We start from the raw sequence: 288,358 nt of genomic DNA, 5'->3' as shown, positions 1-288,358 counted from the left end.
ACCATTGCCAGCCCAAGGCCCTGCCATTAGGGGTCACTTGACCATTGACTCACATTAGACGTGAAGAAAGTAGAGGGGAGGCATTTGCATCTACACCACACAAACAGATAACATAAAACTTAATTTGACCAAAACCCAACTGGATGAACCTTCATTTGCCAATTTTGTTCTACTTCTTGATCCAAAATTTCACCCTGGCAATAATTTTAAGCACAAAATTAGTAAGCGCTCTCAGAGCAGAAATTTAGTTTTTTAAACCAACCCATCAGGGAGTACATTTTAGGACCATGCACCCTCAGCCCAATCTCCACAATCTCTATTTTTTCAATGTCCATTCATGTTCAGATTAATGATTCCCAAAGTGTTACAATATCTGCAGCCTTCCAAGAAAGTTTCAATATTGGTTATGAAATTTTACTGACTAAATCAAAAAGCAATTTTAATACTTGCAAAGTAAAAACAGCTGGCTTTTAAATGTATCATTAAGCAAAATTTTAATTAAGAATTCCCTCCTTACACATTTTTATTGATCATTGTATTACTATATAAGTGATTTGAGAACTACTCATTTGGGGATATAATCCATGTGTCTTTTCCCCTTCATTTGAGAAATCAAAATTTTTGCTTCTGAAAATGAGTTTATATATTTTTAAATAAACAATTAACACATGAATAGGTTCTACTTTCTGGAGTTTTATGCTCAAGTCATAGAGAGAAAAGACTCAAAAAGTGTTTCCTAATAATGAATTCTAGTCCTGATATAATTTCCTTTCTGAGTTTATTTTGTAAAATTATAATGGTTCTACTCATTCCATCTGTGAAGAATCCTCATAGACCCTTAAGTAATGTTGCTCAGCCCAATTATATCAGCATACTAAATGCCAGCCTTGAATGCAAGGCAATGTAAGCATTGATTGAGGTTTTAAATGACAAAATAATATGAAATGATAAGCTGTGGTTATCAAAATAGCTACTAGAACTCAGTAACACTGTTATATATTTAACATGTGTCACTGCTGTTCTTTATAACATGTATTATCAACCAATGAGACTCATTTCATAAACCACATGCAATCACCAGACACGTCAATTCCTAAGCCCAGCTTGGGTTTACCATTAGGGAAAAGCAGAATATATAGAAACCCTCAATTAATTAAACTTTTCCTGCATTCTGCTTTTATGAGAAGCCAATCACAAGAAAACTCAAGGAGCAAACCTTTTAAAATCCATTAAATCCTAGGGTTTGTTGCACATGAAGGCCAAATTCCTACATGGGTGGTTTTTAATCTTTTTTAAGTGATGGAAAAAAATTTTTTCAAGTAAAACAGAGAAAAAAAGAACTATTCTAGTTATGGGGAGATGGGGGAGAGGGGGAAGTCTTAATTTTAGATTTCTGTCACTGCTACCTAATGAATCAGCAAGGTAAGGTTAGAATGTTACCGTATTTAAGAACACCCACGTCTCAGTGATTTAAAATAGCAAAAGTTTGTCTTACCCAGCCAGGGTGCAAAGGCTTCATCTTGAGTTATGCCTCTTCTATGACCATGAAAAAAGCATGAAGTAGATACACAGACTGGCAATTAAAGGTTTCCACCCAGAGCGACATATGTCGCTTTCTGTTTCCTTGACCAGAGAAAGTACACAACCATGCCTAATCTGAAGGTGACAGAAAGTACAGTCTTTCCCTGTGCCCCAAAGGGAGAATCGAATAAGACAGCTGTAGACAGGAATAGTCTGACATTGCCAAGTAGGACTGTCAAAACTACAGCAGGTTCAAAACCATTGCCTTTCAGCACTTCACTCAGTGTCATTCAGGAGAGGGCCCTGAAAGATGCAAATCAATCAGCAAAATTATTTTCTGCTATATGTTGGAGTTATTAAGAAAGCTAAATAGAATATAGTACTTACATACTATGAAAGAGCTTAACAATAAGAAAGATATTAAGAACATCCCTTTGGAAAGCTGTAAAATTCAATTAGCCAGAACCACAATTTCCCAATAATAACTTCTAACTCAGTTTTAACTGTTTCACTATTTAAACAAGGGTTAGTAATACTTAACCAAAGAAAGCTCTCAAAAATTACAAGAGGGAACTGCATTTGGTGTAGCAGTTAAGGCAGCACTTGGGGCACCCTCATCCCAAAGGAGTTCCTGGTTCACGTCCTGGCTCTGCTTCCAAGCTAGTTCCCTGCTATGCACAACCTAGAAGGCACCAAGTGATGGCTCAAGTGCTTGGATGCCTTCCATCCATGTGGCAAGCCTAGATTAAGTTCTGGGCTCCTTGCTTTGACCCAGCCCAGTTCCAGACGTTGCAGGCATTGGGGGAATGAACCAACAGATGGAAGATCTCTTTCTGTGTGTGTGTGTGTGTGGGTCCTCTCTCTGTGTTTCTTTGCCTTTCCAACTCTCTTTGTCCTAAATTCCACAGTGCCTACCTAGAGATGCTCCCACCTGGTGGCAACACCACTGCCAGAAAATCCCAAGTATTTTCCATATCCAGTAGTAAATAAAGGATTTTTCTAGCTCAAGCTTTGGAACAAGTCAAAGATTCACTGTAATTTGTCCATGCTGGATCACTCAAAGAAAATTTTAAAAAATGAGAATTACCTTTTCCTCCCTATTTTTTCTTTTTCTTTTCTTTCAGTACCTTCTCTTTTATTGAAACAACTGCATACACCTCTACGGCCAGAAGCAAGTGAAAAAGACTGAAGAACATCAGTGAAAACAACTTCAGAGGAATCTTTGTTATCGTGGTTATTAAGTCACCCTTAGGTGACTATGAGATTCAGTATTGTGTATGAAGTTGAGGTTATCAGCTTAGAAAGCGTGATTAGTCTTACTGACTCTCATTCCTTTCCTATCACGCAGTGGACACAAGATTAGAGGCAACAAGAATGATCAAAGAACATCCAAAAGCAGCAGCAAAAAAGTGACATAGAATGGAATAAGACAGATGGAAATCTATCAGGGAAAACGCTTCCATTATTAAAGAGAAAAGTAGTCTGCACCTAGAAATCTACCTTCTATATATCACAGGACAACCTATCAATTAAGGTTGATAATGATGACCTTAAGTCTTGAATACATGACTAAAACTATGTGTGAACTTGGGTGCATAGTTTAGATTCATTAGCATTTAGTTTTATTAGCTAAAAATTGGGGAATTGGAGTAGGTTAAGGGATTGGAATAATCAATCTCTACAGCCATTTTGTGGTCTTATGAGGATACAAACAATTGCTCATCATTAGTAAATATAAACTAGAAACTTGAAAAAAATTGAAACTGGAACAGGGGCAGGAATTAGACAAGCAGAAAAATCAAGGACACAGGCTGCCAAAATGTTTCTGTGATCAAATAGCCTGAAAATACAGTGTATCAATCATGCAAATTTTTGTTGCAAGTAAGAGAATTCCAACTAAAACAATAAAGAAATGGATTGATTCCATTCCCTGGAAAGTACAAGATAATATTGGTTTGAAGTTTGATCTGAGCCAACATCACAAAAAGTGCCCACAGGGAAATCCAACTCTGTCTCGTTGTCGTGAATTCCACAGTGCCTACCTAGAGATGCTCCCACCTGGTGGCAACACCACTGCCAACAAATCCCAAGTATTTTCCATATCCAGTAGTAAATAAAGGATTTTTCTAGCTCAAGCTTTGAAACAAGTGAAAGAGTCGCTGTAATTTGTCCAGGCTGGGTCACTCATTCATTTCTTGAAGAAACCCTATCACCAGCTGGATGGTGTTTAGATCAATGAGAGCCTGCTCCAGAAGCTGAAGATGGAATTGCCTTCTGCAAATGCATGCAGGCAACAAGAGGAAGAGTGGACATTCCCATAAAAATAGGGGGACTGGCAAGAAGACAAGGAAGGTTGACATGCTATAGGCAAATGCCTGCCCTTCAGAGAAGACAGTAAGATAGGAAAAGAATTAACGAATTATTTTAACTTAGTAGGCAAATATTTAAATTGTTAAATTTTCAAAGTACTATACTGGCTAGACACTAGTGGGGTAGTACAGAAGCCATAAGCAGTCCATGCCCTCCAGGGAGCTTACAATCGAATAGAAGATGGCAGACAAGTAAATAGCTGATAAGTACAGGACAGAATAAATTAATTATGAGACTGCAGATATACTAAGAGTGAGGGAACACCTTTAAAAGCTCAAAATTTTCCAAAGTGCAAAGCCTGATAAAGCACATTCCAGGTACTTAGAATACCCATCCAACAACTACGCTTCCTAGAACCTAAATTTCAAAAAAAAAAAAAAAAATTAAGACACATAAATAATGTCTGTCTATTAAAATTAGGACTGTCGCAAGAATAAAAATGTGTCTGCTTCTTTTGATTCCCACAGAAACACTAAAACAAATCTAATTCAAATTCAAAATCCTAATCAAAGAGCGTAAGCCAAAAAACCACAGGAGGGGAAGGAGATATGATGTGATAGATTAAGCCACCACTGTGATGCTGGCATCCCATAACAGGAGTGACAGGAGTCCCAGCTATACTTCAAATCCAGCTTCTGCTAACGTGCCTGGGAAGGCAGCAGATGATGTCTCAGTACATTGGTCCCTGCCACCCACATACCCAGATGGAGTTCTGGGATCCTAGCATTGGCCTGCCCCAACCCCGTCTGTTGTGGGCATTTGGGGAGTGGACCAGTAGATGAAAGATCTCTTTCTGTAGTCCCTCTCTCTGTCTCTTCCTTTCTCTATCTCAGTCTCTCCACCTCCCCCAAATAAATCTTTAAAAAAAAAAAGGAAGAAAATTGGAGCTGGTGCATTTACACACAGAAATAATGGAGAGCTTACCATTAATTATTCCTTCCAGTCTTTCCCACTCCAATTGATTTCTAACTCCTCCCTTTGAAAATACTGGGGGGAAAACATTTGTTAGAAAAGACCGTTTGATAATCCTTCTGGCAGTCTAGTTATCCTCTGCCCTCCTTGAGTTCTGCTCGTCCTTTTCTATACTTCCCACACTCTTCTGTTCAGAGATCTTTTCTGCTTAGTAGTTCAGAGCCTGTGTTAGCATTATTGGAAAAATATATCAGTTTCTCCTTAGATGCATGCTCAGTGTGCACCACCAATGCAGTCTCTGTCAATGGCACTTGTGAATAGGGACTCTTTTATTAAATAATTTCTGAAATTCCAACTCCGTGTTCTCTCTATGTCCCTAGGATGCCTTTTTCCTCCATTTGCTTGTTGCCCTAGTATTGTTCTCACTCTTTTCTCTCTTCTGACTGTGTTCTCTTGGAATAGCAGAAGAATGTGGTTCTATACTCAGATGTTTTTGACAGCAAAACAATTTTCTGAGCAGAAAAAGATATTCCCTTTTTGATGGAAATAGAGCCACCATATCACTTCTGCAGTCCCATAAAATGATCCTTCTCTCTGACTCAACCACCCAGGAGTTTGTATAACCATTTCAGTGTTGATATTTGAGTGTTTTACTGTACCATTCAATCTTTTGGTAAAAAAGTTCAGCTGTAATATATTGTGCAGTTCTTGCACACTATTAAATTAACTTAGAATATTCTTCTATCTTAGGAGTTCCTGAAAGCAGGAACTCCTACGGTACTGTAGTATCACGCGTTTATTTAATTTATATGTATTTGTATTTACATATTTATATATATGTATAATTAGATTGAAATCACTTGGGGCTTTTTTTTTTTTTAATATGGGAAATAAGTGCCGGCACTGTGGTGTAGTAGGCTAAGCCTCTGCCTGCTGTGCCGGCAGCCTGTATGGGTGCCGGTTCATGTCCCATTTGTTCCTCTTCCAATCTAGCTCTCTGCTTGTCGCCTGGGAAAGCAGTGAAAGATGGCCCAAGTGCTTGAGGCTCTGTGCCTTTGTGGGAGACCCAGAAGAAGCTTCTGGCTCCTGGCTTCTGATCATCCCAGCTCCAGCCATAACAGCCATTTGGGGAGTGAATTGGCGGATGGAAGTCCTTTCTGCCTCTTCCTGTCTTTGTAACTCTACCTCTCAAATAAATAAATAAATAATCTTTACAAACATAAATAAATAAAACATGGGAAATAGTAAAGTATGTAAAAAATTTATCAAAATATTCAAGATAGTCCAGTAAGAAAACACTTAACATATGAAAAGCAAAAATATTAATAAAGCCAGTGAAAATGCAATTTAACTTATTGCATGAATTTGGAGACATGCTACGTGTTTGATCACATTTCTTGAAATACAACATCTTAGAATAAAATCCTAATGTAATCCAGTTATCCTGTGGATTTTGTTCTGCCACCTCAGCTCTATGATGGGATCTGATCTCATAGTCAGATTTGGCCTGCCTAGCCAAGGAAAAAAATGCGATAGAACTGACGCAGAGAAATATCTTGACAATGAGGTCTCCTGGGTTAGAAAAATTTCTCTGAAATGGAATTGTGACAAGTATCAGCTCCTGGGGACATAGAAAATTAGTTTGCTGAAAATTCCAAAAAGCGTGCTCGGGTAAGGCAGTTTCAATCAATGCAAAGGAAGGGAGACGGACTCAATAACCTGCTAGGTCTATTCCCTTCCTTCTGTCTCCAAACGTGTCTGAAACACATTAAGAAAACATTTATGTGCTGCTCACCTTGAATGCAAAGGCACACACTGCATCTCCCACACAGCCCACGCAAGCCCTTTCATTTTCAAGTTTACAAAGAATAAAATAAAATTAGAGCTTGTCACCTTTAGGGGGAAGAAAACAGAGTCAAATCATGCAGCAACCTGAATTGCTCCATCTTCGATGGAGAATAAGCAGAGTCAGGAGCCCTTGGCTGCCTATTCTTAGGCACACACACTGATGAGGTTTTTCATGCTCCACGAGAGCGACTTATAATTGCTCTGAGTACCTGCAACTTGCTGTCTCCTGACTTTGGAGAGTCACGAGGCCCACGGGATTTGTTCACAATGTGGCAGCCAGCTGCATTCCCAGCCCTCTCTTCCCCTTCATGCTGTGCAACCTCATCTACTCAGATTCCATAAACCAAGAATTTCAGAAAGTCGTTCGGTCTGAACACAATCTTACCTATTGGAAAAGATGTATAAGAGACTAGCCCTGTAAGCAAAATTGCAGCAAAAATTCACAAATTCTGTAGCAGAGACAAGACCACACTTGATGTTCTCCTGAGGTTGACCAAACTTTAGTCAAATGTCTTCCGGACTGCAGGACCCTGATCTCCCAGCTCTTCAAGGATTTACTTTAGAAAACTTGCACTTATAAATTCCTCCCTTACTCTTTTGAAATTTAAATCTTCTGGCCAGCGCCGCGGCTCACTAGGCTAATCCTCCGCCTAGCGGCGCCGGCACACCGAGTTCTAGTCCCGGTCGGGGCGCCGGATTCTGTCCCGGTTGCCCCGCTTCCAGGCCAGCTCTCTGCTGTGGCCAGGGAGTGCAGTGGAGGATGGCCCAGGTGCTTGGGCCCTGCACCCCACGGGAGACCAGGAAAAGCACCTGGCTCCTGGCTCCTGCCATCGGATCAGCGCGGTGCGCCGGCCGCAGCGCGCCGGCCGCGGCGGCCATTGGAGGGTGAACCAACGGCAAAAGGAAGACCTTTCTCTCTGTCTCTCTCTCTCACTGTCCACTCTGCCTGTCAAAAAATAAAAAATAAAATAAAATAAAAAATAAAAAAAATAAAAAGAAAGAAATTTAAATCTTCTATAGCCCGGAAATGTCTTTCTCAAGGGCCGGGGGCGACACCCTTTTGAAATATAGTCATCAAGAAAGATAGAATCTCTATATTCCCCGCCACGTTCGCCAATCAGTCTCCCCCTAACATCTTTCAGTATTTTTTACCAGATCATCTGTGTTTCATAATCTTCCTTCCTTTCATTGATGCAGAGCTGAGCGAAACCCCTTTCCTCTACTGCAATGTCTTAAGCAAAGCCTTTTCTGGTCTGCTTAACTGGTCTGGTGCAGTTTTCTTTTATGGACAATAGTTATCCATCTCATAATCCATGATCTCCTGCCTCCTTACTCTCAGAACCTAGTTTCATTGAAGGCAGCATTGTCCCCAGCTAGATTATGTGTTCCAACCTTCCCGCAACTGGGGGTGGGCACCCCTGCTCCAGAGCCATCTTGATGGGAGGGGTTGTAAGCTCTGAGTAGCTAAGGAGGGGGAATGACTGAGCCAGGGACCCTAGTAACCTTGTGGAATGGCCATGAACTGCTTATCTTTCCACTCCCTTGGCATAAGAGAAAATACACTTCTCTTTTGGCCCAAGACGCTGTGCTTTGCAGTAATTTACTAAACAAAAGGAAAGTTCAACATGGTAGGATAAAGCTTTCCAGTATTCTCTTCAACTTCAAAAGCATTTATTTCATGTTTATCTTAGGACTTAAAGGAACGTTATGCTCTAGCCTTTATTTTACAGATGAAAAAAAAAACAGGATACACAAAGCTGTCAATCAGCTTGACCAACATCCTTCATATGGGCCAATAGAAAAGATGCCAATTTTTTTTTAAAGATTTATCTATTTATTTGAAAGTCAGAGTTACACAGAGAGAGGAGAGGCAGAGGGGGGGGGGTCCTCAATCCGCCAGTCCACTCCCCAATTGGCCGCAACAGCCGGAGCTGTGCCGATCTGAAGCCAGGAGCCAGGAGCTTCTTCCAAGGTCTCCCACTTAGGTGCAGACCACCCTCCACTGCTTTCTCAGGCCACAGCAGAGAGCCAGACCAGAAGAGGAGCAGCAGCCCGGACTAGAACCAACGCTCACACGGGATGCCGGCGCCTCAGTCCAGAGCGTTAACCTGCTGCGCCACAGCGCTGGCCCCAAGGTGCCACTTATTAATGAATTCCAATGTCCAACATGGTACCTGACATCTGGCAGACCCTCAATGTGTGTTTAGTAAGCAAAAGGCCATGTGGACATATAATTGCAATTCATTGTGATAACTACTAAGGTAGACAAATAAGTAAACTGATTCAGGAATAAAGAAGAGTAATCACCAACCATTTTTCTTGCTAGACACTGTACACATTATCTTTAAACTTGAAATATTCATGTTTAGAGATATATTTATTGCTAATTCTATACATCATACTTTTTACTAACAAGAACTAGCCTGAGAATGAGTGGTTTTTATATTTATCCAATAGTTCCCTTGCTCAACATAGAGTATGGCCAGAATTCTGTGAGCTCAATTCTCTTCATATCTGAATAGTGCTACGTGTGTCACAGATACCGCCCTTCTGAGGGCTGGTTACTCAAGATCTGTATAAATTTATGGCAGTGAAACAAAAATATTAAATCTCTCAGTTGGATTACTTCTGCTATTGCTTGTAAATCCACCCCAAACATGCCAAACCAATGTGTAAATTCTTTCACATGCAGGATTTGCCACCTTAGTATTAATTGCATTCAAATACCTGCAGAATTTTTAATTCATTAACATGCAGAGAAACTTTTCTTGGGCACAAGCTGTATCAGACAGGTGATGTATCAGCCTGTTATTTCTGTTTATTTTCAGAGGAATTGATGTACAGTGGAACTCCATCTGGTCTCTGTCTTTTTTGTAGTTGTTGTTGTTTTGGGGTTTTTTTTTTAAGATTTATTTATTTATTTGAAAGACAGAGTTACACAGAGGAAGGAGAGGCAGAGAGAGAGAGAGAGGTCTTCCATCCGATGGTTCACTTCCCAATTGGCCACAACAGCCAGAGCTGAGCCGATCGCAAGCCAGAAGCCAGGAGCTTCTTCCGGGTCTCCCACGGGGTGCAGGGGCCCAAGGACTTGGGCTATCTTCTACTGCCTTCCCAGGCCATAGCAGAGAGCTGGATCGGAAGTGGAGCAGTCAGGTCTGGAATCGGCGCACATATGCTACGCCGGCACATCAGGCCACGGCGTTAACCCGCTGTGCCACAGCACCGGCCCTCTGGTCTCTGTGATTTAACTTTTGTTGTGATGCTTCCCGATAGGATAGTGTTTGGACAGTCAGCTCTGATCATGGATAGGTTGAGGATTTCACTTCATTATGTGTAATATGGGGATTGCCAATTTTCTCTCCCTCACATTCCATGGAGAGAAGAGACTTCTCTACTGACAATGGAGGAGTGTACAGGAACAAACATACGGATCCCTTCACCACCACCCCCAGGGGAAGGAGGAGTAATTTATCTGATGATTGAGGCAAGGAGCCCCTGAAATCTACAGGATTTTTACCAAGAGTAGGCTGGCTGCATGGAAGTTTACATAAACCAAGGCTCTTGCTCCCTGGATCGTAGGGCTCATTCCCCCTCAGGCTGCTGCTCGCTCTGCCTCTCCCTCCTGTCCCAGTCCCAGTCATTTTCTTCCACCAGGAGATCCAGTGATTCTCTAGCTTCTCTGCTTCCGCTGAGCAGGAAAGTGTCCACTGGGGTGTGAGAGAGCAGGCCAGGTCTCTGCTGGCTAAGTCAGCTTGCCTGTACAAAGTTGATACGATACTTTAATCATACTGGACAGCGAGCACTCATTAGCAGTTATTGAGAATATCGCAGGCTGTGATTGCTCCAGATCAAGGCCCTATGGTGGCTATCATTCCCACATTCCAGCAGGTCAGGACAGGACCTGCTCTTGAGCAGAGGATATAGGTAAACCCTAGAGAGCTATGGCCACTGTTGGGCCTCAAAATCATTCCTCTCCAGAAAGTGTACACCTTATATAAGTCAGGAGAGAAAAACGAGGAACCAATGTGAGCTAAGTACTCCACTGTGCTTATATTTGTATTATTTTCCAACCTTGCCCCAAGGGAGCTGACACCAAATATTTATCAACCTAATAAACTTAGAGTAAAGCTAATGAGCAACTTCCTATCATCAATCCATAAGAAATAGAATCAAACTATTTGATGCCTCAAAAATAAATGAAGACATTTGCAAACATCATAAAGAGGCTCTCCTACCCCACTCAGCAGTGATGAGAGTGTGCAGTAGCAGCAGGCAGCCGTGTCTTGAACCAATGACGAGAACAGCCGCTATAGCCAAGAGAAGCAGATCAAATATGAGGCAAAGGAGGCAGGAGAGTGGCTACTGTCAGTAATAAAGGCTCTGAGGAGACGTCAGGGTAGAGTCCCTGAACATGAGGACTGCTGACTAGGTTTCACATTATGTTAAACAGCTCACCATGGAACACCATGATGTATGTACTTACACCAGCCCTGTGCAGTAGAAATACAGTTTTCTAGCAGTAACATCAAAAAAGTAAAAATAAACAGGTAAAACTAATTTACCTAATATGTCCAAAATATTGCTATTTCAATATGTAAATCAATATTAGAATTAATAAGGTATCTCAATTTTTAAATATTATCTTTGAAACTCAGTGTATATTTTTCATTTACAGCACATCTCAGTTAAGCCTAGACATACTTCAAGAGCTCAACAGCCACATGTGTCTAGTGGTCATTGCATTAAACAAGATAGTCTTAAACAATGCCCAGTAGGACTGGCACAGTGGAAAACATAGATGTCACATATATGTGTATGTCAAAAACATTTCCCAATGGCAGCAGGAAATACAAACATTGAGCTCTACGATATTACTGTCAAGCCCAGGTGTAGATGATGTTATTGTATAAGGGAAATAATATTCTTCATCTGAATCCAATGTTTACCTCCATATCATAGGTTTCATCTTAGAATCAAAAAATAATTTTAAAAATACATAAAGTCTTTGCTTCAGAATGTCAAAACCTGGCCACACAAAGCTACATTTTAAAATCCATGACTCTCACACTCTCAAGAGTGGCATTTCTTGAGCAGATATCCCCCTTTCTCTACAGCAGATCTGGGCTCATGTGAGTCATGTGACAAGTTACTGTGGTTCCCAAGAGCAAATCATTGCAACTAAACTGTCATCCCTTGTCTCAGTGGGCACCCAACAAAGGCTAGCCCTGTAAACTTCCAAGAAAACGTCATCTTTCTACCCAGGAAATCACTTTCCGGATTTGGCTAGTTGAAGATTGGCCCAAAAAAAATTGAAAATGTTTTGTCATTAACATTTGCATTGATAAATCAGCTTCCTATCTTTTATATACTTCCCTAGCATTTGTGAAATCAGAGACACAGTTCATGATTTTTAAGAAAAATATATCCTATTCATTTGAAAATACGCTCTGGAGAGAAGAAGATGGGTTGCCTAATATCAAAGACGGTAATCTTATTTGAAAAATAGTCCTCCCGTCTTGCACAGAGACAGCCAATAAATTAAAACAAAACAGAGGAATTAAATAAAAGAGGATACATAAGTTAATGCAGCTTGAAGGCAACCTCAGCTTTAATGCCAACAAATCACAACATTTTTACAAGTTTTTTCCTGCAGATTTTACATTAAAAATGAATAGCTAATAAAACAAAGGCAAGCATCTTCTCACAAAGCCATATAGAGCAAGGATAGAACAAATAGCCTTTTCCTGTTCATACTGACTCGAATTTGAAGCTACAGCAATTAGCAGTTGCTGAATGACCAATACTCAAAATCGATTTTCTTGGGCACTTGTGAAACTAGATTTTGACAGCAAGAGATTAGTGGCCAGCAATGAACTGGTGAGAAATCACTAGTAAAGAGAACTGTGGGTAAAGAGCAAATCAATGATTTCCCCAAGTGTGAACTCTACTCCCTTTGAAACTTAGTCCTGGGAGCTCAAGATGACTGAGCAGGACTCAATGGAAGGGACCGGACTTTCAGAACCCCTGAACTCACAAAATCTTAATCATGTCTTCAGGTTCCCACAACTGCAGTCATGCAGACATATCCAATGTCAAGATATTCTGTGTTTCTCTGTGTGCTTCTTCATCATTTACACACTTGAACTTCGATCCCTGAAACTAATTTCTCCAATGGCAGGATTCAGTAAACAGTGGTTAAACTCTCTTGCTTCAGTATTGGCATCCTCTTAAAATGGACCTCACCAAGTAATTTTTAGGCCTTGTGGTGCCAAATGTACAGAATCTCTCATAACAGTGCCTCCCAAGCAGCAACCTGAAACTTCTTTTGAGAAATTGACTTATGAAGGATTAAACTCTGTTATTTATTTGCCAATTGGAAAATGAAGAGAACATATTTGAGGAACAAGTTTCATCAAATAAACATAAAGGAGTGTAATGCTCCTTGCAAGAAATGCAGTGTACTTTAAATATAAGTGTACTTCAAAAAGTTAGAGAAACTTTAAAATAATGTTTTAATTTAAACATTATATGTATTTTCCATGAACTTTTTGTAGTCTCACATGGCAACATATATTGAAGGTTAAATTTTCTATTGGCACACTTTAGAAAGAATACCCTATGTGGTTAAGTATCTGATTCCCCTTGGCAGAATACTTCTTAGAATACTTCTCTTATTTCAGTCACTGAAAAGATATGGATAAAATTTGCTTACCCATTTATCTTTGCAGGCACTCTCTCCTGGCTCGTTGCTCCATTGCTGTTGTTCCTTCTGGCCCCAATGCTACCTATCCCATTACATACTGAAGAGAAAGGCTGGAACCAAAATCATGTCTAAATGATCACAGTCCATGAGCTTCCCAGGCCCAAGCACACATCTTCCATGCACCTGGCATTTCTGTGCAGGCAGCAGCATTTGGATGTGCTAGGTAGTATCCTGCAACTTGAAGATAGATTTTGCTAGAGACAGTCACTTGTCAGTCCAGATCATCTGACCTTTAATTGTTACTGAAATCCCAAGATATTACTCCAAAGAGAGTCTATGAAACCCAGCCAGCCCACAACTTCTGTGTCTCAGGTATACATCAGGAAGTCCTCCACTCTCTCCCATCTAGAGACATGGCCCCTCACTTTCAAATACACTTATGTATCATTTAACAATGTAGACAGAGGCAGGTCTTCAGTGCAGTGGTGAAGATGCCTCTAGGGATGCCTGTGTCTCATATTGAAGTGCCTCGTTCAAGTCCTGGCTCCACTTCCAACACAGCTTCCTGTTAATGTGCACCCAGGGAGGCAACAGATGATGACCCAGGTACTTGCTTCCCTGCCACCCACTCAATCCACTGGGACTGAGTTCCAAGCTCCTGACTTCCTCTTGGCCCAGCCCAGGCTGTTTTGGGGCATTCGAGAAGTAGGCCGACCAATGGAAGGTCTCTCTCAGTCTTTCTCTTTGCCTTTTGAATAAAATTGAAGGTAAGCAAAAAAAAAAAAAAAAATTGTTTTAAAAACCAGTGATGATACATCCTGGGAAACGCATCATTAAGCGATTTCATCAGTGTGCAAACATCACAGAGGATATCTACCACATGCCTAGGCTGTATGGTGTAGGCTAAGCTTGCAGGGCCTAAAACATCACAGATAAGAAGCTGGGGATGCCTGTTATGCCATGTACAGAAGGATGGAAGGAGAATAATTGAATATCTTAGAAAAGGAGACTCGGAGATACCCTGCATAAACTGAATGGCACCGAGTTCCGCTCTCATGGGGGTGAAACTCCCACATAGGGGTTTGTCCTGAGAGAAGCAACAGCCATGGATATTCATGGTCTCAGTCTGGGTCTAGGGGCCATGACTGTTCACACCAAAGCTGGGGTTCCACACACTATTCCTCTCCCTTCAGACCCTACTGGGTAGGTGATGTGATTTTTTTATTTCTTAGGGGAAACTGAGCTTTCTTTGTGCTCAGAATCTGCACTCCAGCTGGGTGATTTTAGTGGCTTAGGAATCATTTTTAATTTTTTAAGGAAATAAAAGAAAACCTATATCATTTTTACCAGAGTCATATTAAAAGTGAAACATTTTAAACTGCAAAAAATATGGTTTTGGTTTAGAAACACATTGTATATTTTCACCCCATACACAGTGCTGTATATGGTAGAGCCCACTGCTCCCAGGCTACAAGACTGTACAGCACATTTACCATACCAAATATTATAGACAGCTGTAGCACAATAGGAATTATTTGTGTATCTTAAGTGTATATAAATTCAGAAAAGGTACAATAAAAGAGGTATAAAAGATTTTTTTAAAAGTCCCACTTGTGTAGGGCACTTACTGTGAGTGCAGCTGTCAGGACTGGAAATTGTATTTGATTCACTGGGTGAGTGGTGGTTGAAAGTGAAGGCCTAGGACATTACTGTCCACACTGTGGACTTAATAACACAGCACACTGAGGCTACCCTAAATTTATTTTTAAAATGTCCTTCTTCAATAGTACATTAACCTTCTGGTACTGTTAGCTGTTTACTTTATAAACTTCTTACTGTTCTTAACTTTTTGATTCCTCATACTCTTAAAACACAAACATATCATACAGCTGTACAAAAATATTCTTTCTATATATCTTTATTCTATAAGCTTTCTCTATGTTTAAACATTTCATTTTTTATACTTTTTAGATTTTTCTGTTAAAAACAAAACATAAACACACACATTAGCCTAGGCCTGCATAGGGTCAAGGGCATGGCTCTCACTGCCCTGCACCACATCTTGTCCTACCGGAAAGTCTTTGGGGCATGGATTGTTCATCTGCTATGACAGCAACACCCTATTCCAGATACTTGCTGAAGGAGCTGCCTGAAGCTGTTTTCCAGCTAACTTTCTTCGTGAGTAGAAGGAAGACACTCAAATAGAAAGTACAGCATAGTAAAGATATAAACCAGTACCAGTCATTTGGTATCATTGTCAAGTATTATATACTGTACATTATTTCATGTTCTGTACTTTCCTAGAACCAGCAGCCTAGTAGGTTTGTTAATACCAGCATCTCACAGGCACATTTGTAATGCATCATGCTAGGACATTACAACAGCTAAGACAGCACTAGGCAATAGGAACTGTTTAACTCCACTATAATCTTACAAGACCACCATTGGGTATGTGGTCTACTGTTGACTGAAATGGCATTTGCGGTGTGTGTCCCTCTTTGAATCTGATTCCTTTGGCTACCAGCATTGCCACTTCTACTTGTGTATCTGATTCAGCATCCTCCTAACCTAATGTTCTGCTATACCCTCCTCACTCTTAGCCCTGGACATACACGTCAGTCCCCTGTCTACACTGTCCATACAGAAGACAATGATTGGACATTGCCTGTTGGAACACCCAAATATCACACCTGTTTGGATTCTCCATCCCTGGGTTCTACCTGTCTCCCTGTAGGATACTAATCAATTACTGGAGTTTGAGATAGACTTTCTGCCTGGGCTCTACATTTTGGATCTTGTTTTTAGATGGCTAAAGCTAAAAGACAGTCAGTGCTAGCAGCTAAGTATATACACACCCCCAGCAAAGCATTCACGTGTTTTACTGGAAGCCACATCCTACCCCACCCTAAGCCATTGCTCTCCCATAGTCTGCCACATTTTTGGCATAATCATCAAGCCATTCCTAGGTCCTTCTGTGAAGACAGAAGCTCTTACAGTGATAAGAATTTCTGGGAACTGAATAGAGTCAGGGATTTGGATACCTTCTCATTCTAGATTTATTCATCAATGATTCTTCACTCTTTCAAATGGTTTTCTAAAACATCACACACATGCATACTCATCATCTGCTATCTATATTGGATTATCCACGCTTCTGGCCTCCTTCTATTAGTGCAGTGATCAGGTGCACTAAAAATAGAACTATCCTATGAAGTCTAAATTTTATAGCAAAGTACGTGTGTGCAGAGCTAGCAGATTCTCTTGCTGTGTTTGTTGACCTCTACCTGAAGGTGCAAATAACACTAAAAGGCTTCAAATATTGCAAAGGATTTGAAATGATCTGGGAGGAATTGTACTTGCTCAGATGTCTTCTCTAAGGGAAATGGATTGCATTTTGAACTGTTTTTATCACATATACATTTTTATTGTCATTTCTATTCACTCAGTCATCCAAATACCAAACCAGAGCATTGGGCCATTGGACACAAGGATGAATTCTAAAGAAATTAGGGAACCAGGAAAGTGCAGAATGTGCTTAATGACTCGTGGGTGAAACATTAGTCATTGGTCATAAACCAATATGGAACCAGAGACACTGGGAACAAATTCAACCTATAGAGCCACAGGCTCTGCGGGTTCCACTGAACACTTCAGGCAACTGACTCAGCACTTCCACAGAGCTCTCAAAGCAACAAGCCTTGCTCCTTTGCTCCACTTCATCTTCAATTTAACCTTTTACAACCAAGGTCCTTTTTTAGAATACTAGAACAGCATGAAAAGGCAATTTATGGAAAAATATGATCCTCAAGAGAGAGCAATGACTTAAAATATTCAAATACAGGCATAAGTAAAAGGCTGCAATGGGCAAGCCAAGAATATATGTTTAAAATAAATGCTTTGAAATATATCTTCCAACATTAGGGAGAATCTGGTGGTTGCATGGCTGACAGGGAATTAGAAATTCTGACCCTGCTTAATCCTGCCCAACATTCAAGCTAGCACTTAGTCTTTGTGGATCCCCACTTTGGACACCAGGGTAAGAGTATGTTGTTTTCCAGCTTTTCCACCTCTCTAAAGAGTTCTCTTTTTCACTTTTCATAAAGAAAATTATGCTCACCCAAGCGCCACCTCTCCATCCAACACTAAGTACTTCCTCTTTTTTTAAAGATTTATTTATTTATTTGAAAGTCAGAATAATACAGAGAGAGGAGAGGCAGAGAGAGAGAGAGAGAGAGAGAGAGAGAGAGTCTTCCATCCGATGATTCACTCCCCAGTTGGCCTCAACAGCTGGAGCTGTGCCAATCAGAAGCCAGGAGCCAAGTGCTTCTTCCAGGTTTCCTACATGGGTGCAGGGGCCCAAGGACTTGGGCCATCTTCTACTGCTTTCCCAGGCCATAGCAGAGAGCTGGATTGGAAGCGGAGCAGCCAGGTCTCGAACTGGCGCCCGTATGGGATGCCGGCACTTCAGGCCAGGGTGTTAACCCATTGCACCACAGCACCAGCCCCCAGTACTTCCTCTTTTGCATATAACCATTTGTATTACTGTCTTATCAGATGGTGCTATCCCCCTGCCTGCTCCACAACTCCTCATATGTTATAAAAACAGGGTTACCATTGTTAAGAGCTGACAAATATTTTTAGGGACCTAACTGAGAAAGACATCTCAAGATTAGAAAAATCATAATATCTTTATATTAATTGCCCAGAAATATGATTCTCAGTGTCTTTGAACTTCTGACCTTGTCATCTATATTTAATTCAACAAGGATATGTCATGCGAATACCATGGGTTTTGAAATCAGAGAGATGTGAATTCAAACTCAAACTCTGCCTCAGTTCCACTTTAATTCCTTCATCCAACAAGTATGTCCTCAGTGCTGGAGGTATAGCAGTAAAAAAAAAGTGTATTAAGGAATTATAAACCTGGAAAAAATGTTAAGGCTCCATTAAGAAGCAATTCTACCTTCTTCTTTTACAGTTAAATTAAAAAAAATCAATGGAAGTAAACTATTTTTTCAAAAGTTCATCCAACCATTTGGTAATCAAACCAGAATTAGGATTCCAGTCTTTCAATTTCAGTTGAGTACTCTGTGTCAGATCAAGACATAGTCTGGACGGCGCCGCGGCTCACTAGGCTAATCCTCCGCCTAGCGGCGCCGGCACACCGGGTTCTAGTCCCAGTCGGGGCGCCAGATTCTGTCCCGGTTGCCCCTCTTCCAGGCCAGCCCTCTGCTGTGGCCAGGGAGTGCAGTGGAGGATGGCCCAGGTGCTTGGGCCCTGCACCCCATGGGAGACCAGGAAAAGCACCTGGCTCCTGGCTCCTGCCATCGGATCAGCGTGGTGCACCGGCCGCAGCGCGCCAGCCGCAGCGGCCATTGGGGGGTGAACCAACGGCAAAGGAAGACCTTTCTCTCTGTCTCTCTCTCTCACTATCCACTCTGCCTGACAAAAAAAAAAAAAACATAGTCAACTCATGATCTTAAACAAAAAATTAATCTTAAAGTACTTAGGATGCTATTTTTAGCTGAAAGTCAAATGTCTGACTATAAAATAGGTTTTTTAGAAATATTACATTGTAGTACATATGTAAACCACTGAAGACACTCTGCTCATGAATTGTGAGGCTAGCAAAAGACTGAGTTTGTGTGTTAGCTTAGTGGTTAAGATGCCAGGTAAGGGGCTGGCGCCATGGCTCACTTGGTTAATCCTCCGCCTGCAGTGCCGGCATCCCATATGGGTGCCGTTTCTAGTCCTGGTTGCTCCTCTTCCAGTCCAGCTCTCTGTGGTGGCCCAGGAGTGCAGTGGAGGATGGCCCAAGTGCTTGGGCTCCTGCACCTACATGGGAGATCAGGAGGAAGTACCTGGCTCCTGACTTCGGATCAGCACAGCGCCAGACGTGGCAGCCATTTGGGGGGTGAACCAACAGAAGGAAGATCTTTCTCTCTGTCTCTCTCTCACTATCTAACTCTATCTGTCAAATAAATAATAATAATAATAATAATAAGATGCCAGGTAAGACACCAACATGCCATATCTGGCTACCTTGGTTCAATACCCAGCTCTGGTTGCTAGCTCCAACTTCCTGTTAATATAAATCCTGGGATGTAGCAGTAATGGTTCAAGTAACTGGGTTCCTACCACCCATATGGGTGACCTCAATTGAATTCCCAGCTCCAGGCTTCAATGTCAATCCAACCCCAGCTATTGTAGGCATTTGGGCAGATGGGAGTACTCTCTGTCAGTTTTTAAAAAGAAGTTTCAGCAATGCTATAAAATTACACTTGACCATACTCCGCATAAATATATCAATTTCTATAAAAGGTATGAGAGGGCATCAATCAGGGAGTCTCAGGGATCAGTTTCTCACATCCCTTGTAGTTTCCCACCCCATGCCTGCAGTTCTGCCTGAACCTTCTCATTTGCTCTCAAAAATCTATCTCGGTGAGCCACATCTTTCCAACACAAGCATGGGATCCAGGCAACATTTCTTGCTATAACAAACAACACCACAAGAAGGGACTTCAAAAATTCATGGAAAAAAAATTGAATTTAAAAGATGTTTATTTTGGTGCAAAAAAAAAAAAAAAAGCCACTGTTTTCCATGAACTTTCTGAAGCTCTGGTGTTACTGCACTCGCCCTAATTTATAAAACAGCAACCAGGCATCACAGCTGCTGAGTTACACTGTAAGCAGGTTAGGATAACTGCTCTGTGGGTTTGTGTCTACCACAAGGCCATTTATCTACCTGGCCCTGGCCCAGTACAAGCAATGTAAAAAGAACATGAGCTTTAGAAGAAGCCAGGCCTGGATTTAAGTTATTGCTACATCACCCACCAGCTGTTTGTAGATAATCTGTTTGAATTATCTGAGTTTAAAATTATTGATTTTCTCCTAGGGACAATGACACCTACACAGACATGCACCTCAAATATCAAATTCTGATGCTTACCACATTGATCCTTGTAGCTGTCAGAATAGCCAAGTTCACTGCAAATTGTAGGGTGTGTTCCTTTATAGTCTAGTAAACTTTTCTGATTTTCTGTAGAGTAAACCAGCAGATGGGAGTTTTCTTTGTCTCTCCCTCTCTCTATCCTCTCCTCCCCACCTCTCTCTCACACACACACACATACACACTCATTCAATCACCCTTTTTCTCTCATAAACAGATAAATAGTTACATAAATTTTAAATGGCTTTCAAGAAGTATTTTCTTTAATCCCATCCTAGGGGCTGGCACTGTGGTGCAGCAGGTAAAGCCGCTGCCTGCAGTGCCAGCAGCCCACATGGGCACTGGTTAGAGTCCTGGCTGCTCCACTTCTGATTCAACTCTCTGCTATGGCCTGGGAAAGCAGTAGAAGATGGCCCAAGTCCTTGAGCCCCTGCACTCAAATGAGAGACCTGGAAGAAGCTCCTGGCTCCTGGCTTTGGATGGGCACCGCTCTGGCCATTGTGGCCAATTGGAGAGTGAACCAGTGGACGGAAGACCTCTCTCTCTCATTGCCTCTCCCTCTCTCTCTATGTAACTCTTTCAAATAAAATAAATAAATAAATAAATCTTTTTGAAAAAAATCCCAACCTATCCAGTGGAGTGAAAACTCATTTATTTCTTCCTCCCATGCCAATTTTTTTTCAGTGAGAAAAAAAATTCATTGATACTTAAAATATATATATGTATATATATATATATATTTGGTGGATCATGTACACATATGCTTTAGCAATAGGTTGTTGATAATTCATTTTTGAACCTTAAAATAAATGACTGCATTCCAATTAGCAAGAATTCTAGGCCAAACATAATTTTATACCAACCAATGAGAATCGGTACTATAGATGACATCCACTGATACCTAGTTGTGAAAATGGTGCAGTGGGGAAGAGAACTGAGCCTCTTAGCTTCCTCTCCTCCTTCCCCACTCCTTCCCCACAAAGTGGAAAAGAGGGTCTGCTGTGGTTTGACTGTGCCCAAAGCTCATGTGTTGGAAGCTTAAACCTCAATGTGATGGTGTTGAGAGGTGGGGCATTGAAGAGATGTTTTCATGATGAGGGTTCTGCCCTCATGAACAGGATTCAGGTCATGATCTGTGGAATGACTTCATTATTGCTAGAGTGGGTTTGTTATAAAAAGCCCTCTCTCATTCTCTCATTCTTTCTTCCCCTTCCACCTTCCAATATGGGATGCTACAACAAAAAGCCCTTGCTAAATGGAGATCCCTTGACCTTGGAGACTTTTCAGCCTCCAAAATTTGGGAGAATTAATTTCTTTCTTTATTCATTATTTCACTCATGGCATTCTGTTGCAGCAACACAAACAGACTAAGATAAGATCTAACATTAGCATCTTCAGTTTGATGTCCCCTTATTCTCTGAAACAAACAATATGGGGAGCTAAGTTATAAGCAAAATATTTCATGAAAAGTATAGAATCCATGCATAGTAAACTAACCATATGGCTTGAGTATGAAATGACACTGGGCTAAGACCACCTAAGAGAGCTCTCACAGTGGTAGATGACCTCATCAATGGGTGAGGAATGTTCCAAGTCTTCTTCAGGCTCCTTCCCCCTGGATAATCCTAGGAAGACACTTGCCAACATTTGCCTTTGTCTGTCTATTTTCTGCTTTCCACTGCTGCCCAACAGCAGTTCTGAATGACAAGTTCTTCTTTTAGATATGTTAATAGAGTTAATCAGGTTACAGTCCAGGCTTGCTGACTCCATTTAAAATCATTCTCAAAAGTGGCTTTCATGTATTTGTCCTAAGCTGCTAGGTACAGAGGACACTTTATTCTCCTGGTTTCCAGATTCTCGGGCACATCACCCTTTCACCCCGTGGTGGAGATACAGTCTCTGATGTCTAAACGCTTGTCCTTGCCACAAGCTACGGCTTATTCCTCACAGATCTGAAGGCTGGCAGTAGGACTAAAGAGGGACCTCGTGTATTATGTACTTTCCTTGTTTTTTACTAAAGTGAACTTTTATGAATTTGAAACCTGGTTTGCACAAGATATCATTAAAGATCATTGGGAAGTAAGAGATAAAACGAACACTGCAACTAGTGTGGTGCTTGCTATTTAAAGGCAATGGACCCATTGCATCCACATTATTTCTCGGTACAATGAAAGTACCATTACTCTCCATACACATATGGAGAAATTCAAGCTCATACACATGACTTACCCAAGGTCACTAAATGGTACAGCTGGGATTCAAATCTTGGCCCACCGTGTGGCAAAGCATGTAAATCAACCTGGGCATTCTCAGATAGAAGACATATATTTCCACATTCAATGTGCCTCTGAAGTCACCCAGAAACTCAAAGATTATAGATAATGTGATTTTTTAAAGCTCTCTTTTTTACAATTTTTTTTTTTGAGGAACAGAGTGGGTAGGGGGAGAGACAGAGAGAGAGAGAGAGAATTTCATCTGCTGGTGCACTCCCCCTGACACCTGCAAAGGCTGGGGCTGGGCTAAGCTGAGCCTGGGAGCTGGGAACTCAGTCCAGGTCTCCCTCTTTGGTGGCAGGAATGCAATTACCTGCAACTTCTCATGATCTCTATTAACAGGAAGCTAGAGTCAGGAATCAAACTGAGGCACCACAATGCAGAGCTCAGGCATTGTGAGCACCAGGCTAAACACTCGCCCCGTCAGGTTTGTATTTCCATGGCGGTCTTTCTGTCCCTCCAATTTCAGTGTGGATCCATTCGCTGGTGGAAGAGCATCATGTTTTCCTAGCCTGTGGCTCCACACTGCTGACAGTGGAAGCCTCCCGATGTGTCCCAGCACTTTCGTAGGTATATCCTTGCCTAGGAGAAGTTGAGAAACATTATGCTGTTATGATGTAGCTCCCCCTCATCATATGCCTCCAGATGATAGTAATCAAACTGAGTCAGCTAAGACCAAATTGCTGCAGGCCACATGGTCGGGTAGACACTAATGCCTCCCAGGTGTGGCTCTGCTGGCTTTTGGAATATCCACTTGCCCATATCCCCAGGGTGAAGAAGAATGTGTACTGATTGCCATGAAGGAGACATCTCATTTCACTTAATACAGTGGGTCCCAAGCCAGGTTGCTCATCAGATATTTTTGTAATCATATGGATTCTAGAACCCACTCCAAGAATCAGCAAATTTAATAAGTTCCAGGGCTAAGGTGGAAGCTCATCCAGGCTTAGGGGTCCCAGAGCATGGCTACACCAATGACTGCTGGGAGCAAATGCCCAGGTTGAAGCTCTTGCCTGCCACCGTGTGACCTTGGGCAGTAAGCCTCTTTGCGCACCCATTTTCCATTAAGAGGTAGGTTATAAAACATTTACTTCTTGGCATGAAGGGGGAGAACTAAATAGGACAGCTTAAGGGACACATTCTCACAGGTAAGTGTTTTCATTGAATATTAACATCCCATCAAAAGAAAGACTTGAAAGTAAAATGAGCCACATGGTCCCATTTTAAATTTATATCTTGACACTTAGCTAATGTATCTTACCACGTTCACCCTGGAATTCAATAATTCTGAATGTATGACAAATATAACCATGGCTACTCCTTATAAAAACAAACATACACATGACAGTTATGTCTAAGAAGAAGCCAAGAATCTGAGGAAGTCTTTTTTGTCCTCAAGCCATTAATTTGTCTTTCTTTGGGGAAAGGGTGTTTTGGAATTCTTGCTATCAATCCTTCATTTAATATGGTGCTTCATGAATTCCAGCTGTGAGCCACATAATTTCATCTCAGCATTTGATTTCTGGGCTTTTCCCTTGTCTCTAAATCCTTCCCATATGTTAGGTGGGAGGCCCAGGCCTGGGGGGCAGAGGACACAGAGGCTCAGAGCTGCCCCTTCTCCAAGGGCTAAAATGGCATGTGAGAACACGTGCAGGCCCCGAGCTCCCTGATCAGGGGCACTCTCTGTCTTTGCACCGTGCCCCTGCCCTGCAGGCTGCGACAACCACCTGCTCCTTATTTTCCTGAACTGTTCTTCAATTCACCATGTTTAAAAAAAAAAAAAAAAGAGTACATTTTTCAGCTGAAACTACTCCCAGACTGTCTGCATTCAGACTTTTGTTTACAAAAGCTCTGTGGTGTTCTTGCCACGGGAAGAAGAAGGAAAAAAAAAATACCCTACTTCATCTTCAATTTCACCTTTCACAATCAAGGTCTCTTTTAGTATGAGAGAAAAATATGAAACAGGAACTCATATGGGAAAGGCAGGATTCCTAAGAGATAAGAACAGTGGCTTAAAATCTCCAATACCTTCAAAACTAAAAGGCTGCAATTTTGAAGCTAGGAATACTTGCTTAAAATGAAATGCGTTGAAGGCAGCTTCTAACGTAAAGAGTGTCTAGTGGTTTCACAGTCGGCTTGAAGTCGGGAATCCCAGGACACTTAGATTCTTCGAGCACTTCAGGTGGTGCTTCCCTCTGGGTCCAGTGACACCCTCGTGCACTCTGCCTGTGCGTGGAGGTCCACATGACAAGGAGCCAGGCCAACTCGAAAGCCTCTGTGGGCCCCACATCCTCTGAAGGTTAATTATTCCTCCTTCCCAAGTATTGCTACCATAGCCCATAACACTTTGTTATGATTTATCCTTCAGCCTCCACATCTGGGCTTGACCTTCCTTAGGGCCAAGGTGATGCCTCATTCGTGAGGATGATCCCAGCCTCCAGCCCTGGCTTGGTGACTGCAAACATCAGGTGCTTGTGGCTGGGCTTCATTAGTAGCAACGACATTCAGAAACAGCAGGAGGAGAGTGTGTGTATCAGCACTTGTGACAAGTTCATCTCAACTCAGTCTATTCCAGCCCTCACTCTTCCCTTCTAGTCTGCCCTAAAATATTCCTCAGACAGGAAAGGGAGGCTTTTTAAATTCTGAGCACCAGCTTTTGAAAGGAGTGTAGAGAGAACGGAGCACATCCAAAGCCCAGCAGAGAGCCTCATACATGTATCAGATACCTCTTGTGCCCATTTCTGACTCTCTTGGACCTGACTCTCTTATCCCAACCTCTACCACAGGACCAAATCAACTTCCACAGGTGCACCTTTCAGCATCGCCTTAGCTCCCATTCATCCACCTTTCACTTCTTCCCCAGGATCTCTCTGCTGAGCAGGTTTTGTGGGACTCCCCTGCTCATGCATATGCAACCTGGCTTTGGCGTAGTCCAGTGCTGGCCGTTGCAACCATCTAGGGAGTGAACCAGTGGATGAAAAAGTCTCTCTCTCTCTCTCTCTCTCTCTGCCTCTCTCTCTCTGCCTCTCTCTGTAACTCTGATTTTCAAATAAATAAATCTTTTAAAAAAACACACACATCCTCTGGACAAACAGTCCTTAGATACACTTCACACAGCACCTTTGGCCCTGCCACAGCGTGGACAGACCCTGTTCCCCCAAGCGGTGGTCAGCCAGAAAGTGAATAATGTTGTGGCTCTCTCTTCTTCCCTGTTTGGCTCTACTACTGACAATTTTGCTTCCTAGATCATACCCTCTAACTGAACAAATTTTATTGATTCTGGATCTTCTTTCTGGAGAACCAGGCATTCAAAACATAAAACCTGAATGAATGGACCAGATGATGAAAGTCTACAAGTGGCGTCACATAGTACTAAAGATTCAGGGCAAGATTCACCTTTAAAGGAAAGATACAGGGGCAGGCAGGTGGCATGGGTGTTAAGACGCTGCTTGGGATGCCCACAGCCCATATCAGAGTGCCGGGGTTCAAGTTCCAGTTCCACTCCCAGTTCTACCTTCCTGCTAATGACAGCTTAGGAGGAAGCAGGTGGTGGCTCAAGTAGTTGGGTTCCTGCCACCCATGTGGGAAACCTGGATTGAATGCCCCTGGTTCCAACCTGTCCCAGCCCCAGATGTTACAGACATGTAGGAAATGATTCAACAGGTGAGAAACCTCTCTCTCTCTCTCTCTCTCTCTCTCTCTCTCTGTGTGTGTGTGTGTGTGCATGTGTGTGTGTGTGTTTCAAATAAATAAATACAAAGACTAAATAAAATTTTAAATAAAAATTTCAAAAAGGAAAAAGTTGGAAAGGTTATGGAACATCGTATGGAAGAGAGAGCAGATTGATTCTGTAGTTCTCCCACTGGATTTAACCAGATGCATAAATGAAACTAATGATGAAGAAGGCTTTGAGTCAGTGAGGAGTCGGGAAAATGTTTATAAATACAAGCATCGACTTTCCTGCCCGTGACCCAGCTCTGGCTCTCCTTCTCTCAGATCCATTCTGGGCAAGATTCACAGAATCTCCCTTTAATCACATTATCTCTTGTTTGAACTCCTCCTCCAATAGTTTGCAGCTAAGTTAAAGACTAAGTCCTAACCACATTGGAAGTCTAAAAGCAACAACAAGGGCTGCATTGTGAGGTGACGAGAGCTCTGGCATGAGGAGTGTTGGAGGTACAACCTCTGGCTGATTTCTGTAAGCAAGATTCCCCCCAGGAGAAGGTTGGACTGGAGGACCTCCAGGGTTCCTCCCAACCCAAGCCCCCATGATTCAGTCGTCTCCTTCAAAAGTCTCCTCCCCTCTCACAAGCTCACGAATTCCCACAGAGCCAAGGACTCAGGTCTGGCACTTCAGTGCTGACTCTTCTCTAAAATCCCACTTCCAGCTGCCTTCCAGAATTCTAGGATCACTTTGTGCTCAGCCCAACTACAACAGAATTCCTGCCCTCCCCAGTGTCACCAGCTTACTTCCTTGACTTCTTTATTTCCAGGGTGGTACTGACTGGCCTGCTATTGAATTCCTAACCATAGGCACGACCTCCTCCATCAAGCCTTTCTGATTCACTTTCATCCACTCATTTTATGCCTGCGTTATGACACACAACCTACACAATTATAGGTGCAGCGAACCCTGACAAACCTGTGAACTCTTTGAGGAAGGAGAGTCTCTCTCTCTCTGTTTCTCTCTCTCTCTCTCTGTTTCTCTCTCTCTCTCTCTCTCTCTCTCTCTCTCTCTCTGTTTCTCTCTCTTGTTTAATAATTCTAGTTCCAGTACATAAGCCATGCACTGAACATAGCAGGCACTCAGAAAGCACTTGGTAAAGGAACCACGGAAAGAGTGAAGCCATGTTTAGGGACATGACTGTTCAAATTACTACAGTGAAAGCCTTAGAGTCACTGTTGCTCCTCCTTTCAAATCCCATGTTCATCCATTAATCCTTCTTCTGTCATAGCCCATCCCATCTCTCCTTCTTTGTATCTTCATCTCACCAGTCCAGCATGGGCTTTGAGTCTCATTCAATAACCTCCCATCTAGGGTTCCTATCTCCAGGTGCATTCAACACCTTTGAATATATGTTCACTATGGATACAAATGCAGATTTTTCTTAAAATACCCACTATTGGTTTGTCTCTGCCAATGAGATAAAACCCGCATGCCCTGTCCTGGAATTCAATAGTCTTCTGCTCCTGTCTTTCCAGCTTTATTTTCCATACCTTTTAAGTCCAACTGGGGCAGTCTACACCCTACATCCCCAACCCTGGCCTCTGCCCAGCCAAATCCTACACGATTTTAAGCCCTGTTTCAAGTTCCCTTGCCTCCATGAAGATTGTCAGTAAACCATTGTGAAATGCTCACTCCATCTTCTGAATTTCTAATGTGCATCTTACCTAATGCCACACACTTTTTCCCCAAAGTGTTCTGAGGAACAGTAGTCCTCAAAGACAGTCCCCTCACAAGAAGGGGGAGGGGGGGAGAAGAGAGAGAAAGAGAGAGAGAGAGGAGAAAAAGCCTTCCTAAATCAACTAAGTCTGAAAGATGTAAATCTACATTAACAGCCCATAGATAATTCATATTAAGAGTCTATGACAGGCCAGCGCCACGGCTCAATAGGCTAATCCTCCGCCTGCGGCGCCTGCACACCAGGTTCTAGTCCTGGTCGGGGCGCCGGATTCAGTCCCGGTTGCCCCTCTTCCAGGCCAGCTCTCTGCTGTGGCCCGGGAGTGCAGTGGAGGACGGCCCAAGTGCTTGGGCCCTGAACTCCATGGGAGATCAGGAGAAGCACCTGGTTCCTGCCTTCAGATCAGCGCAGCGCGCCGGCCGCAGCACACCAGCCGCAGCGGCCACTGGGGGGTGAACCAACGGAAAAAGGAAGACCTTTCTTTCTGTCTCTCTCTCTCACTGTCCACTCTGCCTGTCAAAAAAAAAAAGAGTCTATGCCAGCAATTAGCTTTATGAGAGTTGTTCTAATTAATCTGCACCTCCACACAATTATCCTCTGAGGGGCTGTTCAGATTTCAGTCAATAGAAAAGAAAACCCCAGGTCTCATTTTTCTCATCTGTAGACCACAACTCCAAACCAGACCATCAAACTCCAAAGCTTGTGAGATGCTCCTTTTGAATACATATTACTGGTCAAATTTTCAGCTACATAAAATGTGTTCACCTCTCTCAAAATTATCTTTGTTCTCTAAGCAGCCTTTGAGCTCTCTGGGGCAAACATCAGCACTATTTCCCTTTGTATTTCCCATAACCCAGCGCACATGGCCACAGGAAGTGCCCATCCTCCCAATGAAGATATTTTTTCTTGAATTTTCTTATTAATGGACTATTGTGAATGCCTAAAGGCAGTGTATTACAACTTTTCAAAGCCTTGTCTCATCTCTTTATTCATGTTATTGTCACAGCAATGCTGAATACATTAATATGTTTGCTACTTTTTTTTAATGTACTCGAGAAAATGGAGAAACAGAAAAGTTAAATCACTTGCCCAAGACGGGGCAACTAGGCTTTGGCAAGCAACAGGTTTCCTACCTCTCTTCTCAGTGCGTGTCTGATCCAAGGCACCCCTTGTAGGCATCTCTGGGAGGCGCCTTTTGGCCACATTGCGTCGGGCCTCTCAATTCTCCTAAGTAGCCACTGGACTGCTACCATCAGAGACACTTACAAATATAATCATTCTTTGAAAAAAAAAAAAAATAAAATAAAACCTTTTTGAAGCATTCTCTCCTGAACGCATTCAGGCCACTGCTTTGTGGAAATCAAATCAACTGTCTGAAGTGAATTACTGGAGCAGTACACGAAATTACACCAAAGCAAACTCCTGTTTCTTCTGTTATGGCTTCACTGGTCTTCCCCATTCGGTGTACCCAGTCATGCTGCCTGTTTCTATTCAGCATCTGAGCACTATAATTAGAATCCAAAAATATAATAAGTCTCATACGTCTCTTTGAGGCTGTGTGTGGGGATATGGTTCCAACCCAGGCACAGGTGTAGTCTCCACTGGAGGAAACTGAGTCCTCTTGCTTTTGCAAGGCTGCCTTTTCTGTCCTCAAAGCCTTTGGCAACAAGCTTTGCTATTTCTCTTAACAGCAATCTACATTCTCTCCAAACTCCCTCTGATCTACTAGAGAAGCTGTTCCCAATTAATTTTTTTGTTCTTTCCTGTCTCGTCATCCTTTTCCTGGTCAATGTTTTAGTCTAACTGCTTGATTTTTTAAATTACTTTGTAATTACAAAATGTTTAGCTAATTTTAGCTTAATTCCAAAAAGTGATTTCCATTGGTGCCATCTCTGTCTTTGTTCCTTTCCTCGGCAATATCGTAGCTCAATGGGAAATTAATTGCGTCCTGATTTTAACAATGCTACCTGCACTAGCTGTTCTCCTTTGAAGAATCATCAATTTAAAAAGAAAGGCATTCAAGCTGATGGATAAAAGAATTTGGATCTCCTAGCCTGGAAAAGTGTGGAGGGGTGACTGTAATGGCTTTTAAGTACATAGGAGATAATGGCCGGTTGTCAGCAACTGCAGGGAGAAGGGAACAAAACGGGATGGGTTTGAAGAAGGAACATGCAGATTCAGAATAGAGACAAGCATGAATTAGTCTCTACAGGCAGAGCTTGTGGAGGTGCAAATCGAACAAGTCCATGGTGCACGTGATGTTGTGAAGGTTCCCAGGAATGTGTCTGCTCCCCACCCCTTAGATTCTCTCTCTCATTGGCCTTAGAGGTCCCTCAATCCCTACCACCATTCATCACTTCCATACTCTCTAAGATTCTGTCTTAAAAATCAAGATATTCTTGTGATTCCTTAAGTCACAAGCACAGCAATATGGCCAGTATGGCTTATAGGGTCAGTAGTTTAGGGGCCCAGTATGAAATGAAAATGTGGAGCCCCTTGTTCAAAACATGAGGACATTAATATGGTAGCAGAAGAGCGTTAGCACCAGATGTGGAGCCCTTCTGAGAGTGGGAACCTGTGTGCATGGCTTGCACCCATGAAATTGTCCCTAATGGTCCAGGTTGATTACACACAGGAAATAAGAAAGCTGAACCAGGGCGCCTCTAAGATCCCATAAAACTCTGTCCAACCTGGGACCTGGATCCAGTAGCCAATAATGGAGCAGCCAGCCTCCTGAGAGTGTGTTGGTAGGAAAGGGGATCATGAATGGAGGAGAAAAGAAGAGAGGAGATAAACATGAGCCCTACTCCCTCTGCAGCCTTCCAAGGGTGAAGAATAATGTAGTGAGGACGCAGCCAAGCTGCAGAGTAAGTCTTGAGTCCTAGACACAGCCAAGCTGCAGAGTAGGTTTTGAGTTCTAGACATTCCCTTGTTGATACCGGATACTCCCATGTGGTTCTTAGACTCCAGCAGCTGGGAGTCCCACAGAGGTGCCCTCTCTTCTCAGCATTGACCAGCCCCCATTCCTGCCCTCCAAGCCCTTCAGTTCCGTATCTCTCCATTCCTGCTACCTACAAGCTACAGAGTTCATGGTTAATAATATTTTAACATCAAAGTCTGTTATTTCTAAAAGAGTTCACTTAAGAGGAATGAAAAGATCAAACACAACCCTTTAGTGCCTATGAAAATGGAATGAGGTAAATCTAAACTATAATTTAAGATTTGTTTTGGTTTTATTTAACTTTAAACATGTAAAAGGATACTTCAAAAAATACATGAGAATGGAATTAAAGATAAGTTTATTTGGTGCAAAAAAGTTTTAAAAGCCATACATCTGAGGGATCTTCAAGGGGCCCATGTTGTGGTGCAATGGGTGGTATCCCATATGAGTGCTAGTTTGAATACCCACTGCTCCACTTCAATCCAGCTCCCTGCTAATGCACCTGGAATAACTGCAGAAGATGGCCCATGTGTTTGGTCCCCTGAAATCAAGGTTCCATGCTCCTTACTTTAGCCTGGCCCAGCCCCAGATGTTGCAGGCATTGGGGGAGTGAACTAGCACATGGAAGATCGATCTCTCTTGGCTGGCGTCATGGCTCACTAGGCTAATCCTCTGCCTGCGGCGCCGGCACCTCAGGTTCTAGTCCCGGCCGGGGCGCCAGATTCTGTCCCGGTTGGGTTGCTCCTCTTCTAGTCCAGCTCTCTGTTATGGCCTGGGAGTGCAGTGGAGGATGGCCCAAGTACTTGGGCCCTGCACCCCATGGGAGACCAGGAGAAGCACCTGGCTCCTGGCTTCGAATCAGCGCAGTGTGCCAGCCGCAGCGGCCACTGTGGGGTGAACCAACGGCAAAGGAAGACCTTTCTCTCTGTCTCTCTCTTTCACTGTCCACTCTGCCTGTCAAAAAAAAAAAAAAAAAAGATCTCTCTCTCTCTCTCTCTCTCTCTCTCTCCCTCACATCTCTGTCTTTCAAACAAACAAATATTTTTTTAAAAAGGAAAATCTATACATGAAAAAATGTATATGGATTTCAAAAAATGTTTGTCAACAAAATAAACTTATCTTTAATTCTGTTTTTCCACATTTTTAAATACCCTAGTACATGAATTCTTCTTCCTTGTCCATAACATTGTCATATCTACTTTCACATTTTTAAGAAATTTTAATAATCAAGTTACTTATATATAAAATAAAATTAGTTACCTACATTTTCATTTCTTTCCAGGCATAAACAAAATATTTGATCCAGTGCAATTATTACAAGAAGCCACACAAACAGGTGGCAACCAGTAAGTTTTTAGTTCATTTTTTCTTATTTTGAATAATTAGAGGTTTAAAAACACCTGTTCAAAGTTGACAAAGCTCATTATTTCCAAGACTGGCTGTGGAGTTGGCCAAGGCTAACATAGAGCTCGGCTCTAGAAGGTTCGAAGTAGCCCTTAGGGTCAATAAAATAGGAATATGTTCTCCCAAAATAGAATGCCCACTTCATTTTGATGTGACCAGTTCCAGAGTAGCCAAAATTCTTTCGATAATACAAAAGTAATAAATGCCAACTTTCTAAATCACACACTCTCCATGAATTGTCAAGAAAAGATGAGATTGTCCAATGCAGAATAGGTGGATTTAGTGAATTTTCTTTGGCATTCTGTAACCAAGATTTTAACAAGAACAAAAATTCAAACATAACCCCTGCCCCCTGTTTCCTACACACACATGCATAAGTTGATACTTCACATTTCTTCTGTAGTTTAACAGAGAAAAATACACTGGTCAATCTCCTTGAAACAGCATTTGCTTGTTAATTACTCATTGACTTATAATAAATAACAGGAAATGATTGTGATCACTTGTCAGTCACTTCTCACAGGAAAGACACGATACCAGATGCCATGCATGTGCTGTCTCATGTCTCATGTCACCCTGCTGAAATAAAGGGTGATCCTCTCATTGAATCAGTATGAGGATTAGATAAGCTAATCATAACCTTTAATCAAAGTTAGCTAATATTGAATAATTTACACATGCTATTTGCTGTAATCCCCTTAATAATCTATTGATTAATAAGCTAATAAGATCAAAGCACCAAATAACAGAGCTGGAATTTGATTCCAATTCAAAAAAATAAAATAAAGACTCACTGCTGATTTTCTTGCCCTGCATTCTAAGTAGGCCCAGGTTGGCCAACGCAGCTCTGTTCGAGGAATCACCTGTGCTTCATCCAAGCCATGAAACCACCTCCACTGAGCACTGTGATGAGAAGTGCCCACTTCCTGACTGGTGCCAACTTCCTGGCATCTTCATGGTCTACCACGTCAGTCACACCAACACATACTCCTATTACCACTAGTAATGATGATAACTCCCATCACATGATGAGTGCTTGTCATAAGTGTATGTCATACATACAATACCATGTATATTCCCACTGGTGATATGCATCCAATATCCATGTTCTACTTCATGGGTGGAAGTAGTTTGTGTTGATTTATTTTTTTAAAAAGTATGCACTAGGTAGCAGCTGGACCCTTGAAGAAAACCAGCTTGATGAACCCTAGCTCCAGATCTGAGGAGTTTGCCACATTGGTTCCAGGTGCGAAGGCAGGGCCATTGATGTGTGCACAAGTAACTTTACCAGACCAGCAGGGGGAAAGATGCCACAGGCACAGCACACGCCCAGTGCCTCCAGAGCCCTGAGGCAGGCTCTCCCCACAGGTGCTGGCACCAGGGAGGCCTTCATGAGGTTGATGTATCAGGTAGATCGTGGACAGCAGGTAGGTTTGAAGGGGAGGACTTTGCATCAGAAGGAACCATGTGAGTAAGATTTGGGGGGGCAGATAAAGCCCACCACATCATTAAAGAATTAGGAATGGTTCATCAAGCAGAAGGAATAAGAGTGTGCAGCGTGGGAGTGACTGCTGCAAAAGCCAGATGAGGTACAGAGAAAGCCAGAACGAAGGTTTCCAAATGTATTCACCTGACAGGAGGAAGACACGAGGAGGAGTTGAGACAGAAAGGTGGCTTGTTCAGACGGGGGGTTTGGAGCAGATTTTGCTCCTCATGCATAGTAGTGTGGATCAGAGGAACACGAGAGATGGAAGCCAGGTGGCAGGCAGGCAGGCAGCTGCTGTCCGGGCTGAGGGGAGGAAAACCGACCGAAGGTGGCAGAGAAGGGCAGGAAAGGAGACTGAGGGCACTGTTGACATTCCATGGCAAGAACTGGGAGAGTGGCTGGCGGAGGGGAGGAAAGGAAAAGCAGAGCCCAGGTGAGCAGTCAGACAAATGTGGGTCCAGAGGACAGCAACACTAAGGGAGAGGCAGCATCCAGCTCCGCCTGGAGCACAGCGGTCCCGGGCAGAACCCGAACGCTCCCTTCCTCCTCTCTGCTCACTCCTTAGTGGTCTATTCCCACTGCCACTCGCCGTGGCATACAAGGCCTGGCTCAGCTCAAGCATGCCCCTCTCAAGGCCTTGCATTTTGCTCCCTTTGTCTGTAAGGTTCTCCCCACTCCCAGTCTTTACCTGACCAACTTCCTTCCTTCATCAGAAAGATCTCACTCTCCATGCCACTGCCTCAAGGAGGCCTTCTGTGATTACTCTATCTAGAGCAGCCTCCAGCACCCTGTGCCCAGACGCTCAATCCTGCTGTCCTGTGGTGTTCCCCGCAGGACACCTCCTGCTACTCTCCTCTCTTGTCTATCACATGTCTCCCCTCCCTGGACTGTCCGTTCTAAGAGAACAGAGACTCATCTTGCTAAGCAAACCCAAGACCTCGAATTGTGCCTGGTTCACATAAGTGTGCAAATACTCATCAGATGGATCACCTTGCTGAACCACTTAACCATCCTATGAGTTGGTTTCTTCACAGTACGCAGCTTTAACCACAGCTCACTTTCCCAATCAAAATGCATCTTCATGGTGCTACCAACACATACTCCCATTACTAATGATGATAACTCCTATCACATGATGAGTGCTTGTCATGTGCCAGACACAACACCATTTACATTCTAGGCAGTATCCCACTGGCCATTGTCAGTATCCTCACTTTAAAGAAGAGAATCCCAAGACGAACTTAATGAGCTTATGAAGCTTGAAGTGCACATGAGTGGTTGGACGTAGAAATAGGATTTGACTCCTGGTACCTCTGACTCCAAAACCACCACCGTCTACTTCCTCCCCTGCCAAGGTAAGCATCTCTGACTATATTCTCTAAAAGCCTGAGAAACGCTGGAGCAAATGATAAAAACCACAACGAGGGAGAACCCCAAGGAAATGCCATTAAATAGATTTGCAGGATTCTGAACTGCAGACAGGAAGGGGAATGCATCTTTTGAAGGAAAGAAAGAAAGCAGTTTGAAAAAAAAAAATCTGAACCAGTCAGTTATCCTTTGTTAATTGTGTCATGACAATCATTAATCATCCCACTTCGGAGAGACCTGGTTATGAATGTGGCCTCTCAAAGCAAGAATGGGGTTTGCGGAAAATGTGATTGCAGGAGAGAGAAAGCCTTCCACACACAGCAGGATCCCCCGCTCCCACCAGACAGCTTTGCCTGCGGCTTACAGCCGGGCCTCAGAGCTCCAGGCAAAGTTAGGGAGACGGAGCTGCACATCTTAGTCAGGAGGTGGGAGCAAAAATCAGCACACAGCCGATGGTGGTGGGATTCCAGAATGCAACCCCTACCCTCAGCTCTCGAATCCTGCTCCATTTTGGGGCCCTTGATCAATAACAGATAGCCAACTTTGAAATTCACTGAGAGACAGTTTGAGCTGTCTGTGAATTTAGCGATAATGCTATAGGAATAAGAATACGCCAGGAACCAAATCACCCAGGCTGTGAAAAATAAATGTGAACTTGGGAGGTGACTGGGACACCATTTTTCAAGGCTGCAAATAGTAAAAGAGGATGAGAGAAAAAGATGAGGTTTTCAAAGCAATATAAAATTTAGAGCTTCTTGGTTTATAGTGAAATGAATTTAAGACTCCAGGGGGAAAAATAAGGACCTTGCTTACCACGTCGCTTAGGCATTTGGTGTGATGTTATACTCAGAGTGCATCTTATTAATATGGGGAGGGACTATATTTCCTTTTTAAATTCTTAATATTTGATCATTTTTCAAACAGAAGAACATAGCCTGTGTCCCTGCTGAATTTACAAGGAAGAAATTCTTTTAAAGACACAGCACTGTCATAATTTGTTGGATCTCTTGCATTCAACTTAAAAACGGTCTCTCTATGTGCACATCTTGTGTGTCATTAATTAACTCTAATTCATCACTATTCTAGGTTCTTCTAGAAGCAGTATTTCTGCACTGCTGAGAAGCAATTTTTTAAAAACTTTTAAAAACTGAAGTAGAAACAGAAAGGTGTAGTTCTCTGTTATTCTCACACCATAGAAAACAAGGATGCAATTCAGCCACAATAGCAGAATAAATGGTATCATGATAATATTTCACACTAATAAATTAAATGTGGGTGGCCCATGTAAAATAGAAATGTTTCTGATAAGTGATGGAAAAATATGAAAGGAACTACAATTGTTCTGGAAAATGTTTCTTTGTATTTAAAAAAGGGGGCTATCATTTTAACATTTCTCTTAACTTTGCTAAAAATAATAACCATGACAGAAAGCTTTTCCTCCTACTAACAAGGATGCCAAATGGAAAAAATAATAAAGAACCACAGTGACCCCTAGTGGAAGAAATCAGAATCCGTCTTCATTCACAGCAAGTCTACACAGAGCACTTGGGGGCAAAAATACATACAGATAAAAACTCAGAAGAACCTGATAGTATCATTAGTCCCAAAAAAGAAAATCATTTGTATACCTGGGCATGGTTTCCTTAGTTATTAACAGTTTCATGGTGTTTTTTTAAAAACTAGACCTTAGATACTTGTAGTCATGCCATACAAGTAATTTTGCTTTGCTCTATGGATAAGTTTGCATGCTCTGATTTACTTTTCTTATGACAACAAAAGGATTTCCTTCTGGTATTACAAAGCATTCATAAATATCCTTTCTGATACACCCAATTTATTTAGTTTCTTCATTTTCTAGGAAACTCGAAAAGAATCAAAACCATGTCAAAGAAATGAAAAGTTTGCAGACATCCAAGTAGAATTAGCAAAGCATTGCAAGGTAAGAAAGGCCCTTGGAGATGATATAGGATATAAAAACACCAATTCTCAAATGAACATCTACTGTGTTCAAACTGGTGCTGTGAAGGAACCAACAGAAGAAGTGACACTGGAGGGATGTGCCCAAGGTGATTAAAAGGCACGAGCAGAAGGGCAGTGTGTGCAGTGGGTACTACAAACGGTGATGGACTGGAGATATCAGAGGGGAACCACCCTAGTTCTCTAGAAAAGCATGGGGGCTCTTCCAAAAGAATGGAGAGCAGAGGCTTAGAAGACAGCACGGCTTGTAACGCAAAGGGAAGAGTGGGGAAAGTCCATGCTGACACACCCATGGCCTGGCCCATCACCATGCCAAGAGATGAACACACCTTGTCTCACCTACTCATCACAACCATCCAATCACGGTAGCAAGAAGCTGAGAGGCTCAAAGCAGGTGACTGGGAAGGGGAAAAGACAAGATGTAAACCCAACCAGTTGTCCTAGATGGGCGGTATTTGCCAAAGGGAGAAAGTCTTAGCCCCTGGAAACCATGTTTAATCTAATCACCTTCTTAGAGATGAGGACACACCGTCACCCAGCACTTCCCTCAGGTTTCTGTTGCTGGGGCTACAAACCTCAAATTGTACAGCCTCTGCATTTATGACGGCTGCTGTGATTGAGTCTAAACTCTTCCAGACTCCCCAAGTCACAGTTTCTTTTTATGTGTGGAACTTATGTGTGAAGCTGGGAAATCATGATACCAAGAGTAAAGCTGCTAAATTAGCATTTGTAAAATTGCAGTGAGAGTCGCACCCTGCTTCTCTCACCAAGTAGAGGGCTGGCGAGGTATGGGAGAGCCAGAGCAACAGCAAGGCCTCCGGGGGCCACATTTGGCTTTTTCAGGCTTGCTCTCAGCAGTCACGTGTGCCCACGATGCTTCCACACAGAACAACCAGCACCAACATCACCCTCCTGATTGCCGTATGCCCATCACAGGTATTACCTGTATAGTACTCACATCCAGCCACTCCAGATGCTGAAAAGCTGTGACTGCCCAGTTCAGTTAGGCAGGGTTCTCATACTCAAGAAGCACAGCCCCAGGGGCCAGCACTGTGGCATAGCGGGTAAATCCACTGCCTGCACTGCCAGCATCCCATATGGGCACCGGTTCGAGTCCCAGCTGCTCCTTTTCCAATCCAGCTCTCTGCTATGGCCTGGGAAAGCAGTGGAAGATGGCCCAAGTCCTTGGGCCCCTGCACCCATGTGAGATCACCCGGAGGAAGCTCCTGGCTCCAGCTGTTGCGGCCAACTGAGGAGTGAACCAATGGATGGAAGACTTCTCTCTCTCTCTCTCTCTCTCTCTCTCTCTCTCTCCCCTCCTTCTCTCTGTGTGTAACTGATTTTCAAATAAATAAAATAAATCTTAAAAAAAAAAGACAGTCCACGCACCACACACTTGGTTCAACCTGACTCGACTTCTTTACTTGCTTTTCTCAAATGCTCAAATGTTCTGCCAGAAGTATGTGGGTTACAACAGTACTCTTAAAATTCCTTTTCCTAATTCCTCTGCTTCCTTCCCCAACCACAACTACTCCGGCTCCTTTCCCATTTCAAAACTCTTCACAACAAAAAAAAAATGATTGTTTCCAAATTAAAAACTTAAAAATATACTATTCAGAGAAGGAAAAAAAGACAGGACACAGACTGGGAAAGATGTACCTACTGGAAAAGCATACAGCAAAATACATAGCTGGTAAAAGACTTGTACCCAAAATATGCAAAAAACTCTTAAAAGTCAACAATAGGAGTTGACAACTTAAGAAGTAAATAAAATGGATAGCATTTTGGATAGCAGTTAGGTCACCTGCATCCCGCATCAGAATTCCTGGATTCGAGTCCTGCTCCACTTCTAATTCCAGCTTCCTACGACTGCAGACTGTGGGAGGCAGCAGGTGGTAGCTCATGTGCTTGGACCCCTAATATCCACATGGGAGACCTGAACTGAGTTTCCCACTTCTGCTTTCAGCCTGGCCCTGTCCCAGCCGTTGTGGCCATTTGGGGAGGAAAGCAGCAGATGGGACTCCTCTTTCTGTCTTTCTCTCTGTGGCTCTCTATCTCTCAAAAAATATAAAAATAAAATGAAAAATTTTATATAAAAAATTAAAAGATCTGCACAGATATATCAACAAAGACACAAAGATGGTAAATATGCTCAATGTTTCAGGTAATTAAGATATTGGAAATTTAGAAAAAATAATGAGACCCCACCATCACACATCTATTAGAATGCCCCAAATCCAAAACCCTGAAAATGCTGAATGCCGGCAAAGATGTGGAATGCAGAATGGCACAACTTATTTAGAAGGTAGGTACTTTCTTACAAAATTGAATGTTCACTTAAACAAATGATCCAGTCAATGCACACCATGGTATTTACCCAAATAAGTTGAAATTTACAGTGAGGGCAGTGCTGTGGTATACCGGGTAAAGCCACCACTTGCATCACCAGCATCCCATGAGGGCTCCACTATGTGTCCCGGCTGCTCCACTTTTGATCCATCTCCCTGCTATTCCACCTGAGAATTCAGCAGAAGATGGCCCAAGTCCTTGGGCCCCTGCACATATGTGGGAGACCTGGAAGAAGCTCCTGGCTCCTGGCTTCAGATGGGCCCAGCTCTGGCCATTGTGGCCACTTGGGGAGTGAACCAGTGGATGGAAGATATCTCTCTCTCTGCTCTCCTTCTCTCTCCTTCTTTCTCTTTCTCTCTCCTCTCTCTCTCTCTCTCTCTCTATCTCTCTCTCCCTTTCAAATTAATAAATAAATTTTTAAAAATTACAGGGGCCAGCAGGTATGTGGTTTAGCAGGTGACGCCACAAACTGCTGGGCACTGGTTCCTGTCCAGGATGCTCCACTTCCAGTCCAACTCCCTCCTAGTGTCCTGAAAAGGGCCATGGAAGATGGGCCAGGTGTTTGGGCCCCTGCCACCCATGTGGGAAACCTGGTGGAGGCTCCTGGCTCTTAACTTCCTATAAGGAGTGAACCAGCAGATGGATGATCCCTCTGTGTGTCTCCCTCTCTCTCTGTAACTCTGATTTTCAAAATAAATAAAATAAAAGAAAATAATAAGAAAATTACATTCACAGAAAACTCACACAACTATTTACAGCAGCTTTATTCATAAGTGTCAAAAATTGCAAGCAAACAATTTGGTCTTCAATGGATAGACAAACTGTGGTCCATCCATTCGGTTGACTATTATTCAGGTTTAGAAAACAATGAGCTAGCAAGTTACAAAAAAGACATATTGCCCTGTGAAAGGAGCCAGTCTGAAAAGGCTACCTACTATATAATTCCAACCTCATGGCATTCTGAAACAGGCAACATTACAGAGAGTAAAAACATCAGGTGCCAGGGACTGGTAGGCAGAGGGGGTGGCAGGATGAACAGGCAAAGCGCAGTAGATTCTTAAAGCAGTGAAACTATCCAATTGGACACATGTCATTAGGCTTTTGGCAAAATCCATAGAACATCACAACACAAAGAGTAGTCACTCATGTAATCTATAAATTGTATAAAGTTAGCTATAATAATCTACAATTATAAAGTTAATAATAAAATGGAGCACATATACCACACCAATGCAGCACATTAACTAATGATAGGGGGAAATTTGGAGAGAGGCAGAGTACTTGGGAAGTCTCTACACTTTCTTAATTTTTTTGTAAGCCTACAACTGCTCTATAAAGTTTACAGATGGTTTTAGGAATTATTTCCTTCCCACTTTGAAGTAGCCACTGGGACCTCTACCTGCACCATGGGTGCCAGAGGGCTGGTAGAGGAGTGCCATGGTGCTCACCGCAGTTCTAGGGGGTGTCTGCCCATGTGGGTGCCAAGCCACTCCTTTTCTCCTGACCATCCTGTTGTTCACTTGGATTACTTTTCATCCTGACCCATTGGCTGTTCTTAAGTCCATGTCACAGAAACACTGTGCCCTGTGGGATGCCAGCCGAGAACCCAAATGGGTTTGTCATAGGGACTCAGATCTCACATTAGTGCACAGGAAGGTTGTGATGACTGGGAGGTGAGCTGTGTTCAGCACCTTCCCAAAGGGCTGCTTTGCAAAGGAACTCAGAACTGACTGATGAGGTCATCAGAGACCCAGAGCTGGAGAGAAGCAGGTGCCAGGGCAGTCTCCAGGGAGAGGACCCCCACCCCCAACCCTGCCAGGTTGTTCAGAGAAACTGTTCTCTCTTCTGAACGGTTGTCCCTTCCTCTGTGTCTTTGTGAAGCTTTTGCTGGAAAAATGAAGTGTGTTGCCCAGTCATGTCTCCAGAACTTCTTGAGTCTACTTCAGAACAGTCTTTTGGAAAAAGCTTGCTTTCAGAATCCCCACAGCAGCCCAGGAACTCAGGATTTCCTGAGACAGGACAGAACTGGAATAAGTCACTTAACAAGCTTCTAAGAATCTGTGTAGGAGACTCAAGTGATTGCAACCAGTGGAAGATCCTGAATCCAAACCTGATACAAACTACCGGTCTCCTTCAGTTGAGTCCGACCATAACATCTCTTAGTTGGAAGAATTCACTTAAAGATTTTGAGAATTAAATATGCAAATAATCTCCTGTGTGGTCCTTTATTTTCAAAAGAGTTAAATTTTTCCCAAGTCCCTAAACACCCTCCTTTTTCTTAGGATCATTGTCAGTCCCTCAGGAGGAAATGCTAACAACTCAGCACGTAAGCTGTTGGTTTACCATCTTGCCATCTGCTCGGGCAGAAGTATCAACACCAGTACATGATGTTCACTGCCCTCTAATCTCCCACTGCCCAAGCAGGAAACACCAGCAGAAGTCTGCCAGAGACCTACCAGCAGTACATGACCTTCCCCTGACTCACGCCAAGTACCTAGACACAGAACAAACACACCAGAGTGAGGTGATGCCACCCAGGGACCTAGCTGTCTGTCTCATACCACCTCCGTGTAACAATGTAGCATCTCACACAACCTCCGTGCAATAATGTAGCACTGAAATGCTAAAGTGTAAAAAAAAAATAAATAAATAAAGATATCTCCATTGTAGGAAATACAGCAACCACGGGTACCATTTTAGACTAATTTTTGTTGATTTACAATGTTTAGTGTGGATATATCCCCTTCATACTTTTCAAATTGTTATGTTGAAGCTTTTCTTTATTTTACTAGTAAAGAGCAGTATTAAATTTAGTTCATGTTTCCTGAGCGCCTGTTTTGAGATTCTCACTCATTATATCCGTTGTAAACAAACAGAGGATTTTTATAATCCGCTTAAAAATCTGGTAACTATATCAGAGAAAGAGCATTCTGTGATAACCCCAATTTAAATATAAATTTTCCTGGGTTTTGATCTTTCGTATTATTAAAAATTCATCTATTTCATTACAGGTTTGATTTAAATTTCAGCTGAACTTTTCTGAATTCAAAGTAGGGATTGATCTAAACAGGACTGAACAGCACAAAAGAAATTAACACATCGAGAAGAGCAGGTTAGTTCTAGGTTTATTGAATCCTGACTAAATTTAACCACGTTAAATTACTTCTCTTACAAAATTCTCAACCAAAAAAGTGGGAATACATTAGGAATTGCTCATTCCCCGGGCTCATTCAGCCTGCTAATGACTGAGTCCTGATGAGACCTGAAGTCTGGATTTGGACCTAGGATGGACCAGCTCGCCTTGTACCAAGAAAATCCCTTGATTGCCCCCATTAAGCCTCTCAAAGAGGTATCGGTTTTTTTGTTGTTGTTGCCATGGATACCAGAAAAGAAATATGGACAAATCTGTACAAATCTGTACAAATCCGTAATCGCTAATCACTTCTGGGAAAATCAACCAGAACTTCAGGCCCCACTGAAAATGATCCATTGCTTCAGCTGGAATAGAAGCGAATGTGCCTTTCCCCAACACTGGAACAAAACTTCCGAAAGCTGAAGCTCACCTTCACACTACAGGCTCTGCCTCACTCAGGGCTAACGCATATTCATGCAGAATGTAACATCAATCAATACATCACTCCCTCCACCTCCACGTGCAGTCTGGATTCCAACCAAAAGAAAATTAGTGCAAAATATACTTTATTTTCTTACAAATTAGGAGCCTAGCCTGATTTTCATCAGAGACATGAAAATTAAAACTAAAGCATTAGGAAATCTGCTTTATAATCAAGGAGGGGAATATTGCCCCCAAAAGCATAGCAGAATTAAAACAAAAACAGATGGTTACTGGGGCCAGTGTAGGGACACAGGAGGTTAAGCTGCCGTATGCAAAACTGGCATCCAATTTCAGAACCCTCAGGTCCCAGTTGCTCCCCTTCCATTTCAGCTCCTTGTTAATGTTGCTGGGAAAGAAGTGGGAGATGGTCAACGTGGCCCATGGACTGGAGCCCCTGCCACCCACAAGGGAGACCCAGATGGAGTTCCTGGCTCCTGGCTTCAGCTGGCGGGGACTGATTATTAAGTCAACTCTTTTCTACCCTTTATTTTAATCACAATAGAAAGTCACTGAATTGTTTCTGGTTTGAACAAGAGTTCCAGTAAGCAAGTGAAAATTTATATGCAACTTAATGTAAATGAAGATGCAATTTATATTTTGAAAAGATCTCTGTGGTGGTGATGAGAAGAATGGATTGTGGAAGAAGGGACAAAAATGGAAGCACAGAGACCAGTTGCGAGAGACTTGCTGCAGAGATGCGGGTACAGAGCAGGGAGGTGGCAGCATGGAGTGGGGGGGGGGGACCAGTGAACCTGCAGGACTTGGTGGCAACTGTGTGTGAAGCCAAGTGGGGAGAGAGGAGGCAAGGATTACATGTACGCTTTTGGTTTGAGCATTTGGAGGCTATGATAAGAAGAATTTAATCAGGGAAAAGGGAAAGTCAGGAGTGCCTTACTAAACATGATGTTTTTTTTGTTTTATTTTGTTTTGTTTTGTTTTGTTTTGTTTTGTTTTTTAATGCCTGTTCTCTGTGCATGTCTCTTGTGGATCAGGGACCTAATCAATGGGCTTTTATGTTTCTCTTATGACAAGTATCCCTCGAAGGGGTCAGCAGTTTGGGGACGATAGAGCTGTTCAAGTTCCTTTTCTCTTCTTGCTCAAGCACAAAAAAAAAAAAAAAAAAAAAAAAAAAAAGACTTTCATTATTACAATGATTACAATTTGTATTCCATGGCCAACTTCTGGCTCACCTTTCAGGCAGGAATAAGAAGCAAAACGAGGAGAGCTCTGTGTCTATTTCAAGGCTGCACATCTAACAGAAGTTCCCAGAAGATTTTACTGGACATTGCCCATGGCCACTCAAACTTGCAAGGAAGCCTGAAAATTATTGCTCATTACTGTGCACAGTGCTCCCCTCAAAAATTTCAGTGTTCTGGTGAAGGAATGGATATTGTGAAGGTAGCCACTATGCAGGTAGATATTGAAAAGAAAAAATTTGCAATAAGAGTCTGGACTCCACAGTAGTATTCAGACACAAGAAAATTAGTCATGAGCTTGTAAAGGATATTTAAAGCCATGGGACTTAAAATTAGGTTAAAGGTAAAAAACAGCTAGATGAAAGGATTTTGAATGCTTGCATCACAAAAAGTGAAATGCTTGAGATGTCCTCAATGTCCTGAGTTCATCATTACACAAACTGTGCCAAAATTTCACAGTGCATCCCGTATCTGTCCATCTAAAGATAAAACAACTAAAAACTGAAGAGTAAAGAGAAGAGAACACCGGACAGAGCGTGGAGACCCTCCTATGTTCCGAGGCCCAGGTGAGGGCGGAGCAAAGGGGGCCGAAAGGAGCAAAGAGGTAGAAGGGAACTCAGAAGGATGTGCAGAACCCTGGTGAGCGGCCCAGTGAGGGGGTGCAGACAAGTGACAGCTGGACTGGGCAATAGGGAGACTGCTAGTAACGCTGCAGACAAGGATCCGACCGGAGTGGGCTGAGGGTGCAGAAGGTAAGAGGACAGGGACTGAGTATAGATAAGTTCTCTAAGAAGCCTCTGCAGGAGACAAAGCAGTGACGGGGGCCTGTGCCTTTAAGAGAAGCCTTTGGTAGCCGGCTTCCTGGCTTTCAAGTGGAAGATACTAGAATATGCTTTTCCACTGATGGAAGACCTTGAGCTCCAAGCAGAGAGGTGAAGATTTAATTTTAGAAACCCTGCGAGTTTTTAAGCAAGAAAATGGCATGATGAAGTCAGTGTTTTAAGAAGATTCGTCTGAAAAGAGCTGCCCATAAATTGTATAAAATTGGAAAAAGTATACATAGCAGTGGAAAGTGCTGGATGTCACCCAAAATGAGCCGACTAATGCAACAGAAAATGGCCTGAATGAGGCCCCTGAGGTAAGTCAGCCAGGAGTCTTTCCATGGCTAACGAATGGGCCCCAAAAGGAGCATTCGGAATTGATGTGTCTCCAAAAGGTAAAATTTAAACTTAAAGGTTGTCTCTGGGAGACCATCATAAAAATTCCAAACATTGTAAAATATCTGAGGGTAAAATATTGAAGGCATCAGTAAAATCTGCTAAATATTAAATGGATGAATGTGTTGGATCAGCACTTATTTTTACCGTAATTTATAGAGCTGTGTAAATGTATATGGCACTTCACAGAACATAAAGCACAAAAGACAGAATTCCTGTTCTGTGAAGTTTACAGTCTTTTTCAGACATAAACTTAAACATCGGATGATGACCTCTCAAAATTTTTTGTGCCAAAATGGTTGCAGAAGGCGTGAGTGCTGCCCACACAAGGGATTCATGTTCCACACTCCTGCCTAGTCTTCAACCTTAATAGAAAACCCTGTTAGACACGCTGGCTACTCACCAACTGTTTTTATCTGTGTTGCATGTACATTCTGAAATATTTGGGAATACTTACTTTGTAAGGTTTTTCTTAAAAAATGTATTCAAAAGGTGGAATGAGAGGGAGAGAGAGAAAAATATTTCCCATCTACCAGTTCACTTCTCCCAATACCCATAACAGCCAGGGCTGGGCCAGGCCAAAGGCAGGAGTCTGGAACTTAATCCGGATCTCCCATGTGGGTAGCATAGACCCACACCCTTGAGTCATCTTCTGCTGCTTCCCAGAGTGAACATGACTAAGAAGCTGGATGGTAAGTGGAGCACCTGGGACTCGAACCAGGCATTCCAAAAAAGGATGCAGGTCTCCCAGGTAACAGCTTAACCACTGGGTTACAACACCTACCTCCAGATGTGTCTATTTTCATGGCTCCCTCTATGATATTTCTTGGGTAGCAATTAGAATTTGTTAAAAGACTCAAATCAAATGCATGACAAGGAAGGAGGGCATATCAATCAAGCAGCCCACTGGTCTTGAGAGGAAGCCAGCAGCCGGCAAGGTGAAATGGTTCACCCAAGATCTCATTACCAGTTAGCAGAGCTGGGACTGGAGCATGAGGACCCTTACAGCCTTGCTCTCATGCCCTCATGTCTCTTTCAGAAGCCGCTCACCTCATAGAAGCTCCATGGGTTTGTTTTCCTACAGATTTTTGTGAAAATCCTGTGGCTTCTTTTGCCGTTTTTGCTGAAATGCACCAGCATTTGCTCCACTTCAACAAGAAGCACCAGTGAAGGAGAGCAGATTCCACATTCCGACAGCCCAGACTCCATGATTAACCAGAGTTACCAACGACACGGGCTCTTCTGCTTCGGGATTCCGTTTTTAAAGTCTTTTTTTTCCTTACAAATCAGGTGTCCACTCTCAAAGTCGTATCTAAATTACTCCAAAGGTAGCAAACACTTGCAGCTTGTGAGATTTGGGTGCCTGGAACAGCAGTCTACAGAAAACAGCATACAATATGTGGTAGATTAATTGACTGTGAAATTACAGTTTAAGCAACAAAGCGTTTTTAAAGTGTTAGGAATGTAAAGAAGCATGTAAACAAACTGATTTTCATTATTTGTTGAAGTAAAACAGTTTGCCTTTTCCCCTTGCTTTCTTCCTTCCTTTCTCTTTATCAATGTCGTACAAGCACTTGCTCTGGGATCATCTCATCTGTAAAGCGTTCCTAAAACACCACTCCCTGGAAAGGGAGATTTATTTGCAGAGATGCTGATTCTCAGCTAAAGTATCTGCAGCGGTTTCTGTGGATGTTCACCATGAATCAAGCATTATTCAAATCAAAGGCGCTGATGGTATTAAGGTGATTAGGAAAGGTGAATAGTCATTACCACCGGGTGGTAATAGCCTGGCATTTTGTAACTGCAAAGGACAATAGGGAAAATCAATCCAGCCCACTCTTTTTTAAAATGAGCCAAATGAGGACTAATAAGGGAGACTGGGGAATGAGAAGTGTTTTGTCCAGCACCCTGCAAACAGTTAGAGGCTAAGCTAAGGACAGAACATTTAAAAGTGTAAGAAGTTATAAAACTACACCCCTAAGCAAGTTCTCTTGTGTGACGTTCTCAAGTCATTGGATTCCACCATCTGGCAAACCACACCTCTCAGGTGCCTTAGTCTTACCCAAGAGCAACCAAGGACTCAATCCAACTACCAAGAAAAGTCATGATTAGACCCAGTCCCCCCCAGACCCAATGCCAGAGGAGAGGAGGCAGTTATTCAGAAAGGATGCCATTAGAATTGTTATTCACAGCATTTAGCCTACGATCACAACAGTATAGATAGCATCAATGCACTCAGTCAGATGCAAAGGAAAAAAACTAAACTCTCCAAATATGTTCATTTTTCCATTTTATTGGAATTCTATGCCATGCTCAATTTAGCTTTAGTGTTTCCAGACACCATATTAGTTTCCTCAATGGTAATCATTTGATGGGTACCAGTATAATGAGTGTCCATGGTGCATTTGATGAACAGTCTAGTTATTGATTTTATTTGACCTCTTGCCTCTTTTGTTTGATCCAGTAAAACATAGAGTATGTCAAAGTTTTCAGCAAGATGTGTGAAATCGTTTGCATTCCAAATAAGAGAATCTGTTCTGAGTTTAAGGCCAAACAGCAAAATATTTCCAAATAAAAACTTGGGGCCGGTGTCACAGCTCAATAGGTAATCCTCCGCCTGCAGCATGGGAACCCCGGGTTCTAGTCCCAGTTGGGGTGCCGGATTCTGTCCCAGTTGCTCCTCTTCCAGTCCAGCTCTCTGCTGTGGCCCAGGAGTGCAGTGGAGGATGGCCCAAGTCCTTGGGCCCTGCACCTGCATGGAGACCAGGAGAAGCACGTGGCTCCTGGCTTCAGATTAGCACGGTGCACTGGCCATTGGGGGGTGAACCAACAGAAAAAGGAAGACCTTTCTCTCTGTCTCTCTCTCTCACTGTCCACTCTGCCTGTCAAAAAAAATTAAAAAAAAAAAAACTTGGGGCTTTTAACTATTTCCAACTCCTTGGAGACTAAATACAGAGGATGGAGTCAGACTCCAATGGATCATGGAGTTATCAATCTGTGATTCCCAGCACTGATAGATGGATGCTAATTGAAAGAGATAGAAGCTCATGAAGCTTGGGGGAAAATATTGTGAGTAATCAGGAAGAGAAGAGAAGGGAGGAGAGTGTCTTTCCCACCCGCCTGCCTTTTTCATGCCATGGACGATGTGAATGGCTGACCCCACCCATCCATTCTCTATAAACAATCCCTAATTTCTGGGTATGACATCTTCATTCCAAAGGCACTCTGTCTCCCTCCCAGCTACTAACAAGTTTCCTGTGACTGTCATCATCCCAAGGACACCCTCAGCGAGGGAGGTCTACTCACACCAGGGGAAGTTCCAGCATGAAGAAGAGGCAGAAAGAAAAAAACATCTCCCTGTGGGGTATTTTCCTCCGTTGGGCACTCAGTTAACAAATTTCAAAGATTTGCTTTCTTCAGAGCAAGTGCTCCTCCTAAAGAGTCTAAATAAATGAGGACAGGACCCCTGCCTCGGCAGAAATGGAGTTTCAGGTCTCAAAATGAACTCTCCAAATCTGGAGGGTAAGAACAATTACAAAGTCCAAGCTCAGAACTTCCAAACCAAATCAAATAATGGTAGCGGCGGTTTATTCATTTACTCAGCAAATGTTTGTTGAATGTCTACTCTGAGTCAGACACTGTTCTGGGCGCTGGAGATACAGCAGTGAACAAAAAGTCTAGGAAAATGAGTAAATATGTAATATTTTAGAGGGGTGATAAATACTGTGGAAAAAAATAAAGTAAGACAGGAAAGAGGGAATTGGGAAATTGGAGCAGGTTACAATTTTAAGTAAGGTGTCCAAGGAAAGTTTTCCCACAATGTGACATTTGAATAAAGCCTGCAGCTGACGGAAGAGTAAATCAGGCAACTCTGTGTGACAGCAGGAAGGACAGAGCAAGTTCAAAAGCTGTAAGACAGGAGCGTGTCCATCACACTGGAGGAATCGCAGGGAGACCAGTGTGGCTGGAACAACAGATGACAAGGGGTGAATAATAGGTGGTAAGGATGAAGAGAGAATATGTAGAACTCAGTAGCTCCCAGAAAAGACTTCCACTGAGTGAACTGGAGTAGCTATTGGAGAGTCTTCAGCAGAGGAATGACATGCTCTGACCGACACTGTGTAAAATTATTCTGCAGGTTGTGTAGAAAATAGATTGAATGGAGAGCCAAGGTAAGGTGAGTGGAGTTACAAGCAGGGGGACCAGTTACAGACCTATAGGTGATGGCAGCTCAGACCAGGGCAGTAGCAGTGGTGATGGTGAAAATGAAAGGTCGTGGATATATTTACAAATAGAACCAATAACACTGGCAGGTAAACTGTCTGTAGGGTATGAGAGAAAGGAGTTGAGGTCTTCAAGCTATTCAAGCTGAACGGCTGTAAAGATGATCTGAAATGCATAGACTAAAAGAAAAGCAAGTTTGGAATAGAGGATCAGTTTGCAGGGCCAGTGCTATGGTGCAACCATCTGTGACACCTGAATCCCATATGAGCACCAGTTCCAGTCCTGGCTGCCCAGCTCCTGATACAGCTTCCTGCTAATGTACATGAGAGAGCAGTACAAGATGACCCAAGTGCTTGAGACCTTGCCACCTGCATGGGAGACCCAAATGGAGTTCCAGGCTCCTGGCTTCAGCTTGACACCCATCCCTAACAATTGCAGCCATTTGAGGAGTGAACCAGCAGATGGTTCACTTTGTATAACCCTGACTTTCAAATAAGTAAATAAATCTTTTAAAAAGAAGAAGTTCACTTTAGAACATGTTAAATTTGTGTTGCTTTGCACACATCCCAATGAAGGGACTGGGTGGAAGGATCTGAATCTGCCATGCTGGGACTGGGGAAGAGATCCGGGCTAGAGCTATGTCAGTCATTTACCAGAAATTTCTCTGGTTGATCTAATTTCCATGGCATCCCTTCAGGTTCAGAACTTGACTACTCCTTCCTGACCTCTGACTTAATGGGGCTCTGTTCCTGTGGAATCATCATTCAATGGTTGTCCTTCTGCAAGAATGTCTTGATTTCGGGAGTCAAGTGGATAACTTGAAGGACATTCTCATTACTCTTCTGAATTTTCTACAATGGAAGCTTTTAAATATTTTGCACATTCATCACTGAAAAACCTTAAAGGAGAGGTCTTCAAGCTATTGAATGTTATTATTTATTTATTATTTATAGTAAATTTTAAAACACAATAAAGTAAGGAATCCTCTGGTAGATTTCAATTTGTGACTCTATGGTAATTCGGTGAGATATTCATACGGTGTTAAAAGTTCTCAGAGGCCAGCGCCGCAGCTCACTATGCTAATCCTCCGCCTGCTGCGCCAGTACCTCGGGTTCTAGTCCTGGTTGGGCACTGGATTCTGTCCCTGTTGCTCTTCTTCCAGTCCAGCTCTCTGCTGTGGCCCGGGAAAGCAGTGGAGGATGGCCCAAGTGCTTGGGCCCTGCACCCACATGGGAGACCAGGAGGAAGTGCCTGGCTCCTGGCTTCGGCGTGCCGGCTGCATCAGCCATTTTGGGGGTGAACCAACGGATAGGAAGACCTTTCTCTCTGTCTCTCTCTCTCTCACTGTCTAAATCTGCCTGTCCAAAAAAAAAAAAGTTCTAAAATTATCCTTTTGTTTTTGCATTCTTATTAAAAGTTGCCAGTAGACTCAGTTCTCTCAGTATAAAATCTCACATTTCTCTTGACTGGTTTCTAAAATGAAGATGTAATATTGCTACACAGGCATTTTAAGATCTAAAAAGACTTCCCCTGATCACCCATGTCACATACTTGCCTCCCTTTGGGAATTTGATAGTTCAGAAATCATTCTATCTCTATCTTTAGACTTTCTTCCAAAAACCTCCTTAAACTAGATTGATCTTTGACCAGATTGCAAGTAGAAGAATCTCTTCATAGCAGACTAAGGCATTTTTAAGGAATCAATAAACCAATAGTAGAGCTGCTAATCATTTGCTACTGAATCTTGAAAATGCTTAGGTTTTAGCTGTCTCATGCAGACAGCAGATCAGAGAAGGACCATTTGTACAGAGGCGGGAATCTGTGCCTGGGTTTGGCTGGAGTCGGAAGACACTTGTTCTGGCCACGATGTCTCCCGCCCAGGGTGTGACGGCGACAATGGCCAAGTCACCCTGCCTCCTAGCTCCTCTACTCTAAACAAGAAGAAAAGGATCTCACTCACTTCACAAAGAAGTTACAGGACTTGCACTTACCCAAAACCAATGGAGTCCATTTCTTCCCACCTATCTCTCATCTTCCAGGTAAATATCCTAAACGCTCTTCTATATTTCCGATTATAGTTCATTAAAAACATAAATAAGTAGCCGGCGCCGTGGCTCACTAGGCTAATCCTCCGCCTAGCGGCGGGTTCTAGTCCCGGTCGGGGCGCCGGATTCTGTCCCGGTTGCTCCTCTTCCAGGCCAGCTCTCTGCTGTGGCCAGGGAGTGCAGTGGAGGATGGCCCAGGTGCTTGGGCCCTGCACCCCATGGGAGACCAGGAAAAGCACCTGGCTCCTGGCTCCTGCCATCGGATCAGCGCGGTGCGCCGGCCGCAGTGCACCGGCCGCAGCGCGCCAGCCGCGGCAGCCATTGGAGGGTGAACCAACGGCAAAGGAAGACCTTTCTCTCTGTCTCTCTCTCTCACTGTCCACTCTGCCTGTCAAAAAAAAAAAAAAAAAAAAAAAAACCATAAATAAGTATATTCAATTTGGTCCCTTTCTTGTCAACCTCATCCAAAAAATTACTCCTAAGGTAAGTAAAATATATGTTTGAACTTAGCCAGATTCTTGAATTTTGGCTTTCAAAGTGACTTCTAGGGCAGAAGTCAGAAAGTTTTTTCTGTAAACGGCCAGATAGTAAATATTTTAGGCTTTACAAGCCATTAAGATCTCTGTCCCAAACACTTGGCTCTGTCATTTTAGCACAAAAGCAGCCATAGAAAATATGAAAGTAAATGAATGCTATTGTGTTTGAATAAATCTTACTTACAAAACCAAGTGATTGGGGCCAAAGCCGTGGCATAATAGATTAATTCTCCTCCTGGGGTGCTGGCATCCCATATGGGTGTTGGTTCTAGCCCCGGCTGCTCCACTTCTGATCCAGCTCTCTGCTGTGGCCTGGGGAAACAGTAGAAGATGGACCAAGTCCTTGGGCCCCTGAACCCTCGTGGGAGACCTGGAAGAAACTCCTGGCTCCTGGCTTCAAATCGGCGCAGCTCTGGTCATTGCAGCCATTTGGGGAGTGAACCAACAGAAGGAAGACCTTTCTCCCTGTCTCTCCCTCTGTCTGTAACTCTACCTCTCAAATAAATAAATAAAATCTTAAAAAAAAGAAAAGGAAAAGAAAACGAGTCACTAATTAGAATTGGCCACAGGTTATCACTCTAATGCTTAGGTCTAAGCCTATCTTAGTCTTTACTTTGGAAAATTTAAAATACTGGATTCATACCTTACTTTATAAATTCTGTATAAATTAGAATTCCAGATATGAGATTCCTACATAAGAAACACTAATCTAATTGTAAGTAACAGATCTAGGCATTCTACTGAATGGCATACTGGGATTCAAATGCCAACATTTACCCAAACAATGCCTTGTACAAAGCAGAAAACCTCACTCAAAAAATTATGTTTATAATGTCACCTGATAGAATGTTTAAAGCGTTATTTATATATTTATTTGAAAGGCAGAGCAACAGACAGATAAGAAGAGATCTTTCACCCACTAGTTCACTGCCCAAATGGCTACAACAGCTGGGTCTGTACCAGGTCAAAGACAGGAGCCAGTAAGTCCACCCTGGTCTTTCACAGAAGTGGCAGGAGCCTAGGTACTCAGGCTATCTTCTGCTGCCTTGTCAGGCACATTAGCAGGAATTTGAATCAGAAAAAGCAGAGCAGCTGGGACTCAATTGGTGCTCCAGTACGGAAAAGAGAGAGTTCTTCCACCCACTGGTTCACTCCCCAAATGGCCACAACTGCCCAGGCTGGGCCAAGCTGAAGCCAGGAGCCAGGAGCCTCATCCAGGTCTCCCACATGGGTGCAGGGGCCCAAGCACTTGGGGCACCATCTGCTGCTTTTCCCAAGCCATTAGCAAGGAGCTGGATCAGTGCTTGGGCCCTGCACCCCATGGGAGACCAGGAGAATCACCTGGTTCCTGCCTTTGGATCAGCGCGGTGCGCCGGCCGCAGCACGCCGGCCATGGCAGCCATTGGAGGGTGAACCAACGGCAAAGGAAGACCTTTCTCTCTGTCTCTCACTCTCACTGTCCACTCTGCCTGTCAAAAAAAAAAAAAAAAAAGAAGTGGAGCAACCAGGAGAGAGAACTGGGAGGAGAGAACTTCTACTTTGCTTACAGCCTTGTCTAAATACTAACGAAGTTTGTGGACTCAAAAGTCTTCCATAGCCTAGGCAGCGCATGTCAAGAGCCTCAGGTGATCACTGATGTCATACATAAGAGTGTTAATTGTTAAATTAGCAACAGGAGTCACTGTGCGCTAACTTCCCACGAAGGACCTCTGTCCTCAATGAGTTGTGTTATAATTATGTCTAAGTGCTTCCCAAAAGATGTATCATTCGTGGGTGCTTCTTTAAAGTTAATTCAGTTTCAAAAAAAAAAAAAAAAAACTAAAATTAACTTCAAGATGTAATGACTTTGAACAGCCCTTGAGGAACAGTTTTTTTGTTTTGTTTTGTTTTGTTTTGTTTTTTTCTGTGCAAATTGTTGAACTCTTTACTTAGTATAGAGTTGATCTTCTGTGTATGTAAACTTAATCAAAAATGGAACTTAGTGGAGAATGGAACTGGGAATGGAAGAGGGAGAAAGAGGAGAGTGGGAGGGAGGGTATGGTGGGAAGAATCACTATATTCCTAAAGTTGTACTTATGAAATGCATGAAGTCTGTATTCCATAAATACAAAGTTTCTTGGCAGGGGGCGGATAAAGAGGAAAAAAGGCCGGGGCTGTGGCATGAAGGGTAAAGCCACCATCTGCAGTGCCAGCATCCCATATGGGCACCAGTTCGAGTCCTGGCTGCTCCACTTCCCATCCAGCTCTCTGTTATGGCCTGGGAAAGCAGTAGAAGATGGCTCAAGTCCTTGGGCCCCTGAACACTTGTGGGAGACCTGGAAGAAGCTCCTGGTTCCTGGCTCCTGGCTCCCAGCTTCGGCACAGCTCTGACCATTCCAGCAGATGGAAAATCTCTCTCTCTCCTTCTCTCTCTCTCACACTCTTCCTTTCTGCAACTCTGCCTTTCAAATAAAAAAAATAATAAATCTTAAAAAAAAAAAAGATAATCTCAGGGGCCAGCACTGAGGCACAGCTGGTTAAAGCTCTGGCCTGAAACGCCGGCATCCCATGGGTGCCAGTCCTCGTCCCAGCCGCTCCTCTTCTGATCCAGCTCTCTGCTATGGCCTGGGAAAGCAGTGGAAGATGTCCCAAGCCCTAGGGCCCCTGCACCCATGTGCAAGACCCAGTAGAAACTCCTGGTTCCTGACTTTTGATCAGCTCAGCTCGGGCTGTTGCAGCCATCTGGGGAGTGAACCAGCAGATGGAAGACCTCTCTGTCTCTATCTCGCTCTGTAACTCTGTCTTTCAAATAAATAAAATAAATCTTGAAAAAAAAAGATAGGCTCAACCCTATTAATGTGAAGATTGTAATTTGTCTATTGTCAAGGTTGTAATTGATATTAGTTTTGCATAGGCTCTAGGTCATATTCCCCCAGATCCTAGCAAACCAGCATTTCTCCTCCCCTCCTTGTGGTTTTTGCTTTTATAAACCCTGTTGCTCTGAGCTTCAGGGTGGAGAGTTCTTTAGGGCATGAGTCTGCTCTCCACGGCCAGCAATAAAGGACCATCAACCATCAGCTCTTATCAGTGTGCAGTGCTCCCCTGCACTTGCTCAGGTGCATAAAAAAGAAAAAAGAAAAAAAAAAAAGGACAGCAGCAGCAGTCTCCTGACTGTATAGCTCAGTCATGTGACCTTGAATCAAAAGTCTAGCCCTGCCAATGATTTTTTAAGCCTGATGTTGATGGCTAGGTAAATCACTTTTTGAAGATTTTTTTTTAATTTGAAACACAGAGTGGCAGAGAGAGAGAGGGAGAGACACAGAGAGAGACAGAGACACAAAGAGAGAAACCTTCCATCTACTGGTTCAATCCCCAAATGGCTACAATGGCCAGGGCTGAACCAGGGCAAAGCCAGGAGTCTGGAACTCCATCCAGGTCTCCCACATAGATGGCAGGGGCTCAAGAACTTGAGTCATCTTCTGATATTTCCCAACTGCATTAGTAAGGAGCAGCACGGGAAATGGAGCATCCTCCTGTGTGGGATGTCAGTGTCACAGGAACACCTTCCCCATAATGCCAGCCCCAGCCTGGGAAGTCATTTTAGTTTCATTCATTCGTCCACTCAACCCTCCACAGACATTTACTAGGCAGATACATGAGTGGAGAGAAAGGAAGGTCTCAGAGGAAAGAGGATGATTTCAACTTCTCGTCATATGCTCTGGGTTCTCCAGTCGGAAATAACCAAGAAATGGTGGAATCCAAGTTGTGCAGTTAAGGACAGTGCTCCAAAGTTCCTTCAGTACTCTGAGTGCTGTGAGTGAAACGGCAAGTGGAGAGATTTAGCTTGTGCAGGGTACCAATTACTTTAATTGAGTCTGGCTCAAAATAAACATGAATATTACTTTGAATAAGTAAAGCAGTAGGAATAGGTAAACAGGAGAGTGTGATGGTTAACCCTAACCTTTTCTTAAATGTTTTGCGGTAGGATAAACAAACACCAGCTTTATTACCATATAATCTTCCACAACATCTCAATAACTACTATCGTATTTTGAGGCCAATTTAAGGAAGTAGAATTATTTCCTATGTCTCTACTTGCTACAGAAAAACTCAAGAAGGCGTTGGTAGAACATCCTTGTATGGGGCGTATAAGAACCTGAGCCATACAAATAATCCCGATCAACTCCTTCAGGCTCCCAGAAGGCATAGAAAATCACTGTTAATGAAATGTTTAATGTTCATCAAAGCTGGAATATAACTTTTCAATTAAATTTATGCTAAAGGGAGGTTATATTTTTTAGTGTTATGTGTCTTCTAATACTACATTATAGCCTTAAATACAATCCAAGCATATAATACATTTATGTCCATTTTTACAGCATCTGAACCACAATTTTATTATTTTAAGCTATTATAAATGTTTATGGCTGTTGTAGCTTTATCATATTGTTAATAATGTTTATCATGATGTAGTGTCCAAAGCTCAACATGAAGCACATATCCAACTACAGTAGGGTTTTCTGTGTGTGTGACTATGACTTCTTTTACACAGAGGAGCACATGAAAGTCCAAGTTAGCTATCTGCAGCTGTTACCCGCCATTCAACCATCATACACTGACAATCATCTATGCCAAGCACTGGTAAAGCAGTAGAACATGTGGTTAAGAGAACATCTCTGAAGCCAAGACTGCCTGGGAGTTCATAACCTAGCTCCACCTGTTACTAGCTATGTCATCTTGAATAAGCTGCTTAACCCCTCCAGAACTCAACTTCCTCATTGATACAGTGGAGATTAAATTAGTACCTATCTCTCAAGTATTTTAAGAATTTTAAGAGTTAGAATAGTACCTGACACATTAGTCTCGAGGATACAAAGTTGTGGGCTCAAGGAAATCACAGTCTAATGAGGACTAGTCAATCAGTCGTTATTTCCAGCATAAATGTAGTTACAAAGAGAAGCAGGTGCAAAATAACATGCTAAATTAGACTGACACTCTGAGTATGCCTCCTATGGAAATCAATATTTGAACCAAATGCTGACAACAAAGATTGGAGAAGACATCCCAGCCAGAGGCAACAACAGTGACAATGCCTGGAGGAGGAAGACTGGCAATGGCCGGGGGGAAATCCATGGTCAAGACAGCTGAAGGAGGAGCTGAAGCTAGAAGGGCTGATGGGAGAGAGATGACAGATTATTATGTCAACATAGGGGATGAAAACTTTAACAGTAAGTGAGTGTTGCCGTTGAAAAATTTCCATTTCCAAACATCTTTCCGGTCTTGGGGTAGAAATTGAAGCTATGTCAGGCAGCTCCAGACTTCCAGATCTGCAGAGATGGATAGAAAGCAAGCACCCTACTCACACTCTTCTCATTGTCTGTTGTCATTGTACCCAGTGTTTTTCAAATATTCGCTCTATGCCTTCACACAAAGCCAACTTGAATACACTTAACGAACTTTAGTCAAAATAATAACATGTCTTTAAAGATTTTATTTGTTTACTTGAAAATCAGAGTTACAGAAAGGCAGAGGCGTGGCGGGGCGGTGGGGGGAGGGTCTTCCATCTGCCAGTTCACGCCCCAGGTGGCCACAACAGCCAGTGCTGGACTGGTCTGAAGCCAAAGGAACTTCTTCCAGGTCTCCCACATGGGTGCAGGGGCCCAAGGACTTTGGGCCATCATCTACTGCTTTTCCAGGCCATAGCAGAGAGCTATATAGGAAGTGGAGCAGCTGGGACTCGAACCAGCACCCATATGAGATGCCAACACTGCAGTCATCAGCTTTACCCACTAACGCCACAGCGCCCTCCCCCATAATAACTTTGAAATTATACATGGACTCTAGATTCTATTATGGATGTGATGTCAAAAGAGAGCTCCAGAATGTCTGTATTTGAACAGCTCCACTAGAAAATTAGTACTGTGGCAACCTCCATTGTTCTATGCAATTTCTGTTCATTCATGAGGTGAATCTGCCCAAAGATACAGATGAAGATCGTAACTATTTTTAACTTCTTATTCTTCCCAAGTGAAAATAGGTTAATTATATTTCAGAAGTAACCTTTTCCTGCCTTTAGATTGGTAATGGTGTCAAATAATTTCATAATGGATAATAAAACTGCTATTAGTGCTATGAATTATATTAGTATGAATCTTTCCCAAAGTCTTAAAATGTTTTAGTTGATATTTTAACAGCCTTAAAATGATGTTATAATGTACTTTTAAAAAATTCTTCATGGTTTAATTCAGCTCAACCAAAATCAAAGATTGTAGCCATTGTGCTGTATTTGGTCAAATTCCCCTCTTCCATAAAGCAGTTGTTAATTCTACATCTAATGGTATGAGTACTACTGTTCCTGAATATTCTTCAACAAATTCTTAACGTGGTAAGAACAAGGCTTCATTGTCCAACAAGGCCCCCTGTAACTCAGATCATCCTATAAATGCCTTCTAAGATGGTAATATTGTTTGGTAAAAGAGAACTGCTTAGGCAACAGTATTTCAATTCCCTTTCTTGTGTGGTTGGTTCTGACTCCATTACAAATGATACCCATCACTCACTAAAAGCTATCCTTTCTCAGCAAAATGCTGACTCCCCCCCCAAATTTGCTGCTTACTGGTTCTATGCCTCCCTGTGAATGTCGTAAATACCTTGATGGTGATAAATTATTTGAATTATTCTGAAATATCTTTGGCACTCAAATGAGTAGTCTTTTTTTTTAAACAAAAAAAAATATTTATTTATTTATTTGAAAGGCAGAGTTACAGACGGAGAAGAGAGAGAGAAAAATCTTCCATCTGCTGGTTAATTCTCCAAATGGCCACAATGGCCAGAGGTGGGCCGATCTGAAGCCAGGAGTAAGGAGCTTCATCCTGGTCTCCCATGTAGGTGTGGGGGCCCAAGTACTTGAGCCATCTTCTGCTGCTTTCCCAGGGGCATTAGTAGGAGCTGGGTGGGTTAGAATATGACTACATGAATGCAAAATATTTATTTGAGAAGTAAAATATTCAGTTGGCCCCTGGGACATTTAATCTTTCCAAGACAAGTAAAAGCTTTATAAAATTTTTACTGATATCATAGAATTAATATGCTGTTGACAAAGATTATTGTGCTTACCAAACTTTAGTCCAGTTCCCAAACTTTCTCCTAGGCTCATGTGTTTACTTCCTTGTAAAATCCACTTTTAGCAAGAGCATTGCTGCATCATTTTAAAAATTTTATTTATGTATTTGAAAAGCAGAGAGACAGATACAGATAGAAAGAGCTTCCATCCACTGGTTCACTTCCCAAATGCCCATAATGACTGGTGCTGGGCTGCGGCTGAAGCTGGGAGATTGAAACAGAATCCAGATCTCCCATGTGGGTGGCAGGAGCCAAAGTACCTGAGCCATCACCACTGCCTCCCAGAGTCTGCATTAGAAGGAAGCTGGAGTCAGGAATCAGACTCAGGAATCCACCGTGGGACATGAGCATCTTACCTACTAAGCTAAATGCTCACTGTGTTTCCTTTGACAGATAGCATAATATGGAGTCTAGCAGAACTATTGATTTAGATACCACAGGGAACCTGCAACAAAAGCAATGACTGTATTTTCTTAAAAGCAAATTCAATAAAAAAAAAAATGTTGATCTGATTATGATGTAACTGGCACAGCACCAACCTGGTTATCAAAAATATTTCCACCTGAAGCTGTGATCTTTTGTAGGTATCTTACAAAACCACAGGTTTGCTTCACATTGACAATGAACTGTTCATCTTCCTATTTTTCATGAGGCTTGGGAAGGGGTCTTAAAAGTCCTATCAAAGATGGACTTTAATGTATCTCTTCTTCCCGTGCAAAAACTGAAAATTATTAAAGATCTTGATTCTATTTCTGAAGTTTTTGAACATATTAGAACATAAAGTGATAACATAGTAATTTTTCAGGAGAGTGATCATTTACCAAACAAATATTTATGTGAAAATGACAATGTGCTACAGCTAAGGGAAACTAGTTAATACTGTAAGATAAAATAATGCACTAGGGTGCTTCAAACAGTTTGTGGAAGCTGGAATCCAAAGATAATTTGAGTTTGGTACAAAAATTGGAAATCCATTCATAGTTTTTCATCACACATATTTGCCATGAACTCTTTGTAGACCCCTTGTATAAGGCACTGACTTTGTTCTCAGAGGTGACAGCCCAGCGGGTGAGGCCATCACATATACAGTGAACCACAAATCAGAGCAGATGTTCAGTGGTGGGGAAATGCAGTGACAAAGGGTAAGGATAGGTGGAGAAAGACAGTAAAAGAAACAGTATAACATGGTTAACAGAGAGATTATTGGGAGGGCATTCGATACAGTGATTATGATGCTTCTGATTCCACTTCTGATACCAGCTTCCTACTGATACCCAATCTAGGAAGCAGCGGGTGATGGCTTAAGTATTTGGACCCCTGCAACCGGATTGAGTTACTGACTTCAGCTTGGCCTAGCTATTGTAGTCATTTGAAGAGTGAACCAGCAGATGGAAGCTGTTTCTCTCTCTCTCTCTCTCTCTCTCTCTCTCTCTTTCTCACTCTCCTCTCTCTCTCTCTACCTTTTGAATAAAACAAAAATAAATAAACATTTTAAGAAAGGGTTCAGGCCCTGGGCTCAGAAAGACCAAAGATGGAATTACACCTTTGTTCCATAATAATGGGTGATAGCAATTAACACTATCATACAAAGGGTCAGCATTGTGGCACGACAGGTTAAGCTGCCCCTTGCAACACACGCATCCCATATTCAAGTGCCAGTTAGAGTCCCAGATCCTCTGCTTCTGATACAGTTTCCTGCAGATGCAACTGAGAGGCAACAGAATATAGCTCAAGTACTTGGGCTCCTACCACCTGTGTAGGAGACCTAGATGGTATTCTAGGCTCCTGGCTTTAGCTTGGCCAAGAGCTGGTGGTTGTAGCCATTTGGGGAGTGAATCAGCTGATAGAAGATCTCTCTCTTTCTCTCTGTTTCCCCCTCTGTTGTCCTGCCTTTCAAATAAATAAATCCTTTTAAAAACTTACAATTATGGTTGATAATCCTGATAATAATATATTAGTTATTTGTCTTTATTTTACTATTTATGAAATGTCATTAGCTTCTTCTTTAAAAAAAAAGATATACTTATTTATTTGAAAGGCAGGGCAACAGAGAGAGAAGCAGAGAGAGAGAGAGAGATTTTCCATCCTCTGTTTTACTCCCCAGATGGCTGAATGGCTAGGGCATAGCCAGGCTGAAGCCAGGAAACAGGGGAGTCTTTCAGGTGTTCCACGTGAGTAGCAGGGGCCCAAGCACTTGCCCTGTCCTCCACTGCTTTCCCAAGCTCATTAGCAAGGAGCTGGATCAGAAGTGGAACAGCCAGGACACAAACCAGCACCCATATGGGATGTCAGCACGCAGGTTGCACCTTAACCTGCTATGCCACAATGCTGGCCCCAACTTAGTACTTTTTTAAGATTTATTTATTTGTTTCAAATTTGTTTCAGAGTTACAGAGAGAGAGGGAGAGCCAAGAGGGAGGTCCTCCATCCACTAGTTCACTCCCCAGATTCCTGCAGTGGCCAGGGTGGAGCCAGGCCAAAGCCAGGAGTTTCATCTGGGTCTCCAACATGGGTGGCAAAGGCCCAACGCTTGAGCCATCCTCCCCTGCTTCCCCAGGCACATGAGCAGGGAGCTGGTTAGAAGTGAAACAGCCAGAACATGAACCAGTGTCCATAAGGAATGCGACCGTGGCAGGCAGCAGCTTAACCTGCTATGCCATGATGCCGGTCCCAGCCATGAGCTTCTTGAACCACAATTATGACCCAAGTAAGGAACAAGCCTAAATGATCTCTTTTACACTTTCCAGTTTCCAACTAGAATGCCTCTGTTCCTGAACGTTTCTGACAAGGTGCAAACGGCGCTGTTGAAACGAGAAACACTGAGATGGGTAAAGGAACGACGGACGATGCTTCAAATCCCACTTCAACCTTTCCACAGGGAAAACCTGCAGAGAAAATCTATTTTGCTCATCATGTGAAATCCTTTTTGGCATATACCTTAAGAATTAGGCAGAGATTAAACATCTACCCTCTTTAACCTCCAACCAACAGGAAACGGAGAGGAAAGTGTAGGCAGAGCCAAATTAGATTTGTGGCAAGCAGAGCACAAAACCTGGGTGATTGTTCTTTATTGCAGCAAATGCTGAGTGGTCTGGACCTGGACGCCCAGGCTGCAAATGCCAGAATTTGGATGAAACGAGCATCTTGTCTTTAAACAAAATCCTTGAAGGAGAGAGTGGATCCCAAGAACAAAGCTCGTCCTCCCTCAACAGCTGTCTCTCATCCAGCCAGGTGGCACTGGAGAGAGACCACAAGGGGAAATAAAATCGGGCTATCCGAATGCATGCCATTGTGTCCCTGGTCTTCTGCCCACTGTTCAGAAAACCCGTGGACTAAAATAGCCATCACCAAGAGCAGGAAATAATCACAAACTTGTCTTTTTCTCAAAGCAGCAGCATTTCAAATGTGTTCTGATGCTGGCACATGATTCTCATGCTTTCTTTTGTTGTTCTTGTTTGGTTGGTTTGTTTAATTGTAATGTGGAAAGGATTGTTTTGTAGAGCTTTTTTTTTCCCTTCAGATTACTTCCAACCACTTTAACGTGCTGTAAAGGTGACTAAACATTGAAGTAAATGTTCAAATTCTTATTTGTGTTGTGTCTTTTTTTTTTCTTTATTTGAAAGATAGAGCAAGAGAGAGAGCTCTTCCATCTGCTGGTTCATTTCCCGTATACCCATGACAGAGGGTCTTGGCAAGGCCAAAGCCAGGGAATAGGAATTCCATCTGAGTCTCCCACATGACCGGAAGGGGTCCAGGTATCTGGATTATCATCAGTTATCTCCCAGATACATTAGCAGGAAGCTGTAACAGAAGGTGCACGTGGGACTTGATCCCAGGCACTCCAGTGTGGGTGTCTCAAGCAGTGGTTTAACCCACTGGGCCATAATACCCACCCCTAATCTATTCCATCTATTGGATGGAAGAAAGCACTTCCATCCAATGATTAATTCCTGAAAAGCCCATAGTGGGCCTGAGCTGAAGCTGAAGGCAAAGCTGGGAGCCAGGAACTCCATCTAGGTTTCTCGGGTGAGTGGCAGGAACTCAGATAATGGAGCCACCACTGCTGCTACCCAGTCTCTATGAGCAGGAATCTGGAGTCAATAGCTGGAGCTGGCTACCAAACCCAGGAACACCAATATGGATGTAGGCTTCTTAACCAGTATCTTGACCACTAGACCAAATGTCCACCCCAGCAACACATAAATGTAAGCATCAGTCATGAGAGTGTCCTATTTTTGATAGTTAAGAAGTCCAGTGATAAGGCCTTGTGCTTGTTTATGTGAAAATTTTCACCCCATCCTTCCTAAAGAAAATCCATTTCAGCCACTGTGGAGTTGCAGTTCCCCATGAAACTCAAGTAAATAAAATAAATCATAAAAAGTCAATTACACAATTGGCTTTATTTTAAATCACAATAATTGGAAATATGGGTATATTGTATAAAAATCCTCCAAGAAGTTGTGTTTGCCAATATTTTAGATGCCAACTGCAAAAATGTTTTAGTCTTTGATTCCAAAACATATGATATATTTTCTCTGACAGTTCAAAGATGGAAAGCAAGATATGCTTTGGTCGGATTTAATTCAATAATTTACCTGTACGTGATAGGGTGAGTGTGGAAAGCCTGGTGGTAAAGATGGTGGTGCAGAAGGTGATGATGGACATCATTCTGGATCTCAACAAAGGTGTTGTCACTGTTATTTTGTTTCATTTTATTTGAAGTTCAGGAAATTTGAAGATGAATCAGAAGCAAACTAACAGAAGTAACTAACAGGCCACTTTGGGAATTCACAAATCTAACGGTTGCTTTTTGAAAAAATCCATATATGTGATAAGACTAGGCAGAACACGGCCTTTCAGAGGCCAGCCCTAATATTTCTGTGAGAAATGCAGATAAAATGCCACCTAAAGAACAAGGTGTTGGAAATGACACAAAACTCTGCTCTGGGTTAGAATTTTATTTACTGTGGCATTGTGGGTAAGTTATTTGTTTTCTCATGATTCCACTTCTGGTAAGCAAATGGGAATAATAATAATGCCTACTTCATGGGCTGTTGCAAGGCTCAAAATAATTAATATGTGTATGTAAAACATTCAGTCCACTGAAGAAATACTAATTCCTTCTCCTCCTCCCCCTTTCTTCTCATGCTTCATTTTTTTCCTTCAATAGAAAACAACTATTTCGATAGGATTGGGTTAAATGTCTTGGAGACACTTACTGAAATATATCAAATAACCCTGGAAATCAATTAAATATGAGAACCAGCTTTAACTTCATAACACTTGATAAGCCAGAGACATCCAATACCAAAAGTTAAGAGAATAGGACTTCTTCAGAGGCAGGCCAGCGCACACCCAAATATTTGGCTGGGTTTTGTTCTATCCTATTCTGTATATCACCCCCATGATTTGCTCAATCAATATCTGCTCTCAAGCAGAAAAAAATTGATTAGCTATTACTTCTTAATAACATGTGACGCTCAGTCAGAATCACTAATTTGGAATTAAGAAAGCAATTTTTGGTGTAAGTAACACTTCTATTCTACCCCTTTCCAAAAGAAGAATGCCTCCTCTAATAGCCTCTGTCTTGAGGTAAATGAGTGCATTGAAGCTCTTAACACTCTTTTGATGGACTACAAACGGTCACAATACAGGACAATATTTAAGCAGTAATGATCAGTGCTTTCTTCTTAAGTATAAGCTGATTGCCAAGGCTCTGAGACCAGGAGAAGTAAATAGCTGAAGGGGTCATGAATCTTAATAGCTTCCAAATCAGAAAGATCTGCACCGTATAGGGTCTGACTGGAGTGTGAATGGAATGTATAAATATTAATGGATCCGGCACTGCCTCTGCAGACAGGCTGTCTACAATTTCACAGGGGGAAGATTGAAGCTGCAGTGTACAGGGAGGATGTGGGGCTCCCCCCTGAAATGAACTGTCAGCATGTGTGTGAATACATTTTTCCTGAAGCCATGGTGAACGCTCCGTGCTGCCCCGGCACCCAGAGACTCTATGCTTCAGTGTGGAGCTCCAGTCTGTTATTTAACACAGTGAACATGCACACCAGGGCCAGCTCTGGAAACACGAAGAGCACTCTCACTGAAAAGTCTCAAAATACAACTTGAAAAACAGCACCGTATTCTTGGAAAACTCTAAAGCAAACCTTAGTTTTATCTTTCTTTCACTCGCTGACCATTGGAGCAGGACTTTGTTTGGTAACACCCAAGACAATGATTCTGTTCCCAATGGGCAGGACGCTCAGGCACGAATGGGTCTGATTAAAAAAGAAAGAACTTAGCTTTGTGTTATGAGTAATACAGTAATCTGTAAGCAATAGTAAAGGTGATGTCATAAAGAAGGAAATTAGCTTTAAAATGAAGAAAGCCAGGGCTGGCATTGTGGCAGAGGGTTAAGCTGCTACTTGCAATGCCAGCATCCCATATTGTAGCACCAGATTGAGTCTCAGCTGTTCTGCTTCTGATCCAGGTCCCTGCTAATGAGCCTGGGAAAGCAGCAGAAAATGGCTTAAGTATTTGGGCTCTGCCACCCATGTGGAAGAAGTACATGGAGTTCCAGGCTCCTGATTTCAGCCTGGCTGAGCCCCAGCTGTCGTGGCCATTTAGAGAGCAAACCAGTGATGAAAGATCACTTTCTCACTCTGTCTCTCCCTCTCTCTCTGTCACTCTGCCTTTCAAATAAATAAAAATAAAATAAATTAATGATAAATCAAGAAAGCCTATGTTGAAAGGTGAACAAGATTTCATGCTGCAAAGAATCAGACCTGTATGTTAACTTTCCTATACTTTTTCCTACAACATAGAACCATCTCAGAACCAAGTGTGCAAAGCCTACTTCACTACTCATAGGTGAAAGGAAAGAAAGCATGGGAAAACATGACATTCTTAGGTGTAATCAGGAGAATTTGGTCCAATTAGAAAACAGTCTAACCATTTCTTGTTGTTTCTATGTTTGCAAGGTAAACAAAAATGCATGAGGCTATTTTTTTAACTTTTATTTAGTAAATATAAATTTCCAAAGTACAGTTTATGGATTACTATGGCTTTTACCCCCCCATAATTTCCCTCCCACCCGCAACCCTCACATCTCCTGCTCCCTCTTCCATTCCATTCACATCAAGATTCATTTTCAATTCTCTTTATATACAGAAGATCAATTTAGTATATATTAAGTAAAGATTTCATCAGTTTGCACCCACACAGAACATAAAGTGTAAAATACTGTTTGAGTACTAGTTATAGCATTAATCCACATTGAACAACACATTAAGGACAGAGATCCTACATGAGGAGTAATTACACAGTGACTCCTGCTGTTGACTTAACAATTTGACACTCTTGTTTATGGCATCAGTAATCTCCCTAGGCTCTAGTCATGAGTTTCCAAAGCTATGGAAGCCTTTTGAGTTCGCCAACTCTGATCTTATTTAGCCAAGGTCATAGTCAAAGTGGAAGTTCTCTCCTCCCTTCAGAGAAAGGTGCCTCCTTCTTTGATGGCCCCATTCTTTCCACTGGGATCTCACTCACAGAGATCTTTCATTTAGGTGTTTTTTTTTGTTGTTGTTGTTGTTGTTGTTGTTTTTTTTGCCAGAGTGTCTTGGCTTTCCATGCCTAAAATACTCCATGAGGCTATTTATATCTGTATCAGCTTAATGATGTTTTTGTTCATTTCATAAAGTGAATGAGAAATTGAACTTAAATTTTTCTGATTTTTGGTCATCTTGAACAAATCTATAGTGAAAAAATTCTCCAACTACCCCTCCTTTCCACCCCCCCCCAAAATAGTATTGATCATCATTTGTCCTCAAATAAGAGAGGGAAAGAAACCCTTATGAAAAAGCAAATACTCATTAGGTGTGAAAATCTATCCACTTCTTCCTGTTAAAGATTCATCAAAAATTTATCTTTCCCCAATTTGGGGCTCTAAAGAGAAGCTACCTGTAATGTTCTGGATTTTTAAAACAAGACTCTTGTGGGCAACCAAGCCAACAAAGTCACATTTACCACTTTTTCACATAGAGGCAACTTGAAATAATTAACCAGGGGTGGGCATTGTAGCTCAATGGTTTAAGCTGCCACTTTTAAGGCCTGTATCCCATATTGGAACAGCAATTTTCATGTCCTAGCTACTCTACTCCCAACCTAGTTTCGTGCTAATGCACCTGGAAGGCAGCAGATGATGTTTCAGGTGCTTAGGTCCCTGCCACCTATGTGGAAGACCTGGATAGAGTTCCTGACTCTTGGCCCATCCCTGGCTATTTTGGGCATTTGGAGAGTAAGCCAGCAGATGGAAGATTTCTCTCTCTCTCTCTCTCTCTCTCTCTCTCTCTCTCTCTCTTTTAAATAGATAAAAATAAACATTCTAAAAATAAAATACTTAACCAGAGGTGGAAGTGTAGCATAGTAGTTAAGATGCTTACATCTCACATAAGAATACCTGGGACTGATGCCCATCTCAACTCGGGCTTCCCGCTTCCTGCTAATGCAGACCCTGGGAGGCAGCTGTGATGGCTCAAATAATCGTGTTTCTTCCAACCACATAGGATGCCTGCACTGAGTTTCCAGATCTCCAAGCCATCCGCAATCTGCTACAGGCATTTGAGGAACGTTCCAATGGAGGGATTGTCTCTGTCTCTCCAACTCTCTCTGTTCACAAATAAATTTTAAAAAATAAAACAATTAACCATTAACCTGAGATAATTCAGGCTGAAATTAAAAATCTCAATCCAAACAATAGTCTTAGTGCAACAATCACAATCATCATGGCCACTTTAACCAAGAAAGGTACCACACAGTAGCATCACATGATCAGTTAAGCACTTTGTTTCCTTTCCTTTCCTGCAGGGGGTGCTCAACTTCACAAACAACTCCTGGGAATAAGGCAGGTGTTAAATTTGATCCTCCTGCCTAATTTCAGCTATATTTTGTTTTCTTCTCCAATGGATCATCATTGGGAATCATTCCTAATGGCTTAGTTTTTACCATGGGGTTCCTTGGTTTCTCTAAAATGAACCCCATGTAGAACGTTCATTTAGCCAAATAATCCTAGAATAATGGCTAGCCCTCAGTTGTCTGCTAGGTACATTTGGAGTTTTTTAAGCTGCTTCAGCCCAGAATGGACATTTAGTAGAGACTGGAATTTCATTAGAAATTTCCCACTTCTAATTTCTCAGGAAAAAGAGGAGAGTGTCATGTGGGAATGTGACAGCAAATACAATCCTCGTTAACGCACACATGGCAATCCAAACCCTAGAAGGGTTAGCACCTCAGTCATCCCCCAAAATCACAGGCCTGGAAGATTAGATCTGAATTCCAAAGCTCTCTGCCTTCAGCCTGCAGCCCACAGATAAAATTCTCAGAAGCCACCATGGAAGGCTGTATGTGTTAAATACAACTATCCAGGGTCACACTGTCCCTCTGGCTTTTCATATTTCCATTCAAACTTTACTTTTGAAATACTTGTCTCTATCGCTCTAACTTCTGAATCTTACTCCTTTGTATTTGAGTGACATGTAGGGCACAGATGTCATTTTTATTCCCAGGTTTAGATTTCTTGATTGTACAAAGGCAACTTCCATTTCAACTCTATATGTGGCCTCTTCCAATGCATATGGTTGCTCTTAGTCATGATAAGGTAACCAAGAAGAAGACTTACAAAAATATTATGTCTTGTTTCTTGAAGATGCAAATCATTGGGCCATTAGCACAGAATTGCATTTCTGAGATTTGTGATATCAGGTTTGTGGATGCAAAACAATGGTTTTTTCATCCAGGGCACTTTCAAAACCACCGTCAGCTAAATGGATGATTTCTGTTACCCTAAAATCTCCTTTTGTGGCCATGTCTTTTGCTACTGAACAAAACCTGTGCTTTCATGGGCAGCAGGAGGTGATAATTGGCTGTGATGAGAAATGGGAACATCAGAACACCAGGAGTCCACAGGCTGAGCACATGATCCAAATGGTCCAGAAACATCGAACCAAGTCAAATTTTCCACACAATGCAGGCTGATCTGGGTCTTTACATTTTGCAGTGCACAGCATCTGCTCCAGGGATCACGGCTGACTAGTTTCGTTGTCTGGCAGATAACTAGACACGAGCAACTGGGAAGGCTCCTTAAGACCCCCATACAGGGGTGAAACTGAGGACCTGGGTCTCCACCAGGACCCACCCAAGACCACCCACTTTGCGTTTTAACTTGTGGTTAAAGTGCCTTGATTAAACTCAGCCAAGTTTGGGAGGTCAGCCAAGCCAGGAAAATTTAGTATATACCCACATGCACAGCCAGCCCAAAGATACGCAACTCCCAGATGTCAATCACAAATGTCAATCATGAACATCATGGACGTGTCACTAGTCAACACCTTAAAACTTTAGGGATAAAAGCTTCAAACCAGGAAGAAATGTTGCCACGTTTTCTCTCAACACCCCCACTCCTGCCATGGAAGGTACTTCAGTCACCTTTGCTTTATCCCTACTTTCATCCCTCTGAGCTCTAACTCATTACTCCATCAGGGGAAAAGAACTGAGGCAAGCTGGCTGCCACCAATGACACCATCACTCTACTTCTGTATTTTTCTGTTATAAGTTGGTCACAATTCTGCCAGACGTCTGCGGTTTTGGAGTTACTATACAGAATAGTAGGGCTCTATGTAGGTGTAAGGGAGAAAAAGTAATAATTTCTTCATCTATTGCAAGGTTCATGACAACCCCTGTAACAAACAGCAGATTAACAAGAGAAAAACGTAAGAAATTTATGTAACCAAAGAACCAAAGTTCTACATGCCATGAGCTCCTTCAGAAAGGAAGATCCAAAGACCAAGAAAAAACTATGTATTTTTTTTGTTTAGATTTGATGAAGAATGGACAATTGCATAGAACAATTGACAAAAGAGCGTATGATACAATGGTAATAAGCCATGGAGAACTAACCCAAGCCTGTTTGCTCAGGTTCATACTAGATCACTTTCTGGAACATTCCTTCCTTCCAAATACGCACATGTCACCTGAAGGTCTGAAAGAGAAAAGGTCTTCTGTGATTTTCTCAGTTTCCTGCAGTTTAAATGCACAGTATGCCAAGATGCCATATTTAGAGGTAGCATTTCCTGTACCCTATCACAGAGAAGTGGCTTCATGTCAGACTGGAGCTGTGGCACTGCGGGTTAAGCCTCCATTTGCAACCAGCCACCCATACTGGTTCCAGTCCCAATGCAACATCCCTACTAGTGTGCCAGCAAAGGCAGGGGAAGATGGCCCAAGTACTGTACTGTGCCCCGCCATCCTGTGGGAAACAGGACGGAGTTCTTGACTCCTGGCTTAGGCCTGGTCCAGCCCCAGCTGTTGCAGCCATTGGGAAGTGAACCAGTGGATGTAAGAACTTTCCCTCCTCTCACCTTTCACTGTGTTTGAAATAAATAATTTTTATTTAAGAAACAAACTACTCCATATCACCATAAAATTCTCTGATATGCTCATTCCACCTACCAGTTCTCCTGCAAAACTCCTGAGTTGGTTCAAAAGTAGCTTCACTAAAAATTAATTATAATTACACATCCCAACGCATTGGTACACAGATTTCAACCAGAGTGCTTTCAAAAATCATTGTGATTCTTTTATTTTTCAAAATACATCTACTCAAATTCATTTTACTGAGTTCTTTCCAGCACAATGTTGAAGCAGAGATATGCATCAGTTTCCTGAATAAACCATTATGGCAGTACTTAAATGCCCAGGTAATACTACAGAGCCCATATTTACATATAAATTAGGCCCAGCACATCAAACAAAAATGTCATGACTTTGAGATACTGCCATGAAATTCCACACAATAATTTAATATTTTTCACTTCAGTAATGAGTAAGCCTAAATCTACATTGATTCTAATAACGCGTTTTTAAAATACTTTTGCTTATTTTTATTTTCTACTAAATGTTATCTCTCACCCTGAGGATTTAAACTCTCATGATTTTAAGATACTTTAATTTCATCCTACAAAAATAAAAGGAAGAGCGAGATTATTTTTGTTAATATTGGTATGTTAGGATATTTAAGTTTTCCCCTCTTTAAACATGGCCAGAAGAGTTTGTGACACCACTGATGTGACATAATCCAGCAATTCCACTTCTGGATATATACCCAAGAAATGAAATCTATCTGTCAAAGAGACCTCTGCACTCCCATGTTTATTGGAGCAGTATTCACATTGGCCAAGAAATGGAAATCATCTAAGTGTCTATCCACCAACGCATGGAACATACACTGGAGAAAGGTTAGTCTCCTCAACAGTGCTGGCAATACTGGATGTATAAATGTAGAAGAATGAAATTACCTCCCTACTTCTCAACATATACAAAATCAACTCAAGATACAGCTAGGATCTGAGACTGTAAAATTGCCAGAAGAAAATGTAGGAGAAACACTTTAAGACATTGATGTAGGTAATAACTTCTTGGATAAGAGCCCCCAAAGCACAGGCAACAAAAGCAAAACTAAACAAATGGGATTATATCAAACACAGAAGCTTCTGCACAACAAAGGAAATAATATGACATAATGGGAGAAAATAGTTGCAAGCAACTTATCCAACAAGAGATTAATATCCAGAATTTATCAACAACTCAAAAAATTAAACAGTGCATAAACAACTAATCCAGTTAAGAAATGGGCACAGACAATTCTCAAAAAAAGAAATATAAATGGCCAATAAATATATGAAAAAATACTCATCACTAGCCATCAGGGAAATGCAAATCAAAACCACAATGAGATATCACCTCATCCCTGTCAAATGGCAACAAATGCTTGTGAGGAGGTAGAGAAAGGGGAATCTTATTCACTGTTGGTGCAAATGTATATTAGGGCAGCCATCATGGAAAACAGTATGGAGATTTATTTAAAAACCTAAAATAGACTTCCCATATGATTCAGAAAATCCCACTACTGTGTAAATAACCAAAAGGCATGAACTGTATCAAAAATACCTTCTCCACCATATTTATAGCAACACTGTTCACCATAGCCAAAATACAGAATCAACCAAGATACCCGTCATCAGATGAATGGATTAAGAAAATGTGGTATATGTATCATACACACACACACAGACACACACACACACAGAATATTATTCAGCTACTAAAAGCAATGAAATTCAATTATTTGCAGCAAAATGATTGGAAATAGAGGACATTATATTGAGTGTAATAAGCTAGACACAGAAAGGGAAATCTGCATGTTCTCCCTTATATGTGGGAGCTCAAATTCTTTAAAAAAAAAAAAAAAGAATGTGTGCATCAATTGATTATTACACAATGCCTGTGTGTATCAATCAGTGTTTTGCCAAATTTCATTTTACATCTTTGGAAACAAATTGATAGGAATTATATACTGCTACAGTTTTAATGATTTTGTGACTTTCAAAATTTACTTTATATGAGTGAAGTTGAGCATCTTCGCATTTGATTATTGTTTCTAGCTTTTGCCTGCTTTCCTGCTGGACTACAGTTTTCTATTTCACTTTGTTGTTGTTGTTGTTAAACTTTTTATTTAGTGAAGCCATTAAACCTTTGATTACAATGTAAATTTAAAGTATGTTATCTCAGGGCCTGCTCTGTGGCGCAGCGGGATAATGCCCTGGCCTGAAGTGCCAGCATCCCATATGGGCACTGGTTCAAGACCCGGCTGCTCCACTTCCAATCCAGCTCTCTGCTATGGCCTGGGAAAGTAGTAGAAGATGGCCCAAGTCCTTGGGCCCCTGACCCTCATGGGAGACCTGGAAGAAGCTCCTGGCTCCTGGCTTCGGATCATCGCAACTCCGGCCATTGTGGCCAATTGGGGAGCGAACCATCGGATGGAAGACCAAGACCTCTCTCTCTTTCTCTCTGCCTCTCTCTCTGTGTAACTTTGACTTTCAAATAAATAAATAAATCTTTAAAAAATTATCTCAATCATTTTAATAAAAATTAAAAATTAATAAATGTGATATATGCATACAATGGAATATTACTCAGCAATTAAAAAGGATGAAATTTTGTGATTTGCAAAGTGTGGATGGAATGGGACATCATTATGTTAAGTAAAATAAGCCAAGCACAGAAATACAAATATAATATGATCTCTTTCATGTGTAGGATCTAAAAAATAGGTGATCTCATAGAAATTAAAAATATAACAGTGGTTACCAGAAGCTGGGGAGGGAATTGAAGAGGGAGGGATGGGGAAACTTTGATTGATGGGTGCTGGATTATAGCTAGATAGGAATAAGAAGTTCTGGGGTTTTATTGTACAGTAGAATGACTACATGTAATATTAATGTGCTGTATATTTCTATATTTTTTAAAGATTTATTGATTTTATTTGAAAAGCAGAGTTAGAGAGATAGGGAGAGACAGAGACAGAAAGATCTTCTATCTACTGGTTTACTCCCCAGATGGCCACAACAGCCAGGACTGGGCCAGCCCAAAGTTAGAGCCAGGGTCTCCCTTGTGGATGCACAGGGCCAAGCACTTGGGCCATCTTCTTCTCCTTTTCCCAGGCACATTAGTGGGGAGTTAGATTGGAAGTGGAGCAACCAGAAATTGAACTGGTACTCATATAAAATGCCAGCATTGCAAATGGTGGCTTAACCCACTACAGCACAGTGCCAGTCCCTATTTCTATATTTTTTAAAAACTCAGAAGATAGGACTTTGAATGTTTTTTAGAAAGAATTGCTAAATGCTTAAAAGGATAAATATATTGACCCAGATTGTACAATGTATGCATGTAATGACACACCACATAGTACCCCATAAATATTACATAATCTTTATATATCTGTTAAATTTTTTATTTTAAAATTATATAAAAGGTTCACAGAAAATGAATATTATTTTAAAACTCTTCATAGATTTCCAAAATTTCTTATCCTTTAATAAACTTATCCTTTAATTCCATTTTCTCACAAAAATAATTGAAAAAATAAAGCTCCCTGTAGACATCCTTCAGATTGCTCAACACACTAGGTCATCTTTCTCTAATGTCCTTCTGTAGCTATTGAGGTCAATGAGAAGAAACCCTTGGTCATAAGTGGAGTAACAAGAACTGTATCTGTTTATCATATCCCATTACTGTCAGCTAAGGTACACAGAACAAGTGAGTTTGAATGAGAGAAATCACCAAATATGGCAAACATAAAGCACAAATATAATAAGTGTAAAAATGCTGTTACTAAATTTTCCAACTTTACATAGATTCTGACAGTCAACTTAATTACATTTAAAATTATAGTTGTTATCAGAGTGTCAGTTTATCAATGATACCAAGTGATGAACACAGGAACAAAAATTGGAATGGCAATAATAGTTTTTTATCATTGAATCACCTAGAAAAACTTCTATGATCTCTTCGTTTTTTAAAAAATTAAGGAAAACAGAAAAGAAAAAAAATACACAAGGAAATCATAAATAAGTTATACTAGTTAATATTCTTCTTTTTTACTAGTTAATATTCTATTTGCATGCCATCAGAAACATTGCTCTTTAAAAATGTGTATGTTTATGTATTTATTTATTTTTAAAGATTTTTTTATTTATTTGAAAGGCAGAGATACAGAGAGGCAGAGGCAGGGAGAGAGAGAGAGACAGAGAGAGACAGAGAGAGAGAGAGGTCTTCCATCTGCTGGTTCATTCCCCAGATAGCTGCAATGGCCAGAGCTGCACTGAAACCAGGAGCCAGGAGCTTCCTCCGGGTCTCCCATACAGGTGCAGAGGCCCAAAGATTTGGGCCATCTTCTACTGCTTCCCCAGGCCATAGCAGAGGGCTGGATCAGAAATGAAGTAGCCAGGACTCGAACTGGTGCCCATTTTGAATGCCGGCACTGCAGACGGCTGCTTTACCCGCTATGCCACAGCGCCAGCCCTAAACTGTGTCTATTTAAATAAGAAATGTGCCTCATGAATCCTCCATGTTCATGAGCTAAATCTGACGGAAAATATTTCTATGACCACTGATGAAAGCTAAATAACTTCAACACCAAGGTAGTTGCTATTGATTTTTTATTATAATTCTCAATTATTAGAGCCTTTGTAAATAAGAAACATTATGTTACATTAAAATTTGGAGGATGTACTAGAATTTCTTAAAATACGTGATTCAAAGGTAATCTTCTGAGGGTTTTTTTATGAGGAAAAATTCTAGTTCCTCTACCGGATTCCTAATATTTAATGAAATGCAAATTGAATGCTTCTCTCTGTTAAACATCAGAAGGGTCAATATATGAGTTATCCTCTAATATTCAGATCCATGCTGTGAATTTTAAATTCTAATTCCATAGTTCATTTCTCTCTCACCTCACCACTGACAGTATCTACTCAGCCCTTCCCTGGAATAAGGTTCATTTTCTTTAGTGATAAAGGATTGAAATTTGGCTTTTCCCAGGTGCCCTGAAGCACTGCATTTACCATTTCCATTTCAGTCTAGTAAGTCTTACTAATCATGCAGACTTGTGGAAAATAAAAAGCCCTGCAAAGTATTTGGGGGTAAGTTTAAGAAAATTACATTATCTCAAGTTAATATTAATATCAGAGGGAGGAGGAAACATGGAAGCCAGGCAGATAACAGGTCTTTTTTGGGGGGAGGGGGGAGGGATTTATTTATTTACTTGAAAAGCAGAGTTACAGAGAGAGAGAGGGAGAGAGAGAGAGGTCTTCCATCCGCTGGTTCACTCCCCAAATGTCCGCAATGGCTGGAGCTGGGCCGATCAAAAGCTGGGAGCCAGGAGCTTCTTCCAGGTTTCCCATGTGAGTGCTAGGGCCCGGTACTTGGCCATCTTTCGCTGCTTTCCCAGGCACATTAGCAGGGAACTGGAACGGAAGTGCAGCAGCCAGGCACTGCAGGCGGCAGCTTAACCCGCTATGCCACAGCACCGGCCCCGGCTAGGGTCTTTTTAAGCAGCTAGGAAGAAGGTGGTTTACAAAGAAATGCCATTTGTGAAAACCCAAATGTAACCCTTCAAGCTCAGAGATATGAACAGTTGACATTCAGCAAATACAAAGCCAGCACAGTTGTTACAGAGCTGTAATTACACGCTTTGTAGTCCAGGCTGGTGTGGGAACATTGCCAAGCAATGCACTTAAGAAAAAATGTTAAAGATATGTACCCTCAACTATGAATATCCATGTGTGAAATGCATGATAAAGAGTTGAAAGCACTACATGTAGAATTTCTGGATTTAATTTATTTATTTTTTAAAATTTTTTTTCTTTTTTTAACTTTTATTTAATGAATATAAATTTCCAAAGTACAGCTTATGGATTACAATGGCTTCCTCCACCCATAATGTCCCTCCCACCCGCAACCCTCCCCTTTCCCACTCCCTCTCCCCTTCCATTCACATCAAGATTCATTTTCGATTCTCTTTATATACAGAAATCAGTTTAGCATACATTAAGTAAAGATTTCAACAGTTTGCTCCCACACAGAAACATAAAGTGAAAAATACTGTTTGAGTACTAGTTATAGCATTAAATCTCAATGTACAGCACACTAAGAACAAAGATCCTACATGAGGAGTAAGTGCACAGTGACTCCTGTTGTTGACTTAACAAATTGACACTCTTGTTTATGGCCTCAGTAACCACCCTAGGCTCTTGTCATGAGCTGCTAAGGCTATGGAAGCCCCCTGAGTTCTATACCATCAAATCTCAGACCATTTAAAAATGTCAAGATGGCTGAATGCATTTTTAAATGCTTTTATTCAGATCCTCAATGCTTTTGGAAATACTCTGTTGGTGAAACAAGACTCGAAAAGTAAAAATGCTAAGAACTGTGGTAAGTAAGTGCAGAAGGAAAAGCGCTCTGACCACGTAGAGGCTGATGAGGTATGGGAGTGAGCATGGACTTGGAAACCGCCTCCCTGTGGCTAGTCCGGGTCATGCAGTCCCTTCTCTTGGCTCTCGGAATCCCTTCTGACCTCCACTTGCTCCTCACCATCACTCCCTTCCCGCGTTCTCAGTCCGTGTGCTTTCTGCATAAGCAGATCCCATCACCCAGGGCTGCCCTCATCAGCAAACAGAAAAGGCAGGAACACAAACAGGTTTTGTAAATCATTCAGTCCTTGATTCCAACCTTCCCTTGTGTTCATGACAAATCCTCTTTGTGTTTAGGTCAGTATATATTGGCTCTTTGTCACATCAAACCAACTGAGTCCCAACTAACATAGAATGAAAATTTTTTTTAATAGGGGCAAAAATGAAGCTAAGACTATCAGTTATCCTCAGGAATATGTTCTTCAATTCAGTGACTTGTAGTTACTTGTTTTTGTAAGTAACTGTTACATTAGATTATAAACCCCTCAAGGGAATAGGCATTAACTCATTCATCTTTGATCCATCTTCTCCACCCAATACAGCACATGAAAATAGTAGACACTCAATAAACATTTATTTAGTTACAGTAAGGTTATTAAATGTATTTAAGACAGTTGCAGTAATGAAAAATTGAAATTTAGACTATTCAAGCTTTCAATTTCATTGATAAAAATGTAAAAAGCAATAGTCAAAATACACAAATATAAGTCAAAAATTTAATCTGCATCAAAGCCTTACTTCTTCAACATTGCTGAATAAAATGTTCTTCTGTTTTAGAAACCTGAAATTTGACAAATTCATTTTTTGTGTTTATACAATCTTTTAGGAAAAATAGTATATCTAAGAATTATATATTGAGAAGTACACTCAAATAGTTGCTACTATCAAAAAGGTGAGTGATGGGGCCAGTGCTGTGGCATAGCAGGTAAAGCCGCCACCTGCAGTGCCGGCATCCCATATGGGCACCAGTGTAAGCTCCAGCTGCTCCACTTCCAATTCAGCTCTCTGCTATGGCCTGGGAAACCAGTACTAGACAGTCCAAGTCCTTGGGGCCCTATACCCACGTGGGAGTCTCAGAAGAAGCTCCTCATTCCTGTCTTCAGATCAGCCCAGCTCCGGCTGGCCATCATGGCCGTTTGGGGAATGAACCAGTAGATGGAAGATCTGTCTCTCTCTACTTCTCTCTCTCTCTCTCCCTCTCCCTCTCCCTCTCCCTCTGCCTCTGCCTCTGCCTCTGCCTCTCTGTAACTGACTTTCCAACAAATAAATGAATCTTAAAAAAAAAAAAGTTGAGTGGTTAATAACAGACTATATTTTCTATACTATCTCATTTTCAACTATGTCTTGTGGGCAGAGTAAGTAAATTGTTTTTCAGTGATAGAATAGACAAATTCGTTATCTAGAAGAAAAACCCTAAATCTTAATTTCAGCTATTACAAATATGCCTTATAAAGAGAAATAACTCTTTGTAGATTAGGACTTTTACTTTCTTTGGTGAACTTTACACCGTGAAGTTTTGGTGAAAACTGTATGTGAGATGGTTATAAGAAACCCATGGTTTTTAAATATACCAGTAAGTAATGGCAGCATTAAAACAATATTCTGCTTTCACTGAGATCTACTGACAAAGTTTAAAAGGGCTTTTGTCAGTAATCCAGAAGTAAAAACAGAAACCCAATGGGGCAAGAGGCCTCTCATTTTATTTGTGGGTTTGTTTTGCTGCTTTGATACCTCTTATGCTAGTTCTCAAACACTCACAGGCACAGAAGTCATGGGAAAGTTTTGGGAAAGGTCAGATTGCAAGACCTCAGACCCAGCATTTCTGACACAGTAGACCATGGCTGGGTCCCCAGCCTGCATTTCTATTAAGTTCCCAGTGGCACCTGTGTTGCTAGTTGGAACTCATAGCTGAGAACCACTGTCTACTCAGTTGCCAACAATATTTTTTTATCAAAAGGTAGTTTTCTGAGCTATTCTCCAAATGAGAGCACAGAGGAAGGAGTTGCATTTACTCTGCACAGTGTATCTGTTATCTGGTCTACAGGACCCATTTGTACAGGTCAGATTCCGTCATCAGATGCCCACATGGAAAGGTGTTTATTATTGCATAAGATACATGATGGATACTTGTATAAAGTGAAACATCCTTTGGTAAATAAAAGGATCATGTGGTAGAGCCTTTCGGGGCAGAAGGTGCACTCCCATTGATATTTTTTAAAGATTTATTTTATTTATTTGAAAGACAGAGTAACAGAGAGAGGTAGACCGAGAGAGAGAGAGAGAGAGAGATTCCATCCACTGGTTCACTCCCCAAATGGTTGCAAGGCCAGAGTTGTGCGATCTGAAGCCAGGAGCCAGGAGCTTCTTCCAGGTCTCCCATTTGAGTGCAGGGGCCCAAGGACTTGGGCCATCTTCTACTGCTTTCCCAGGCCATAGCAGAGAGCTGGACCTGAAGGGGAGCAGCTGGGACTAGAACCAGTGCCCATATGGGATGCCGGCGCCACAGGCCAGGGCTTTAACCTGCTGTGCCACAGTGCCATTTCCTCCCATTGATTTTTATTACCCACAGAGCCTGACACATTTGTAGATTCACAGTAAATGTTCAACAAACACGTAGTGATTGACTAACCAACCAATAATTCCACATTGCATGGAATATACAAATCTCACTTTTAAAAAGCTAATTTATTTTAAATACATTTTCCTGAACACTTCCCCACATTCACAAAATGGAACATCTTGAATTCCAAAATCACCTCTAATCACCACCTCCTGCATCCCAGCCTCCCCCTGCCCCTCTAAGTTCACCTTCACTTCCACCTTAAACCTTATGTTCCCTCACCCTTCCGAGTTCTCCCCACCTTCCAGCTTCCTTGGTTTCAAGCCCTTCTTCCTGCTCCATCAAGTATTACGTCTTCAACCATTCCCCAGCAGCTTTCACAACTGTCCTGTCTCCTGGGTCACAGCCTTGTCACAGAAGCCCCATTTGGGGTCACACCAATCAGCCGAGATTGCCATTTCTGCTCTGTTACCTCTGAGGGAGAAAACCCACACAACCAGGCCCGCGGATGCTCCCCAGGTTCCTGCTTTTCCATTTCAGCTGAGCTCTCCAGTCTAGCTGACCACTCCACGCACCGAAGGGCCACTTTGCCCCACGGTCCTGAAGGCTGACTCCTGGCCTAAGCCTCCCTCTGCACATTCCCTCTCCCCGCTTCTCCCTCTCCAGAAGTGGCTTTGCGCCCCCACCACTTCACTAAGAAATCTGGGGCCATCAGTCAGGCTCCATCTCAACTTCTTCCCCTTCCTCTCACACTCATTTTATGCAGAAAACAATCTTTTTGCGTTCTGTGGCAGACAGCCTCTGAGATGCATGGCAGCCATTGCTGCCTCCAGCAATTCATTCTTTGCTGTCCTTCCCACATTGCTACATCCCACCAGGGTGCATCTGCGTAAATGATAGAAAAAGATGCAAGTGAAGGTATGTAACTTTCTCTCTCTCCCTCTCCTCCCCACCCCCAGTCCTGCCTTCCGTGAATGGAAGACTGCCCTGCCCTCCCACAGCACCGTCCAGTCTTTGAATGTATCTCCTCCTGTGGTGGAAGATTGAACTTGCACCTTCCATGTAAAGAACCAGGACTACCCTAGGCCAGATTGTCCCTGAGACGCTGTGAAGAACACAAGAGTGGGTTTCCCAGTGCCAGCACAGTGGTCAGGCAGACACATACCGGACATGAGTCAGACAGGAACCACAAGGGCATCTGCCAGTGTAGACTGGTTTCCTCCTCCCTAGGGGGCTCTTGGTGATGGGTCAGAGATGAGGACCTGAAGCCACTCTTCAGGTCAAAGAAGTCTCCCTTGAAAGTACACTGTAAGTACCCCACATCCAGCTCCCCTTCTTTTAAGAGTCGCTAATCATTCTGCTGCTGGAATCTCAACCTACTTGGAGGTTCCCTTAGCACTTACGACCTCTCTGTGCCTCTCCCCTTCTGCTCCCCTTCGTATCAAGTTCACAGAAAGTGAACTCGCTAGGCACACTTCCTGACCCTCAGCATTCCACTGTGCCTTGCACACAACTTCACTGAAATGTCTCACAGAGGCTTGTGACGAGCTCCGGGTTCCCAAGGTCAACGGCAATGGAAGAGACTGGGCTTTATCCTAAGTGCTGTGAGAAGCAGACGAGAGACAGCAGCCCACGGTGATGAGAGGCTCACGTTCCATAGCCAGACTGCCTAGGAGGCAAGGAGGACGGTGCGAGAGAGGGCTGTGCTGGCTCAGAGGAAAGAAGAGTGTTTATTCCAACGTTGTAGCAGAGGAGGTGGGGAGAAGAAAAAACTCAGAAGTTTGTTTTGTTTTTGTTTTGAAATTGAAACAATAGGACTTGCTGGGGGATTGCTTATGGGAGAAGTGGCAATGGCAGAAACTGAAAATGGCTTCTAAGTTGGGGCTTGAGCAACCGGTGGCTGGAGGTTATCTTATCTTAGGGAACATAAGATTGGGGGAGAGTAGGTTGGAGAGGAAGGGCAAAATTAAAAGAGTGCCATTTTGGAATCATTGTTTGAGATGCCTGTCTTTAGACATAAGTGGAGATATCGTGAAATAAAATGGAACTTGTGACACAGTGATCCCCTGGCCACTAATAATGTCTGTTCATTTTTAAAGCATAACAGCTGAATTCAAAACATCTCTCCTGGGGTAAACACCCAACATAGAGGTTAAGACACTGCAGTCCACATCATGGTGCTGAGGTCTGGTTCCTGACTCCAGCTTCCTACCATGCAGACCCTTCAAGAAAGCAGTGATGGCTCAAATGACTAAGTTCCTCCATCCTCATGGGAGACCGGGACTGTGTCCCAGATCCTGGCTCCAGCTCCAAGCATCACATGTGTTTGGGGAATCTCTCTTTCTCCCTCTCCCTCTCCCTCTCCCTCTCCCTCTCCCTCTCCCTCTCCCTCTCCCTCTCCCTCTCCCTCTCCCTCTCTCTCTCATAAATAACTGTTAATCTATCATATTTCTGTTCAAATCTAATGAAAACTCCTTCCCATAGTTCAACAGTTTCTGAAATTCCCACTTACACAGTTTGGCTCATATTTTCTACAATTAGAGCTCAACGAGGCTTTAATATTCCATGAGTAGTCAGACACAATGACAGAGTTCAAACTCAGTGACTTGCAGAGCTAAGTCTGCAGGGACTTTAGGCTTCTGATTAAAACATATAGACAGAATATAATTCAGGGTTAAGTTGATCACATATTCTGGTGTCATAACTTTAACTCCCAAGGAGAAACAAGGCCCAGACTTTAAAGCATCCATCAGGGACTGGGTCTACCACGATCCAACCTGAGCACATCTGTTACTGTACCTCCGTGTCCTAACACTCATGCAAACCAATTAAACTCTCCCTTTCAGTGCTAAAAATGAAATCACAGTAAAAACAGAAGAAATAAAGTATGTTACTTGCATTCAGATAACTTGAATATTTGTTTCCTAGACCACAAAAGATTACAAATAGCAAATTAGCAGGGGAATGAGGAATATTGTTTTAAATGCAAAGATGCAACAGGTAACACCCTAACAGCAAGGGTGAATACAAAAATAACTCAGTGAAAGAGGAAGAGAGAGAGAGAGAGAGAGAGAGAGAGAGAGAGAGATCAGTTTGAGTCATTCAGGAAAGAAGCAAAGAGGTTTGCAGGCATCAGAGAGGACTTCATGTGCAATAGCGGTTGTTTACGGTGATAACGCATATACACTTACTTAGAAACTTCTATCTATGAGGCACTCTGTTCCTACAGATAAAAGAATAAATTAACCAGAAAATGATAAAATTCATGTTTGGAAATTTTCCATAAAAAGGATTTTTAATGCCCTTAATTTAGACAATTAGCTTCAGCAGAATGCCTCGTTCCTCTAAAATGAAGCTTTGTAAAGTGATTTCCTTTCTGTTTCTCTTTCAGGATCATTTCATAAACTATGGTTAATTTGAGTAAGGACTATTTGCATTGATTTTTTTAAAGGCAGGGGTGGGTGTTTGGTGCTTGGAATGCCTGGATCCAAGTCCTGGCTCTGCGCCTGACTCCAGCTTCCTGCTAATGCACACTATGGGAAGCAGCAGGTGATGGCTCAAGAACTTGGGGCCCTGACACCCAGGTGAGAGGCCTGGATGGAGCTACGGGCCCCTGGCTTCAGTGTGATCCACTCATGACAATTGTGGGAATTTGAGGAGTGAATCGGTGGATGAGGATTATTTCTCCTCTTCTCTTCTCTTCTCTTCTCTTCTCTTCTCTTCTCTTCTCTTCTCTCTCTCTCTCTCTCTCTCTCTTTCCCCTCTCTCTCCATTTAAAATAAATAGAACTAACTTTAAAACATTTTAGATGGAGTTGAAAAAAATGAAGTAAAGCACAAGAATGAGTTAAGCCTTACACCCCATTCACAACCGTGTGACAGTGGTAACTTGCTCACATATGGGAATCTTGTTTACCTTGCCAGTGAAATGGGAGTAATTCTCTCTATTAAAATGTTACCGTGACAAACAGCTAGTAAAGAAAACCAACTTTCACACAATAAAACACCATATCACTGTTAGAGTAATAACAGAATTTTTATTCCCACTTCAGCTCATCAAGAACTCTGCCACTCCTTGGCAACTTTCTACTGTGCTGGTGTGGGCATCGCCATCACTACTCCTCACTGCTGTGGCCAGACTCTTTACCATGGGTGCGTGGCCCCTTCACCCCCTCACAGCTATCTGCACGTCTCTACCCAAAGACAACCAGGGTGGCTCAGGGACAGAGACAAGGACCACAAGATGCAGATGGGTGGTAGGAAGCTCCTAGCATTGGTGACATACCCGCACATTTCAGCTGGTTGGTAAAACAAGACTTCTTGATGAAACTAAATGTGAATATCACATGTTTCAAACGCTGTAGACATTGTGCTAGAGCAAGGACAATTAAACTGAGACCTGAAATCAGACCTCTACAGCCAGGGGCCAGAATTCATGTTTGGAGAAATTCTAAATGTCTGTCTCTTTGCCCCACTATTACACTTCTTTCCCCTTCCTGCATTATTCCTAATGACAAGAACACATAATAATAAAATTTAATTTTAAAAAATATTTATTTTATTTATTTGAAAGACAGTGTTTCAGGGACACAGGGAGAGACACAGAGAGGTCTTCCATCTGCTGTTTCACTCCCCAAATTCTCACAATGGCTGGGCTGGAGCCAGGAGACAGGATTTTCTTCCACATCTCCCATGTGAATGCAGGGGCCCATGCACTTGAACCATCCTCTGCTGCTTTCCCAGGCACATTAGCAGGGAGCTGGATGGGAAGTGGAACAGCCCATGGGATGCTGGCACAGCAGGAGGCAGCTTAACCCGCTGCACCATAACACTGGGCCCCTAGAATTTAATTTTTTAATGAATCTGCTACTTGTACACTGTAAAAAATAATGTAGTGACATTATGAAATGACTGTATTTTAAAATTGAATGGTTCATCCAAGAATAATGTTTATAACCATAGTATATTGCCCATTACTCAAAAGAAAACTCATCTATCTACTTAGCATTATAGCTTTTTAATATACTTCTTCCAGAAACTATTAGATCAAGTACAGAAGATTAAACACAGATTTTAAAATACAGTAAACTACTTGAAATAATAGATATATAGAGAATTCTTCATCCACGGATGTCAAATATACATTCCTTTCAGTATATACATTATACATTTACACAAATAAAAACCTAAAGAAATGTTAACAAATTCTAAAGAATCAATTACAGAGGAAAAATACCAAACACTCTGTTATTAAATACTTTAAAGGATATTTTAAAGCTATACCTTTGTGATGCCACCAAAAACTTCAAACAACTTAAGTGAGTAACTTGTGACATGTATGTGTAATTGAATAGTACAGAAATGCTAAAATAAATTAATTTTGAACTATCTGACAACAGAATAGATCTCCAAAAGAGAATACCAAGTGACAGAAGCAAGAAGCTGGGTGATAAATATGGTAAGTCTATGGATAATTATATAACTATGCAAACACATAGAAAACCTTATGTATCACTGGTGATTGAATATATAATTCCTTAAAGTATCAAAACATGAACAGACAGGAAACTTTCTAAACTATTGATAATGGTGGCCTCTGGGTATGGGGAGAGTTGTTCAGAGGTAGGGAGAGATTTTGTGCATAACGTTCTACTTGAGAGGCGATTGTACCTCCCTGTTCAGAGTACACACTTCAGAGATGGACTGCCTATACCTTACAGACTGTTCATATCTTAACCTGTCACTTTCTGTTTCTCAGTCTCCTCATCTGTAGAATTCGGTTAGCAATATATACTGCCTAATGGGACTATTTGCAAATTAGATAAGCTCATGTAAAACAGCATAAGAGTTCTCACTTATTGTAGCCATTAGTTGATAATTTTTAGTTGACAATTTTAAAACAAATAAATGAAAGATGAGCTTGAGGAGAATATTATAGACAACACTTAGGAGAAATTTGGCAAAGGAAAATGGTTTGCAGCTAAAGCAGTACGTGGGGTCAAGGAAGGATTTATTTAAAATTGGACAAAGTCAAGCGTGTTTGTGAATGAATGAAAATGAACCAAATGAGAGGAGAAAATTGATAGCACGGGAGAGAGAGGAAATGGCAAAAGGGCAGGGCCCTTGATAAGAGTGGAGGAAAAGGCTTATAGCACACATGGACAGTAAGTCCTTGAGTGGATGAAAGAACAAACTTCCACTGTTTCTGGAAAAAATAACGAAGACATGGAAGCTTGGGAGGAAATACTGATAAAGTTCTTATTTGATTACTTTTGTTTTCTCCATGGACCTAAGGCAAGGTCTTCAGTGGAAGTTTGAGAATGATCAGATGTAAACGAATGTGTGTGCCAAGCGGAAGAATGGGCTTACTAGAGAAAAGCCCCAGAATGGTGTGCCAGTGTTGAGTCTATACTGGAGGCAATGTCTCCGTTCACTGGGGCTGCTATAACAAAATACTTTAGGCTGAATAATTTATCCTCTAAAGATGTATCTATTTGAAAGGCAGAGTTAGAGAAAGAAAGAGAGATCTTCCATCCTCTGGTTCACTCCCCAAATGACACAGTTCCAGGGGCTGGGCCATATTGAAGCCAGGAGCCTATAACTCCATCTAGGTCTCCCTCAAAGGTGGCAGGGGCCCAAGCACTTGGGCCATCTTCTGTTGCTCTCCCAGATGCATTAGCAGGGAGCTGGACCAAAAGTGGAGCAGTCAGGATTCAAACCAGCATCAATAAGGGATGCTGTAGTTGCAAGCAGCCACTTAACCCACTGTGCCATAATGCCAGTCTTTAAGCTGGGTTACTTATAAACAACAGCAACTTAGTGCTCACAGCTCCAGAGGCTGGGAAGTCCATGGTGAAGACAGCAGCAGAGTCCAGTGTCTGGTGAGGGCTCACTCTTCTTCAAAGATGACGCTTTCTTGTTGCTCCCTCAGACCCGTTGTATCAGGCACTAAACCCTTCCATGAGGACTCTTGCTCTCATACCTAATCACCTCTCTAAGGCCCACCTCTTAATACAACCACAATGGGGGCTGGGTTCCTACATAAATTCCGGAGGGACACAAGCACTGAGACCACAGCAGTGTCGATCGAAGACTTACACTTACTCCAACCTGCCTGTCTTATGGCCTCTCTACAGCAAGCCTTGGCTGGGCAGGCAAACACTTACACATGGTAGAAGGCTAAACTTGGCAGGGATTTGCCAGTGTATAGGCATAATGATTCATTTATATAAAATTGTATGATTATAATTAAAAGGGTCCGTAGAGCATGAGTAGGGCAAATGAAGGCAAGAGAGAGCTGAGGGATAGACAGAAAACTGATTAAAGCACTCAGTGTCTTTGAAGAACTGCGATTGAGGCGGAAGTGGAGATGGGACGTATCGGGTAGAGAATAGGATGTATAATTTATGGTTTTGAAGTTTCAGAAGTGGAGAGATTTCTGATTGAACTAGAATGGGAGAAATACTCATAGAAGACGAGATGGCCAACACACTAAGAGGCCAGAATATTGGCCGAGTCCTCTCTAGGAGGTTGTTTTGGAAAATTCCAGTGTACAAGAACCAGCCTCTGAAGATGGAAGGGACCATGAGGCTGGAGCAAAAGGCCAAATCCAAGATTACACAAAGTCAAATTTACGGAGCAGAGTTAGGGACAGAGGTGTGATCTCAAGCAGCTGTCAGACATGAATCTCAGTGCCACGAGGCAGGAGAAAAATGATTTTATAGACAAAATAGCCCACAGATAATCAGAACACATCTGGGCTTTTTAAAGAAACCTCAGTATTTTATGAAACATCCCAGGCATCAGATTAGAGCGTCACATAAGAGTGGCAGGTTATATTAACAAATTTGTTTGCCCATAGGATTTACTCCAGGCAAGGATAGTGGTTTTGTCCACAATGGCTATGGTTGTGCCAAGCTAAATCCCTACAGATGTAAAAGATACTCAAAAATAGGCAGGGGTTGTGGTGCAGCGAGTCAAGCTGCTGCCTGCAACATTGATCCCATATCAAAGCACCAGTTAGAGCCCCTGGCTGCTACACTTCTGATTCAGCTCTCTGCTATGGCCTGGGGAAGCAATGGAAGATGGCCTGAGTCCTTGGGCCCCTGCATCCACACGAGAGACCCGGAAGAAGCTCCTGGCTCCTGGCTTCAGACCTGCCCAGCTCCAGCCATTGCAGCCATTTGGGGAGTGAACCAGTGGATGGAATTCCTCTCTCTCTCTCTCTCTCTCTCTGCCTCTGCCTCTCCCTCTCTGTAACTAACTAACTAAATAAATAAATCTTTTTATTAAAAAGTCAATACAGGAGGAAGCAGGAATGCTGCCAACCCCTGAGATAACAGAGGCTCAGCCTAAGGTAATTGTAGGGAATATGGAGGGAGATGGAGGATTTCAAGAGAACCTGAGGTAGTAGAAGGACTTTGTGTTTTTGTTAGGGAAGAGGGAGTAAGGAAGGAACCAAGGCATCAAATCCCAGTGATTGAGTCAAATGCTGGAGCCACTCTGAGAAAGGAGAAACAGAAGGAGAGCTGATCGAGGGGTCAGCTAAATAACCACTGCACACATCACAGAAAGGACAAAGATTCATACCTAAATATTAAAACTCCAGCTAACATTTACAGTTTGTTGATAACACATTTCTGCGGGAGCCCAGTAGTTCAATATAGTCTCTATGACAGCCATACACAATGAAGGCTCTCAAGTCCAGAAGAAAAATTTAATTATTAATAAATTTAGTCTCAACAAAACTGCTTTGCCTGAAAATTAAAGGTGCCCCAAACATCAGAAGCATTAAATATTAAATTATTTTAATTTCTTAATAAATGAAGCAATACCTGGTTTTTTAAATTTTTCATCTTAAAAGTCAGCAAAAAAAAAACAAAACACCAGTGAAACTTGGTTGGACTAATATTTTGGAGCTCTACTGAAGAAATTGACCTTGTCCTCCACAATAGATAACTTAAATATTAAAAATATTTAACAAGTGAATATATAATTTTTTGCACAATCTACCTTCTCAGTGACAAATTCATGTTTACTATGAGCACAGGTTTTGGGAAAACCTATTACTTCCGAACAACTCCACCTTCTATTTGCTGACTCTCAACCTTGTGAATCTCATGGAAAAGTCAATATCAACCAGTATAGTAAGAATTTGTGATTCATTCAAATCATAACCCAATATCCATGTTAATTATTGTGATTTAATTATGGCTTCCTCCCTTTTTCCAGAATATTTATGAGTTATTCTTTGTGTAATCCCAAGGTACATTATTAATGCACATCAAAGGACAGTTTGGTCATAAATATTAATGGCCTGCACAAAGTAATTTTGGGCATGAAATTTCATAACACACTCCATTTTTGTCTTTAATTCCTCTACTGCTTGATTATAGATGAGTTTCAATTAAATGTGTGTATTATTTTTAGGTGGAAGGTTAGAAAGCACAGTATTATAACTTTTTTTTTCAAATACAATATAATGTGATCCATAGAAGTTCTTTAAATTATCAACTGTTGTAAAATATAGTCTCCTGTAATAATTAAGTACATTGTAATACAAGGGCTAAAGAACCATTGTGTTATGTCATTTACAAGAAGTAATTTACATGATTGACAGGAAGTAAGAAATTTTTAACATAAATGTAATTAGAATCTCTTGGACCCCTTTTCTGTCAGTCTTGCAAAGACAGTGCTGTCTGATACAAATTTTCAGTAATCATTAAAGAAATCCGATGCTTTCTTTCCTTGCTTGGAGATAAGTGCATAAGAGACATGAACTTCTTGGCCAGCGCCGCGGCTCACTAAGCTAATCCTCTGCCTTGCAGCACCGGCACAACGGGTTCTAGTTCTGGTCGGGGCGCCGGATTCTGTCCTGGTTGCCCCTCTTCCAGGCCAGCTCTCTGCTGTGGCCCAGGAGTGCAGTGGAGGATGGCCCAAGTCCTTGGGCCCTGCACCCCATGGGAGACCAGGATAAGTACCTGGCTCCTGCCATCGGATCAGCACAGTGCGCCGGCTGCAGCGGCCATTGGAGGGTGAACCAACGGCAAAAGGAAGACCTTTCTCTCTGTCCTCTCTCTCACTGTCCACTCTGCCTGTCAAAAAATAATAAAAAAAGATACATGAACTTCTTAAGACACAGTACTTTCATGCTCTCATGTCTAGTTATCAGGGTAACTATTTACAGCGAGTGTGGTGTCAATAACTTGTAACTGTTTCTCAATTATTATTTTATACAACTTAATTCTAAATACAGAAGCACCCTCCAGGAAAGTCTGCAAATAAATATCGCCCATCATTTTACCCTTTGGAGTACTAAAATTTAATAAGTATGTCAATGATTTGAAGAGCTCTAAGAGAGCTCTTAAATTTAGTAAGTATTTTCAATAAAGATCCACAGATTCTGAATTAATTTTCCCTTGTGTAATTAAACGATGCTTAATACCAATAATAATTATTTGAAATGTGCTAAAGTTGTTGACTATCTTTGCTATTTCTAGCATAACAGCCCAGGAACAACCAGTATAAAGTTCACTATGATAAGTAGCATTCACTGGGGGCTTGCAGTGGCTAGGCACTATGCCAAGCACTCTGTGATCTCTTGTCTTCATCAGTCCTTGTAGCCCATCTATGAAGTGGGCACCATTACTGAGCCCATGTCAGAGATGAGGACGGAGCCGCTAACGGACAATGCACTAAGTCTCCAGAACTGCTCTCCAGAAGGCCTTTCCTGTCTGATCTCAAAAGCGGTGCTCTTCAATTCCTTCCCATCTCCCTCTCCAGGAAGGACAAGAGTGGCTGTCAAGAATAGAGACAGGATGCTCTCCCAAGTCTTCATAATCGTCTTTAGAAACAGAATGTGCCCTGTGGTTATTAAGGAATTGAGGGAGTAGGCTAAAGGACTTCATAGAATCCCTTCCAGGTGTCATCCAACCAGTGTGAAGAAACTTGATGTTAATATCGTGAATACTCTTGACTTCAGAAATCCTTAGAGACAAAGATGAGTCACTTACTATCAAAAGGCTGCAGGAAGAAAAGTGCAGCCACTTTTTCTCAATGGCCCTTATTCTACTTTGAGCACCTGATGCATAAAGCCACCAACTGACCGCCCCTTTCTATATCTGGACACAGCCTCTTTGGTCAAGACTCCCAATTCCTGAGACCCAGTGCAAGACAGCCTACTTCTCCAGAGATTTTCCATGAATCTCAGGAAGCACTGGGGATCTCACTAGCTTCATGACTTCTCCCTTCTCTCTGTCTTTGTAAGATGTTTGTTATGTTGTGAAATCAAAGAGCTGGAACAGCCTAGAAGTTATTTCCTTAACAATTCCAAGTCCAGGTAAGAACGCCCTCCCCTGTATCTCCTACCGACATGTTACAGTTATATGTGAATCTACCAGGGACAGGGTACTGGAGTCCCCAGCTTGTAGAGAGGGCCATCTGAACTTTGTGCTCTGTGTGACTTTTTTAAGATTTATTTTAATTTTTTTTTTGAAAGAGGTAAAGAGAAAGAGAGAGAGAGAGAGAGAGAGAGAGAGAGAGAGCGATCTGCTGGTTCATTCCCCAAATGGCTGCAAAAGCCAGCCAGGGCTGGACCAAACTGAAGCCAGGAGTTTCTTCCAGGTCTCCCTCGGGGGTGCAGGGGCTCAAGGACTTGGGCCATCCTCCGCTGCTTTCTCAGGCACATTGGCAGGAAACTGGATCCGCAGAGGTGCAGCCAGGACTCGAACTGACGCCCATATAGGATGCCAGCACTGCAGACAGCAGTCTAACCTGCTGCCCCACTGCACACAGGCAAATCTTTCTTTTACCATCAACCCTTCAGCTTTTCAAAACAGAAATCAAGTCTCCTTTTAGTTTCACATGCACCAACCAATTCCCTGTTCCTTTAAACATTTCTATTTGACATGAATAGCCAGAACATCTGACAGTTTTGTCAACTTATTTAAATGTGTCCATCATCTTCTTAAAATATGTCCCAGATCCGGAACAGCTCAGAATGCCACAGATGTCATCTACTATGGTGGTATCATTGCACCCACCTTACAGTCTGGACACTACGCTTTCATAGAGGCAACTAAAACAGTGCTAGAGTTTGGGTTCACAAATCACACAGCTCACACACGGAGCTTACAAAGTGCTTACTGAGCATTCAGTGAAGGCATTTTCCATCACTGTATTATGCAGGTCATGGGCATTATCAAAGATCTAAGCACCGCCTACTTCTACAGTCCAAGCTTTTACTCAAAATTTACTTTTCCACTAATTTTCCTCTATAAATAACTAGGATCTTGCCTTTGCATGAAACTGAAAGCCAACCTATAGGGAACAGGTGCCGGGGCACTGAGAGTCACTTACACACTGGGCTCCCAGTGCCCCCATTGATAGGGACCATCTCATCATGCCCACTTTGCAGATGGGCAAAGGAAGGCTTAGAGAGTTTAAGTGACTTTCCCAGGGTCAGAGCCAGTCAATGACAAAGCCAGGGTTTGAGCCCCACTGTGTAGAAACCCCAGAGGCTCCATATCTTGTGCTTCCCTGGCATATTCTTGCTGTAGCTGCTTGCATTCTTCCTCCCCATTAAGTTACAGCACAGTGTCCTCTGGATCCTTTTGGGGACAATGACAAGCTCTTCTCTGATCCTCTGCGAATTCTCTGAAAATAGCAGGACACCAGCTTGGGAAAGACTGTACCACTCCTGTAGAATGAACACCTCAAGTGGTTTTACTAGGCCTTCAATCCATGCAAAACTAAGTACAATAAATTCTAACAATATTGAGGGGCTAGTATAATGAGTGCCTATTTCTTGGTTCATAAAAACCCTTTTGCAACTGCCAAAGAGGAACTGCCTCCATGAAGAAACATTTTGGGTTTCTCCTCCTCTAATTTTGCTTTGGTTTTGTGAACTTCGCTCCTTTGCCAGCCTGCTCTGGGACATGCACAGCTCCGTGTCTGGGAGTAGGCGCTCTCTATCCAAAGTTAGCAGTTTCTACAGCTGGGGCCCCGCTGTGGGAGCCTCATGCACCGTCTATCACATCTTCCCCTGGGGTTGATTTGCAGTGTCTGCAGATAGATCATGGAAGCTCAACTGAACATGTCCATCAGCTTCCACGTTTTGCCCAATTTAAGCTAATAGTCATGTGGAATTCTTTTGGCTGCTACAGAGGGTTTTTCTTAAATAGTGCACTATTTTATGTCTATCCAGTGTCCTCAGCACTTGATGATCCTCTTAGCTAGGAACATCTCTATTTTGATTTGCATTCTCATAACAGTCACCTATAAAAAAAAAAAAAAAAAGTCACCCATACTTGAATTCTAAGCTCTGTGTTCCTCACCCTGGACAGAAAAGGAACCACATGAGAAAAAGAGAGAGAAGTTTATAGCACTTTCCAGTTGTAAGTAAAGGGAGAAGTTCAAAATAAAAACCTTACTGTGAGTGGACATTTGGCCTAGCAGTTAAGGTGCCCGCATCTCATATTGCAGCATCTGGGTTCAATACCCAGCTCCAGTTCCTGACCCCAGTTTCTTGCTAATGGGGATCCTGGGAGGCAGTCAGTGGTGACAGTGCAAGTATTGGGTTTTGGTCACCCAGGTGAGAGATCTTGATTGAGCTGTAGGTCCTAGCTTTGGCCTGACCCAGCATCCAGTGTTACAGGCATTTGAGAAGTAAATCAATCAGTGATTGGGGTCTCCCCACCTCTCCTCCCCCTCCTCCTCCTCCCTCTACCTCTCAAGTAAATAAATATACATGAAATCAATGTTGTTAATATTAATTTTATGTATAAATGTATACCACATGTATGTTATATATTTATATATAAAATCTTTACCTGGAACACCAAGAGATGGGTAAGAAAAATAAGAAGATATTAGACCTGCAGGCAGGTTGAATTTTTTCCTTTTAAGAGCACCATTGCCCAGTTATAAAGCCCTAAGCAAGCATTTAAAAACAGCTGTCTAGCAGCCTAGTTACTACCTTCTACCTCTAAGTTTGTTAACGACTTCAATCCAAGTTCACTGAACATGAACCACAGATTAGAGCTTACTGTCATAGCCAGAGGCCAGGATGTCCCCGAGTTAGGTGGAAGTGAGAGTTTAGCCAGCACTGTAGCCCTTATTTGCCTATGTCAGGATATTTATATGCATTCAGTACTCTGTCTGAGGAATGTTCAGGCCAGGAATTCATTTTATTGATTCAGTGTGATCGGTTTTTCCTCTTTTCTCTCTCCTGAAACACCTGATTTTGGTTTCTAGCCCTACTACTGTCACCTATGGTAAACTCCCACCACGTACACAGAATGCAAGGAAGCCATGTCCTTAGTCTCATAAAATAAGCTTTATTTTACCCACACAAATATTGTTCTGCCTCACTGGGGTAACTTTGGCAGAAATACAGCATATGAGTATTGCAGTATAATAAGGCAATTAATAATATTTGGGACCAAAAAGAGATCCAATGTGATGTGCTTCCTCCATCTATAATGCCTTAGGTTTAAGTGGGAGAATATGAACTATGATTGTCTTTATGTTTCTGCCGCGAGAGAAGCCATGAAGATAAAAAATGACAGCATCTGACAAAGAGTTAACATTTCCAAACCCACCTGACACTTCAAATGACAGATGAGACAGGGAATCAGACTACAGTGGGAGCCAGCAGACAGAGAAGTGGGAATGGGGGAAAAATCTGATTTCCTTCACTTCTTAAAAAGAATGGCTTTAATATTCTACAATTTTATGTTCGTTACAAGGGAAATGAGAACAATACACCTTCACATACAAAAAAAAGAAAGGAGGTGGGAAAGGAGGAGTTAGAGGTAGACAAAGACTGGAAAGGAAACTGGGAAGATACCTCACAGCCATTCCCTGAGACACGATGAGAACACCTGCTTCTCAGCCCAGATGATTCCTCCATGGCCTGTGGCACGTGAACTGCTGGGATTTGTGTGGATATTTACTTCGGCCTCATTTTTAATAGTCTTGGCCTGTGATGCTCTCCATTTCAGAGAATTAGAATAAAGTCTGAGGTTGGAATCCATCAAAAGACACAGCACACTGTATACCCTTACCATTTTATCACTAAAGATTATAGAGGCTAGAATCGGAGGGTGGGGGACTTCTCAGAGCAGAAGAAACACTATTTAATGGGAAATTGAGCTCCGTGGGTCAAGATTCCACCACCAGAGGTGGGCCTTTGACATAGCAGTTGAGACACTGCTTATGGCACTCACATCCCATGCCTGGGTTCTAGTCCTGATCCTGCTGATTGCCCAATATTCTGTCAATGAGCACCCTGGGAGGCAGCAGGTAATGACAGCTCAAGTGCTTGGGTTCCTACCAGCCACTTGGGAGACCAAAACTGAGTTTCCAGCTCCTGCCTTCAGCCTGGCCCAGCCCTAGCTGTTGGGGACATCAGGGAGTGAACCAATAATGGAAAATTCTCTCTCTCTCTCTCTCTCTCTCTCTCTCCCTTTTATTTTCTTTAAACATCTCTCCCCTTGTTGTTTAAAGAAAACAAGAAACAATCAGCTATATGGAACTGCTGGATACATTTGGTGAATAAATGCTGACTCTTGGAAAAGTGAGCTGCTTTTGCTCCTACGAGTCCCTTTCTAGAGACTTCTCTCCCCCACATCCATCCACATTCAGACTGTGGTCATCTAACAACTTGCTTTTGTCTCCTTTTTTCAGTGTGTCTATAATACTTATTCTAGAAATTATGGTCTAATTATTGTGACAAGGCCTATGAAGTGTTCTGTTTCAAAAATATATACCACATTAAACAGAATTAATATGTTCATATTTTACAGCTTGACTTCTTTTTAACCATTTAGTAGCTAAATCCATTGTTTAAAGGTCTTTGCATTTCATATTTCCTTCTCTAATCAGTAGCTACTTTACTCAGCACCCTGATCACTCAAAAAATAAGTAAATTTTATTAAATTATTTCTATACACACTTTTTTTCACTGAATAAGACACAAAAGGTGTTCAAAAGTTCCCCAGGTTTAGAAATATGCAAAATATTTAACACGACCATGTAGCCGGGGCTGGCACTGTAGCGCAGTAGGTTAAAGCTGCGGCCAGCAGTATGGGCATCACATATGGACACCAATTCAAGTCCCGTCTGCTCCACTTCCAATCCAGCTCTCTGCTGTGGCCTGAGAAAACAGCAGAAGATGGCCCAAATCCTTGGGCCCCTGCACTCATGTGGGAGAACCAGAAGAAGCTCCTGTCTTCTGGCTTAGGATCAGCTCAGTTCTGGCCATTGCGGTCATTTGGGAGTAAACCCACAGATGGAAGACATCTCTCATTCTCTCTCTCTGGCTCTACCTCTCTCTGTAACTCTGTCTTTCAAATAAATGAAATAAACCTGTCGCTCCCCGTCTTCGTGGAGGAACGACACAGGACCCTGCGCTGTTCTTTTGTCTGCTCGGCCCTCCCCGGGTTTGCTGCTGGTTCTTCCCAGGTTGGCTACCGACCCTTCCACCTCCGTGGAAGGGCGGTTCCCCCTGCCACTTTCCCCACTTCCGCAGGGGAGCGGCACACCGCTGGCCGGCTCTCTCGGGGGCTGCACAGGTGTTCCCTCAGATGTTCCTGGTGCATGTTGTCTCTCTCCTCCTTTATAGTCCTCTTCCACCAATCCCAACTCTGCTACCCACACACCGAGTACACTGCTCTCCTCCAATCAGGAGCAGGTCCTGCTGTTTATTGGTTGAACTGGAGGCAGCTGTGTAGAAGCTGTTTCCTCCTCTCCCAGCGCCATATTGTGGGAGAGCAGATGCATAGAATAAGTCTTAATTCCAGTAACAGTCTAGTCCGAGTTGCTCCCAGTTGCTCCCCACATAAACCTTTTTTTTTTTTAAAAAAAAAAAAAAGACCATGTAGCCTAGTAGTTAAAGGTCCAGACCTTGGAGTCAAACAAACCTGAAATCAAATTCAAGCTGTGCCACTTACTAAAACTATGTGATAAGTTACTGAACCTCTCCAAGCCCTCGTCTCATGGCAATTAAAATAGACAAGCTAATGCTATGCTATGAGATGTTATAAAGACTCCATTAGCATGCTTAATATGACACCCAGTCTAAAGGACATGATCATGACAAGGATCTGGTCTGGTGATTAACATGAGTTGAGATGTCCACACCCATACCAGATTACCTAGGTTCAATACCCATTTCCAGCCCCTGACCCCAGCTTCCTGCTAATGCAGACTCTGGGAGACAGCAATGATGGCTCAAGTAGTTGGGTTCCTGCCACCAACATGGGAGACTCAGATTGAGATCCTGGGTCCTGGCTTCAGCCCCAGCCCCAAGTCATTGAAGGCATTTGGAAAGTGACCTAGCAGATGAGAGTGTTCTCTATCTATCTCTACCTCTAATTCTAGCTCTCTCTCTAAATAACTAAAACTTTTAAAAAGAAACGAAGAAGGAAAGGTTGCTGCATAATAGAAAGAGGACTGGAATCAGATCCAGCACACCTGGTTCAATCCTGTTCCACCATAGACTGACAACTCAGCCTTAGTTTTCTTCTGTGCGAGGTGAAAAGGTGTGGTCTTTAGGTGGTGTCTAAGGACCTCCTGTGACTGGCATTCAATGCTCCTTTGATAAAAACTGATCACCCTCTACCATATTGTCTTGAGCTGTCTCCTCCATCTGAACTCACTTTCCTGGGCTCTTCATTGTTTTGAGCTCCCCCTTTGTTCTGAGGTCTCAGTTCCATGCCACCCCAGACAGGCTTCCATGACTATTCTGTATTAAACAACAACGTTTTGCTCCCTCCTCACAACCTCCTCACCATCATCATATCACCCTGCTTATTTCCTTCATAACACTTGGTTTTCATCCCTTTCCTCCCATTAGGTTGGTAGCTTCATGAGAGCAGCTTATTCACCAGCTAACTGCTAATACTGACAACAGTACCTGGTACATACTAGTAGCTCAGTAAATAGTTTTCAATGAGTAAATATCATACCTATTTATGAACCCAGAGAAATGAATGCACATATCCACAAGAATATCTCCACAAGAATGTTCTTAGTATCTTCATTAAGCAGAGCCGAAAGCTGGAAATGACCTACATATCCACTGATAGGAAAATGAATATGCAAATCACTTAGATTTTCAAACATTAGAGTAATATTATGGTATTTTAGACAACCAAAAACTGGAGCATTTAAATTGCTATACACAACACAAATTGCTTTTCTATACATGCTTTTGTATAGTAATGTCCACTTAGATCACAAACTGGAAGAAGCCTTAGCAGCATCCAGAGTCCAACTCTCTCATCAACATGAAGATACATGCTCAGAGTTACCCAGCTATTGGGAAAACAAAGACAAGAGCCCAGGTGTCCTGACTCCTAATTCAGTGCTCCTTCTACTGCATTTACCCATCCACTTACTCCTGAAGACAACCCAAATTAGTGGAAGGAACTCTGGAATCAAACCTTGCTTCTGTCTCTTACAAGATGTGTGACCTTACCCTCTGCTAGCCTGCATATCCACCCCTCCAGTGTTATGGAACTGTAGTAGTATCCACCCCAGAGATCTGCTGTAAGGTTAAGTGAGATCATGCAAGAATCAGTGATATAGTAATATCTCATGGGACATTACAATCATGGTGAAGAACAAGTGTGCTCTACTCTTTTGAAATAAAGTCCATCTGGTATGGAGTAAGATGGGAACTGAATCACAGCCAGTTCATGAAAGCAAGTAGTATCTTCAGATGACCAAAAAACTCCACAATAATCTATCTGAAAGTTAAGTGTATTTAACACTCAGTTGCAATGACCCTTTCCAAGAAAATTTCCCAGCTACTTCTGAAAGCCAATAAACCTTTAAATAAGTCAGTAAATATCATATTTTATATGCTACTTGAAGGAGTTGATCTATTTCTGGTACGAATAGACATGCATATTTGTATTTTAAAAGTCATTCTAGATTACCTATAGATCCATGACATTTTGAAAAGTTGTTGAAAGTTCTGGTACATTTATTTTCTCTGCAAAAATGGTCTGGTTTTAGACAAAAATAGCTGGAATTTTCATTTTATATTTTTATCAAGTTATTTGAGCTTCAATGTTTCAAAAACTGAAAGCTATTTGGTTTAGATAAATGTGTGGAATTAGCAGGGGATGAGAAAGCACTTTGAAAAATCCACCCAGATAAAACAATACAGATACATGTAATTGCCATCTAAAACCACAACTGGAACAACAATGTCTCCTCCACAAAATGCAGTTTTTTATAAAATCAGAGACTCTGCAAATGGTCCCATTTTCTCATCTCTGGAAACTCTGGAGTTGTCTTTTGTTTTCACTGAACAAAATCTAAACCTGACTAGTTCACAAGCCATTCTTTGATGTCAAAACGTCCAAAACGGCCATGTGTCTTGGAGGACCTTTTTGGAACCTGTCCCGGAAGTGGAGGGAGTGGCCTAAAACCCCTGCGAGATCTGAAGCGCACCAGCAGACAGTGGGGTCCAATGAATGAGCTACATTGATACATTAAACGCTGAGTGCTTTTCTTGTCAGAGGGCGATTTGGTGGTGGCAAAGGCTTTATATTTCTCCTGTTGTTTCTGAGAAGAAATAGGAAATATACTATTTAGATTCTAAGGGAACTAAAATAGAAGCATTTTGTGGCAGATGGGTTTTTTATGAGCTGTTTGTCACCATATACTAGTCTTGTTAAGAAGCAATCGTTTTCTGCTTCATTACACTAAGATAGCTCTGTTTAGGGTTCCACTCAGCTGTGAAATGATTTTAAAACTTCTATAAGGAACAGAGATAGGGTTTTTTTTTAAAATATATAATAAACGATTGTTGACAAAATGTGCTAAAACACAAAAATGTGGTCAAATGCACTATTTTTGTGTTGGGGAAATAGAGATATGCTGAATCTCCTACTTAGGCTGGAATCTGCTCATTTATGCCAGCAGAGAAAACTACATAATATCTTATTTTCTTCACCTACGAAAATACTAGTTCCTTTTCTGTTTCTACAGCGCCCTCATGACACAGGCCGTATAAATGGGAGGTGGTGAGTACATGAGTAAGGAGCAATTTCAACTTAAAAAAGAAAAAGCAAATTTAGTATAAACACAAGAAATACACTAAGTTTCTTAATAGCTTCATCTTCCTCTTAGCTACTCTATGTTAGGTTTCTTTCCGTTTTGAGCCATGTTTTTAAGGGATTAGCACTGGGACCACAGAGACCCTGTTTATTTTTTATAGAAAGCTTTTATTTAACAAATATAAATTTCCAAAGTACAACTTTTGGATTATAGTGGTTCTTCCCCCCATACCCGCCATCCCACCCCCAAACCATCCCTTCTCCCACTCCCTCTCCCATCCCATTCTTCATTAAGATTTACTTTTAATTATCTTTATATACAGAAGATCAACTCTATACTAAGTAAAGATTTCAACAGTCTGCACCCACACAGACACACAAAATATAAAGTACTGTTTGAAGATTAGTTCTACCTTTAATTCTCATAGTACAACTCATTAAGGACAGGGGTCATACATGGGGAGTGCATGATGACTCCTGTTGTTGATTTAACAATTGACACTCTTATTTATGACGTCAGTGATCATTTGAGGTTCTTGCCACGAGCTGCCAAGGCTATGGAAGCCTCTTGAGTCCACAAACTCTGACATTATTATTCAAAGTGGAAGTTCTCTCCTCCCTTTAGAGATAGGTACCTCTCTCTTTGATGGCTCCTTCTTTTCACTGGGATATCACTCACAGAGATCTTTCATGTGGGTCATTTTTTGCCACAGTGTCTTGGCTTTCCATGGTAGGCTTATTATTTTAAAGATTGCAAGTTTGTTCTATTATTTTTCCTGGATCTCATCTCCATGCAATGTAATTTTGGGGTCATCAAATGACCTTGGGTCAAATCTTGGCCAAGCCACTTACTCGTGTTGCCTTGGGTACATCAATTAACCTTTCGAAGCTTCATTTTCTTCATCTATTAAAAGATGATTAATCATAGAAACTGCAGTATTGATTATCTATTGCTTCAATAATGCTGTATAACAAATAACCATGAAACCTCAATGACAGACAGCATTTAATATTTATTCAGCTCATGAATCTGTAGGGTTCAGCTGATTGAGGCTGAGCTCCTCGGGCACAGCTGTGCACACTCCTGTGCCTGCAGTGTGCCTGGTCTGCTTGTATCTGTGAATTGGTTCTTCGAGGACTTGGCTTTGCTGTTGCCTGATCTAGGCTGGCCTCAATTGGGACATTGAAGCAATTTTATCTTGCTACATCCTCCAACTGATTATCCTGCGCTCATTTTCTTCTTTTTATTTTCTGGGACCTTTCTCCCCCTTTATCTCTGTCTATAAATCTCTATCTCCATCTATAAAGAAAGAGAGAGAAGAACAGAGAGATGGAGAGAGGCAGATAGAAATGTACGTGTGTGTGTGCTTGTGTGTGTGTGTGTATACATACATACATGGGTGGGAGGAGAGAAAGAGAGAGCTCCTCTCTCCTAATTCATACCCCAAATGCCCACAATAGCCATGGCTGGGCCTGGTTGAAACCGGGAGTTGGAAACTCAATTCAGATCTCCCACATGAGTGGTAGTGACCAAGCTACTTGAACCATCACCTGTTAAGGAAGCTGGAATTTGGAACAGAGCCAGGACTCAAAACCAAACATGTAGATATGGAATGTGGCCATGCAGCTGGCATCACAACAAGTAAACCAAACACCCACACTGGGTTCATTCTCTTAATAGAGCAAAGATATTAAGAAGCCCAAGCCCAACCACAAAGGAGTATTTCAAGTCTTTGCTTATACCACATTTGTTTGCAGCTGTTGTCCAAACCAAGCCACATGGCCAAAGCAGAGTCAAATGGAAGGGTGCTACATAGTTACGTGGCAAAGAGTAAAGAATTGGGCCATTAATGTCATCAATCCACATGTGGTGGATTGTTATAAAGACTGAGAGATCTCTGTCTTAGTCTGTTTTTTGTTTCTGTAATGAAATACTTGATGTTGGATAATGTAAAAAGAAAAGAGGTCTATTTAGCTCACAGTTCTGGAGGTGGAGTGTTCTTGGCAGATGGCATCACATGATGGGAAAGAGAGAGAGAGACTGGGAGAGAGAGAGAAAGAGAGAAGAAAAGGGCCACATGGCAAGAAAGGAGACAAGAGCAGAGAGAGCAGGGAGGCAGGAGACACCAGGCTCACTCTTCTGTAACAATGTGTTCATGTGGGAACTAATTCAGTTACGTGAGAACTAATTCACTCCTCAAGATCAGCATTATTCCCCTGGTAATGGCAGTCATAACCCAGTCACCACCACCAGCCCCACTTCTTACAGGTTCCATGACCTTGCAGTATTGTTGTATTGGGGATCAACCTTCCAGCACATGAAATCTGTGGAAGGGACACCATATCCAAACCACAGGATCATGTGAACATGTATCAAGTCATCACAGCACTTGGAATTCAGTAGCCCTCATTCATAGTCAGTTCTCTTCCCTCTTCCATGTTGTCCTGTCTCTGGGCCCCATCTCAATGAATCCTCTAGGATTTTTATGCCTCTGTTCAAAGAACCAATGAAAATATAATTCCTTATAAAAAGGACTTACAGTTTTCTCTCAGGATATTCACCCTCAGAGAGACAAGAAGTCAAGTGCCACCTCTTCACTAAACATTTTAGCAAAGATTGAGAAATTAAGTAAGATTTCTCTACTGCATTATATGTAGACATTGGATTGCCTGCTTCAGGCTTTATTGCCGAGGGTGGCATGTGACATGGTCACTGCTCTGCTTTTTGGGGTACTGAGAGCAGTTCAATGGAAAAGTCTGGCAAGCTTGAGAGATGAGGCTCTTAAATTTTAACCTGTTCTTTGGAAACAGATGTTCCTTGTTTATACTCATATGCAGCTTCCCAAACCTTTCCTCCCCAAAAAACTAAGGCTTAAATTAGTAAACTGGGCTCAGAGACAAAGACAAATATTAACATAGAGAAAGCACATCCATATTTCTCTTATAAGCAAGTGAAGTTTGGCTAAACTGCCACAGGATTCTAGAGAGGACCTATTCAGGGGGAAATGGAGTGTGCTGTTTCATCTCAGAAGATAGGGATAGAGAGGGCACTAAGCCCAGCCTTTAAGATGCCATTTAGGATACTGGTGTCTCATCACAGGATGCCTGGGATTGATCCCCAGGTTCGGTTCCTAACTACAGCTTCCTGCTCATGTAAACGCCAGGAGGCAGCAGGTGGAGGCTCAAGTCCTTTGCTGGGCCAGACTCTTCCCTGCAAGTGAAATGTGCTGGCTGCAACAGCTTAAATGTATGGCCCCCAAAGCTCACAGAAGCAGAGGAGGGGAGCACATGCCCCACTTCCAGAGCTGAGACACAGTCCAAGGCAGCCCTGCCTTAGCACTCCACCCTCTGTAATCCTTTTGAAGGTCTCTCATCATTAATGTATCTGTAAATTATCCATTCTGCTTCATAATATACCCTACTTGTTTCAATGTCATAAATGTTTTTTTTTTTCTTTCCAGTATTCCAGCAAAATAGATGCACTGGGAAGAAACACAAAATAGCTTTGCCTCTGCTTTCCCCGGGTGCTAGTGTAAGCAGTAAACTCCAAAGCTGGCATAAAAGAGCAAAATAAACCTGAGAGCAGGAAGAAAGGATTAAAAGGTAAAAGCATAAACTGACTAATTAGGAAAGCAGAGGAAAATAAAATTTCTATCTACATCAAAAAGCTATTGGTTGGAAAGGTAAATACAATAGAGAAATCTACACAGCCATGGAGGAGAGGCAGTCTGCCCCCTCTACTAAGCTCAGCACAGCGCGCACAAACAGCACAGCCCCATAGACACGTGAGGAAGACTGCAGTACAAAAGGGAGCCATGACTCAGGGAACAGACATTTTTATTATTGCTATTAATCATTATTATTATTATTATTATTGTTCTAATTAGTATCCTCAAAGAAATTGGTATTCTCAGCAGATTATTAAGAAAAAGGAACAATCAGAAACAAGAAAATGTTTCTGGGACATGTGCGTGGCAAAGCAGTTAAGATGCTACATGCGAAACCCACATCCCATATTGGGTGCCTGGTTCTAGTCTCAGCTCCACTTACAATTCCAACTTCCTGCTAGTGTACAACCTGGGAAGCAGCTGAGTGCCCACCACCCCCATGGGAGACCTAAATTGAGTTCCAAGCTCCCAGTTTTGGTCTAGCCCAGCCTCAATTGATGTGGACATTTGAGGAATGAACCAGCAAATGGAAGGCTTGCTCCCTCTCACATAAATAAAATAAAATTAATTAATTAATTAATAATGAAATTGCAAGACTGTGTTAAAAATAAACATTTTTGCCAAAAATTTTTAAAATTTAGTCTATTTTTAAGTCTGATTTTGTTAGGAGCGTGTGTTTCCATATGGGGAGATCTGAAGCTTATAACCCAGACTGTGTGCAGAATCTCTAAGAACTGGAATGGGGTAGAGAGTAATGTAGCACTTAAGACCACAGGAGAAAGAGAGTAAGAAGGAGAGGGGGAGGGAGAGGGAGAGAGAGAAGGAGATGCTGGAGAGAAGAGATGAGAGAGAGAGAGAGAGAGAGAGAGAGAGAGCAAGCAGGAAAGGCTGCAGAATCCTGACTTTGGTCCTGTATGGTTCTGTCACAAAAACAGAAATCACACCTCTATAAAAACTGCAGGCTGTGAAACTTGCCTTAAAGTGTTGGCCAAGTAGGGGTAGTAGCTTCCTTTGTTGCTGCCCCTAATTCAGAGCATGACCACAAAGAGCAAGTTCACATCAAGTTTATATGTGCAACTAGAGATTATCCCACTCTATGCAAAATATTCCTGAAAGTTTCCGGGGTAATTACTGTTATGTAAATCCAGCATATTTGAAGTATGCTAAGGGAGTTTGTGTTTTAAACGATCCTACTCTTCCGGTGAATCTCTCTGTAAAGATTATTAACTCTTACTTTACCTATCTTGTAAAATCAGGTTTTGTTATGTGGCTGGCTTAAAGTAGGATAAATCTATAATGCTACTTCATAAGATGTGTTCCCTAGAGATTTTTTCGAGACTGCAGCACCAACACTGGTGAATCCGGGAGAGATACATCCTCATGCCTCAGATAAAGCAAGAACAGTTCTGCAGGCTGCACATGAGACAGAGTTGTGGCTGGTGTCTCTTTCCTTCAATTCCGTTTTGCCTAAGGACTCAAGTGCTTCCAAAAAGCCACACACATTGCTCTTCCTCTATGCCCTGCATACCTGAGGCCAAAACCCATAAAAGATGGTTGGTTAACCTTATCTGCTCAGAACCCTTCAACCTTCATTTTTATTAAACTGATTTCCTTACTACTCTTAAGCTTCTGCTTGCGGTTATTAAAGAAAAACAAGCACTTTACAAAAGCAAATTTATTTTCATTATGAAAAAAAAAAAAGAAATCCTCCTTGGGCCAGGCACTATGATGTAGAAGGTTAAGACATTAGCTTGGGGTGTCTGCATGCCCTATGGGAGTGCCAGTCCCAGTTATTTCACTTCTGATCCAACTTCCTGCTCATGTACCTGGGAAGGCAGTAGATGAGGTCCAAGTACTTGAGCCCCTTCACTCACTTGGTAAACCTGCATGGAGTTCCTGGCTCCTGGCTTCAGCCTGGCCCAGCCCTGGCTGTCGCAGGCTTTTAGGGAGTGAACCAGTAGATGGAAGATCTCTCTCTCTCTCTCTCTGTCAAAAACAAAATAAAATAAAATAAAATAAAATAAAATAAAGAAAGGAGTCAGACACAGTCACAGAGAAGAGCAAAGACAAAGCTTCACACATTATGAAGGCGGAGACAGCTGTTTGATGGTTCTGTTGGCCCAGCGCCTTAGAACCATCATTTCAGACTCCTATGGTGCAATCTGCTGGTACCAACGAGGGGAAAGAATCTTTAAGCCTCTTCATATCATACATTTATTATGAGCTTAAAAAGGAAATCAGCTGTAGCTAGTTTTCACATGGAAAAAAAAAAAAACTCAGAATCAGATTGGCTTAAAACCTCTATCTGGTACCAAAAGTCAAATGATGCCTTTGTGTCCTGACCTTGATTTTGAATATTGCCCTTAAAATTCATTATGGGAATGAAGGTTCCTGAAGGAATTCCTTCCAGCATATTAATAGCTCTCACCAAGACAATTAGGTCATGGCTGAATCCAGTCAAAAGCATCTAGGATATATTGAAATTTTAAAAGGATTTTTTCAGTAATACATTTTGCAGAACACCCTCAAATGCAAGTCATGTCTCACCCTGTGAGACCGGGTTCTTTTGGAAGCCAGAGACCTGTTCTGTTATGCACCTCCACTGAGCACTACAGGTGGGAAATGACATGGCCATGGATATTTTAGAAAGTAATTAAAATACCAATGTAGAGATAATAAGGTGCTGAACTAGGGCAGTATCTGTGGGAATGGCGAAGAAGGAATGACTCAAAAAATCTAGAAGACACAAAATAAATGTGATTCCTTCCCTGGATGCAGGAAGTAATGGGGCTAGCAGCAGAGTGCATAGGTTGAATTAATCAAAGGACTAGTAAGATCATCAGCATTTTTAAAACATAGAACAAAGGAGGCAGCAGATCAGATTGAAGGAAGAAGTCATTCATGTCAGGCATGTTGAATTCAAAAGACTTTCAGGACATTTAATAAACAAGTAGAAACTCAGATTGAAAAGTCAAAAGAGGGAAGTTGTGAAGAACAAGATCTTAGAGCTCTATGTGGGGTCCCAGAGAGCTCAAATCAGAGAAGCAGAGGTGGTCAGCGGAGGCAGGAGAGGTTAGACAAGAAGTTGGGAAATGACTAAAAGCAATGACAGTAAACCTTTATTCATTTCTTCAACATAGCTGAGTTCCCAGCCCCTGCGCCAGCCTGGTCCAGCCCTGACTACTGTGGACATTTGTTTTCCCAGGAGATGGAAGTTCTCACTCTCTCTCTCTCTTTCTCTTTCTCTCTCTCTAAAAAATAAACAAATAATAAATAAATAATAAAATATTTTTAGAAGATACATTTATTTTGATGAGAAAAACCATGTGAATTTTTTATAATGCACATTTCACATGAACTTTTTAATTTATATACCTTTAATAGAGAAAAAAAAGTACTGTCATAATGATCTCTTTTTTTTTCCAAAGAAAACTTTTATTTAATGAGTACAAATTTCATAACATTAGGAATATAGTGATTTTTCCCACCACATCCCCACCTCATGTATGAATAGATTTCAAAACATTTTGTACCCAAATAAATTTAACTTTTAATTTCATTTTCCATGACATATTTGAGGTCCCCTCATGTATGAGAGTATGAGCATATTTGTATGAGTACATTTTTTTAAAGATTTATTTATTGATTTGATAGTCAGAGTTACACAGAGAGAAGAGAGGCAGAGAGAGAGAGAGGTCTTCCATCCAATGGTTCACTCCCCAATTGGCTGCCACAGCCGGAGCTGCCAGAATCAAAGCCAGGAGCCAGGAGCCAGGAGCCAGGAGCTTCCTCCGGATCTCCCACACAGGCGCAGAGGCTGAAGGACCTGGGCCATCTTCCACTGCCTTCTCAAGCCACAGCAGAGAGCTGGATTGGAAGTGGAGCAGCTGGGTCTTGAACCAGCGCCCACATGGGATGTCAGCGCTTCAGGCCAGGGCGTTAACCGGCTGTGCCACAGCACCGGCCCCTGTATGAGTACATTCTATTGGTTCTTCTTCTTACTGCCATAACCAGCAAAGCTCAGATCAAGGTTGGGCAGAATATTCATCTCTTTAGGCTCCACATGAATCTACAGAACAGTAAACTTCTTAAATGTAAAGAACTAAGCCTGGGGGGCCAGCACTGTGGCATAGCGGGTTAAGCATCCACCTACAGCACCAGCATCCCATATGGGTGCCAGTTCAACTCCCAGTTGCTCCATTTCTGATCCAGCTCCCTGCTGGTTGAATGGGAAAGCAGTGAAAGATGGCCCATGTGCTTGGGCCCCTGCACCCATGTGGGAGACCTGAAAGAAGCTCCTGGCTCCAGGCTTCAGATAGGCTCCTCTCCAGCCATTGCAGCCATTTTGGGGAATGGGCCAGAGGATGGAAGACCTCTCTCTGGTTCTCCCTCTCTCTGTCTGTAACTATGTCTCTCAAGTAAATAAACAAACCTTTAAAAAAAAAACTAAGGCTGTAAATACCCACATAAAACAAACACCTCTGCAAAGGTGCTCATGGCTTCCTTCTTGGCCTGATGAAAGTTCCCTGGATCTGTGTATGCCTCCACCTCCCCTGAGGCTCAGCTCTGACATAGCTCATGCCTTTGGTTGGTCCGTGTATCTGAATGGCCATCCCCAGATAAGCTGCTTCCCATGCCTGCTTCTGTCCCTCCATGTCTCTATTCATGCCTCTCCCTGCTCTTGATCCTCATTTCATAACTATCCTGACCCTAAAATATACACAGAATCATAATGTTTCATTAACAGAGATGAAACGCACACAAGTCAGGCAGCCAAATCTGTCAGGCAAGATTTTCTTCCTAAACCAGCTGCAAGGAAGGTACAATACAGAACAGTAATGTGAGTATAAATCCTTGTATTAAAAATTCAGAATGTCATTGTGGCCCATGCTAAGGAAACTCCAAAAATACATTAGAAATAAGCAGCCTTTGGAGAGTCATATTGCACTGAAAACATACATAATTTCCTGAAGTAGAATCTCCTTTTTATGAGCAAAAGCATAAATTCCCATTTTTGCCAATTGTTCAGGATTATCAGGTCAGAATAACTGCTTTAAATAAACATTTATAATGTTTCCATTATTTTCTGTTTGAAGAGCTGTTATGATTCGAATATATGCCCTATAACTTTACAAAGCATTGTTTTTATCATTACTGTATAGTGTTTTTACTGCAAAAGCTCTTTGTTGATGATGTATGATATTTTTTTTGCCATCAAATTATTTGCTACATCTATCCAATCCTTTTGCCCTCTGTATAATATTTCAATTTAGAAAGGAATATCAATATGCAGTCTCTTGTGCTGAGAATACTTTTATGGTAAAAAACCTAACAGCTTATTCAATCACTTTATTATTGCTAACAGTATATCTTAATACAATGGAAAATGTCTGAGAATGCTGAAGTCCTGAGGGGAAAAAAAAGTGAGGTCAACCACAGGGGATACATATACAGTGATTATTACTGGGTTCACGTTTTCAGTTTAATCACTCTCTATGACCCATTTGCCCTTAGGATATATATGACTGTTAAAACAAAATTATTTCACTTACATTCCTGCTAATGGGAGCTGTAATTCTAGTCAGCAGCCTTTGTGTTACAAAAGACTACATCTCCTACCAATCACTCACAAGGTTTAGAAATGCCTTACCATTCAAATAAAGTTTATCTTGTAAAGCAGCGGAGCATGTGACTCTTTTACGACAAACTATAATTTGGGGGGTACATAATGCAATTGTTCTGTCATTTGGTGTTCCTAGAGGCAAAACATAGATTAATACTAAAAAATCCTGCCCTGTGTATTTCATACAATGCCACCTAGTATTACATCCATTTTGTTTTCTTGGGAGTGATTTAAAAATGTCACAAACCTCTGCTACATCCAAGGAACATTTTAATAATCCCCTTAATCTCCCTGAAATCTCTATAGCTTACTGTTCCTCAGAATTATTCTTTACCACAAGCCAAAGTATAGGTAATCTTCTATACCTTTAATTCCTCTGTTTACTTTGTTCCTATAAAGCAAATAGTATAGAATTAGGGCTAAATAAAAGAAGGCAACCTTGAAGATGCTTTCTTGTTGCTCCACTCAATAGCTGGAACTAGAACGCCTTTCCATTAGCCAGCAAACAAGAGACAGACAGGATCCTGAGTCCCTAAATCTAAGACCATCTGCCTGTTGTGACCAGGGCCAGCCACTTTCTTCAGAACCATGGACAGTTCACCTCCATATTTTCCCAGAGATCCTGCAGGAAGACAGTCAGGAGAATGTACTCTGGTGTCTGCTGCCTGAATCTGCCCGCTTCCCACACTGATGAACTGGATCAAGACCAGCTCTGTGGTTCAGGCTCTCTTTTGCCTTTAGACAGACAAGTTTTTCCCCTTGCTATCTGGGCCCAACTTATTCCCAGGAGTGTCTGCAGTTTGAAGGAACTCCCAGAACCAGCTTTCCAAGACAGAAACAAGCAGAAATAAAGACAAATGAATCCCTTCAACTCAGTCACTGATCTGAGCAGAATCAAACAATTCACTTCCTGTCTCCTTTCCTCTCATGTCAATCCCCAAACCCCACCCCAGCCACACCTTGTTTGGCCTCCCAAGTCTGTGTTAACCTGCCATTTAGAAGTATCTCTTGAGGAGGCAAGATGGCGGAATAGGAAGGGAACACATTGATAGTCCGGGGAGAGACAATTTAATAAAAGTGGAGATACTGCAGGTTCAAGGAAGAGTAGGGGAAGAAACAGCAGAAGAAACTCTTCCAGAACGCATGATTCACAGTGGACCTGCGTGGAGAGTGTGGGAGCCCACAGTTCGGGACACCAGCGGCAGACTCAACACACCAGCGCTGGAACGCGAGGTGAGCCGAACCTCAATAGCCCAAGACACCGGCAGGCAAGGGGAAAGAGGAGACTAGAGGGAACGACCCCGGGGGGGGGGAGTTCACCAGGCTAACTAGAAGAGAGAGAGAGAGAGAAAAAAAAAGTGACTGGTACGGACATGGGTTTCTCTCTCTCCACTCACCTCTCAAAGGCGAGCAAGACAAAGAGCAGGTGCCATCTTGGACATACGTCATAAGCAGAGCGACCTCAGGTCTGCACCGGCCCTGAGCCTAGCAGAAAAACCTGACTCTGCGTGGGGCGAATTAACAGGAGATTAGGACCTAGTAAATTTGTGGTGCTACTGAACTGAGACTGTGAAAAAAGAGACGGTGGGGGAGAGAACTCACGGAATTCACGTGAGTACTCTGCAGAGACGCTACAGTTCCGTAACTTTGGCAACCCAGTGGGAGACTGAAGGAGAATTTGAGCCCACTCTGAGGGCAGAACACATTCCCTGTGTGGTCCTTGGGAAAGAGCTTCCGATCTCTGGCTCCTGTGGGTATATCATTTGCCTGCTAACTACTTCCAACTTCGTTCAGCTGTGTGGAATTACTTCCCTTTTGAATCAAAAAAAGAAAGAGAGAGAGAGAGAGATCTACCACGCCTAACCTGGGCGCGTGTCACCTTTGGCACACCAAACAGAGCTCTCAGGCCACACCCATCTCAAGGCTCTAAGGCTCCATCAAAAACAGACAGTCCACTTAATCTAGAGTCATAGTATAACAAGAAAAAGCACCACAGTGAAGAAACTAAATATCTCCAATATGCCAAATAACAAATGCAAAAACCGAGGTAATAAAAACAAGGAAGTCACCATGACGCCCCCAAAAGAAAAAGACACCCCAATTCAAGATTATGAAGATGATGAGACAGAAGAAATGCAAGAAGCAGATCTCAAAAAATTGATAAGAACATTAAGAAGTTCTCAAAAACAAATTCTTGAACTACAGATCCTTAATGGACAAGATAGAAAATCTCTCTCGTGAAAATGAAATATTAAGGAGGAATCAAAATGAAACGAAACAACTAGTACAACAGGAAACTGTGATAGTGACGAGAAATCATAATGAAGTGAAGAATTCAATAGATCAAATGAAAAACACAATAGAGAGCCTTACAAACAGAATGGGTGAAGCAGAAGAGAGAATATCGGACTTAGAAGACAGAGAACAGGAAAGGATACAGTCAAACCAAAGAAAAGAAGAGGAAATTAGGAATCTAAAACATATTGTCGGGAATCTTCAGGATACTATTAAAAAAACCAACATTTGGGTTCTAGGAGTTCCTGAAGGCATGGAGAGGGAGAAAGGATTAGAAGGCCTTTTTAGTGAGATATTAGCAGACAATTTCCCAGGTTTGGAGAAGGACAGAGAAATCCTAGTACAGGAAGCTCACAGAACCCCTAATAAACACGACCAAAAGAGATCCTCACCACGACACGTTGTAATTAAACTCTCCACAGTGAAACATAAAGAAAAGATCCTAAAATGTGCAAGAGAGAAATGTCAGATTACTCTCAGAGGATCTCCAATCAGACTCACAGCTGACTTCTCGTCAGAAACCCTACAAGCTAGGAGGGAATGGCGAGATATAGCCCAGGTACTAAGAGAGAAAAACTGCCAGCACAGAATATTGTATCCTGCAAAGCTATCATTTGTGAATGAAGGTGAAATAAAGACTTTTCATAGCAAACAGAAATTGAAAGAATTTGTCGCCACTCGTCCAGCCCTGCAAGATGGTTAAAGATGTGTTACACACAGAAACACAGAAACACGGTCATCAGTATGAAAGAAGGTAAAGGAAGGAAACCTCACAGCAAAAGATCACAGGGAATTCAAAGCATATATTAGAACTTATCTTTGGCAAATGGCAGGGCAAAGTTACCACTTATCATTAGTCACATTGAACATTAATGGCCTGAACTGTCCAGTTAAAAGACACTGATTGGCTGATTGGGTTAAGGAACAAAACCCATCTATTTGCTGCTTACAAGAAACACATCTTTCCAACAAAGATCCATACAGACTGAAAGTGAAAGGCTGGAAAAAGATATACCATGCCAACAGAAATGAAAAAAGAGTGGGCATAGCCATCTTAATATCGGACAACATAAACTTTACCACAAAAACTGTTAAGAGAGACAAAGAGGGACACTATATAATGAATAAGGGATCAATAAAACAAGAAGATATAACAATTATCAATGTATATACACCTAACTACAGGGCACCGGTTTATCTAAAAGATTTGTTAAGGGACTTAAAGGAGACTTAGATTCCAATACAATAGTACTGGGGGACTTCAATATTCCACTCTCAGAAATAAAGATTTTACATTCTTCTCAGCAGTACATGGAACCTTCTCTAGGATTGACCACATACTAGGCCATAAAGCAAGTCTCAGCAAATTCAAAAGAATTAGAATCATACCATGCAGCTTCTCAGACCATAAAGGAATGAAGTTGGAAATTAGCAACTCAGGAATCCCTAGAGCATATACAAATACATGGAGATTGAACAACATGCTCTGGAATGAACAATGGGTCATAGAAGAAATCAAAAGAGAAATCAAAAATTTTCTGGAAGTAAATGAGGATAACAGCACAACATACCAAAACTTATGGGACGCAGCAAAAGCAGTGTTAAGAGGAAAGTTTATATCAATAGGTGCCTACATCAAGAAATTTGAAAGGCACCAAATAGATGAGCTTTCAATTCACCTCAAGGATCTAGAAAACCTACAGCAAACCAGACCCAAATCTAGTAGGAGAAGAGAAATAATTAAAATCAGAGAAGAAATCAACAGGATTGAATCAAAAAAAAACATTACAAAAAATCAGCCAAACGAGGAGCTGGTTTTTTGAAAAAATAAACAAAATTGACATCCCATTGGCCCAACTAACTAAAAAAAGAAGAGAAAAGACCCAAATCAATAAAATCAGAGATGAAAAAGGAAACGTAACAACAGACACCACAGAAATAAAAAGAATCATCAGAAATTACTACAAGGACTTGTATGCCAGCAAACGGGGAAACCTATCAGAAATGGATAGATTCCTGGACACATGCAACCTACCTAAATTGAACCAGGAAGACATCGAAAACCTAAACAGACCCATAACTGAGACAGAAATTGAAACAGTAATAAAGGCCCTCCCAACAAAGAAAAGCCCAGGACCAGATGGATTCACTGCTGAATTCTACCAGACATTTAAAGAAGAACTGACTCCAATTCTTCTCAAACTATTCAGAACAATCGAAAAAGAGGGAATCCTCCCAAACTCTTTCTATGAAGCCAGCATCACCTTAATCTCTAAGCCAGAGAAAGATGCAGCATTGAAAGAAAATTACAGACCAATATCCCTGATGAACATAGATGCAAAAATCCTCAATAAAATTCTGGCCAATAGAGTACAACAACACATCAGGGGAAACTTGTTGAAGTGAAATGGACACTGTGAGAAACAGTGACTTGATCAGCTCTTGTCCTGACGGTTGATGTACAATGTAATACTTTATCCATTTTAGTATTTTTTTTTGTTCTAGTACCATTGGTTGAAGTCTGTAGTTAACACACAATTGTTCTTAGGTGTTTAAATTTTAACTGAAAAGTGATCCCTGTTAGGAATTTGGAAAACATCATGTTGAGTGAAATAAGCCAATCCCAAAGGGACAAATACCACTTGTTCTTCTTGATAGGTGACAACTAACTGAGCACCAAAAAGGAAACCTGTTAAAGTGAAATGAACACTATGAGAAATGGTGACTTGATCAGCCCTCACCCTGACTGTTGATGAGCAACTTAATATGTTATCCCTCTTAGTATTTTTTTGTTTTTTTCTACTTAATACTTTTGGTTGAATACTGTAATCAATACACAATTCTTCTTAAGTATTGAAACTTAACTGAAAAGTGATCACTGTTAAATATAAGAGTGTGAATAAGAGAGGGAAGAGATGTGCAATTTGGGACATGCTCAAGCTGTCTTGCCTCAAATGGTGGAGTTAGAAGCATACCAGGGGATTCCAATTCAATCCCATTGAGGTGGCATGTACCAAATGCCATCTCACTAGTCCCAGTGATCAATTTCTGTTCACAATTGATTGTAATGATAGGACTAAGAACCAAAGGGATCACATAAACAAGAATAGTGTCTGCAAATGCTAGCTGATAGAATCAATAAGGGAAAGAATGGTCCAACATGGGAAGTGAGATACACAGCAGACCCATAGAATGGCAAATGTCCTAACAGCACTCTGGCCTCAGAATCAGACCTTAAGGTATGCGGATCCGGCTGAAATGCCCATGAGAGTATTTCAGGCATGGAAAGCCAAGACACTCTTGGGGAAAAAAAAAAAAAAAAACCTAAATGAAAGATCTCCACGGGTGAGATCCCGGTGGAAAGAACGGGTCATCAAAGAAGGAGGTACCTTTCTCTGAAGGGAGGAGAGAACTTCCACTTTGACCATGGCCTTGTCTAAATATGACCAGAGTCAGTGAACTCAGGGGGCTTCCATAGCCTTGGCAGCTCATGACAAGAGCCTAGGGTGATTACTGAAGCCATAAACAAGAGTGTCAATTTGTTAAGTCAACAACAGGAGTCACTGTGCACTTACTCCTCATGTAGGATCTTTGTCCTTAGTGTGCTGTACATTGAGATTTAATGCTATAACTGGTACTCAAACAGTATTTTTCACTTTATGTTTCTGTGTGGGAGCAAACTGTTGAAATCTTTACTTAATGTATGCTAAACTGATCTTCTGTATATAAAGAGAATAGAAAATGAATCTTGATGTGAATGGAAGGGGAGAGGGAGTGGATAAGGGGAGGGTTGCGGGTTGGAGGGACGTTATGGGGGGGAAGCCATTGTAGTCCATATTCTGTACTTTGGAAATTTATATTCATTAAATAAAAGTTAAAAAAAAAGAAATAAAAAAAGTATCTCCTGACCAAAGTAGAAGAAAGGAAGGAAAGGAGGAAAGAGGCAAAAAGAAGAAAAGGCAGACTGGCAGAGAGTGCTCCTGTTTATAACTACTCCACACCTCCAGTTAAAAGGCCTGCATCCCACCTTTCACCCCTCTCCAGTTCAGTGACCTTGTTACACCCTGTTTATCCTTGACCCCTCACGGTCACATGGGGAGCTGGAGCAAACACTGACCTCCCCCTAAAGATAAGAGTGTGTGGAGAACACCTCAGTTCAGCATCCTCCAATAAGACCAGCCTCAGCCCCTGAACGTCCTTCTCTGGCTGGGATGCAGCTGTGTGTGGCTCCAACAGAGCAGCCCTTTCTGAGTCCATTGTTAGTCTCTTTGTTCATTGGTTTTGATGCATGAGTGAGAAACTACACTTGATTTTAGCCAAAAGGTAGAGAAGCAATGAGTGAGAAACTAGAATAAACATGTTCAAAATTTATTAGCTATTTTCCTTCCCCAAAATAGAAGGGAAAACATTTTTAAAAGAGAGAGAAAACATTTGAAATGAAAAAGAAAGCATTGAACCTCCAAGGTATACTAGTTTGTCTGAAACCTACATGTTTCTTAAAGTTACGTGAATGTACCTCAAAATGTTCATGGAAAATAGAATTAAAAGATAAGTTTATTTGTACAAAAAAATTGAAATCCATACATATAAAAAGGGACCTCCAAAAAGCTCATGAAAATTGTGCATTATGAAGACACTATGCATAGACTTTAAAAACTTTTAAAATCTCCCATATGTATGAGTTTCAAAAGGTTCTGGCACCAAAATGAATTTGCCTTTTAATTCCATTTCCCATGAACTTTTTGTAGTACTGTACTTCAGGTAGAGTCCATTTTAGAGCTGGATCAGAAAAGGAGCATCAGGACATGAACCGGTGCCCATGTGGGAATCTGGAGCTGCAGGCTAAGGCTTAGCCTACTACGCTGCAGCGCCAGCCCCTCGAGTTAATTTTAGACTTCTAAAATTCCAGCAATCATGCAGCCAACATTTAGTCATTGGGGATACAAGAGAAGGAATCATATACCCACTCTATGGGTCAGAGTTCAACCTAGGAAATAGAACCAATAGGAGACTGAAGGTAAAAGGGCAGATCATCAGAAAGGGATGAGATGAGCAAGCTGTTGCCCATGAGCACAAGTCCCTGTTTCCAGGCAGCTGGGAAGTAAAGACAGTACACAGACTGCAGCCCCAAGATCCAGAGGGAGGGAGAGCCATCGCAGACCCAGCAGTGGTTGGAGGCTCTGATCCCAGGGAAGACCACTTTGAAAGGGCTCACCTGATCAGATCAGGCCCACCCAGGACAGCTTTCTTCTGATTAATTTAAAGCAAATTGATTTGAGGCTTAAACCTACAAAATCCCTTCATGGTTTCAGCTAAATTAATGTTTGATTGAATAACTGATACTATAGTTCAACTTCACCAACTTGACACATGAAAAAGTCATCATAGTTGCTGTCTCTGGAAGTAGTTAGAGGATACTCAGTCCACAGACATTTGTTCTGGTGTGTGCAAAGCCTTATACTGTGCACTAAATAAATGCCACCACCTTACTGCATAGAAACCTACAGAAAGCCATGAAAAGCTAGGTAATAGCAAGTGCAGAAACACCCACCAAAATAGGAAAACAGAAATAAAACAAGGAGAGAAGGTTTAAAACAAAGTAACAAATATAATTTTTAAATTATATTAGGAATCAGTGCAAAAGATGTGAAATCTGTTTTTAAAAAAGGAAGAGAAAAGATGTTTGCACTGGTGTAGTATTCAAGTCATGTTAGCATTGTACAATAATACTATGTACTTCATGACCTAGTTAATTTTTCCAATGAAGTTTTCTAATTGATGGAAATAAATAAACATATTGAAATGGAAATTATAGTTAAGAATTTCTGAAGTATTCTAATTCATAAAAAATCATAAAATCAAATTTCATCCTCAATAGAACTGTGTGTTATAAAAATAACATATCTATCAGTATAGCTTGGGTAATGCCCAATAGAATGAAAGATAACACAATAACACACTGTGTAAAGGACATGAGTGAAAGATAAAGTGACAAAATTTGTGTGTGTACAGGGAACTTCAAAAGGTTATATAAAATAGAATTAAAAACTGTTTACTTTGGTGCAAAAAAATTTGAAATCCATGCATAGATTTTTTTCATAATATGCATTTCCATGAGCTTCTCAGAAAGCCTTCACATTTAGTTGCTGTGAGAATGCCCGTACTCACGAATGCTGATCTGCCTGTTTTTGCATAACTTCATATGACTGGACTTCCTGGAGTCCAGCCTCAGCACTGGACTACTGCCTCGTGGCAGTTGGCCATCGTGTTTCCTCTTCCTCCCCATATTTATCTCTATCCCTCTCTCCCACCCCTGCCCAACAAAACCCCTGTCCTTGACTCTCTCCTTGTGTTACCTGCTCCTCTCGCATCCTTTCTAATGTATCAGGCCTGTTTGCATCTTGGCTGTTCCCATTTCCCTCTCCATCCTTCACCCCTACAGGGGTCCAGTTTTAGGCCAAGAAAGCAAAGGATCTTCCTCCATGGAAGGTAAGGGGAAAGGTACAATTGCAGTATTCATTATTTCACATAATTTTTAAAGATTTATCTATTTGAATGACAGAGAGAGAGAGAGAGAGAGAGAGCGCGCGCTCTTCCACACCTTGATTCATTCTTCAAATTCCCACAGCAGCAGGGGCCAGGAACACCATCTGGCTCTCCCAATGGAGTGGCAGGAACCCAAAGACTTGGGCCATCATCTATTGTTCTCCCAGGTGCATCAGCAGGGAGCTGGATTAGAAATGGAGGAATCAGGCCTTGAACAGGTATTCTGATATGGAATGCCCATGTCCCAAATGGAAACCTAACCTACTGCATCACAAAGTCCACCCCTTTATAATTTTTTTTTCTGACAGAGCAGAAAATCTCCAATGAATTTGCAAGTAACAGAATCAAAATCAGTTCTTTCATTTCTCAGATACAAAAAAAAGTCAGAAAATAAGTTAAATCTGCTCATCCCAGGCGTCATATTGAAATGCTCTATTTGGTCATTTGCTGAATGGGTCCTAAGACTTTTATTTCTCTGGATGAAATACAAGGTATTTAAGACTAAAAAAAAAAAGATACAAGTTTATTCTTTACTTGATTATTTTTAAAGTGGTAGAACAGGAATCTCACAGTTGAGAATGGCTTTGAGAGAGAATACAGAGATGATGCCCATAAATACAGAGATTTGTGCTTGAGACTGAAACCAGATTTGTTACAGTTGGCTCTCCATTATTCCAGGAGCTGACTGGGAAATTTGTGAATTAACCAGAACCTTTGGTTGCCTTTGTGGCTCTCTCTCTCCTGAGCATCCATTGGATGGAAGGCCAGAATGTCTTTGGGTTGGTGAATAGAGAAGGCGATGGCCCAGGCAGTCCAATCTACTTGCCTGCTATGTACTAATAACCTCAGTGTGAAATGCTGAAAGAAATTACTAAAATTAGACATGTCTGTATGGGGGCGTTTCTATTACCTCTGCTGTTCCTACTCCTGTCCCTTGTTTTTTTTCATATCCAAGAATAAGCTTCCTATGCAGGCATGCAAGTTAATCACCCTAATTCATTATCCAAACTGAATTAACTAAAAAACATATATTAATAACATGAGCTAATATTTAGTGTAATAATTTCAACATATAAGAGAATCAAGCAGTAAAAATGTTTATTATTTTTATTTTTGAGAAGATCATGATGATGCATTAGACTAATTCACTCCAGGTTTCCTCTCAGTATTTTTATTCATTGAGGTGAAAGGCAAAACTTTCACTATTCATTTAAAAATTGTGGTTAGTATTTTTTAAAGATTGTATTTATTTATATGTGAGGCAGAGTTACACACAGAGCAAGAAACAGAAAAAGAAATATCTTGAATCTGCTGTTTCACTCCACCAAATGGCCGCAATGGTCGGAGCTGGGCCAATCCGAAGCCAAGAAGTCAGGGGTTTCTTCCGGGTCTCCCACGTGGGTGCAGGGGCTCAAGGATTTGGGCCATCTTCCACTGCTTTCCCAGGTGCATCAGCAGGGAGCTGGAGCGGAAGTGGAGCAGCCAGCTTAGCCTACTACACCACAGCACCAGCCCCTGTAGTTAGTATTTCTAAATGCTCTAAATATCTGCCTTATTCAAGCACACAAATGTTATTTCCATAGTCATAAAAAGCAAGATGAAAAGTCTTGAGGACTCAATTTAGAAAATGCAAAACAGGGAATAGTTTACAAGTAGAGCCACATAGCACTGAGCACTTTCCCTGCTGATCCTACCGATACGTGCCATCATACATTTCACTCATGCACTCATTTATTCATTCAATAAGAACTTCAGGATCAATGCCAGGCCCTGAGCTAGAAACTGAGAATGCAACACGAAATAAGGTGCTATCCTCCGACCAGAGTCTGAGAGGCCACAAACTCCAAGACCTGGTAGCAGAGGGTTTTGAACAGCATGTGATGCAGGCTGGTTTAGGAAAATGCCCAGCTCTGTGCCATTTCGAGTTACTTGGCAAAGAAGCAGGACAAACGTGCCTACATGAATGCCTTTGTGTGTGTGCAGGGTCTGGGTTTCTATGCAAGGCTGAAGCAGATGGCCAGCCTTGCCCAGAAGGACGGGACCCACCAGCAGCAGGAGACCTGGCTCAGAGTCCCAGCTCCAGGATGGGCAGACTCCGGCATCTGGACCAATCCAGCTGACCTTATCTTTTCTAGCTCACTGCTGAATCTACCTCTAAGCCAGTTGGTTGTCAGTTACTGAATCTGACCACCAGAGACTCATCACCACTGTCAGGTGGGATTGTTTTGGCTCTTGTGGGTGTTATCCAGCTGACTCAACTACTGGAGCATGGAACTTAAACAACAGAGAGGCTCTGCTTTGACATCCCTGTCCAGAGTCTGCCCAGTGCCACCACTTCCTCCTATCCAGTCATTACTTCATGTCTCCATTCAATAAGTATTTATTGAGCACACAGCATCGCCAGGTACCATACCAGTGTAAATAAAACTAAAACCCTGCCTGTCCTCAAGGCACCTTCAGGTTAGAACTTGAGCTCCTATTCTCAGTCTTAAGTAATTTGCCTCAATGTACCGTATGCCTGCCATCATTATGCTCTAGAAGGTGGGAACCATGGGATTCTATCTAAATATTCACCCTTACACAGTTGGGGGCAAGCAATAATACAGAACTAAAGGAGAAATAAGAAGGAAAAGGGATTATTTTTCTTATTAGTCATGGAAAATGTTGTTTCACAAGCCGAGAATAATCTGGAAGCAAACCCAAATGTACATGAAATCCATGAGCCAAGTATTTAAGTCACAAACTAGGTCCCCAAAACTGAGAATGGTGTCCAACACTAAGTCAGCTGATGCCAAGCCAAAGCCAAGAATTAAGTCAAGCAGCTGAATGTCAGAGCAAAGGAGGGGGCTCTAAATCAGCATGGTTAGAAAGCCAGACCCTATCACTCACCAGCTATGTGATTCGGGCATCTTTCTTAACCTCTCTGCATGTCAACTTCCCCTTCTGTAAAACAGAAACAATAATAATACTTGTAATGTTGTTGTAAGGGCTCAATGGCTTAACACATTCAAATCATGGTATCTAGGACACTGTAAGTTCTTTACTAAGTTTTAGCTATTACTATTCTCTTTGGAAGGATCAGAGAAATCTTCAAAGCTTTCTGAGCTCAGTTTTGAAGGACCTTTATCTTCTGCTACACGGGTTTCATCCAGGATCTCACAGTAATGAGGAAGCAATCAGAGTAAATAGATTCTCTTGGTAAGTGACTTGGCTGATACACAATCATACTCTTAAAGCAAAGCAACACACAACTGTCTCCATGAATTCTATTCATGGAAGGTGGGATGGAAGACATTGAAAAATAGAGAAATTAAGGAAAATTTGAGACAGTCAAAGAAAAAAAGAAGTTAGCCCTATGGGGCAGAGAAGATGTCATTAGGAAACCCAAGCAGCATCGTCCATGAAAGATCTGACTTAGACCCCCATTAAAGCAAAATTGTTGATTGCTTTTTCCTGAAGAGAATTTCCCATTTTTAGTAGACCCATACCTAAAGGGATCTATCCACAAGGGTACTTCAAAAAGTTTGTGGAATAATGGAGTTAAGAATAAGCCTATTTTGGTACAAAAAAAATGTTTGAAATTCACACATAGTTTTTTCTTAAATAATCAAGAATCCTTGAACCAAAATGACTTGGGCCTGAGTCTGCAGGCTGTGCCTTTTAAAATAAAGTCTATAAAAATTTTTTAAATAATAATGATAATATTAGTTTTCTGTGAACTTCTTGAAGAACCTTTATATGCATGGATTTCAAAAATTTTTGCACCAAAATAAACTTATAACTACATTTTCCATGAACCTTTTTAAAAATATTCATGTATTTATTTGAAAGGTAGAGTTATGGGGTGGGGGTGGGGAGAGACAGATCTTCTGGTTCACTCGCCAAATGGCCACAATGGCCAGAGCTGGACCAAGCCAAAGCCAAGAGCCAGGAACTTCTTCCAGGGCTCCCACATGGCTGCAGGGGTCCAAACACTTGAGACATCTTCCACTGCTTTCTCAGGCACATTAATAGGGATACTGGATCAGAAGTGGAGCCCCTGGGACTACAACAGGTGCCTGTTTGGGTTGCCAGAGTTGCAGGCAGGTGCTTAAACCACTGCGCCACAGAGCCAGTCCCTTTCATGAACTTTTCTAAGTACACATGTATTTTTTTTATTTTGAGAGCCAGAAAGAAAGAGAGATGCACTCACCTCCACTGGTTCACTCCCAAAATGCCCACAAATGGGGCTGGACAAGGCTGAAGCCAGGAGCCAGAAATTCAAGCCAGGTCTCCCATGTGTGTACTTTAGCCATCACCTGATGACTTCCTGCATTGACAGGAAGCTGGAATCAAGAACCAAAGCCAGGACTGAAACTCTGATATTCCAACATGGGATATGAGCATCTTAACTGGCACCTGAGCTACAAGGCCCAACGCCCACTCCCTTCCCTTGTCATTGAAACAACCAAATAAGGCCAAGTCTGTGCTTCAGACGTTTTGCTTTGTCCAGTCTTTTACTTCTTGGCTCGTTCAACCCCATGAAATCTTTTTTCCTCCATGAAGGATTTTCAAGCACTTTAGTTCACTCTATAAATCTCTGGTTTTTGCTTCCTCCTCAGTGGCCTGCTTTGTTATGGATCCAATTTTGTGGCTCACAAACAAAATCTCCTCAGAAATGTCCTGCGAAGCAGCCTCAACAGGACTGCCGGGACTTGAGAGCTTTCATTTTCTCCCCCGTGGAGAGTGCAATGATCCAGCACAGAGACCAGAATGGGGAGGAGGAAGCTGCATTTCATTGTCAGAGCGCATCTCGTGCAGTTTGAACCTCCTAGCTCCTGCAATTCCTTTGCTCTTTTCTGGGGTTACAGAATAAATCCTGACCTCTATCTAAACTGGCATCTAAACATAAATTTACTAGAAAATAAGGCACGTTTTGAGGGGCGGTTGAATTTTCAACTCGTTCATGATGCCTATTTATATTATTTAAGGTGATTCAGTTCAACTGTGGTTTTGCAAATAGATGGAATCATTTCCGGAAAAGTCATAATAACAAATCAATGTCTTATTCCGGAATTATAAAAGCATAAGCCTCTTTTTAAATGACTACAGTTGCATGTCAGAAAATCTAAACAAATGTGTAGCTAAGAATGATTGTTATACCTTAGGGACTCAGTTTATACAAGACAGATTAGCAAGATATGAGCCTCATTATGCATGAAAGTCATTTGTTTTTCCATGAATACTGCACAGCACAAGTTCTGGGGTTGCAATTTATAAAAAGAATGAATGTGAAGACTGAGCACTGTTATGACATTAATCTTCATGAATATGGAAAGAAGTGAATTATTATCTTTCTCTTTATGAGGTGAAGAGAACTGTCGCAACAAATTTGAATCTTGGTATATAGTGGAATATGAGACCTGAAGGGCTTTTCAGAGTTGCTCTACCCCCTTCTACTCACCCAGAGGAAACTGGGAATCAGTGTGATTAAGGACTCACCCACCTGTGTGTGGTGAGTTAATAACAAGGATGGTTCAGACCACAGGACTCCCAAAAGCAGGCCTCTTTACACTAACCCACAGAGGGACAGGTTTTCCCTTAATTCCTGTTTTTCTAAACATTCAAGACTCTTCTACCTGTGTGCCCTCCTTAAGACATATAATGTAAGAGCTACTATATATAAATACCTAATCAATCAATGTTTGGACACTTATTATGAGTTTACATACTTTTTGAGTTATCTAGTTTTTGTCTATTACATATGCTATGCAAATTCCATTGTTATTCAGTTCTCAGCTCTGTTAAAGTTGTCCGTAGTCATAAATCAGAGTGTTTCTGTACAGGAGCTCAGCATCATAATCTTAAAAAGAATACTCTGGGCTACTCACCTATGCCTGTGCCCTGGTATATGTAATGCCTGTACTTTAAAATTACATTGAAAATCCATTGACATTCCATTAAGTGGAAAGCATTGCAATCTCTGGGGGAGTTGTGGGAGCCCTTTTTGAAGATGCAAGATTCCTTAGCAAATAAATAGGAAATATTTTACCAAATTAAAGCAAGCAGTCATGTCAAAATGCCATATAGGGGTGGGCATTTGGGACAGTGATGGGATGGAGCTTGAAACACCTGCATCCCATGTTGGAGTGCCTTGCTTAGGGTCCTGGCTGCACTTTCAATTCCAGCTTTCTGCTACTGCATGCCATGGGAGGCAACAGCTGATGGCTCAAGTACTCAGGTCCCTGACACCCAAAGGGGAGACACAGATTAAGTTCCAGACTCCTGGTTTTGGACTGGCTTAGCCCTGGATGTTGTTGCCATTTAGAGAGTGAGCCAAAAACAGAAGAGCTCTCCATGTCTGTCTCTGTCTTTCAAATAAAATAAAAATAAATATAAAAATTCTTAAAAATAGCATGTTGAAATAAGTTATTTATCGATGGAATTATTACTAATAATGAACATGTGTTTTATTCATTGTTGCCAGATATGTTAAACCACTAAAAGGATATACCAGTGGAAAGCCACTAGAAACTAAAACTGAAATCAAAAGACATCAATTTAAGCATCTGTTTCCTTGCCAGAAAATACAGCAGAGGAAGAATGATGAAAGAAAGAGAACCAGCCAGGTTCTCAAAGCCAACTTCACCAGCTACTGCTTGTGCCAACTTGAGCCATGTCTTAGCCTCTGAACTCAGACTCCTCCTCATAGATAACAATATGTATCATTCCAACCCCAAGTGGTTGTAAGGATTAAGCTAGATAATGTACAGGAAGCACCTAGCCAAATGCAAGAACCATAACTGGGGCCCACTATATATTGATTTATTACCTCTTCAGCTTCCTAGCCCTCAGCTCCCTCATCTCTCTGCCTTGGTTCCTAATCTGAATAATCTGTACTACAAGAGAGCTGTAAGGATCCATCATAGGATGACACACAACAAATGTTGTATGAACATCTGACTCATTGCAAAAATCCTCCTATGGGAGAAAGGATTGACAAAAGAGAAACACATAGCAAATATCTCATTCCAACACTTAAGTAGAGGAAGCACAGGTAGTAGAATTAATTGGCAGCTGTGCAAGGTGAGAAGAGAGGAACTTGGATGGGAGGGAGAAAGTCCTCTAACTCAGGCAACTAAGTGAACAAAGGTGGCTTCAGCACAGACTGGCCAGAGAGAGAATAGAATGAGTGGAGGATGATGAGGAAGCGTCAAGGGGCTTAGTTTTGGGTTTTAGGAATGTTGGCTTAGGACTCTCTAATCAGCCCCCTACAACTTCCCCGCAAATAACAAACGCTCCAAGCATAAGCATTCTTAACAATGACTCAACTTGTAAGAAATCCCTTTTTATAAAACAAAAAAGCATTTGATAAAGTAACTTCTGCCTTGTAAATTCTAATCTCAACATATCCAGTTTTCTTCCAGGGAAGTGCATCTGCGCACATGCTCATTATGATCATTAAGAGTACCTTTTCTAATTCTTTACTTGGAGAATGATGACTGCCAACTCTGAAACTTGCTTCAGTTGTACATCACAAATTCTACTTAATCTCATTTATCATTCCAAAGTTAAGCTTTCCTTTGTTCTAAAAGGAAACAATTTGGTCTTTAGAAGTACTTTTGGAAATTAAATTTAAGCTTCTTAGAAATTATCATATTGATAAAGATAATTAAAAATGAATCTTCATGAAGAATGGGATGGGAGAGGGAGTAGGAGATGAGATGGTTTGTGGATGGGAGGGTGGTTATGGAAGGAAAACCAATATAATCCAAAAGTTCTACTTTTGAAATTTGTATTTATTAAATAAAAGTTTAAAAAAATTTTAAAAAGAAATTATCATATTGAGCACCATGGCTTTTTATTTTGGTCACAAACTTTCAAAAAGTTTCCTGCAATGCCACCATCTTCTGATCCTCTTCCTACACACAAACACACACACACACACACACACACACACACAAAGACCTTTGCAAGATCTGGGACTTCTGCTTTGGGGTACCACCTCCATTGTCGCTCCCCCTCTTCATGGAGGAACGACACTAAACCCTGCCTAGGCTTCCTATCCGAGTCATGGCACCATTATGTCGCTCCCCGTCTTCGTGGAGGAACGACACAGGACCCTGCGCTGTTCTTTTGTCTGCTCGGCCCTCCCCGGGTTTGCTGCTGGTTCTTCCCGGGTTGGCTACCGTCCCTTCCACCTCCGTGGAAGGGCGGTTCCCCCTGCCACTTTCCCCACTTCCGCGGGGGAGCGGCACACCGCCGGCCGGCTCTCTCGGGCTGCACAGGTGTTCCTTCAGATAGATGTTCCCCTTAGATGTTCCTGGTGCATGTTGTCTCTCTCCTCCTTTATAGTCCTCTTCCACCAATCCCAACTCTGCTACCCACACGCCGAGTACGCTGCTCTCCTCCAATCAGGAGCAGGTCCTACAGTTTATTGGTTGAACTGGAGGCAGCTGTGTAGAAGCTGTTTCCTCCTCTCCCAGCGCCATATTGTGGGAGAGCAGATGCATAGAATAAGTCTTAATTTCAGTAACTTAGTCTAGTCTGAGTTGCTCCCAGTTGCTCCCCACAGATCCCCCTTTCTTTTTATTTTTGGCGTTGATACGCGCCTGTCTTCGGTGCCCCGCGGCACACACTCTGCTCTGCTTGCTAGAGTTGCTCACAGGTGCTTACAAGCCCTACCAATCAGGCAAACCGAATCCGGGTCCTCTCTTTGCCATGTTGTGAGGAGGTTTTTAGGCGATGATGCGTGCCTGTGTTCGGTGCCCTGCAGCACATGCTCTGCTCTGCTAGAACTACCTGCAGGTGCTTACAAGCCCTAGCAATCAGGCAAACCGAATCCAAGCCTTCTCATTGCCATATTGTGGGGAGACTTATTGGTGTTGATAATGTGCCTGTCTTCAGTGACCTGCAGCGGGTAAGCTACTAGCTGCCCACAGGTACTTATCGTCTTACTAATCAGGCAGACCAAATCCAAGCTCTCTCATTGCCATGGTGTGGGGAGGCCTTATTTTTCTCTATTTCTCTACCTCCGGGCATTCCTATTTCTCCTATTTTACTTCTATCTGCCAGCATTCCTATTTCTCTCATTTTACTTCTAAACTTCTGTTTCTCTTATCCCCGCGGCTTCCCGGCGCCTCGCCCCGAGGCTGCTTCCCGGCTTCACGCGCTCCGCGGTCTCTGTGCCCTTCGCACCCGCACCACGGCCTCCTCGCTAGCCCCGCGTTCCCTATCTATTCACGCCCCGTGCTCTCTCTGCACGCGGCGGCTTCTGCGAATCACACAGCCTAGCTCACGTTTCCGCCACCGGTATTCAGTCTAAGTTCCCCGGGCTAACCAGGCGAATTCAACCTAGCTCACATCTGCGCCTTTCGGTTTGGCTTCCCGTCTTTTGCTCCCCGGGCTAATCTGACGGATTCCAACCTGGCCCACGTTTCCGCCTCTGGTTCCAGATTTTCGCCCCTTGTTCCCCAGGCTGACTTAATGAATCCCAAGCTGGCTTACGTCTCCGCCTCAGCCTGCCCCCGCAGCTTCATTTTCCCTAACATTTTTCTCTACCCGGTATGTTTCCTAACTTTTCTTCCAACAACATTCCCCTCTCTTTCTCCTGGCTTCTCCCCATAGTCCGTATCCGAGTCTAAGTTTCTTCTAGGTTTCACTTTCACTTTCAACCTGCAGTCCGTATCTGAGTCTAAGTTTCTTCTTGCTTTCACTTTAAATCCTAGCTTTCAATCCTAACTTCTTTCCCACCATCCATATCCGAATCTCTGCCTAGGCTTTCGATAGCTTCTTCCGGCACCTTTTCCGTCCGGCTTTTCCCTAGGCTCTTTGCTAGTCTCTCTCTGCGGTATTTTCCCACTTCTTCCCATTTCTTCCCTCCTAAGTTTCCTATCCAAGTCACAGCACCATTATGTCGCTCCCCCTCTTTGTGGAGGAACGACACTAAACCCTGCCTAGGCTTCCTATCCGAGTCATGGCACCATTATGTCGCTCCCCGTCTTCGTGGAGGAACGACACAGGACCCTGCGCTGTTCTTTTGTCTGCTCGGCCCTCCCCGGGTTTGCTGCTGGTTCTTCCCGGGTTGGCTACCGTCCCTTCCACCTCCGTGGAAGGGCGGTTCCCCCTGCCACTTTCCCCACTTCCGCGGGGGAGCGGCACACCGCCGGCCGGCTCTCTCGGGCTGCACAGGTGTTCCTTCAGATAGATGTTCCCCTTAGATGTTCCTGGTGCATGTTGTCTCTCTCCTCCTTTATAGTCCTCTTCCACCAATCCCAACTCTGCTACCCACACGCCGAGTACGCTGCTCTCCTCCAATCAGGAGCAGGTCCTACAGTTTATTGGTTGAACTGGAGGCAGCTGTGTAGAAGCTGTTTCCTCCTCTCCCAGCGCCATATTGTGGGAGAGCAGATGCATAGAATAAGTCTTAATTTCAGTAACTTAGTCTAGTCCGAGTTGCTCCCAGTTGCTCCCCACACTCCATAATGTATCAACATATTAAAATAAACAATAAAAATACTTACAACTTTATGGATTGCATTGCAATAGACTAGTTAACACAATGTGATATTCTAAAGATCCTTGAATATTAATTAATTGTAATTGTTCAGAGTTTTTTTAACTTGGAACCAACAGAGGAATTTAAGTTTTCAAACATTTTTGTAGGCTCTTGTAACACTTGTTCAAGGATTTGTTTAGGCCCTTGAAAAGTGCTTGTTCATTAAGCACTTTTTTGGTAAAGGCTGATGGATTAATCAATAACAACAACAAAACTTCACTCAAAGAAAACGGTAAGACAGTACTTTAAGAAAATTTTTGCTGACTTTCTCCTCTCTCAACATGAAGCCTATATCATTCAAAATATTTCTTCATGGATTTCTTAAATAGTAGTTGCAATGGAACACGGAGATGTTTGGGAATTGTGAATTAGTTCGTTCTGGAGGTAGGGATCTAACAAGGAAGAGTGCTTCTCCCCTCCAAGCGCATATTCCATGCTCCTGTCTGTAGAGACAACACGAGTCAAGACAGAAAGAAGCAAAATCCTGTTTAAACAATAACTTGAAAACATTCCCTTGACACCTGATTCCTCCAATTAGAATGACCACTTTATGATGACAGTGAAAGAAAAGTAGTTCTTATAATATTAACTTGTCAAAAAGCAAAGTGAGGTGAAATTTAATGAGTTCATTTAAGATCTGCTTTCACTCCACCACAAATAGCCTTAGAGATCAACTTTTTAAAAATACAGCACATGGGGGCCAGCGCCCTGGCTCACTTGGCTAATCCTCCGCCTGCAGTGCCAGCATCCCATATAGGCATCGGGTTCTAGTCCCGGTTGCTCCTCTTCCAGTCCAGCTCTCTTCTGTGGCCTGGGAGTGCAGTGGAGGATGGCCCAAGTGCTTGGGCCCTGCACCCACATGGGAGACCAGGGGGAAGCACCTGGCTCCTGGCTTCAGATCGGTGTAGCTCCGGCTGCAGCGGCCATTTTGGGGGTGAACCAACAGAAGGAAGACCTTTCTCTCTGTCTCTTCCTATTAATGTTTGTAACTCTACTTGTCAAATAAATAAATAAATCTTTTAAAAAAATACAGCACATGATAGTTGCAAGTTATTGATGGTGTTCATTATTTTAGTTCCTGTTCTGTCACTTTGCATACAGTTTTTCAAAAAGATTTGTTTATTTATTTGAAAGGCAGAGTTACAGAGAGGCAGAGGCAGAGAAAGAGATCTTCCATCTACTGGTTCACTTCCCAGATGGCCACAATAGCCAGAGCTGGACCAATCCAAAGTCAGGAGCCAGCAACTTCTTCTGAGTCTCCCACATGGGTGCAGAGACCCAAGGACTTGGGCCATCCTCTACTGCTTTCCCAGGCCATTGCAGAGATCTTGATCAGAAGTGAAGCAGCCAAGACTCAATCTGGTGCCCATATGGGGTGCCGGCACTGCAAGCATTAGCCCTACCCACTATGCCACAGCACTGGCCCCTGAATGTAGTTTTAAAGCTTTGTGAAAAGGAGGCAGCTGATTTTAAAACTAGATTATTTATTGATTTTAACAAAAGATGTGATCATATGGTATCTGTGCTGTTATCTATAAATAGAAATTCTATGCAATGTTATAGTTAATAAGTACTTTATTGATCTTTCTCCTTTTCTGCTTCTGCAAAATGTTTGTGGAACTGCCTTTTACATATTTTAGATATGCAGGCTTTATGTTACATTTTGGGAAATACACATGTAGTGAATTCTCCCAAATGAGTCTAGATTTTTTATTACTGATTCAATTTCCTCTTGGTTATTGGTCTGTTTAGGTTTTCTATATCCTCATGGCTCAAAATAGATAGGTTGTATGTTTCCAGGAATCTATTTCTTCTAGGTTTCCTTATTTGTTGGCATACAGCTCTTTTAGTAATTCATCATGATTGTTTTTATTTCTGTGGCATCTGTGGTTGCATTTCCTTTTTCATCTCTACCTTTATTGATTTGGGTCTTCACTCTTTTTTTGCTTAGTTAGGCCAATGGTGTATCAGTTTTGTTTATATTTTTTCAAAAAAACAGCTCTTCATTTTGCTGATATTTTGGTTTTTTGTTTGTTTGTTTCATTTTCTTTATTTCTTCTCTAATTTTAATTACTTCTTTTCTCCTACTAATTTTGGGTGTGGTTTGCTGTTGCTTTACTATGTTCTCAAAGGTGCACTGAAAGCTCATTTATTTGGTGAGTTTCCAATTTATTGATGTAGGCACCAATTGCTATAAACTTCTTAACACTATTTTGCTGTATCCCATAGGTTTTGATATGTTTTGTTGTCATCTTCATTCATTTCTAAAAATTTTATTTCTCTTTTGATTTATTCTATGACCCACTGTTCATTAAGGAGCATGTTGTTCAGTCTCCATGTGTTTGCATATGTTCTAGAGATTCTGCAGCTACTGATTTCCAGCTTTATTCCATTGTGGTCCAAGAAGATGAATGGGATGATTCTAATTCTTTTGAATTTGCTGAGACTTGCTTTATGGCCTAGTATGTGGTCTATCCAAAAAAAAAAAAAAAAAAGTTCCATGCACTAGTGAGAAGAATGTCTATTCTCCAAATACAGGTTGAAAAGTTCTGTAGGTATCCATTAGGCCAATTTGGTCTATTCTATCAATTACTCTATAGTTTCCTTGTTGATTTTCTGTCTGGATCATCTGTCCATTGCTGAAAGTGGAGTACTGAAGTCCCCATAACTATTGTATTGGCGTCTATGTCTCCCTTTATTTTTTTATTTTTTTAAAAGATTTATTTTGTTTATTTGAAAGAGTTACAGGGAGGTAGAGACAGAGAGAGAGGTCTTCCATCTGCTGGTCCACTCCCCAGATGGCCATATGGCCAGAGCTGTGCTGATCCAAAGCCAGGAGCCAGGAGCTTCCTCCAGGTCTCCCATGTGGGTGCCGGGGCCCAAGGACTTTGACCATCTTCTACTGCTATCCCAGGCCACAGCAGAGAGCTGGATCAGAAGTGGAGCAGCAGGGACTAGAACTGGCACCAATATGGAATGCCAGCACTTCAGGCCAGGGAGTTAACCCACTGCACCACAGTGCCAGCCCCTATGTCTCCCTTTAGATCCTTTAACATTTTTTGAAATAGTAATTGGGAGTATATATAATGACCCTGCCAACAAGAATAGCCCAGGACTGAATGGCTTCCCTGCTGAATTCTACCAGACATTTAAAGCACTAACTCCAATTCTTCTCAAGCTATTCAAAATGAAAGGGAGTGAATCCTCTCAAACTGCTTCTATAAAGCCAGTATCACTTTAATTCTTAAACCTGAAAATGGTACAATAAAGAGAATTACAGACCAATCTCCCTGATGAATATAGATGCAAAAATTATCAACAAAATACTATCCAATTAAATCCAACAAAACATCAGAAAGATCATTCACTTGGACCAAGTGGGATTTATCACTGGTATACAGGGATGGTTCAACATTCACCGATCAATCAATGTGATACATCACAATAACAAACTGAAGAACAAAAACTATATGATTATCTCAATAGATGCAGAGAAAGCATTTGATAAAATACAACACTCTTTCATGATGAAAACTTTAATCAAATTGGATATAGAAGAAGCATTCCTCAACACAATCAAGGAAATATATAACAAACCTATGGATTGCATCCTATTGAAAAGGGAAAAGTTGGTAGCATTCCCTCTAAGAGCCAAAAGAGGACAGAGATGCCCACACTCACCATTGCTATTCAATATACTCCTGGATGTTTTAGCCAGAGCCATTAGGCAAGAAAAAGAAATCAAAGGGATACAAACTGGGAAGGAGAAAGTAAAACTCTCCCTATTTACAGATGACAGGAATACATACACACACACACACACACACACACACACACATATATATATATATATAATCCAAAAGACTCCCCTAAGAGACTATTGGAACTCATAGAAGAGTTTCATAAACTGGTAGGAATAAAGTTAACACACTAAAAATGAATAGCCTTTGTACACACAATGCCACAGCTGAGAAAGAACTAAAATCAATCCCATTCACATTAGCTTCAAAAAGAATTAAATATCTTGGAACAAATTTAACCATTTTTGGTTGCCAGAAATCTATTGCAAAAACATTAGTCTAGCATCATATCAACTGTAGAGGAATAAGTTGAAATTGGAAAATTCAGCAATAAATTCTCAATGAATCATTTGTGTCATTATGGATTTTTTTAATTTGTGGATTTGTTTCTGATTGTAAGTAATTCTATGATCATTTTTTTAAATTCCATTTCCAGCATTTCTTCAGTCTCTTCATCTCCACATTAGTATTAAAGTGTTGTGTTGTGGTGGAATGAGAAGGCTGTCCCAAGATGGCACTGGCAAGCAAGTGTCAGTTACTCAGGAGATGGCAGCGGAACCCACCTGGCAAAGGAGCTTGCCTGGCAACAGGCAGTGATTGGTTGCAGCACAAACCATCCCTTGACCAGATCGGCTGCCTCGGCTATATAAGCTACTGCACCAACTGAAGTAAATGAGTCTGCAAGTTGCTTGCCTCTAGCCTGCTTTCACCCGACACTGTGTCTGTGACATGACTCCATGCCTCTTGCCCCCACCGTGTTTCTCCTCTCAGAACAAATCCATAGCAATATTGTCTTCCTTTGGAAGTGTCATGCTGTATTCCTTATTCTTGTTTCTTGAATTTCTGCATTTATTTTTAGGCATTTGTGGAGATACTTGGTGGTTTGTTGGTGGTGGTGGTTTGGTTGTTTTCTGTCTGATAGCTTTTTATCTTTGGACTATGCCTCTGTGGCTTTAGTGGAGCGTCTGCTCTTTCATTGAATATCCAGAGGCATGTGCTGGGTGTGAACCAGGAGCTCTGTTCCATGCTCCAGCATGAGGGGAGTGTCCAAGGTAACACCCAAGTTGGGCATCGTAAATCTCTTTTTTTTTTTTTATCAGAGAGGAGGGTTTGATCAGCTCTGTTGGTGTAGTCTCATGCTCAATTCCTCTCCTCAAAGGCAGCCAACACCTGGGCACTAGCCCCAGCAGGTACAATATTCAACCAGAAACACTCAAAGTCCTCAGCGTGAGCACAGATCCTACAGTGATGCCCTTCCCCAGACAATCAGTGAGCTCAGGCATATGGAACTCCCCACAGCAACTGCCCAGAGACCTTGCCATACCCTCTGCCTTCCCACACAGCCACAGTTGTTGACACAGTCCCAGCACACAAGCCTCCCACAGTAACAGGCATCCAGCTTCTTGTCACTTCTCCCAGCCAGACTCAAGGGTCTCCTCTCAGCTGGTTGCTGGGCACGTGGACACAAGCCGGAGCAGCTGTTATGTGTGCCCAAAATGGTTCCTGCCCTCTCTCAGCAACTTACAGGATGCTGTTGTCGGGTGGTCAGGCACAGAGAAATGTGTCCCTTTTTTTCCTCAAGTTTGGCAGGTACACTGTCCCCCACAGGTCTCCCAACTGGACTCACACCAGGATCTCCAAGCAGCTTTAACACCAGTGGCTTGGCTGCTGCAGTCTGGTGTCAACTCACTCTCCAAAGCTGGTGTTGTGGCTCTCGGTAGCTGGGGTCCTGTGTTTTGTCCATGTTCATGCTGTGCGTCCACACCCTCCACATTGATCCACAGTGCCCCTCTAACTTGTGTGGAGTTTCCATGTGTGGATCTATTAACTTGTGTGGAGTTTCCACGGCAGTTTCTCCTTAACTACTCCCTGGGATTGTAATCTCTTCACTCTTTTTGTTTTTAACTATTTTCCCCTAGATTAGAGCAGTAAATTCCCTCTCTATTCCACCATCTTGGAAGCTATCAAACATGCACTTCCAGAAATAATTTTAACTTGATGTTTAATTGAAAGCAAAAAAAAAGGAAAAGATGATCTCGAATACTTATTCTGTCCTTTCTCTCCACACTCTCTCGTCCCAAGCAGAATAGCTGCACATTGTTAAAATAATTAGCTTTAGTACTTAGGTTGGCAGGCCCTGAAACTGACATTTTCAACCTTCTAACCAATTCTATCTAACATTCAAAAAGCATGACAACCAGTGACTCTTAGAAATCCCATTTACTCACTCAAAGGCATCACATTCCAATGGGACAGCAGAGGGTTCTCCCTAACTCAGGAACGATAGCCTGGTTTATAACTGGAGAAACTCCAAATTATGAGATGTTGTTGCTCATCCTTTCAACTACCTCCTAAAACAGCAATGGCATCCAGCAAGGAACAACTTGCTGACAAACACAAGATCAGCCAGTGCCTTGCAAGCTTTCCCCTCAGACGGCTGCCTTGGTTAAGGAAGCTTCCCTGCGAATCAGAGGTGTTCATCTCTAGCACGGCTGCCCTGGCATTGCAGACATCAGAAGTTTGTTCAACATGCTTCCAAATCATTTATTTTCAAAATAACAAGTGTAACTTTTAAGGAATGGAGACACTTAACTAGCAGGGAGGAAATCTCGTTCCAAACACTGTTTCAGTTTTCACTGATACAGAATTGAAACTAAAACTCCACGTGATTTAAAAGGAAGCCGAGTCCCAAACCGAAGCCATGGCCATTAGGACGTGCCATTGGTTTATTCCCCAAATGATGCTTAGGTGTGATGAGGAGGTCTTCTGATCTGTCAGTCAGGGTGAAAGAAAAAAAGCTAAAGTGTCAGTTAAAGCAACGTATCCATGCTTCTCAAATGCCTTCTAACCGTCCCCTGTCAGAAAAGCACACACTCATTCTAGCCCTACTCATTTTATCTCCTTAGACATCACATATCATTCATCATCTCAGTCTGTCAAGACAAAGAGCTGGCAAACATTCATAGTCCAAAATCTCTCTCAAATATCAAATCGGTCTCAAGTATGAAATGCACTCTGGCTATCAATAAGTACTGAATATTCGAGGTGACAGGTTCCGAGCCAGATTCTTAACCATCATTCATTCCCACCATGAGACCCAAGGATTACATCACAGACACACAAAAGGACCACATTCCTGCAGAAGGTTAAGTTCACCCTAAAGAAGAAGAGTGAGAGATGTGTGCCACCCGCTGTGACCATGCCTTACTCCCAGGGGGATGCCAAACATCCCCTTGAAATTGTGATTGGCTCCAAAATGATGTGCTCAGGGGGATACAAAGTCCACATTCTTCCCCTCACCAGTCAAAGCTAAGCCCCCAGCAGTAACATGGGTCACTCTCCTATGCATGCCTATTATTTTACCTAAAAATCAATGCAATATATAGAGGAAAAAAAGAGACATGATCCTAGAATAGAAGACACATCCATCACTGGTAACAACAAGGCTTTTCCTAATTCAATCCCTGTCTCCCAACTTTGGAGCAGGTGCCAAGTATTGGGCCTTGTACCATGCCCTAGAGATAAGAGTTGGCTCAGAAATAGGCCTGGCCTTCCAAGAGCTCACAGTATAATAAGAGAGATAAGGCAATTACACTAATCACTGTAATTGTAGATAAAACACCATATGTGTCATAAAGAGAGATATTTAAGTGTCCAAAAGCACCAACAATGACCCATGGCTACCATTTGGGAGAGGTTGAGTGGGTCCATGTCAATAGGTGGATGGGAGCACCAGCAAAGGCAAAAGAGGGCTGGCATTTTCCAGACCTGGCATTTGGTTTCCTGGGTTGCAAGTTGCAATAAGACTTAATTTGATAAGGATTCTGCATCTAACTGCTGACTCTTGAAAGAGGTGTTTATATATAGAGAGAAAAGGCATGAAATCAACCTACAGAGTAAGATTTGCATTCGTAAATCCAGTGATCAGTCCACCCTCTCTTTCCTCTTGTCAGCTAACAACTTCTGAAGTTTCATTCAATACCTGGAAAGTCGTTTCTTCACTCCTTACTCCCTCTCTTGGAAGATTTAATTAGTGATAATTTTTTTTTCTTTTTCTTTTTTTGACAGGCAGAGTTAGACAGTGAGAGAGAGACAGAGAGAAAGGTCTTCCTTCCATTGGTTCACCCACCAAATGGCTGCTACAGCCAGCACGCTGCACCCATCCGAAGTCAGGAGCCAGGTGCTTCTCCTGGTCTCCCATGCAGGTGCAGGGCCCAAGCACTTGGGCCATCCTCCACTGCCTTCCCGGGCCACAGCAGAGAGCTGGATTGAAAGAGGACAGAATCTAGCGCCCCAACCGGGACTAGAACCTGGGGTGCCGGCACCGCAGGCAGAGGATTAGCCAAGTGAGCCGCAGCGCCAGCCTAATTAGTGATAATTTCAAAGTACAATAAACAGAGCAATAAAGAAATTATCTCTCTGTCTCACTTTCTCTGTAACTCTGTCTTTTAAATAAATAATTTAAAAAGGGAGGAGGGTGGCGCTGTGGCACAGCAAGTTAAAGCCCTGGCCTGAAGCGCCGACATCCCATATGGGTGTTGATTCTAGTCCCAGATGCTCCTCTTCCAATCCAGCTCTCTGTTATGGCCTGGGAAAGCAGTAGAAGATGGCAGCAAGTCCTTGGGCCCCTGCACCCATGTGGGAGACCCAGAGGAAGCTCCTGGCTTCGGATCAGCCCAGCTCCAGACATTGCGGCCATCTGGGGAGTGACCCAGCGGATGTAAACCTCTCTGTGTCTGTCTCTCTCTCTCTCTTTCAAATAAATAATAAAAAGAGAGAGAGAGAAATTAGAGTGATGGCAGGAAGTGTCAGGAGATTGTCCATAAGCAGAGATCAATGGAATTTGGAGATGAGAAGGAGAAGCCTGTATCCCCAGCCATCCACTACCCTCACCATTCACACTCTCTTGTGGAAAGTCATATTCAACCCATGAGGAAAAGAAAGCTCTCGGCGTCTTAGGAACTCAACGGATTCCCAGGTCCTGAGCACATTAGTTACACTCACTGATCTGGAGTCAGACAGAAATCAATTGAATGTAGACTTGCTGTGTGAATGTGAGCAATTCACAATTTCTATGGTCCTAAGTTTTCTTCCTTGTAAAATAGGAATAATAGTGCTGCATTAGCTCTGTACCAGTTTTCTGTTGCTATAACAAAATACCTGGGGCTGATTGCTTTATAGCATAAAGAAGATAATTTAGGGGCCAGCGCTGTGGCATAGCAGGCATCCCACATGAGCACCAGTTCTAGTCCTGACTGTTCCACTTCTGATGCAGCTCTATGTTGTGGCCTGGGAAAACAGTAGAAGATGGCCCAAGTCCTTGGGCCCCTGCACTCGCATGGGAGATCTGGAGGAAGCTCCTGGCTCCTGGCTGCAGATTGGCCCAGCTCCAGCTGTTGTGGCCATTTGGGGAGTGAACCAGAGGATGGAAAACCTCTCTCTCTCTCTCTCTCTCTCTCTCTCTCTCTCTCTGCCTCTGCTTCTGCCTCCCTGTAACTCTGCCTTTCAAATAAATAAGTAAATCTTTGGAAAAAAAGAGGATTCGTTAGCTTACAACTTTGGGAGTTCAAAAGCAGGGAGCTGTCATCTGTCCAGCTCTGGTAAGAGCTTCATGGTGAATGGCACCATGATGGTGGGAGTGTAGACAGGAGGCCAGAGAGATTCAAGGACCAGGCTTGCTCTTTTTTATAACTCACTTTCTCGGGAAGTAGCCAGAGTCCTAAGAAAGCTACATTAATCCCTTCTGAGCTGGCATCCCTGTGACCTAACTACCTCCCAGAAGGTCTCACCTTTTAGAGGTTCCACCTCTCTAAGATCCTACAACCTCTTCAGTACAACTACGTAAGGGAACAAGCCCCCAGCACATGAAACCTAGGGGCGCAAACCATATTCAAACCATAACACTTCCCAATCCCAATGTGTGTATGTGTGTGTGTGTGTGTTTGCATGCACACACACACACATATGTAGGTAGAAAATCTTCATTCTCATATTCTTTACTGTTTTCTTTTAAGAAAGAACGCTCCTCTGGTCCCATAAGTATCTCACTGCCATTCTAGGAAGCAGTTAGGAATCAATCCATCACTTAGGAAGGGACAGTGGAAAGAAATAAGAATTTATTTTGTGGGCATCTGTCATCCAAAACACAGATCAGCTCTTTAGAAAAAGCTAAATAGACTGAAATTAGATTTTCAGTTGTGGAAAAGCAGATGTGCACCAGAAAAGATATAGCGTGACCGCAGGCCTATGAACAAACACAGAGACCAAGCAACCAAATCCACACCTATTCCATTTAGAAGCCCCAAAAGGTGTCTTTGGTCTGAGATCTTCAGGACACACAAAGCAATGCTGGAGGTCACTAGAGAGACTAATTGTGTTCATCCCTGTGGAAGGTGCTGCAGCGAGACCAGCAGACCCAGGGCTTGGGTTGAGGGCTACAGAGGCTGCATGGGAGGATCAAGGCTGAGCAGTTCACCTGGAGAAGCGTAGGAAACAACTCTGTTTAAACAAACCAGGACCATGGAACTTGAACCTGCCCCTGTGGTTGGAGGCTCCACAGAGTTCAGGATAGGGCCACGTTTATGGCCTGGTCTCCCAAATTCCTCTGTGACTTGATAGTTAAGGAGCTTGATAGTCAAGATAAAAATACCATAGTGCCTTGACTTTTTTTTTAAATGCCCAAAGCTAAAACACTCTAGAAATTAAAACATCCCCAAAACAACCATCTGTGAAAATTCAAAAATGCTACTTTGGGCTGCTGTACAGAAATAGTTAGACTTGGTCAAAGAACCAAAATGCAGATGGTCACTAACAAGCATTTCTCAAAACAGCTTAGGTTTTGACTGAATGCCTCTGTTTCAAGAAATGTTATCTGTGTATAGACAGAACTTTAGTCATGTTTACATGAAGCATCCAAACACTTTGACAAATTAGCTGTCACCTGCCAAGCCAAAGTCCAGGAACTTCCTCAGGGAAGAAGTGGAGTACAATTAGCGGCTTAACAAAACACAGCTGCAGCACACAAAACCTCCTTAATTCTAATCCTCTTAGCCATCCAACAGAGGAAAAGAGAATTCAGCTAAAAAGATCCCATGGGTCCCTGATACAGAGGTCACAGTGTTAAAAACGAAAAGTTTCCTACAGGTCCTAGAAACATCGGCTGGAGCAGAGGAAGACTGACAGCCCATAACCTTATTCCATACAGAGCAACTTGCTCTTCCACAAACCCAAGTCTGTAGCTACAAGCTTATGATTTATTCAGTTAGCATCTGTAACAGACCCTCTCCTAGATGAAGCAAACCTATCAATGTAGTCAGTCCATCCATGGGAAAGAGATACTGACTTCTATGATGCTGTTTGTTACAGAAGAGCAGACTGGGTGAATTATACACTCAAACTTAATGACTGTGATCAGCAGTCCAGTGGCTTCAAGGATAAAGCTAGGGGAGGCACTTAGGTTGGAGAAATGGAAAATCTCCCACAGCTCAACTGACTGTAGTGGGGATGACCTCAGTTCAGCTGGAGTCAGATTTTACCTTCGGTGCTGTTTTTTGAGTCCGTTTGAGGAATGAAGAATCAATTATTAAAACAAAAGATCTTAAATTTGGAGTGAACAACCACAAGCTAACACAGTGATTTCTGGCTTTTGTATACCCATAGCCTGCTACAGCTAGAAGAGTTCCTTGAAGTCACCACAGCCACTTCTTTCACTGAAATTGAGGAAGATGAGATTCCAAGAGCATTGCTGACCCACCCAATGTCACTTCCCTTTTGACAAATGTTCTTTCCACTATATAACAGCAGCTTCAGAGTGGAATTTGCTACACAGGTGTGCCTTCAACCTTTCATGCTAATGGACCAGAGGCACTGGAAGATGGGCTTCTCTTCCTACTAAACCTTCACTATTCCCCATAGGTCAGCTTTAGGGTGTCTGCATTTTATTACCAAGTTGTATTCAAAATCTGTGTACATCAATGGGCTAGAATGTGAACTACATTGCTCAAAAAAAATTTTAGAAATGATGAGTTTATGCCAAGATAACTCATAGAAATATATTTAAATTATGGTAAAAATGTGATTCTATGGATATTACAGAAAATATAGCAAGAAGCAATATTTTTGCAATCCTTATAATTAATAACTCACAGAGAATAACAGAGCAATCCATTCCAAAGATTTCTGCTTTTAGTTTTCATAAATGTTTGTGCTTAAAGAAAAGCAGTTTTTTGGGACCGGTGCTGTGGCACAGCAGGTTAACACCCTGGCCTGAAGCACCAGCATTCCATATGGGCGCCAATTCAAGACCCAGCTGCTCCACTTCCGATCCAGCTCTCTGCTATCGCCTGAGAAGGCAGTGGAGGATGACCCAAGTCCTTGGGCCCCTGCACCCGCGTGAGAGACCTTGAGGAAGCTCCTGACTCCTAGCTTCAGATAGGCACAGCTCAAGCTGTTGTGGCCAATTAGGGAGTGAACCATCGGATGGAAGACCTCTCTCTCTCTCTCTCTCTGCCTCTCCTCTCTCTGTAACTCTTTGAAATAAATAAATAAATCTTTAAAAACAAAAAAGAAAAGAAGTTTTAGTAAGTTTTCAACTATGATATGCTGGGTATCACCAAATTGAGAGCTTCTTGGCACCAAGAAGCTACAGAAGTGTGAGGAGGGTGGACAAAGACAATGAGAATGAGGTCAGATACACTCTCAACACTAAGATAGTAGCAATGACTACTGACCCAGGAAGAGGAAGAAAGAGCTATCAGACAGAAACATGTAAAGGTCGTTCTGGTGAGAACCCGAGCACTCTCAGGGACTCATCATGTCTCATTTCACTTCAGAAGTAGGAGCTTCCCAGTATGTTTAATACAGATATTTCACAATCACCGCTCACACTTCTCAGTCATGACAAAGACTGTACTTAGCTATGAATGAAAGAAAAGCAGAAGAAGACAAGGTAACCAAGCAAAATCTGGAAAGAGTACAAGAAGTCCCAGCACCAGTGCCATGTGTTTTCCAACCCTGTAGGAAGTCATTTGGGAAGTAAACAGGTAGATGAAAAGATTTCTCTCTCTCTCCATCTGTCTCTCACACATACACTCTCTCTGTCTCTCCCTCTCTCTGTGTGTACTTTGTCTTAAACTGATGATAGGTGATAGATAGATAGATAGATAATCTTTTAAAAAGTGTACTAGCTGGCCAATGCACGGCTCACTAGGCTAATCCTCTGCCTGCTGCGCCGGTACCCCGGGTTCTAGTCCTGATTGGGGCGCCAGTTTGTCCCGGTTGCTCCTCTTCCACTCCAGCTCTCTGCTGTGGCCTGGGAGTGCAGTGGAGGATGGCCCAAGTGCTTGGGCCCTGCACCCCATGAGAGACCAGGAGGAAGCACCTGGCTCCTGGCTTTGGATCAGCGCAGCACGCAGGCCGCAACGCGCCAGCAATAGCAGCCACTTGGGGGGTGAACCAATGGAAAAAGGAAGACCTCTCTCTCTCTCTCCCCCTCTCTCTCTCTCTTTCTCTCACTGTCTAACTCTGCCTGTCAAAAAAAGTATACTATCTATCCAGCAAGTATTTATTTGTTCGGATTAAAAGTCACAAGGCTCCACAAAGAGATACCACTCTATATCCACAAAAACAGGTAATAAGAATGACAGATAATATAACACGTATGAATGTAAGAGAATCTGGATGTTTTCTTTTGGGGCCAATGAAAATGTTCTAATCTTGATCATGGTGATGGTTGCATGACTGTATATACTAAAAACCAATGAACCATTGATACTTTAATAGGTAAATTATATGGTATATAAATTGTATTTCAATAAACATTTATTTAAGTCACAGTTACCACACCTATGAAATTCCTTTATCCATTAATCAACTAATAGTTTTTAAGCCAATACTCTGTACCTGGTATTGTACATCATAAAGGCCTTGCCTGCTCTCCATATATTTATATGTTAGGAAGTAAGTGTCTGGGACAGACAATAAGCAAAAAGAAAAATCAAGAAGCTGGTTAAACATGGTGAATTGAATAAAGGTCCTTATATAAACCACTTTAGCCGAAATCCAAGTAAAATAATTGCCAATGACTAAAAAGGTATTAAAGAGCAGGGACAAAGAGAACAGAACAGGAATAACCCTAAAGAAGTTAACGAAAAAATTTTGAATTTCGAATATGGAATACAATTGGTAACTTATATAGCAGCGCTGAGAAATCTGGAGCCCAACTGCTTACAATATGAAAGCTGGTAAGAAACAAGTCTCAGAGTCCCAGAAAGGCTCAGGATGGAGACACAGAGCATTTCTGAAGGTTGGTCTCAAGGAAAGGACTGAAAATGATAAATGGATCAGAAGTTTAAGAAGCAGTGAGATACATGCCAAAAATGTGGGAAAATCTAGAAGAAATGATGGATTTCTGGACATAAACACTCTACCAAAATTGAGTCATGAAGACGTAGAAAACCTAAACAGACCAATAATCAAGGCAGTGATTGACTCAGTAATAAAGACCCTCCCAAAAAAGAAAAGCCAAGGGCCAAATGGCTTCACTGCTGAATTCTACCAAACTTTTAAAGAACGAATTCCAATTCTTCTCAAACTACTCAAAACAATTGAAAAGGAGGGAATCCTTCCAAACTCCTTCTGTGAGGCAATCATCACCTAATTCCAAAAACAGAAAAAGACACAACAAAGAAAGGATTATAGACCAATATCCCTGATGAACACAGATGCAAAATACTAGCTAATCAAATCCAACAACACATAAAAAAGATCATTCACCCAGACCAAGCAAGATTTATCCCTGGCATGCAGAGATGGTTCAACATATGCAAATCAATAAATGTGATACATCGCATTAACAAATCTAAGAATAAAAACCATATGGTTGTCTCAATAGATGCAGGGAAAGCATTTGATAAAATGCAACATCCTTTCATGATAAAAATAAGACCTTAAGCAAATTGGGTACAGAAGGTATAAATCTTAACACAATCAAGGCAATGTATGACAAACCCACAGAGAGTTTTGTATTGAATGGGGAAAAGCTGGAAGCATATGCACTAAGATCCAGAACCAGACAAGGATGCCCACTTTCACCATTGCTATTCAATATATTTCTGGGAGTTATAGCCAGAGCCATTAGACAAGAAAAAGAAATCAAAGAGATACAAGTTGGAAAAGAGGAAGTCAAATCATCCCTATTTGCATAATGATGTTCTCTTCCTCTCTCCCATCCTTTATTATGATTGAATCTGTTGAAAACTAATTAAAAATTAAAATAAATTAATAAAAGACTCCCAAAAGAATTCCTTATAGTGTGAGCAAATGGTTAGAAGATAGACAGCTATGAACCTGGAGATCTTCACCAGATATTGAAACTGCTGGCATCTTGATCTTGGACTTCGTAGCATGAAGAAATATAAGAAATAACTTTTTTTGTAAGCCAGGTGTTTATGATATCTAGCCTATGGAATCAATCCAGATGTCCATCAACTGATGACTAGACAAAGAAATTGTGGTATAAATACATGATGGAATACTATTCAGCCATAAAAATGAATGAAATCCTTTTGTTTACAACAAAATGGATACAACTAGATACCATTATGCTTAATGAGATAAGCCAGTCCCCAAAAGACAAAAATCATGTTTTCCCTACTTTCTGGTGACTAATACACAGAGTAAAAAAATTGTAATGTATATGAATGAAATTGACATTTTGAGATTTGATTATTATTTATAACCCTTGTCTACATTCTTGTGGAACAGTGGCTTTTCTATTTATTGCTTGTTGAATTCTTTATTTAATGGAGGGTTAAGCTTGTGATTATAAATAAAATTGAAATTACTATGTCATTGTAAAAATTAAAAGAAAAATAAGAAAAGTAAGAGGGAAGATGGCAGTGAGGAAGAGAGGAAGGATATGGTGGGAAGTATAATTATGCTCTTAAAACTATATATGAAGCCGGCACCGCGGCTCACTAGGCTAATCCTCCACCTTGCGGCACCGGCACACCGGGTTCTAGTCCCGGTCGGGGCACCGGATTCTGTCCCGGTTGCCCCTCTTCTAGGCCAGCCCTCTGCTGTGGCCAGGGAGTGCAGTGGAGGATGGCCCAGGTGCTTGGGCCCTGCACCCCATGGGAGACCAGGAAAAGCACCTGGCTCCTGGCTCCTGCCATCGGATCAGCGCGGTGCGCCGGCCGCAGCGCGCCGGCCGCGGCGGCCATTGGAGGGTGAACCAACGGCAAAGGAAGACCTTTCTCTCTGTCTCTCTCTCTCTCACTGTCCACTCTGCCTGTCAAAAAAAAAAAAAAAACTATATATGAAATGCATGAAGTTTGTTCCATTTACATAAATTTTAAAAAGAATAATTCAAAAAGTTCATGGAAATGCATATTATGAAAAAAATCTATGAATGGATTTAACATTTTTGCACTACAATATACTTACCTTTTAATTCCACTTTCCATGAACTTTTTAAGGTGTGCTGATGGGATTCTCAAATAAATTTTTCAAAAAAATTGCATTCAATAAGTGTAAGTAATCAAGTTGATTTCAATAAAATCTCTTGGATCTCACAAATGGTGACTCTGAGCACTACATTTCAGAAGGTTAAATAAAAAGAATTAATAATGATTCCATTGAGCTCTGAGTAATTTGTAAACATTTGAATAGTCATCTGATGACTCCACATGGACAGTATGGTTCTGAATACCAATATATTCTTGAATTCATTAAGGAAAAAATAAGCAGTGAGACTGCCATCTCTAGATTCCACTCCCTAACCTTGTATCCCCCCCTACCCCGCTTCCTGCCAGGAAACAGAGGGTTCACCCTCTGCAGAGGCTGAAAGAGAGGATCTGAACTCAGGAATGGGCCATGGAGTGGAGTGGAGGTGCCACATTGCAAACAGGGACAGAGCAGCTGCAGGAATACTGAGCAGTGAGATTCATGTATCCCTGCCTCACATCACCCCAAGGCCATGGCAGCTGGGTTCAGCCACCACATACAAAGACTGGACGATTACTTTCTGGAAAAATGATTACATCAATAGAAAAAAAACAGATGTTGACATTAGCCAATCATCCAACAAAATAATCCAGAATCCCAGTTATCTACCAATTAGCAACTCCACCCATGAAGGCCTATCTACCAATTGGGTTTTTAATGCCTCACCCATAAGATAATAATACAGAAATCTTAGACATAAACACACAAAAAATCACAATATTTAAGGAAATCATCTATTGTAAGAGACATGAAATAAGCAAACAGGAAAAGATAGAAAAAAGTTAAAGCAATTCAGGGGACAGAAAAAAAACTATAATGCATAATTTCAGAGAAAAAAGAGAAGTTACTGCACCCACTAACAGAACAAGTCACTATATAAAAGAAATATTAAAGAACAAGAAAGTATGTCTTGGAAATTACAAGACAGCCAACATTTAAAATTTTTAAAGATTTGAAAGCAACATTGGAGAATTCTCCCAGAAGGTAAAACAAATGATGAAGAGATGGAAAATAGATTATAAAAGATAAATTAGTGAATCAATCAAGGACATCTCTAGAGAGAGCAAGCAGAGAGAACAGCAGAAGCAAAATTGTTTGATATAGAAACATTTCAAGAACTAAACAATTTAAGTTACCATATTGAAAAACCTCATCAGATGTCCCATGCAAATTGTGAAAAAGACTTTCTTCAAGGAACATGATAAAGTTTTAAAACATGAGGAAAGAAAAGGATTTATTCACCAGGAATCTGTGTGGCAGAACTTCAATAGCACTGCTGGAACTCAGTAACTTCAAAGTTCTAAAGAAAAGTACTTATGATCTAGAAGATTATACCTAGCTAAACTATCAAGCATGGCACTAGTTATACACACTGTGCAACGTGTAACATTTCAGGACAAGTAAATAAATGATACCTTTCATGCACTCCTCTTAAGAAGGTACTAAAAGACATGCATTACCCAAAAAAAAGGACTAAGCCATAAAAATGGCAGTGGAATTTGAAATTAAAAAAAAAAGGATTTCAACATGGGAAAGACTTAAAGGAAATTTCCAGAATGACAGGAAAAGTCACATAGAATCACAACCAACAGGCAACACACACTGGGACAGGAAGGTGAGGGGTCCAGCATAGACTGCACCAACCTTGAAAAAAGAAATGGAGTTAAAAGACCGCTTGTTGTGTGTGCCTCTATTGAGAGAATACTTGCAGTTCTTTCAGAAATTTGGAGGCCAAATCTGGAAATAAAACAAAAGAAAAAATCAAAGAGCATAGATGTATAACAAAGGGAGTCCAGATTCTGAATAGTGCTTATGAGCAACAGTTACAAATCATGATGGAAACACTGAGCATTGACGTAAACAAAATACTTTACTTATTTATTTATTTGAGAGGTAAAGTTATAGACAGTGAGAGAGAGAGAGAGAGAGAGAAATGTCTTCCTTCTATTGGTTCACTCCCCAAATGGCAGCTACGGCCAGCGCTGCACCAATCCGAAGCCAGGAGCCAAGTGCCTCTTCCTGGTCTCCCATGTGGGTGCAGGGGCACAAGCACTTGGTCCATCCTAACAAAATACTTTATACCACTACAACGGCAGGATAGAGAGAAAGTGGATGTCCATCCCCTGGTTCACTTCCCAGATGGCTGCAACAGCTGGAGTTGAGCCAATCCAAAGCCAGGAGCTTCTTCCAGATCTCCCACATGAGTGCAGGGGCACAAGCATTTGGGCCATCCTCCACTGCTTTCCCAGGTGCATTAGCAGAGAGCTTGATCAGAAGTAGAGCAGCCAGGACTCCAACCAGTGCCTAGATGGGGTGACCATGCTGGAGGCCAGTGTTTTAACCCACTGCACCACAGTGCCAGCCCCTATTACTCAGCTTTTTAAACTTTGTGTACATTTTTACTAAAATAGAAATCAAATTTTCAAAATAAGTACACATGGCCCAGTGTTGTTGCATAGCAGGTTAAACTACCACCTGCAATGCCAACATCCCATACAGGTACCAGTTCACGCCCCAGTGAAGTAGGCAGGCATAGACAGAGACTTCCAGACCCTGGATAGGCAGGGCCTGCACTACACCCCTCATAAGCAGGAAGCAGTTCCAGAAAAGATGATTTGACATCCATCAACTCCCCTTAGGATTAAGGGATGGAGTGGGGGGTGGCGGGATGAAGTAGGCAGGCATACAGGTTAAAATAGATTAGGTTTGTGAGCTAGAAGACCACACCTTTACCACGCCCCTGTGTGACCGCATGCCCCTACCTGGCCACACCTGAGTGCCCACCAGCCAATCAGATTAATTAACCACTCCCCTTTGGAAGTGGGTTAAAAGCCTGGGACAAGGTGTGTCCCGCCCTTCTCCTCTTCTTTGTCCTGGCCTCTAGCCAGGAGGAGGCTAGCTGTAGCCCTGCACCTCCAGGGCGGGTGGCCTTCAGGCCTAGATGCTCCTGCATGTGGCTGGGTCCTGGTGCTTGGTATGAACCCAGATTTACCCCTCTCTCTTAGATAAAGCTCTCACTCTCCTATGCATCTTTCGCACTAAATAAAAGCCTAAAATGTACCAAGCTGCCTCATTTATTTATGCCGGTATTTAGAATTCTTCTCTAAATATTAGGCAAGAACCCTCTTAGGCTTATTAATATTGGGTACTTATTAATAAGCATATGGTGATATCATATGGCACCACAAATTTCAATAGCATATGTGGCATCCCAGAACTGGGGAACTTTAGGGGCCACATTTTGATATATATTTTAGGGGGTCCTTTCCGATATCATCGGCTGCTCCACTTTTGATTCAGTTCCCTACCAAAGTGCCTGAGAAAGCAGTAAAGGCAGGCCCAAGTGCTTGGGCCTCTGCACCCATGTGGGAGACCTGAAGAAGCTTCTGGCTCCTAGCTTCGGCCTGGCCTAGCCCCAACTATTGCAACCACTGGGGGAGTGAACCAACAGACAAAAGATCTCTCTTTCTGTCTCTCCTTCCTTCTCTGTGTAACTCTGCCTTTCAAATAACTAAATCCTTTTTTTAAAAAAGCAAATAAACAAAGAAGAAAAATTTTCAAATTAAGGTAAGTGTTTCAAAAAAAAAAAAAAAAACGGGATTCCTTGAAGTCGAATAATTGGGAATAATAACCCTATTTTAAATAGGGTGGTGGAGAAGACTCCCCTGAAGAGGAGATGTTTGAACCAAGACATGAACGATGAACAGGAGTGGAGCAGAACAAGGGCCAGGGGAAACAAGTTCCAGCAGCTGCCACCTCAAGCACAAAGGTGGAGAGCCTGGAATGAGCCCAGAGGGTTTGAGAACAGAAAGCTAGCCAGCACCGCCAAAACATAAAGATGCACACAAGTGGAGTGGGCACAAGGAATAAAGACGGAGGAGTAGGCAGAAGCCACAACCTACAGGATCTCTGTGGCCAGAGGAAGCAATTCCTGTGTTATTCAAAATTCAACAGAAGTCACTGAAAGCCTTTTAGAAAAAGAGTGACTGGAACAACATTACAATCACTACTCTGGCTACTTGGTATAGAATGGATAATGGAGCAAGAGAGTAGAAGCCAAGAGAACAACAAGAAGCTATTACTAACTACACTTCAAACAGGTCCAGACAACACCTGGACAGTGACAACAGGAAAAAATAGGGCTGTATTTGGTTATCCTGAATTGACCATGGAGCATGAGGAGAGAAAAGAATCAAAGTTAACCACTAGATGTTTTGGTAGAGCACCTGGATGGATGATGTCTCATTTATTCAGATGAAGACATGAGCAGGATGGAGCAGAAAGGTGTGGGGCCAAGGAATTGGGAATCACATATTCCCGCTTGGGATGTGTTAAATATGAAACACCTGTAAGATACCCAAGTGTCGAAAATGAGTACCAAGTAGATATTTTATATGTAAGTTCAGACTGGAGATAAAGATTTGAGAGCATCAATACATCTTATATGATGTTTAACACCATGAAACCAAGGGAAAAGAACTCAGATTTAAGTATTGAAGCATTTAGAGGTGAGATATATGCATTTTTCTGGACACTGGATAACAGAGGCTGCACACAGTAGGCTCCCTCTACTATTGGGTAATTATTTATGGAATGGAATTGGCTAAGAAATATTAGAACCTCATTTTACACAAAATAAAGTCATAGATGTCCAAAATGACTCAAGAAATTTTAGAACAGAAAATTCTAAGCAAAAGGGTAGTCATAAGGAAATAATAATTTGCTAAAGAATATGGAAAGACATTGAAACACCAGATTTTCAGAGAGTTCCTAAAAAGAGAAAAAATGGAGCATTTCCAATGTAATTGATATTTTGTTATACAGAAAGGAAAATTATGCTGCTATGTAGAATTTATTTTATTTATTGTTTATTTGGTCTCTTTAACCTTATCTGTAAAATGTGAATATTAATAATATTCACTTCAGTTTGTGCAGAATAGACAACACATGTAATGGGTTTCACCCAGTGCCTGGCCTGGGTGCTTCAATATATATTACTTATCACAATAATTATTATCATAATTATCATTCTCATGGACAACATCAAAACTTCATGGATATTTGAAGAGAATGTTTATCCCTAATTAACTGAATACATACCTCAAGTGTATGAAAATGTATTATTGGATCATTTCAATCCTATAATAGCTCATTTCTTTCTAATTCATTTCATCTGTCAAGTTCTGAAAGAGAGATGTTAGAGTATTTAATTGTAAGTCTCTTATTTCTAAAAAAGTTTTACAAATATTGTCTTGAAATCTTATTCTGTTCTGTTTCTTGTAAAATATTTCACTCTATAAAAATTTTAAACCAACTTTTAATGATTCTGCTTTTCATGCCATACTACAAAAGGCCTTCTCTACTCAATATAATAAAATGATTCTCCTATACTTCCTAGCATCTTTCATATTTATATGCATATCTCTAACACAGCAGGTGAGCTAAAGATTTGAATAAACACCAAAGGCAATAAGCTAAAGCAATCACAGAATTCATCTCATCTATTTCCTTTCTCTCTGTAACCTGTGACTTCTTGTCTGGTGTCCAGTTGCTTGAAAATCATCTCATGTATGTTTGTAATATATTTCATAGAAATGAGAATAAGCTAAATATATTTTATAGAATGATTCCTTTTCAAAGAAATAAAATATGCATGCATAAATACATACATACTAAAAACACTCACATATATTTCTAAGTTTGCAGAAATGAACTGGAATAATCTTCATCAAACCATTAACAATGGTTACACTCATCAGTGAAGACATAAGAATGGAGTAGAAGTCACTTTGTGTTGTACATTACACACCTTCATTATTTTCATTTTCCTCAGTGTTCATTTATTCTCTTTATAAGTTACTGTAAAAATAATTGGAGTGTTGAAAAGCACATCTTGAGTCATTTCCCCTGGTTCTCCCTCCTCCACTCGGCAAACTATTGAGGAAGAGTAGGTCTGTGCCTGACTAGCTCACATATCAGTTTGAAATGACATTGTTTCCACCACACTGTGATTTCTGAGTTTCCTATGCTGCATCTGTCCCATGTTCTTTGAAAAAGCTAATCATTTAATTCAAATAATATGGGAAGGAGGATAATTTCAATCAACAAATGTATACCCTTAAATTCAGCTCAAGAAAAATGACTCTATCAACTACAATTTGAAATACGGCCATGTCTATTACCTTCCCAATGGAAACTTTCTTGCTGGCAGAAAGGCTGTTTTGTCTCCAGAGAAAATTAGGAAGCTGTCAAGCAATTCCAACCCATGGTGCAGCCCATCCCTACTGTCTCTAACAGTCTGATTGCTTGTTTTGAATACTGTATTTAAGTTAGATGACAGGTTTTGCATTGTAAATTGACAGGGAAAATTCTTGTGCAACCAAATGTCAATCTTGTTTTCCAGAGCTTAGAGCCCAAAATGTAAATTCCACTATATATTTTGAATGCACTTTGAATAAAAGAATTTAGCAAGAGAGGTTGGTCTAGATGTAAAAAAAATGCTTCTTAATGGATCTCCAGGTGAGTTCTCAGTCCCTCAAGTATTTGGAATTGAGAAGTGGTTACCATATAAAATAGAATACACCAAAGTTTTCTTGCTGTAATAAGAGAGGTGAGTCTCTCTGGAGGGCTCCTCAAGCTTTAGCCTGCATTTAAACCTATGTATTTATACTCTCATAAACATGCATACACACGCATGCATGCATTTACACACAAGCATACACACATTTATCCCTGGGTTACAATCCTCCAGAGAAACTGAAACCATTGAGTTTGCTCATGTGTACAGACATATAGAAGAGGAGATTGATGATCAGGATTGTCTACATGATTATGGAGACTGAGAAGTTCCACAATATGCTATGTGCAAAGTGGATTAACAAGATGCCAATGGTATGATTCAGTCCCAAGTCTGAAGGCCTGAGAATCAGGGGGCTGATGACGTGAATAAGTCTTCATGTGAGTCCAAAAGCCCAAGAAGCAGGGATTCTGGGGTTCAGGGCATAAGAAGATGGATACATCAGCTCAGGTAATAGAGAATCTGTGTTCCCTCTGGTTTTTTGTTTTCTCTGGCCACTCCACAGACTGGCTAATGCCTACTTACATTGGGGAAGGCCATCTGCTTTACTCAGTTCACCAATTCAAATGTTAATCTCATCTAGAAACATCCTCACAGACACAGCTAGAAACAATGTGTTACTCACTCTACCTTAGGTGAGCATTGCTCAGCCCAGTCAAACCGACACAAAATCTTAACCATCAAATTCCCTGACTTTGGATCTTCAAGTACTGCAGATTTTGAGATGCTGAACTTTGAAAAATACCAGAGCTTTAGCCATCAATAGGAGAAAATAGAATTTAGTGTTTGGAGATCCAAATGACTCACTATGTGAAAGCACTCAGAACAGTGTCCAAGACATGGTAGAAGTCAGGGATAATAATCAAAATAATTTACCATCAGTATAGTGTGGTCACCTGGCAATCAGAAAAAACTCAAGCTCTAAACCTTTAGTAGAGCTATGCCACCACATATTGGCTAAGTTACGTGTGATAATAGAAGTTCAATAAATGTTTGAGATTTTTTATGTGTGTCTTCATTCACATAGTTTGTCAAAGTATAACTAATATTTATAGGATATCACTATTACAATATATGTGTGTTCTGTATAACTGTATTTACATTTTGTTTACTAATCTCATTAATACTGGACATCTACAGAAAGCTAACCCCAAGAACTTAGAAATAGAAAAATAAAATCTCCCTCTGAGATTGAAACTATGAAATCAACCTCTAGTGAGAAAAGTAATCTGCCATAATCTTCAAAATAAATAATTGGAGAGTAACCTAAGGCAAAGTTACCATTATGTGAAAGCTGTGGAACATCAGAATCGAGAAAGAAAAAAACCAGCGTTCAGACCTGCCTAATGGACATGGAAGGGCAGTGGTTACCAGAGGCTGATGAAGGAAGTAGGGAAGGAGAGAGGGGAAAGGTTAATTTTAACAGGTGCTAAGCAATAGATAAAAGCAAGTACTCTAGGGTTGTGTTGTACAGTAGAGTGACTATGGATATTAATACACCGTATATTTATCTATTTTTAAGAAAAATAAGCCAGCGCCACAGCTCACTAGGCTAATCCTCCACCTTGCAGCGCCGGCACACCGGGTTCTAGTCCCGGTCGGGGCGTCGGATTCTGTCCCAGCTGCCCCTCTTCCAGGCCAGCTCTCTGCTGTGGCCTAGGAGTGCAGTGGAGGATGGCCCAAGTCCTTGGGCCCTGCACCCCATGGGAGACCAGGAGAAGTACCTGGCTCCTGCCATGGGATCAGTGCGGTGCGCCAGCCGCGGCAGCCATTGGAGGGTGAACCAACGGCAAAGGAAGACCTTTCTCTCTGTCTCTCTCTCTCTCACTGTCCACTCTGCCTGTCAAAAAAAAAAAAAAAGAAAAAGAAAAGGATATATTTGGGACCGACATTGTGGCATAGCTAATAAAGCCACCACTGTGATACCATCATCCCTTATGGGCTCTGGTTCATGTCCCCGCTGCTCCACTTCTGATCCAGCTTCCTGCCAATGACCTGGGAAAATAAGTGGAAGATGACGCAAGTGTTTGAGCCCCTGCCACCCATATGGGAGACCTAGATGAAGCTCCTAGCTCCTGGCTTCAGCCTGGCTCAGTGCTAGCCATTGCAGCTCTCTGGGAAGTTAACTAAAAGATGGAAAATCTCTCTCTTTCTCTCCCTCTGTCTTCTGTAACTCTGAGTTTGAAAATAAGTAAGTCTCTTTTAAAAAGATAGAATATATTCATCCTGATTGGACCTCACACAATGTATAAGTGTATCACAACATCACACAGTGATGTAAATACATACAATGCTTATGTGTCTGTTTAATTTTTGTTTTATTTAAAAAATTACCAAAAAAAGGAAGAGGAAGAAGAGCAGTTGCTGGCGTCAACTAGAGAGCCCTGTGCAGAGTGCTTGGAGAACATGGCCCAAGTGAGTGCTGCCTCTGGAGGAGGAGCACTTCCTGGGTGGTGCTGCTACAGGGATTTTTCCAGAGATGAACTAAATCCATCTGATTTTGACCTACTTACTGATTTGGTAAGAGACAGGGAGACGGTCTGTTCACATGGACCCAATCACAGGCTCATTTTGCTCCTGTGAAGTTCTTTCTCATTGTAAATTAGTAAATTGGCCTTCGGGTGCCTAAATCAGTCCCATGGGCATGAGTCAGCCACTTGGGGCCTGATGACTCCCCAGCACTGATTAGAGAGGTGGTGGTAGAGCCCCGTACTGAACACTACGAGATTTACAAGTCACACTGGCCTGCATTCAATGTCCTTTCATTAGGCCTGTGAGTCTAAGCACGTTTTAACTTCTCTGAGCCTTGTTTTGCACGTGGGTTCAATAGGTAGTGTTTCCCGTATAGGGTCATTGGAGGATTCGACATAGTAACATCTGGGAAACTGACATTATTGACAGTCTCAGGACTAGCAAGGCAGCCAACAGAAGTGCTCAGTGCTTGCTTCCTTCTCCACCAAGAAGAACCAGAAAAACAAACAAATCTCTGCATTTTAAAGCACGTGGTACGAGAACCATGCAAAGGGTGGGTAGGACATGGAGACCTGGGACAGCGTCCGAGACAGTGGACTGCAGCACAGGAGCAAGCCGGAACCCAGGTTCCTGCAGTGGAGAATCCCCACAGCAAGAATGAAGGTGAACCGGAACGTCGCAGCGGGCTCACTGCTGCAGATGCCCAACAGCTTAGCAACAAGAGAGTGCCACCTATGCATCAGGCTTGGAGTCCTATCAGGGGAGCTACCTGTCAGCCTCCATAGTCCAAGCTGCTACAGTGTGTTGACTTATTGAGGCTGAGCTGTACCTGCTGGCCAAACATTGGCCATGCTGTTGCTGGGCCTGAAAGACTGGAGCTCTAAGCTACAGATGCCCCTTCAGCCACAGCTAGGATCAGCCAACCCACCACGAGGCCCAAGGGAGTATGCCCTGTTCTACCGGCTCCCCACATCACTGCTGCCTGGAGGCTTCACATTCCACCGGGTATGCCTCCCACAGTTGCAGCCAGCACAGAATCACCCTGAACTGCTACTAGGCCAGACAGTGTGCTTTCTAAGCTACATGCTCCTTACAAACACCACCAGCTCGCTGACAACTAATACCTCTATGAGGCCAAAACTTGCCAGCATCAAACCCGCTGCCATTACTGCTGATAACTAGCATTCCCATCCCCTGACTGACCACGTGCTAGGCATCCTACCACCCTGCTGTGGGCACTCATCCACTTGAGGCCTACAGTACCTCTCCCCAACATAGTTCCAAGTGTCAAGAGGTTTAGCAGTTGAGACACCCATGTCCCACATCTGAGTACCTGAGTTCCATTTCTAGCCCTGGCTGCTAACTTCAGCTTCCTGCAAATGCAGACTCTGGGACGCAATGGTGATGACTCAAGAAATTAGGTTCCAGCCACCTGCAAGAGAGACTTCCAGCTTTGGCCCCAACCCAATCGCAAACTTTGTGGGCTTTGGGGGAATAAACCAGCAGGTTTGCTCGCTTGCTCTCTCTCTCTCTCTTCTTCCTCTCAAATAAATAAATTAAATGTTCTTAAAATTTAACAACAGCAAAACAAATAATCCAATTTAAAAAGACAAATGATCTCAATACACAATTCTCAAAAGAAGAAATACAAATGTCCAACAAGTTTATGAAAAATAGTCTACTTCACTAGCCATCTGGGTAATGCAAATGAAAACTAAAATGAGATACCATCTCATCCAGTCAGAACAGCTATTATCAAAAAAGCAAAAAATAAACGCTGAGGATATAAAGAAAAGGGAATTCATATACTGCTTGTGGAGATGTAAATTAGTATGGTCGTTATAGAGAACAGTTGGGGGTTCTTCAAAATATACATGAAAACATTTCTAAAAATGTGTCTACCATACGATCCAGCTATCCCATTTCTGGGTATAAATCTAAACACTGAAGTCAGCCTATCAAGGGGATACCTGCATCCCTGCTTATTGCAGCATTACTCCTAATAGACAAGGGATGGCATCAACCTAGGTGTCCATCAATGGATCAATGGATAAAGAAATGTGGTATATATACACAATGGAATATCATTCAGTCAGGAAGAAGAATGAAATTCTGTCATCTGTGGCAAAATGGATCTCCCTGGAGGAAGTTCCGTTAAGCAAAACAAGTCAGACACAGAAAGACAAACATCGAATGTTCTCTCACATACATGGCAACTTAAAAATGTTCATCAGTTTTAAATAGTGATTACTAGGAATTGGGATGAGTGGGGAAAAAATTAGAGGAATGCTCATGAAGGTATCAAAACACAGTTAGATAAAAGGAATACCATCCAGTGCTCCCCAGCACCATGTGCTGACTAGAGTTGCCAACAACCTATTATGTATTTTAGTTAGAACTAGCAGAGAGCAGGGCAAAGGCTCCAAACATAAATGATAAGGAGATAGAAATACTAATTACCAAGATTTGATTAGTAAACTCTCTGTAAATTTCTTGAAATATCACACTGTACTTCATAAATATGTACAATTATTACATTAATGAAAAATGTATCAAATTCTTATGTCATATTGAAAATTTAAATTGTTAGGGCTGGCATTGTGCTATAGTAGGTAAAGCCACCACCTGCAGTGCCAGCATCCCATATGGGTGCTAGTTCAAGTCCCGGCTGCTCCGCTTCTGATCCATCTCCCTACTAATGCCTTGGGAAAAACCACAGAGGATGGCCTGGGTACTTGGGCCCCTGCCACCCATATGGGAGACCTGGAAGGAACTCCTGGCTCCTCCTGGCTTCACCCTGACCCAACACCGGCCATGGCAGCCATCTAGGAAGTAAAGTAGGGAATGAAAGATCTCTCTGTCTCTCCCTCCATCTCTATAACTCTGACTCAAAAACAAATATTCTAAAAAATTTAGATTGTTTTAAATTTTTTAATTAAGAAAAGCAAAAATTAAATATTAAATTAGCTTAAATTATTCATTTTTTATTGCGTTTCTGGAATCTCAGAGCTGGAGCACACATTCCCCTGCATTTCAACATATTCCCTTGTGTGTCCTCTCCCACATAACACCTGTACCTGTCCCCTGCACGCATCTACAAATGCACTGAGTTATGTTTGCACAGATGTCTTCTTTGATGGACTCTGAGCTCACATTCATCTTTTTATCCCCAAGTCTCTCAGACAGTGAGTTTGCCTTATTCCCTTAAATTGTTTAAATTCCTGAGAAGACAACCACACTGCATGAACAATGAGACCACCATACTTTTAATAATACAATGTTACCCTGCAGCACAGAGATAATTGGAAATTGAGAGGTGTTCACAATGACTGACAGCCATATTAATATTAGCATTTGTTTAAGTTGATTCTCATGGGACTGTGCTGTCTCATTATTAACCCTTTATTACTACATTAGAAAGAAGCTAATGCTCATAAAAATTAAGTAGCTGACGAAGTGCAGAGTCATGGGACATAGCGGTCTCCCCAACACTTCCCCTGTGCTTTTGACAACCTTGCAACACTTCTCCCAGCAAATACACACACACACACACACACACACACACATACACCAGGCAGCTGGGACGAACTCAGAGCCGCCCAACCAACATGTGTCGAGATATTCGTTGGCAGGAAAGGAAGAGAAGCAGATGTAGAACAATGTAGGGGAACAGAAAGTGATGAATATTAAGAGCTGGTGCTAGGTCAAGGAAGCTGTTGGAGAACTGCTTCTTCATTCCTCATTATTCTGCCTTTGGGAATGGGACTCGGAAGTGTAATTATTGGGCTCTCTCTGAGCCTCTGCTCACTCTGTCTCTGGGGAGCTGGAATGATAGATCTGATTGGAAAAGTCGGGAAAATGTAACAGGGCATGGTCGCCTCAGCTCTGCACTGCCCTCTCAAGGGATCCACTGGGCACTCTGCTGATTGCCCTCAAACACAGTCTTCCAGCCGCATTCTAACCAACTTGGGGGCTCAGTCATGGGGCCTTTCTGGCTCCCACACCTAGCCAGGTACTCTAACATTTCTTTCATGGGCAGTCAAGGGGATTGCTTGACCTCCATTTGCTATTCCTTTTTTTTTTTTTTTCATTGTTGTTCTTAATTTATCTGAAACACAGGCAGGAAAGAGGAACTTTACTGATTGAACTCAAACATCCCTAGCATAAATTCTGATATTAGCAATTTCACCATAGACAAATTAGTTACCTACCTGGTTACCTAGAACAAATTATTTAATCTCTCTGACCCTCAGTTTTACTTTTGTCCCAGATTCCACTATGAATTCAATTTTAAATATAGAGAGAATTCATAATGGTGCTACTGATGTTAGAGGAATGAATGGGTGCTGGGGCCAGAGAGAACAAAATTTGGTGCCCACTGCCTTGTGGCTAAAAGTTGGAATTTTATCTGTAGACAACAAATAACTGGAAGAATCTTACTCATGCAAGAGGCTAGAGGGCCGTGGATCAATGGTAAGGAGTGTTGAAGGGACTGGAAGAAGCTTGTTCTGGCGGAATACTTAAGAGACTATTCATATTCACTCATGTAAGACATAGTAAAACACAGGTATAAATGAGTACCAGTTGGGGTTGGGGCAAGGGGATGGGAGGGTGGACAGAATGGAGATGGCACTGGGAGCAAGAACAGCAGAAATTGGAGAAAGGGTAGTAAGAGAAGTGAAGACATCAGAGTAGTGTTCTAGTTTCTGGCTCTGGCAGCTTGCTGATCGGTGGCCCCATAATCAAGATTAATAATATGAGCATTTAGATGACCGTCCCGAGGAAGGCAAGGGTAGGGAAGAGACGCAGGTTTAGACAGGCTCTGACACTGAGGTGGCAGCTGACCCTTGCAAGAGCATTTGGGACTGGAGCAGTGGTTTTGGAAGGGATTGGTATATGGATAGGACAGCAGAAGCCTTGGGAATCTCTTCATTTGCCCAGGGAGCACACACAGAGGGAGGAGGGAACACTGAAGTCCGAAATGCTTCCCTCTGGGCCTCTCACTTGTGCAAGCTGCTCTGACCCGGCAACAACTCAGAATTTTCTCCTTGCTCCATTCTTGGACTGGGCCACTAAAGACATTCTGATGTAACATAGATGCTACTGATGTGACATTTGAACTTGAAGGTACGAACTAAAAGAGCTAAGATGGCCACAGGGAGGATCGACCTAGAACACAGAATGTCTGAAAAAAAAAAAAAGAGCAGGGCAAACAGAATGAGAAAAGCTACCTATTGGGCTTGTGACCACTTTAAAACTCTGTGCTTTACCATTAATTTCTCAGGTAGGACCTAAAGGAATTACAGAGTATTAAAGTTTCCCTGAAACACCTCTGGACACACAGGTATGATTGCTTTAGAGTTAAGGGAAACAGAAGCAAGAAATATTGACTGCAAAGAAAGCAGGAAAGCCTCAAGCTGGGTTGAGGTCTGGGACCACTGCTGGTTTCTGGACTCTCCTCTTCCTTCCTCTCTCTTTTCCTCCCTCCAAGTTGATGAGATCCCAGGATAGCACTGGGAGTGAAAAGAGTCACTTCCAGAAGGTCCTTGCTGGTGCCAGCTGTAGGGAAAAAACTAAAATGCCATTATCAGCCTCTCTCGGAGGAGCAGACCATGCTCACTTCTCTATTGCCTTTGAATACAAGACCTGCGAAGTAAAGCAGTGTGTCTGAAATATTTGTGTATTCCATCAGGAAATGCATGATTCACTAACAGTCAATGATGTAACTTTTAAAAAACACCAGTAAGATCCACCACAAAGATACAGATTACTTTCATTTGCAGCCAAGATTGGAATCATTATTTTTTGCAGTGTGAAGTCTGGTGGATTTTAAAAATCTCTTGTTATTCTAAAACTTTAGCCTGTTTTTAATTAAGACACCCATGCTGGTTGAAAAATGTGGCATATTTGCATAGAAATAACTATGGCAAACCAAAATCTTAATTTTAAGCCATTTTAATCACTTTCCCAGACACATTGGTAATTACTTTGGGTTGACACCACCGAAGTGCTTTCTGACAGCCCTGAATATATTCCTATCAATTGAAGTTTTCCCTTATGCAGGAAGATGAGTTGCCCAGGATAACTCTGGGAGTGGGCAAGTCACATTTTTCAACAGTGCCTAATAATTAGCAGAAATTCATTACCCTGTGTTTGTTTGAGCCTGAACAATATCAGCTTGTAATTACTGGTAGCTTAGGGCAAGGTAAATATTTGATGTGATGCTGGGAAATCAGTTTTCAGTAAAATAAGGCGTTCGCTGGTCATGTATTTCTTTAGCCTTTAATAAGATTGTGAGCATTAACAACAAAGGTGAGGCTGAGCCTTCCCCATCTGCTCCCGTGCCTTTGTGCTGCCAACAAATAAGAGGAAAGGACTGCCCATGGAACACCAAGCTAATGAACCCCTTGGGGACCAGGGCTGTCTACTTGGGTTAAAAACAGGAAATTGCTTTTAGCAAATTTAATGTAGGGAGAAATAGCTGCAGTGGCCTTATCACTAAAGTCTTATCTTCGGTTTCAGGGCTAAGCTTTGGCTAGCTTTGATTTAAATGTTTAATTTTTTGTTTTGGTTTTGGTTTTTGGTCTAAGGGCCTGACACTAGAGGCAAATTTAAGCCTTCCTGGGTAGTTTACTAGATATTCCTTAAGTCTTCACATGAAGCAGTATTCTTAATGCAATAACACAGCAGGCTAAGTTTCACAACAGTCCTCAGGTGGTAAATGTAAGTCAACAAAAGTGTGTTAAGACGTACACACCCATGCCTTGTTCATTTGATCCTGCTACAGCTCAACAACATAGACAGGGCTAATAGCACTGCACCCATTTTAAGAATAAGAAAACTGAGTCTCAGACACTTAATAGAGCCCTGATGTGGGGTCACAGTTAATGAGGGCATCAGGCTGAGAATTTCTAGTTTATCACATTTTCCATGATACACATCGTCAGTGTCTGTAGAGACCAAGCCAAGCAACAGTTGTTAGACCCTCTGAGTGAAGATGCTAACATGTCGAGAGGCACACCCCAAAGACTCAGAGTCCAGACCAGCTGATGCAAAAAGCAAGAGGATTTATTCGGCGTCTGCGCAGACGGGCCTCCTGAACTCGGGAGTCCAGAGAGCGCCCCCAATACAAAGCCACACGGTTTATATACCCGCAGCGACCAATCAAAAGCGCTATAGAGTCCATGCACACAGCAGTCCAATCCGCGAGCTGATCATGTGAAGGGCATGCGTCTTCTATCCAATCAGCTACGGGATCACATGGGAGGCATGCACCTCGTCACCATTTTGTTGTTTACTTCTTTAGCAGTTCCTTTCCCTGTCAGCGTCATCTTGTTCACCCTGAGGGGGACGACGTCTCACTCCCTTCGTTCCCCTGGAGGGAGAGCAGCATCCTGCTTCCCACACCGTTATTTGAGTATTAGGAGGCATACAAACTGGGTTAGGTCTTAGCACAGCCAGGCACAAGTGTCGCAGCTAGCTAAGCATAGGGTCCCTTATTTTTATAGCTGCACCTAATTTTAGCTTTGGGGGAAAAAGTTTAGGGCTATAATTTTTAAACTTTAATTTTATTTGGGGCAAAGGTGACTTCTTGTTTTTAATAGTGTTAGCTTAAGTCACTCCATCTTGGTTTGATTTTTAAGGTTCTTCACAGTGATAGGTTCAGAACCAGAGATAAAGCCTTCTCTGGAGGCTTAGGAACCTGGCAGCACATTGCACACCGTGATGGTTAATTGTGTGTCAACTTGGTTGGGCCATAGGATGCTCAGACACCCAATGAAACTTGGGGCTGTGTCTGCAAGTGTTTTGGGAAGAGATTGCATTCGAATCTGTAGACAGAGGAAGGCGGATGGCTTTCCACAGCATGGGTGAGCATCATCCAATTCACTGAAGGCCTGAGTAGACCAAAAGATAGAAGAAGGTTGAACTTGGTCTCTGCCACTGCTTGAGCTGAAACGTTACTCTTCACCCGCTCTTGGTGCTCCTGGTGCTCAGACCTTCAAACCCAGACTGGAGTCCACACCCTTGCTCTCCAGCTCTCTCACTTTCAGACTACACGCAACTCACTTTTCCGGGTCTCCAGTTTGCAGACAGCAAGTTGTGGGACCTCTCGGCCTCCATAATGATGTGAACTAATATCTAATTACAAATATTTTTTGTGAACACATAAAGATACAGAAGCAAATACAGATATCTGGTATTGATTCTGTTTCTCCAGGGAGCTCTCAGACACTTCCCAAAGCACAATTCCACAGAGTACCGTGGAAGTGATTAGGAAGAAAACAGTTTGGGAAGGCACCAGTTTGGGAAGCATGCTTGTTGGGCACCAGGATAAACCTCTTATACTCTGTAGTTATTTTTCTCACTTCTTTATAACCTACAACCTAGCACATACCCATGGTGGCAGAGGCTGACTCAGTAAATGTGAGAAAATGTTTAGCAGACCAGCCAAGAGGAACAGGAAAGCAGATGGGATAAAGTAGGGTATACTCTTCTACTATCAAACTGATGTAAGGTGCTTGATACAGGAATTTCCAATTAAACCTTCCTTCTGCTCAGAAATAATCAGGGATGATATCACCTACCACTGGCCTGGCATTCAAAGATCTGGGATTCAACTGAGCGGATTACTGGTCCTTCAGGAAGATACCCCCAGGGGTTCTCACTGCTCTTGACTCGGTCAAGCTGACCCTCTTGATCATCTCTCGACTGATGATACCCCACCTTCTGTTCAGTCACTCACACCCTCTGTTCATTCCCCCATGAAGAGCTTTCTGGTTCCTTCACCCGAGATTTCATTCTCCCTTGAACTCCCATAGTCAAACCTTTCTGTATTTTCCCTCTTCTCCTGAACTGAATAGGTTGAAGTACACAAAACTGACAAAGTTCAAGTGCTTCAATCTAAAACGAATGTTTTTCCCATGTTTGAAATCTTCTGAAGGACTGCAGCCATGTGTTACTGGCTCTTGGTCGGAATCCTCTGCAAATGCCTGGCCTGGGAAAAATGAAGAACTTTCAGTGCATAAAGGAATACATTCCTGCTGGTTCCTTAAACTCTTCCATTTTCTTTTGCATTAGATTCATTCTGTAAGGCATGTCAAGGCCTCAACCATACTACTTCCCTCTCTGTCTCCCTCTCTGCTTCCTTCCTTCTCTCTCCTTCTCTTCTTCCTTCCTTCCTCTCCTTCTCTCCCTCCTCTCACTTCCACCCCCAACTCCAATCTAGAGGTCTCACCTCCACAATAGTTCTGAATAAAATAGTTCTGAACTAAAGCTAAAGAAATGTTATCCCCCTATTTCATCACAGCCTGCAGGAATAAACAGATGCTTTATATTGCATTATTTAGGATCATCACTCTGCCAGACACTTGGAACCACCAGATACACGCAGTCAAAATATTCTATCTTTGTCTTCTAATCACAGTCCAGCGTAAAAGACAAGCAAGAAAGCCAATGATTGCCACAGAGTGTCGCAAGTACAAAGGGCACACAGATTCTCATTGGGTTCCTCATTTATTCTATAGGTGGGAGAGAATGGTGAAGCTAAAAAGAAGTCTTCCTAAAGAAATTAATTGAGAGATAAGTTTACTGGGTGGAAAAAATTTTGAGGAAGAAATAATAATATTCAAAGGCAGAGATTTGTGTCAAAATATGTATCGTAATGGAATAATAAGTGGTTGTGTTTTGCAAGACATACATTGATAATTCTATGCATAAATATTAATTTAAAATCAATTTTCCATACTGTTAAATAATGCACAATCTTTAGCTGCTTTGTATACTTAAAAGAACCCCTCTTTATATATATTTGTGGTTTACCAACATACACAAACCACTCTTCTATGTCTTCTAATTACTTTGAGGATCAGATCTAAGCTCTTCGGCATGGCACACAAGGTCAACCATGCCCCAGCCACAGAGGCATAGTTCAGAGATGAAAATCCATGAGAGGAGAAAACCAACAAGTGTTTCCACAAATACCTAAAAATAAACATAGAAATTCAAGAACAAGACTAAGACAACATGACTCCCCCAAAGGAACACAACAACATTTCAATATTATAATGTGAAAACAAAGAATTAATGAAATGCATGAAAAGGAATTCAAAAGAATGATCATAGGATTACTGAGAAGCAGTGAGAAGCAAATTCATGAGTTAAGTAAATCCATACATGACATGGATGAAAATTTTACCATGAGATTGAGATTTTGAAGAGAAATCAAACTGAAATATTACAAATGAAGAGTGGCATAGAATGGCAAACGCCCAAAATAGCACTCCGGCCTCAGAATCAACACTTGGGGAATTCGGATCTGGCTAAAAGGCCCATGAGAGTCTCACAGGCATGGAAAGCCATGACACAGTGGCAAAAACAAACTAAGTGAAAGATCCTGGTGAACAAGACCCCAGCGGAAAGAACAGGCCATCAAGGAGGGAGGCGCCTTTTTCCGAAGGAAGGAAGGAACCTCCACTGTGATACGGCCTTGACTAAACAAGTCCAGAGTTGGTGAACTCAAGGGGCTTCCATATCCTCGACAGCTCATGGCAAGAGCCTTGGGTGATTGCTGATGCCATAAATAAGAGTGCCAATTGTTAAATCTAAAACAGGAGTCAAAAAATAGAAAAATTTTTTTTAAAAATCTACAACAGGAGTCACTGGGTACAGGCTCCCCACGTAGGATTTCTGTCCTTAATGTGTTTTACTATGAAACTTAAAACAACACTACTAGTCAAACAATACCATATACCTTGTGCAGTTGTGTGAGTGCAGCCTGTTGAAATCCTTGTTTAGTGTATACTAAGTTGATCTTCTGTATATGAAGGTAATTGAAAATGAAACTCGATGAAGGACAGGATGGAAGAGGGAATGGGAGGGGGAGGGCCATGGAGGGAGGGAGGTTGGGGAGGGGGAAAGCCACAACAATACAAAACTTGCACTTTGTAAATTTACATTTATTAAATAATAAAAAGAATTTTAAAAATGAAGAGTGGAATATGTCAAATAAAAAATGCAGTAGAAAGCCTTAACAACAGACTTGGTGAGGCAGAAAAAAAGAATATCTAACCAGAAGGCAATTTTTGGCAATATCTCAATCAGAACAAAGTAAAAAGAAGAAGAAATTAGGAAACTTAAAAACAATGTTTGAGATTTATGGGATACTATCAAAAGACCCAACATACAGGTCTTAGGAGTTCCTGAAGGTGTGGAAAAAGAGAAAGGATTAGAAGGCCTATAATAATTACAGAAAACTTCCCTAATTTGGAGAAAGGGACATTTAAATACTCAGGAATATAGAACTCCTAATGGATATGACCAGAAAAATTTTCACCACAACACATTGTAGTCAGTAAAACATAAAGAAAAGATTGTAAAATATGCATGAGAGAAATGCCAAATTACTTTCAATGGTTCTTTGATTAGACATATGCTGATTCCTCACCAGAAAACCTACAGGCTAGGACAGAATGGAGAGACATAGTCCAAGTCTTAAGAGAAAAAAACTTTCAACCCAGAATACTGTATCCTACAAAGCTGTCATTTATGATTGAAGGTGGAATAAATGCCTTCCATAACAAATAGAAATAGAAAGAATTTGTCACCACTCATTCAGTCTTACAAATGATGCTTAAGGATGTCTTACACACAGAAACACAGATAGTCATCCTTACTTATGAAAGAATGTGAAGGCAGAAAATCTCCCAGTAAAGGTACAATGGAAATCCAAAGTAAACAATAGGAATATTTATGGGAAAATGGCAGGGCCAAGTCCTTGCTTATCAATAGTTACCTTGAATGTAAATGGCCCAAATAACCCAGTTAAAAGATAAGGACTGTAAACAGAACTCTGGCCTCAGAATCAGCCCTTAAGGCATTCGGATCTGGCAGAGCCCATGAGAGTATTTTAGGCATGGAAAGCCAAGACACTCTGGCAAAAAAAAAAAAAAAAAAAAAAAAAAAAAAAAAAAAAAAAAAACACCAACCACCTAAATGAAAGATCTCTGTGAGTGAGATCCCAGTAGAAAGAACGGGCCATCAAAGAAGGAGGTACCTTTCTCTGAAGGGAGGAGAGAACTTCCACTTTGACTATGACCCTGTCTGAATAAGATCAAAGTCAGCGAACTCGAAAGGCTTCCATAGCCTTGGAAACTCATGACTAGAGCCTAGGGAGATTACTGACGCCATAAACAAGAGTGTCAAATTGTTAAGTCAACAACAGGAGTCACTGTGTACTTACTCCTCATGTGGGATCTCTGTCCTTAATGTGTTGTCCAATATGAATTAATGCTATAACTAGAATTCAAACAGTATTTTACACTTTATGTTCTGTGTGGGTGCAAACTGATGAAATCTTTACTTAATATATACTAAATTGATCTTCTGTATATAAAGATAATTGAAAATGAATCATGATGTGAATGGAATGGAAGAGGGAGCAGGAGATGGGAGGGGTGCGGGTAGGAGGGAAGTTATGAGGGGGAAAAGCCATTGTAATCCATAAACTGTACTTTGGAAATTATATTTACTAAATAAAAGTTTAAAAAAAAAAAAACATCATGGGGGCCAGCGCCACGGCTCACTAGGCTAATCCTCCACCTAGCGGCGCCAGCACTCCGGGTTCTAGTCCCGGTCGGGGTGCCGGATTCTGTCCCGGTTGCCCCTCTTCCAGGCCAGCTCTCTGCTGTGGCCAGGGAGTGCAGTGGAGGATGGCCCAAGTGCTTGGGCCCTGCACCCCATGGGAGACCAGGAGAAGTACCTGGCTCCTGCCATCGGATCAGCGCGGTGCACCAGCCGCAGCACGCCAGCCGCGGCGGCCAATGGAGGGTGAACCAACGGCAAAGGAAGATCTTTCTCTCTCTCTCTCACTGTCCACTCTGCCTGTTAAAAAAAAAAAATTATGGGTTATACAATGAGGTACAGTCTTAACTCATATTATAGCAGAATGTATGTAATTACACAGCTTTTTGATTGTATTTCATAGTGTATGGTTCTCACTTGCAAACAATTCTGCCTCACTTGGTTTCAAATACTTTCAGAATTAACGCAGTCCAAATTCTGAAGAGTCAACTTTTCAGGATCAAAAATATTTCACTGAAGAAAAAAAAGATAAGGACTGGCTGCATGGATCAAAAACCACCTATTTGCTGCCTACAGAAAACACACCTCACTAACAAAGATACACTCAGACTGAAAGTGAAATGATGGAAAAAGATATTCCATGCTAATGGAAAGCAAAAACAAACAGGTGTAGCCACCCTAATATCAGACAAAGTAGACTTTAACTCAAAAATTGTCAAAAGAGACAATGAAGGGCTTTTTGTAAGGATTAAGTGATCAATTCAACAGAAAGAGGTGACTGTAGTAAATGTATATGTATCCAATGCTAGGGTGCCTGGCATTGTTAATAGGTCTAAATGGAAATTTAAACTCCAATACAACAGTAATGGGAGACTTCAACACCCTACTTTCATCAATGCACAGATCTACTAGACAGAAAATCAATAAAGAAACAACAGAACTAATAGACACCATGGACCACATAGACCTATAGGTATCTACAGAACATTTCACCCCACAGTTGCAAAATACACATTCTTCTCACCAGTATATGGAACTTTTTCTAGAATAGATCACATGTAAGTCTCAGCAAATTAAAAAAAAATGAAATCATACTATGTATTTTTTCTGAGCACAATGTTGGTGGGGATGCAAAAGAGGTACCCTGATCTACTATTTGTGGAAGCTTAAACTAGTACAGCCACTATGGAGATATCTCAGAAAGCTAAAAATAGATCTACCATACAACCCAGTAATCCCAATCCTGAGAACTTTATCCAAGCAAAATAAAATCAGCATATGAAAGAGTTATATGTACCCCAATGTTCATTGCAGCTCAATTCACAATATCTAAGATATGGAATCAACCCAGATATCCATCAGCTGATGACTAGATAAAGAAATTGTGGTATATATACATGATGGAATACTATTTAGACCTCCTGATCTCCCATGCGGGTGCAAGGCCCAAGGACTTGGGCCATCCTCCATTGCCTTCCCGGGCCACAGCAGAGAGCTGGACTGGAAGAGGAGCAACTGGGACAGAATCCAGCGCCCCAACTGGGACTAGAACCCCGGGTGCCGGCGCCACAGGTGGAGGATTAGCCAAGTGAGCCCTGGCACCGACCTGGATGGAAGACCTCTCTCTCTCTCTCTCTCTCTCTCTCTCCCTCCCTCCCTCCCTCTGCCTCTCTCTGTGTAACATTTTCAAATAAATAAATAAATCTTTTTTAAAAGATTTTTTAAAAGTTAAAATTATAATGCTGAAATGAATTTGAGTAATCCTGTATTTTGTAATTAAAAAAAAGTACCACAACAAATAAGAAAAGGACATATCAGAAAAAAATGATTCTGGATACAGATAGTATTCAAATCCCATTTTTAAAGCCTCCCAAGCAAAACATTACAAATTGTTTCAATTCCAATACTTGCCCTGTGTACATACAAACTAAATTATCAAGTGCTTTGTTGGATACAATCTACATGTGGAGCTCCTCAAATAGTAAAAGGTGGTTTTGAGGGAAATTTTGTTGAGAAAGGGAAAGTGAAATCTCTGTCACAATAGTGAGGCAAAGAATGAGCCAAAGTTGATGTGTTGACCATCAACCCAATATGTAACATGTGTTTAACTAAGCAAAACTAGGACATAAATAACATAAACTACTTCAAACTGAAAGGTCTTCCGAGGTACACTGACATGCACTATGAAGTGTTAAATAATGTTTTTGTGAGAGATGAGAGGAACTAGCAAGAAGCCAGATCTATTCTAGGATTATAAACACCTCCCAGCCCTCCCCAAAGCAGTCCCACATGGAGCATACTATCTAGTGGAATATTTGTAGCACAGAGGTTGAGTCAATTGGTAAAGACAACATAATAGAAAAGTTTCCTTAAAGTGTGAATGCTTCTGCACAACCTAGTTGAATCACAAGGAAAATGATTTCTAGGAGTTCCCGGAGTATGAAGCAAGGTCAGAGGACAAGCATGACATGAGAGATATGTTAGGGCCAATGCGGTGAGATATTCCCTGCTGCTGACATCTACTAAGCAGACGTGAAATAGGAAGTATGAAGTCCTTATTGTCAAAGGGTAGCCTCTCCCACAGGTGGGTTTGAGACTCCAAAATCATTTCTACTGCTTTTTTCTTTGAAAAAAAAAAACTCAGATTGCCATAAAATCCGCAATTAAGGCATATGATATGCATTTTTGATGTGCCATGGAGATATGATAACACTGAATTGCCTGAATTCAGAGAAACAGAATATCTGAGATGTGACATTACCATGGCCCTCTCCTTTTCTCAACAGCTATTGCACACCTTAAAGGTCAAATCACTTAGGAATTAAGACATCCAGCTGCATTCAAGAAATGCAAGAAATGAAATCTTCAAAAAAAATCAGTATATCCATTTTTCAGAAAAATGTCCTTGTTGGTAATTTGTGCAGGATGTCTGAAAAGAGTGATTTGTGACCAAAAGCTCTTTCCATGGAAAATATATACATTTCCACTCTGTTTCATGACTGACAGACATAGTTAGTGTTAATATATCTAATTATTTATGGTCTGACCTTTACTTTTCATAGAAATTCAAAGAGCAGCTTTCCTTATAAATTCAAGATAATGGCCATACTAACCTTTTGAATATAAATCAGTATTTTTAAATTAAAGGTATACCTACTGACTTTTTGATTTCTTGTTAAACAATTAGATAAGAAAATAAAATAAAAATAAAATGTCAATATATCTGATAATCTCTTCCAATTCATCTCTTTAACAGAGTGAACTCAGTTGCTCCCATGAGCAGGACACTGTACTAGTTTCAACATGAGGGAGTAGAAGAATAGGGGCTTCAATCTCAGGAGGCAAGATTTTTACTAAGAAGCCCTAAGAATTTTCCTAAGAAGGCAAAAATTATTAATAACATGCCATTAAAATGCAAAGTAGTATTTCTACAAGGGCAAAATCATTTGGTACAAAGAATGTCTCCAACAGCTGTGTGAATGACAAATAAAGGAATGATTGCTAAGGAATTAATGAGCAGTCAGGCTGTTATTCTGAGAAGATGTTTTTTAAAGATTTATTTATTTATTTGTTTGAAAGGCAGAGTTTCAGAAAGAGGGAGAGACAGACAGATAGAGATCTTCCAACCCCTGGTTCAGTCCCCAACATTCAGAGCAGGGCTAATCTGAAGCCATGAGCCGGGAGTTTCTTCCAGGTCTTCCACATGAGGGCAGGGGCCCAAGCACTTGGGCCATCCTCCACTGCTTTCCCAGGCAAATTAGCATGGAGCTGGATCAGATGGAGCAGCTGGGGCTTGAATCAACGCCCATATGGGATGTTGGCACCTCAGGTGGAGACTACACCCCAGCGTCCACCCCTCTGAGAAGACTTTTAAACAAGTTAAATTTTGAATTGAATCTAGAGGGAGGTAGCTTATCAGAACCTTCACTTTTCTGTAACACTTGTCTGCTCACCTATCTAAGCCATCTCTCTATTTAAGTCTCAATTGTTTATTCAGCAGCTAGTATGTACCCATCACTCTACTGGGCACTGTACATGCAGTGACATATGTGAATCTTGTCTTCAAAGAGTATTCTAGAAGAGACAGTCTCCTAAATTCAAAGTGACAGGAGTGTGGGGGTGATGTCAGCAAGATGACAGAACAGGAGGTCCTGGGCTTCACTATCCAATACAGAAAGTTTCAACAAACAACTAGCTATAGAAAATAGCACCTTAATGAGGATAGCAAAACTTGGAAATAAGCCTGAATCACCAGAGTGATCCAGAAAACAGAATTAAAACGGTACAGAAAGAAGAGGAAAATGGTCTTGCTTTAACTGTTTCTCCTCCCCTTCCTCCCAGTTAATACAGTACCATGCAAAGAGAATGCTCCATGCTGAAGTTTCTACAGAGGGGAAAGATAACTGAAGGTGGGCACTCAGCTTCCCAGCATCCCAAGATGCTTCCCAAGAGCCCCATTCCCATATCACTTCAAAGCGGACACAAGGAGAAATGGCACGCAGAGACCACCCAGGGTCATGTAGAAACAAAACAAGGAGACAGACCCCACAGCAACCAGCACACAGATCCTGGAAATAGCTCTATGCACCTGCCTGTCTGTCAGTGACAGCACCTGATCAGAAATGCCACTTATAGCACAGCCCACCCACATAGCTCTAAGATTACAACTATTAGTACTAGATTATCCAGAGTCACTGGAATCTACCTGAGGGACCTAGGGAAAACCTACCTGCATTCCGCCATTCCAGGCTCAAATGAGACAGTGCAAAATCCTCAATGTATTTGTGGTCATCCTGTGGAACTAGGGCCAGGTCCACTTCTCACACCCCAGTGCTGAGACTAGAGTTTTTGGTGCTATAAGCCCCAGCATCAGCCACACGCTCTTCAGCAGGACCTGGGGGAATTCCCATCCACATCACACATCTCAGAGCCACAGCTATTGATGTTCCAGGCCCATACATCACTCAGGCAGGACATCAAGACAATCTTCTTTGTTTCCCTCAGCACCAAGAATGTAGCTGCTGCCATCACAAATCCTAGTGTGATTAACATCCAACTGTCTGGGGACCGAAGACACACACCCCAGGAAGCCCACATCCACATCGAAACCACTTCTACCTCCATGAATTGCTATAAACTAGACAACGGAGGCACTTCCAGATTCTGCTGACATTGAGCAAAGCTAAGGAGGGGCTGGTGCTGTGATGTGACCAGGAAAGCCATCAGCATCCCATGCAAGCTCAAGTCTCAGCTGCTCCACTTGTGAGCCAGCTCCTAGCTAAGTGTGTCCAGAAAACCAGCAGAAGATGGACCAAGTACTTGGGTTCCTGCCACCCATGTGGAAGACCTGGAAGGAGTTCCTAGTTCCTGGCTTCAATCTGGCCCAGCCCAGGTCATTAGAGCCCTTTGGGGAGTGAACCAGTAGATGGAAGATCTGTCTCTCTCTCTCTCTCTCTCTCTCTCTCTAATTCTGCCTTTCAAATAAATTAATAAATCTTTAAAATAAAATAAAGCTAAAGAAACCACTCAGAATTATACATTTGGCTCACAAAGAATCAAACCCAAAGCAACAGCCCAGGTGATACTCCAAATTCCATCTAATCAAAAAAAAATGTTTGCTATAAACCTTATTCCATAGAGAAGAAGAAACTATTGTACTACATCAGATGTTAACATAGGGACACAGGAACCATGAAGAAGCAAGGAAGCATGACACCTCCAAAAGAATACAATAGCTCTCCAGAAATAGGTGTGATTTGATAAACATTTATGAACTGCCTGTAAAAGAATTAAAGATAATGATCCTAAGGAAATTCAATGAGATGCAAGAGAATATTGACAGCTTAAAGATATGAGAAAAGCAATACAGGATATAAATGAAAAATTCACCAAAGACAGGAATTATATTTTAAAAATCAGAAGTTTTAGAAAGAAAAACTTCAATCAATGAAATAAAAAATATATTGAGGAAGATCTTTCTCTCTCTCTCTCACTGTCCACTCTACCTGTCTATATATATATATATATATATATATATATATATATATTGAGAGCTTCAATGACCAAATAGACCAAGCAGAGGAAATAATATCTTATAGGAAGGACGAGACTTGAAATATCCCTATCTGACAAAAATTAAGAGAAAAGAATTTAAAAGAATGAGGAAAGCTTATAGACATATGGAGTATGATTAAGTGAAAAAATACTTATATTTTATAGTGATACCTGATGGATAAGAGAAGAAAGACTCACAGAAGACCTACTAAATGGTATAATAGCTGAAAACTTCTCAAATCTTAGAAGAAATATGGATATCCAGATAAAAGAAACTCAAAGGACCCTAAGCAAACTCAAGCATAAAACACCTTCTCCAAGGCATGTTGTAGTCAAATTGTCAAAAAGCTAAGGACAAGGAGAGAATCTTTAAGACAGTAAGAGGAAAATATCAAGGTATAAAAAGAAAACCAAAGGCAGACTTATCAGTATAAACCCTACAAACCAGAAGAGAGTGAGATGACAGTCAACATCTTAAAAGAAAAAGACTTCCAACCAAGAATACTATATCCTGCAGAGCTACACTGTAGGAGTAAAGGAGAAGCAACGTGCTTTCCAGACAAGCAGAAAGTCAGAGAATTCATCACCACTGCACCAGCAGTACAAGAAATCCAATGGGAGTCCTACCTTAGAAGTAGGGGCCGGCATTGTAGCATAGCAGGTTATATGCAAGCCATATAACTAATGAATTAATACCCAAAATATTATATAAATAAAGAAAAATATTCCAATTTAAAAATGGGAGAGGGCCAGCACTGTGGCGTAGTGAGTGAAAGCCCCAGTGTGCAGCACCGACATCTCAGTTTGAGTCCCGGCTGCTCCTCTTCTGATCAGCTCTCTGCTGTGGCCTGGGAAAGCAGGCAACTGGCCTGGAAAGCAAGCAACTCCTTGGGCCCCTGTACCCACATGGGAGACCTGGAAGAAGCTCCTAGCTCCTGGCTTCAGATCAACTCAACTCTGGCTATTGTGGTCATTTAGGGTGTGAACCAGCAGAATGGAAGACCTCTCTTTCTCTAGTTCTACCTCTCTCTGTAACTCTTTCAAACAAATAATAAAATAAATCTTTAAAAATAAATTAAAAATAAAAATGGGGGAGGGGCCTGAATGGACATTTCATGAAAGAAGACAATAGTTACAAGAAAAAATGATCAACTTCACTAATTATTAGGGAAATGCAAATTAATTCCATAATGATATGTCAGAGTGGTTACCATCAAAAAGGCAAAAGAGGAAACAGCATTGTCACACCATGCGTGGGTTAAGCTGTGGTTTGCAATGCTAGCATCCTGATCAGAATACTGGTTTAAGTCCCAGCTGCCCTGCTTCCCACACAGTTATTCAGTTTACTGCCAACACACACCTGGAAAGACAGTGGAAGATGGCCCAACTACTTAGGTACCTGCCAACCGTATGTGAGATCAGGGTGGAGTTTCTGACTCCTGCTTCAGCCTGGCCCAGACACAGCCATTGAGGCCAATTAGGGAGTGAACCAGCAAATGGTAAGCTCACTTTCTCTCTTGCTCTGCCTTTCATATAAATATATAAAAAGACAAAATATAACAGGTGTCATTGAGAATATGGAGAAAGGGGAACATTTGTACACTGTTGCTGGGTATGTAAATTAGCACACACATCATAGAAAACTGTATGGAGATTCCTCAAAAACTTAAAAATGAAATTACTAAATGATTCAGCAATCCCACCCCTAGGTGTTTACCCAAAATATTTGAAATCATTATACTGAAGAGTTGTCTGCACTCCCATACTCACTGTAGCACCACTCACATTAGCCAAGTTACAGAATCACCTCAGTGTCCTTTAATAGGTGAATGCATAAAAAATTGTGTGTATATATACCTACAGTGAAATATTAATAAATCTTTAAAAGGAGAGAAATGTTGTCATTTCCAATACATAAGCCGACCTGAAAGACATTTTGCTAAGTGAAATAAGCTAGCACAGAACAATATACTATAATGTGGATATACAAATATACACGCATAATCTAGAACAATTGATGTCAAAGAGGCAGAGAGTAAAACGGTGGTGAGAATGGGGAGATGATGGCCAAAGGGTAGAAACCTCAGTCCAGCAGCGGGAGGAGCAAGGGCTTGTTGTTTGTTTTGGGGTTTTTTGGTTTTGGGTTTTTTTACTTTGAGAAATCTTTCAGAGCATGGAAAATATAGTAAATAGTCTATTGTACATTACAGAACTGCTAAGAGTCCATTAGAAACATTCTCATCACAAAAAAATAAGTATTAAAGTGATGACTTGTTGATTAGTTTAATTATTGCGCAATGTATTCTTTTTTAAACTTTTATTTAATAAATGTAAATTTTCAAAGTACAACTTTTGGATTATAGCGGTTCCCCTCCCCCATAACCACCCTCCCACCCACAAATCATCCATCTGCTACTCCCTCTCCCATCCCATTCTTCATCAAGATTCATTTTTAATTCTCTTTATATACGGAAGATCAACTTAGTATATACTAAGTAAAGATTTCAACAGATTGCACCCACACAGACACACAAAGTATAAAGTACTGTTTGAATACTAGTTTTACCATTAATTTGCATAGTACAACACACTAAGGACAGAGATCCTACACGGGGAGTAAGTGCACAGTGACTCAGTGACTCCCGTGGTTGATTTAACAATTGACACTCCTACTTATGACGTCAGCAATCACCCGAGGCTCTTGTCATGAGCTGCCAAGGCTGTTGAAGCCTCTTGAGTTCACAAACTCTGATCTTATTTAGATAAGGTCATTGTCAAAGTGGAAGTTCTCTCCTCCCTTCAGCACAGTGCATTCATAAATCATAACATCGCTTTATACCCCATAAGCACACATGTATACAACTGTAATTTGCCAAACTACAACTTTAAAATAAAATTTAAAAACAAAAGTTAAAAAAGATGTTTAAAGTGATGAGGATGGTAACAACCGGGATCAACTACAAGAGAGAAATGATTCTCCTTCATAAGTTAGAGACGTCTACAAAGAGCAGAAGCCACAGCAAGTGGAGAGAGGGGAAGAGGAGTTCCGCAGAAGAGTCAAGAGATGGCCGTCACAGGAGTGACAGCTACGCGAAGTGTGCAGGGCATGAAGGCAGGAAAGAGCAGCAGGTGCAGGCTCTGTGTGCCTGGACTCAGAGCTGGGAGCCACGTCTGCCGGGGTCAGGGAACCATACGCAAGATCCACAGGAAAGCAGAGTTGGGCCAGAATGTAAAGAAAATTATTTTTGAGCACCAAAAGTATTTTAAGTACAGTTATTTATTTAATAATTTATTTATTTATCATTATTATTTTACTTATTTTTTACCTCCAGCATTCCTCTCCAGTTGCGTGGGAGCCACGAAGCAAATATCAGATACCTGTTATTGTTTGATATTGTTCTAAAATTAATCTTTGTGAGGACAAAAGGAACACATACGGAAGTATTTTTATGTTGGATACTGGCTTGTGATGAAGTACTAATTTCAGTTCTTAACGGGGACCTTCTTTATTATTCAGAAAAGACTAATGTATAATAAAGGATAAAGACTGCATTTATTAGCAAGCACTTCGCTTAATCAGCCTGATAGCTACTATTGTCCAGACAAGTGCTTATGAATTATGGCATTGCTTTTGGCAAAACTATTTATCTGTGTGACACGATATGTCACTTTTGAACTTCAACTTGACATCCATAAAATTACATTTTCATCAAACTGAAAGATCAAGCTTTCTGTGCTGACTCACTTGGGTCAACATTTTGCAAATGCCTAGATTTACCACTTGAACCATAAACCCTTTGTGAATAATTTTGAGCACTGATGTTTGATAGCCCGGGGCACAGATCATAATTTCTGAGCAGAAGAAGAGGTGTCAGAGCAAAATACATTTCCTTTCTGCATACAGGATGACTTACTCCGAAGTGTATTCTCATCAAGTCATTTTAAAATCAAGCGTGAACACTAGGTTTGTTGAGTTCCAAACGAGAGTAAACAGCACCAGTGACATGTCCTTTATTTCTTAAAGATTGATGAGGCGTATCACCTCTACTGCCAGAGGGTTGCACCAGCCAAATAGGCCCTTGATACACCTTTGAGGAATTCTCATCTTTAGAATAAGCCTAATTGATGTTCTTTCAAAATAAGCAACTAGGTAAAAATGTCAGGACTCACCAAACGACCTAGAGGTAAAGCAAGAGTTATTCTAGGAGCTGGTGCTGTGGCGTAGTGGGCTAAGCCTCCACCTACAACGCTGGCATCCCATGTGTGTGCCGGTTCATATCCCAGTTGCTCCACTTCCAATCCAGCTGTCTGCTATGGCCTGGGAAAGCAGTAGAAAATGGCCCAAGTGTTTGGGCCCCTGCACCTGCGTGGAAGACCCAAAGACGCTCTGGACTCCTGGCTTTGAATCTGCTCTAGCCATTGCAGCCATTTGGAGAGTGAACCAGTGGATAAGACCTCTCTCTTTCTTTCTCTCTTGCTGTCTGTAACTCTACCTCTCAGGTAAATAAATACATCTTTTTTAAAAAAAAGTTATTCTGTCCTTAATTCTCTACTTTGCACTGCATTCAGTGTTATAGTTCTTGCCTAAGCCTTCCTTCAGTGATTCTGTTTTTGTATAAAAGCAAACTGTGGCCGGCTCAATAGGCTAATCCTCCACCTAGCGGCGCCGGCACACCAGGTTCTAGTCCCGGTCGGAGCACCAGATTCTGTCCCGGTTGCCCCTCTTCCAGGCCAGCTCTCTGCTATGGCCTGGGAGTGCAGTGGAGGATGGCCCAAGTGCTTGGGCCCTGCACCCCATCGGAGACCAGGAGAAGCACCTGGCTCCTGCCTTCGAATCAGCACGGTGCACCGGCCACAGTGCGGCAGCCATGGCGGCCATTGGAGGGTGAACCAACGGCAAAAGGAAGACCTTTCTCTCTGTCTCTCTGTCTCTCTCTCTCACTATCCACTCTGCCTGTAAAAAAAAAAAAAAAAGCAAACTGTGGCCCCTTGTCCTGGGAAGCGGATGTAAAACTATTCACCCTTAGATGGCTACTTCAGAAAGGAAATGTTTCAATGCCCCTCGTCATCTCTGCAGATAGAAATGAATAGCTATGATGAACTCCATTCATAACTCTGTTATCTCATTCAGGATCACTAAATGAATAGAATTCCTCACTCATTTTTGAATAATCTGGTATGATTTGGGAACAAGTTTTTTCACAGCAACTTTCCAAGTCCAATATGTGCTATCTGTGTCATATCTCTGCACCCATTTTGAAGATGTTTATGTAAGAACAATTTGTTAGCTCCAAGTCTTTCCCAAGAAAGAGTGAGAGAAGCATTCAATAAAGTATTGGCTATGGTGATCTGACTAAAGATTGCTGCAACAAATGGCAATGGAGATCCTCAATGAGGTGGGAAGATTGAAGGGGAATCTGGCAAGTGCACTGCCCCAGGAAGCACCTTAAATTGGAAATTTATTGGGAGACGTGACTGGGATAACTATGTACTCTGGAAGGTAGTGGTGATGGATCAAGCACTTGGTCCCTGTCGTGCACATGGGAGGCCTAGATTGAGTTCTCATCTCCTGGGCATTAGGGAGTGACCCGGCAGATGTGGTTGTGTGTGTGTGTGTGTCCTCTGTCCCCTCTCTATTTTTCCCTCTCTAATAAATAAACAAAGTTTACCAAAAATAAAAATAAAAAGATGAAAGAGAATGCGGTTTGTGGATTTAGTGACATCAACAAGAACAATTCAGACCTAAACTAAGATGATATTGATGGCAGGCCTTTTGGTCCAGTGGTTAAGTCATCACTTGGGATGTCCATTCCCCATATCAGAGTGCTCTTCCACTTCCAACCAAGCTTTCTACTAATGCACACCTTGAGAGGCACCTGGTGACTGCCCAAGTACCTGAGTCCCTGCCACCCACATGGAAAATCTAGATTGAGTTCCAGACTCTAGGCTTGGGCCTAGCCCAGCCCTGACTGTTGTGGGCTCTGGGGACTAAACCAGCTGGTGGAAGATTCTCTCTCTCTCTCTCTCTCTCTCTCTCTCTCTCTCTCTTTCTCTGCCTTTCAGATACAATGAAAACTAATTATTTTTAAAAGATGTTAGTGAGTTATTGGGAGAAGGTTAGACTAAGAGTCAAATATTCAACATTTATAGGACTTTTACTAAACCAGTTTAAGCAAACGAAATCAATCTGAGACCTTGCAGAATCTCAAATATTAAAAGGCAAAGCTTCTAAGTTAGGTGAAGCTCCATTTAGGATACAATCTGTTGCAACTAACATAAAATTCAACATGGCCTGCACTAAATTGCAAAGCAAATTTATTAGCTCACTTAACTAAAAGTTAAGTTTAACTAAAAGTTAAAAAGGCCACAGATAAAGAGGGCTTGCAGCTAGATTTGACATATAGCAGTTCAACCATATCAGAAAGCTTTCAATCCGTTTCCACCACTCTACTCTGCCTCTCAAAGTCAGGGTCAGCTTTATCCTGTACCTTGCTTTCTCAATATCACAAGCACCTGCCAGGGCTACACGCCTTCTTACTCAAGTTCAGGGTCAGCTTTCTGGAAACGATCTAGAGAACATCAAGGAAGCTCCCATTCCAGAAGATTCCAGAAGCATCTCCCTCACAACTCATTGGTGTGAATCCTGTGCCTAAGCTAGAACCAGCCACTGTAGCCAGTAACCAAGGCAGAGGTCTTGTCAAGTCACAAACTCTGAGTGGGAAGATTGGGAATTTTTCTCTCCTAGCAAGCCGCTGCAGCCCTTTATTTAACGGCCTTCACCTTGGGTGAGCTACAGACTGCGCAGGGACTGCTCCAGGAACAGACGTCCTCTCTGAAGGCTACGGGCCAGCTGCATCTTCCTGAGAAAAGTAGCTGCTCCTACTTCCAGCAGGTGCCCTGGAGGAGTCCGGGGAGAGAGGTGTCTCAGCTGTCCCCTGAACTTCCTCAGGGTCTTTTTTTCCAGCTTTAAAAAATATTTTATTATGGAAAGAAGACTTAACATGAGATCTACCCTCTTAACAGATTTTTTAGTGCATGGCTTTATTAAATATAGATACAGTGTTATATGGCGGATCTTGAGAATTTTACTCATCTCGCACAACTGAAACTTTATGCACATTAATTAGCAATTCATGATTTCTCCTCTCTTAAGACTTTGGAAACCACTATTCCACTCTCCAGTTCTGTTTTTTAAAAGAACTATTTTATTTATTTGAAAGACAGAGTTACAGAGAGAGAGAAAGAGAGAGAGAGGTCTTCCATCTGATGGCTTACTCCCCAGATGGCCGCAGCAGCCGGAGCTGCGCCGATCCGAAGCCAGGAGCCAGGAGATTCCTCTGGGTCTCCCATGCAGGTGCAGGGGCCCAAGGACTTGGACCATCCTCCACTGCTTTCCCAGGCCATAGCAGAGAGCTGCATTGGAAGAGGAGCAGCCGGGATTAGAACCGGCACCCATATGGGATGCTGGTGCTTCAGGCCAGGGCTTTAACAGCTGCACCACAGCACCAGCCCCTCCAATTCTTCCAAATTGACTATTTTGTAGACTACCTACAAAAGTCATGCAGTATTGGTCCTTCTGTGACTGTCTTACTTCATTTAATGTAATGTCCTCAGAGTTCATCCATGTTGTTAACATGGCAGAATTTCTTTCCTTTGGAATATTAGCCATATTCCCTTGTATTAATACACATTTTCTTTTTGTTTTCATTCATCAATGGACATTTCACATCTTTTTTTATTTTTATAACACATTTTATTTTGTATTATTTGCCCTGCTTTTACTTGCATTAACTTTATCTTGAGAAGAAAATTTTTCAGCCCTGCTAGGCTCCAGATTGCCAGACCTTAAAGCAATTTGGAGTAGACTACTAAATAAAAGACCTCACTTCACACAAAGTCCTGTGATTGATAACTCTCTCTATCTCTATCTCTCTCTCTCCAATATTATCCTAAGCATGCCCCTTTATTAAGGCCTTAACAAAGCTTGCAATAAGTAATCAAAATACTCCAACATACTCAATTTTTTTCCTCAAGTTACACAATGTTACTTTTTCTTTTTTCATTTTTATGTTAATTTTTAATTAGTTTTGAACATTCTATGTAATTTGCAGCTACAAATATAAGAAAATAATTATATTCTCCTCTTCCCTACCTTCCTGTCTCCCCTTCTCTCCTTCCCACCCTCCCTTCTCTTCCCTTTGTGTCTTTTTTTAGATTTTGAGATAACATTTTAAATTTACATTACAGTAAAAAGGCTTAATATTTCATCAAATAAGAAGTTTAACAAGGCATCTACAACCAACATATCTTTGACAAAGGATGTAGAAGGTGTATTTGGAGTCAGTATGAACTATGATAAACTTACTTGTTGCCAACGTGAAGGCATGGATTAGGGCACAGAGTTCAGCCTGTTGATTAGTAATGTTGGGAGGGAACGGTCCAGTCTTGATTATGTCAGTGGTCAACACCACGGCATATTCTGCCCTTTTGGTTCCTTGATGGTAGACGAAGTGCCATCCATCTGTGAACAATAACAAGGGGACTTTCCTGACTGTTTGAAGGATGGAGTAATGGGTGTTTATGGTCTCAATACAGAAGTGAGAAGTAGCTGTGTGACCTAGAGATGGCAAGGAAGGGGGAAGAACAGTAGCTGGGTTGAGGGGAGGTCAGTAATTAAAAGTGAGGGTAGGGTCTTTAATTAGTGCCACCTGGAGGACCAGAATGCGGGATGGTGGAAGAGACTGGAGGCCCTTGTAAGTTAGAAGCTCTGACAGGTGGTGAGAGGAGAGGATAGAAAGTGGTGACATGAAATTCAATTTCTTTGTCGCCTGTATTAAGAACCACTACTGAGGCTAGCCCCTGTAAACAAGGCGCCCGACCCTTGACTATAGGATCTGGTGTTTTTGAGAGATAGGCTACAGGAGCAAAAGAGGGACCAATTTGATGGCCGAGAACCCCCAAGGCCGGTCTTTGGTTTTCAGTGACATAGATGAGGAAGGGCCATGTAAGATTTTGGGGGAATGCTTTGTGAAGTCAGGAAGGAGTTTCATATTCCTATAGCCCAAGGATTTATATGTGAGTAAGGAGAGGGCTTTCTTTTTGTTTCAAAAACCATCATTTCCTTTCATCTAAATCCGTCTTGGAAATCATCACATTCCATATTTCCATTACAGAATCTCTCAGTGAAAATTCTGCTCATTTTTTTGGGGGGTTAATTAAGAGAACACCATCATTACAGTCAACCAGCACTTTTTCTTACTCTAGGCTTGACAAACATACACAGAGTTTATAAAGATCTCTACCAATCTCTACGCTAGACCCATTTGTAGCAGACTTCCTGAAGGAAGACAGTATTGCCATTTTGGATATGTAGTGTGTCAAGCCTGTAGGCATTTTGTTATAATTATAGTCATTATATATAGTTGTTATAATAATAAAGACTATTACATCTTTTCAAATGTTCACTAAAGGGACAAGACCACCACATGACTTTGGAGTCTGGCTCCCATTGTCTGATGATCCTTTGTATCTATACTAATCTTAGCAAATGGTTTCTTGACCATACCCTTGACCTCTGCTCCTTTTTTTTTTTTCTAAAGGTCTTCCTTCCATTGGTTCACCACCACCACCCCCAAATGGCCGCCATGGCCAGGGCTACACCGATTTGAAGCCAGGAGCCAGGTTCCCCCTCCTGGTTTCCCATGTGAGTGCAGGAGCCCAAGCACTTGGGCCATCCTCCACTGCCCTCCCAGGCCACAGCAGAGAGCTGGACTGGAAGAGGAGCAACCAGGACTAGAACCTGGTGCCCACATGGGGTGCCAGTGCCACAGGCAGAGGATTAACCAAGTGAGCCATGGTGCCAGCCCCGACCTCTGCTCCTAAAAATCTCTCTCTTCCAAATAGCCAGCCTGAACATTTTTCCAAATATTTCCCATTCTGTTTCCCTTTTAATTTGAAATTCTATCTTTAAGTTTCCCTTTGCCCTCATTTTACTGTCAGCAGTAAAAAGTAGCCATGTATCAGCCTGAATGCTTTGGTGCTTAGAAAAAAACTTCTGTCAAATATTTGAGTTCATTGCTTTTAAGTTCTGTACTCCATAAAATCCTAGAGCATGGGCACAATTCTGCTAAGTTTTTGAAACTATATAATGTAGTTGGTCTTTATTCCAGTTTCCAATTCCTTATTCCTCATCTCATTTCAGACCTTATCAGAATGGCTTTTACTGTCAACGTTTCCACCTGCATTCCGATCACTACCACAGAGGTATTCTCAGAGATGTACTAGACTTTTCCTAGCCCTCTCTTCTTACCCCTCACCAGAATCACCCTTAATGCTCCATTCACAGCAATACAGGTGATTTCTAGCATTCACCTCCAAATTGTTCCAGCCTCTACCCATGACCTAGTCCCAAAGTCACTTTTGCAATTTCAAGTATTTGAAGAGCAACAGCCCCTATTTTTGGTACCGATGTTCTTAGTCCATTTTCTGTGGCTGTAAGAACATATCAGACTGGGGATCTATGAAGAATAGGAGTTTAACTGGGTCCTGGTTCTGGAGGCTGCGTGGTTCAGGGGCACGGTGCTGGCAACTGCTCAGCATCTGCCGAGTGCCTGCTTGCTGCATCATAACATGTTGGAAGGCGTCACATGGTGACACATGGCAAGTGTGCTAGCCCTGGACCTCTCCTCCTGTTCTTAGGAAGCCATCAGGAGGGCCCCACCCCAGTGACCTCATCATTACCTAAAGGCCTGCTCCTAATCTCAGTAACAGGAATTTGGGGATTAGCTTTCTAACCCACAAACTTTCTTTCCTTTTTTTTATTTATTTGAAAGACAGAGTTATAGAGAGAGGTAGAGACAGAGAGAGAGAGAGAGAGGTCTTCCATCTGCTGGTTCACTCCGCAGATGGCTGCAATGGCCAGAGCTGTGTCAATCCAAAGCCAGAAGCCATGAGCTTCTTCCGGGTCTCCCATGTAGGGGTAGGGGCCCAAGAACTTGGGCCATCCTCCACTGCTTTCCCAGGCCATAGCAGAGAGCTGGATCGGAAGAGGAGCAGCCAGGACTAGAACTGGCGCCCATATGGGATGCCGGCACTTTAGGCCAGGGCTTTAACTCGCTGCCCCACAGCACCGGCCCCCCACCCAAAAACTTTCAAACCAGAACAAATAGTATTTATAAATTGAAGGTGTGATTCTGGGTATTACTTACATTTTTTTTTTTTTTTTTTTTTTTTTTTTTTGACAGGCAGAGTGGACAGTGAGAGAGAGAGACAGAGAGAAAGGTCTTCCTTTGCCGTTGGTTCACCCTCCAATGGCCGCCGCGGCCGGCGCGCTGCGGCCGGCGCACCGCGCTGATCCGATGGCAGGAGCCAGGAGCCAGGTGCTTTTCCTGGTCTCCCATGGGGTGCAGGGCCCAAGCACCTGGGCCATCCTCCACTGCACTCCCTGGCCACAGCAGAGGGCTGGCCTGGAAGAGGGGCAACTGGGACAGAATCCGGCTCCCCGACCGGGACTAGAACCCGGTGTGCCGGCGCCGCTAGGCGGAGGATTAGCCTAGTGAGCCGCGGCGCCGGCCTTTTATTATATTTTCTAACTTTTTATAATAAATCTTTTTAATACATTTTATTTTTGTGATTTTCATGTAACTATTTTTGAAAATGAACAAAATGAAACCAGTGTTGGAAATTGGAAACACTTTAATAAAATCTCCTTACCCGTGGTTAACATTTACTGAACAGCCTCTCGGGTGGACTGGCAAAGTCTTTCCACTGCCTGTCCCAAATGACCAGCAACCCCAAGGGAGGCATTGACAGTGAACAGGTGGTTTCTCCACAAAGTTGATGTACCTTTCGGGGCAGGAGCCATGGAGACTTGCAGCCTCAGTGGGCACCCAGCAAAGCAAAGGACAGAGGAGAGGGCAAGAGCCTGTGGAGCTCATTTCTTTCCCCATCTCTTTCCACAACATGGTCTATGAGAGAATTCCTTTCCCTATTGGATAATTATTTGACCGGGATTAAAATGAAAGTTCGTTTATGTAAAACAATTTCTAAGGTGTTGCTTTAAGTTTCTCTTTGAGTTGATGATATTCTTTTGCACATAAATTGCAATAAATATTTGTTGATGTGATATGCAGAAAATAAGAGTTGTTATAGCAACAAGGCAAGTATTCAACAATGTATATATAATTATGTCCTCACTTCCCAATAGTTACAAGTGTATTGTATAAAATTGGGGCAAATTACCAGCAATAGTGATTTTTGCATTTAAATGTGTATATAGCTTAATTGTTACTTTAGTTTGTGAGCAACATGGTAGAAAATCAACTGTTTGAAAAATGAATAATAGCATCAAACTGGTAATTTAGAAGAGTGTAGATTTTTTAATTGTGTGTGCATAGACACAACCCTACAGTGAAATTTCCACACATGCTGTCAATTGGAAGTTCATCTGTCAAAAGGTTCTCCACATACTCTGAGTAATTGGATTTAACTAGTTAACATGGAATTAACATGGGTAGCCTTTTAAGACATTATTTCAGCAAAATTTTTTTGGCTAGCTTTCAGCCTTACATTCAGAGAAAACACAGGCATGAAGGAGGAAAACATTGCCATGCATCCAACTCTGAACTTTTGGATGACCTCCTTTCAGGACTGAACTACAACAATGAAAAGCTTCCTTTCACTGAGTGCTTATCACAGCCCAGGAAGAGTGAAAAGTGTTTTCCATATTCCATCTCTTTTAATCCCCTGCAACAATCTTTCTCAGGTAAGAAAACCATAGTTCAGAAGACAGGTGGTCTGCCATGGTCAGACAGTTTACAAGTGGAAGAGTCAAGATTTTAGCCCTTGCTCAGAACAACTTCACTCTGCCCTCCACTTATGGGGGCCAGCAAGAAAGATAAATGGGCCAGCAAGCAGTTCCATCAGGCCATTGGGTGGAAATATGTATCTTTCTGGCCATCTCGTGAGAGGAAAGCTCTACGTGTTTCAGTAATGGTCATATCAAGTAAACATCATTTCTTAGAGAAGAAGCATTTATTATGTGTCAGGTATGTTCTAGATATTACACTTGTTTCCTTTTAATCCTGAAAGCCCAATCAATTAGATATTATTATCATCAACCATCATTTTCAGATGGTAATTTGAAACATAGGAATTAAGTAAATTGCCTAAGGTGACTGGTTAGCAAATGGCAGAGCTGAGGTTCAAATCCAGAAAGACTGGTGCCAGCTCCAGGGTCTCAGCTAACACTCTGCACCACCTCAGAGACTGAACTCTGGTGTTTGCATTTTCCACTGTCTTTGAGTGACTCAATAGCCAGGGCTTTCAGAGGGAGCTTTACTATTTGAGGTTTGGAAATAACACACTTCTTGGCAAAGCCTTTGGGAAGTAGAGGTAAATGATTGCATTCCATCAACAGATACTTTGCTTGTGTACCCATTTACTTATTTGTTCAAAATACTCTGAACTTGTATTTTACTTTGGTAAGGCATAAGAGGAAATAAAGAGAAAAGAAAATCTTGTGGTGATAAAAATGTTATGACCTTATACAATGACTTTTTAAATACACACACACACACACACACACACACACATATTCCAAGACCTTTCTTTTAGTTAGATAATATCTCAGTGGCTATAAGAAGATTAACAAGTGTAAGACAATACATTTAAATTGCAGAGAATTAATGTTTCATTTGGTGTCTCTGGTACATTCTCAGGGACAGGAAAGGATGATTTTAAAAAGCAAAGTCAGGAGATAGTGTAGTTCAAACAGCATTCAATTGCTATGAGCCACCTCTAGGGCCAGACTCACATGAGTTAATCAGTCCATTAACTCAAGAATTTGACCACCTATATTAACCCTTTCCTAATATAATCTCATAACCTTTGGTCCCATAGAAATGGAGCTCATACAAATCTATTAATCTGTTGCACACAGAAAAAGAGGGATGGCAGAATACAGGGGAAAAAAAGGCTGAAGGCTGGAAGAGAAGCCATTTAACTGAGTGCACCCTCTCTCCTGATTTATTTTTTTTTTTTTTTTTTTTAATCTTTTATTTAATGAATATAAATTTCCAAAGTACGTCTCATGGGTTACAATGGCTTTCCCCCCCATACCGTCCCTCCCACCCACCACCCTCCCCTTTCCCACTCCCTCTCCCCTTCCATTCACATCAAGATTCATTTTCGATTATCTTAGTATACAGAAGATCAGCTTAGTATACCTTAAGTAAGGATTTCAACAGTTTGTTCCCACACAGAAACATAAAGTGAAAAATAATAGATGATTTTTTTTTAAATGATGATGAAATCAGATCAGACCTATTGTCATGTTTAATCCCAGTGAGAGTCAAGTTGGGAATTGATAGTTTCTTTTTTTTTTCTTTTTTTTTAACAGAAGATCAGTTTAGTGTACATTAAGTAAAGATTTCAATCGTTTGCACCCCCATAGAAACACAAAGTGAAATATACTGTTTGAGTACTCGTTATAGCATTAAGCCTCAGTGTACAGCACATTAAGGACAGAGATCCTACATGAGGAGTAAGTGCACAGTGACTCCTGTTGTTGACTTTACAAATTGACACTCCTGTTTATGGCATCAGTAATCTCCCTATGCACCAGTCATGAGTTTCCAAGGCTATGGAAGCCCCTTGAGTTCTCCGACTCTTATCTTGTTTAGACAAGGTCATAGTCAAAGTGGAGGTTCTCTCCTCCCTTCAGAGAAAGGCACCTCCCTCTTTGAAGACCTGTTCTTTCCACTGGGATCTCACTCACAGAGATCTTTTTGCCAGAGTGTCTTGGCTTTCCATGCCTGAAATACTCTCATGGGCTTTTCAGCCAGATCCGAGTGCCTTTAGGGCTGATTCTGAGGCCAGAGTGCTATTTAGGAAATCCGCCATTCTATGAGTCTGCTGAGTATCTCACTTCCCATGTTGGATCACTCTCCCCTTTATTTATTCTATCGGTTAGTGTTAGCAGGTACTAGACTTGTTTATGTGCTCCCTTTGACTCTTAGTCCTTTCATTATGATCAATTGTGAACTGAAATTGATCACTTGGAATAGTGAGATGGCATTGGCACATGCCACCTTGATGGGATTGAATTGGAATCCCCTAGTATGTTTCCAACTCTACCAATTGGGGCAAGTCAGCCCGAGCATGCCCCAAATTATACATCTCTTCCCTCTCTTATTCCCACTTTTATGTTTAACAGGGATCACATTTCAGTTAATTTTCAACACTTAAGAATAACTGTGTGATAATTACAGAATTAAACCAGTCATATTAAGTAGAACAGACAAAAAAAAAAATACTATGAGGGATAATGTATTAAGTTGTCCATTAGCAGTCAGGGCTATGCTGATCAAGTCACCATTTCTCATAGTGTCCATTTCACTTCAGGAGGTTTCCTTTTTGGTGTTCAGTCAGTTGTCACCGATCAGGGAGAACATATGGTATTTGTCCCTTTGGGACTGGCTTACTTCACTCAGCATGATGTGTTCCAGATTCCTCCATTTTGTTGCAAATGACTGGATTTCGTTGTTTCTTACTGCAGTATAGTATTCTAAAGAATACATATCCCATAATTTCTTTATCCAGTCTACCGTTGATGGGCATTTAGGTTGGTTCCAGGTCTTGGCTATTGTGAATTGTGCTGCAATAAACATTAGGGTGCAGACCGCTTTTTTCTTTATCAATTTAAACTCCTTTGGGTAAATTCCAAGGAGTGGGATGGCTGGGTCGAACGGTAGGGTTATATTCAGGTTTCTGAGGAATCTCCAGACTGATTTCCATAGTGGCTTGACCAGTTTGCATTCCCACCAACAGTGGGTTAGTGTCCCTTTTTCCCCACATCCTCGCCAGCATCTGTTGTTGGTAGATTTCTGTATGTGAGCCATTCTAACCGGGGTGAGGTGAAACCTCATTGTGCTTTTGATTTGCATTTCCCTGATTGCTAGTGACCTTGAACATTTTTTCATGTGCCTGTTGGCCATTTGGATTTCCTCTTTTGAAAAATGTCTATTGAAGTCCTTGGCCCATCTCTTAAGTGGGTTGTTGGTTTTGTTTTTGTGGAGTTTCTTGATCTCTTTGTAGATTCTGGTTATTAACCCTTTATCTGTTGCATAGTTTGCAAATATTTTTTCCCATTCTGTCGGTTGTCTCTTTACTCTCCTGACTGTTTCTTTTGCAGTACAGAAACTTCTCAATTTGATGCAATCCCAATAGTTGATTTTGGCTTTGACTGTCTGTGCCTCCCGGGTCTTTTCCAAAAATTCTTTGCCTGTGCCAATATCTTGAAGGGTTTCTCCAATGTTCTCTAATAACTTAATGGTGTCAGGACGTAGATTTAGGTCTTTAATCCACGTTGAGTGGATTTTTGTGTAAGGTGAAAGGTAGGGGTCTTGCTTCATGCTTCTGCACGTGGAAATCCAGTTTTCCCAGCACCATTTATTGAATAGACTGTCCTTGCTCCAGGAATTAGTTTTAGATCCTTGATCAAATATAAGTTGGCTGTAGATGTTTGGGTTGATTTCTGGTGTTTCAATTCTGTTCCATTGGTCTATCCATCTGTTTCTGTACCAGTACCATGCTGTTTTGATTACAACTGCCCTGTAGTATGTCCTGAAATCTGGTATTGTGATGCCTCCGGCTTTGTTTTTGTTGTACAAGATTGCTTTAGCTATTCGAGGTCTCTTGTGCCTCCATATGAATTTCAGCATCATTTTTTCTAGATCTGCGAAGAATGTCTTTGGTATCTTGATTGGGATTGCATTGAATCTATAAATTGCTTTTGGGAGAATGGACATTTTGATGATGTTGATTCTTCCAATCCATGAGCATGGAAGATTTTTCCATTTTTTGGTATCCTCTTCTATTTCTTTCTTTAAGGTTTTGTAATTTTCATCGTAGAGATCTTTAACGTCCTTGGTTAAGTTTATTCCAAGGTATTTGATTGTTTTTGTAGCTATTGTGAATGGGATTGATCTTAGCAGCTCTTTCTCAGTCATGGCATTGCTTGTGTATACAAAGGCTGTTGATTTTTGTGCATTGATTTTATATCCTGCTACTTTGCCAAACTCTTCTATGAGTTCCAATAGTCTCTTAGTAGAGTTCTTTGGATCCTCTAAGTACAGAATCATATCGTCTGCAAAGAGGGATAGTTTGACTTCTTCCTTCTTGATTTGTAATCCTTTGATTTCTTTTTCTTGTCTGATGGCTCTGGCTAAAACTTCCAGAACTATGTTAAATAGCAGTGGTGAGAGTGGGCATCCCTGCCTGGTGCCAGATTTCAGTGGAAATGCTTCCAACTTTTCCCCATTCAATAGGATGCTGGCTGTGGGTTTTTTATAAATTGCTTTGATTATATTGAGGAATGTTCCTTCTATACCCAATTTGCTTAGAGTTTTCATCATGAAAGGGTGTTGAATTTTATCAAATGCTTTCTCTGCATCAATTGAGATAATCATATGGTTTTTCTTCTGCAGTCTGTTAATGTGGTGAATCACATTGATTGATTTGCGAATGTTGAACCATCCCTGCATACCAGGGATGAATCCCACTTGGTCTGGGTGGATGATTTTCCTGATGTGTTGTTGTATTCTATTGGCCAGAATTTTATTGAGGATTTTTGCGTCTATGTTCATCAGGGATATTGGTCTGTAATTTTCTTTCAGTGCTGCATCTTTCTCTGGCTTAGGGATTAAGGTGATGCTGGCTTCATAGAAAGAATTTGGGAGGATTCCCTCTTCTTCGATTGTTCTGAATAGTTTGAGAAGAAATGGGATTAGTTCTTCTTTAAATGTCTGGTAGAATTCAGCAGTGAATCCATCTGGTCCTGGGCTTTTCTTTGTTGGGAGGGCCTTTATTACTGTTTCAATTTCTGTTTCAGTTATGGGTCTATTTAGGTTTTCGATGTCTTCATGGTTCAATTTAGGTAGGTTGCATGTGTCCAGGAATCTATCCATTTCTGATAGGTTTTCCTGTTTGCTGGCATACAGGTCCTTGTAGTAATTTCTGATGATTCTTTTTATTTCTGTGGTGTCTGTTGTTACATTTCCTTTTTCATCTCTGATTTTATTGATTTGGGTCTTTTCTCTTCTTTTTTTAGTTAGTTGGGCCAATGGGGTGTCAATTTTGTTTATTTTTTCAAAAAACCAGCTTCTTGCTTGGCTGATTTTTTGTAATGTTTTTTTGGATTCAATCCTGTTAATTTCTTCTCTGGTTTTAATTATTTCTCTTCTCCTACTAGATTTGGGTTTGGTTTGCTGCAGTTTTTCTAGGTCCTTGAGGTGCGCTGAAAGCTCATTTATTTGGTACCTTTCCAATTTCTTGATATAGGCACCTATTGCTATAAATTTGCCTCTCAATACTGCTTTTGCTGTATCCCATAAGTTTTGATATGTTGTGTTGTTGTCTTCATTTACTTCCAGAAAGTTTTTGATTTCTCTTTTGATTTCTTGAATGACCCAGTGTTCATTCAGGAGCATGTTGTTCAGTCTCCATGTGTTTGCATACTTTCTGGGGTTTCCTGAGTTGCTAATTTCCAGCTTCATCCCACTGTGGTCTGAGAAGCTGCATGGTATGATTCTAATTCTTTTAAATTTGCTGAGACTTGCTTTATGGCCTAGTATGTGATCAATCCTAGAGAAGGTTCCATGCGCTGCTGAGAAGAATGTGAAGTCTGTAGATGTAGGGTTGAAAGTTCTGTAGATATCTGTTAGATCCATTTGGGCAATAGTGTCAATTAAATCTGCTGTTTCCTTGTTGATCTTCTGTCCGGATGATCTGTCTATTTCTGAGAGTGGAGTATTGAAGTCCCCCAGTACTATTGTATTGGAATCTAAATCTCCCTTTAAGTCCCTTAACATATCTTTTAAATAGACCGGTGCCCTGTAATTAGGTGCATATACATTTATAATAGTTACATCTTCCTGTTGAATTGAACCCTTAATCATTATATAGTGTCCCTCTTTGTCTCTCTTAACAGTTTTTGTATTAAAGTTTATTTTGTCTGATATTAATATGGCTACACCTGCTTTTTTTTGGTTTCTGTTGGCATGGAATATCTTTTTCCAACCTTTCACTTTCAGTCTGCATGCCTCTTTGTTAGAGAGATGTGTTTCTTGTAGGCAACAAATAGTTGGGTTGTGTTCTGTGAGCCAGTCAGCTAAACGGTGTCTTTTAACTGAAGAATTCAGACCATTAATGTTCAATGTGACAATTGATACGTAGCGACTTTGCCCTGCCATTTTCCCGGAAATATTTTCTAGTATATGCTTTGAGCTTCCCATGCTCTTTTACTGGTAGGTGTTCTTCCTTTCCCTTCTTTCATATTGATGGCCGTGTTTCTGTGTTTCTGAGTGTAGCACATCTTTAAGTATCTTTTGCAGGGCCGGACGAGTGGCCACAAAGTCTTTCAATTTCTGTTTGCTATGAAAGGTCTTTATTTCACCTTCATTCACAAATGAGAGCTTGGCAGGATATAATATTCTGGGCTGGCAATTTTTCTCTCTTAGCACCTGTGCTATGTCTCGCCATTCCCTCCTAGCTTGTAGGGTTTCTGATGAGAAGTCAGCTGTGAGTCTGATTGGAGATCCTCTGAGAGTAATCTGACGTTTCTCTCTTGCACATTTTAGGATCTTTTCTTTATGTTTCACTGTGGTAAGTTTAATTACCACGTGTCGTGGTGAGGATCTCTTTTGGTCATGTTTATTGGGGGTTCTATGAGCTTCCTGTACTAGGATATCTCTGTCCTTCTCCAAACCTGGAAAGTTCTCTGCAAGTATCTCACTAAAAAGGCCTTCCAATCCTTTCTCTCTCTCCATGCCTTCAGGAACTCCTAGAACTCGAATGTTGGTTTTTTTAATAGTATCCTGTAGATTCCCAACAATATTTTTCAGGTTTCTAATTTCCTCTTCTTTTCTTTGGTTTGACTGTATGTTTTCCTGTGCTCTATCTTCTAAGTCCGATATTCTCTCTTCTGCTTCACCCATTCTGTTTTTAAGGCTTTCTAATGTGTTTGTCATTTGATCTATTGAGCTCTTCATTTCATTTTGATTTCTCTTGACTATTACACTTTCCTGTTCTACTAGTTTCTGAGTTTCATTTTGACTCTTCCTTAAAATTTCATTTTCACGAGAAAGATTTTCAATCTTGTCCATTAAGGATTTCTGTAGTTCAAGGATTTGCTTTTGAAAACTTCTAAATGTTCTTATCATAAATTTTTTGAAATCCGTATCTTGCATTTCTTCTATCTCATCATCTTCATACTCTTGGCTTGGGGTGTTTTGCTTATTTGGAGGCATCATAGTGTCATCGTTGATCTTGCTCCCTCTATTTCTGTGTTTGTTACTCGGCATAGTTAATTCTTCTTGCGTCACTGTGCGCTTTTTTTTTTTCTTTTTTTTTTTTTTTTTATACTGTGTCCTTGTTAAGTGGACTGCCTGCTGTTGGAGGAGCCTTGGAGGCTTGAGATGGGTGCGGCCTGAGAGCTCTGCCTGGTTCTTCCTGGTTAAGGGTGTGCAAAGGTGACACCCTCAGGTTATGCGTGGTAAATCTCTCTCTTTTTATTTATTTATTTATTTTATTTATTCAGGGGGTAAGTAACACTGCAGGGCAGGGCTGTGCAGAATTGATGGTATTTAGCTTCCAGTCTTTGGCTCCTCTGGACTCCCACTGGGTTGCCTAGGCTACTGAATTGTAGTGACTCAGTTCCTTAACTCTCCCCCACTGATATGTAAATCCAAAGAGGAGGCCTGCTCTTTGTCTCTTGGGAATTCTTCAAGTCTTGCAGCCTTGTAACCTTTGCAAGGTTAGGGGGAAGAGAAACCCGAAGCTTTTTTTTTTCCTTCTTTCCGGTAGTGAGTTTGCTGCACTTTCCGGCCCCCCTCTAGATTCTGACCCCCGTTTCCCCACCAATGTCTCGGGTTATTGAGCTCACCTCCCCTTCCAGCGCCGATGTGTGGACTCGGAGCCCTGAGCGTCTCAAGTCTCCCCGCTGTTTTCTGTGTGGCGTGCACTCTCCTTGGAGCACTGTCGCGCAGACCCTGGGGCTTCTGCGGCTGGGTCCCGCGACTTGGCTTCCGCGCGGTGGGCGACCTTGTTCTCCCAGTAGGTCCTCCGATTCACGCCTGCTCCATTCAGAAGGGTTTCCCCTGCAATTTTTGTTTGGTTCTATTTTCTGCGGCTACCGTAACTCCCCTTTTATTAAACTAAATTTTCCCGGACTATCGGTGCGCGCCCTCACTATTCCGCCATCTTGGCTCCGCCCCCTCTCTCCTGATTTAATTGTACTGCACTGAATTGACTAAGAAGATAAAAATGAGAAAACCCATCCAATTATTAAGAATTGGGTGTATCCATTGCCCTTCATACACCATTGGCTTAATTCACTTTGGAAAGTAATGCAGATCCAAGCAATTCAAATATTTAAGTAGACTTTTCTGTCTAAAAGAGAAACGATCTTGTCATGGGGCTGAAATCCTCCTGCAGTATGAGAAAGAGCACATAGTATGGAAAAACTAGGACCCCAGGATCTTAAAGGAAGCTGAAGATAATCCAACAAAAAATAGCTGAATTCTAATTTACACTGTGTATGGCTGCAGAAACAAAAATAACTCTATTTACTGAGTACTTACTGTGTGGGAAGCACTAGCTAAGCATTATGGGCACCACATTGGGACAAATGCAGTGCTAATAATCAGAAGATCTAGCTCAGGTTCTGGCACCTCCATCTGTGGGACCTTCTTGATGTTTGTAAAAAAGAGATCAACAATGCCTTTCTGATTGAGTCACTGTAAGGATCAAATGAGATCAGGTACATATGGCAGAGATCTTGGTCAGGACTACCAGTTTTTAGCTAGTGCTTAGCTACCTGGAATCAATATATTGCCCAGAGTCTCTTTCAGTGAGTTATTGATATGTGACTACTTACGGCCTGTGGGAAGCAGATGGCAGTCAGGAGATGGCGCTGGTTTACTGTCCTTAAGAGGAAACATGAGTGGACCCTTTGCCTCTCCTTTGTGCCTTTCCTCTGTCATCAGGATCACAAGGCCGCCATCCTGGAACATGAGATTGGAGTCACATATGGTCACGCAAAGAGACAGAAGCGGCCTGAGTGTATCTGCCACTGTGGAACAACATAACCCTGAACCATCTACCCACAAACCTAGAAAAGGAGCATCCTTTCTGGGTACCAGACAATGGGAAACTCAGAAAATTGGTTGACTACACACAGAATGGTAGAAAAAGAAAATGACCTGGCAAGAGAATTGGTTTTGTCTTAGCTCCTCAAAGTGGGAGGAGGGACATTGTTGTTGTTCCTCAGGAGAAAATAGGAAACAGGGAAAATGGTGATGGTGTGAGTGAGGAATGGAGACTGCGGCTGCTTATCCTACTCCCTGCAAGTAACAGTTCACGAGGAGAGGACAACTGAGGAAAGGGACCTTTGGAGGAAGAGACAAAAGCCAGACTGTCCTACAGAGTGCAGGCCCCAGCCCCAGCACAGCCACCGAACATAAAATCTCTTGACACCTTGGTTAATCCAAAGGGATACAGAAGCTACTCAAAGACTGGATTTGCAAATGATGTAGTCAGAAGTAATTTGTGATAAAGTTTTTCCTTGATTAAAAAAGGAGTATCTATTTCCATGAATCCAAACCTCTCGGAATCCAGCCTTTGCCTACATTGAGATTTGTACAAGTCATTTTACCATAAATTTCCCTTTATTTGTCAAGCTCTGTTTCTACATCTTGCAATATCTCACATCCATGCCGCCTACTAGACTTCAAGTCATTCTTCAGAACCCAGCTGAAATGCCTTTTACTCTATATCACCTTCCATAAACCCCACAGGCAGAGACAAACAACCTCTTCAATATCTAGCCACTGCAGCATTTTCCCAGCAGCTATGTGCTTACATTTCTGTAATCCCTACCAGACACGAACCCCTGCAGGGTAGAAATCATACATCGTTCCATCCTCAGCACTTAGGACTTAGATATCTCAGATGCTAAGCTAATTACTAATACATTTACCAATAATTAATCAATAAGTGACCAGCTCTTTAGCTGAAGAAATGTCTCCCATGATGTTAGTGGATACAAAGTCACGCTCCCACAAAAGTAAATCAGGTCCTGGATATCAGGAGCATCCTGTCCTAAGATTACATATGTATTTAATGAAATGTTAGCAAACTTCTTCAACAATTTTTCAGATGTAAGACAAAGATGTAAAAGTTTGAAGATAGTTAAATGCATATCTACAACATGATTCAGGAATTTCATTCCTAGATTCCTAGTTTTTTTTGTTTTTTTGTTTTTTTTTTTACATTTTAAGCCTTCATTTAGTGAGAAAGATGCATAGGAGAGTGAGAGCTTTATTTAGGAGAGAGAGGTAAAGCTGGGTTCATACCAAGCACCAGGAACCAGCCACGTGGAGGAGCATCTTGGCCAGGAAGCCTAGGGCGCATGGCCCAAAGGCCCCTGGAGGCACAGTGCTACAGCCAGCCCCCTCCGGGCAAGAGGCCAGGGCAAAGAAGAAGGGCGAGACATACTGTGTCCCAGGCTTTTAACCCACTTCCAAAGGGGAGTGGTTAATTAACCTGATTGGCTGGTGGGCACCCAGGTGCAGCCTGGTGAAGCTATCAGGTAGGGCGTGAGGTCACACAGGGGCGTGGTCTTCCAGCTCACAAACCTAATCTATTTTAACTTGTATGCCTGCCTACTTCATTCCCCACTCAGAGACTCCATCCCTTATTCCTAAGGGAAGTTGATGGCCGTCGAATCATCTCTTCTGTAACTGCTTCCTACTTATGAGGGGCATGGTGCAGGCCCTGCCTATCCAGGGTCTGGAAGTCTCTGCCTATCCTATCTAACAAATTCACTTTGTGAGCTGGAGCAGTCTCGGTCACTGCCAATGTCTGTGTCCCCTGCAAGGTCAGTTACTCCAAGAAGCCAAGTTCTGAAACATGTAAGTTGTTAATTAGTATAGGCAAAACTGGAACAAAACCACTTGTAAGTGGGGTGCCCCTTTAGATAAAAACAACGTACCTTACAGATTCCCAGATAGTGGGTAGTGGTAGGCCACCCTTATGTAGATTATAAACCCATTTAGCTTGAGTATAGAGAATTATAATAGAAGAAATCATTAGGTAACTTTATCATCAATAACAGTTCCCAGGGATAATTAAGAAAGGCAGGTACAGCATGTTTGCCTTAAGGAGACAAAGGCAAAAGCTTTACCCATCCTTTTTGCTTTGAAGAACTTAAGGTTTCTGATTGGCTTATAGGAACAGTCAGGCATGTATTTCGCATTCACCTGTGAAGACTTAAGAGGTAGAAATTTAATCCTAATTTTACGGAGGTAGTTGTGTTCAATAGCACCTGGTACGGTCCCTTTTATTTAACCTGAAACTGATCTGAAGAGGATCCTCTTATGAATGGCTTGCTCAGGAATTTCTAATGTTGGAGTTTTTGTAAAAAACTCCTGATTCTTTGGAACACCTTTGCAGCTCCCCTGTCCAGCACAGTGTCTGTCTCAGAGGCTTTTAAGCAAACACAAAGCTTAGAATCCAAATCCTGGAATCCATAACTCTTGTGGCTACCCTTTTCAGTACAAAGTCTGCATCAGGGTCTCTTTAAAGCTATATACAAAAGTTCAGAATCCAAATCTTCCATAGAATCCTGTCATCAGCAATTCCCAATACTGGAGCTTTTAGTTGGAGGCTCCTTAGTTCTCTGGAACAATTTTGCAGCTACCCTTTTCAGTACAGAGACTGCACCAGGGTGTCTTTAAAGCTATACACAAAAGCTTGGAATCCAAATCTTGGAGCCCAAAGTCCACAGATTTTTGCCATTCTCAGAAATCTCCTCGGCTGTCTTTAAATATCTGACCCTATTTAAAACATACAAGATAGGAATTTCACAGAGAGACATATATTTAAGATTTTACATCCAAGGCACTTACTAAACCTTAAATAAATACCTAAAAATACAGGCAATGGAGTTTGACACTTAGACATAACTAGAACTTATGATGCATAATATCAACACAACAGAACAAAGCAAATCTTTGGGATCAAGTTTTACCGTTAATGTTAATACTGTAGCTCTTTTGAGAACAGAGGTCCTGCATGGGAAGTTAGTATACAGTGACTCCTGTTAATTTAACAATTAACACTCTTATGTGTGACGTCAGTGATCACCCAAGGCCCTTGACATGAGCTGCCTAGGCCATGGAAGCCTTCTGAGTTCTGCAAAGTCCATCAGTATTCAGACAGGGCCATATGCAAAGTGGAAGTTCTCTCCTCCCTCCGGAGAAAAGTCCATCCTTCTTTGATGGACACTCTTCACTGTGGTCTCACCCAGGGAAGTTCTCCACGCAGGGACACTTTTTGCACAAGTGTCCTTGCCTTCCACGCCTGAAATGCTCTTGTGGGCTTTTCAGCCAGACCAGAACGCCTTTAGGGCTGATTCTGAGGTCACTAAGTTGTGCTACTTAAGGAAATTGCCACTCTGAGTCTGCTGTAAGGACTCCTTCCCTTGTTGGAGCATTTACTCTGCTTCAACTTTATTAGCAGTAGTAGTAAACTCTCAATCCTATTGACATGATCACTTTAACACTTAATCCCACCTGTATGATCACTTTAAAACTTAAGATGTTACCATTACCATCTAGCCCAAGGGGATTTGCGAGCCCATAGCAAGTTTTAAACTCTACCCTTAGAAGTAAGTCCATAGGAATGCATGCAGAGCTATACAGCTTTACAGTCTCTCTGTAGGACGTGAGAAAAGAAAAACAGACACATCTCTTCACGAGCTTAATTATCCTTAAGTATTTCACATGGATACATTGTATTAGCTATAATTCCTTAGCCCCATCTAGTCGAAGGGTCTCCCGATTATCAGGTGTAGATCTTTCAGAGAGTCTCCAAAGGAGCAGATGTAGAACTACCCAAAGTTGAATCACCTTGTAACCTGGGGAGACAGGAGGTAAATAAGGCTAAGCTTTGGCCCAGTTGTATCTCTGATAATCTGCCTTAACCAATAATCTGACATCTCCATGCTACTATGCCTATTAAAGAGCTTAATGCATTTATATCATACCAAGGAAACATAAACCACCCAGTCTGAGAAATGCCATTTCAGACTGTTAGAATCCCAGAGGCGAAAACAACAAAATGGAATGAAGGGTATCCACTCTGAAGGTGAAAATAATAAACTTAAAAAAAAAAAAAACCATGATTTAATATAGAGTGCTCTATTAATCAGGCATGAAGCATGTGGTGGGCCAAGGGGACCGCTATCTTGGGGCAGAAGTCCCACCCTCCACGACAGGAAGTAGACTGTTTGAAACTCCTCCTCCCTGATGCTAACACATTTCTAAGCAATCAGACCAATTCTCAAACTCAAAATTAGCAATTGAAAGCTTGTATGGTAAGGCCCAGGGACAAGGAGAAATGTTTTAGAACTTTGTTTTAGCTGCTGATACTAGTTAAAAACTTAACCTTAAAAAAGCACGTAAATTGTCTTTGAAACACTACAACCAATCTAGAATCCTTAGGAGTTTTTCCTCCATGCAAATCTGTTTTGTCTCTTATTACATTGCACTAGCAACAACACCAAAGTCCTTGAAGCAAGAAACCGAGAAAAAAAAAAAAAAAAAAAAAAAAAAAAAAAAACAATCCATGCCTTCCTTTTTGAAAGCTACCAGCAAAACGAAAGAGAAAGAAAGAAAAAAATCTTGCTTGCCTTTTGTGTGAGTGAGCTGCTCTTCTCCCCCAGGGCAGGGTGGCTCTAGCCTCACTCCACGTGGTCGACTGCCATAGTAGGCTCCTCTCAGGGCACGGGCACCGATCTCAGCTTGCTTTGAGCGTGTTATGGCTGCCACCTTGACACTCCAGCAGGGGGAGGCTAGCTCAAGACACAGGTGAAAGTGCACCTCCCTGTGGGTCGCGCCCTCCGGCGGACCCAAAACTGGGACTTGCAGCCAGCACCTGGGCACGCTTCCCCCGCAAAGTCGGTGCTTGCATCCCCACCAGGGCAGATGCTTTAGAGCCCTGCATTCCCAGGGCTGGGCGCACAGGGAAAGCACCAACCCAGATGGAGGAGGGAGAGGGTACAGGCAGAGAGACAAGGTCAGAAGCCACAGGAAGTCTGCTCCCACCATGCGCCTAGTTTTAAAATTTCTTAACCATCAGTCCCTTCTTAAAAATCATAAATCCCTTCTTAAAAATTTCACATTTTAAGGCCGGCGCCGTGGCTCAATAGGCTAATCCTCCACCTTGCGGCGCCGGCACACCGGGTTCTAGTCCCGGTTGGGGCGCCGGATTCTGTCCCGGTTGCCCCTCTTCCAGGCCAGCTCTCTGCTATGGCCAGGGAGTGCAGTGGAGGATGGCCCAGGTGCTTGGGCCCTGCACCCCATGGGAAACCAGGAAAAGCACCTGGATCCTGGCTCCTGCCATCGGATCAGCGCGGTGCGCCGGCTGCAGCGGCGGCCATTGGAGGGTGAACCAACGGCAAAGGAAGACCTTTCTCTCTGTCTCTCTCTCACTGTCCACTCTGCCTGTCAAAAATAATTAAAAAAAAAAAAAAAAAAAAAAAAATTTCACATTTTATATCCCTTTGTGGTTGCCATTTGATATCGGGAATGACCCCCTAAAATCTATACAAAAATGTGGCCCCTTAAAGTTCCCCAGAAGTGCCATCTGGGGTGCCACGTATGTTACCAGAATTTGGGGGTGCCATACGATATCACCATACACTTATTGATAAATCCCCAATATTAATAAGCCCGAGGGGGTTCTTGCCTAATATTTAGAGAAGAATTCTAGGTACCAGCACAGATAAACAAGGCAGCATGATACATTGTAAGCCTTTATTTAATGAGAAAGATGCATAGAAGAGTGACAGCTTTATTTAAGAGAGAGAGGTAAATCTGGGTTCATACCAAGCACCAGGAACCAGCCACATGGAGGAGCATCTAGGCCAGGATCATCCCTAGTTTTATCAAGAGAAATGAATGCATATGTCCACACAAACATTGGTACATGAATATTGGTAACATCTTTATTCATAAAAGTCAAAACCTAGGAAAAAACAAACATCACCAAATCCTGTACTAGTCCATTTAGGTTGAAGAGACAAGAGAAAAAGAACTTATCTACAGTAGTTATCTTCAGCTAGAGCATCTGAGTAAAAAGAGACACACAGACACTCTTTAGGGGAATAAAAATGTTTTATATTTCAATTTTCATAATGATAATGGGTACATATATTGTTAGAAGTCATAGAACTTAAGATCTGTGGATTCAATGTATGCAAATGATTTCTCAATGAGGAAAAAAAATATCGATGGTTACTATTTTGTAAGAACCATGCACTTCTAGAAGTAATGCTATGAGCATTTTTCCTTGGTAGATGCAAAACTTCAGGTATGTTCTATTAAAGACATCACCTCATGGGAGAGAATATACCTAGCATAATTACAGTGCAAAATATAAACCCTTTTAAAAATGACAAACTGTCAGTCTATTGAGGAATCAAAGAGAAAAAGAGTGTTGCTTGAAAGCCTTCATTAAAATTTCACTTTTAGTTGCCTGTCATAATAGATCTTAAATCAATTCTCTGATTATGAATCGCCTATTATAATATTGCCTATTATTTTTAGCCTCTTTTTTATGAGAGTGGAGAAAAATATTTCAACTCAAGGAGGCAATCAGGGAAATGTGATTGCAAGTGACGGTGAACAAAGGCATTTTATGAAGCCAGAGTGATTGGTAAGTACTTTGAAATCTGTGAATTAAGAGCTGTGCAGCATGTGCCTGGTCGCTCAATAAGAAAATGCTTTCATTTTTTATGGTCTGCACAAAGATTTCAATTGGCATCAATCATCAATAAATTTAGCCAAAAATCTATGTCTTATATCTGTGTGTAGGACTCAAGTCAGTGTTTCTCAGCTCTAGACACCCTCCTCAGTAAATGCAAAAGATTCAGAGACTCCTCCATTTGCACACACACATTTTTCTTTTACCTTCTGAATGGCTTTATGTCCCAAACTCTTCCACTCACAGTCCTATGGCCTTGAGCAAGTAACTTAACTCTCTATTTTCCAGATTCCTCATCTGTAGAACAGGGTAATAAAAGAATGCATATCAGAATTATTTGCAGATTGAATACTATGTATTTGGTAAGTATCCTAGCTGAGAGTAAACCTCAGAAAATGATAGAAGCAAAGCAAAGCAGTTGTACAATGGAGGCCCCTAAATGGAAGAGACCTTAGACAGTGTCAATTTATAGATGAGAATACTGAGGCTTAGAGAGGGAATTGGTTTCTTAGAACCACACAGGTATCTGATGGCAGAGCTGGTACTAGAACACAAATTTCATGATTCCTAGCCCTGTGTTCTTTCTAATACTCCTGCTCTTTTTTCTTCTGTCTCCCAACTTTTACTATACCAGCTTCCTATAAATATGAAGACATTGTCATGAATGCAGTTAAGAGACATATATCCTACTGCCAGACTGACATTTCCTCCAACTTCTGATTTTTCTTCCATAAAACAAAGAGATTGGAACCATATAATTGCAAAGATTCTAGCCTACAATAGCATTCTATGATCTTATTGGTGAATATAAACTCTGTGCCACTTCTATGGATGAACAGTGGGACAGGAATAATACCACCATCTGTTCTGCCTTCTGCTCGGATTGTCTGGTCACTTTGTGAAGTTGCCAACTCTTGCACTCACATCCTTGATTTCTCCCTCCAAAGCTTTCCCCCTCTTCCTGGAGCAATGTAGGCAAAATGTAATGAACACAGGTGGGGTGAGGAAAGGAGATCAAGAGAGATATATCTAGCAGGAGACTGGACAGTGTGTTCCTCATATCTGGTGGTTCACATAGCAGGTATCTCAATAAAAGAATTCAACATTCCTATAAGGGCATATAGAGTGTCCCGTGGAAACCTGCGGAACACAAAATGTAAGAGCGGATTTCAATTCTGTCACCAGAGCAATGTGAATCTCCTCTTTCTGGATCATTAGGAAGGTGCTGATTTCTGGTTATGCACACACAAGTTCTAGAAGGACTGCAAAAATTAAAGAAACAAAAGGAAGGAAGGTTGAGGGAGGGAGGGAAGTATGGTTATCTTCTTAGAATTGTATCTATGAAGTACATGAAATCTGTTCTTTTACATTAATAATTTTTAAAGGAAAAGGAAAAAAAGAACTGCAGGTTGTGGTGAGTATATTCATTTCCAGAACAGAGGAAGAGTGGAGGTGAGCAAGGTCAGTGTGAGGAGAAAGGAAGACGACTCCCTGTCCTCTCCACTGACTTTAGGGAGCATGGGTGTAGGGGTCCATCTTGACATGACTGCTGCCATCTGGGTCACGGCTGCCATCCTTCCATTTAGGTGACCCTGACAGTCATCCCAAACCCTTTGAGATAAACAAAGTCATTCAGACAATTTGCCAAGTGTTTGATGCTGAATACCGATGGCCCTAGTAGCTCTCATCTGACACCTGGAATGTTCATACTTCTTGAGAAAGCACAAGTGCCGCAGCCTCCCTTTCCTCAGCCCGTGTCACGGGGTCCTCAGCCCTGCAGTGAGCCAAGATGACTCTTCTGTTCAGAAGCTCCTAGTAATATTCTACATAACCCGGGATTTTTCTGCCTCCTTTTGCCATCTCACAGACCTTTAACCTTCGGCAACCAGTTCGCATATACCAGTTTTCTCAAAAGAATGGGCAGATCCAGATGCCTTGCAGACTCATGAAGGGGAGTGAAGGAGGCAAATAGGAAAGTCAGTATAGGCTAGAGATGAGAAAACAGGCTGGGATCACCTCTGTCCCCTGGACAAAACTGTGAGCATGGAACAGCTTCCCACTTTGTCTCTCAATTTCTTTTCCTATGAGTGTTTCTTAGGCTCATCAAATCTGCAGGCAGAGCCAGAGGGCCTCCTTGTTTGTCACTTCAAAATAGGGACACCGACTAGACCTGCATTTTACCTAGTAAAGGGACAACACAGGGATCAACTGCACGTGATGGGCTGAGGAAGGAGCTTGGAATACTTAGCTTAGAGAACAGAGTAATCTGGGACAAAGAGTGAAAGGCCAAGAAGTGATGAGGAAAAGAAGTTGGTTCTCTTTACCTAGAGCAAACTCAATTCCCATTGATCCTGGGACAATACTGGCTTAAGTCTGTTCACTCAGGACCAGTTTAGCACTTGTCCTGTTTGAAGTATTTTTATTTAAGTTTCATTAAAATAAGCCAGAATGAGGGCCGGCGCCGTGGTTCAATAGGCTAATCCTCCACCTGCGGCGCCAGCACCCCGGGTTCTAGTCCCCGTCAGGGAGCCGGATTCTGTCCCAGTTGCCCCTCTTCCAGGCCAGCTCTCTGCTGTGGCCTGGGAGTGCAGTGGAGGATGGCCCAAGTGCTTGGGCCCTGCACCCAAATGGGAGACCAGGAGAAGCACCTGGCTCCTGCCTTCAGATCAGCGCGGTGCGCCAGCCGCAGCATGCCAGCCACAGCAGCCATTGGAGGGTGAACCAATGGCAAAGGAAGACCTTTCTCTCTGTCTCTCTCTCTCTCACTGTCCACTCTGCCTATCAAAAATAAATAAATAAGCCAGAATGAGTTTAGTAGATTTCTACTTTGTACTTCCAGCTTCTGCTATAATTCTCATTTAGCTTGCATAAGGTACATACACAGTGAACAGAAATCTAACATTAATGCACAATTCAAAACCTAAAAATGGTCATCATGTCTCTTTTCCTGCCCCATTTTAGAGGCAATGTGATTAACTCTTCACAAGCAAGAACAGCATGTAGGGTGCTTGCTTGCCCAAATGGAAAAAAAGATACTCAGATGCAAGCACTTAGGAGCAACTCCTTGTGATCTCAGGTGATGGGAGAAATATTCAGCATTGCTCCTTTCATGTTCACTCACATGTAACTTTGTTGGTGGGATGTGTTTCTTGTAGGCAACAAATAGATGGGTATTATTTTTGAATCCACTCAGCCAGTCTGCATCTTTTAACTTGAGAGTTGAGGATATTTACATTCAAGGTTACTATTGATAAGTAATTATTTGGCCCTGCCATTTTTCCATAAGTATTCATATTGTTTCCTTTGTACCTTTACTGGGAGATTTTCTGCCTTCACCTTGTTTCATAGTGATGAGCATATTTCTGTGTTTCTGTGTGTAGCACATCCTTAAGCATCTTCTGTAAAGCTGGACAAGTGGTGAAAAATTCTTTTAATTTCTGTTTGTTACGGAAAGTCTTCATTTCATCTTCATTCATAAATGAGAGTTTTGCAGGGTACAGTTATTCTGGCTTGACAGTTTTTTTCTCTTAAGAATTGGAATATATCTCCATTCTCTTCTAGTCTGTAGGTTTCTGATGGAAAGTCAGCTGTGAGTCTAATTGGAGATCCTCTGACAGTAATCTGGCATTTCTCTTGTGAATATTTTAGGATCTTTCCCTTATGTTTTACTGTGGGAAGTTTGACTATAATGTGATGTGATGCAGATCTTTTCTGGTCATGTCTATTAGGGGTTCTATGTGATTCCTGTACTTGGCCATCCCTTTCTCCAAATTAGGGAATTTTTCTGTAATTATTTCATTAAAAAGGCCTTCTAATCTCTTCTCTCTTTCCCTGCCTTCAGGAACTCCTAGAACCTGTATGTTGGGTCATTTGATAGTATCCCATAAATCTCCAACACTGCTTTTCAGTTTTCTAATTATTTCTTCTGCTGCTGCTGCTGCTGCTGCTGCTTTGGTCTAACTGTAGAATTTCCAGACATTTGTCTTCTAACAGATATTCTTTCTTCTGCCTCACTGAATCTGTTAAGGCTCTCCACTGCATTTTTTTATTTGATCTATTGAATAACTCATTTGCAATGTTTCATTTTTATTTCTCTTTAAAATCTCAATTTCATGGGAAAAAATTTTCATTAATGTCATGTATGGATTTCTTCAATTTGTGTATTGGTTTTTAATTACTTCTAAATAATCGTATGATCAATTTCTTCAACTTCATTTTCCACGTTTCTTTGGTTTCTTCATCTTCACATTCTAGTATTGAAGTATTGTTGTGTTACTTTGGGAGTATCATATTGTCTTACTTATTCTTATCTCTTGAATTTCTGCATTTATTTTTAGGTGGAGATACTTGTTGGTTTTCTTTTTTTTCCCCGAGATGGCTTTTATCTTTGGACTATGCTTCTGTAGATTAGTGCAGTGTCTGCTCTTTCAGTGAATACCCTGGGTCAGGTGCTGGGTGTGGCCCGGGGGCTCTCTTCAGTGCTCCAGGGTGAGGGGAGTGTCCAAGATGGCACCCAAGTTGGGCATGGTAAATCCCATTATTTTTTTGACAGAGGGGAGGGTTTGTTAAGCTCTTTTGGCTTAGTCTCACGCTCACCTCCTCTCCTCCAAGGAAACCAATGCCCGGGCACTAGCCCCAGTGGGTACAGTATTCACCTTGTGGTGCCACCACCAGAACCACACAAAGGATCCATGCAGTCCTCTGTGAGCGTGTGTCCTGCAACAATGACTCTCACTAGGCAATCATGGAGCTCTGAGCATGTGGCACTGCCCACAGTGACTGCTCAGAGACCCAGCTGCACCCCGTGCCCTCCCGTGCAGCCACAGTGCTTTCACTGTCCATCCTAGCACACAAGGCTCCCACAGTCATGAGCACTCAGCCCCCTGTCAGTTCTCCCAGCCAGGCCCAGGCGTCTCCTCTCAGCTGGTTGCTGCGTATGTAGACATAAGCCGGCACAGCTGTCACGTATATCCAAAATGGCACCTGCCACCTCTCAGCCAGTGACAGGACACCAGTGCCAAGTGGTCAGGGAGAGAGAACCCTGCCCCCTGCCCTTTTTTTTTCCTCTATGTTGGCAGGTATGCTGTCCTCCACTGGGCTCCAAGCTGGATTCACTCCAGACTCTTCCCACAGCTTTGTCACCAGCGGCTTGGGATGCTGCAATGTGGTCTCACCTCACTCTCCAAAGCTGGTTCTGAGGTTCTCCGCTGCTAGGGCCTTGAGTTGTGCAAGTCCACACCCTCCATGTAGGTCCACAGGGTCCCTCTAATTTGCATGAAGTTTTCTCCCTAACTCTTCCCTGAGGTTGCACTCTCTCCGTTTTCTTTTAACTGTCTTCCTCTAGATTAGAGCAGTAAGCCTTATTCCACCGTCTTAAAATCTCTCACCTTTTTTTCTTATAAAAGGTAATATCCATTCTGTTAGCCTTCCCTATTCCTATTATTATTCCCACACAAAATTAAATTGTATCATGCCCAGGATTCAGCAAACAAAACTAACATAGCTGAAATCCCTAAAACCCTGCATACTTCTCAATAGAGTGGAAGTTCACATGCATTGGTGTGCCCAGCAGCTTTTGATCCCAAGAAAGAGAAAACATGTGCCCTCATATCTAATTCTTCTCTACTGCCCTCCATTGCACTGGGATCCCTTTATCATTGTTGTAATGTTACTTTGCACAAATGGCAGAGAACCTTCATTCTGTGCTCTTGAGAACTGATCTGAATCACACCCACAGAGCATACTGCATGCATTTACAATTCTTTCCTGTAAGCGTTATGTGAAAGTGTTGAAACAAAACATGAACATTTCCAGCCAAACTGCAGGCTTTTTCCCAGGACTTTCACAGCATCCCCAGTTCTGAAAGCAAGCAGTGCAAATGGTAGTTTCTGACATAACAACTCTGGGCACTCGATTTGCAGAGGCAAAGGTTTTAGGGCCCCCCTTTTTGTGATTTGAATGCTTAAATAGTAAACTATAAATAGTATTTAACCAATTACCGTTCCTTTTCCACTCTCCAACAAGTGTTAACAAGGGAAAACTTCCACAACAATTTTAAGGACAAGGGGATGCACCAACACCTCCCAATAGCACGTAACTGGGAAAACATTTGTAAAAGTTTTAGTAATCTATGGTTGGGGGTCCCCGGCTGCCATTCCAGCATTCTGTGGTGAGGGGGGAAACAAAAACACCACCTCAGGAAGAAAGAGGAGAACATGATATTCAAGAAGTCCCTCTCTTCCATCAGAGAAAATAGAAAGCTTTCCGCTTTCAAATTCCAGAGGCACATGGGGAGAAGAGATCAAGCGTCCCACTCACTCGTCCCCTCTGGAGTAGAATCCTGGGAGGAGAAAGCAGGATAGAAATATCCAGGTAGATAGTAGATGCATTAGTGCTTTGGGGAAGGTTTGTGATTGGCTGGCTTGCCTGGACAGAGCCAGGGAAACTTGTCAGGCACAAGAGAAGACATATGCAGGGTTTCAAGCCACGTAGCCTGGGACAAAAAGTACAGACTAGTACAGCGGGGAGGCTACACAAGGGAGCCCCAGCAGTGCTTCCTGGGAGACCTGGGACCTCCTCCTCCGGGCTCCTGCAGCAGGTGTCCAGAGGTCAGAGAGGCCCTGGGGAGGGTTACAGTTAAGAAGAAACAGTTTCAGCATTCAGGAACTTCACAGCCAGGGTCAAAAGCATGAATTCACTGTAGGGTGCCTGAACTCCAAATGGCCATATGGGCCCATCTCCAATGGGAATATCCCATATCGCGTCTGGTGCAGGGAAGACCTGTGAGGATACAAACCCTCCCTTACTAAGATGAGGTGACTATACCCCACATACAGATCTATCCAGGTACAATCTTAGAGGAGGATGAAACAGGGGAATGGGAATCTGAAAGACTGGACATTTGAGTTATCCAAGAGAGATTATTTCAACCACAAGCTACCAAGAAGGCATAAATGGGCAAGTTCAGTGTCCACGCCTTGCACTAACTACCACCATCTAGTAGAGTGTGGCTGGTAAGGAAGAGCCCAACAGTTTTAAGAAATAAAGAAGCTGTCTTTGCTTTGTTTGCCTGTGGGAGCTCTGTGACTACACCAGGCCATGACCCACAGTTCTAATCTCCCCTCTACTACCCTCTATTAGAAATTCAATTTATTTCAAATGCTCTTTTTTGAATCCCAATATAAGGCTTCTTTTCTTCTTCTGGTTCTCATGCTGATGCACCTGAGAAAATATTGAAACATGGGAAAAGCTGGCCAAAAAGTCCCCACACTGCCCTGGGAGAATCGAGGGAGAGATGCCCCCAGACTTCATGCCATGGGGTCAAAGTGTTGGACTGACACAAGTTAGAGAGAGAAGTGTGAGTGTGCAGTTCCACTTGGCAGTACCCAACAGCTCCTTTGTCCATTTATTTACTTTGAAAGTCAGGGTTACAGAGATAGGGAGAGAGAGAGATAATCTTCCATCCTCTGGTTCAATCCCCAGATGACCACAACGGCCAGTGCTGGACCAGGACAAAGCTAGGAGCTTCATCCATTTCTCTGCATGTGTGCAGAGGCCCAAGCACTTGAACCATCTTCTACTGCTTTCCCAGGCCATTAGCAGGGTGCTGAATGGGTAGTGGAGCAGACAGGACTTGAACCAGAGTCCATGTGGGATGCCAGCCAGAGCAGGCAGTGACCTTATCCACTACACCACAAAGCTGGCCCCCAACAACTTTTAAGATTCATAACCAGAAGCATTCATAACCAGACTGAGGGGCTGCAGGAGCATAAATATTAGGGTAGGGCCCTAAATTTCCCCCATTCTGTCAGCCCTAAATAAAGCACACACCTGCTGCAGTCCTGAGGGCTTTAAACAAGGTAATAGGAGGGTAAGGGGAACCAACCCTGCACACAGGCTCACCATCACACCCCCAAAGCTATCATGTATCACACAGCACCCCCCCGCCCACTCCATACCAACCCACTGTATGCTGTCGCCAAGGCAACAGGCAAATCGGTCCCCTCCCCTTTTCCTAGTGCACAGAATCTCACGTTGCCTTTCTGCAAGTTATTTTCTTTCATTCAAGCTCTCTCTTGATGTTTCATTAACCTCTTCAAATCCCTTTTGAAAAGAGGAAGTGAATGAATAAATGCATTTTATTTTTATAAAAATAAAAAGCATTCAGATTAACCTGAGAAAGGCTGTGTCTTTCTCCAGGTAGGCCAGGGTCCTGCTGGAGGGGGACTCAAATTCATCTTTTTTTTTTTTTTTTTTTTGACTGCTTTAGTCAAGGTTGACTCCACTCAGATTACATTTGCTTTCTTCTGTCCGGAGCCTGCTATTGTTTCAGATTTAGTCGTTAAAGTCCCAGATTCCATTCTGTACGGTGATGTCAAAACATTCCTGCCTTCTTCTAATTAGCCTTGCTCCTATTGCCGAAGCCAGCTTGTGTTTCTCCCTCTGCGTTCCTTTCTGGGCAGCAAGCCCAAGGTCAGAGAACACACACTGTTGGGCTCCGGCTTCATCTTTAAAAGCGCCGCTTTCCTCACTTCTGCCTTGGAAAACGTCTCCTTTCTCTCCCAGCTCAGACAATGGACAGTACCTGGGAGCCCTGTTACTTTAAAAAAAAAAATCCAAGGCATCCTCCTTCCAAATAGTATTCTCTCTCCTTGAGGCCTGGTGCCCACTGGATGAAAAAATCCAGGGCACACTGGTTCTATTTCCCAGGGTTGTGTTCTCCATTTTTCCTTTTAGAAATAAAAAAAAAGCTATGGTCTATCAATATTTAACGAAGCAATTATCTTTAAGCAGCAAAAGTGCCTTCCATTATATAAGGGAGAAGGACAACATTTGTATAGTCCTTGTATAAAGATTCTTGTTCCATTACATCCTCTAGGGGGAAAAATGTAATAAATAATTAACTAGCTAAAATTGTTGCCATGAATAATAATGTGGTCAGCAGGGACTTCCATCAACGCACAAAATCAATCAGGTGAGGATGCCACCACCTGTGATGCACACACTCTTCACTCCTCATCGCTCCTGCTGCAAGCCCAAAGCACCTGTTTCCATCCTCATTACATGGGCCTCTCCTTGAACTCGCAGTAATGTTTAGAAAGAAGTCCTGAAATTCTGAGCAGGGATAGGATAAAGGTTTCCTAACTGGAAACTTGGACTATCAGCAGAGCGCTTGGCATCGGGTGTCCCTGCTGATGGGAAGAAGCAAGCTGGGCCCCAGCGCTATCACTTACAAGCTCCGGGAACTCAGACCATCACTTGAGCTCTCCATGTGTCTACCCTAGGACTGTGTGACTTCCTCCAACACAGGTTTTTTTCTTAAGCTATGTTTTCCTGTGAAAAATAGATTGAGATTCAGCATTTATGTCTTGCTAAATATTTCTAACCAAAAAATACGTTCATAAAAATGATTAAGGGGCCAGCACTGTGGTGTAGCGGGTAAAGCCACCGCCTGCAGTACCTACATCCCAGATGGGCGCCGGTTCGAGTCCTAGCTGCTCCACTTCTAATCCAGCTCTCTGCTATGGCCTGGGAAAGCAGTAGAAGATGGCCCAAGTCCTTGGGCCCCTGCACCCGCGTGGCAAGACTTGGAGGAAGCTCCTGGCTCTTGGCTTCGGATCAGCACAGCTCCGGCCATCGCAGCCAATTAGGGAGTGAACCAGCGGATGGAAGATTAACAGCATGCAATCTAAGAAGTTTGCTGACTTGCCTACAGTTAAATGGTTAATTAAGGCAGAACTGAGTACAGAAACCTTTTCTCCTGAGTTCCAGTTTGATGCTTTTTCTTCTATATTTCTACAAATATAAATATATCTTAAAATTATGTTTTATCATTTCAATAATATATTATATCCAAGAAAGAAAAAAAAACAGACACTTTTGGGGCTTGGTTAATCATTGGATAATTTCCCACTCACTAATGACAGGTTAGTTCTTTCATGTCAGGCCAATACACTGAATGGATTTTCACTCCCACATCTTAAATAGAACTAAAACATTGATGTTCCTCCAAAAAAGAGAGCAATTTTCTCCTTTCACAATGGACACAATAATATCTTTTCAATTAGAAGTAGAATTCACTCAACTGGCACCCCACTAAAGAGCAAATTGATTTAATTAAAGTAAGAGGCTATCAATGGAATCATGATGTCAAATGATTAAAGTAACAAATTAATGGAGTATTATGTTCAGAAAAGTAAAGGTCTGTTTAGGACCACGTAACTTAGTTATGAGACTAAGACAGCTAGAGTTTGCAGAGCAGAGTATTGGAGAAAAGAGTGATGCAGAGAGAACTCCAGAGGGCTGGAGAAGGTCTCCCCAAGTATTCAGCTGGTTACTGACCAGGGCACTTGAGGGAAGAAGCTAACTGGGAGTGCAGGGGAAAGCCACCTGAAAGGATTAAAGGGGACAGTGCCCAGCTCACACAAGGCGGCATCCGTGCCTTTCCCACCAGCTACATGGAAACCTCACGATTCACAGGGCACTTGGTGGAGTACACAAAAGCCACCTTCGTCAGCAGTGTGCAGCAATTAACTCTACACTAACTGCAGTTCTGTCCCTCAAAATAAAGCTTAAAAGCAAGATCCAAAAATGTCAAATGCTGACGGGCAGTTGTTCTATCTGACAGAACACCAGTTGAGACACCTGTGTCCCATCTTAGAGTGGCTTGGTTTGATTCCCAGCTCCACTCCCAATTTCGGCTCCCTGCTAATGCACTCCCTGGGAGACAGCAGGTCATGGATCATGTAGTTGGGCCTCCATGTGAAATCCAGCCAGCAGGCACTAAAGGAGTGAATCCACATACGGCAACTCTCTCTTTCCCTGTCAGCCTCTCCTTTTTTGTCTCGATCTCCCTCTTTCCCTCATCACTGTATCTCTCTCTCTCAAATACATTAAATAATAGATACAAAATTTTTTAAGTGACTTAACTATGCCTGCAAACCAAGCTCAAGAACATTAATAGGAATACCCACCCAGTAGACCCTCCAGCAGATAAAGGGGAACTCCTCCTGCCATGGCTACCCTGAGCTGAGGTACTGACTTTCTCCTGCCTCAAACAGAAACATCAGCTGCTCCTTCGTCTCTACTATGGCAGCATTTAGGCGGAATTCCATCTTTGGCTCTCATGGGTCTACAGCTGGCTGACTGCAAATCTTGGGACTTGTCAGCCACCATAATCTTCTGAGCCAATTCCTCATACTAAATCACCAGGCTAGCTGGTAAACCTGACTACTATTAAGCAATAAACTCTGGAAAATTCTACAGTATGAAGGAATCTCGAGATAACTGCACTGCACGAAAGACTGCAGACCAGAAAAAGAGAGAGCATCCTATGTAATTCCCTTTATGTAAAACCCTGGGCAATGAAAACTAACCTATAGTGAGTGACATAAAGCAAGTAGCTCTCACGGGAGAGAGGGCAGGGAATGATGATTGAGAGGATTACAAAGGAGCATGGGACACTTTTGGTGGAGGTGGTATGTTCATTAGCTTGATTGCAGTGATAGTTTCCTTGGTATATTCAAGCCAATACTTATCAAACTGAACACATCAAAAATATGCAGTTTGTTATATACCAGTTATGCCAAAATAGAGCTTTTTTTATAAATTGGTAAACAAACTCCCCCATGATATCACCTTCTGTTTCCTGAATGCTACAATCAAGACCCATTATTGCTACTAAGCATGTTTGGTATGATTACAACTTATAAGCATTATGGTATGCTTTTCACTGTTATCTCCTTAAATAAGCCCCAATTAATATCTATTTACCCAATGCATTGACAGAGAGAATATGGAATCACCCAACCAATTTCTAACGAGCTCCTTTCATTTAGGCAGGCCAATTAACTGAATTCTACTGAAGATTTGCTGAGCTTACCACTTAATGATCTATTTCTCTCTGGAATGTGCACGTGTCTAACATCCTACTGTACTTTTCTCTACCACAATATTCTTTTACCATCTCACAGAAATCAGCTCATACCACATCAAAGCCACAGAGACCAGCTGAGACCAGGTATATCATCATTGTGTCTGAACTAGAATCCTCAGTACTGACAACCTACACCTGTTCTGGGCACAAGACATGTATGGCCATGGCCGAGAAAGTGGGCAAATTATCAGCATTACGGATAAAAGGTGAATGATGACAAAACTGCTGACATTTCGTTCTCCTAAGACCATTGTCTCCAGGGAATGATAGACAATAACTTGCAGTATAAACATCGTTTTGCACTTCAGTGTCTCCTTGTCTTTTCTCAAAGCAGCCATGATGAAAGTGTCTTCAGTTACTCGTGTTGCTAGGATTTGATTCCTTAGCACTTTTCAAGAAAATCATTTGTGAAAACAATTTAAGTGGTTTTTCTAAGTTGAAACCCTGCTTTCTTGATTAAGAAAGCAATGGCTAATAGTTTTCAAACTATCAATGAGTTCCTACATTCCAGAAGTTTTTCTTCATCAGTCATTAGTTTGGAACTCAGAAGCTGTTTTCCCATGAATTTTGTTTATTGAGTCATTCAGCAAATACGTAGAGGACTGACTGTAAGATTGAAGCTCAAGGGGATTAAGCAGCTATAGGACACTGCTTCTGCACACACAGAGTTTTTACTCCAATAAGGAAAGAGGTAGCATTTTCCATTCCTATCTTAATATAATAAAATATCTGGGGGCCAGTGCTGTGGCACAGAGGGTTAAAGCCCTGGCCTGAAGTGCCAGCATCCAATATGGGTGCCGGTTCTAGTCCCAGCTGCTCCTCTTCCCATCCAGCCCTTTGCTATGGCCTGGGAAGGCAGTGGAAGATGGCCCAAGTCCTTGGGCCCCTGCACCCGTGCGGGAGACCTGGAAGAAGCTCCAAGCTCCTGGCTCCTGGCTTTGGATTGGCACAACTCCAGCTATTGCAGCCAACTGGGGAGTGAACCAGCAGTTGGAAGACCTCTCTCTCTGTCTCTACCTCTCTCTCTCTCTGTAACTCTGTATTTCAAATAAATAAAATAAATTTTTAAAAAATAAATAAAATAAAGTATCTAGGTTCCACCTCTTAAAGGTTCTATACTATCTTCCAACCATACTAGACACAAAGCGACCAGCAAATGACCCTTGGAGGATGTAGTCAAATCATACCCAAAGTACAACTAGGTACCTAATAAAAATTGGTATGTGGTAAATATGAATTCCACTTAGATTAGTGTTTCTTAAAATTTGATCCCCTAAATCCCTAGGACCTACTTTAAACACAGATCTATGATCCCCTTTCCAGGTCTCCTATCATAGCCCTTTGGAGGTTATTTATATGAACATTAAAGCGTAAAAACAATGATGTAAGCAATTCATGCAATGGCCCATAGAGATATAAGTGAAGACTCTCTTTCAGCTACTGTGGTTAGAAAAGTGTTTTTGAAACTCAGTATTGGGAAACTGAAAGGCAAAGTCTACCATGTAGTAATTATATATTCCAGAATGATGAAATACAGAGCTCCACAGATCTGATCTTCCAATAAAAGCAACAATAATATTTAAAATTATCAAAAATCAATTTGTTAAGAATACTGGAAAGTGGTTAAAAATTTTAAGAATCCAAGGAGTATTTATTCAATAAATTTATTCCAGAAAAATGGCAGGATCTTGGTAAAAATAGGGAGCTTTTTGGTATTTTATTGTGTCCTGTTCTCATTCCTCCATCCCAGTTCTTCTGTAGCCTTGAAAACAATGCCCTTAGGGCCAGCGTTATGATGTAGCAGGTAAAGCGGCCTCCTGCAGCACCGGCATCCCATATGAGCGCCAGTTCTACTCCAGGCTGCTCCACTTCCAATACAGCTCTCTGCTATGGCCTAGGAAAGCAGTGTAGGATGGCCCAAGTGCTTGGGCCCTTGCACCCACATGGGAGACCTGGAAGAAGCCCCTGACTCCTGGCTTCAGATCAGCACAGCTCCAGCCATAATGGCCATTTAGGGACTGAACCAGCAGATAGAAGACCTCTCTCTCTCTCTCTCTCTCTCTCTCTGCCTCTCTGTAACTCTACCTTTCAAATAAATAAATGCTAAAAGGAAAGAATGAAAAGAAAGAAAATAACAGCCTCACAATCAAAACAGCTGTAAAAACAACCACTCGGCAACCCTGGAGTGGGTAGAATGTGTCTGGGGTGATCCAAGAGTCAAACCACTATTTGCCCATCTGGAAGTTCACTGGAACCCCTGCTTCAAGGAACATCTTTATTAGATTTGGCTCAGAGTTCAGTTAATGAAACTACCATTTTCTCCCTACAGTGTTGGTCAAAAACAATCAGCAGCCATTGTCTAACATTACGGCTACCAGGGGTAATAATCATAGTTAGAACAGGCCGGTGCCGTGGCTCACTAGGCTAATCCTCCGCCTTGCAGCGCCCGCACGCCAGGTTCTAGTCCCGGTCGGGGCGCCGGATTCTGTCCCGGTTGCCCCTCTTCCAGGCCAGCTCTCTGCTGTGGCCAGGGAGTGCAGTGGAGGATGGCCCAGGTGCTTGGGCCCTGCACCCCATGGGAGACCAGGAGAAGCACCTGGCTCCTGGCTTTGGATCAGCGCGGTGCACCGGCTGCGGCAGCCATTGGAGGGTGAACCAACGGCAAAGGAAGACCTTTCTCTCTGTCTCTCTCTCTCACTGTCCACTCTGCTTATCAAAAAATAATAATAATAATAGTTAGAACAAATAAGAAGCTAACCCAAAAATTAAAAGAAAAGTTAAGGAATGAGATGTCCATAGGTGCCCCTGCCACCTATTTGGGAGGCCCAGATGAAGTTCCTGACTCCTAGCTTCAGCCTGGCTCAGCCCCTGCTATTGTGGTCATCTGAGGCATGAACCAGCAGATAAAAGATTTCTCTCTCTCTCTCTCTCTCTCTCTCTCTCTCTAACTCTGACTTTCAAATAAGTAAATAAATCTTAAAAAAAAAAAAAAAAGGAAGGAAGGAAGGAAGGAAGAGGGAGCATTAGCCAATTACACATCTACACAGAACCAGAGAATTCAAAACACCATTGCTATCCCACATTGTCACCCTTCTGTTAACTCAGTTATGTCAGGTAAGAGAGATAAAGGAGTCTGAGGTCACACAGACAACAAGTAACAGAACTGAGGCTTGATTCCCTTCTTCTTTATTGCATAGTAATTGACTGAGCTCCTCTCTCTCTCTCTCGCTCTCGCTCTCGCTCTTGCTCTCACTTTTGCTCTCATTCCTCTTTCCTTCCTCATCCTCCTTTCTCTCCTTCCAAGTCACAGTTCCACCCAGGAAGGCAAGGTTTCTGTGTGAAGTTTCAGGAACTCCCAGGCTTTCTCAAGTTAACACTAACTACCAGCCGGCGCCACGGCTCACTAGGCTAATCCTCTACCTGCAGCGCCAGCACCCTGGTTCTAGTCCCGGTCGGGGCGCCGGATTCTGTCCCGGTTGCCCCCCTTCCAGGCCAGCTCTCTGCTGTGGCCAGGGAGTGCAGTGGAGGATGACCCAAATCCTTGGGCCCTGCACCCCATGGGAAACCAGGAGAAGCACCTGGCTCCACAGCGGCCATTGGAGTGTGAACCAACAGCAAAAGGAAGACCTTTCTCACTGTCCACTCTGCCTGTCAAAAAAAAAATAAAAATAAACACTAACTACCTCTTAGAGCAAGCTTCTCATTTAGGCTTAAGCTAAGTCTGTACCTCTTGATTCCATTTTACAAAAGACTCCTTTCATATCTGAGATGAGCGAAGAAACCGAAGATCTAAGGGGCAAAGAAAACACCATCCCACCATATTAGGTATAAAGTTTGTCTCTCTAGAATAGTAACTAAACATGGTAGTCCTCTAATAAACATCGGATAGATTGATAAGTGAGTAAATATAAACCCCCAAAATATTAATGACTAGAAAGAGCAACAATTACTATTGACACTCCAGCTAGTCTCTCTGAGCTTCTTGAGGTTTGGGGTTTTTTTTTACTTTTATTTATTTTATTTGAAAGGCAGAGACAGTAATCTCTCATTCCCTGATTCATTTCCTAAATGCCCACAAAGCCAGGAACCAGGAACCCAATCAAGGTCTTGCATGTAGGTGGCAGGGACCCAGAATTTGTGCCATCACCTTCAGGAAGCTGGAATCAGGAGCAGAGCTAGGGCTTGAGTCAGAGCATCTGAGATGGGATGCAACATCCCACGCAGCATCTTAACCACAGCACCAAACACCTGCCCCCTCTGACCTTTGCTAACTTATTCTTTGTGTTAGATTGGCTACCGTGTGGGTCCCAATTTTTCACACCTCTTTGTAGTCACATCCTTTGTAAGTACCTTCCCACATTACTCTGGGTCTGGCCATGCGGATTGACTCAACCAATGGGAAAACAGCAAATTTGACTAAACAGAAGCTTGAAAACACTTGCACACTAACTACCACTAACATGGAACAAGCCTGAGCTAACCTGCTGGAAGGAGATGAGAAACACAGAGGAGAGAGATGGACTGACCTTGAAAAGTCATCCAAACCTACCAGCCACCAACCTACCCATCAGCTGATCACAAAGATGCATGACAGAGCCCAGTCCAGATTCACAGAGCCACTCAGTTGGCCCATTAACCTGTGAGGCAAGTAACTGGCTATTATTTTATACCACATGTGTGGGGGGTGCCACATAGCAATAGCTACCTGACACACTTCCAAATGCCACATTCCCACCTGGCTACACCATTGGGCAGAAAACCCCCTCACATCACTCCAGGGGGCACCATTCACACTGCCATCTATGCTGTGCAGTGCACAGCCTATAAGGCCTTATGCAGCAGCATTGCTGGGAGAGCACTAGAATAAATAAAACCCTCTCTGCTGCTTGCCCTTCACCTTTAGTTACACAGGGAGAAAGGGAAAGAGAGTTAAAGCAGCTTGAACTACCAAGACTAACTGCATATTGCAAAAAGAACCATTTCGCTTGACTGAACATTTCCAAACAAGTTTCAGCTCCTGTGCATTTTAAACACAGATAGAGAACAATATAAATAATGTATGTGTGTGCATATATATGTATATATACATAGATAAGCATTTATATCTATATGACTGTTAATGAATCATTGCACAGGACATTTCGGATGTTAAAATGGTGTGAATTTCCACACTCTTTCTGTCTGGATTTCTAGGCACCAGTCCTATCAATCTCCAAACCCTGACACCAGGCAGTTCATTGTTTTTCAAATTTACGACATTTTTCAGTCCATTGTTTTTAAACTGTCACCCTCAGTGGGCAGCTGGCACAACTCATTGCTACTCTCAACTCCCACCAAGCGCATCGCCCTAGGAATGATGTGCCAGCAAAATTTTCGGTTGACTGATCTCCAAGATGGTAAATATTCTCTGTGTGCCTTCTCTGGTGACATCATTAGTTCTATCTTCTATCCATACCCCAAACAGAAATAATTAAGATTATGATTCTCCATCCCAAACACAGACAATGAAAATGAAGGGAATTGAAAATAGAACCAGTCACTCTATGCAATCCCTTTGTGGCATGGAAGACTAACTCTTCCCCAGACATCTCAATAGTTTTAAGTCAACACTACAGAAATGTTCCCAACAACTCAGTTTCCATCTTGTCTCTTGAGAGACCATTCCATATCTGATTCTCAGTGTAAACAGATTTATTTGGATTTGCTGAATTCCTGTTTGTTTTCTGAAACAAAATGACTTATAGGCTTCATTCTCATCATAGGGGATGATTTCCCCTATGGTTCTAAAATAATTACATGGTGTTCAATGAACATGAAAGTCCATTTCTCCTCTCTGTCCTTGCTTGGGCTTTGGCTGTGATGTAGGCTGCATTTGTGCCTGGAGGCAAGAATTGGAAAATCATATCAGTTGGCTCTCGCCCTAACCAGGGGTGTGACCCTATAGTCACTATCAAGCCTGATTCTTGGATTCTTCATCTACAAAGTGAGGATTTATATGATTTCTAACACTGAAAGCTTATGAGATCCTCCTGCTGTCTCCTTTTATTTATTTCAACTTTGATGGCATTTCCAATGCATATATTTCCTTAAATGCATAAAGTGTTTGCCTGTATAAAATTGTCATGAGTATATTTCTAGCTTTCCATTCCATGTTAGGGTTGGATGGGTTGAAAAGTAACTGATTGATTCAGTCGCTCAGTAAGCACTTATTGAGGAGCTGGCATTGTAATGCATCAGATTAAGCCACTTGTGACACCAGCATCCCATAATCAGAGTGCCAGCTCGAGTCCCAGATTCTCCACTTCTGATCCAGCTTCCCACTAATGCACCTGGAAAGGCAACAGAAAATGACCCAAGTACTTGAGTACCTGCCACCCACATGAGAGACCAAGATGGAGTTCTTAGCTGCTGGCATCAGCCTGGCCCATACCTGGCTGTTGAAGCCATTCAGGGAGTGAACCAGCAGATGGAATATCTCTCTCACTCGCTCTCTCACTCGCTCACTCTCTGATTCTCAAATAAAAAATAAATAAATCCTTTTTAAAAAATTTTTAAAATAAACAAACATTTATTGAGCACTTATCATGTCACACCCTAGGCTAGAGGCTTGGGGAAATAAAATGAGAGTGATTACAATATCCACATTCCTAATTATTTCTCTACAAAGCCATTGAATAAGAAATTTGGCTTCAACCTCAACCAAAATACACACCTACTCCAGCAAAAGGTTTTACTTAATGGATCACTCTATTATGCCAGATCACTTTATTATACCAGACCTAGGAAGTGGCTAAAACCTTGCAGTAAAATGGTAGCTTATTCCAAAGAAGTGACATGAAAATAATATGCATTCTGAGAACTGTTTAATTAAATTGCCTCTCACAGTGCCTAACAAAGGAGGACCACTATACTCTTTATCTTTCTGTCTCCCCTTCCTCTCTTTCCATCACCCTTCTCTAAATCTGACTTTTTCTTTCACTCATTTTACAGTCATTGTGCTTGGAGAAGCTCCCCTGAAGCAGCAGAATCAGTAGGCATCTTCTCTATCCCCGTTTCCTGCAATGTGAAAGGCGATTGGTTCTAACACAGTCTTGTTCTGAACCCTCTGCTCAGTCATGCTGTTGTCAGAAACAACCTGAAAATGAAGCAAATGGTAGGAAATCTGGCATTGTCCATAGAGTCCAAGGGATCATACTAAGAAACTTACACAAGCCTGATATCAACAAAAAGGTCCAATACCACGTGGCAGGAAACATCCATATCTGCTATTCTATACACCCAGATGTGCTTCTTCAAGGTAGAATCTGTTGTGACCATATATATACATGACAAATTTTCTTCCTTTTATTATTTTGCTCCAACTAATCAGTGTAGAAGGCAACTCTAATCCCTAGTGCCCCTCCCCTATAGGAGTGAGAGCTCTTTGAGTAGGAACTTAAGTATAATGAGAACTCATTAGTAGTGGTATATCAGTCATTAGAAAAGATAATTTACCATACAGGGAAAAGAAATAATTCCAATGAGTTTAAATCCTGCAAATTTCATAATGAACGATAGTCTAAGGAGTAAAGAAAAACAAAACAGAAAAATAGACTCTAAACTTTATTGAATAGTCTTACTATTAGAATATTGGTATTGCTATTTTAAACTGTAAAATAAAGCTATATAAAACATATTATTAGGAAATAAGATTTTCATTGGAGAAGCAAAAATCTTTTCAATTAAGCCAAAAGTCTATTTAAGTAAATTTGAATTGAAATTTCCAAATGAGCTCATGGGTTTCTTTTTTTTCAATACATGTTGCCAAACTCTTGTCTACTGAAAAGGCTTAGAAGCAATAACAGCCCAGTAATGAACCTCTCTACTGACTAGATTAGAGATTCAAATATTATATATGACTGAAAGGAACCGAGACTCTGTAGACAAAAAGCCAAGCCCAGGTCTAGGGCAGGAAATACACAAGATGAACTTGGAGCATTTGGCTGTTCCAGAAAGCAAGGACTCTATCAAAGTTTAATGAGACTCCTCAAAAGGTCATTAAAACCAAATAAAGGGTGCTTCTACTGGCCAGAGATGAGACAATTAGAACATCAAAAAGAGTAATGTTTGCAATGGGTTGGAAGAAACTCTAAATATCCATATTGAAACTTCTTTTTAAAAGGCAAAATGAATACTTTCTGAAGAGAGTGAATTTGGAATTTATCATTTTTTAGGGAAAAAACCTGTACTTCAGAAACATCAGATAGCTATATTGAAGGATAGAAAACTCTGCTTTGCAGAATTCCAACTAAAAAATGTAGCAGGAATTACAGCATTAGAAAATCACCATTTTGGAGCCAACATTGTGGTACAGCAGTTTAAGCAACTGCCAGCATCCCATATGTGCACCAGTCCAACTTCCTGCTAATGTGCCTGGGAGGGCAACAGATGATGACCCAAGTACTTGGGTCCCTGTCACCCATGAAGGAGACCCAGACAGAGTTCCTGACTCCTTCAGTTTGGCCCAGCCCTAGCTGTTGCAGCCATTTAGGGAGTGAACCTGGTTCTGATCCCGATTCTAGCTTCTTGCTCATATGCAACTTGGGAAGCAGCAAATGATGGCCCAAGTGGATCTTTTCTGTGCACATAGGAGTCCCACACTGAGTTCCTCCCTCCTGACTTGGCCCTGCCCATCCCCAGCTTTTATGGGTGTTTGAGGGTGAACCAGCTTAGTGACTCTCTCTACTTTCTTGCTATTTCTCTTTCCATTTCTCTCTCCCTTTCAAATAAATGAAATAAACAAATAAAAAAATTTTAAAAAAAAGAAAGAATGTGCTGGCACTGTGGCTTAGCAGGTAAAGCCACTGCCTGCAGGGCTGGCATCCCATATGGACGCCAATTCAAGTCCCAGCTGCTCTACTTCCAATCCAGCTCTCTGCTGTGGCCTGGGAAAGTAGTAGAAGATGACCCAAGTCCTTGGGCTCCTGCACCCATGTGGGAGACCCAGAAGAAGCTCCTGGCTCCTGGCTTTGGATCAGCACAGCTCTAGCCATTGCGGCCAATTGGGGAGTGAGCCAGCGGATGGAAGACCTCTCTCTCTCTTTCTGCCTCTCCTCTCTCTGTGTATCTCTGCTTTTCAAATAAATAAGTAAATCTTTAAAAATTTTTTAAAATTAAATAAAGAAAGAAAATAATCCTTGATTGTTGGAGCGGTGATCAATAGTTGCTAAAATAATACTATGAAAGAATCATAATAGCTGGGTGTTCTCAAAACACCAAAGTAACACCTCAATGATTATTGTTGGGCTAACAGGGAAAATGAAACTTTACAATGAAAAGATCAGATGATCACTCTCAGCACCCTAAAACTGGAAGACTGTATGTGCATCCTGGTATGATGTACTGTGGATGCCCTGCCCTACCAATGAAATATTCTTAATGAACATGAAACTCTAGCTCTAAGTTCCAGCTTCTGGGAAAGTAAAACTTCCTGTTTTCTCTCTCTCTGCTTTTCAATAAATAGAGAGAGAGAGAGAGAGAGAGAGAGAGAAAGATTTCTTTTAAAGTTATTTTTTTAAAAAAACAATCTTCCCTCCTGGGAACCACCTCAGGATAACTATGATTATTTCTGATATAGAGAAATAACTTTCAGAACCACTCTACAATTGTCTGAAGTCTTAATTCCAAGGTTAACAACTTGGCAGCACCTTTGGTTGATTTTCCCAAATGAAGTGTTAGATTTCTTCTGAAATCTTCCTTCCTGTAAGACCCCCATCTACTGCCACCTGCTCCACGAAATCTATCCATTTATTCACCTAGCAAATAACTAATGGGTGGCTCAGTATGCTAAATCCCATGATAGCCCTAGGGGATACTGTGGAAAAAATCAATACAGATCTGACTTCCTACGAGCTAACAGTGTATGTGACAGAAACGAGTAACTGGGATGTCGCAGTGTCATGACAGGGAACTGGGCGGCACCACACAAGGAAAGGAAAGCCTCCCGAACTGAGGATCCAGCAGGAACAGCCCAGCGGTCAGGAGCCCAAGTAAGACTAGACACAGGGAACAGCATGTGCAAAGCAACGAAAACAAATGAGAATGTGGCATCTGCTTAGAACATTGAACAGTTAACTCCATGTGTCAGCTGGACTGAGCCATGGGGTGCCGACATGTGATCAAATGTTATTGTGCGAGTTTCTGTGAGGGTGTTTCTGGATCAGATCAACATTTGAATTAATAAACTTAGCAAAGTACATTGCCCTTTCTCATGCGGGGGTGGGGGAGAGGGTTCATCCAATCAAATGAAGACCTGAACAGAACCAAGAGGCTGGTTCAGAGGGAATTTTACCTTCCATGCTCCATGGGCTGGGATATTCTTCCCTCGGACTAGAACTTACACCCTTCTAGGACTTCTCAGCTCCTGTGTTTGCATGAGTGAATTTTACATGCATTGTATAGGTCTAGCCCATGAAGTGTATGTTTGGGGATGGAGAAGGTGGAAGGAAAGAGATGAAGTTGCAGAATTAAGTCGAGATTTATATTCTGAACACTTTATACCAAAGGGAGTGAAAATCCATAAACGTGTTTTCAGCATAACACCAATGTGATCAGGTTTACATTTAAGAAAGAACATGTTGACTGCTTAATGAAGAGTAGGTGGGAAAGGGCAAGACAAAATCAGGAATACAAACTCCCAAACAACAGGTCCCCACCACAGCACTCTCAGCAAAGCACCTTATAGCCTTTAACCTTCCCTCCCTGAAGCACAGATATTTCTGAGCGTGTTTTCCTTCTGCTATGACAAGCTCCTTAAAGGTGGGACCCAAGGCTAATCTTCATTTACCCTCATATGACCCAATAACAACTGCTAGCATGTAACACTTATTCTATGTACATAATGTCTAAAAACACAGTAACAGGGGCCGGCGCTGTGGCGTACCAGGTAAAGCCACCACCTGCAGTGCCAGAATCCCATGAGGGCACCAGTTCGAGTCCTGGCTACTTCACTTCCAATCCAGCTCTCTGCTGTGGCCTGGGAAAGCAGTAGAAGATGGCCCAAGTCCTTGGGCCCCTGCACCCACAAGGGAGACCCAGAAGAATATCCTGGCTCCTGGCTTCGGATCGGCACAGCTCTGACCGTTGCGGCCAATTAGGGAGTGAACCAGCAGATGGAAGACCTCTCTCTCTCTCTGCCTCCCCTCTCTCTCTGTATAACCCTGACTTTCAAGTAAAATAAATAAATCTTAAAAAAAAAAGCACAGTAACAAATAAGGTTAGTTACTACTCTTTTTCACCAATAAGGAAACTGAAATTCAAAAATGCAATGTATTTCCCAAGCATTTGAATTCCCACCCAAGTCTGCCCTGCTCCAGATCTCCTGTTCTTTCTGGCTTGTCATGGTCTTCCTGGACAGGGTCTTGTCCCTCACAGGTGAGCAATAAATACACATCCAGCTGAGTTGCCAGGGATCTGAGTCTAATCCCATTAAACTAGAGAGACTTTATGATGCACACATGCCTACAGATGGATGGGAAGATGTCTCTACGCTTCTGCTGTTGTTTTTAATTTCTAGAATGCTCTATTATTGGGGGACTTTTTATTCTCTTGGTGAACGAGAAGATGCACTTCAGGGCTTTGTTGGAGAATGGTGTGAGCAGAGCACTGACTTGCCCGGTGATGTCAGGAGGAAGAAAAGGAAGAAGATACTGGAGCCAAAGACTCAAGGCTAGTGGAGAGCAATAGCGACAGGTCCGGCTGCTGCTCGAGAGGAAACATTAAAAGCTGGCCTCACTCTCCACTTAATCTATAATGTGACTGAGCTGCAACCCCAGTGGTTTTGAGAAACAAGAATCAGCAGAATTTTGCAGCTGTAATAGAATGTATAAGCAACTAAAAGTTTCAGGGAAGCCTTCGCTTCATTACCTCAGCAGTCACACCCTGACCTTGTGGCTGCTCTTTGTAAAAAAAAAAAAAAAACTTTATGTTTTTCCATCTAAGTGGAATTAACATTTTTCCCTTGGTGGCATGAACTCCTGGTAGACAAACGCTTTTAGTAGTTTGCAAGTAGTTTTTCAATGTCACATTTCTGTAACAGTGGTATGGAACAAAACTAATTGTCATCTGTATTGGAGGCAATTCTATTCACAGCAAGATAAATTGGATTTCTAAACTGTGATTTCCATTGTGGTACCTCCATGTGTCATGAAAGCATCCTGATGCGCACAGCAGTCGGGCTACTTGCTCATACAGTGAGGTCCAGCTGCATGCTGAATGCATCATCTCTCTTCCTAAGAACGGAAAGAGGCACGACACAAGCACACTTACAGACCAGCATCCGATGCAAGGGGCTAATGAGGAGACGCTGCTCTGAGTACCGGTGTGAGCATTCTAAGACTACGAGAACATATTCAGTTCCTTAAGAGAATTAGATGTCACTGCAAATTATCTAATTTGTCAGAGTGGGCTTTTGTGTGCACATGAGACCATTTTTTTCTTTTCTGATAATGCTTTTGAGAGATGTACAGAGACAAAACTATTTCAGAATACAGTCATTTCTCAGTACCCATGGGGGATTGGTTCCAGAACCTTCCATAGATACCAAAATCTGCAGGCAAGTCTTTTTACAAAAAGTGGCTTAGTATTTGCATGTAACACATGTAATCCCCCTACATACTTTAATATTTTTTGAGAGGCAGACAGCCAGAAAGGGACAGGTTGGGGACATAGAGAGGCAGACACAGAAAGATAAAAGAGAACAGAGAAAAAAAATCTCCCACCCACTAGTTCATTCCCCAAATACCCTCAACAGGCTGAACCTAAATTCAGCTAGGAACTCAACCTGAATCTTCCATGTGGGTGGCAAGAACCCAAATACTTGAGGCATCACCACTGCCTCCCAGGGTCTGAGTTGGTGGGAAGCTGGAGTGAGGATCTAGAGCCAGGAATTGAACCCAGGCACTCTGATATGGGACATGGGCCTTTTAACCAGCAGCTTAACCACTGAGATTTTAAACATCTGTTTCCTCCTATACACCTAAAATAATCTCTAGATTACTTACAATATCTAATATAAGGCAAATGCTATATAAATAATTGTACTGTATTTTTTTAAGAAAGGTCTTCCTTCCATTGGTTCACTCCCTAAATGGATACCATGGCCAGCGCTGCGCTGATCCAAAGCCAGGAGCCAGGTGCTTCCTCCTGGTCTCCCATGCGGGTACAGGGGCCCAAGCACTTGGGCCATCCTCCACTGCCTTCCCGGGACACAGCAGAGAGCTGGACTGGAAGAGGAGCAACCAGGACTAGAACCCAGTGCCCATATGGGATGCCGGCACCGCAGGCGGGGGATTAACCAAGTGAGCCACGGCGCCGGCCCCAGTTATACTGTATTGTTAGGGAATAATGGCAAGAAAAAAAAGTCTGTTCACTATGGATGTGATCCTTTTAGTCCTAACCACATAAGGCACAAGTGAGACACAAAACCAACAATTTGCCAGTGCATGCTGGAGACAGACTAAGAATGTGTGAATGGGGGGGGGCTGCGGCAGAACAGGCCAGTTCTTACTTCATTCACGCAGATTCAGTGCTCGGCAGGTGGCAAATGCAGGTTCTGCTTATGGAATTTTTTTCTTTTGCAAATATTTCCCATCTGTGGTTGGTTGAATCCAAGGATGCAGAACTCACCAGCCTTCAAGTGAAACAATCCTATACTTCAATTTGTAGACCTGGACTCTGCTAATCTTGACTTGAAATAGATTTGACCTTATCTTGGGTGGCACTTTCACAATCTTTGGGGAAAATATTTGCTAAAAATTATTAGAGTAAAAGTATTGTGGGAAACAAGATGAAAATTTTGAATTTTCACTTCATTGTAACTAAAAGACAAACTCAAGGCAAGAAAAAAAAAAAAAAAAGCTTGAAAGCACGGATTCTGGAGTCAGTCCACCTGAGTTTGAATCTTGCCCCACCTTATGGTGACCCTGGAGAAATTACTTAACCTCTTGATACCTCAGTTTTCTGACCTGTAAAATGGAGATGTAATAGTATACATTCCATAGCCAACTGTCATGAGGGTTAGCATTAACGATGCACTTAGAAAAGGCCCCGGGTCACAATAAACACTCAGGGATGCAAGCTAGTCTGACTATTATTACCTGGAAGCATTGTTTTAAAAAAAACGATGAACTAATCATTTCTATCTTATAAAACCCCTCTGGCAGATTTCTTCAGGTTCTCAGGCAATACCGTGTTGCCTCATTCACGTTCATAGGTGTCTTCGAAAGGAAGAAAACTGCATTCCTTTAAAAAAAAAAAAAAGCTGTCTATAGTTCAGTCTCCCCATCATTATTTTGTGTTGGTGACATTTTTCTGTATTTGAGCAGGTGTCCAGTTAGCACCTCAGCACCACTCCTCTGTGTCCATCCAGTCAAGAAGTGATAAGACCTTGAATTCAAGGCCACCTGCAGCAGCCCCACTGTGAGGACGCAAGGTAAAGTGCCATTGTTTCAGGCATGGTTATGTATGTACATTGGAAATCACACTGACGTCTTATTTGCTAAATGCTGAAGGGAAAGGACACTTTAGACCCCAGTCTGTTCATGAAAGAAGTGAAACAGAAGGATTCTTTTCAAGTGACATCTTCCTAGTTCCTTTGGATTAAGAGACACCCATAATGACACGAGATGTGGCTTTCACAAGCAGCAAGTCAAAGCAGCTCTGTCCCTATTTTTGTGCCAATGCAAACCTGCCAAATAATTTGTCCTAAAATTTAAATTTTTCCCTCTAACTCAGCTGTGATTTTCTTAGGTCCAGGAATGTGTGTATTTACCTGGATTGTATCTAGCAAATATAGAGTATACAATAACTACCTATTGACCTGAATAAGCTTGAATGAGCACATAGTACAGCCCTGGGCTCATGGGAGACACTAAAATATTTTTTTAATGAATGAACCAGAAAAAAGTTGACAAAAATTGATTCCAGGTGATTTGTCTTCCAGGTTGCAATCAAGATTGAGAGAGAGAATATACATGACAGACACATATGTATCAATGTATATTTGCATATACAACCTGAAGCAAACTCAGTTGCTAATATTCAAAAGGAACAGGGACATCAGCTATGGGAGAAAGATCAGTAATTTATACAGACAATGAGAAAATTAAACAACTTGCTTTGAATCAAACCTACCATTTACAATGCCCTTGATCAGCTCTAAGACAGAAAATTTCCCCAAAGAATTCATGTACCTGAGATTTTTAAATATAACAAAAGAAAGGAAGTCTCTGAAATGCCTACTGAGATCTGAACTCCTGTATCCCCACTCACCAAGTTCAAATGTAGGGTAACCATGTGTCAGCATGACTTAGCATCAACAGACCTGAGAGCCGAGCTCCATCTTCCCACATGGCTTTTATTATTCCTAAGACCTTTCAAGTCCCTCCCTCCCTCCTCAGCCCTTAACCAGCTCCACAGCAGGGTCCAGGATGGTCACATCAAGGAATGCAAAGAGGAAGAGTGACCTCCTCCTACCGGAACTAGTATATCTATCCTAAGCCAGATGATAAACCAAAAGAGATAACTTACCTTAGATGTTGTTCTCTCTATTAGAAATATGCATAAAATTTCTTCCAAATTTTGTTTCTGATGCTGCCACTGGCAACTGATTTTTGTGTGATTTAAGACAGAGCTGTCATGACAGAGCACTGGAGGAGAGTTGGACTTCCAGCAGATTATGCAGGGTCAGGTAGTCATCCGCACTTAAAAGGAGGTGAGGAATCTCTCTGTACACCCCCAAAATCAATTCTCTATGGACTAAAAATTTAAATAGGAAAGGAAAACAATAAAATGTTTATGCAACAATCTAAAAGATTACCTTATCTTAGAGAAGAATTGCTTAAGCAGAGCATAGACACACACAAACATACACACACACATACATCATAAAGGAACCATAACCCTAAAGTAAAAGTAGATAAATTTGACTACATCAAAATTAAGTACTTCTATTTCCCCAAAGGGCATCTTTTTAGGGATAAATCGTTAGACTTGTTTTATTTGAGAGTGTAGGGAGGAGAAGACATACACCCAGAACATGTCGGGAGAGGAACTCAGACTGGGCACAGCCTTTTCCATCCTGGTACCAGAGGGTAGCCTTGGTGATCTCTGAGTTGGCATCCAAGGTTGGCATTATGCACCCCATCCCCACCTCCCCACCTCCCCACCATCCCTGTCCCCTGATGTCCACCTACTGCCTGCCAGAGGAAGGACATTAACATCTGGGGCCTGGGCTTGCCACTCGCCCCAGTATCTGCAACCTGAGCAGTTGCCTCAGAAGCTTGAGAGGGTCCTGGGGTTGTACCCTCTCCTAGCGTCAGCGAAGACTGGGACACGCCCCAGAAAGGTAAGTGGGAGAAGGTTAGGGTAAGGGAAGAGGGCTGGGGTCAGAGGTCAGCCACCAGCCTCAGTGTGACAGGGCCACCACTGCAATGCTGAGCTGCCGCTACACCTCACAGAAGCTGCAGATCCTGGGCCTGGAGCAGGTGTCAGCCAGGCCCAGTAGCGTGACCAGTGCAGAGGGCCCAGAGCACATGGTTACAAGAGTGTTCCTCATCCCAAGAGCGTCAGTGGGCCATGCAGCGCCAGGACTGCCCTTCTGCACTGTTGATAAGTGCTGACCCAAGGCTGCCTGCCTCCCCAGAAATCTCCACCATGGTTACCAGAGAACCCGGACTGGCGCTCCTATGTCCCTATTGGCAGCCAGGGTACTGCTGTAGTCACTGATGTTGATGGGCAGGAAGACACGCACTGGACCACAGAATCATGGTCCCCACTGTCCGTTCTGTGACCTGAGGGTGGCTGAACACACCTGTCCACACACCTGTCCACCCAATCAAAGATGTCAACGGCTTTGTGGTCCATGGGTTGGATCCAGGCTGAGGTCTTGGTCTCACAATTGCAGACCAGGGAGGAGATGCCCAGGAAGCACACAGAAAGCTCAGGCTGGAGGCCAGGCCATACACTGGGCTGATGCCACTGAGGTGCCATATCACTTGTAATGCTGAGGCGGAGAAGGCCTGGTGAGATCTGGCCTGCAGGGGAAGCTGGGCTCATCACAGGCCCCATCCTAGCTCCAACAGCCAGGCAGCTCCTACACCTGGACCCGACTCCAGAGCGCCTGTGGCTCAGTCAGCCTTACAAGGCTCACCCCCCAAAAGACAGCATTGAGAATGGAAAGGCCAGGCGCAGAGGGGAGAACTGATGAAGCAGATTGCAGCTGCGCAGACCACACAAAGAATCACTGCAGACGGACAAGGCCAACAGTCCCGCAGGAAACATGGGCCAAGGCGTGAAAATGTGGTTCACAGAAGAGAAAAATACGAGAGTTCCGCAAACATAGGAAAAGATACCAAACTACTAGGAGTTAGAAAAGCACAAATTGAGACCTCAGTAAGATGACTTCCCTCCTACCAGATTTGCAAAGTTTAAAAACCACCTTTATCATTTGGCAAGGATGTGAAATCACAGAAATATACTTATATGTACTGGTAAGAGTATGAATTTGCAAAAAAAAAAAATCCTTTAGCATTATCTTTAAGGCTGAAGATGTTTATAACCTGGGACCTAGCAACCCCCCAGAGAAACTCTGATACCCAGTACCATGGGGCATGTTGGGCAGTGCAGCAGACCACTGTTTGCTGAACGAGGGAGGAGAAAAGAATCAATACAAAGGACCATCAGTGGAGGAACAGGGAAACAAATTATGCAACTTGATGGAACAGATGGAGCGCCCTGAACTACAGCTCCATGCTACAACCTGGAAGAACCTTAGAAACATGCTGAATGAAAAAAGTCACCAAAGAATGCCTTTATGGAGATTCCATTTATATAAGGGCCAAGAACATGTAAACTAACCACTGTTCTGTTTGCAGACAGAAATGTACATAGCAGAACTATAAAAAAACAAACAAGAGGATGATAAATACAAACTTCAGAGCTGTGGTTTCTCTGAATGTGGACTCCAAAGGTGATGAGAATGTACGGATTGTTTACATGGGTCATGAATTCCGGGGATTTATTGTATTGTCATTCTCTCAGAGTTCCAACATATTTCATATATGCTCATCTGTAGCTCTGCTCATAATAATAATAAAACAATAATAACCACTATTCCTAAAATAAGACAAATGGCAGAGAAAATATCACAAATATAAGACAGATAAACAATTAAAAATATAAAATAATCCCCTACCAATTCCTTGGGGGAAAAGAAAACAATGCAATAGAAAAATGAGCAAAGGATATGGCCATGTGGATCATACAATAAGGAATACAAATGGCATACACACAATCTCTATACATGTATATGAAAAAACACTCAACTTCACATAGTCATGCAAATGAAACAAAAAAAATATATGTCACCCATCAGACTGGAAGAATTTTTTTAAAACCCACAACATTTAAGGCTTGAAGGCAAAAGCCATGTGCCGGGTCACCTGGCTGCCAGCATGGGCATTGCACCAGACCTGGGCTCCTCTGACCCCACAGCCCAGTGCGCGGCCCTCCACCGCTGGACGCCAGAGAAGCAGAGGAAGACATGGGGAGTGAAGTCCCAGGGATGCAGCCTGCTGTGCGACTCAGCAGGTGAGCTACTGTTGTGTGTGAGGCCCACGTGGTGGCTCCCAGACAGGACACACAAGCCCTGGGGCTGCGTCTGTCCGCAGCCAGGCTCCCCCTGCCTGTGAGGTAGCCTCCTCTGCCCCTCAGGGACTGGCCTCTGTTCCTTAATCGTGGCAGGCCCATGTCCACCACCCACCACTTCCCAGAAGCCAGCGAGAGCCACCAAGGAGAGGAAGACCATGCCAGCGGAGGTGAGATGTGCCCTGGTGAGGACTGAAGTCTGGTGGCCGACTCTGAGCCCCTCCGGGAAGGCTATGGTCATCGCAGGCTGTCTGACCCCCAGCCCTGTGGGTGGGTTCCCTTCTGTTTAGCTCTGCTCCAGCTCCTTCTTGAAATGACATTAAAGCTAGCTGCTATTTTTATTTATAATAAAAAGAAATTGGAGGGGTGGGGAGAAGCTGGCAGGAGACGGGCAGCAGCGGGTTGGCCAGGGAAGGCCAGGGTTCTCCCAGCAACAGTCTCCTGGGGAGGGCTCGCAGGGCATGGGGGGAGGTGTGCTGGGGGTGGAGGCTGTGACCCTTGTAGCAGGGCAAGTGACCTCGCGGCTCGGTGACTTAGGGGACACAGCGGGGCTCAGCAGGATGACAGGGCTGTGGCTGTGAGTCCAGGGGGCGGGGGCAGGACCCTGACTCTCAGCAGCCAAGGGGGCAAAGAGCAGTCAGGGTATGCTTCAGACAGTATGGGCTCCCTTGGGGCAGCCTCTCTCCGGTCAGCGTCGCAGCTGCTCCTGGCGCTGGCAGCCTGCAGGGAAAGCCGAGGGCAAACTGGGCCGTAGCGCCCGGCTCCTCTCCCCCTGCACCTGGGATCCCCAGGAGCAGATGCCCCTCTTCTGCCCAGGCCTAGGCACCAAGACACGGACCAAGGCCTGGTGGTGGCCTTGAAAGCAGAGGGGCTGCACACTGGACTCTACTTCATTTTCTTGGGCTCCAAGGACTCAAACCAGGGTGCGCCATCGAATTTCCTTCTGCCTTTGTTGCACTGGTCCAGGGCCTTCGGCAGCAGGGGTCTGGGCGCTCCAGGGCCCCCGCACACTGGTACAAGCTCTCGGGCCGCGGTGAAAGAAACATCCTGGCTGCGGACCCACGCGGGGAGCCGAGCCTGGCACGGTCAGCGAGGCCGGCAGCTCCTTCGTGCGTGGTAAAGGCTGACCCCCTGGAGGGACGCGGCGCGCAGCCTTCTCGGGAGAATCCCGCATGCCCAGGGCGCCTTCACCCTGCGGATCCGGGCGTAGTCGCGGCGGGGCAGAGTGATGGGGAGAAGTCATGCAGACCCAATGGTTCTCCTGCACGAGGGAAACTTTGCAGGGCTCCGGGTTCTGACTGCGGCTGGCGGGCCTGGAGGCGGGGAGCGATGCTCTTCGGGGTGGCAGCGCGGCCTGGGGCTTGCCCCGGTTTGTGATAAGTTGGAGACCCACGAGGTCTGGGCGATAGAGCGGTGCGTCGAACGCGGGATTCAGCTTCCAGCGTTTGTCGAAGGCTGCGAACATGGCCAGGTGCCAACTTCGAAGGGCTCCAGTGACCGTTGGCTTCATAGCGCGAGGAAAGCACCCGGACCGCGGGGGCTCGGGACCCGCTGGCCACAGGATCCCGCGCGGGCAAGGCCAATGCTCCGCGGACACCCGGACATCAGAGGACGCAGCGGCTGCCCCGAGGTATCAGCAGGCCAAGGGAACCTCTTCCCTCTTCCCTCTGCCAGGCTCTGGGCTCTGGGCAGAGGGGCCTTGTAGCTGCCACTGAAGAGGAGGAAATAGAAGCCCTCCGTACCAAGTGACGGGAGGGTGAGCCTCCCCCCACTGTAGAAAAGAACCTAATGTAGTCAGGTGCTCTTTAAGGAAAAAATACCCAACTCCCCCTTCTCCGTAGAGTGAACGTGTGTTTCTTTCTTCTAGAATGGAAATTAATGTCCCTTTTTTGCAACTTATCTCTTAAGGAAATGGCACGAGCCCTCAGGATTCATGTTTCTGTGTCAGTGAAGTTGGTTGCCTACCGCCTCTCCTACCATTGTCAACCACCCAACATGCTATGTTTAGCTTGTGTGCTCTGAACACGCGTGCCAGTCCTCGCCTTCGACAAACCGGTCATCTTGGAGGGAGGCACATTTTCTATTAGTAGCTGAAAGGTTCTAACTTCAGAAATAAAGTGTGCAGGGGCTGCTGGGTACTTGCAGTTTTTGACATTTGGAGGTATGTTCAAGGTGGTGTGAAATGTTTCCCTCCATGGTGCTGACGGGAAACTCCCAGCCCCGCCCACCTGCAGGAATCCAGTGGCACAAAGCAGAAACTGGCCACGTGATCAAGACGGGGCCACAGACGCAATCCAGATCTGAGGCGGGTGACCGGTGGGGAGGACACTAACTAGCAGCTCTTTCAGAACAGCACGGCTGCTAGTGTGCATGCTGGTAGCCGGTAGCCGAGAGTGGTGTGATATCACCCTGCAGGGGGGAATGAGAAGGCATCTAGGGGAGAGGCAGAAGGAGGGAAGGCACGGGCGGGGCGGAGAGTGGATCAGGGCAGCCTGTGACTGGGGAGTGCTCAGCCATGCTGTGTTGCAGCTTCCTGACCCGGCAGCACCAGGCGGCTTGGCAGCTGCAAAGCTGTGTCACTCCTGATGTTGACAGGTGGCTGGGAGGCAGGAAACCTCACAACAGAAGAAGAGCAGATTTTATTTTTTTTTATTCCCCCCCCCTCCCTGAAGAAACCTTTTATTTAAGGAATACAGACATCATGCATTTCATAAGTACAACTTTAGGGATATAGTGATTCTTCTCACCATACTCACCTTCCCACCCACTCTCCCACCCCTCCTCTTCCTCCTGCTCCCATTCCCAGTCCCATTCTCCACTAAGGTCCATTTTCGATCAACTTCATACTCAGAAGACCAACTCTATACTTAGTGAAAAATTCAAAAATTTGCATGGAAAAAAAAAAAAAACTGTTCCTCAACAGTCAAGACAAGGGCTGTTTAAAGTCATTGCATCTTGAAGTTAATTTCATTTTTTAGAAACTTAATTAACTTTAAAGAAGCACCCAAGAATGATACATCTTTTGTGAGCACTTAGACATAATTATAATACAACTCCTTGAGAACAGAGGTCCTGCATGGGGAGTTAGTGCACAGTGACTCTTGTTGTTAATTTAACAATTAACACTCTTACATATGATGTCAGTGATCACCTGAGGCTCTTGACATGAGCAGCCTAGTCTTTGGAAGCCTTTTGAATACACGAACTCCATCAGTATTTAGACAAGGTCATAAGCAAAGTGCAAGTTCTCCCTTCAGAGAAAAATACCTCCTTCTTTGCTGGTCACCTCTTTCCACTGGGGTCTCACCCACTGAGGTCGCAAGAGCAGATTTTAAACAACAGTCACCACCACCACCAATAGCAACATGCAGACGAGGTCCTGTCAAGATTCAGCCATTGGGGGCCAGCGCTGTGGCTCAGCGGGTTAACGCCCTGGCTTGAAGCACCAGCATCCCATATGGGCACCGGTTCTGTTCCCAACTGCTCCTCTCCCGATCCAGCTCTCTGGGAAAGCAGTAGAAGATGACCCAAGTCCTTGGGCCCCTGCACCCACTTGTGAAACCCGGAAGGAGCTCCTGGCTCCTGGCTTCGGATCAGCGCAGCTCTGGCTGTTGCGGCCTATTGGGGAGTGAACCATCAGATGGAAGACCTCTCTTTCTCTCTCTCTCTGCCTCTCCTCTCTCTGTGTAACTCTGACTTTCAAATAATAAATAAATAAATCTTAAAAAAAAAAAGATTCAGCCATTGGCAGGCTTTAAAACCAAGGATATGGCAGAATCCTAGATCAACAAACTGCAACAGCCAGCCAAAGGAGTTGGGGTTGGGGCTGAGTAGCATCCTCATACTTCCTTAGGAAAAAGTCCAACTCACGATTATATATTTGCTATTGTGGTTTAAACCCAGTAGTCTTTTGTATCAGACATTACACCAAAAATGCATGCAGCTGGGATGTCAAAGAAACCATTCTTTTCCCTATTTTCCTCACTAAATCCAAATAAAAATTTTGGACATTACCTGTAAAACAAGCGTTAAGAAGAACCTGGCCTTAATGTGTTGTACTATGAGAATTAATGGTAAAATTAGTCTTCAAACAGTACTTTATACTTTGTGTGCCTGTGTGGGTGCAAACTTTTGAAATCTTTACTTAGTATAGAGTTGACCTTCTGTATATGAAGATAATTAAAAATGAATCTTAATTAAGAATGGGATGGGAGAAGGAGTAGGAGGTGGGAAGGTTTAGGGGTGGGAGTGCGGGAATGGGGGGAAGAACCACTATAATCCAAAAGCTGTACCTATGAAACTTACGTATTTATGTACTTATGAAATTTATCTTTATTAAATAAAAGCTTTCTATTGAAAGAAGAAGAAGAGGAAGAACCTGGAAGGCACAGGGAGGCAGATCAGCTAAGACTTCACGGGTACAAGGAATAACACAGGGATGAGTGCGCTGAGTTTTCTGTTTGCCCTGTGTGCTCCAGACTTGGAGCTGAGGAGTCTGGCAACAGGCATGTTTAACGGTTGCAGACTGAAGAAGCCCCAACAAAAGCTTTCCCAGCCAAAGGACTGAGAAAGGGGCAGTCTTCTAAGACAGAAAACCTGTAAACCGTAACTACACTTGCCCCCAAACACCTCAGAAAGGGCTGCGGTCCCACAGCCAAGTACAGCAGTAAAGGGTGGGTTGGGAGCCTGGATTTCCAGCCCACCAGACAGAAATGAGAGCCCCCACCCCACCCCACCCACAGAGGTGGAGTCAGAGAAGACCTAACGGGCAGTCAGGACAGCCACTCACAGTCACACAGGCACACAGAGTAGAGGCTCGTGGTGGGGAGAGATGAGGGTGCATCTCCCACTCGGGGGGTTATCGCTGCAGGTCCACTGGGAGTCATTGCTCCCATCGGTAGCCAACAGAAATCAGTGCCCTTCCCTTGGGGGTCAGTGGAGGCAGAATGGAGAGCCTGGACTTATCCCACCTGCCAATAAAGAGGCAGCACCCTCCCCTTCCTGTCACGGGAGTACCAGAGAAAGTCAGTTAACACAGAAAGGTTAAAGCTAAGTTTTAATAGGAAATCACTTGTCCTATCAAGAACCAAGAAGAGGGGCCGGCACTGTGGCACAGCTGGTTAAACCCTGGCCTGAAGCACCAGAATCCCATATGGGCACTGGTTCAAGTCCCAGCTGCTCCTCTTCCAATCCAGCTTTCTTCTGTGACCCGGGAGGGCAGTGGAGGATGGCCCAGGTCCTTGGGCCCCTGAACCCATGTGGGAGACCTGGAAGAAGCTCCTGGCTCCTGGCTTCGGATCGGTGCAGCTCCAGTCGTTGTGGCCATCTGGGGAGTGAACCAGTAGATGGAAGACCTCTTTCTCTGTCTCTACCTCTCTCTGTAACTCTGTCTTTTAAATAAATAAAATAAATCTTTAAAAAAAAAAAAGAGCCAAGAAGATTGTAAGCTGAACACAATTACAGAATTACAGAGAGAGAGAAAGGGAGAAGCAGAAAGTAATCTTCCGTGTTCACTCCCCAAATGGCCTCAACGGCCTGGGCTGAGCCAGGCTGAAGCCACGAGCCAGGAGTTTCATCTGGGTCTCCCATGTGGATGTAAGGGCCCAAGCACTTGGACCATCTTCCACTGCTTTCCCAGTCACATTAGAAGGCAGCTGATCAGATGTGGGTCAGCCGGGACTCAAACTGGTGCCCATATAGGATGCTGGCATTGCAGGCGGCAGCTTGATCCACTGCATCCCATTTCTGGTCAAATTTTATATAAATTGTTCATTGAAACCTTATTTGCAACAATGGAAAAATTGGACACAAATCCTCATCAATAAAGAAATAGTTAAACTAAAACATGACTGTATTTTATCGTTCTGGGATGTTTTCAACTGCAAATAGAAAATGTGGCTCAGATGGACAGGGGCTCTCCTTATCCCATAATGAAAGCCTGGAGAAAACCAGACTTGTTTCAGTTGGCTCAGCTGCTCCATGTTGTCATCAGGACACAGGATTTTCTCATCTTTCTCATCTCATCTTTATACATTAGTTTGATGATTGTTCTCACCTCTCCACCCTCTTCCTCTCCAGTATACTCTTGCAGCATGCTGAAATGGGTTGATGTTGGACTTGGCCTTACAACATGCACTGGCCAACTAAATGTAGGTGGAAGTATCTGTGTGTGGGTGTGTGCGTGTGCATGTGTGTGTGTGTGTGCACGCACATGCACACGGGCCAGTTCTAAGCCAAGGTCTTAAGGGGATTTCATGTTCTACTCATTATCTTGTACTCTTATGTCCCACCATAAAAACTCCTTCAGGAGCCTCTAACCCAAGAAGAATGAAGAAAAGCAAAACTCATGCTTGAAGCCAACCCCAGCCAATCCCAGGTAAGCCCAGCAGAGACTGTCAGCAGAACTAACACATTTTGCAAGTTAACTTTTCATCCTTGGGCCCATGGACTTCACAAGTCACCTCCACATTTAAGGCAGGAAGTTAACAGGATGAGCAGGGTGGTTAGGACAGAGGAAAATCCCTCTATGATACTGTTGCTGTTTTATCAAAGATCAGCAAGGACCCTGAGAAGCCTCTTCCCCTGTATTTCATAGACCATAACCATATCACATGGTCATTCTAACTTTAGGGAGCTAGAGAAGTAAATACACTACAAGGGAGACCATGACTGGCTAGGAAAAAAGCCTATCTTTCCTGAGATCAGGGGATATCTGCTCTCCACCTGGGAAAATCAAGGAGTTAGTAGAGAAACATATAACCATGCTGTCTACCACACATCATATAATACGGGGCAAAAGTCACGTGGGACTGGTAATTTATAGGTAATGACATGGAAAAATGTCAAAGATTCATCATTCAGAAAAGAAAGCCACATCATAAAAAGATATATATATAAAGTTCTTATGCTGGCCGGTGTCACAGCTCACTAGGCTAATCCTCCACCTGCGGTGCTGGCACATCGGGTTCTAGTCCCGGTTTGGGCACCGGATTCTGTCCCAGTTGCCCTTCTTCCAGGCCAGCTCTATGATGGGAGTGCAGTGGAGGATTGTGGGGAGCAATCCGGACTAGACTAAGTTACTCGAATTAGGACTTATTCTATGCATCTGCTCTCCTCTGTGGGGAGCAGCTCGGACTAGACTAAGTTACTGGAATTAAGACTTATTCTATGCATCTGCTCTCCTACAATATGGCGCTGGGAGAGGAGAAAACAGCTTCTACCCAGCTGCCTCCAGTTCAACCAATAAACTGTAGGACTTGCTCCTGATTGGAGAGCAGCGTACTCGGCGTGTGGGCAGCCGAGTTGGGATTGGCGGAGGAGGACTATAAAGGAGGAGAGAGACGGCATGCACCAGGAACATCTATGGGGAACATCTAGCTGAAGGAACACCTGTGCAGCCCCCGAGAAGAGCCGGCCGGCGGTGTGCCGCTCCCCTGCGGAAGTGGGGAATGTGGCCAGGGGGAACTGCCCTTCCACGGAGGTGGAAGGGATAGTAGCCAACCCGGGAAGAACCAGCAGCAAACCCGGGGAGGGCCGAGCAGACGAAAGAACAGCGCAGGGTCCTGGTTGCTCCTCCACGAAGAGGGGGAGCGACAGAGGATGGCCCAAGTGCTTGGGCCCTGCACCCCATGGGAGACCAGGAGAAGCACCTGGCTCCTGGCTTTGGATCAGCGCGGTGTGCTGGCCGCAGCGGCCATTGCGAGGTGAACCAACAGAAAAGGAAGACCTTTCTCTCTGTCTCTCTCTCTCTCACTGTCCACTCTGCCTGTCAAAAATAAAAATAAAAAATAAATAAATAAAGTTCTTATTCTAACAAATAACTGCAACTTTGTACTGGTATGTGTACACATGTGTATAAACACATAAAAGTGTCTAAAAAACACCAAACTCGCAGTAGTAGGAGGAGATTAGACTTGAAAGGACTTTCCCTATTGACTTTACATGCTTCTACATTTGAATTTTTAAGAATATTCAATAATTTATGAATTACTTCTTTAAAAATTTACTTTTCATTAAAAAATTAAAAGCTGTAGAAGTGCAGGATTAAAAAAGAACGTGATCTAGAAGAATTTTTTTTAATTCAAGGAGTAAAAAAGATTTGTCTGTAATCTAGTTAATTTCCAGCTCCATGAAAGCAAAAAAAAATCATCCTGGTAAGATATTTTTTGTTTGCCTGCTGCCTTGACTTTCAAACAGAAATCCCCTTTAAAGCCCTGCCTCTCTTGTTTACTTCCATGCTCCTAACACTTTAGTGAAGAATATTCAAAAAAAAAAAAAAAGAATATTCAGTTACCCTGCATTAATTCCCAAATGCCCCAGCTTTTCCTATCTCACCATCTCAGGGACCAGTTTATGTATCACTGGAACTGCTTGCTGCAAATTGCATTATCTTTTACTCCCCCTTACCATCCTCCATAGGAGGCCTCAGCAATTTTTCTTATACTTCAATTTGCCCGAAATGCAACTATTTCTCATGTGTAGGGTCATGTGTAGGGGCCGGCACTGTGGTGTAGTGGGTAAAACTGCTGCCTGCAGTGCTGGCATCCTATATGGGTGCCGGTTTGAGTCTTGGCTGCTCCACTTCTGATACAGCTCTCTGCTATGGTCTGGGAAAACAGTAGAAGATGGCCCAAGTCCTTGTGCCCCTGTACCCATGTGGGAGACCCAGAAGAAGCTCCTGGTTCCTGGCTTCAGATCAGCGTAGCTCCGGCTGTTTCGGCCAACTGGGGAGTAAACCAGTGGATAGAGGGCCTCTCTCTCTCTCTCTGCCTCTCCTTCTCTCTCTGTGTAACTCTGACCTTCAAATAAATTTAAAAATCTTAAAAAAAAAAGTCATCTATATAAAAATCAAAGGCATCCCCTCATATCTTGGAGCTACATTTTTTAAAATATATAACAATTTTCTTGATTTTTAAAAAATGCTTTTAAACTTAATCTGAACACAAAATGTCGATTACTAGAGGCTTGGAGGGGTGGAGATGATAGAGGGAGTTTGGATTAAAAAAATAGGGGGATCTGGTGTGGTTCATTAGTTGTGACATATGTATCACAATATGAATTCTTAACAATAGGGGAAGCAGGATGTGGAGTATATGGAAACTCTTTGTACTATCACTTCACAATTTTTGTTTTTGAAAATTTAAAACTATCCTGAAATAAATTGTTTTTTGTAAAAAAAAAAAAAAAAGCAAAGGCATTACAAAATCCAAATGCTAATGATAACTAAAGATCATTAAAAACAGACTATAAGTTTAAAAAGTACTTGTAGAGGAGCGAGTGTTTGGCACAGAAGATGCCACTTGGAGCACCCATATCCCGCTTCCAAGTGCCTGGGTTTGCACCCCAGCTCTACTTCTCACTCGAGCTCCCTGCTATCGTATACCATGGGAGGCTGCAGATGATGGCTCAAGTGCTTAGGTCCCCGTCACCCACGTGGGAGACCTGCATTGAGTGCCAGCCCCAGCTGTTGCAGGTGTTTGGGGTGTGAACAAACAAATGGAAGACCTTTCTCCATCTGTGTCTTTCTATCTTTCTGAGTTTCAAGCAAAATGAAAATAAGCACTTTTTTTTTAATTTTTATTAAAAGTATTTTGTATCCTAAACACTATTTTTAATTGTAAGCAAGATTTTTGAATGAACCAAATGAGAAAGAGTGGGCCACTTGTTTCTTTTATAAAAATTCTTATGGTAATTTTTCTGGAAACATCATTTCATAACAAATGTTTATAAATCTGGAACTATGAAATACTTTTTGTATTAAGAGCCATACAGAGAGGCCGGCGCCGCAGCTCACTAGGCTAATCCTCCGCCTTGCGGCGCCGCCACCCCAGGTTCTAGTCCCGGTCGGGGCGCCAGATTTTGTCCCGGTTGCCCCTCTTCCTGTCCAGCTCTCTGCTGTGGCCCGGGAGTGCAGTGGAGGATGGCCCAAGTGCTTGGGCCCTGCACCCCATGGGAGACCAGGATAAGCACCTGGCTCCCGGCTTCGGATCAGCGGGCTTCGGATCAGCGCGGTGCACAGTGGCCATTGGAGGGTGAACCAACGGCAAAGGAAGACCTTTCTCTCTGTCTCTCTCTTTCTCACTGTCCACTCTGCCTGTCAAAAAATAAAAATAAAAATAAAAAAGAGCCATACAGAGAATTTCAAGAGTCCAAAAAAGAGGAATAATTTGCACTTGCTCCCCTCCAAGAGCTTACGATTTGATAAGGTTCCGAAGTAAAAATGGATAGTTGTCATAAAAGGAGCAACCAGCTTTGGAAAAGTAGACAATTGTATTTTCCAGAGCTCTTCTCGGGAAAGACACGATGTGAGGCTAAAAGGAATACGCAGAGAGTGGGAAGGGAAGGGACCCGGGAACACAGGCGCCGCTAAGCCGCCTCAACACCACCTGGGGGCGTCCCTTTCACCGAGTGAGGTGTGGGAGAGGAGGCACCCCGCCCTGGTGGTCTTGCTCTTTGCTCGCCTTCTGCCGGGCTCCCCTCTCCTCCTAACAAGTGTGGACAAAGCGTCAGGAGAGACTGATGCTGTGCGTGATGGTTTCGGAACCATCAGAAGCGCTAGGACTTTAATCACGACTGCAAAGAGGCCGCTTTCCTCTTAATGCCAGAAACACAGCGAGGTCTGTATCGTGTACACAAAGTGCCTTTGAGAAAAGCCTGGAATTAAATCTGTGAGCCTCCACGATGCTGCTTCATCCCCCTTAGCTCCAGATCCACGTCCAGCCTCTCCAAAGCTAATCTCCTCATCTTCCCCCAGCATTGCCTTCCCTGTCCGTGCAAACAAACACCTGTCATCCTCTTCCACCACTCCAGCTTCACTCCTCTCTCTGCACTGGGTCCTTTTCAACCAGTTCCACCGCTAAGCATCTTTCAAATGCAACTCCGTAAGGGCCACCCTCCACCGCCCGCTCTGAGCTCAGATCCCTTCTGCTGCGACGTCCCTTCCCCAGCAGCTTTCTACCTGCTGTCTGCTCCGTCTCGTCATCTTCTGGCGATTCATCCTTCAACAACTGCTGAAGGTTCTTTCTAAAATGTCATCTGATTATGTTATATTACTATCCTGTAGGAGAAAGCTGTTAGCCTAGCCTGACTCTGGCTCCCGACGCCTGCTACCCGCTGATACAGACCCTTGAGGACAGAAGTGATGGCTCAAGAAGCTGGGTCCCTGTCAATCACGGGAGAGACCTGGATTGAGTTCCCAGCCTTAGCCCAGCCCAAGCCATTGCATGCATGTGGAGAATGAACCAGCAGATGACAGCACTCGCTCTCACTCATGCTCTCTCTTCTCCCCAATTAATAATTTAATTTAATAAAATTCTTCAAGGCTATCAGTTGCCAACAAAGCTCAAACTCTTTAACTTAGTGTAAAATGTGTGTGATGATCTATCCCTGCCACACTGAAAATCGCATCTCTTACTCCTCCACGCATGTCCTACACGGGAGCCCCCTGGAGAATCCTGTGCCCTCTCTGTGCTAGACCCAGCGGAGAGCACTGGAGCTACATCGGTGAACAATAGCTCACAGCTCCCACTTTCATGGAAGTTAGAGACCCTGCAGTCCTTGAATGCCATACATTCACTCTGGCCTCTGTCGCTTCATACCTGCTGCCTCCTCTACCCAAATCCTGGCTTTGGAGGTAAGAAGGGTAACTTTGCTGGTCTAGCCAATAGTTAACCGGTGACACTGAGCGAATTATTGAACTTCTCTGGGCCTTGCTCATCTGTAACATGAACAGATAACTCAAATGGTCTCTAAAATTTCTCCCAACTTATTTTTTAAATGATTTTTCAGTGCTGTGGTGCATTGGGTTAGCCCCAGACTGCAGCACTGACATCCTATATGAGCGCTGATTCAAGTCCCGGCTGCTCCACTTCTAATCCAGCACCATGCTAATATGCCTAGGAAAGCAGCTAGGGATTCTTGGGCCCCTGCACCCACGTGGGAGACTCGGAAGAAGTTTCTGGTTCCTGGCTTCAGATCAGCTCAGCTCCAGCCATTGTGGTTATTTGGGGAATGAACAAGCAGATGGAAAACCTCTATCTCTCTACCCCCTCTGTGTAACTCTGTCTTTTAAGTAAATAAAATAAATAAATCAGATTTATTTATTTTGTTTTTTTTAAAGATTTATTTATTTATTTATTTATTTGAAACTCAGAGTTTCACAGAGAAAGAAGGAGAGGCAGAGAAAGAGAAAGAGAGAGGTCTTCCATCTGCTGATTCTCTCCCCAATTAGCCACAATGGTCGGAGCTACGCCAATCCAAAGCCTGGCATTAGGAGGTTCTTCTGGGTCTCCCACATGGGTGCAAAGACCCAAGCACTTAAGCCATATTCTACTGCTTTCCTGGGCCATAGCAGAGAGCTGGATCAGAAGTGGAGCTGCTGGGTCTTGAATCGGCTCCATATGGGATGCCAGCCTACAGGCGGCAGCTTTACCTACTACACTACAGTGCTGGCCCTAATATTTTATTTATTTGAAAGACAGAGTTACACACAGAGAGGAAGAGTGGGAGCCAGGAACTTCATCCAGGTCTCCCACATGGGTTGCAGTAGCCTAAACACTTGGGCCATCTTCTCCTGTTTTTCCCAGGCCACTAGCAGAGAGCTTGATCAAAAGTGGAGCAGCCAGGACTTGAACCAGTGCCCGTATAGAATGCCAGCATCACAGCCACCAGGCAGCTTTAGCCACTGCACAACAACGGTGGCCCCGCTTCCAACTTTTGCAAGTTCTTACCTAGAAGAAAAAGAATTTAATTTCAAAATTAGGGGCCAGTGTTTAGTGCAGCAGTTAAGTCACCACTTGGGATGCCTGCATCCCATATGAGAGCCCCACCTACTGCACTGTCAATCCAGCTTTCTACTTCATATGCATCCTGGGAGGCAGCAGGTGACTCAAGTGCTTGGGCTCCGGCCACCCATCTGGGAAACCAGATTGAGTTCCAGTCTCCTGATTTTGGTTTGGCACAGCCCTCTGGCTGTTGTGGGCATTTGGGGAGTACTCGAACCAGTGAATGGAAGCTAGCTCTCTCTCTCTTTCTCCCCCTTCTCCTCTGAGCATGCCTCTGTCTCTCAAACAAAATGAAATTTAAAAAAAAATGAGAGTCCTCAGAATGATTCAGCAAGTAGTGCTGTTTGCACTGCTGTGAGCAGCACCATTAACGTGGCAAAATTGCCAAGCTTCACTCTGTTATCACAAAAGAAAAATTCCTTTTCCAAGCAGGATATGCCCTCACCGACTCTTAAGCTCAGACAGCCCGGTATGGCGTAGATTCACTTAGCTGAAGTACGTTGTAAATTAGAAAGCACTAAAAATGCTTCTGTCATTGCTGTCCATGGTGTGGTTTTCTATTTTCCTATGAAGTCATCACAGAAGTGCATGACCTGAAATACCAAGGAAAGGAAGGTGTCCTCACCTACTAGGGAGTCCTTCCATTGCACCCAACAGAAGGAAAATGGGCCTTTGGCACTTCATTTCCTCTGGACACCTAGAATCCTAATTCCTTCCACTGGGTTACAAATAAGTCTCCTGGAACAAGATCAGACAGGGCCAACCCTACCATCAGCCTAGACCGAAGTTAACTGTGGTGTATTTTTCACCCAGGTTCATAAATTAACTTTCAGAGAAAAATCTTCATTTTCACTTGAAACAAAATTGTGAAATTCACATATAGTTAACCAAGTCATGAACAGTTTTGATGTTGATTCTGTTATTGGAATTTTAAAGGAAAAATTTTCTTACCAGAACGTATTTGTAAGTGTGTTTTATTGTTGTGCTCGTGGCAATTTCCTGGTTTTGATATTGACCTAGGGTTCTGTGTCATTTACACAGCAATACATATTGCACAGAAAAGATAATTTGTGGCTCTGTACTATCTTTGCTGTTAGACCCTCGGAGTGAGGATGCTAACACGTCGAGAGGCACACCCCAGAGACTCAGACTCCAGATCAGCTGATGCAAAAGCAAGAGGATTTATTCGGCGTCTGCGCAGATGGGTCTCCTGAACTCAGGAGTCCAGAGAGTGCGCCCAGCACAGAGCCACACGGTTTATATAACTGCAGCGACCACTCAAAAGCACTATAGAGTCCATGCACACAGCAGTCCAATCCGCAAGTTGTTCATGTGAAGGGCATGCGTCTTCTATCCCATCAGCTATGGGATCACATGGGAGGCATGCACCTCGTCGCCATTTTGTTGTTTACTTCTTTAGTAGTTCCTTTCCCTGCCAGCGCCATCTTGTTCACCCTGGGGGGGAGGGGAGTGACGTCTCGCTCCCTTTGTTCCCCTGGAGGGAGAGCGGCGTCCCGCTTCCCACACCGTTATTTGAGTATTAGGAGGCATACAAACTGGGTTAGGTCTTAGCACAGCCAGGCACAAGTGTCGCAGCTAGCTAAGCATAGGGTCCCTTATTTTTATAGCTGCACCTAATTTTGGCTTTGGGGGGAAAAAGTTTAGGGCTATAATTTTAAACTTTAATCTTTTATTTGGGGCAAAGGTGACTTCTTGTTTTTAATAGTGTTAACTTAAGTCACTCCATCTTGGTTTGATTTTTAAGGTTCTTCATTGCAACCTCCTATGACTTTGTCATTATTTCCAAATAAAAAGTTAGGTTCCGGGGTGCTGGCAAGATGGCAGAATAGGAAGGGAGCACACTGATAGTCTGGGAAGAGACAGTTTAATAAAAGTGGAGATACTGCAGGTTCAGGAAGAGTTGGGGAAGAAAGAGCAAAGGAAACTCTTCCGGAACTAGTGATTCATGGTGGACCTGCGTGGAGGGCGTGGGAGCCCACAGCTTGGGACACCAGCAGCGGAATCTACGCACCAGCACTGGAAGGAGGTTAGCTGAACCTCAAAAGCCGGAGACACCGGCAGGAAAGCAGAAGGAGGAGCCTAGAGGGAACGAGGCTTGAAGCCCCATGGAGGAAAGTTCACCAGGCTAAATAGAGGAGAGAGGACAAAAAAAAAGGGACCATTACAAACACTAGTTTCTCTCTCTCCGCTCACCTCTCAAAGGCAAGCAAGACAAAGAGCAGGCGCCATTTTGGTCATACGTAAAAGCTGTGTGACCTCAGGCCTGCGCCTGCCCACAGTCAAACAGAAAAACCTGACTCTGGGGGTGTGAAATAACAGGAGATTAGGACCTAGTGAATGTGTGGAGCTAATGAACTGAGACTGTGAAAAAAGAGACGGTGGGTGAGAGAACTCACAGAGTTCATGTGAGTACTCTCCAGAGACGCTACAATTCGGTAACCTTGGCAACCCAGTGAGAGACTGCAGGAGAATTTGAGCCCACACTGAGGGCAGAACAGATTCCCTGTGTGGTCCTTGGAAAAGAGCAGGTGAATGTTATACCCACAGATGCCAGAGATCAGAAGCTGACTATCTTCAATTCTGCTCAGCTGTGCAGAATTACTTCCCTTCTGAATCAAAGAAAAGAAAAAGAAAAAGAAAGAGAGAGAGAGATTTACCATGCCTAACCTGGGAGTGTCACCTTTGGCACACCCATAACCCTGATGAACCAAACAGAGCTCTCTGGCCACACCAATCTCAAGCCTCTAAGGCTCCATCAAAAGCAGACAGTCCACTTAACACAGTCATAGTATAACAAGAAAAAAACACTATAGCGAGGGAAGAAGAGTCCGAAGAATATCTCCACAATGCCAAGCAACAAACACAGAAACCAAGGAAACAAGAACAAGGAAGACATTATGATGCCCCCAAATGAACAAGACACCCCAAGCCAAGATTATGAAGATGGTGAGATGGAAGAAATGCAAGATACAGATTTCAAAAAATTTGTAAGAACATTTAGAAGTTTTCAAAAACAAATGCTTCAGATACATAAATCCTTACTGGACAGGATAGAAAATCTCTCTCGTGAAAATAAAATCTTAAGGAGGAATCAAAATGAAATGCAGAAACTAGTAGAACAGGAAAGTGTGATAGTGAAGAGAAATCAAAATGAAATGAAGAACTCAATAGATCAAATGAAAAACACATTAGAGAGCCTTAAAAACAGAGTCAATGAAGCAGAAGAGAGAATATCAGACTTAGAAGACAGAGCACAGGAAAATATACAGTCAAACCAAAGAAAAGAAGAGGAAATTAGAAATCTAAAAAATATTGTTGGGAATCTACGGGATACTATTAAAAAAAAAAATTCAGGTTCTAGGAGTTCCTGAAGGCATGAAGAGAGAGAAAGGATTAGAAGGCCTTTTTAGTGAGATACTAGCAGAGAACTTCCTGGGTTTGGAGAAGGACAGAAACATCCTAGTACAGGAAGCTCATAGAGCCCCTAATAAACACGACCAAAAGAGATCCTCACCACGACATGCTGTAATCAAACTCACCACAGTGAAACATAAAGAAAAGATTCTAAAATGTGCAAAAGAGAAACTTCAGATTACTCTCAGAGGATCTCCAATTAGACTCACAGCAGACTTCTCATTAGAAAACCTACAGGCTAGAAGGGAATGGCGAGATATAGCCCAGGTACTAAGAGAGAAAAGCTGCCAGCCCAGAATATTATATCCTGCAAAGCTATCATTTATGAATGAAGGTGAAATAAAGACCTATAGCACACAGAAATTGAAAGAATTTGTTGCCACTCATCCAGCCCTGCAAAAGGTGCTTAAAGATGTGTGAAACACAGAAACATGGTCATCAATACAAAAGAAGGTAAAGGAAGGAAACCTCACAGCAAAAGATCACAGGAAGTTCAAGGCATATATTAGAAAATATCTTTGGTAAATGGCAGGGCAAAGTTACTACTTATCAATAGTTACATTGAATGTTAATGGCCTCAACTGTCCAGTTAAAAGACACAGATTGGCTGATTGGGTTAAGGAATAAAACCCATCTATTTGCTGCTTACAAGAAACACATCTTTCCAACAAAGATGCATACAGACTAAAAGTGAAAGGCTGGAAAAAGATATACCATGCCAACAGAAATGAAAAAAGAGCAGGCGTAGCCATCATAATTTCAGACAAAATAAACTTTAACACAAAAACTGTTAAGAGAGACAAAGAGGGGCACTATATAATGATTAAGGGATCAATTCAACAGGAAGATATAATGATTATCAATGTATATGCACCTAATTACAGGGTACTGGTTTATTTAAAAGATATGTTAAGGGACTTAAAGGGAGACTTAGACTCCAATACAATAGTACTGGGGGACTTTGATACTCCACTCTCAGAAAAAGACAGATCAACTGGACAGAAGATAAACAAGGAAACAGTAGATTTGAATGACACTATTGCCCAAATGGATCTAACAGATATCTACGGAACTTTTCACCCTACACATAAAGAATTTACGTTCTTCTCAGCAGTACATGGAACATGCTCTAGGATTGACCACATACTAGGCCATAAAGCAAATCTCGGCAAATTCAAAAGAATTAGAATCACACAGTGCAGCTTCTCAGACCATAGAGGAATGAAGTTGGAAATTAGCAACTCAGGAATCCCTAGAGAGATTGAAAACGCATGGAGATTGAACAAGATGCTCCTGAATGAACAATGGGTCATAGAAGAAATCAAAAGAGAAATAAAAAATTTTCTGGAAGTAAATGAGGATAACAGCACAACATATCAAAACTTATGGGATACAGCAAAAGCAGTGTTAAGAGGAAAGTTTATAGCAATAGGTGCCTACATCAAGAAATTGGAAGGGCACCAAATAAATGAGCTTTCAATTCATCTCAAGGATCTAGAAAAACTGAAGCAAAGCAGAAGCAACTCTAGTAGGAAAAGAGAAATAATTAAAATCAGAGAAGAAATCAACAGGATTGAATCCAAAAAAAAAAATTACAAAAAATCAGCCAAATGAGGAGCTGGTTTTTTTGAAAAAATAAACAAAATTGACACCCCACTGGCCCAACTAACTAAAAAAAGAAGAGAAAAGACCCAAATCAATAAAATCAGAGATGAAAAAGGAAATGTAACAACAGACACTACAGAAATGAAAAGAATCATCAGAAATTACTACAAGGACTTGTATGCCAGCAAACAGGGAAACCTATCAGAAATGGATAGATTCCTGGACACATGAAACCTACCTAAATTGAACCAGGAAGACATAGAAAACCTAAACAGACCCATAACTGAGACAGAAATTAAAACAGTAATAAAGGCCCTCCCAACAAAGAAAAGCCCAGGACCAGATGGATTCACTGCTGAATTCTACCAGACATTTAAAGAAGAACTAACTCCAATTCTTCTCAAACTATTCAGAACAATCAAAAAAGAGGGAATCCTCCCAAACTCTTTCTATGAAGCCAGCATCACCTTAATCCCTAAGCCAGAGAAAGATGCAGCATTGAAAGAAATTTACAGACCAATATCCCTGATGAACATAGATGCAAAAATCCTCAATAAAATTCTCGCCAATAGAATGCAACAACACATCAGAAAGATCATCCACCCAGACCAAGTGGGATTTATCCCTGGTATGCAGGGATGGTTCAATGTTCACAAAACAATCAATGTGATACACCACATTAACAGACTGAAGAAGAAAAACCATAGGATTATCTCAATAGACGCAGAGAAAGCATTTGATAAAATACAACACCCTTTCATGATGAAGACTCTAAGCAAACTGGGTATAGAAGGAACATTCCTCAATGCAATCAAAGCAATTTATGAAAAACCCATAGCCAGAATCCTATTGAATGGGGAAAAGTTGGAAGCATTTCCACTGACATCTGGTACCAGACAGGGATGCCCACTCTCACCACTGCTATTCAATATAGTTCTGGAAGTTTTAGCCAGAGTTATTAGGCAAGAAAAAGAAATTAAAGGGATACAAATTGGGAAGGAAGAACTCAAACTATCCCTCTTTGCAGACGATATGATTCTTTATTTAGAGGATCCAAAGAACTCTACTAAGAGACTATTGGAACTCATAGAAGAGTTTGGCAAAGTAGCAGGGTATAAAATCAATGCACAAAAATCAACAGCCTTTTTATACACAGGCAATACCATGGCTGAGAAAGAACTGCTAATAGCAATCCCATTCACAATAGCTACAAAAACAATCAAATACCTTGGAATAAACTTAACCAAGGACATTAAAGATCTCTATGATGAGAATTACAAAATCTTACAGAAAGAAATAGAAGAGGATACCAAAAAATGGAAAAATCTTCCATGCTCATGGATTGGAAGAATCAACATCATCAAAATGTCCATTCTCCCAAAAGCAATTTATAGATTCAGTGTGATACCAATCAAAATACCAAAGACATTCTTCTCAGATCTGGAAAAAATGATGCTGAAATTCATATGGAGACAAAGGAGACCTCAAATAGCTAAAGCAATCTTGTACAACAAAACAAAGCCGGAGGCATCACAATACCAGATTTCAGGACATACTACAGGGCAGTTGTTATCAAAACAGCACGGTACTGGTACAGAAACAGATGGATAGATCAATGGAACAGAATAGAAACATCAGAAATCAATCCAAACATCTACAGCCAACTTATATTGATCAAGGATCCAAAAGCAATCCCTGGAGTAAAGACAGTTTATTTAATAAATGGTGCTGGGGAAATTGGATTTCCACATGCAGAAGCATGAAGCAAGACCCCTACCTTTCACCTTACACAAAAATCCACTCAACATGGATTAAAGACTTAAATCTATGACCTGACACCATTAAATTATTAGAGAACATTCGAGAAACCCTGCAAGATATAGGTACCGACAAAGACTTCTTGGAAAAGACCTCAGAAGCACAGGCAGTCAAAGCCAAAATTAACATTTGTGATTGCATCAAATTGAGAAGTTTCTGTACTGCAAAAGAAACAGTCAGGAAAGCCGGCGCCGTGGCTCAATAGGCTAATCCTCCACCTTGCGGCGCCGGCACACCGGGTTCTAGTCCCGGTTGGGGCGCCGGATTCTGTCCCGGTTGCCCCTCTTCCAGGCCAGCTCTCTGCTGTGGCCAGGGAGTGCAGTGGAGGATGGCCCAGGTGCTTGGGCCCTGCACCCCATGGGAGACCAGGAAAAGCACCTGGCTCCTGGCTCCTGCCAGGATCAGCGCGGTGCGCCGGCTGCAGCGGCGGCCATTGGAGGGTGAACCAACAGCAAAGGAAGACCTTTCTCTCCCTGTCTCTCTCTCTCACTGTCCACTCTGCCTGTCAAAAAAAAAAAAAAAAAAGAAACAGTCAGGAGAGTGAAGAGACAACCGACAGAATGGGAAAAAATATTTGCAAACTATGCAACAGATAAAGGGTTAATAACCAGAATCTACAAAGAGATCAAGAAATTCCACAACATCAAAACAAACAACCCACTTAAGAGATGGGCCAAGGACCTCAATAGACATTTTTCAAAATAGGAAATCCAAATGGCCAACAGACACATGAAAAAATGTTCAAGATCACTAGCAATCAGGGAAATGCACATCAAAACCACAATGAGGTTTCACCTCACCCCGGTTAGAATGGCTCACATTCAGAAATCCTCCAACAATAGATGCTGGCAAGGATGTGGGGGGAAAGGGACACTAACCCACTGTTGGTGGGAATGCAAACTGGTAAAGCCACTATGGAAGTCAGTCTGGAGATTCCTCAAAAACCTGAATATAACCCTACCATACAACCCAGCCATCCCACTCCTTGGAATTTACCCAAAGGAAATTAAATTGGCAAACAAAAAAGCTGTCTGCACCTTAATGTTTATTGCAGCTCAATTCAATAGCTAAGACCTGGAATCAACCCAAATGCCCATCAACAGTAGACTGGATAAAGAAATTATGGACATGTACTGTATAGAATACTATACTGCAGTAAAAAAACAATGAAATCCAGTCATTTGCAACAAAATGGAGGAATCAGGAAAACATCATGCTGAGTGAGTTAAGCCAGTCCCAAAGGGACAAATATCATATGTTCTCCCTGATTGGTGACAACTAACCAACCACAAAAAAGGAAACCTGTTGAAGTGAAAGGGACACTATGAGAAACAGTGACTTGATCAGCCCTTGTCCTGAATGTTGATGTACAATTTAATACTTTATCCCTTTTAGAATTTTTTTGTTCCAGTTAATACTATTGGTTGAACTCTGTCATTAACACACATTTATTCTTAGGTGTTGAAATTTAACTGAAAAGTGATCCCTGTTAAATATAAGAATGGGAATAAGAGAGGGAGGAGATGTACAATTTGGGACATGCTCAATCGGACTTACCCCAAATGGTGGAGTTAGAAATGTGCCAGGGGATTCCAATACAATCCCATAAAGATTGCATGTACCAATGCCATCTCACTAGTCCAAGTGATCAATTTCAGTTCACAATTGATCACACTGCTAGGTCTAAGAGTCAAAGAAATCACAAAAACAAGACTAGTGTCTGCAAATACTAACTGATAGAATAAAAAAGGGAGAGAACAATCCAACATGGGAAGTGGGATACACAGCAGACTCATAGAATGGCAGATGTCCTAAATAGCACTCTGGCCTCAGAATCAGCCCTTAAGGCATTCGGATCTGGCTGAAGAGCCCATGAGAGTATTTTAGGCATGGAAAGCCAAAACACTCTGGCAAAAAAAAAAAGAAGAAGAGGACCTAAATGAAAGATCTCTGCGAGTGAGATCCCAGTAGAAAGAACGGGCCATCAAAGAAGGAGGTACCTTTCTCTGAAGGGAGGAGAGAAATTCCACTTTGACTATGACCCTGTCTGAATAAGATCGAAGTCAGCGAACTCAAAAGGCTTCCATAGCCTTGGAAACTCATGACTAGAGCCTAGGGAGATTTCTGACACCATAAACAAGAGTGTCAAATTGTTAAGTCAACAACAGGAGTCACTGTGTACTTACTCCTCATGTGGGATCTCTGTCCTTAATGTGTTGTCCAATGTGAATTAATGCTATAACTAGTACTGAAACAGTATTTTACACTTTATGTTCTGTGTGGGTGCAAACTGATGAAATCTTTACTTAATATATACTGAAATGATCTCCTGTATATAAAGATAATTGAAAATGAATCTTGATGTGAATGGAATGGGAGAGGGAGCGGGAGACGGGAGGGGTGTGAGTGGGAGGGAATTTATGGGGGGGAAAAGCCATTGTAATCCATAAACTGTACTTTGGAAATTATATTTACTAAATAAAAGTTTAAAAAATAAATAAATAAATAAATAAATAAAAAGTCAGGGTCCACCTCTTGACCTAAAAAATCTAGTCAATGACCCTCAGTAGCTGCCACTGTCACAAAAGGAGAGACAGCTGGGAGAAATATTTGCAAACTACAAAACTGATAAAGGATTAATATCTAGGATTAACAAAGAGCTCAAGACATTTAACAACAATAAAACAAAGAATCCAGTAAAGTAATAGGAAAATACACGAACAGTGTTTTGTTTTTTGGTTTTTTTTTTTTTTTAAGATTTATATATTGATTTGAAAGGCAGAGCCACAGAAAGGCAGAGGCAGAGAGAGGTCTCCCATCCACTGGTTCACTCCCCAGATGGCCACAATGGCAAGAGCTATGCCAATCCTAAACCAGGAGCCAGAAGCTTCTTCTGGGTCTCCCACGCAGGTGCAGGGGCCCGAGGACTTGCGCCATCTTCTACTGCTTTCCCAGGCCATAGCAGAGAGCTGGATCGGGAGTGGAAAAGCCGGGACTTGACTGTAGACAGTGGCTTTACTGGCTACATCACAGCACTGGCCCCAAAGAGTCTGTGTTCAAAAGAGGAAATTGTAATGCTCAACAGACACATGAAAAAATGCTCAAGATCACTAGCCATCAGGGAAATGCAAATCAAAACCGCAATGAGGTTTCACCTCACCCCATTTAGAATGGCTTACATACAGAAATCAACAAATAGCAAATGCTGGCGAGGATGTGGGGACAAGGGTACCCTAATCCACTGTTGATGGGAATGTAAACTGGTACAACCATTATGGAAGACAGTATAGAGATTCCTCAGAAATCTGAAAATAGACTTACCATATGACCATCCCACTCCTGGCAATGTATCCAAACAAAATGAAATCATCATATGAAAGAGCATTTGTACCCCATGTTTATTGTAGCTCAATTCACAATAGCCAACATATGGAATCATCCCAGATGTCCATCAGCTGATGACTGGATAAAGAAAATGTGAGATATATATGTGTGTATATATATATATATATATATGTTATAAAATGCTACTCAGCCATAAGAAAGAATGAAGTCCCGTCTTTTGCAACAAAATGCACGCAACTGAAAATCATGCTGATAGTGAAATAAGCCAGTCTCAAAAAGACAAATACCATATGTTTTCTCTGATATGTGACAGTTAATATAGAATACCAAAAAATATACAGAAATGAAATGGTCTTTCGAGGATATGAATGTTGTTTTCAGCCCTTATTTACACTCCCATGGAACTGTAGTCTTCCTACTTTCTACTTGTTGAATATTATGATTAGTGGCAAATTAAGCCTGTGAATATAGAATGGATTTAAATTATGGCCTTGCACAAACTGATGAAGAGAGAGGAGGGAGGGGGAGTGTGAGGAGAGAAGAGGAGTGAGGGAAATGTGGTTGTCTTCTTGGAACTGTACCTATGGAATGCATAAAAATCTGTTCTCTTTATATCAATAAAAAGACATTTTTAAGAGGAGAGACAGCTTGCACATCACACAACTACATCACAAAAGGAGAGAGAACTCACACATCACACAGCCAGACATCACACACTTCCTGTTGGACACCAAAACACCTCCATGTAGAAGTCTCACCAAAAGGTTAACCCCACCGAGCTTCCTTCCAACTGCCAGTTTAGAGGAACTACAAAGGACAAAGGAACATGCTGCAAGACATCACAGGAGTGAAGTCAGCAAGATCCAGACTGCGGGAACTCCACCCAACAGATGACCTTTTTTTGTCAACAAATAAATTGCAGAGATGCACAGAGAGAGAAAAGCCTGTTAGATAATAGGAGGCGTAAATGTCTATCAGTCCATTGCTATGTGGAGACCTACTTCAGGTCCTGATTCAAGCAAACTGTTAGCTGAAAACTAAATTGTTAGCATTTAAGAAGTAATTAAGGGCCAGCGCCGCGGCTCACTAGGCTAATCCTCCGCCTTGCAGCGCCGGCACACCGGGTTCTAGTCCCAGTCGGGGTGCCGGATTCTGTCCAGGTTGCCCCTCTTCCAGGCCAGCTCTCTGCTGTGGCCAGGGAGTGCAGTGGAGGATGGCCCAGGTCCTTGGGCCCTGCACCCCATGGGAGACCAGGAGAAGTACCTGGCTCCTGCCTTCGGATCAGCGCGGTGCGCCGGCCACAGCGCGCCGGCTGCCGCGGCCATTGGAGGGTGAACCAACGGCAAAAGGAAGACCTTTCTCTCTGTCTCTCTCTCTCTCTCTCTCACTGTCCACTCTGCCTGCCAAAAAAAAAAAAAGTAATTAGAGGGACCAGCGCTGTGGAGTAGGGGCTTCAGCCACCACCCAGGACACTAGCATCCCAGGTGAGCACCAGTTCAAGTTCAGGCTGCTGCTGCACTTCTGATCGAACTCCTTGCTAATGTGCCTGGGAAGACAGCAGAAGATGGCCCAAGTACTTAGCGACCCCAAAGGGAGCACCAAGCTCCTGGCTTCAGGCTGTCCCAGCCCCAGCTGTCGCAGCCATTTGAGAAGTGAACCACCAGATAGAAGATCAGTCTCTATCTCTCTCTGTGTGTAAATCTGCCTTCCAAATAGATAAGCAAAATCTAAGCCGGCGCTGTGGTGCAGCAGGTAAAGCTGCCATCTGCAGTGCCAGCATCCCATATGGGCGCCAGTTTGAGTCCCAGCTGCTCCACTTCCAATCCAGCTCTCTGCTATGGCCAGGGAAAGCATTAGAAGATGGCCCAAGTCCTTGGGCCCCTGCATCCACATGGGAGACGTGGAAGAAGCTCTTGGCTCCTGGCTTTGGATCGGCGCAGCTCCTGCCGTTGCAGCCAATTGGGAGAGAACCAGCAGATGGAAGACCTCTCTCTCTCTGCCTCTGTGTGTGTGTGTGTGTGTGTGTGTAACTCTTTCAAATAAATAAATAAATATTTTTTAAAAAAAAGTCAAGAGCCTCTTTTAAAAAAAGTCTTTAGGAGAGAGAGAGAAAGGGAATTGGAGATGTTAATACTCATTGGATATCTTATGAATAATTGCTGTTCACTTTTAAATAAATAAATAATAAAAAGACAAAAGCACTTTGTATACATGTTAGTGTGTCCATTAAGACAGACTATGCAACACCAATCACTTTGGCCTTTTGTCTAAGATCAGGTGTACAATATGCAACACCAATAAGGAGCTCTTTGTAAACAATGAGCTTTGAGTGATAAGCAAGCAGCAGTGTAACTCAGCTATAGCTAATTTACTACTCTGAGCGGGGATGTTGATAAAGGGGGAGCTGTGCTGGTGTGGGGGCCCAGGGCTGTATGGGAAACCCTGCTCCTTCCTCTCAGCCTTGCGGTGAAGGGGCCAGCTTTGGGACACAGCAAGTTAACCTACCACTCGCAATTCCAGCGTCCCGTATCAGAGTGCCAGTGAAGCTCTGGCTGCTTCACTTCTGATCCGGCTCCCTGCTAATGCACCTGGGAATGCACCAATAGATGGCCCAAGTTCTTGGACCCCATCACCCATGTGGGAGACCTGGATTGAGTTCTGGGTGGCTGACTTAGACCTGTTCCAGCCGTGACTGTTGCGGTCATTTGGAGAGTGAACCAATGGATGGAAGATCTCTCTCTCTGTCTCTCCCTCTCTTTCTGTAACTCTGCTTTTCAAATAAATAAATATTGTTTTAAAAAATTGAACTTAAAAAACATCTTGCTGTGGGCCTAAAAATGCACTAAAAATCCATAAAAAGTCAAAAAATTGTTAAATAAATTACCTTGAGTCCAAATAAATATAGTTCTAGAAATAGATTAGTGGCTTCTCCACAAATGTTTACATCTTTTCATATAATAATACTTGTAAATATATTATACGTAACACATATAATATGATAACTTATATGATAATCCCCAGATTTTTATAGTCAGATGCAGTAATGAGTCAAAGCCTTGGCCAACAGGTCATCAGGAGGAAAAGAAAAAGGGAAGATTGAGAATTAGACACCGATTTGAGTTTGTCTTCTTTTGAGAGAGATTCCACAAGACTTCTCTTGGAATATTAAGCACTGCTTGGCCAAGCTAAATATTAGATCGACTTCATTTGTTAGCCTGGGTTGATCCAGATGCAAGAGAGGAGAATATTGGACCAGAAAGCACTCTGCTCCATTAGCCTGAGAGATGGGATACGAGAAACTTAGATTTCTGCTCCCATTCAAGTGTTTATTACCTGCACAAATTACTACTTCCACCAAACCTTCCTGCAGTTCTTCTCAGCCAAAAGGGAATGTTTCTAGGCAAGTGCTGACTACATTTTAATCTCAGGAGTCTTAATATTTTACATGGATTTTCCCCTTTGGTTAGGAATTTTTCAACAAAACTTCATTGGTATCTACCTCTTTCAGAAATATTTTTCTTTATTATATTCAGTATCCTTTGGGAATTTGATGGTAGAGTACAAAGCCTAATAAACATAGTTCTCAGAAAAATGCTGAGATTTTATAAACACATAGAGCTTTCCCATGGGTAGAATGGATTGAGGTGATTGCCCTAATCCGTCAATTTAAAAGGACTCCTTGGCTGTAATATAGAACCGAAGGTCCCTTGGGATGGCAGCAAGAGAGAAAAGGAGGTGGCTCCGTGGCTGGTTTTTTAAATCTCTGAAGAACAGCTATGTAAATATATATATGGAATGCACTGATTAACATGTAATCCCAGATAAAGGCCTCTGCCTGCCACCCTGTCATCCGTTCTAAGGTGACCTCCTTGTAGTGTCTTCCACTGCGTGATCAGGTGCAGCCTGGAATCCCTGGGTCAAGGCCCACCTGCTCCCTCAACAGGAGCATCAGCACAAGCACGAGTGGGGGCAGCCACATCCCCCCTGAGCACTCAGCGTGCTATGAGCCTAGCAGATTTTGCTGAAGTGAGTGTTTGCAACAGTACAGTCAGTGATAAAATAGGAAGCACCCTGTTCTTAAAAGGCCTTCCTCCACCCCACTTAAATTCATTCCCATGAGAGATCTTAATTGTTTGTGTGCAATATGCCAGATACCCTGCTGATCTTGGGGGTTAAATTGGTCAGGATTAAACTCTAAATAACAGAAACTACCCACTAGTTTAAGCTGGCAGTGACTTAAACCAGAATTTAGGAGTTCTTAAAAAAAATTGTTGGGGGGGCCGGCACTGTGGCACAGTGGGTTAACGCCCTGGCCTGCACCGCCGGCATCCCATATAGGCACTGGTTCGAGACTGGTTGCTCCACTTCTGATCCAGCTCCCTGCTATGGCCTAGGAAAGCAGTAGAAGATGGCCCAAGTCCTTGGGCTCATATACCCGCATGGGAGACCCAGAAGAAGCTCCTGGCTCCTGGCTCCTGGCTCCAGCCATTGCGGCCAACTGGGGAGTGAACCATCGGATGGAAGACTGACCAACCTCTCTCTGCCCCTCCTTCTCTCTCTTCCTAACTGTGTAACTCTGACTTCCAAATAAATAAATAAATCTTTAAAAAAAACTGTTGGGAAGACCAGAGGGGTCATGTGCAGGCCGAGTAAGGCAGCTGCAGGCATAGGTACTCAGATCTCTCTTCCAGAAACTGCTCGGAGAGGTACAGTTGGCTAACAGCTGCCGGCTGCCATTTTCAGCACCACTGCGCATTCACCCAAGCCACACATTCCCCAGGCTGCTCCCAAGGCAGTTAGTGAGGACAGTGAAGGTTCTAGAGGGAGTCTATTCCCATCCAATGCAACAGTCCTTCCGTAAGCTGTCTGTCTGGCCAAAACTTTTCAAAGATGCGCTGCAGTCTAAGGCACTTCTTACCCAACCCTCCTGCGCTCTGCACTCTCTCTCTCTCTTTCTCTCTCTCTCTCTCACACACACACACACACACACACACGCAAGTGTCAGAACTTCATCACAGTTGGAAGCATTTCCTGTCCACTGCTGCTCCCTCCACCCCTTAGTCTTCATAGGCATTTTGCCCAATAAATCTTCCGTGCTTTCTTTCAGGGGCTGGCTCTGTGGCACAGCGGGTTAACACCCTGGCCTGAAGCGCCAATATCCCATAGAGCTCTGGTTCTAGTCCCGGCTGTTCCTCTGTGGGCAGTACAGTAGTTCCACAGCCCTGTTCCAATCCAGCTCTCTGCTATGGCCTGGGAAAGCAGTGGAAGATGGTCAAGTCCTTGGGTCCCTGCACCTGTGTGGGAGACCCAGAGGAAGCTCCTGGCTCCTGGCTCCTGGCTTCGGACCGTCGCAGCTCCAACTGTTGCAGCCATCTGGGGAGTGAACAAGCAGATGGATGACCTCTCTCTCTCTGTCTCTTACTCTCTCTGTAACTCTTTCAAATAAATAAAATAAATCTTAAAAAAAATTTCTTTCAGTGGCAAATGCTCTTTGTATCCTGTTTTAAAAGCCTTTCCATTCTGAGGTCTACTACACAGCATGGTGACTACATAGCTAATAATAATATATTATAAGCTGGGAAATTGCTTGGAGCAGATCTTAAGTGTTCATGCTAAAAAACAAAAGTTAGGTATGTAAGGTGATGGAATATGTTGATTAGCTTGATCTAATCATTTCACGATGTATATGTATATCAAGACATATTGCACACTATAAATAGATATAATTTTGTTTGTCGATTAGACTTTAATGAAGATGGGAAAGGAAATAAATGAATAAATAAATAAATAGCCTTTTCAAATCGTGGGCATAAAGATACTCTTGCCTAAAAGTTGTAACTTTCACCTTTACCATCCAAGTCCTTCTAAATTTAACCTTTCTAAAGCTAATGTGGAAGATAGTATGGGTAGTTATCCATTTTTCCCCAGTCAACTGTTCCAGCACTTTCTCATGATGGATTCTTGTCCTTTAAACAGGACGCTTGTTAACTCTCACTGAATATTGCACCAGTTACTTACCTCTGTCTCTCAGTCCAGACCCTTCACCCTCTGCTCTGAGATATCAGGATCCCGCATCCCACTGTCCCAGTTGCTGGTTGCTTGCTAGGTTCTGCTGGGAGATACTGATGAGAGTTAACAAGGCAGCAGGAAGGGAGAAGGCACTCCCTGTTTTCTAGCTCCTGTCAGCATTCCTAGAGCAGAAAACCCACGCCTCGGTTCCTAGGTTTTTGACACCCCAAGCACCACCCCCAGGGTGTCCTCTGTGGGCAGTACAGTAGTTCCACAGCCCTGTTTCTGCCATCACCAGCTGCATGGGTCCAGAGGTGGCTCCCCTCACAGGTACTAAGACCACAGCTCCCTAAGATGACTTGAGAATAGCCCATCTTCTATTCTCTGGAGTAGTCTGAAGACAATCAGTTACCTTTACCTGAATGTTCAGTGCAACTTGCCAGTGAGGCCATCTGGCTTGTTATTTTCTTTAAGGGAAGATTTTAAATCACTGGCTTAACTTCTTGAATTATTATAAGATCAGTTAATTTTTCCATGAGACCCTTTTGAAAATTTGTATTTTTTAAGAAATATGTCCATTTGGCTTTAAAATTCATAGACAAACTGTATTTCACTATATTGTTAAATGTTCCCTTTAATTTCCACATCATCCATGATTACGCTGGGTTTTTTCCTTTTCAAATTTCTTCCATTTGTGCTTTCTCTTCCTTTTTGGTCACTTTTCCCAAAAGTTTGTCAATTTTATTAATCTTTTCAAAAAGATTGCTTTTATCTCTTAACTCTTTCTATGATATTTCTGTTTTCTATTGCATTCATATGTTCTGTCTTTATTTTTGTCTTTTCTCTATTTGAAGGAGTTTGCTTTGGTACCTTTTTTAAATATCTTAAAGGTGAATTCTTAGTTCCTTAATTTTTTGCTTTTCTTCTTGAGTTTTTGTCTCTATTTTTTATGTACTTGAAAGACAAGAAGACAGAGAAAAAGATAGAGACTTTCAATCTACCAGCTTATTTCCCCAAATTCTCAAATCAGTCAAGGGTAGGCCAGGCTGAAGCCAGGAACCAGGAACTGGATTCGAGTCTCCCACATTGTTAACAGGGACCCAAGAACTTAAGCCATCACCTATTGTCTCCCAGGGCACACTAGCAGGAAGCCAGAATCAGAAGTGGGGCCAGGACTCAGACCCAGACAGTCTAGTATGGGGTACAGACATTACAAGGATGTCTTAACTGCTGCGCCCAGCATCCACCCCAATTCTTCTATATATATATATATGTATATATATATACATATATATATAAAATATCCATGGCTGTATATTCTCTTCAGTGTATTTTTTAAAGATTTTATTTATTTATTTATTTGAGAGTTGGAGTTACAGAGAGAGAGGAGAGGAGAGAGAGAGAGAGAGAGAGAGAGAGAGGTCTCCTATCCACTAGAGAGAGAGAGAGAGAGAGAGAGAGAGAGAGAGGTCTCCTATCCACTGGTTCACTCTCCAAATGGCTGCAACGGCTGGAGCTGCACTGATCCGAAGCCAGGAGCCAGGAGCTTCTTGCATATTTCCCACATGGGTGCAGGGGCCCAAGGACTTGAGCCTCTTCTACTGCTTTCCCAGGCCATAGCAGAGAGCTGGATCGGAAGAGAAGCAGGTGAGACTTGAACCAGCGCCCACATGGATGCCAGTGCCACAGGAGGAGGCTTAGCCCACTGCACCGCAGTGCCGGCCACCTTCAATGTATTATTTTGGCTGTGTCTTATCAATTATTTGTTATATGTTCATGATTGTTCAGCAGTTTGGTTTGTTTTTCATTACAATTTCTTCTTTAATCCATTAATTACTTAGAAGCATATTTTAAAATTTTCTAAGACTGTGATTATAGTGTTCCATTATGTCCAAGGCTGTCATTTATGTTGTAGAAACCTTCCAAATACTTTTGATTTTTTTTACCTGTTTGATTTATTAATTACCGAGAGAAATATGTTAAAATCTCTCACTCAGTCGCCAGATATGCCTGGCAGTTCCATCTCTTCACTCTTTGCTATAATCTCAGCTTTTGCTTTATTTTAAAGTATGCTATTAATGTACAGCGGTTTACAGTTTTCATATCTCCCTGCTCATGTGCAGGAGAAAGAAGCAGAGGATGGCCCAGTGTTTGGGCCCCTGCACCCACGTGGGAGACCCAGAAGAAGCTCCTGGCTCCTGGCTTCAGATCGGCACAGCTCCAGCCATTGCAGCCAATTGGGGAGTGAACCATCAAGTGGAAGACATCTCTCTCTCTCTCTCTCTCTCTCTCTCTCTCTGCCTCTGCCTCTCCTCTCTCTGTGTAACTCTGACTTTCAAATAACTAAATAAATCTAAAGAAAAAAAAAAAGACCTTGCATCAACATCTTTTGAGTAGTAAAACTCTGCTGGTATTCCTCCATCTTAAATAAATTCCAAACATACCTTTTTGAATTGTTCAAGATAAGAAACTAACAACTGTTGGGTAGGCTGAAGCCTCCTATTTAGAATTGTTTTAAGCTGGAATTCAGAAGATGTTACAGAGCAGCCCCTGCTGGCAACGTGTGGCGCTGCAGCTCATTGGATTAACAAAGAGGACTGAACCTTTGTGGCCAGCGAAAATTCTGGAGGCCCAAAACAGTTCTAAGGCTGATAGAGGTCCTCCCTCCCATCTCTCGATCACCACCAGGCTTGGGCGGTTTGCCTCCTAAATAGCTGCCAGTCTTCTGTGTTTCATCCTCCTGCTCACGGCTGCAATACACGCGGCGTTCGTTAATTGCCTAGACGGATTCCAGAAGCAGCTTCCTGGGTGATTTCCCACATTCCGGTCCTCGCCCTCCTGCACATGGTCCTTTTTCTACAGTTCCATGTTGACGTGTCACCCTCTGCTCAGGGTCTCTCGTTACCCTAAGAATAAAGAGATAGATTTTGGGGCCAGTGTTGTGGAGCAGAAAGTTAAGCCTCCACTTGGGATGCCCACATCCCACATTAGAGTGCAGGTTCAAGCTGCAGCTACTCCACTTTCAATCCAACTTCTCCCTAACACGCCTTGGAAAGCAGTGGATGTTGGTCCAAGAACTTGGGTCCTTGTCACCCATGTGGGAGACCCAGATGGGGTTCTTGGCTCCTGGATTTAGTCTATGCCCAGCCCTGGCTTTTGTGGGCATTTGCATTTGATTCTCTCTCCTCTCCTCTCCTCTCCCTCTCTCTCTTCTCTCTCTCCTCTCCTCTCCTCTTCTCTCCCTTTCTTCTTTCTCTGTCACTCTGCCTTTAAGACAAATAAGTAAATCAACATTTTTACAGAGAAAGGTCTTTTCCTACAGAACTAGGAGACCTTTCTCTTTGCAGAGCTGTCCCTCGCCCCTCCTGGCATCATCTCTCCATTCTTTCTCCAGCCGTGAGTGTGGCCCAGTTCCTGTCACTCACGCACTGCCACCGTATTGCTGCCACCCTGTCCTCACCCTGCTGCCCTTTGCCTGGAGCCTCTTCAGCCCACTCCACTCCTCTCTCCGTCACAAAAGCTCAGCCTTAGCTTGCATTCCTCTGGGAAGATGTTTCTGATCTCTCTAGAATGGATTAGATTCCCTTGTTCTGAATTCATTCAGTAACTCTTCTTCCCTTTTCAAAGCAGTGGTTTCACGTCTGCCACCCATCCCCCAGAGAGTGAGCCTTGTGAGCACAAGATCCGGGACTGTTTTGTTCATCTTTGTAACTTTAGCACTTAGCCCCGTGTCTTAGTGGGAACTTCGTGCTGTTAAATTGTTGGATTGGATTGAATTGAAATCTTGTGTGCCAGAGGAACCATATAAAATTGCCCTTTTCTAAGTCAAAACTACTAAACATTGGCAAATTGCATGTGTAAAACATAATAGATACGACAAATATATAGTAGGTTGAATCTCCGCCTGCAGTGCCAGCATCCCATATGGGCTCTGTTTCGTGTCCTAGCTGCTCTTCTTCCAATCCAGCTCTCTGCTATGGCCTGGGAAAGCAGTGGAAGATGGTCCAAGTGCTTGGGCCCCTGCACCCGTGTGGGAGACCCAGAAGAAGCTCCTGGTTCCTGACTTCAAATAGGCCCAGCTCCAGCCATCGCGGCTTTGGGGAGTGAACCAGGGGATGGAAGACCTCTCTCTCTGTCTCTCCCTCTCCCTGTCTGTAACTCTACCTTTCAAATAAATAAATAAAATCTCTAGAAAAAAAAAGAATAAGTGTGCTTTGACAATTGATATACATTACCAGATAATTAGTGAATGTTTTTTTTTAAAAAACACAAGCCTCTTGGTTTTCACTGAAATTCATTCTCTTGGCCAAACACAGAGTTAGAAGCCCATTAATTCAGAAAGCAATCAACAAAAGGAAAAATCCAAAAATCAGAGCCAACTCTAACAATAGACAACCAAAAATTAACTTTCTGCTGTTTGATGAGTGTTTTGCCTAATTTTCTGACCTTATCCTGCCAGCGTATTGATCACACACTGGCCATGCATATAAGCGATGAAATCTAGAACATTCCCCCTCCTGCCAAGCATTCGCTGCAGCTGTCCCATTATCTCGTTCAACACCTCCCCCAAGCAGGCATCACCACCCAGCGGATCCAGCCCCAGAACCATGGCCTTCATTTGAACGGGCAAGTCCAAAGAAGCCAGCAGCTGGTTAAATAAATGCATCTGGCTTCCTCTGGAATCCGCTCATACTTTCCAATCAACACGCTCAGTGGGACAGAACAGGATGGTGGGCTCCAGGACAAAAGGAAATCTGTCCGGCAGATGTTGCTTTTGTGCAGTTCACTGCTCCTTGAAAGCTTCATATGAGACTCAAAGAAGGCAGGGGGCCAGGGTGCACAGGGAATTTTCCTCAGCCTTTTGGTCTTTTTTCTGCTTTTATATGCAGAGGTAGGCTGGGTCAATTTCCAGGTGCAATAGAATCTTCATAAATGTTCAGTGATTTGGATAGTTTTATGTATTACACATTCCATATAAAAATTCCACACAGATTTATTTATTCTTGCCAAAATACACCAACTTGCAACTTCTGTTCATTACTATTCTGACTCAGAATGATTTTTCTTATTTAACCCCTATTCTCTGTATGCTACTGGCTCCCAAATGATTATATTTTATCCTAAAACTTCTCCCAGTTTCTCCTCAGCCAAATATGATTTAGGCAGAGCTTAGCAAAATCTTTTTATGTATTATTTTGCTTTTTACGTATTTGAGGATAAGAAAACTTAATATAATTTTACATTTAATGATTTTACCTCTTCTTATTTAAAAAAACTTTTTTTGAGAAAAAAGTGGATATTTTAAATCAATGTCCCATTATATACTAAGCTAATCATCCACAGATATCATGACTCTCTTTTTTTTTATTAAAGATTTTTATTTATTTATTTGACAGGTAGAGTTACAGACAGTGAGAGAGAGAGAGAGAGAGAGAGAGAGAGAGAGAAAGGTCTTCCCTCCATTGGCTCATTCCCCAAATGTCCACAATGGCCGGAGCTGTGCTGATCCAAAGCCAGGAGCCAGGAGCTTCCTCCAGGTCTCCCACACAGGTTCAGGGGCCCAAGGACTTGGGCCATCCTCCACTGCTATCCCAAGCCACAGCAGAGAGCTAGACTGGAAAAGGAGCAACCGGGACTAGAACCCGGTGCCTACATGGGATGCTGGCGCCGCAGGTGGAGGATTAACCAAGTGAGCCACGGCACCGGCCGCATCACAACTCTCTTTCTTCCTGCCGTGATCTCTCCTCTGTGAGTGTACAGTGCATGACACAGGAGGGAAGTCGGTTCCTTTCCAATGTATTAATCTGATATCCTTGTAGAGGACCTAAGCAAAATTATAATCAGTGGTTTGGAAATAATAAGCATGATTGGTGCCATAAATAAAAATGTACAGTTGATGAATATGCCACAATTTTGATATAAAAGTGATTTAATCTACTATTATAATGCAATTTCAGAGGAATGGAAAAGAAGTTAATTCGAGTTAGAAAACCTGAGTCCAAGTCCATGACCCGCAGTTTGCCTGTTACAAGGCCCTGGCAAGCCTCTTAAACCTCTGGCCAAGTCTCTCTGCTCATAGCAGTGGGAAGGCCAACGCGATCATTGACACTGTGTGGAAATGGTTGGAAACAAATGTGGCATTCTTTGTTTTCCTAAATCAAATTTAATCCAGTCCTTTACTGGGTACCACTGATGGCCTGCCAGTGTCCACTCCAATGCTCTCCCCAACACAGTCCTGATTTTTCTCCAAGTGTCCCATCCTAAGGCCAACTTCAGCCTGGGCGAGTGAGTCCCAAAGCAAACCCAATGGAACACTTGGCCAGTAAGTGAGCTGGAAAGGGGATGAGGGTGTGGTTCTGGATTAAGACACACAGGGAAGCCGGGAAGCTTCTGGAGCTTTAAAATAGACACAGAAAGAGAGGGGCACTTGTATGTTAGACACAGGCATCTCCAGAAGTGAAGCCAAGGCAGCAACCTGCAATCACGAGGGACCACAGCCCTGGGGACAAGGTCTATGAGCTGGAGATGGCAGAGAAGAAAGATGACAAGAATCCAGGTCCTCGGTGAGGTTGTTCATCCACAGGAATAACTACTCGTGGCCACCCTACCATGCACTTCATCTTGTCTACAACAATAGACCTCCTTACTAGTCAGTTGGCTGAATGCAACTTTTTGTTGTTTGTAGTTAAAGCATCCTAACTGCTACTTACCCCAGCATTCCAAGTTTTCCAGAGTGGAGTAGTCATTTTTAAAAATCCTCCACCTGCTGGGTCAGATAAGAACCCCAGGTCTTAAGAGTCTTAGTGAAGGTCGGCGCCACGGCTCACTAGGCTAATTCTCCGCCTTGCGGCGCCAGCACACCGGGTTCTAGTCCCGGTAGGGGCGCCGGATTCTGTCCCGGTTGCCCCTCTTCCAGGCCAGCTATCTGCTGTGGCCAGGGAGTGCAGTGGAGGATGGCCCAGGTGCTTGGGCCCTGCACCCCATGGGAGACCAGGAGAAGTACCTGGCTCCTGCCATCGGATCAGCGCGGTGCGCCGGCCGCAGCACGCCAGCCGCAGCGGCCATTGGAGGGTGAACCAATGGTAAAAGGAAGACCTTTCTCTCTGTCTCTCTCTCTCTCTCTCTCACTGTCCACTCTGCCTGTCAAAAAAAAAAAAAAAAGAAAAGAAAAGAAAGAAAAGTTTGTGGTGATCACAGCTGATATTACTCTGTGGACTTCAATGATGAATGCAGATGTTGACATCAGCAAGGATGCTGTCCTGGTCACCTGCTGGGAAGGTGTCTGAGGCCAGTGCCCAGGTACCAGGACCTCTCAGTGAACCTCAACCATGTCCAAGGAAAACTCAGTCATAGGCAAGGAAACATCTACTGTACCTGAAGGAGTGACTTTTCCATCTCAGGGCCATTTCAAGAAGAGTGATTTACCTCTACCTGCATACAGATAACATTTCAGATGGGCATGAGTGTGGGAAGTCATGTAACTCTTCCATCAACAATCGGGTCTGTTAGCTATTATCAGGTGTTCTTCAATTTTCAATGAAGCCTTCTTTTATTTTCTTTTTTTTTTTAAGATTCATCTATCTATTTTGAAAAGAAGATTTAAAGAGAGAGAGAAGGAGAGACAGAGAGACATATCTTCCATCCGTTGGTTCACTTCCCAAATGGCTACCATGGTCGGGGCTGGGCAAGTCCAAAGCCAGGACAGGAGCTTCCTCCAGCTCTCCCACATGGGTTCAGACTTTCCACACTCATGCCCATCTGAAATGTTATCTGTATGCAGGTAGAGGTAAATCACTCTTCTTGAAGGATTTAGGCCATCCTATGCTGCTTTCCCAGGTACATTAGCAGGGAGCTGGATCAGAAGTGGAGCTGCTGGAACTTCAACTGGCACCCATATGGGATGCCGGCACTGCAGGCAGCAGCTTTACCCACTATGCTATAGCACCACCCCCTCTTTGATTTTTAATGTAATTTGATAACCACACATGAATCTGTATGGCTTAAATCCGATTCACTGCATGTACTCATTCTGTAAGAAAAGTATAAAACCTGTAACTAAACTTAGGTTTGCCAAACAGCCAACTCAGACAGGTTGGTTCTGGCTTTTAACCCTTAGTTTGGGGGCTGGCGTTGTAGCACAGCAGATTAAGCCAGGATCTTCAACACCAGCATCTCTTATGAGTGCTGGTTCAAATCCTGGCTGTTCCACTTCCAATCCAGCTCCCAGAAGAGGATGTCCCAAGTGCTCAGGACCCTACTGCCTACTTGGGAGACCCAGATGAAATCCCAGACTCCTGGCTTCAAGTTGGCCCAGCCCCACCATTGTGGCCATTTGGAGAGTGAACCAACAGAAGAATGATCTCTCTCTCCCTGTCTCTCTCTCTCTCTCTGAAACTCTAGCCTTTCAAATAAATAAATAATCCTTTAAAAAAAATCATCAGCTTGACTAGGTGAATAACTTTGAACTTTAATTTTTCAACCAGACTCTAATTATTTCAGTTAGTAACTCCTAGGCTCTTGAGATCCATTCAAGAATAGCTGGCTTCACTCACAGTCTCCCTCCCTCTATACCAAGTTTGGCCAAGGGCTGATCACTGAGGTTCCTAAGGCTTCTGTCTAAAAAGTAATCCAAATAGACATCTGTACAGGTAGCAAGCAAAACTTTTACTCCTTAAGCCCCCAGAGTGTGTATATGGAAAATGGCTTTGCAGATGGGATTAAAGTTAAATATCTTAAAATGGAGAGATTATTTCAGATTACTCAGTGGACCCAATATAATCAATGAACCCTTAAAAATGGAAGAGGAAAGCAGAACAAATCATCAGAAATATGAGACAGAAGAAAAGGCAGGACCAATTCAAAGAATGAGAGGGGCTGGGCCTGCTGTTGTTGGCTTTGAAGATGGAGGAATATAATCATGTGCCAAGAGCCTTCAGCTGACAGTCAGCAAGAAAATGAGCACCTCAGTCCTCCAACCACAAGGAAGTGAATTCTGCCAACAACCTCAGTGAGCCAGAAAATGGGCTCTTCCCTCCAGCCTCCAGAGAGGGAAGCGGCTGTGCTGACCTTGATTTTAACCCAGTGAGGTTGCCAGACTTTGGCTTTTGGAACTCTAAGATAATAAATCTGTGTTGTTTTAAGTACTAGATTGGTGTTAATTTGTTATATCTGCAATAGAAAACTAATGCGCCACATGAGGTTCTGGCTTGTCTGGGGTGCCCCCCTACAGAATTCACACTCTTGGGGTTCAGCCTACATCTACAGTGATCAAGTCATTCTCCTCCTCTAACCTTGGAGCATTAAGCCCTCTGCTACACTGCAGTTGCAACCAATCACACACAGACAGACACAGACACTCACCTTCCATGTCCAAAATGTAGTGACAGAGTGGTCTTCCCTCTGCCAGACAAATACCACCCTCCCAAAGCATCCCAAAACCAAAACAATCAACTCTCCCTCGGAAGCTAGGAAAGAAACAGAAAAAATAGCCCCCAAAACAGCCAGTTTTCTGAATGAACTATGGAATTACCATTCTTGGTATTCTGCAATTCTTTTAACAATTTTTTTTAGAGTTTCTTTTTTTTTTAACTTTTATTTAATGAATATAAATTTCCAAAGTACGGCTTATGGATTACAATGGCTTCCCCCCCATACCATCCCTCCCACCCACAACCCTCCCCTTTCCCACTCCCTCTCCCCTTCCATTCACATCAATTTTAAACATTTTGCTGAATTCACTTTGTGTGTAAATACTAGATACATGCCCATGCGTGCCTTCTTCCTGAATGTAGACATACTAACATCACATAACATGGGGTTCATGACAAGGATCACAAAGTGAGGAAAAGTATATTATTATGTAAGGGATATACTTAAGTGAGGACATTTATAAATATATACCAAATATGACATCCACTTATTATTCCACATATGAGACAAAACATGGAATTTATCTTTCTGTGTCTGGCTTATTTCACTTAGCATAATAAGTTCTAGTTCTGTCCATTTTGTTGCAAATGTCAGGGCTTCATTCTTTTTATGTCTAGGTAATATTCCATGGTGCATCTGTACCACATTTTAATATCCAATCATCAGTTGATGGATATCTAGGTTGATTCCATATCTTTGCTATATTGCATTGGGCTGCAATAAACATGGGAGTGCAAATACCCTGTTTTTTTATGCCGACTTTAATTCCTTTGTATATTTTCCCAGATGTAGGATAGCTGGGTCATATGGCAGGTCTATTTTTAGTTTTTACTGTTTTCTACAATGGCTATATTAATTTGCATTCCTACTAACAGCATATTAGGGTGCTTTTTTCCTCACATTCTTTCTGGCATATGTTTTGTTTTTATTTGTTTTTGTTTTTACTTTTGGATAATAATCAATCCAGCTGGAGTAAGATGATGTCTCTTTATGGTTTTTGTTTTTATTTTGCTGATGTCTAGTAACACTGAGTATTTTTTCATGTATTTGTTGGCCATTTGTATTTCTTTTGAAAAATGTCTGTAGAGATTCTTTGCCCATTTCTCAAATGGATTGTGTTGTTTAATTTCTTAAACTCCTTATATATTCTTGATATTAATCTTTGATCAGATGCATATTTTGCAAATATTTTCTTTCATTCAGTTGGTTGTCTCTTCACTTTCTTGTTTCCTTTGCAATGCAAAAGCTTCTTAGTTCAACACAATCCCATTTGTCTAATTTTGCTTTTATCACCTAGGCTTTTGGGGTCTTACCCAAAAAGTCACTACCTATGCCAATGTCTTGGAGTGTTTCTCATATGTTTTCCTACAGTAGTTTCATGGTTTCTGAACCTACATTTAGATCCTTGATGCATTTTGAGTTGATTTTTGTGTGGGTTGTAAGGTAGCAGTCATGTTCCAAACTTCTACAGATGGAAATCCAACTTTCCCAACACCATTTATTGAAGAACGAAGACCCTTTCTTCAGGGAATATTTTCAGCACATTTGTCAAAGATAAGTTAGTTGTAGATGCATGGATTTAATTCTGGGATTTACATTCTGTTCCATTGGCCTATGTGTATGCTTTTATGCCAGTACCGTGGTGTTTTGGTTATAACAGCCCTGTAACACATCTTGAAATTTGGTTATTGTGATGCCGCCAACTTTGTAGTGTTCAAGACTGCTTTGGCTGTTGGTGATCTCTTGTGTTTTCATATGAATTTTAGGATTGTTTTTTCTAATTCTGTGGAAACTGTCACTGGTATTTTGATGGGGGTTGCATGGAATCTATAAATTACTTTGGGTGATACAAGCATTTTGACAATATGAATGATTCCAATCCATAAGTATGGGTGATTTTTCCATTTGTGTGTGTGTGTGTATCTTCTTCCATCTCTTTCATTAGTGTTTTGTAACTTTCATTGTATGCCTGGCGCCATGGCTCACTTGGCTAATCTTCCGCCTGCAGCGCCGGCACCCTGGGTTCTAGTCCCAGTCGGGGCGCCGGTTCTGTCCCGGTTGCCCCTCTTCCAGGCTAGCTCTCTGCTGTGGCCCAGGAAGGCAGTGGAGGATGGCCCAAGTGCTTGGGCCCTACACCCACATGGGAGACCAGGAGGAAGCACCTGGATCCTGGCTTTGAATTGGCGCGGCACACCGGCCTTGGCGGCCATTTAGGGGTGAACCAACGGAAGGAAGACCTTTCTCTCTGTCTCTCTCTCTCACTGTCTAACTCTGCCTGTCCAAAAAAAAAAAAAAAAACTGCTTTCATTGTAAAGATCTTTCATATCCCAGGTTGAATTTACACCAAGGGGCCAGAGCTGTGGCGCAGTGGGTTAAAGCCCTGGCCTGAAGCACCAGCATCCCATATGGGTGCTGGTTTGAGACCCAGCTGCTCCACTTCTGATCCAGCTCTCTGCTGTGGCCTGGGAAAGCAGTAGAGGAAGACCCAAGTCCTTGGGCCTCTGCATCCATGTGGGAGACCTGGAAGAAGATCCTGGCTCCTGGCTTCGGATCAGCGGCCAATTGGGGAGTGAACCATCAGAGGGAAGACCTCTCTCTTCTCTATGCCTCTCTCCTCTCTCTGTGTAATTCTGACTCTCAAATAAATAAATGAATCTTTAATGATCTTATAATTTCCCTCTCAAAAAGATCATTCATTATTGGTGTATTAAAATGCTACTGATTTTGTGTGTTGATTTTGAATTTTGTAGTTGGTCTTATATATTGATTTTAGTTCAGCTGCAACTTTGCTGAATTCTCCTATCAGTTCTAATTGTCTTTTAGTGGACTTTTTTTAGTTCTCCTATTATAGAATTATGTCATCTGCAATCAGAAGAATAATTTGACCTCCTCTTTTCGGATTTGTATATCTTTTATTTCTTGCTCTTACTTGATGACTCTGGGTATAACTTCCAGAATTATATTGATTAAGAATGGCAAAGATAGGCACCCTTGTCTGGTTTTAGATCTTAGTAAAAATGTTTTCAGCTTTTCCCCACTCAATATTGTATTGGCTGTGGAGTAGTCATAACTACCCTTTTTTCTGTTAATGAATGTCTTTCTTATATGTTATTTGTTTAAGACTTTTTTAACGAAAGAAAATTGCATTTTATCAAGTGCATTCTGTTGATTTGATATATCACATCTATTGATTTGCATATGTTGAACTAGCCCTGAATCCCTGGGTAAGTCCCATTTTGACAGGGTGGGTGATCTCTTTGATGTGTTGCTAGATTCAATTTGCCAATATTTTGTTGAGAATTTTCACAACTGTGTTCATCAGGGATATTGGTCTATAGTTCTCTTTTTTGTTGTATTCATGTCTGGTTTTGGAATGCATTGTTAGGTTGTTTATTTGATGCCTTTCCATTGTTTTTATGTAGATACTTATTGCTATAAACTTTTCTTTTAACACTGCTTTTGCTGTATCCCATAGGTTTGATATATTGTGTTTCCATTTTAATCAGTTTCAAAGAATTTTTTAATTTCCCTCTTGATTTCTTCAATGACTAATTTTTCATTCAGGAACATGTTGTTCAGTGATTGTGTATTTGTATAATTTCTAGAGTCCCTTTTGTTATAATTTCCAGCTTTATTCCATGTAGTCTGAAAAACACATGATATAATTTCAATTTTATGGATTTGTTGAGACTTGTTTTATGACCTAGTATTTGATATATCCTAGAAAATATTCCATGTGCTGATGAAAGAATGTGTATTCTACAGCTGTGAGATGGAATGTTTTGTAAATGTCTGTTAGGTTCATTTGGTCTGTAATATAAATTAACTGTTGATTCTTTGTTGACATTTTTTTTCTGGTTGTTATTTCCATTGATAAAAGTAGTGAGTTGAAGTCTCCCAGTATTATTGTTTTGAAGCTTATGTCTCCTTTTAGTTTTATAAAACTGGGTTGGCTGGCATTGTATGTATGTGTATATATATATATATATTATAGAATATATACTTACAGTAGTTGTATCTTCTTCTGAATTCATCCCTTGATTATTATATAGTGACCCTCTTTGTCTCTTTTAACAGTTTTTGTATTGAAGTTTAATATTGATTGATTGGCCGGCGCCGCAGCTCACTAGGCTAATCCTCCACCTTGCGGCGCCGGCACACCGGGTTCTAGTCCCAGTCGGGGTGCCGGATTCTGTCCCGGTTGCCCCTCTTCCAGGCCAGCTCTCTGCTGTGGCCAGGGAGTGCAGTGGAGGATGGCCCAAGTCCTTGGGCCCTGCACCCCATGGGAGACCAGGAAAAGCACCTGGCTCCTGGCTTCTGCCATCGGATCAGCACGGTGCGCCGGCCACAGCGCGCCGGCCGCGGCGGCCATTGGAGGGTGAACCAATGGTAAAAGGAAGACCTTTCTCTCTGTCTCTCTCTCTCTCACTGTCCACTCTGCCTGTCAAAAAAAATAATAATAATATTGATTGATTGATTGATTGATTGATTTGTAAGGCAGAGTCATAGAGAGAGAGATCTTTCATTCCCTGATTCACTTCCCAAATGGCCACAATAGCCAGGACATGGCCAGGCCAAAGCAAGGAGCATGGAATGCCATCCAGGGCTCCCACATGGGCGCAGGGGCCCTAGCACTCAGGCCATCTTCCACTGCTTTCCTACATGCATCCACAGGGAGCTGGAACAGAAGTGGAGCAGCTGGGATTTCAGCCAGCACCCACATGGAATCCTGGCATCATCCCAAGCCTCAGCTTAACCTGCTGGGCCACAACGCTGGGTTCTTGGAGTGTGTTTTGTATGAAGGAAGTATAACTTCCTTCTTCTGCTTGCTTTTGATTTCTGTTTACATGGGTATATTTTTTTCATACGTTCACTTTCAGTCTGTGCTGGTCTTTCCTGGTGAAGTGCATTTCTTATAGGTGGCATATACTTGTTTTTTTTTTTTTTTAATCTATTCAGCCAGTCTGTATGTTTTAATTGGGGAATTTAGTCTGTTTACACTCAAGGTTATGATTGATATGTAATGACTTGATTGTGCCATTTTTCCTTTACAGTTCCTTCTGTTTCGAATATTCTTTATTCTGTTTTCTATCTGGTTTCTCGGTCTGTCTTTGTTTCTGTGAATGATCATTTGTAGGACTGGTCAGGTAGAGATGAACGCTTCCAGTTTTTGCCTGCCTGGGGAAGTCTTTGTTTTATCTTCATTTATGAGAGCTTCGCTGGGTAAATACTCTGGGTAGACAGTTTTGTCTTTCAGAACTTGGATACTATCTCTTCATTCTTCCCTAGATACTTGTAAGGGTTCTGTTGAGAAAGCTGCTGTCAGTCCAATGGGGGTTCCTTTAGAGTTACCTGGAATTCTTCTTTATTTTTTTCATAGATACAATTCTAAGAATATAATAATATTCCCTTCCTCTTTTCCTCCCATCCCTACCCTCCCTCCTTTCTCTTTCTTTTTGTCTTTCTGTCTTTAGTTAATTTTTTAGATAACATATTTTTAATTTACATTATCTTTCTATTGCAAATTTTAAAATACTTTCTTAGCGATATACATTTGAAAGTTTGACTATTATGTGTCACAGTGGTCCTCTTTTCTGGTCGTGACCCTATCAGCTTCCTGTATTTGGATGTCCCTATCTACCTCCAAATTGGGGACGGTTTTGCGATTATTTCATTGACTGTTTTCTAAGCCACTCTTTTCCATTCCTTCAGAAATTCCCAAAGCTCAAATATTGGTTCATCTGATGGTATTCCAGAGATCCCTAACACTGTTTTTGTTCTTTTTAATGTTTTTTTTTTCTGACATATTTTTTCAAAAGCCCTGTGCTCAAGATCAGATCTCCTCTCTTCTGCTTGACCTAGTGTATAATTACGACTTCCCACTGTATTTTTTACTTCACTTACTAAGTTTGTTTCTAATATTTTTTTGATTCTTTTCTTAATATCTCTGTCTCTGCTGAATTTTGCATTCATGTCATGCACTGATTTCCTGATCTGATTGAACTCTCTGTATTTCTTACAGTCATGTCAGGCATTTCATCAGACCCTGTTTCTTTATGATCTGATGCTAATGCACTATTTTGTTGCTTTGGGGGCATCTTATCACCCTCCTTACTCAAATTTCCTGTGTTCCTACACTGATTTCTGTGTCTGCCTGACCACTTTCCAATTAGGTTGGCCCACTGGCTGCTTTTTAATGGCCTTTATGGTTTTCACACTTTTCTGTACATGTTTATGCTGATTAGTCTTTCTGGCAGTAAAATCTCCAATCATCTACTAATTTCTGTTAATATATATGTGTGCTTCACACACACACACGCACACACCTATCTATGCAGGCATATATGATTATGATACAGATGATGTTGATGTTGCTTGTGTGCATATTGTTAATAATATATGTACATCTAATTCACCTACATTGTTATTTGTGGATACATATTTATTTGCACTTAAAATATATATCTTTCTTACCCATTACCTATGTTTCCCCACACCTGGTCTGAAAGATAAGAATGAGACGATAATAACAATCAAGCCAGAATTTCTCGGACTTTTCCTTCATCCATCATTGTGACTCTCTCAAACTTCCCCCCAGTGTCTTCCCAACCATTTCCAGGAGCCCTAGGGATGCACGCTGTGTGCTCAGCTCAGTCTTCCCAGTGATCCTGTACTGATGACTGCTGCTGAGGTTGTGGGGGCTCATGGACTCTCCACAGGAGCTTTGAGGCTGCCACTGGTGTCGTACGCCCTCTGTGGTCCTCAGAGTCACTGGTCAACACTCCAGTGCCCAAAAGCTGCCCTACCTGGCCAAAGCTGCCACAGATTCTAAAGATGGCTCCCCCAACCCAGCAGCACCACCCTGCTCTCCTGCTACTTTAAGATGTGACCACTTATGGCCAAGTGTCCAACACCAAAGTCCTGCTCCCAGTGTCTCCCAAAGTCTTTAATGAATCATACACACAAGTTCTCCTTGCAAGTGTACAGTCCACAGCAGGGGGTCATAGGGCAATCTGAATGACAGGTAGGAAACTGGACTCCAAGTTTCTTCCATCTAGGACTGAATTTTTTTTTTTTTATTGCACTAAAATTGTGTGCCTGACTCCCTAATCTCTAGGATCAAATTGTTTCCCATGAGATTCCACAGTCCCTGCTACAAATAGGGTAGGTCATTCATTTGTTCAGCAAATATTGAAGGCATCATGTTGACTATGGAGATACAGAGATATAAAAAATCGGGCATTGGGGCCAGTGCTATGCCATAGCGAGTAAAGCAACCACCTGCAGTGCCAGCATCCCATATGGGCATCGGTTCGTGTCCCAGCTGCTCCACTTCTGATCCAGCTCTCTGCTATGGCCTGGGAAAGCAGTGGAAGATGGCCCAAGTCCTTTGGCCCCTGCACCCACATGGGAGACCTGGAAGAAGTTCCTGGCTCCTGGCTTCAGATGGAAGCAGCCCCAGCTATTGCAGCCATCTGGGGAGTGAACCAGAGGATGGAAGATCTCTCTCTCTCTCTCTCTGCCTCTCTGTAACTCTACCATTCAAATAAATAAATAAATCTTTAACAAAAAAAATCAGGCACAAACACCTCTGGTCCCATGACTCAGCAGAGACTCCGTCCTGGCTGAGATAGCAAACCTTAGACTCCCTCTAAGATCATCAAAAGAGAAAGAAGGGAGAAAATGAAGGAGAAAGGGAATACTTTCAAATACACGATTGACAGTACATGTATATCAAGAGAGATGTGTGGAGCTTGTTGTATTTACATGTCCTTAGTTCATAATTATGTTTTCTTTATGCTGTAGGTACATAAATAATGCTACAAACAGCATGTGCATAGGTAATAAGACTTACGAGCTAAGCAACAGCTTAGCACTCCATTAACTTCATGTTATAATCTTACTAACAAGCTGTATGGCTTTAAGTAAACCCATTAACTGTTCACCTCTAACTTTGTACATATAACTGTCTTCAGACAAGGAAGTCACATCCATATAGACTGTAAAGTTCTAAGGACAGGAAATGAGAGGTAAAGCCCCCAGTCCTAAGCGGGTCAAACTCCTCCCTACGCTCATCTTTCCCCACCGTGACTTCCTGCACTTGCTTTCATCATCCCTTTTGTGGCCAGCACATTTCTTTCTCTTTTTCCATCTACTATCCCTAGCTTAAGTCCTATATGATAGGGTGAATAATAGGCCCCAATGATGTCCATGTCCTAACTGTTAGAATCTGTCAGCTCTTTTCAAATATTTTAGCCACAGAAGGAAACCTTCATTTAAATGAACTATTTTTCATGCAAGTATGATTTGTCAGTTAAAATAGAATATTGGGGCCCTGGCTCACTTGGTTAATCCTCCACCTGCAGCGCCAGCATCCCATACGGGCACTGGATTCTAGTCCCAGCTGCTCCTCTTCCAGTCCAGCTCTCTGCTGTGGCCCAGGAAGGCAGTGGAGGATGGCCCAAGTGCTTGGGCCCCTGCACCCACGTGGGAGACCAGGAAGAAGCACCTGGCTCCTGGCTTCGGATTGGCGTAGTTCCGGTCATAGCGGCCATTTGGGGGGTGAACCAACGGAAGGAAGACCTTTCTTTCTGTCTCTCTCTCTCTCACTGTCTAACTCTGCCAGTCAAAAAAATAATAATAATATTAGCTTTTTATGCTTAAATAAAAATAAACAAATAAATAAACTATTTTAGGAAATCCCAAGCAGATTAAAGCGGAACTACTACCGTTGAATGCCCTGAGAGGAACATCAACTCTAACAAGCTCAAGTTACTAAGAGGTCCCAGGAAAAGAAGATCACAGTAAGAGAGTAGAAGTGTGGCAATGGGGCTGGCGCTGTGGCATAGCAGGTAAAGCTGCAGCCTGCAGTGCCGGCATCCCATATGGGCGCCAGTTCAAGTCCCGGCTGCTCCACTTCCAATCCAGCTCTCTGCTATGGTCTGGGAAAGCAGTAGAAGATGTCCCAAGTCCTTTAGCCCCTGCACCCATGTGGGAGATCCAGAAGAAGTTCCTGGCTCCTGGCTTTGGATCGGCACAGCACCAGCCATTGTGGCCACCTGGGGAGTGAACCAACAGATGGAAGACCTCTCTCTCTCTCTCCTTCTCTCTGTAAATCTGACTTTCAAATAAAATAAATAAATCTTTAAAAAAAAAAGTGTGGCAATGTCAATACTGTAGCAAACATATATTTGGGTTCCACTCCCAGTTGCTGGACTAATATTTGGCCTTTTACCTGACTCCTGGCACAGAGTTACTAAGACCTCTGTAATTTGCTAGATGATAAAAGTATCCAACCCAGAGCTGCCATGAGCCCTAGTAATGTCCTGAGTGATGGGAACATCTTTTATTCTATTGAGGTTGTTCTTGGTGGGCTCCAAGACAGCATTAGGATGGGGGCTGGTTGCCAGGGGAACCACTTGTGCTATTAGAAATTTGAAATGTTCAGACCCAACCATTGACCTCCAGGGAAGAGAAGAGGAGCTGAAGGTTGAGTTGATTTCCCATGGCTGACAATGTCATCATGTCATCACGCCAGCAAAATGAGGCCTCCATAAGAATGCAAAGGACAGGTGTGGAAAGCCTCAGGATTGCAAAACTTCAAGGCTTCAAGGTGCCCAGAAAGTGCCATGCCCCTCATTATTGTCCTTTGAAAAGAAGTTGGGGGACGGCGCTGTGGCATAGCAGGTAAAGGTGCTGCCTGCAGTGCTGGCATCCCATGTGGGCACCAGTTTAGTCTTGGCTGCTCCACTTCTGATCCAGCTCTCTGCTATGGCCTGGGAAAGCAGTAGAAGATGGGCCAAATCCTTGGGCCCCTGCATCCGCGTGGGAGACCCAGAGGAATCTCCTGGCTCCTGGCTTCGGATCGGCTCAGCTCCCGCCATTTCATCCATCTGGGTAGTGAACCAGAGGGTGGAAGACCTTTCTTTTTTTTTTTTTTTTTTTTCTGACAGGCAGAGTTAGACAGTGAGAGAGAAAGACAAAGAGAAAGGTCTTCCTTCTGTTGGTTCACCCCCCAAATGGCCGCCATGGCCAGCACGCTGCACCAATCTGAAGCCAGGATCCAGGTGCTTCCTCCTGGTCTCCCATGCAGGTGCAGGGCCCAAGGACCTGGGCCATCCTCCACTGCACTCCCGGGCCACAGCAGAGAGCTGGACTGGAAGAGGAGCGACCAGGACAGAATCCGGTGCCCCAACCAGGACTAGAACCCAGGGTACCGGCGCCACAGGCGGAGGATTAGCCAAGTGAGCCGTAGCACCAGCCTGGAAGGCATTTCTCTCTCTCTCTCTCTCTCTCTCCCTGCCTCTGCCTCTCTATAACTCCGCATTTCAAATAAATATATCTTAAAAAAGGAAAAGAAAAGAAAAGAGGTTGGGAGGTTGGAAGGAGTGTGCTGGCCCCATAAGCCCTTGCAACCCTGTGAGGATGCAGTGAGATGTCATCTTGGAAGCAGAGAGCAAGCCCTGACCTGTCACTGAGTCTGCTGGCAACTTGATATCGGGTTTCCCAGTCTCTAAACCCAAAAGAAATAGGAGTAAATTTCTATTATTTGTAACTTGCCCAGTCCAAAGTATTTTGTTCCGGCAGCTCAAACAGACAGAGACAAAGGGTAAACAAGTTGTGTTTCCCTGAGTGCTGTGAGCCTCACTAGAAACTTGATCAAACCCAAGAAAGGGATTCAGGGAACCCCCAACTTATAGCTGGTTTGTCAGAAATACATCACAGCCCGGGGTGCGTGTTTGGCAGCCTTGGGAGACAGAGCCCTTAATCTGTGCAATCTGACGCTCTCTCCAGGTTGACAGAGTCAGAATTGAACTGAATTGAATTACAGGACAACCAGCTGGTGTCCACCAAAGAATTGATTGGTTATTGGTCGGGAGAAATCGCTACACATTTTGGTGACCAGAGGTTAGGTATTCTATATTGAGAGAGAGAGACTAGGAAGAACAGTGTCGTTTCTTCCCCCAGGAATATCACATTAAGTTAAAAGCACTTATTTTGGAGCAGATTGCCCGAGTTCAAATCCCAGCTCCATCTCTAACCAGTTGTGTGATTTATTGAGAACTTACAACCTGCCACACAGTATTATCTCACTTAGTTGCCAAAGGCTTCTATCTGATAAGTACCATTATCCTTCCTCTTCACAGGGGAGGCAACTGAGACACGGGTTGAGTATCTTATCCTAGATCCCACAGAAGAACAGGGCGCTGCACATAGTATCTGATTGCAAGCTGATATTCTCAACCACTGTATTGAACTGCAAATGGTTTGCTACCAATGCTTGAAATTATCCTTATCTATATTAGTAAGGGCTCTGCAGAGAAATAGAACAAATACACCATGTATTTACATAGATTGCTTTTAAATTTTTTTATTTTATTTATTTGAAAGGCAGAGCAATACAGAGAGAGGAAGATACAGAAAGAAAAAGAGAGCTTCCATTCACTGTTTCACTCCCCAAATCCCCACAATGGCTGGGGCTAAGGCAGGCCAAAGCCAGGAGCCTAGAACTCCATCCAGATCTCCCACATGGGTGGCCAAGGCCCAAATACTTGAGCCACCTTCAACTGCTTTCTCAGGCACATTAGTAGGGAGCTGGATTGGAAGTGGAGCAGCTGGAACTTGCACTGGCATTTCAATATGGGATACCGGAGTCAAGACGGTGGCTTAACCCACTACACCACAGCACTGGCCCCAACAGAGATTGCTTTTTAAGAATTGTCTCTTACAGTTATAGAGGCTGGCATGTCCCAAATCTGCAGGGTGGGCCAGTAGTCTGGAGAAGAGAGGTGCATGTGGAAGCTCCTGTCCAGAGCTTCCCTCTTGCTTGGGGGAATTCTTCTTTTGTTCTATTCAGGCCTTCAACTGATTGGATGAGGCCTTCCCACCACAGGGAGGGCCATCTGCTCTCCTCAAAGTTCAGTGGTTAAATGTTAATCTTATCAAAGCACGACCTCAAGGAAACATCCAGAATGATGTTTGATCACATATCTGCAGACCACAGCTCAACCAACATGTAAAATAGCCATCTACTTTTGCAAATCAAAACTTTGGCCAAAAAGACTCAGAAAGGGTGATGTTAGTAGGAAAACTGGAAAACGCCTGGATACGAAGTAGCCTTATGGAACATACCCAGAATAGGGACCGTGCTGAGGGCTAGGAACCCACTAACTCTACACTCTACATCATCCCTAGTGAGAGGGAGCAAGGAAGGCAGGCCAGGGGATGCTCAATCCATTCGGCCCAAACATTCTCCCAGTCCCAGCTGTTGGAATCTGTTGAGTGCCTTCATGTTTGCAGGATAAGAAGGAAAAGGTTTGGCAGGGTCTTTTGTTTGTTTGTTTTTTTTACTTATTTATTTATTTTTTTGACAGGCAGAGTGGACAGTAAGAGAGAGAGAAAGGTCTTCCTTTTTCTGTTGGTTCACCTCCCAATGGCCGCTGCGGCCAGCGCACCATGCTGATCCGAAGGCAGGAGCCAGGTGCTTCTCCTGATCTCCCATGCGGGTGCAGGGCCCAAGCACCTGGGCCATCCTCCACTGCACTCCCTGGCCACAGCAGAGAGCTGGCCTGGAAGAGGGGCAACCAGGACAGAATCCGGCGCCCCGACCGGGACTAGAACCTGGTGTGCCGCCGCAAGGCAGAGGATTAGCCTAGTGAGCCGCGGCGCCAGCTTGGCAGGGTCTTAAATGAGGGGAAGCCACACACAGATTGGATTGTCTCTTACAATCCACAACCAAAAGCCCAGTTTAGTCAGTAGCACCCCAGTGTGGGTCATGGTATCAGGAGGTCCATGCTGAGCTCGGGATTCCAGAGCTGCCGTCTCTCCACTCAGCTGGAGGAGCAAGTGATCTGTGGCTGGGACTCTTCACTTGGGACCGTCAACCCAAGAATGCAGAGAAAGTTGTGCACAAAACAACACCTTGCTGAGGGTTGTTTACTGTATCTGCCAACACTGTGAGAAAAATCCTTTCTTTCTGCCTTTTCTCCATGGATTTTTGAGGGATCACAATCGCAAGGGTCAACCTCGCTTTGAAGTGATCCCGGGTCTAGGATGTCCTAGTCCCTACAGCCAAACGTGTGCAGGGAAGACGGGCCTGACTAGATACAGCATCCTGAAGATTTACATGAGCTGGAAAGAGAGAGCAGGCTTAAGCACAGAGAAGGTGGACGCTGCCGTGAGTTCAAACCCTGGCCTTGCTACTAACTGTATTATCTCAGATAAGTTATTCAGCCTCCTTGTGCCCCATCTGTGAAATAGAGAACAGCACCAGCAAGACCAAGGCAGGTATGTGGGCTCTCCTAGCCAGCTAAAGTACACGCTACGGCTTCCCCACCAGGCATGAGTCAAGGTCATAGGTGAAAGCAAAGGAATTCCAGATATCCAACAGAATCAGGAAGAAAAGCTCCTGGTAAGGACACACCACCAGGATAAACAGGGCGAGGCCGCATCTCCAGAGCTCCAGATTGTGCCTGAGAGCCTGGTTCATGGTGCAAAACAGTCATGACCATTTCCAAACCACTACCCTCTCCACTGTTAAACTGAGCAGTCCTTAAAAATAGCTAGGGTGGGGGCCAGCGTTGTGGCGCAACAGGTTAAGATGTCACCTGCAGCGCCAGCATCCCATATGGGCATGGGTTTGTGTCCCAGCTGCTCCAGTTCCAATCCAGCTCCCTGCTACTGCTCCTGGGAAAGCAGCGGAGGATAACCCAAGTGCTTGGGCCCCTGCCACCCATATGGGAGACCCGGAAGAAGCTCTTAGCTCCTGTCTTTAGCCTGGCCCAGCTTTGGCCATTGCAGCCTTTTGGGAAGTGAACCAGCAGGTGGAAAATTTTAAAAAATTAAAAATAAACTTTTAAAAATAGCTGGCATGCACCTGGAGGGGTAGCAGGACCAAAAGAAGCTGCCTCCTTAGAGCAATTTCATGTGTAGCAAGGCTTCAACTTTACTTACTACCCTCATCAACCCCAAGAAAATGAAGCTGCACTGTTTTATTAGTAGTTAATCTCTCTTACACGTTCCCCTCTCCCCTTACAAACAGAAAGAGGAACTAGAAATTTTAGTTCAATCCTACAATCTCAGGCCAATCCCAAAATCTGAACAGAGTCCTTATGTAATTGGATGTCTTGGGGACAAGCGATCAGTCTTTCAAGTGTCCTTCCTTCTGTTCCCCAAGATGACGTTCAAGGAAGGGAAGTGATTCTTGACTCCGCGTGGTGTCCCTAATAAGGTACGCCCAGACTGGTTTCATGGTTCCCTTGCTCTGACACAGCCTTCATCTAGCCACTAGAGGTCGCCTTCCTCTGGCCGTGATAGATTCCAAAGCTGGCTTGCAGGTCGTCACAAAGTCCCTCTTGGAGTGGGGAGAGGCAGGTGGACACTTCCAGGTCTCCTCCACACCACGTTATTTGGTGAAGGAGTTAGCTGGAGGAAGAAGGTAATTCAGTCACCGTCCAGAGTCCCAAATCTAAACTGGAACCATCTGCCCTTCCTCCATGCCTATCTGGAACTTTTATCCAACAGGCCCATCTCCCGCCTGCCTCTCCAGTCTCTCTTTTCTTCCCACAGAGCACCAAGCCAAAAGGGGCGAACTTCCCCTCATTCTGTATTCCTTTCTCACCCAACACTATGTTCCTGGCTGAGGCACTTAGAACAAAAGGCAGGTTAACAAGAGAAAAGCATGCAAAATTACTTAATATAAGTTGATGAGACACCGGAGGCTTCAGAAATGAAGATCCCAAGAAACAAGGAAACCTGTGCACGTTTATGCTCAGGTTTGATGAAACTGTGGACAGCTAAGGGGAAGAAGGATGACACGGGAATGTAGGCTCAATGGTGGCGAACCGAGGGCAACTTATCACCACTCTTCTGTTCAGGGTCTCATCTGTGTCCTGTGTCTTCCGAGATAAAAATGTTCCCCCTTTCCTCTGCGTATAGGGAAGGCTCCCCTCCAATGAGGGTCTTAGGACCTGCTTTATGGGCCGAAGGCAAGAGGAAGGTGAGAGAGGTCTTCCTGCTTGGGCGGTTTTCTCAAATGCCAAGCTGCCATATTTTGGGGTCACATGTCCTGAATCCCACGAGCTCCCTTTCTTCTGCTGCTGAGACTTGCTTCTCATCGCTTTCTCCTCCTCCTTCCAGATTCCAGAATCTTCTATCCAGATTCTTAGTTCCTGGCTAAGTCTAACCAATAACATGGGCTGAATTCGGGTCTTTATCATAAATGTGAAACTCATTACACTGAGAAGAAAAACTCTCCATCAAATTCCCAAAAAGTCTCCTTTAAAACTGACAAGGAAGGATTTCAGGGTGTCCTTGAATAAAGCCAAAACAGATGGCATTTGAATTTGTACATAATTGGGATGCATAAGTATATCTATAGCAACAAGGTGTGCAAAACTTGTGATTCCCCAGACTTTGACCACAGGAGAATAGGATGTGACTGTTATGCTAATGAGCTCATTAATCTCATGAATACAATTAACAAATGAAGTCAATTATCACCGGCAAGCATTCCTTACAAAGAGATAAGTCGCCTGCTCCACCACACAAGTAACTCTTCCGCTGCATTTGTCTGGAAGCTCTCTTTTCATCTTTGCTCATTTATTACCACTAAATGGATAAATGTTTGGGAATGAGGGCTCAGCTCATTACTTATATATATTACCTTGATTATAATTTGACCTCGTGCACATTTTAGTTAGAAGAACCCTACAAAATATCACTTCTATTTATAACTCAGCCTCATCTGCCGAGTCTACGGGAGAAATCCTAATTGGAAAGAATAAAAGGTTACCTGCATGTAAACTGCCCATTCATTTAGTCATCGATTTTATTTCATGCTAATTATCAGTGGTTGTGCATCTCCCAGTGGCTTGGATGTAGATGTTTCTCCTTCTAATAACTCCTGAGCAATGGGAACCCTAATGATCAGATCAGTGGTTTGGGGAGCTGTGGCCTCAATATGCAGTTTTGAAGAGCTGTCAAAAATTAAGAAATATTCAGAACACAAAGTTCAACTTTGATAAGACTGTGGTTGGTACTGAAGCCAAAGGCCTATCTCTTTGTGACTCTCCCCATCTATATGGCAAGATATGCATCGTTTTTGTAATTTAAAATAAAACAATGTTCTTGCCAGAACTCTTCCATACTGCACCCTCTTGTTGCAAGCAGTTTTCTCCCTGCCCAGCCATAAGAAGTGAAATCATGGTTTTCAGCTGCGGATGTTAAACTCCCTGAAGGAAAGGATGCAGCTGACCTCTGCAAGGATCCCCGGCAGGAAGCAGCCCTCCGCTCTCAGGGCGCACCCAGCCTCTGTGCGCTCTCCTCCTGCCCGCCTCACTCTGCCTCCCAGTCACTGAGCGTCACTGCCCTAGATCAGTCAGCTCAGGCAGCTGTGACAAAGTACCACTGGCCGGGTGGCTTACACAATACACGTTTCTTCGCTCACAGTCCTGGAGACTGGAAGCCCAAGATCCGTCTGCCAATATGGCCAGGCTCTGGTGAGGGCTCTCTGCCTGGCTTGTGGAAGTCTCCTTCTCATTGCGTCCTCAGTCCCGTCTCCTCCTCTTCTCACAAGGGCACTAGTTCTGTGGAACCAGGGGCCTCCCCATCGTGACTTCGCTTAACCTTAATCGTCTTCTTCAAGGCTCTATCTCCAATAGAGTCCACCTGCAGGGTTAGACTTCAGAGTATGAATCTGGGGGGACTATAATTCAGTCCATAGCACCTTTGGCCCTAGTGCCTTGATGTTCTTGCTCACCATGACATATCATCCTTTCTACAAAAAAAAAAAAAAAAATAGAGAGGTGAGGAAGCTGTGTGTGGAGAGAGGCTGGTGGGAGGCAGGGCAGGGCTGTATCATGTTGCCATTTGGCTCCTGAAATAGCTTTACCACCGAAGAGCCCCTTGCAGAGGCCAAGGAAGAAATTTCTCAGGGCTGGGGCCGGGTGAGTGTTGTTAGACTAGGAAAGGGCTATTTTGCAGGGAGCATCTGTTGTATCCAAGCACGAGATGGCTCTGGCTGTGAGAGTCGGGGTCGTCTGCAAGGACAGACCCTGTAAGGAGCCCGCCTTGACCGTGAGCTGTCAAGTGCATCACCAGAGATGGTTCAAAACACCTCCCTGATACCAGAGCTGAAATTTCACCATTATACTTGTTTTACACTGGGTTAAGGAAGAGGATCAATGTAGTTCACAGTTAACAGAAAATAAAAGGAGAAGAAGTCATTTCTTTTCCATTTTTTTTCTAGATTGTAAGAGCCTTACGGGCAGGCACAGCAGTTTGCTCACTTTTGAACGCGCACTGCATCTAACCTGGTGCTTTGCCCAGAGGTGGGTGAGAAGCACGTCTTGGGAGACTGGAAATACCAAAGGATTTGGTTTCCTTTTACATCCGAATGCCAAGCATTAACTAGACCCCTTTATCTTTATTGTTATTTATGTCACCACATATTTTTCCATTTCATTGTCACCCCCTGGACCAAGCAGAAGGTGGGTGCCATACAAGGCCAAGCAATAAAACAACCCCCAAGCGTTATGGTGCAGTGGGTAAAGCCACTGCCTGAGATGCCGGCATCCCATATGGGTGTCAGTTGGTGTCCTGGCTGCTCCTCTTCCAATCCAGCTCCCTGCCAGTGGCCTGGGAAAAGCTACAGAAGATAGTTCAAGTGCTTGGGCCTCTGCACCCACATGGGAGACCCAGAAGAAGTTCCTGGCTCCAGGCTTCAGTCTGGCCCAGCGCAGGTTGTCATAGCCAACTAGGGAGTAAATCAGAGGATGGAAGATCTCTCTCTCTCTCCCTCCGTCTCTCCCTCCCTCCCTCCTTCACTCTTTCTCTATATCTATCTATCTCTCTATATCTCTCTCTTTCTCTCTCTCCATCTGTAACTCTGCCTTCCAAAATAAAT

At 42.5% G+C, this 288,358-nt stretch overlaps 1 protein-coding gene and 1 long non-coding RNA gene across 9 annotated transcripts; one reads left to right on the top strand and one right to left on the bottom strand.

The window, feature by feature from the left end:
• Positions 1–45,163: 45,163 nt before the first annotated feature.
• LOC138844481 (uncharacterized) lies at positions 45,164–47,059 on the top strand. Its single transcript, XR_011380370.2, has 2 exons — positions 45,164–45,453; positions 46,617–47,059. It is a non-coding gene; the product is annotated as an uncharacterized LOC138844481 (long non-coding RNA).
• A 20,815-nt stretch (positions 47,060–67,874) lies between these two features.
• Positions 67,875–200,578, bottom strand: LOC149123498 (uncharacterized). Of its 8 annotated transcripts, none has more exons than XM_089307424.1 (5): positions 195,999–196,182; positions 194,522–194,648; positions 180,953–181,108; positions 120,954–121,007; positions 119,310–119,526 (listed from the first exon to the last, which is right to left on the bottom strand). In XM_089307424.1, the coding sequence occupies exons 1-4, from the start codon at positions 196,029–196,031 to the stop codon at positions 120,979–120,981; spliced, it is 345 nt and encodes a 114-aa protein (XP_089163550.1). In that variant the 5' UTR covers positions 196,032–196,182; the 3' UTR covers positions 119,310–119,526; positions 120,954–120,978. The 8 variants fall into 8 exon arrangements, 3 of the variants coding, with proteins under 3 accessions (XP_089163548.1, XP_089163550.1, XP_089163549.1); XR_016216145.1 differs by lacking the exons at positions 119,310–119,526; positions 120,954–121,007 and adding exons at positions 163,481–163,935; positions 176,758–176,905 and having other exon boundaries at positions 195,999–196,185; XM_089307422.1 differs by lacking the exons at positions 119,310–119,526; positions 120,954–121,007 and adding an exon at positions 67,875–68,101 and having other exon boundaries at positions 195,999–196,185.
• Positions 200,579–288,358: the final 87,780 nt, after the last annotated feature.

The sequence above is a fragment of the Oryctolagus cuniculus genome, chromosome 11 (assembly GCF_051225735.1).
Source record: "Oryctolagus cuniculus isolate XC-2025 breed Fujian yellow rabbit chromosome 11, ASM5122573v1, whole genome shotgun sequence".
Taxonomy (NCBI): Eukaryota; Metazoa; Chordata; class Mammalia; order Lagomorpha; family Leporidae; genus Oryctolagus; species Oryctolagus cuniculus.
This window is presented reverse-complemented; position numbering and strand designations above follow the sequence as displayed.

Bases quoted from the DNA above. Each gene is read 5' to 3' on its own strand.
- LOC149123498 (XM_089307422.1), bottom strand. From the start codon at position 196,031: ATGCTCCTCCACGTGGCTGGTTCCTGGTGCTTG. The intron at 194,649-195,998 runs GTATGAACCCAG...CTCATGTTCCAG, and splicing joins TGGCTGGTTCCTGGTGCTTG to GATGGCGGCCTTGTGATCCT. The intron at 181,109-194,521 runs GTAAGTAGTCAC...TATTGTTCACAG, and splicing joins CCATCTGCTTCCCACAGGCC to ATGGATGGCACTTCGTCTAC.